This window comes from Dunckerocampus dactyliophorus, chromosome 8, assembly GCF_027744805.1.
Source record: "Dunckerocampus dactyliophorus isolate RoL2022-P2 chromosome 8, RoL_Ddac_1.1, whole genome shotgun sequence".
NCBI classification, from domain to species: Eukaryota; Metazoa; Chordata; class Actinopteri; order Syngnathiformes; family Syngnathidae; genus Dunckerocampus; species Dunckerocampus dactyliophorus.
Genome location: NC_072826.1, coordinates 6,810,784 through 7,054,086, shown reverse-complemented (window position 1 = coordinate 7,054,086; position 243,303 = coordinate 6,810,784). Strand labels below are relative to the sequence as shown.

General features: G+C 41.4%; 6 protein-coding genes and 1 non-coding gene across 28 annotated transcripts; 2 read left to right on the top strand and 5 right to left on the bottom strand.

Moving 5' to 3' along the window:
* Positions 1–2,479: 2,479 nt before the first annotated feature.
* On the bottom strand, positions 2,480–135,127 carry magi1b (membrane associated guanylate kinase, WW and PDZ domain containing 1b). Of its 14 annotated transcripts, XM_054785545.1 has the most exons (25): positions 134,397–135,127; positions 77,516–77,632; positions 54,111–54,230; positions 52,836–53,078; positions 50,663–50,891; positions 48,585–48,667; positions 47,980–48,015; positions 39,374–39,431; positions 37,802–37,926; positions 36,707–36,820; positions 34,385–34,570; positions 33,580–34,242; positions 24,701–24,732; positions 24,197–24,241; positions 21,187–21,433; positions 18,459–18,550; positions 18,097–18,289; positions 16,144–16,518; positions 14,536–14,739; positions 10,846–10,939; positions 9,871–9,958; positions 9,032–9,175; positions 7,417–7,555; positions 5,816–5,895; positions 4,248–4,460 (listed from the first exon to the last, which is right to left on the bottom strand). In XM_054785545.1, the coding sequence occupies exons 1-25, from the start codon at positions 134,692–134,694 to the stop codon at positions 4,404–4,406; spliced, it is 4,062 nt and encodes a 1,353-aa protein (XP_054641520.1). In that variant the 5' UTR covers positions 134,695–135,127; the 3' UTR covers positions 4,248–4,403. The 14 variants fall into 14 exon arrangements, with proteins under 14 accessions (XP_054641510.1, XP_054641515.1, XP_054641512.1 ...); XM_054785535.1 differs by lacking the exon at positions 5,816–5,895 and having other exon boundaries at positions 2,480–4,460; XM_054785540.1 differs by lacking the exon at positions 5,816–5,895 and having other exon boundaries at positions 2,480–4,460; positions 14,536–14,703.
* Positions 135,128–144,376: 9,249 nt separating this feature from the next.
* Positions 144,377–163,041, bottom strand: pfkfb4a (6-phosphofructo-2-kinase/fructose-2,6-biphosphatase 4a). 6 transcript variants are annotated; one of them, XM_054784551.1, is made up of 15 exons: positions 157,525–157,556; positions 157,320–157,426; positions 152,726–152,842; positions 152,535–152,631; positions 152,385–152,451; positions 152,231–152,305; positions 151,642–151,698; positions 151,433–151,554; positions 151,087–151,294; positions 150,820–150,966; positions 150,639–150,743; positions 149,668–149,797; positions 149,426–149,488; positions 149,274–149,338; positions 144,377–146,882 (listed from the first exon to the last, which is right to left on the bottom strand). In XM_054784551.1, exons 1-15 carry the CDS (start codon positions 157,542–157,544, stop codon positions 146,823–146,825), a joined length of 1,440 nt encoding a protein of 479 aa, XP_054640526.1. In that variant the 5' UTR covers positions 157,545–157,556; the 3' UTR covers positions 144,377–146,822. The 6 variants fall into 6 exon arrangements, with proteins under 6 accessions (XP_054640526.1, XP_054640524.1, XP_054640527.1 ...); XM_054784552.1 differs by lacking the exons at positions 144,377–146,882; positions 157,525–157,556 and adding exons at positions 147,672–148,386; positions 162,840–163,041; XM_054784550.1 differs by lacking the exon at positions 144,377–146,882 and adding an exon at positions 147,672–148,386.
* A 349-nt stretch (positions 163,042–163,390) lies between these two features.
* Positions 163,391–182,831, bottom strand: mapkapk3 (MAPK activated protein kinase 3). Its single transcript, XM_054784482.1, has 10 exons — positions 182,261–182,831; positions 172,266–172,405; positions 169,982–170,046; positions 168,655–168,734; positions 168,451–168,577; positions 168,208–168,283; positions 167,990–168,114; positions 166,158–166,243; positions 165,958–166,038; positions 163,391–164,194 (listed from the first exon to the last, which is right to left on the bottom strand). The coding sequence occupies exons 1-10, from the start codon at positions 182,546–182,548 to the stop codon at positions 164,039–164,041; spliced, it is 1,224 nt and encodes a 407-aa protein (XP_054640457.1). The 5' UTR covers positions 182,549–182,831; the 3' UTR covers positions 163,391–164,038.
* A 259-nt stretch (positions 182,832–183,090) lies between these two features.
* dnah1 (dynein, axonemal, heavy chain 1) lies at positions 183,091–219,938 on the bottom strand. Of its 4 annotated transcripts, XM_054784479.1 has the most exons (78): positions 219,568–219,938; positions 219,101–219,297; positions 218,926–218,998; positions 218,608–218,782; positions 218,388–218,523; positions 218,176–218,305; positions 217,254–217,635; positions 217,020–217,177; positions 216,725–216,936; positions 216,359–216,657; positions 215,689–215,839; positions 215,402–215,595; positions 215,106–215,331; positions 214,888–215,007; positions 214,716–214,798; positions 214,294–214,435; positions 213,869–214,024; positions 213,594–213,792; positions 213,269–213,522; positions 212,921–213,133; positions 212,659–212,823; positions 212,433–212,554; positions 211,958–212,063; positions 211,687–211,866; positions 211,462–211,602; positions 211,176–211,339; positions 210,975–211,088; positions 210,673–210,861; positions 210,473–210,578; positions 210,174–210,287; positions 209,936–210,085; positions 208,963–209,049; positions 208,698–208,884; positions 208,526–208,617; positions 208,305–208,459; positions 208,047–208,224; positions 207,766–207,960; positions 207,564–207,683; positions 206,085–206,243; positions 205,889–205,993; positions 205,664–205,804; positions 205,344–205,504; positions 205,104–205,261; positions 204,759–204,932; positions 204,325–204,354; positions 203,978–204,156; positions 202,434–202,664; positions 202,113–202,309; positions 201,749–201,884; positions 201,403–201,611; positions 201,135–201,306; positions 200,870–201,061; positions 200,626–200,736; positions 200,356–200,541; positions 200,093–200,284; positions 199,592–199,759; positions 199,307–199,498; positions 198,791–198,922; positions 198,572–198,697; positions 198,369–198,488; positions 198,059–198,208; positions 197,819–197,979; positions 195,872–196,097; positions 195,472–195,667; positions 195,245–195,396; positions 194,933–195,129; positions 194,682–194,826; positions 193,166–193,324; positions 192,919–193,047; positions 192,665–192,835; positions 192,402–192,581; positions 190,178–190,354; positions 189,837–190,007; positions 189,564–189,694; positions 187,443–187,587; positions 186,448–186,654; positions 186,121–186,355; positions 183,091–184,555 (listed from the first exon to the last, which is right to left on the bottom strand). In XM_054784479.1, exons 2-78 carry the CDS (start codon positions 219,275–219,277, stop codon positions 184,434–184,436), a joined length of 12,570 nt encoding a protein of 4,189 aa, XP_054640454.1. In that variant the 5' UTR covers positions 219,278–219,297; positions 219,568–219,938; the 3' UTR covers positions 183,091–184,433. The 4 variants fall into 4 exon arrangements, with proteins under 4 accessions (XP_054640454.1, XP_054640453.1, XP_054640456.1 ...); XM_054784478.1 differs by having other exon boundaries at positions 208,698–209,049; XM_054784481.1 differs by lacking the exons at positions 209,936–210,085; positions 210,174–210,287.
* Positions 186,685–186,756, top strand: trnae-cuc (transfer RNA glutamic acid (anticodon CUC)). The gene has a single exon. It is a non-coding gene; the product is annotated as a tRNA-Glu (tRNA).
* Positions 219,939–232,997: 13,059 nt separating the features above from the next.
* si:dkey-202e22.2 (netrin-4) lies at positions 232,998–240,265 on the top strand. The gene is made up of 10 exons (XM_054784485.1): positions 232,998–233,423; positions 234,143–234,585; positions 234,652–234,963; positions 237,244–237,370; positions 237,779–237,967; positions 238,043–238,259; positions 238,347–238,477; positions 238,969–239,037; positions 239,135–239,305; positions 239,393–240,265. The coding sequence occupies exons 1-10, from the start codon at positions 233,348–233,350 to the stop codon at positions 239,527–239,529; spliced, it is 1,872 nt and encodes a 623-aa protein (XP_054640460.1). The 5' UTR covers positions 232,998–233,347; the 3' UTR covers positions 239,530–240,265.
* chchd4a (coiled-coil-helix-coiled-coil-helix domain containing 4a) lies at positions 239,786–242,124 on the bottom strand. Its single transcript, XM_054784486.1, has 3 exons — positions 241,958–242,124; positions 241,593–241,691; positions 239,786–241,162 (listed from the first exon to the last, which is right to left on the bottom strand). Exons 1-3 carry the CDS (start codon positions 241,977–241,979, stop codon positions 240,810–240,812), a joined length of 474 nt encoding a protein of 157 aa, XP_054640461.1. The 5' UTR covers positions 241,980–242,124; the 3' UTR covers positions 239,786–240,809.
* Positions 242,125–243,303: the final 1,179 nt, after the last annotated feature.

The following is a 243,303-nucleotide window of genomic DNA, read 5'->3' as shown; positions in this document are numbered from 1 at the left end:
GAAATTATTACATAGTACGTCTATCGGTGCTCTGTTGTGTGTGTCTGTTATTGTATTTACTACTGCTACCGGTAGAGGGTGTTGTATATTTATGTGAGAGTTGACGTGTGCGGTTTCACCTCGTCTCAGTGCGTGTTTACATGCCTGTACGAGCATATTAGGAAGCCACACTACACAATAGCCGGCTAAATATTGAGCCACAACATTCCTTATTGGCTAAGTGAGAACCTGCCTATCGTGTTCTGCGTCCTGATTGGTGGCAGACCATTGTCAATCAATCTAATTCTTGCCTGTTGTGGTCAATGGTGGCTCGCAAACTAGCTAACTGTGTGAGCTGCTTACTCAACGGCAATGAACAAATGACGTGGCACGGTCAGAGGAGTGAATACGCAAGAGCCAAATAATTTCTTGCGTCCAACCAAATACTTTGATCTTTAAAATTCACAAACAAAATTTTAACTTTGAGTGTTTAAACAAGAGAGAAATGTGAGAAAATGTTAATGCCTGTCTGAGAAGTGTATAAATTGTATGGTGGGGGGAGGGGGGGGTTTACAGCCTTAAAACATGTATAATAATTGGAAACAAAGTTGGCTACTTCGCGGATTTCACTTATTTTGGGAACCTATCCCCACGATAAACGAGGGAACACTATTTCGCTCTCTGGTAAAAGTTGAAGTTCTGTGTAGACGCTGCCCACAACAAATCTTTGGTGAGGATGCGCATGGAGGAGGAGGGGGACGGTAAATGGAGACAATATGAGCGAGGGGGCTAAAGTGAGCAGTGAGAGGATGTGATGACAGCACACGTTGAGCTTTGATGTTGGCACAAGATGGAAGCTCTTGGCTTCAAAGGCTGGAGCTCTTCACACACTTTGGGATAACAATGTCATCCTCATTGTTGGCGCCAAATAAACCCTGCAGTCCTCCAAGTCCCACCAACGCCATGTGTCTACCCCAAATATTCTACCAGGATTACGTGACGCAGAAAATTAGCTACAAGAAAAACAGAAGTCGGTATCCTGCACATTAAGGGAAATTACCTCGTCAATATTATATCACTCATGTCTGTAGACGCTCAGTCATCTGCAAAGTTGAATCGAGGCAGCCGGATTCTGCTTGTTTTACCTCTCATCCAAAAGGCTTCTTCCGTTCTAAAATTTTTATTCAGTCAGTGTCCCCCCGGCGCAGCGTGGCCGGTGAACGACGGTTCTGCATAACAAGAGCTTGTTTGCCTGACTGGTGCGCAAAACAGCTCGTTTGTGGCCACTCTTCCCATGGAATGAGACAATCTTTGGGGTAGAGACGTTTCGGACATCGTTGTACGCAGACGATAGCGTAAACCTCCTCCTCGAGTTTGACATGGCTTCTTGCACACCAGCTCTCCTTTGCGCATTATATCACATGATGGGCAGTGACGTGCGGTGAGGTTCATGGCTAGTGAGGCACTGACTCCCTTGGAGTTTTTTTCAAATCTTAATCCAGGTTTGTCATTAAGAGGATAACAAAATAATAGTCAATTTGGTAAAAAACATTCAAATTGTTTTCAAATACGGAAGTCGCATAAATTAATTTTTTTTTATTAACTGAAAAACATTTGTGTTTTTGCCGTTTATCTGAATATGAAGTACGTGCGCCCTGTCCTTCTCCGGGAAAAGCGCCGACACTTTGTTGTAGAAGTCCGATCACAACCTGGTGAGCTTAGATACATAATCCTCCATCTTGCCAGTCAAATTCATTCATTCATTTAGCGGAGCCTAAAAAAAAGGCTGGCTTTTCCTCTCTATGGAAGGACGCCAGTCAAAAGCACCTTCCAGCTCACGCACGCCCCCACCTTTTCAGGATGAAGCGAGTACTGCAGCGCCTCAGCTGACATTTCTATGCATTTGATTGTCATATTAGCAAGAATAATGATGTCACACTTACATTCAAGATGTCACACGTGCTCTAGAAAGTCCTGGCGTGTAATAAATGTTTGTGCAACGTTATATTATTGACCACATGATCCAACTCAGTGCCCCTGCTGAGTGCACTCAGCCGGCTGCAGCTTGCGCACTAAGCTGAGAAGAGATGCGAACGGCAGCCTCACCTTACGTTTCTCCCCTGGATGTGATCAGGAAATGTGCAAATTCAGCAATTTTTACTTAATAAAATTTGGAATCATGCAGAACAAACATGAATAATACAGTTCAATGGACAAATAATATTTGTTACTGTTTTTTTTTTAAGTCTTCTTCGTGACTGCACGTCACTGACGATGGGACATTTGTTTTTTTTGTGCTTGTGCTTACTTAGCGCAGGCAAAAATAGATTTCTTCTGATGTAAAAATAGGAAGGAATCAGTTTTGAGAACTTTTCTTCACTTGTACCGCGACTACCACCTTGTATGTGTACCACACATACGTAGGTTTAATGTCACTAACTGTGATATCATAAAATGGAAGGAATTATGATTTAAAAAAAAAAAAGGAAAAACTCTTCCATTTGTTGAATATATTATTTTTATTTTAACATCACCATCATCATAGTTGAACTTTTCCCCTTCATTCATTTAAAATGATCACCTCTGAATGTACACATACTGCAAACTGTCAAAAAATATACAAACAAATGCAGGCTTGTGCTATAGTCTGGTAAATGTCTATAAAACAGTGGCACTGGGAGAAAGACAGACAGAGAAAGAGACAGGAAGAGAGAGACAGACAGTGACAGAGAGAGAGGGAGAGAAAGAGAGAGAGAGAGAGAGCGAGAGACCAGTAAAGACATGCACACCATCACTGTGAGGCCCGACAGGTCGGTTCCAGCGAGGCAGGTGTGTGGTACTTTCATGGAATCTTTGTGGAAAAGTACAGACATTTGATCATAACAGTATGTGACAGCGCAGCACAAGCGCCTGCCGAGTATCAAATAAAAACAAACAAACAAACAAAACCTGTCAATGGAACTGTTAGGCACATCATTGTTTTTTATGCTTTTACATTTTATGGAAAAGTCTGGATGACGCTAAACGCAGAATGGGATCCAAATCAAAAGGGGAAAAAGGAAAATAATACAAAAAAAACGAAAGAAAACAGAAGCAGTGTCTTGGTTGTAACTGGACATTGTTACATCACTTTATCAAATCAGCGTGCAAGTGTTGTCTTATTTGTGTACACGACTGCGTTCCTTTCTGCAGAAGCAGCTTCATGGGTTGTGAGCACTTGAGCTGAATTGTGGCTGTGATTGGATGGCTGACATCCAATCAGATGCTCAGATCTTTGGGGTTGTCCTTGTAGGTCTTCTTGGGCTCCGGAAGCAAAGGCTTGCCGGAGCGACTGGTGTCGGTCTTGAGGGTGCTGTAGTACTCTCTCACCTTAGCCGCCACAAAGTTGTCGTCGTCCTCTTCATCCTCCGAGTCGTCCCTCCTGGGGCTCCTGATCGGGGAGATGTCTCGTCCCAGGCTGCGGGTTCTGTACTGCGGTTCCGGGGTGGAACCTCTGCTGGCGTAATGTCCGTCCCTGTCCGCTCTCTCCGGTGAACGCCCCCTCAGCAGCGAGCTGTACCTCTTGTAAGCCGAGTCTGAGTCAGGGGTGCGCACTCTGGGCAGGGACGTGGTCCCATAGTTGTGTCTCTGGTTGCGATTCACAATGTCCTTCAGTAGGCTGTCCCCCCTGGAAGCTCTCTCCATGGAGGACGACCTTGTCAGGAGGCTGTCCTCTAAAAAAGGGCGCTCCTCCCTGGCCAGTGGCGGTAGTGCGACCTCTCTGTTGAGTCGACCCAGGGCGGTGGGCTCACGGAGGACATCCTCGAAAGTGAGGCTTGGTTCAGGAGACGACTCCTTCAATACTGCCTCATCCACGTTTGGCTTCTCGTTGCCGCGGCGCCTGTCTTCCTGCGGAGAGCCATATCTGCGGTAGGGATCCAGGGAGTGGGCGTGGCGTCTGGTAGGGGAATGGTGGCGAGAGCGATGGGGCGACCTGTGGCGGCGAGGTGAGCGGTGTGGCGAGCGGTGTGGCGAGCGGTAAGGAGAACGGTGGCGATGGGGAGAGTGGTGACGGCCGTGTCTTTCAGGGGAACGATGACGATGTCCCCCGTGACGGCCATCCAGGGCGTTTTCTGCACTGTGCGACCGTTTGTACCCCTTGTCAGGAGAACGCCGGCGCCTGTGTTGATGCCCACTGGAATGGTGATGGCCGGATTTTCCCTTATCATCTTTCTTCTTCTTATACAGGTTGATCTTTCCAGGGGATTTTGTCCTTTTGTATTTTCCTGTGCTGGTTTTCTTGTGTGGAGAGCGGTGGCGGTGATGAGAATGGTGCTTGCCGGTGCCCGAAGAGTGGTGGGTGGTCTCCTTCCTGCTCCGGGATGAGTGTTGGGGTTCTGGGTTGTAGCTTTGCTCCGACGGCTCATTGAATGGGGGCACAGAGCTCACTTCCGCAGCGTTTTGTAACCCTGAGGCTGCGCTGCTGTCGATGTGGGTGCCGTCTGCAACACAGTGTGACATTCAGACGAGGGCGGGACGCTCAAACATGCTTAAAGACAGCAACAGCTGGTGTCTCGGTAAGCAACCATGACCATGCTGAATGAGTCAGATGTGAAGAAGCATGAAAGCCATTCGCATGTAGAAACCAGCAAGGATGACAAGTTGTTAGATAGCACAGCTGCAGGTGACGTCTTTCAAAAGTAGAAGTGACACGACAACAACAAACCTGCGCCCCTCTGGGGTTCACCTGGCGGATGCAGACATCAGCACCGGGTTGGCGCTTGCCGACGACTCTGCTTTGCACTGATTAGCCATGCTTTCATGCACTCTCATGACAGTTTGCAAATGTTTAAAGCAAATGAATGCTTAAGTTAAGATCCAAAAAATGTTATAATCACCGACGCACCGATTTCGTAGAATTTTACGCCGTTACGTCCGTCTGAGTACCAGAAACCTAGTAACCAAAACATGTTTTCACGAGAATTGGTAGGGAATCCTATGAAAGGTGAATAACTATATGACGTTCTTACTCCTGTATGACACAGTGACACACTTCATTAGTCCGCCACACAGCATTTCCCCACTTAGTGGCTTGCAGCTTTTATTTACAGGACTGCGGAGAAGACCAGGGCGCTGTTAAACTAGAATTAAATTGGAATAAAATGAGGACAGGATGGAAGGACGGACATAGGCGGTCTAGGGAAAACTAATCTGAAAGTCGACTGGGACGCTGAAAATCGCTGATACTGTGCAGGGAACTCATTTACAACCCCCCCGAGCAGCAGTCAGTTAAACGATACTTTCATCTGGGAGACTGTTCAGCCTCTGTAGGTGCTGCTGTTTTAGGTGCTGTTACCACAATTACCACATTTTCATCCATTTGGGGCGGAGGTATTTGAGGAAATACACTATTTTACCTAAAAATATAAAAAATTAAGGATTTTAAAGCAACTATATGTTCATTTTTGTAGCCGCTGCAGTCCCTTTTTGCCCCAAATCCTCCTAAATACTCCAGAGAACAGGCTCCCTTTGTCCAATGCCCAATTCAAGGCTTTAGTGTAGAAAGCAAATGAAAAGCTACACTTGCAGCACAGAAATGGGGGTTCCTACTGAGGATAAGAAGTCTGATTCAAAAGGACAAAACGCGTCACCTTTGGCAATGTTGCATAGAGGTGAAAGGCTGCGGGTGCAGCATGACCACAGCGACTAAGGCAGCAGTGCTGGCAATGCATTTTGGGTGGATGGATTTGTATGCATGGGACTATAGAGCACAGGCAGGTGAGGCCACAGCACAGAGACTAGGATGGACAGGGAGAGAGAAAGAGGGGCTGAACGACAGCGGAGGACAGTTACAAACCGTGATTTGATTTTGGAGGACGGAGGCCTCCCCCATCTTGTCATTTCTCAAACATGCAGTGAGATGGGGAGCCACCGCCCCTGAAGGAAGACAACAGCCCAGCGCAATACCACACCAAGGAGGATAAAACAGATAAAAGAGAAAGAGAAGAGGTTTTAGATCACCAACTTGAAGAAAGAAAGATTATTGCCTGTATTGATTTTTCATGAAAAATGTGTTTATTTGATAACCGAGTCGTTCAGAGTAACGAGACAGTCCAGGAAGTTGCCCAAACCCCTCAGTGGAAACCAGCAATTACAGAGAAAAGACCCGGAAACAAGTTCACACACAAGCCCGCACCCGCACAAACACAGCCAAACATGTAGCAAGCAGCAAAGACCTCTGCAAAAAAACAAAAAAACAAGTCAGACTCTCACACGCACACACGCAGACACACACGCGCGCACACACACACACGACAACAGCATACAAATCAGTTTTACATTTCGGACAGGAATCAAAAGAAATATGAGCAAGCCTGTCAAAGGTTGTGCCAACAAAAATGTAAAAAAAAAGACAACAAAAAAAAATACAAGGTCACATGATGCCATAGTTGTGCACACTGGTAGCGCAAATCAAATCACTTGTCAGGACAGGCAAATGTAGCTCCACTCAAAAACAAAATACTGTACATTGAACATGACTACGTGACTATCAATCAAAACTGCTCAAACAATTAAAAAAAAACAAAAAACTTCCATAAATATTATGGAAAATAGACAAAGGAAAAAGATCCAATTTACACCGTTGACAAGGTCATGCAGAAATAGACTTTTATCCATTTATATGTGGCTTCACGTCATGGCTCTGTACACAGAACAAAAATACTTGTAAAAATGCCTCTATTTCTTTATCTCTGTACAAAACCTCTATATAGCGGGAGCGACTTGCTTCTGTTTTTACGCATATGGATGGAGTTCCTATTGTCACAGCTTTCATTGATATCAACAGGGGGTGCAAAAAACGGCAATAGTGAGTAATGTCGAGCACAGTATGTGAGATTCTCTCTTCAACACTATTATGGTTCACACTTAAAATCCGTAGTTCAGTAGCTTACATTCACCTTCAATAAATATCATAAATATGTTTGTGACACGTCTTAACAAAAGCTGTGTTCAAGAGAAACTCCCATTTTATATCAAGGAATGAATTGATCAAGTTTTGTCTCGTCTCGTCAAGCTAAATGATGTTTGCATCTCAAATATTCCTTCACTGCTGTGGTCACTGAAACCTTGTAAACAGTTTGTGTGGGATCAGACGCAGCGAGTTTGCGTGAAGGTCCCAGCAGAGATCGTCTCTGCCTGAAGATGAAAAGTGACAGTGGGATGACATGAAGAGAGGGTGACAGCAGGACGGGCAAGAGCACCCCAAAAAATCCCAAAGCTCAAGCGTGACCTCCACCAGAAAGACACCACCCAACCCTCTCCCGCCCTCCCAGGGGTGGGCGAGGGTTCCCGGGGATTTCGTTGTTTTCCCCCTCAAACCACCACCGTCCACTGGCCGTCCCCCAGCTCAGGGTGTGAAGATGGGGGAGAATGGAATGTTTTCGTAGATTGACCCACCATATTCAGGCACAGAGCCGTCACCCCTCTTGAGCACCAGATGGACGCGTCGGCCTCCGCTCTTAATGAGCTCGATGGCTCGGGAGTGCTTCATGCCCTTGGTGCTCTCGCCGTTGATCTCCAAGATCTCATCGCCAACCTGGGGAAGGAAAAAGAAGGATGAGATGAGATGAGATGAGATGGGAGCAGCAGGGAGTGGGAGGATGGGAGATGCAGGGTGGCAGGTGAGGATGACAAGCAGAAGAGGTGTGAATCAGAGGAAGACAAAAAGTATTCCACAAACAAGCCAGGGTGAGAAAGAAAGTACACACAAGCAAAAAGAAGAGACGCCAAGGCAGAGAAGGGAGGCAAAATGTTGTAACACATCCAGTCCTCGAGTGACATTTCCTGTTTAGTTGTATTTTTTTTTATTTTTTTTTTGCTCTTCCAAAACTAGGTAGGACACAGTGTGTCACAAAAGTGTGAAGCCGAGAGAGGAGCATGTGAAAATGAGGGTGGAAAAACCAGAAGATCACACTCCCCCCCACCCCACCCAGCCAACTTTCTTCCCACTTATCTGAGAGCTGAAAGGGGCCAAAAGTATTCCTCTGAGGCACAACATGGTTCTTAGTAACATCTCAGTGTTGATATTTACACTAGCAAGCTACACTCGCTATCTATTTGCTTAGCGAGCATGCACACACTCCCCAAATGCAATAGTTTAACATCAAAAATTGCACAAGCGGTGCAGTGAATCAAATAAAGTTTAACCGTAGTGTTCTTACACACTGTATGAGCTCATAAAGAACAGGTTATTAATTATATGTACATACTCTGTCAGCGGGTAATAACATTTGTGTGAGCTGTGTTGTGATGCTACACTCCCAAGGAAAGTTGGTCAGGCCTGGGGGCAACAGAGTTCACGTTCAGTGGAGCATAGCTCGCAGTAATTGGAGGGAACACAATGTACACGCATTTATATTGACGGATAATTGTATTCACATGGATGTATATTTTATGAGGCAATCTATGCAGCCGCTCTGTTAGGACCGTGTTGACATCAATACATTAACACCTGTCTACTATGAGGCCACTTAAACATTTAGATATTGGCAGATAGATGCACACTTGTGACACTTCATTAGGTATGCCAGGCACTGCTAATGTTTTATGACATTACATTTATATTACATGATGGGGGCATACTATTAGCAACAGGGTAGCGGTATGATGCAATGGAGTTCCCGATACAAGAATCCCACTCTGAGCATTATCATTTCTCTGAAGGCTGAATTGAACATTGAGGCTGATAATACCAGAACAGACAGTATAATAACATTTCCAATAAACAGTGTAATCAGCCTAAGACCTGTTGTCCATTACAGGACCCTTTCCATGTATAACAATGCTCACAATGACATTCTCATAGATTCAAAGTACTGAATTTCCATTTGCAAATGAAAATGCCACATTAAAGTGGTGCTGCAGTGATGTGTTCGGGTCCTTTCACTAAACAGTGAGGCTTATACCTCCAAATGGGAAACATTTGACCTGATAATTAAAAAAAGAAAATAAATTCTGTCTGAGGTATTGTGTTTGTATTTTTATTTATGTTTTATTCCATTAGTCTCCATACCCTCATTTTCCCGTTGCGGACGGCTGCTCCATCCTCTGCTAGTCTCAGTACGTAAAGGTCCATGTTGTATTCCCTGCCTCCACGCAGACTGAAGCCGAAGCCTTTGCTATCTCTCTCCAGGTCTGCAGAGTAAAACTCTGAATCCTAATGGAGGAAGAGAGGAAAATGGAGAAAAAAAACCCCATCAAGGTCACTTTTGTGAATCAGATATGAAGATATGTGTGTTTTCTTTCTGGCCTCCAATTTCAGCTGCATGGAACAAAGGCCACCCTTAGTGAAGTTGCACCCGTACAATAGCTGAGCAAGGCTGTACGTATGATGTATGTATGATGTGTGCATGTGCGTGGGTGTGTATACGCAGGTGTAAGGATTCTGAATTATTGATGCGTTGAGCTTTGGGCAGAGGAGGAGAGTGGTGTCGCAGTGCATGGCAAGGACAGTCAGACAGCTCTTCTCGTCCTCACACCCTCCTAATCTTCTCTGCCGAGCGATCAATGCTATCTAGAGAAGCTATCTCCACACAGCGCTGCATTAATTCAACAGCATACACGGCGGACTGAGGGGTTACTTTGAAAGTAAACAGGCTTTCCCTAATGCAAAAATGTCGATAATGCCAGTAGGCAGCTGTAAAGAGAAATATAAGTAAATAAAAATACAGCTTGTTTGTCCTTGAGTTGGCAGAAGGAGAGATTATTTGATGCACTGAGGGTTAGGGGACAAATTGGTTTTGTGGCTATGAACAGCACCATGGACATATACAAGGATGGGTGGGGATGGAGTGGAAGGTAGATTGGTAGGGCGTACGGATGGATGGAGAGTCAGGTGATTTGATATCTTACCTGGGTGGAGACTTGTGTTGGGAGCTGTGGTGGGGGTGCTTGCGGGGCTTTGAATTCAAATGATTCCTGTTTGGGTTTGGTATTGTTTCTGAAACAGAATCGCAGGTGTGATTTGCACAGTTCAGATTGTTGATTTTTTCATTCATTCATTCATTCAAACACGCTTTTACAAAGTCAACATAATAACATAACTAATTATGGTCGTGATTCAGTTCGATACCACAGCAAAATACGACCACCATCACAAACACTGTTAAATGACAGCGACAATGAGTCAGAAGTGTATGACACAGTCTCCAAACCTGCTGACGAAAAACCTAACAAGAGACGCAAAACGTGCTTATTTTGTTACAGTGTTCAATCAGCGCCTCACCATCAAAAACATGTAAGTGTACAATGTTACATTCATGAAATGTTGTGGTAAATAAAACCTTATATTCACTGAAATATATCAGTGACAACAATAAGTAATTTGACCCCATAACTACAGCCTAGCTTCTTGTTTTGCAGCCAAACGGAAGGCGTTCAAGATGCGCTGAGCGTGACACGAAAGGTGTCCTTCGTCAACATTATCTGTGTAGCAGATATTGTGTGCATATTTTGTAAACAGCTCATCAATAATGACTCCCACTGCAAATCATTTTACAGGATGCACTTCATCCCCTCCCCCCCATATCCAGGATTAAATCATCAATTAAGAAAACACCAAACATTATCTAAGAATAATCTTTTCATCACTACACCTCAATAATGTAGCAATTACAACAATCAAATGTGCATTTCACCAACTATTAAGCATTTATACAAAAGTTTACAAAATATACATAGAATAGAAGATCCTTAGAAAGATCTCTGCAAGTTCGGAGAATGTGTCATAAATACAGGATGTGTTTTTTATTGTAGTACAGGACTTGTCATTTTATTTATTTAAATATTTTGGATTTAAAGAAGCCCATTTTCCAGGCTGCTTTTTACCTGGCCTCAGGTGCTGCCTGTTGCTGGGGCGTGTGGGTGGTTGTTATGGTGGCAATCTTCTCCGCATTGGTCAACAAAGACGCATTCGAAGACTCTGTCAGTGCCAGAAGATGAAAGAAGTAGAGTCAATTTGGGAATGTTTACACTCCTATAAAGCATGGCAATTAAAGAGCATTGCTTTTTATCACCATTGTTGACTGGAGGTAATGAAAGTTTTTTTTGTTTTTTTCTTACATGTTATACATGTTCACTGCACAATTACCGTAAAAATGAAAGTTTTTTTTGTTTTTTTCTTACATGTTATACATGTTCACTGCACAATTACTGTAATTTCCGGTGTATAAGATGCACAACGAGCTTATCAACCCATCGGAAATCGCAGGTCATTACTCAATATAACAGTCTGGCTCATGGTGTCATCTCACAAAGAATGCTAAAATCATCACACAGCAACTTAACACTCAAAGGTAGCTAAGAAATATACACGTACCAATAAGAGTTTAAAATTAAAAATAGCAACTATTTTAACTTCTTCCCATAATGCATTGTTCTCAGCAGAGCAGTTCATTGGCCAACGGCTGCTCGATCAGGCCGAAGTGGGAGGAAATGGTAAACCAAAGCTGCAACAGCGGAGGAAATCTTTGTTCTCCCAAACCAAGATGACAAAGCCATCAGGAAAGAAACTGAGGAATATGCGCAGCTTGCACAAATCAAACTCCGCACAAGTTTCACAACACCAGACTGGCAAGGACGACCAAATGAAATCACATTCTCCAACGGCAGCGACAAAACCCATGGAACTGTCCTGCACCTTTAATAGAACACACACCAAATGATTGTAGGACTTAATAATATCTAGAGCCAACTTAACGCCACGAATCAGAGGGATGCTATTCACACTGTTCAAGAAGCTATTCAACGAGTATGCACTGAGGAAACTGGCTGGCAAAATGGATTTGGAGTGAAAAAGTAGCGAAGGGGAAACAAATAGGCATTCAACCAAAGTGGGAGGCAATTACAATACTTCACTATACTTAGAAAGAAACCAGCTGCTGCTCAAGGTTCCTTCACAAAGAAATGTAACTTAATTCACAATATGGCGGACAATATGACAATATGATAACAGGAGATTAGAGCTTTTTCTACTACTCTTTTGACAAGCTCAGTGGCTTGACTTGGGTTGTTCGCCCTGACGGGAGGTAGTTCCTTCAGTTCCCTCAGGACCTCAACGACAATGGATTCTCTAAATGCAGTTATTATGCAACTAAATGGGTAAAAAAAAAAATCCTATTTCACTTATATTAAACTGTTAAACTGAGAATAAAAAAACACAGCTCAAAATGTACAAACAAACATTTCTGGAACCTAAAAAAAACAAATCCAAAATCAGTGAGCAATGAAGGCAGCCTTATTGTCAATAACATCCATTAGCCTTCCATCCAGTCTATGTCGTCTGCTGACCATCCACATCAACTTATTTTCCTTCAACATGGATCTCCTCAAGAAGGGCCCACAAGGTCTCAATATGGTTGAGGTCATGTGAGTGAAAACGACAGCACTGGAGGATAGTGCCTTCTTGCTACCCTCAACTTTGATGGTTCAAGTCTTTGACAATTCATCTGCCCCAGCAAGAGTGTGACATCCCTCTGAAAGACTTGCTATAATGGTGGGCTAGTCAGAGTGGCTTAAATGTCTTTTTTTTGCCCATTTAGCCTGAAGAAAAGAAGCTGCCTAATAGTTATGCACAGCTTGCTATAAGGTGTTGAGCTCCTTAGTCCATACCATCCTCGTTACGCAAATACCTCAAAGCAGATATGCTTCCCTCCGATAAGCATTCCATTTTATACAACTTGGGAGTTGGAAAATACACAGACAAAAAAAATCATCATATGCGCAGAGTACTCACTCGTTTGTGCAGAAAATGTATCAACGCGTGGGGAAGTTGCAACCATACAGCGTAGGTTCATTTATGCTGTCAAGGTGAGTGTCAAATTGCATTTTATCTGCACGATGTGTGTAACTCACACTCACACTCCTCTTGTCTGTCTTTGAAATGACAAACATGTACTCGTAGCCTCAGGAGACGTAGAAGTTCCGACATATCCTGCCTCTTATCGTTCCTCGGCTTCAATCACCGGATGTTATCAGTGAATCAAAATGAGGTCTAACTTGAACAACATCATTATTCTTGCTACAAGAAAGAATTTCTTTTCCCCACACAACAATGCAATCTCAACTGTCTACAGGTGACCTCTGATTGTAATTCTTCACAACTCTCTTCTCAGTCCCCTCCTCACTATTCCACTCATGGTCATCCATCTTCAATATTTATCTCCACTTTGCGGCATGTTGGTTGAGCTTGTCCACATGTCCAAAATATAGGGAGAGGTAGAGGATGAAATGTTCTGTTTGGTCCTCAGTGGGAGGTTCCTGCTGAAACCGTCCCACATAATAATTTCTGGCATATACAGAGAAATCTGTTTCACTCTCATAAACTGGTCGTTTGTCACAGTAAAGCCTGTTCCATCTGCTCAGTGGCATCAATTCACCCCCGACCACACCTTCTGTTCTGTTGCCTCTTTCCATTTAGCTCTCCTCCAGATGCCCAGCTGTTTTCCGTCTGGAAATGAATGAAGTAAGTTCTCTACACCTTTTCTTAACTTTGTCCTGACTGCATTTTTTTTCTTCTTTTTGGCACCGCACGATCACTCAGCTGTTTCTTTAATTTGTCTTCCACCTTGGCAGCGTGGATTGAGTAAAGCAAAGTAAGAGAGAAAAAACACGAGTATGAACAGACAGAGGAAGACATGGAGAGGAGATAAGAGATAATAAGAAATAAGAAAAAAAGATGATAACAGTAGAGGCATGCTGGGAAGCAAAACTGAGCTTTTACTATGAAGGAGGCAGTTGGTCAACCAGAACAGAGTCCAGACCAGAGTGCCATCAGTCAGTGTCAGTGGAAACTATCACAATTTCACCTTATCTGAGTGAAGCCTCTTTGCTTTGCTCTTTATTCCATGTCAGAAAGTTGCGACTGAACTGAGCCACACAAAAAAGGCCTGCTTGTCCATGTGGAAACACAGGCAGTGAGAGACACACAAATTAGACACACAAGCCACAAGCTTCTCCTGCCCATCTTTATGTCTCTGCGTCAGTCTGTGCAAACACAAACTTTCCGACATTTATTTCCCACCCGCATTCTCTATCCTTGGCAGAGCAATTTTGGCTCACTGTTCTCATCAAGCCATCAGCGCGCCAAAAAAAAAAAGATATCTTCACCCATTAGAAATGAGTTGGATGTGAGTGACGAGCAGAAAAATAGCTCCAATTTCTACCAGTGCACAGATTGACGCAGACTACTGGCTTTGTTGCACACACAAATGCCCTTTAACAATATTTGTATAGCAAGCTGGATTCATCTGTCAGTGCGGAGTGGAGAAAGCGTCATGTACAAAATGTTTCAACTTTCCATAAAAGCCATAAAAGAGGAATAGGAACATTTGGAAAATGGCAGGAAGTATGAAAAACAAGGTACTGGATGAAGGTTGTATCTATCACAGTCATTACAATCTGATCATTAAGTAGGAAAAGTACGCTCACCGTACAGCATTTATGTATGACAAGACATGATTAAATATTGATTAAATGATGGAATACTTTCATAATCCGTCATCAGCTGTTTCTACTTACCGTCTCCAGGGATGATGCGCAGTGTGACAGTATTCCCGGCCTCCTTGATGAGGTTGACGATGTCCGAGTGGGACTTGTTGGTGATAGAGCATCCATTCACTGCCAGGATGCGATCGCCGACCTTCAGCTTCCCACAGCGGTCTGCAGGGCTTCCCTCTATGATACGCCCTATTTTGTGGGGCATGGCCACACATGCATTTCCAGCTATGGTCACCAATGACATGATGTGATGTGCATATCAGAGTATATGTATGGATTTTTTGTGGTTGGAGAGAGAAGAACGAAGAAGGAAAATGGGGAAGGGAGCAGAGAGAGAAGACCAGAGGGTTAACAGAAGGTCACCAGCAGCCAATAGCCAAGCCACATAGGAGCTGATCAGAAAATGTGGCAAGGTAGAATGCAACTAATTGGCAGACGGGAAAAGATTATTGTGCTCAGCAAAGAAATTTCTCATATAATTTACACCGCCTTCTAAAAAAAATGTTGATTCCTTTCCAACCTGCCTGTCTCTTCTTTTTTTGCAACAAATTTCTAAAATGGGAATGTTAGTTTGGGAGTCTCTTTGTGGCAAAAAGCTGCTGATGGGAAAAAAAAAGTGTTTTCCTGATACTTGCACCTGCATGAAGCGGGAGATGACAAACATACATCAGAGCTGATATCTTCCTATCTGCCTTCAGGGCTCCCTGTCTCTCACTTCCCTTTTCTCTCACTGAGGTCTGACAGCTGTCACTGCACAGTGCACTTTCTATCTCCATCTTGTTTATCAATGCCTCTTCAACCACCTTCTACAATTTAGCATACTAACGCTTGTCTTATCCGTTTTGCCTTTTTTCGAGAAAAAAATGGAAAAATTTCGGCTGTAAAATGTACCAGTAACGTCTGCTTCCACAGGTTTCCACTTGATTTTATATGCCATTTGAAATGAGATAAAGCTTTTCTACTGGCCTGTGAAAGATCTTTGTGAGCCAAAGCTGGAAAGCTGTGCTTTTTTTTTTTTTTCAGCCCACCCACACAGAGAAGCAAGCATGGAGAACAGTGAAATGCCAAAGTGGTGCAGACAGGAAATCATAGCAATAGGGCAAAGAGTGTGCTGCAGTGAAGACACCACTAACTTAAATAAAAGTCTGTCCCAAAATGATATCAGTCTATAGCTGTACAACCGTCATGCTCTGCAACATATTCTAAATAAAACTATTTACCTTGCTTACATTACTTCTTATTCAGGTGCCTTTGTTGATCAGTACCATTCCTGCCAGCAGGAACTATTTAAGTTGTGCTGAATAATAAGTGTCTTATGTAAGATGCACTTTACTTGTGATCTATCAATTATGAAGGCCGTGTGTGAGTGTAGCAGCAGCTGCAAGCGAAGAAAGGGTTATATTTTGACTCATAAGACGGAAAGAGATGAAGAAACACCGTTTTGATCAGCATTTGTACTGCACTGGCTGTAACACTGTAAGTAGTAGTTACAGCTGGTGGTTTTACAGCTGAAACGGCCCATAAAGATGATAGAACGGTAAAAGACCCCAATGGTGAGGGAAGACTTCCACGTGTTTCATATGTCATGTAACATCAACAAATTATAGTCAAGTGAAAGGCTTCTCTTACCAAAGGTGGTGCCAGCTTCAGGCCGTGACACAGACGACACAATGACAAATCCAAAGCCCTCATTCTCGCCACGGCGGATCTCCACGTCATAGGGATGCAAGGTAGTGGCGGAGCCGCTGGAGGTTACGTTAGGAGGCTGAGAGGAGGTGGTGGTAGCTGCTGCAGCGACCACAGTATTAGCGCTACCACCGGCGCCTCCTCCGCCTCCCCCGCTGCCGATGCCAGAGGTGGAGCCGCTGCCAGAGCTGACAGTATTGAGGGAATTCTGGCTTCCCTGTGGGGTTCGCTTTCCTATCTCCTCCGTCAGGCTGGGCCCCTGGGTGCTGCTGTGGTGGGACGATGCGGGCGACGGAGGCACGTCTCCCTCTGCTTTCACTGAAGAGGAGGAGAGATGGAAAAAAAAGAAATGAGACTCAGCAAGAAGGACTAAACTGTAGACACAGAAGAGACAATGTTGACAAGACGATCAAGCAAAGAATGCAAACAAAGGCACAAAGGCAAATCAGGCTGTCATGTAAGAGGTTCAATTGATGCATAACTATAACTTTTTCACGCAACAACACAAATACATTTTGAAGATACCGCTCGTACTATAACACAGGCCATTTTCAATTTGAAAGCAAGTTGAAAGTTGGCCTATCCAACAATCTCTCAGCGAATCTGTTCGGAACAGAAGAGGAGTGCCCGCCAGATGTACATTTCATTCCACATTTCATTTCCTGTACAGTTGCGAAAGGCAGGCGGTTCATATTCTTGATGCTCAAAGGCAAGGCGGCAAGCAGCAGCCGCTGTCGTCAGGCCAAAGGTTGACCAACCTCTCCATCATCTTATTCATTGGCCTCTCATCATGTGCTGAAGAGCGGGGCTATTGCAAAGAAAAGCGGCATGTGCTGGTTTTTATGTTGGGTCACACAAAGTACAGATGGTTTTTCAGCTGAATACAGTCACACAGCAAATGAGGATGCAATGAGGAAAAAAAACATGTTTACGTAATGAAGTCAATACAGTAGCCACAATCTATTTACAAGGAAACTGTCTAGGCCCTAGGTTCCCAAAGCGGGGTACACACAATTCACACTCACAATTATAAGTGTGCCTGAACGCCTCACGGTGCAAAGAGAACAGAGCAGAAAGGCGACAGAGCATGAAGTTGTTCATTGCTCTGTGTGCGTCATATGAACATAGTAAGTAATAGTAGTAGTATTAGTAAGTTTGATGATTACTTTGTGCATTAAGACTGTTTCATCTTGAAGATTTGATTTATATTGGTGTCCAATCCCCGCACGGCACAGTGGTGAAAACCTGTCACTATGAGTGGGTATTCCCATGAAAATGAGTCTTTATCGTTGGTCGTATGTAATTTTGTACTTCAGATAATGCTTTATCATGATTTTTAAACATTCCCCTTCAATTTTGTATTAAATTAATATGCAGACTTGAACCATAGCCATCATGAGTACACAAAAAAGTGAAGCTCAAACTCAAAGCCATTCATACGGAAGGATGCCAACATCAGACTGGAATAAATGAATAATGTAGGATGATTATCTATCTATTTATATTCAACTTTATCAAAACACACATTTTAGACCCGGAATTACTTAAAATTAATGAACCAATTGTTCAATATCTGAGGTTAATTAAAAGGGTTTATGTTTTTGAAGTGTGCAGGAGGAGAAGGTACATGGCTTCAGGCCAAATGTCTGAAGGGGTACGCAACTATAAACCACTGGTCTAGGGTGTACCTGATCCAGTGTTAGCTAGTGTGTGCTGCAGCTTTTCAGGCCATGATAAAGGCAGCAAATGGATGGACGGATGTCTGACTAATAGAACTGCATTAGTGTACCGTGAGAGTGGTTGACATCAACTTAATAAACAAATTGTCACATGCATTGGGGTTTTGCACACACAGGGTAAATATTAATTATAGATTCTCTCTGCCTCAGTTCATACCGGTGTAGTTGGTTTTGCGTCGCACTGTGAGGTTAACGTGGCCCTGCTTGGCCGCCTGCTGCATCAGCTGCACCACCAGTTGGTGAGACTTGCCCACCACGGCTGTGCCATCCACACATATGAGCTCATCGCCCGACCTCAGTCGTCCATCCTCATCTGCAGCGCCGTACTTGACAATATGGCCAATGTAGATCTAAAAGAAGAACGTATAGATAAGAATTTGCACATGGAAGCTCACAGTTTTGCTAAAAAAAGCATCTTTTTTTTGGCTAATTTCAGAGAAATTGACAGCATTTGGGAGGAACTGGTGAAATGTAAGTAAGAGATTCAACTCTGAGACAGAAAGTGGGACAGACACTCACTGGCTCTCCTTCCTCGTTTCCTCCAAGAATTCTGAAGCCAAACCCTGTGTCCTTCCTCCAAAGGAAAATATCCTGCTCCTGGAAGTCTGGAACTGTAAGAATTGACAAATTATCATTAACAATCTATATCCACAAATATATCAGTCAAGAGATCTTGTTTCCTCTAGTATGCCAACACCACTTAGTAAAATTCCAAATATAGCTCAAGAGAGAAGGTTCTTTCAACAACTGCCAGAATACCAATATTAGAATGGAAAACACACAAAAACTTGCAATAATGGACTATATACAGTCACAGGAAAAAATATTACACCACCCTTGTTTCCACCAAATATAACAATGACAACAAAAACAGCTCCTCAGAGTTCATTTTTTGGCAGTACAATGCTATAGCTATTCATGTAAGAACTTAAGTGATTTTGCTTATTATATATAAAAAAATATATATATATATATAAAAAAAATTATATAAAATCAGACCTCACATAACGCTTGCCGTTATATATTTGTCTCCCGCCGTATTCCTGCACACTGTCGCCTGCGCGTTCATGTGTAGGTGACAAAGACGCTCGCATCTACTTGTGTGACAGAGCGCCACGGCCATCTTGCTACGTATGTGTTCCACAACGGAAGAAGATGCGAGTGTCTTCGTCACATTCACGTGATGAACGCACAGGCGACAGTGCACAGGGATACGGCAGGAGACAGATATAACGCCAATCGTTTTGAGTTTTTTGAGAAGGCATTTTTGTGATGCAAATGTTTTAATCTTTTGAACACATATTGTTTTTAGAGGCCAAACTCTTGACTTAATTGTCCCCAGCAACTAAGCGGAACTACGTTCTCTATCACAGAAATCTGACCAGAACTGGACTTAGGTGGGGGGTAAGTCGCATAGTCATACAACTTCATGTCAAAAAATCCGAACGACCCCTTTAACTACCACTTACAAGTTTGGGAAATGTCTGTTTTCCAAACAATAACACCTTTTCATGGAATTCAATATTTTATCCATTTCACAATCAATCATACTTAATCAGATGATTAAAAAAAATAATAATTAAGTAGAAATCTCTAAATTTTTGCACTGAGGCCTATTATGATCTTTCTGTCCTTCCAATCATTCTTTAAAATCATCAGAATAATTATTTAATATGATTGAATGTGTTTTTCCTTAGGAAAACAACAAAATTTACGAGTTATTCCAAACTTTTGAGCTGGAATGCATTTGTATAGTCACAGCTGTGCACACCTCCCAGAAAACTGGCAAGGAGATTTCCTTGCCAAGGTCACTGAAGCCACTAAGAGGCGGTGGTAAGACAGAAAGCATAAGCGCTCTGCTTCCAATCCTTCAGACGACAGCTAAAATCCCAGGGGAGTCAGCTATCACTTTCAATCTATCACAATGCAACCATGGAGCAGAGGCAGAGTCAAAGGCTAACTGTCACAATATGCACCTGTAATTCTTGAGGGTCAACTCTGTCGTTAGACCCTGCCCTATAAATGATCCAAAGCTCGGATCATATCATATTTTATGGTAACTGAGGAACATGTGCAGCGTTTGCATGATATGAGGAGCGTGGCAAATGTGATAGCAAATTCCTCACATAGTTAAACCGTTAAACCGAGCGCGTTAACCTGGCACCAAACCGGGATCAAATTCCAAAACTTTCAAATCAAAATTAAACAAAGCAACGAAAAACGGAAAAATGTTTCATGGCAGGGAACCTTGCATACAGAAATGTAGATACATGTTTTTCTCTGAAGGCTTGTTTGCACTCGGTCTTTGGCTCACCTTCATGCCATCACTACAACAATTCCTCAGCAGCGTCTTATCGTTTGTGATTTGTTTGCCGTCCCATCAAACGTTATGATTATCACTGCAGGCTTTCAATGCGACTGTTATGTGCTACCTTTTGTAAATAAAAATGATTACAATGCCTATATCAGCCGTTCACAGCTGCCTGCCAAAAGGCATTTTGAGAAAGTAGCCCAGGCGTTGCCCCTCTTTTCATATTCTTCTTCATCTAAATAACGAAAGGCTTTGACGAAGTGATGCCTTCCAAGGCGATTACATGTTAAGGTTTCTTAGCCCTTGAAGAATGCTGCTTTTTCTCCTCCAATTTTTGGGGGAAGCAAGATCTAAGAGTTTTTTTAATTAGAAGTTTCACTCTGCCTTGGTAAGACAAGGGGGAGGGAGATATGCAATCCGCTGACATACACTCCATTATTGAAACTAATTATACATCTATGCATCTGTAAAGTCAAGTCTGGTGTAAAAGTGTATCTATGGGGTCGACAACTGCATCACAAAGTACGCTCCTATGGTGGCCTGACTACACAGCTAATTATATTGCATTTAATATTTGAGTATCCATATACAAATAGTCAGGATTGTTGCCTTTTTTTGGTAAATTTAAATATGGAGCTAAGACATTTTTGCATTAATAGCATTAAAGCAGGTTCTCTCCTACTCTCACATCGTCATGTTGCACAATCAATGCAGAAAATGTGTTTGTCAAGCTAAAGTGAAATGCCTCTATGTGGTCATCTGCCAACAAAAGCTGTCAGTAGGATTTATTAGAAAGTTACTTACATGCATAAGCATTAATCCCCGTCCCAGTTTTTTCCAAAAGCGCAGTACTGCTTAAACCCACCGCAGGCCTCCACCAAGCCTACAGACCCATGCAGCGCTCATCCAACCGCCACCAAAAAATATAATACTTACGCCTACTTTCATACATGCTCCTGGACTGGGCCCAGATCTTAAAGGGATCTGGTTTTCTCTGGATGGTCCCGTCGGCCGGGGAGTCCTGGGGTGGAAGGCCTGGCAGGGGCTGAGAAGGCGGTGGTGGAGCAGCGCTCTCGCTAAGGGGAGGTGCCAGGGACGGGTGCAAAGGTGAGTCCGTGTGGGCACTCCGGTGGCTGGAAACACTGTGCTGCGAGCTGTTCTGACTGTCCTTCCTTGATAATTGCTGTTGGGGAAGCAGATCAATATAATTTGGCTACAGGAAGACAGTGCTATCAGTACAATGTAGAACACAAAGGAGCATGGCAGCAATGCTGAGGCACAACAGACAGGTGAGAGACAAAAAAAAAAAGTTTGCTGCCTGCTCAACAACACAGAAGACAAGGGAAGTGGTTTGGGGGAGAATCAGGCAATCAAAGCACTGGCAGACAGTCAGCACAATTTCTGATGAAGAGGGTTGCTTTTAAAGGCCCAAAATGTCTTTCAAACGTCAACCATTGTTGAGCAGGTACCACATGGAGCACAAAGAATAGTCAGGCCGTTTCATTCACGGAATTATTTCAGGAGAGTGAAGGGAAAATAACAGTTTTTCATTATTAAAATCATTCAGCTGTGGGTGAAAAACTGGCTTAGCTTTGTTTAACTGAGGAAATATAATAAGAGCTTCTTTCTGTGCAGCTTATGGAGAAATAGTCACACTTGTGGGGTTTAAAATGAAGGCAGAATTTTAGTGGCGGAGACAGAAATGTAAAACTCACTATTAAATCGCCACTGGCCTCTCAATAACATGGTCACTTAAGCACCTGCTCAAGGATGTGAAGAGAGCTGTGCCCTGAGAAGGGTAAAGCGTATGCAGTACATCCCGGAGCTCAAGTAGAAATAAACAACACACATCAAAAATCCATTCAGAATTGTGTTATTCTTCCTTATATTAAACTTTCACATTATTGGCCGACATACTTCAACAAGAAACTTTTGTAAGCGAAAGCCAAAAGACACTGCATGAGAGTAAAAGGCAGATATTTTCAGACAGTGATAGCAAGTGACAGCAATTGCTTCTCACTTAGTGTGACCTCCCAGTGCTTTGAATGTAGAGGACAAAAACACACAGAGAAGGGATAGAGGCAGCCAGCCCCTCAGCTCTCTTCTATCAAAGTATTTAGCCCGTAGTAATCATATCAGTCATATCTTCAGGATCATTACAGTATGATTCCTCTGGAATACCTGTTTATAGTTATCCTTATTGGTGGACATTAATGAATACACTGAAGTCATAAAATACTGAAATCACCAACATTTTCAGGGAAAAGATGAATGCATGAATTGATGTCAGCATAACTCATAAGAGCTCAGTTCTGCAGGTTAACAAAGAAGAAGAGCGAGAAGCAACTGGGCTTGCATTGAAAGCATAGTACAGTATTTCCTCTTGGTTGACAGCTATGGGGTGACAGGGGCGTGCACGCTTGTATTGCAATCGCTCCTTCACAGTAACATTCAGTCGAGATTCTGGACATCTTGGGGCCCTAAGCCAGATTTGGCCTGGAGGACCTGGGTAGGTTAATGACTAATGATGTCAGCAGTCAGGTACCCCCTAGTGGCCGCCAGGCCCTCAAAGCAGCAACTGCAATTGTGTGGAGGGAAAAACACCTCTGGTAACATTTCATAAACTTTCATAATAGAAAGCAATAGAAAGCCATTTAATTATGAGACAGAGATAACATGCTGTCTTGTAAACAAGTTGCTTAATAAAAGAAGATGTACATAAGCGAACAAAGTGCCCATTTTTGTATCTTAGCTCTCAACTCCCGCATCAACCACACTTCCTCCTTCTCCGCCAATCACACTCAAGCTATGGTGCATTTACAAACATTGGAATTCCAAACATCAACATGTACAAAGCAACCAGACAGTCAGCATATCCTTAAATTACTTCTGTTGGCGCTATATAAAAAGCAAATGAAACTAAATGGTTGGGAAAACACTGAAGTAGTCACACTCCAACTATGACCCAACATTTTACAGTGGTTACTGTAACTTCTTTTTGCACGTGACAGCAAAGCATGTTTAAAAAAAAGGGACATGCTTGAGACATATCTGCAAGGTCACTCACCTTTGCATCACGCCTTTGACAAAGATTTGAATGTTTTATTATTGGTTAACTTATTTTTACACGTGTATGACAGTCGTTCCAGTGTAACTTAAAAGATTGCCTGTACAGTTAATAAAGGTTTCATGAGTATGACAGTTTTACCCTGGAGTGGGTTGGTTTCTGTTTCCATTATTTCATGAGGCATGAGGCGTCTAAAATATTAACAAATTCAAGGTTAGGTGTCTGGTGTGTTCAGTCTTAAAGGTTTACCTTTGCTTTTCAAAATTGGGCTGAAAGCTTCAAAATTCTGTGTACAACCCGAGACCTTTTCACAATAAAGTAAAAATCCAAGACGTCTTGTTTGGCACTAAAAGCCAAAATGTTTTGGGGTTTTTTGTTTGTTAGGAAGGGATCATTTACGGTCCATCACACATAATGGCACCCTTGTTCGCCAAAGTGGCTGCATTTTGTCATGTATTTGCCTCACTTTGATGCACTCAAAATAACAACAAAATCCAATTTCCCTTATTCCTGATGGATTTCTTACATTTGACTCTGTGGAATCAGGGCCTTCCCCTTCTACATCCACAACAAATTAATAATTGACAACTCTTTTGCCAATAATACACAAACAGACGAATGGGAGGAGATTGTTGGGAGGAGGAAAACAAATTATTTGGGCTTATTCCTATTTGGTTATCATTAGGCCAAAATGGATTGACAGCATCAATCTATCAATGTAAAGGTCTATTTTAGTTGACTGATATTAAAACACATTCAACATAGAAACATTAGGCAACAATCAATAATACATACCCATCACCATCACCTCTATCCAACACCAATGCTAACACAACTCATCTCCCAAAATATCCACTCCAACTAAATGACATGACATACCCTCCTAGAGTAATCTCTGTATGGAGGAGCCATCTCAAAATCATCCTGAAAAACAAAATTGACAAACACGTCCAGTCAGACACCATCAACAGGGTCCTATTGTTAAGACAGCAAATATCACAGGATGAGGTTGCTTCTTAGCTGCCATCATACAGTCAACTTTCACACAGCAAGCTTGGCACCAGGCGCTCTGCCATCATCAGAGTGTTAGCAACCCAGCTCACGGTGCATCAAAGCCCCTCGTCCCAGCACCCCCAACAGAAAGGAGGAGGGGTGGCGGCTGTGAAGCTACAGGGATTCCGCCCCCGCACAACATCCCATGTCTATAAACAGAGCCCTGACACCAGCACAAGTTACACCAGTTGAAGAAGAATAAGTGGAAACATAACATGTAAACTACAAAAACTGTAATAAAATGATCTTCAGACATGCACATACTAGATGGACAACAAAAGTGAAATGAAATGATGGGACAGAGGATTCAAATGTAGAAAAACAACTTACCAGTTTTGGGCTCTTCTTTGCAGGTGCCACCCCTGTAAAGGTCAGATAGAAAAAAGAGAAGAGATAATTACCAATGTGGTAATGTGTAATCCAGGCTCAAAAATTTTTTTTAACTGCCACAAAATGACTCCAAAACAGTGTTAGATCAGCAATAAGATAGCTTTCGATCTCCTTCCCTCGTCTTCCCTCTCTTTGCCTGCTTCCTTGCCTGACTGGCATTTAGAGGGGGTGTGTGGCGTGTGGGGGGCAGGCAGCGCAATCTATCTGCATCACTGCCGCGGCCAGCGCTTGGCTTGACTGGTGCAGCGCAAGAGCGGGGCCAGCCCCGAGGGCTAACCCTGCACCCGCTAGACCCTGGATATCGGACAGAGGCGCATGCACGCACGTGTGTGAGTTTAAGAGGAGAGGACAGAATCCTGGAGAGCAACTAAGCTGGAGAAGAAAGAGCGAGCGCAGGAGAGGAGCAGAGAAGAGCTCTGGATTTCCTGGCCGTAGCATTACCCATGGAGAAGGAATCCAAGATACTGAACATTAAATTATAGGCAACCGTCAGTTCCCCTCTTACTGAGACCATCTTCCTGTGCCCGCTGAGCGGCACACTCCGCTGTCGAAGGCTCCAGCATCTATAGGCAGTTGGCGCGTCTTCCTCGTCTCTGCCTTTCCAGCTGTCTTTTCCTTTTTTTCTCCCCCTTTCTCTCTCTCTCTCTCTCTCTTTCTCTCTCGCTCCCTCACCTCCTTGCACACGGTCCTGCCTCCCTCCTCTTCCCTCAGCATCATCAACCTCCCTCTCTCTCTCTGGCCCCTCTATGCGAGTCTCCCTCCCACCCTCACATTCTGGTAAACATCCATGCAGCTGCACACACCCCAAAGTCGCTTTCATACACTGCTCAGTGCACATAAAGCGCGCTTAAAATACAACAAAGGACTCTTTCGTAAATGATCAGTGACCAGAAATATCATTATCAAAGCCCACAAAGAAAGTGACAGTAAAGTAGAGTGCTAACGCAGCCTAGGTCGAGCGTATAAATGGGATGCTGGAACACATCACTGTGTGCCCTCTCTCTCCTGGCTGTGCATTTGGAAGTTTTTATGGAAATGTGAACATAAAAATAAAAAGGAAACAAAAACTCAGCAATTAGTGGGGTTTAAATGTGGTATACAGGAGTGTGTTTAATGTATAGCCTGACAGAGCTATGAAAAAATGGGCTGTTGAGTTCTTTAGAGGATTAAATCTCAAGCATTCTCACACACATGCACACGCAAACACACCCCGTGCTCTTTATCTCTCAGACATCTGGGTTCTGCAAATAGTCTACAGCTTTTTTCTCTTCCTCTTTTCCTCCCTTCCCATCATTCCACTTCGCTCCACTTCTCACTTTGGCTCAATCAATAAGAATTCCTTCATCGTTGTGTTACTGTTATACTATAGCACTTGCCAAAATCGAATGTATATGTAGATCTGCACTGTCACTCCCTCCAGAGGCTTTCTCTCTCGGCTGTTGTCAGTAAAAGAGCCAGGCTGGCCTTCGATTATGCCTCATCACTCCACAGAGAGTGATCTGCAACAGCTGTCAATCAATGCTCCTTCTTGGCCCTACAGGCTTTCAGCGAACAACATTCAAACTGATTCAGGTCATTTTGATCCATCCATCCATCCCTCCCTCAATATCCGAGGTCAGGTCCCGAGGGCAGCAGCCTAAGATGAGAATTCCAGATTTCCCTCTCCCTGGCTGCTACGTCCAGCTCCAGACGGATCTGGAGGCATTCCCAGGCCAGTTGAGAGACTTAAGTCTCTCCAACGTGTCCTGGGTCTTCCCCGAGGCCTCCTGGCAATCGGACGTGCCCTGAACACCTCCCCAGGGAGGCATCCTGACCAGATTCCCGAGCCACCTCATCTGGCTCCTCTCACCCTATCTCTTGGAGGGAGGAAAATCATATTGGCCGCTTGTGCCTGTTATCTTTTCGTCTTGGTCACTACCCAGCGCTCATGAGCAAAGGTGAATGTAGGAGCACAGGTCGACTGGTAAATTGAGAGCTTTGCCTTTCATCTTAGCTCCCTCTTCACCACGACAGACCGATGCAGAGTTCGAATCACTGCCAACGCCGCACCAATCCACCCGTCAATCTTGTGTTCCATCCTTCCCTCACTCGTGAACAAGACCGCAAGGTACTTAAACTTCTTCACTTGCTAACCAGGAGATGGCAGTCCACCCTTTTTCGGGCGAGGACCACGGACTCTGACATGGAGGTGCTGAGTCCTCTACCAGCCGCTTCACACTCGGCTGCAAACCAATCCACTGAAAGCTCAAGATCACGGCTCTATAAAGCCAGCAGGACCACCTCATCTGCAAAAAACAATAAACCGGATCCCTTCAACACCCTGGGTGAGTCTAGAAATTCTGCCTCTAAAAAGGTTATGAACAGAATCAGTAACAAAGGGCATCCCTAGCTGAGCCCAACCCTTAATGGAAATGAATCCAATTATTGCTGTCAATACAAACCTAGCTCTGAAACTGTCACAGGGAGAGCGAACCACCAAAATTAGGAGCTCCCCACAGGATTCTCCAAGAAACACGGTCAAATACCAAGTCCACAAAACACATGTGGGCAAATTTGCATGCACCCTCAAGGACCCTGCAGAGAACGTAGAGTTGGGCCATGAAAATCACATTGTTCCTCTTGAATCTTAGATGAAGTGTGATCCCACAATAGTTGGAACACACCCTCTGGTCCCCCTACTTAAAAAGTGGGACCGCCACCCCGGACTGAAAATCCAGAGGCACCACCACCAAAGTGGTTGTTTTGATATTTTGAGCAAATTCAAATTCACCTCCATTTTCTTGTTCTTCTGTTCACAACAACGGTGCTTAACGGTAGAATTATAAGGGAGAAAAACAGCTGTTCATATAAAATAATTGGCGGCAGGCATAGACATCTCTGAACTACGTGTGTGTTACTGTTAAAGGACGAGCCAGATTGTGTTTGAAGCATCCACATCAAACGATACTGATGACGTTAAAGCCAACCCCCAGCTCTAATGGCACAAAAAGAAGGGAGGAAAGAGCAGATGGGCAATCAGCGCTGAAACAGGTCTCGACTAAACCCATACACAGAATATACAACACTGCAGCTGCATTTCCCTTTTAAAAATTAATAAACCGAATTATCTATGATATACTAAGCAAGTACAGTGCCTATCAGGGTGGAGCTTAACACAGAATTGATCCAATAGGAAGAACATTAAAAAAAACAAGGAAATCTGGCTGTCCTCCATTGTTGCCCCTTTACTTCCATGCTGCTTGTGCGTTTGGTGAGAGTTGGGCTTAAATCATATGCCTCCTTAACTCTCAGTGGAATACAGAACAATATTATTTTTCATTATTTTATTTTCTCAATGCACCATTAGAGTGAATAATGGACTATTCAAAATATAGCACCTACGGGCACCACATCTAAGATCTCATTTTTATGATTAATGACAGATATTGGATCATAATGAATTTCACTGAACCTGAATCATAAAGTAGCGAGCAAATCTTAGGACTGCAGGGGGGGTTTCACGGCTTGACAGCTTATTTCTTAGCCTGGGGAAAAAGATGCATGAACACTGAAAACAACAGTTGTCACAAACTGTACAATGTGACATTCTTGCTGCTGGTTAAATCTAGCATTTCAGTGCAAGACTTGTGATATGACTGAGGAAGAGGTCCGTATGTAAAGATACAATGGTTTAAAACGTTTTTTTTGTTTTTTGTTTTTTGTTTTTTTAAAGCTAAATAGGATAAACTATGAAAGGTATTATTCTCTTGACCTGAATAAGAGTTAATGAGCAATGCTGGAGCCAAAGTGTTACACCGTTTTGTTGAAGGCAAACTGGCAGGGCAGCAGTGACTAACTAAAAGCCATTAATAAGCCGATTATGATGTCAGCCCACAGTGTCTGCACATATTGGTAAAATCTGGCTTGAAGCAATGGTCTCCAACAGCCAGGTCCATCTGTCACCATAGCGATGAGTGCCTGGTTACCGTGGGGAAGTGAAAGAAGGTCTCCCAGCAACAGTTGTTGTGGTGAGTTATTCACAACTGTACAGTAAAGGACTGAAAGGCTTTCATCACGAGCCTGAATTTACTCTAACTGCTGCACATCCTAATTTTGCTTCCTGTGCGTTTTCGCATGTACAAACACTGACAAATTAATAGCTAAATATGCTCAAAATACTTTACGTAACAGTGTACTTGCATTTTTATTTGACAAACAAAATTTCCTAAATTAGGTGGTGTTGGTTGTATTGCTTTTTTGCATGCCCTTTTTTTCTTCTAGGGTGAAATCCCCTCCTCCCACACATTGCTTCACCCGGGAGACCCTGGTGGAGATTAACAGTAGAGTATTGTCATGGAAACTAAAGATTTACTATTCACCCAGTAGCTGTGGAGATGTGAAGACAGAGAGAGATTGGTTGGGCTGAAAAAGACTCACCTTGGCCCTTTGCAATAAGCAGTGATTCACCACCTCAAGCCTCCAGCATCCAAAAATGAGCAGAGGTGAATTGTGAGCATTGAGTGGGCAGGCGGCTCCCCCACTGCTACTTTTTAGAACCGCAACGCTATTGGTTATGGTGCCATTGGAAGGTGCAGTCAGCAGAATTTTTAATGCAAAGTGGGCAAGAACGACGCTTCCTGCCCATACAGTGAATTGATTTCCTGCTTTCGTCTGCACTGGGACTCATCATCAACATTTATCTCTTCTAAGTGGATGTACACTAGACTGTCTGCATTACACAGGTCTTGTGAATAGGCATGCCGGTAACTGTACGTTTCTTTATGAGGGTTATAGTCCGCTCACATCATTGTTTGTACCAGTGAACATGAGCATCTATGGAGTACTTTCTGACAAGGGGCATTTGCACGCTGCTGCACTTGCCCTTCCCAACAATAACAACTACGCAGGCAACGATCAACTTGGTGTTTTGCTCTCCTCAAGGCGCACATCCAGGAAAGACAAAGAAAATACACATTTCTTCAGTCGAGGGTACAATCAATCTCTTTTAAACTGCACTTAAGGGTAAAGAGGGGTAGTAAACACACATAAGCGTGAGGAAATGCACCCGCTGGTGCTATATTGTAAAGGGTGCTTTGTGAATGAGTGCGCCCTAGAGCACCATACATATAATCCACAGGTCTTTGACTTGTTTTCCAGTAATTGACTCTTCATTTACTCAAAGTTAATATGACCTGTTTGAATATTTCTGGTTTGTGTTCGTCTCCTTAAATGGGTCCCTCTGCATTTCTCCATGATGTATGGCATTTGGCCACAGGCAGCAGCTATAGCCATGTGCAAATGACTTTACATTCATTTGAGTACCATTACTCCACATAGGAAAGCCGAAACAACTGGGCTTCATGTTAATGACTAATGACGTGAGCTACCAGGATACTGAGAGGCTATATTTCAAGAACACCCAAACTAGGTTTTGCTGACAAAGGGCTATTCAGCAGAAGTATGCATCCCTAATAGACCCGGTAACATTTACACCTACAAAACATGGAATAGGCAAAACTTTGCATTTTGTCCAATAGGGACGCTACAGAGCAAAATATATTATGTCAGTGCATCAGTGAGGATGAGGAAATAACAGCACAGTGGAGCAGTATATGCATCAAGAAATGCCTTCAGCCACTAGATTGCAAAGTGAAAAAAGGTCTGTCTCTCGTACACCTACAAAATGATTACCTGTGGACGGATTACCCATTTTATGTTAACTGGACAAAACATAAGCGGTGACACGAGCTGACATACGCACATGATCATGCCAGATAAGGAGCACCATTGCACACAGCTGTGTGTGTAGATGCTGTGGTCCACGACAATTGGCTTCCATCTTCATGTGGGCAAACGGGTGTGAATGTACATAACAGCAGGGGGAATAGAAATAGAAAAGCAGGGTAGGGGTGGAGGAGCGGTTACCACCAATTAAGACTCTCCCCATCTTATAGTCTCTATAAACTGGATGTATGATTGCTCACATTTGTAATCCACTCTCAGTGTGTGTTTGCGCGCGAGTGTGTGTATGTACATGTGTGAAGAAGAAAAATGATGGAAGGAGAGTGTAAAAAAAAAAAGAGGGAAAAGATGTATGTATTTGATAAGCAAATCTGACATCAGGACCCTAATTAGAGGCCAGTGTGCCTTGCTCCTGGTGGAGAGAGCTGGACTAAAAAAATAAAATAAAATAAAATAAAACACAGACAATGGAAAGCAGCAGTGTAATTAAGGCACTGTGCATTGAAGGGATCCCTGCAATATCTTCACAAAAGTGCTATTATCTGTGTGTATACTCTATATGCAAAAAACACAGTTCAGTCCAAAACTATTCATATCTGTGCCAAAAATTGAGTTGAATTTGTGGTATTTAACGGGTAGCATAATGTCATTCAATAAAATAATCAAGAATATTCTAATAGACATTTAGAACACTCTGTGGATTGAGAACAGATGTGAGTAATTCTTGGGACATGGAAAATGTAAAGTATGAAAATAAAAATGTTGTAATACAAATTTTCTATTAATATGGCTTAACACAACTTCTTAGAGTCTTAGAGTCATTTTTCAATTTCCATCTAAGAGATACACATTGACCAAATAAAAAAAATCCCTTTATTTGATAGTGAATGCCCATAAGGACATTTTGGCCTCAAATTAATTTAATTTGGTCGTGCTATTCACCATTATTTGTTTTGTTGTCTGCAAAAGCTTAAAAAAAATAAATTAAAAAAAACAATAACCACGAGAGACCTTATTTGAACAAGAAAAAATGTTGGAATGATTCCTAACCATCATCAAATCATTCTTTTTAAACAACTGTAGATCCAGATCATAATTTGGCTCACCACCAACACCTAGGGCAATTTTCCCTTCGTCCAGTAACTCGACAAATAGGAGGACTGACAAGCAAACCAATGCCAACTATACACTCCTGCAGTGAGCATTTCTACTATTGATCTAAAAAGCACAAGCAGGCAGAGTGGGTTGTGATGCATCAAATTATCTCTTGCAGTTTTTACTCTGCTTACAAAGAAATTGTATTGGAAACCAAAATGCTTCCAGCAATACTTGATTCTTAAATGTTGATGTATTTACTAAATTCTAACTTCACTCTGTCAGCCTTCATTGCAAGTCGACGGATGCAGTGTTTACACATGCCCAGCAGTGTATCAAGACTGCATTAAGCCCATGATGATGAGTCTCCATCGCTTTATGTGCTTGTGTTCGCCTGCATGTTAAAGTAAATACCACCCATGTAGAAAAGTCAGGGAGGATAAATAAGATATCAGAAAACTTTTGTAAGTCAAAAGTGCTGTTTGGCTGCCCTTCGTCTGACCATCTTCTGTCTTGAGCATTAACAGAGAGATCAACTGCACACACTCACCCACACACAAGCACACGGAAATGTTTTAGTTGGATAACCAATCCCCTAAGCAAAGTATGGACGGTCTGACAGAGAAAATGGTCCAATTATTTGGATCGCACAGTGACTTTGGTTCTGGCAGTCTGAAGGGGATTGAAGGTAAATTCCATCATTTCATCCTCCATTCAGTACTTCTTTGTTTCCATTTAGCCCTTCTGTGAGACACTCATGTTCAATCAAAACTGTGACAAAAGCCAAATGTGTATGTTGAATTGCTGCATGGACTGTATGAGCCAGGCCGCAGTTTTCACAGCGCACTGACTCATGCTGAAATTGAAAAAAATTGGCCAGAAAAATTGGCAGAATACGTGGCATGAAACTAGCATGGGGATACCAACCCTATATGCCCAAAACAAGTAAGCAATGCTCTCATTAAACAAACAACGGGAAAGACAGGAGAGAGAGAGTGAGAAAGAATGAAACCATATTCAACACCCACATGCACTGACATGCCAACTTCAGCCAACTTCTCTTCGCAGCTGCTTATCTACTCCCGTAATTTAACTAGAAATATCTTAGTTGACCACAGTGTATGTCACTGGGCACCTTATGGATTTGTCCATGCATTGCAACATGTGCATGTATGGATAAGAGCACAATTTGAGTCTTGTTGCTCTACATCTACAGCACATCAACTCAATCTTCTCAGTCAAAAAATGCCATCCATTGGTCAAAACAGAACAATCTAAAACTTTGGGAACATGTTAAGCTCTCAAGTACACACATAAAAATGCTAAATGAGAAAATGTTCGCAACTGCAATGGCCCATATCAGGAATCGATGACTATATCATTCCTCGCTACATCGATGTTCAAACATCGCTCCCTCACTCTAGCGTTTTTTCCAAAATCAATTAATTAATAAATGATCGCTGTTTTGTGTTTGACTGTGGCCTATTAATAGTCCAAAAATACTGAAAGACAAGTCATATGTAGTATTCTGTTCACTAGGCGTCAGTAAGGTTACACTGATGAGACACTTCCATACATTACACTGCCTTAACTTGCAACCCGTCCGACATGACATCATGAAAATAAGTTCTAACCCCATTCTGTGTGGAAGTGGGAGGTTTTTCGCTTCTCACTTTGTCCGTCTTCCTCTCCCAGATTCAAACCTATTCTTATGTATAAAATAAATAAAGAGGAGGAATTACATATTGCTATTGTTAAAGCGGCAGCTGTCTCTTGTGTCAGTTCAGAGATCCCGTAGCCTGCACATACGCAGCGTGCAATGTGATGTAAACAAAGCTAGCTAGTCTATGTATGGTATGGACGACTGTAAATCTAACATCCCTTTGCATTCTACTTTTGTTGTTCTCTCAATACTGCTTTGTTGGGAACTACTAAATTCCGTTATTCCATTTCTTTTTCACATCTCCCTCTGATTAGTCAATGTGAAATAAGCCACCACTCACCTCTCTGCACCAGCATGGTGACCTCACTGCCTTTTGGACACTTGCTTAGCAGGTCAACCACCTGGTTATGAGACATACTCTGCACGTTTCTCTTGTTCACCTCCACGATGATGTCGCCCTCTCTAAGGCCTCGGCAGCGTGGGTAGTCCACAATCTGTTTCACTCTCTGCCCTCCGCCACCGAGGCTGTCGGCGATGGTGAAGCCGAAACCTTTGTCTCCTTTCTCCATGTGTACAGTTATGAGCTCTGGTTGTGTTGCAATGGATGAGGCCAGGTTGACCACATCGCTGGAGTAGCCATGTTGAGAGGAGGTGTCAGAGGCCACCTCGACAGAGGGGCTGTGAGGTCGAGGGAGGCCATTGAGGGGTGCCGCCCCATTGGTTGAGCCGTTGTTGTTGTTCTGGCTGCTGTGACTGGGTGGCAAGTCATAGATGTTGTTGGAGTTCTCCTGGCCATTGACAATGATGGGCTCTTTGTTGTCAAGAATGGCCACAGAGGTAACCAGGCTAGTGTTGGGGTCATCAGGGTCAAAAGGCAGTGGGTAACCCCGGCACAGCTCCAGGTTGACCATAGAGCCAATAGGGATAGACTGGAAGATCTTCACAACTTGTGCATGTGTGTAGCCTAGCACACAGGTATCGTTGACACTGACTATCACATCACCTTGGAGGGGAAAAACAAGGGAGGCATTAGCTTTAATCTTTGATGAAGATTTATCTTTGCATTTGTACACAATCAGCATCCAGAATATCTAATGAAAGCAGTGTTCTATCTTTGTGATCTTTGATCAATAAAGAGCCCCAACCTGTCTCCATTTTGCCGTCGAGGGCAGCCGGTCCATCAAGCACCAGACTCTTGATTTGCAGGAATTCATCTGGCTCGTCGCCACCCACTACAGTGAAACCGAAACCCCGGCGACTCTTTTTCAGCTTGGTATTGATGAAAGTCCCCTTTAGTTCAGATCGGTTCCGAGTAAAAAAAGGCTTTCCTCCTGGAAACAAAACATAGTTGATTAAATTTGTATGGAACTAATGTACCATTTTAAAAGTGCAAACTGAATTATTCCAGATTTGGATACTGTTGTGTCATCCATGCTAAAAAAAAATAAAATAAAATAAAAAAATAAAAAAATAAAAAAAATAAAAAAATTAAAAAGACTTTGAGGTTAATTGTATCTGGGCGCTATGGAGAGCTTATACTCATTGATTTGAAATGCATGCTACATAAACATGTATAATCATGTAAATATTGATGCAACTAATCTCTGCCATAAGTTTTGACTGGTACTGCACATAATAAGGGAGGGGCAGGAAACATGAAAACAGGAGGCCATGTCTAAGTGAATGTTCAGGACAGCAAGCTGTCACGAGTGAAAGCAAATCGTGAAATGCAACACCACCATTGAGGTGCCATGGTGAAATTTATTTAAAAAATGATAACATTTGTCCATTGAGCTGTTTAATAAATGTATTTTTATATGATTCCAATCATTTTCACGTTTTCTTAAGTAAAAATGCAAGCGTCTTTCCTCGGCTTAGTGTGCATTTAGTGAGTGCACCGAGTTGGATCATGGTGCCTGCCAGTTTGTGTTGCTGCAAGTTTCTGTTTGTCCGCATGTTGCCGATAATATAAAGTTGCAGAAACATTTATTAAACACCATGACTTTCTACAGCCCGTGTAATGTCCTAAGGGTGACATTATTATTCTTGCTATTCCGGCAATAAAATACATCGAAATGTGAGGTGCTTGTCGGACTCGCTTTACACTGAAGGGTCAGGGGCATGCCAAAGCTGGAAGGTGATTGTCACTGCCGTCCTTCCATAGAGAGGAAAAGCTAGTGTTTCTTTTTTGGAGCACCAGCTATTTAGCAGCAAGTCAATGCATTAAAGATATTTTTCTGCTCTGCTGAATGAATGAATGAATGAATGACTTGGACTGTCAAGTTGAAGGATGATATATTGAAGCTCACCAGGAAGCAATCAGACTTTTACAACAAAGTATCGGGAATGATAGGGCGCATGGACCTCATATAAATAATGATAAAATAAATAATAAAATATAAAATAAATGGGACTAAGAAGTATTCAAAAACATTTTTTTAACCAAAGCGAATTATTCTCTTTTTCTTGTTATCCTCTCAAAGAGTCAGTGCCTCACCAGCCTGGGTAAAAGAGTCATCAACTAAAATTGCACTAACAAAACCAGTTAAGTGGCTGGTGTAAAATGTGCTGCAAAACCAAAAGAAAACACCTGATACACTGGGCAATGTAAACAAAGTAAATAGCGAGTTTGCAAGAATTGAAAATGCAGCGTCATGTTGTGCCTTCACACATATAGCACCAACAGCACCGCAGGTCCTTCATACCGACCGCTGTCAGGCTCTACAACACCTGCACCACCTGAACCATGTTGTTTTTACGATGTATTCTTTACTTGCGTATCTTGCTTGCTGCTGTAACAAGTGAATTTCACCGCTGTGGGATAAATAAAGTACAAATACAATACAACACTGCATAAAGTATTTCACGGGAAAATAAAGTCTATTGTACATACCTAATCAGGTATGTTGCAATATACACATAAACCAAACAGAAAAACAAACATTTAGAGCGCAGCCTTTCACTAAAGCTCAAAGATTTGTCACCTGTTAACTGAATTGATCAGAGGCAGCTTTCTACGACCTTAAAAGCAATAAAGAGGTTTCATCCAGAAGCAGATTTTTTTTCTCCTAAATTAATAGAAACAAAATGTGATAGGATCGTCTCCAAACTTGCATGTTTAACATGTTAATTGTGCTTTTCCATGATGAATTAATGACATTGCTGCACTGGGTGAGATGTATCCATGATGATCCATACATTCATTTTTCATACCCTGTTGTCCCTTCTCAATCTGTGGAGGGGGATTTATTTTAACAATCTCTTATAATCTTGCCAATGTGTTCAGCATAAATCATGATGAAAGAATGAAAATGAAATAATGGTCATAAATGATTAGGATCATCCTATATAGAATACCAATCATAAATAATATGGTGATATATTAAACACTGTACAATGGAACTTTCAACCAGTGGAGAAAATTAACCAATGACAAGAGAGGTAGATGCAATAATAAGCGGACTCACGTTTTTGTCCCATTGGCACTGTGGGTCCAGTCTGAGGGTCTCTGTAGGTCTCCTGGTGGTTGGCAGCATAACTAGCTAGAGGGGCCCCTGCAAATGTTGAGTCTTCGATCCACTCTGCAATTCAAAGAGGCATATGTTCTCTACAATGGGCGTAAAAAACAGTATGGGTGCCCTATCAGGAAAAACAGTGTCTTGCATGTGTTTGGTTAAGTAAGATTGTATATATTTTAATACATAGGATGTGGAAAGTGGTTTAAAGCACAATATTTAATTATGTGAGGCTAACACATACACTTGTATTTCACATATCCCCACTGAGCACCATTAACGCGTGTAAGCTCAGGTTAAACAGGCTGTACAAACATCATGAAACGTTTAACACCTGCCATTTCTCTGCTGAATAACAATGGAGGTGCATAAAAATGGAGTGGCCCATTTTTTCACACCATCTTTGATTAATGACCTTGTTACTGTATCACGGCGCAGGCCCGAGTAATACCTTCATTAATATTCCATGACCATGTCACTGTAGAATCAATGCTGGGGTGAAAAAGTGGGTGAAAAATCTGCTTGAAGGTACTGAGGTTCAGACAGGACTATAGCCAGCAAGTAATCGAGTGGAATCAAACTATTTCCTGCTGAATAGGCAGAAGGTGGAGCGGCCTATGCATATAAAATTAAGCTCTCTATCAGACAACATGCAGGTGAATAAGGCAAAGGAGCAACGGTTACATATTTACCAAGTTGCTGCATCATTACTCTTATTATCATCATCATTAGGACACAAGAGGCTTTCAGAGGAAGCAAAACCTACCTGCCTTCACTTTGGGAGGGAAAGATTTCAGATTATTGTTACAAATAAGCACAGAGCCCAACAAAACCCACAAAAAAAATAAGAGCTGCATGACACAGCCTGAAATAATAGTTATGCCTTTATGGAAGCAAATCATAAATTAGCAGCAGGCAACATCGCGTCAGGCAAAAATGATTCTAAAGGCACCATCTTCTCGCACACATGGTATGATGAACAATCATGAACACACATGAATAAAAAGAAAGTAAATGACGCCCTCAGCAGAGGGCTTGTAAACGAACCTCGGATGTAGCGCTCACCTTCAGGTGGCTGCTGGCTTTGGGGTTGAGGCTGTTGCTGTTCCAGTTGCCTGCGCCTCTTAGCCTCCAGCACTGGATTCTCATACTGGGTCTTCCTGTTGATATGACTTCAAGAGGAAAGAAAGAGAGCATGCAGGTGGGGGAGGGAGCAGTAAGGGGACAGGGTAAATAAATAGGAAATAAACAAAAAAAAAATAGCAGGAGATGGAAAGATAGGACGATATTGTTATAGAGGAGAGATTCAGTCAAGATAAGGTGGGGGGAGACATGAAGGTATTTTTCATGAATACTGTATGCCACACACAAACTACAAAAATGTTGTCAACATCAACCCTCTGCAGGGCTTTGCCTAGCATTTTTTGAAGCCGTGGTGGTGGGCTGCATGGGATTGCGGACTGCCGCTGCTGCGTTTGCAATTTTTTTTTTTATTATGACAAATAATTTTTATGACTTATTTATTTATTAAATTATTTCAGTTTTTTCAACAAGCGGCAGAGCATGAATCGAGAACACTGCAAGACTGTTAATTTAATGGCAAAGTTGCTGAGAGCACTTAAATGACAATCTAAAATGTCGAGCCTCCTATTTAGTCAAACAGTACTATGCGACTAGTAAAAAAAGTTAGCCACTTGTAGCTCGCCCGTTGGACAAAAACAAGCTAGCTAGATGCCGCCAGAGAAGCCGTGAGAGCCAGGCAAAATGTGTAAACAAACATGCCAGAAAGTCGAATGAGATCGATACGTCTCATGATAATAAGGACCAAATTGAACGTCAACACAAGACGGGTTGTGCACTTTTATTTGGTCACACATGCGCAAGTGCCAACAGGGCAGGCAGGTGATTCTGGTGCATGTTATCAAAATAAAGCGCAGTGAAACATTTTTATATTTTAAATTGTTTTCAAACTAATTGAGGCCAATATGTGTGTAAATAATCTCATTTTTAAGGTGTGGTATTATTTTGTTGTGACGGTGCCCCACAATCAATTACATGTCGCGGAAACCCAGCTCAGGAGTTCCAACTACCCCTTGCACCGCCAAAAAGACGACATTATGTGAACAATGAGAGATGGTGACTAATATGTCAGACACAGGGAGGGAACAACCCATCCAGGAAAGGTATATATAAATCTATAAGTCTTTTGTTTGGAACTTGTATGTAATGCATCAGACAGTGAAACCAGGTATAAGATCCTTAGTCAATTTGGACAAAATTAAACTTGTATGATTCGGGTACTTATACTAAATGATTATCTTGTATGAAAAAAATGCAAAACTGGCTGAAAGTTTAAATTTTTTTAATACGTTTTTTCTATTTCTTTTCCATATGGGAATGAATGAGAGGCCCCAGGAGCTGTTGGAAAAACAATTCATACTGGTGCTCAAAGGCCTAACACATGGGAAGCATGCGCGCGTGTGTGTGTGTGTGTGTGTGTGTGTATGTGCGTAATCCCAAATGATAATGACACTAACAAAAAAAGATGTTTACCTTGTCGTGTATACTTGTGCATGTGTCAGTGTTGTCACTTGATACACCGCTATATATATCACTTACTCAACATAGTAGACCCCATACACTGGATCATCTATTTTCTCCCATCCTGGCGGAAGTTCTGAAAGAGAATAGATTGCGGCTGGTGAAAAAGGGGAAGCCAGTATGGTGTCGAGTTGTTTGACGACATGTATTGAGCTATTAGAGGCAAAGCTGGTGGGGAACCTTTTGCCTCTGTATTGTGTCAGTCAGTCTCCAGGGCCAGAGTGACCCATCAGCATCGCATGCTGTCTGGTTGTCCCCATGTCCCCATGTACTGCTGACATTTCTACACATCAGATAAGAACTGAGCAAGACCCCTTTAGGCAGATGGATGAATGGCACAGGGTTGTGGGGGTGTGACAGGTGGTGGGGGGAATAGTTCTTAAATACTTCTTAAAAGAAAAAGTGTGTAAAACCCAACCTTGTATCTATACTGTATCGTGGTGTTTAACAGTGTGAAGTGATGATCGTCCAGAGACCCATAATAATAAGCAATTAGTCATGTCTAAAGCAGTGATTACTGGCTAGGCTCCATGTAAAGACATCAAACCACACACCACAATAAACCTCTCTTCTGACAGTTTTGCATACAATTACCTCCCAGTCAGTGATCCTTTGCATTGTATGGGAGTAGTTACTCATTGCAACTGTCCAATGTGTACTTTGTGCAAGGACAATGCAGTGGAGTCAAATGCAGATGCCCTAAAAGGCCAAATGTGATAAGCGTCATGACTGACTAAGTCTGAATTAGGCTTCTGCGGCATCTCTACGCCAGCCACTATGATGGCGTCTTGATTGATTTACAGCTCTTCCAGCGGGGCTGATGAGTGACTTGCATTTCTCCACCAAAACATCTCTCATTGACGAGCTATTTAGCTTCCAGTCTAGCCGTAAACAATGGCGAATGCAACATCCAGATCATTGTTGGAGATAGATCTACTCATTGTGGAATCACTCACTTTTATTGTACAACCTCTCATATTCATATAACTGCTCATATTTGCGTATTGCATATTTCGACGCTGAGATGCTCCTCAATTTACACAGAAGGGGGAAAAAAAAGCTCCGCTAAAGGGTTTGGGGGGGGAGAGTCACTTCAGCATAATACAGGCTTTAGAGCAGGGGTTTCAAACTCAACTCAACTGGGGGCCACCGGAGGTAGAGTCTAGGTGAGGCTAGTATTCAGTCCACAATCACGTTTCAACATAGTGACTGACTTGTCAACAAACAGGAGGTCATTAGTCAACATAACAGTCAAAAAAACGCTATAACCATCACACAGCAACACATAGAGGACCACCACTACTACTACTACTAGCGCAATAAAGAGGTGCTTCCTTTAAGCAAGCTAAAGTGCCTCTCACCATGTCCCCATGTGTGTCTTACTTACATTAAACTTTGATGTCAAGTAGAGGACCACAAAATATGGGATGGGAGTTTGAGACCCCTTCTTGAGCGAAAGAACCATCCCTGACACTTGCAAACATCAGAAGATGATATTTGAATTTATTTTACTGGGAAAAATAATCCAATGTAGTTTTTAGGGAGGTGTCAATTTTTTTTCCCCTGAGTTAATTTAAATATCATTGCTATTTATGAGCAAATTTCATGCCCAAACCCTCAGCACTTTCTGGTAAATGTAATATTTTTGTGAAAGTCTACGGGAATAGTGTTGCAGCAGCAGTCCACATTTCTTTGTACCGTTCCTTCTACTTCTTCTACGCTGCCTTGTGCGAAGGTTGCATGCTTGCGCACATGTAGCATTGTCAAGTCACAGGAGTTGAAATGTGTAATTTTTCCTATTACCTAGAAAATTTTCGGCACAGTGCATTAACATATTTTCCCCCTGCAAATGGCATACATAACACAAACTAATACAGAAGGTAAGGAATGCAAGGTTTCAAGGTTGAGGCGAGCATGGCGAATCATCACCCAGATGTATTCAAGTGGAACATTAAACAGAATGCAGTTCCGCTCCACCTCGTGCAAAATTGTAATCACCGTTGTGATTTCACACTGTGCTAGTTCCACTCCAGGTTGAGTGTATGTGTGCGTACATGAGAGATGGGAAGGGATGTTAGGTGAAGCAACCATCTCGACAATGCTGTGCACATGAGAAGTAAAGCACGGAGGGAACTCTGTCCTTCATTCAGAATTTCATAACTTTGTCCTTCATCACACGTCACACCTTCCCCTCTCCATACTGCAATGTCAAGGGGGAGCCAACAGTGATGAATGACATGTTTAACCGTTTGCATCTCATTCTCTTGATACACTGCTTTGATTTCTCTTGAGTAAGCATGTGCCTCAGAGAGAGAATTTGTACATGCTTGAGCTGCTGACATTCATAAAGTGCCAGCGCCTGCTCCTCTTCAGAGAGCTGCAGTTAATTGCATTTTCTAGCCCACCTGGATTGTGTTATTGGCTTGTGCTGATCGATAATTATTGAACATGCTGATCCGGGGGGGGGGTGTTTTACGAGAAGGAGACTCATCTGATGTGATTATTCTCATAAGGCTGCTTTACAGATGCTTTACAAGGACAGCTAGGAACAACACAGGATTTGCCCTCTCGCCTCCCTCCAATTTTGTTGCAGTTTTTAATGAACTTGATGTCATAGCATCACAATAATACTATGACAAATCATAATTGCTTTCATATTTTTATTTGTATTTTATTATATTGATTATCAAAGTACAGTATTAAGGGATGATGACCAAAAGCAAAATCAATACACGTTATGGTCTTTTCAGGGGTTTGAGATTGCGTATCACTGAGTATCACTCTCAACTACGATAGTAACAGAACACATTTTAAAGCGCACTTATTAAATTGTTGTTGTGGTTCCAAAGTCAAAATCAAAGCATGGCAATCATGAAAGGCTGCTATTAGATTTCATCAGGCAGCTTTCTAATGGAACAGCCTCATTTATGGCGAGTAAACATTGATGCACAAGTGGCTGATAGGACAGTTAGTGGGCTGATAGGTGTCAAGAGGAAAAGCATATTGCTGTCTGCCCCAAACAGACACCAATTAAGAAATACTAATCATAACAATCCTTCTCGGATAGGGTCTCATCTTTTATTTATGAAATGACAACTTGTTGATGTGCGTGCGTGTGCATTTGTGTGTGTAAACAAGACTAGCACCAGGCAGGTTGTCTTTAAAAGGCCACACCAAAAACCCACACGGTAGGTAATACAAGGTTATGTTGTTGCTAGTATTTTCAGTTGAACCTCGGTTTTCAACGATTGCTAAAAATTAGGGCTGTCAAATGATTAAAATTATCTAATTGCTATCTAATTGCTAAACTAATTAACTATCAAAGATGGCGCCCTCCGTGGCAGACGTCTCTGTGACACTCTCCCGTGTTTTTCTATTTTTTGCTATCTTATTGTTCATTTTGGACATTCAACACACTCACGCAGTACATTACAACAGGGAGACACTTTTGAACATCGGCAGGGTTCACCATGAACTTTCATTTAGCCTCTCAGACTTTGCCTTTCTTCTGCGCCGGGAGAACGCAGCAGCCTGCGGCCCCGGTGAGCTGAATACCCGGCGAGCAAAGCATCCGAGGCGTAAACGAGGCAAGCGAGCCGGCCTGCATGCTAGGCTAAAAGCTAGAGCGACTAGGCCACCGCTACCAAGCTTGCTGCTAGCCAACGTCCGCTCTCTTGAAAACAAGATGGACGAACTACGAGCAAGGATTACAGCTCAACGTGAGATCAGGGAATGCTGTGTCCTCACCTTCACAGAAACCTGGCTGACGGAGGATATACCGGACTCGGCGATCCAGTTGGAATCATTTGCTGCTTACCGGGGAGATCGGACTTTAGCGTCTGGTAAACACAGAGGTGGCGGCGTCTGTGTTTACGTAAACAAACGGTGGTGCACAGACGTACAGACGATGGAAAAGCACTGCTCGCAGGACATTGAGCTGCTGATGGTGAAATGCAGACCTTTTTATTTACCTCGTGAGTTTAGCGCTGTGTATTTAACTGCTGTTTACATCCCACCACGAGCTAACACTGCTAATGCACTAGGCCTCCTGCATGACATCATCGATAAACACGAGACCAAACACCCAGACGCTGTATTCATTATATCTGGCGATTTCAACCACTGTAACCTCAGGACTGTCCTCCCCAAATATTACCAGTATGTGAGCTTTCCCACAAGGGAAAATAACATCCTGGACCAAGTCTACTGCAACATGAAAGGTGCTTTGAAGGCTGTTCCAAGACCCCACTTTGGAAAGGCTGACCACATCTCTATATTCCTTTATCCAACGTACAGACAACTTCTCAAAAAAGCTCCCCCTGTAAGTACAGCAGTTAAAGTGTGGAATGAAGAAACTGATCAAGTACTTCAGGACTGCTTTGGCTGCACAAACTGGGATGTGTTTAAAACTGCAGCGGGGAGGGAAGATTGTACTGTTGATTTGGATGAATATGCTTCTGCTGTTACTGGCTACATTAGCACATGTATAGAGACTGTTACCACCACCAAGTATTACAGAAAATACCCTAACCAAAAACAGTGGATGAACTGTGATGTAAGGGCTAAGCTACGTGCTCGTTCGACTGCATTTGTCATGGGCACCGCTGATGACTACAAAAAGGCCAGATATGACCTGAGGAGGTCCATACGGGAGGCCAAAAGACAGTACAGACAGAAGCTGGAGGGCTACTATTCCACCTCAGACCCTCGGCGCATGTGGGCGGGGCTCCAGCACATCACAGACTATCGACAGCAGAGTAGCGTAGCCACGTCCAGCCAAACCACACTTCCAGATGAGCTGAACGAGTTCTATGCCCGCTTTGACACCCAAACTTCTGATGAGCAGAGAGGGTGGCTGAACCTGGGGAGCACACAGGACGCACCTCTCATGGTGACATCAGCTGATGTGCGCAGGGTTCTAAACAAAACAAACCCACGAAAAGCAGCAGGCCCAGACAACATCTCAGGACGTGCACTTCGGGTTTGCTCATCAGAGCTAGCTGATGTGCTTGCTGACATATTTAACCTGTCGCTTGCACAAGCATCTGTACCGACCTGCTTTAAGTCCACCACCATAGTGCCCGTACCCAAGAAGAGCAACGTGACCTGCTTGAATGACTATCGCCCTATAGCACTCACTCCTATTGTTATGAAGTGCTTTGAAAGAATAGTCATGACCCACATCAAAAAGAGCATCCCGGCGGCAACTGTGGACCCTCTACAGTTTGCATATCGCCAGAACCGGTCCACGGATGATGCAGTCAACACTGCCATCCACACAGCCCTTTCTCACCTACAGGGCCAGGACACATACGTCAGAATGCTATTTATAGACTATAGCTCCGCTTTTAATACAGTCAGCCCCCACAAACTCACAAATAAGCTCCTCACACTTGGCCTGTCTCCCTCCCTCTGTAACTGGGTGTTTAACTTTCTCACAGGCAGACCCCAGTCAGTCAGAGTCCACAACCGCACATCCAGCTCAAGAATTGTGAGCACTGGGACCCCACAGGGGTGTGTGCTGAGTCCACTCCTCTACACGCTCTTCACCTACGATTGCGTGGCCTCCCAGAACAACACCAGCATCATTAAATTTGCGGATGACACTACAGTCATCGGACTGATCACTGGTGGTGTTGAAACATCATACAGAAGAGAGGTGGCGGACCTCATAGCTTGGTGTCGTGATAACAATCTCCTTCTCAATACAGATAAGACTAAAGAGATGATCATCGACCCAAGAACAAGGGAAAAGGAGCCACATAGACCCCTGTTTATTGGTGAGACTGAGGTGGAGAGGGTGAAAACCTTCAAGTTCCTTGGCACACACATCAGCGAGGACCTCACCTGGTCTCACAACACCCAACAAATTCTGAAGAAGTCCCAAAGGAGACTGTACTTCCTGAGAAGACTGAGGAAATTTGGCATGTCCACCACAATCCTGAGTTGCTTCTACAGATGCACCATCGAAAGTGTCCTTACCGCCTCCATCACTGTTTGGTACGGTAACTGTACAACACGTGATAGGAAGGCACTCCAGCGGGTGATCAAGACCTCACAGAACATTGTTGGGGCAGCCCTCCCCTCACTGCAAGACATTTATACATCTAGAGTCCTACGCAGAACACACAACCTCATCAAGGACAGCACACATCCACAACACTCATTATTCACACTCCTGCCATCAGGCAGACGCTACAGGAGTTTGAAGTCCAGGACCACAAGGCTGGCAAACAGCTTTTACCCACAGGCCATCAGGCTTCTCAATGAAGCACTCAGACACGCCACACGCAACACACACTCATAGCACTTATTTATTTATTTATTTATTTGTATATTTACTTGCATTAATGTCTCTTCTGTTGTTGTTGCTTAATTTCTTGGTATTTATGTATATGTGTTTATGTTTCTTATGTTCTTATTCTTTCTTGTGTTTTTCTTTCTTTTCCTTGGGAGAATGAACAGAATAAGATTTTCATTGCATGGTATAACTGCTGTTTTACCATGCACATGACAATAAAACTCTCTTGAATCTTGAAAATTAAAAACAGTTTTCCCAAACAATCATGATTACTCACCATTTGCAACTATGTCTGAACTAAGCCCAATTTTAAGGTATATTATTGAACAAGGATAAATGACAGGATTATATACACAGTATATGTATATATTTTATGTAGTATAACAGCTCTAAATTAACTGGAAAATTTAAGTCAAGCTAAAAGATAGCACATTTCACAACATAACGCAATAAATCTATTTACCCAACATTAGTTTCTTTAATAGTAGCAGAACATGTGAATCACACTTTAACAGTGCTATTATGAGCAATGAGGGGTTGCGTTCAAAGACACCATGTAATTTAAGCTGATTTCACACATTTTGAGTGTAGATGTATTTTCTGGGATTTCCGAGCATACTTAAATGAAGAAAATTGTACTTCGCCATTAAGAGTTACAAAGTGAGTGACAAGAATATCCACTTATGTATTTCTGTTTATTTAGACCACACATACACTTCGGAGTGTCCATGAATGCATCTCGCGGTCTTCCGGTGTCAATGAGGTAGTGTCCTTCCGATGACGAAGGGACTAGGGATGTGTTTGTGAGTGGGAGATACATATATGGTGTTGGAATTGCACTGCTGTTGATGTGTTCAGGTCAGAATAAAGTTATAAAAGAGCGTCAGGCTCTGTGGAACTCTGTGGGGATGCTACACTGTGCCTCTGTCTGTCGTCATAACAGAGAGGCGTGATTTGCAATGATGCGTATATGTTAATTTAATTAATTAAATTAGTTACCGCCGTTAACGCTGTATTTTTGACAGCACCTACTAAAAATATATCTCAGTTATCGGACGGGCAAACAGTGCGCCTAACAAATTAGACGGCCCAAACAAAGCATTCAGACAGTGACTCAGTCTCTGTGAAGAGTGGCTTGTGGTTCTTTTAGAGTTGGGACACTACAGTATGTACACATTCCGGCTATGGAACCATTTGATCAGCTTTATTTTGTGTGACAACACAGAACAATGAACAACTCATATCTTTCTCCTTCCTTCCTCTAATAAGGCACATAAGGCATCCAAGAGTGCTGCATATTTCTGAGTATTAGACAAATCTCTACTTTTTTTTTCTTTTAAATTAAATACGGCCGTGAAAAAAGTTGCAACTATTATAACTTTGATAAAGTTGAGAAACACTGCTGAATTCAAGAATGAAGTGGTAGAAAAGTACAAAGGTAGCACCTGTTACAAAAGGATTGGAATGTAAAGGTAACACAGGTTGTAGAGGGAACAGCTTTAAGGGAGACAAATAACAGTGATAGTGTGAAATGATGATTGCAGTTTACACCTGCAGTCTACTAGAAAGTTCAAGTGAGCAAGTATACAGCTCTTAAAGTCACTCCGTCAAGTTCTTTAAAGACTGTTGTTCACCAACAACAGTCTTCAATGAAGGTAAATGTGAGTAAAAGTGGTAAAAGTTATCTGTTCCATACATCCTTTTTATGCATTTCACATTTACATGTATTTTGCATGTAAAAATGTAATTATTTTTGTTTAACACATGTTGACTGATTAATTGGATTGAGAAAAATTGATTAGGTTTTCGTACATTTCAGTTTTCATTTGACCTTTTGGAATGAATTAACGATGAAAACCGAGGTTGGACTGCATGTGTCACTGGCATGAGCGTCTCTCACCAACTTTTCATAATTGTGGATGAGCCACTGCAAATAGCAGTGTTATGTTATGAATAAATGCAAGTGGTTGAATAACGCTTATTGTAGAGTACGTATTTAATGGACTAGACTACACCATGATTAACTTGATGGGAATGAACAATTACATTTCCAAACAAATGGCGTGCAAAAAGGAGTGTTGTAAAAGGCTCATATGATAAACAGTGGGTTTATTTGTTACCTTAGATCACTGAAAAAAAAATCATCTAATAAGGATGGAAATTTGGTCTGTATGCCTCTAAGGGACCTTTTGAATTCAGGTGAATCCTTTTGTTTGTTTTGCCACCATGAATTAAAGACGCACACAACCAAGCTACCATTGGCGTTCTCCTGAAACTGAGAATACGGATTGACATAAATGTCAGTGAGGGGAATTGTACCCACCAAGGTCATTGTCCATCTCCTCTGTATGAACCCCTTCTGCTCAGCAGGTGGACAACACAGCACCAAAGGGTCAAATGAAGGAGAAAGGAAGACAGACGGGGAGAAGCGCATTAGTCAGATGCAATGACTCAATCCTGCCACTAGATGGCAAGAGATAATCAAAGCAAGCAACGAATAAGAATCCATATACAGTACAATCTACCTACTAAACATGCATTACCATTCAACCGTGTACTTTACTAGAGGAAACCAAATGCATAAATTACACAGTATCGTGGGACCTGTCTATGTTGTACAAACACCCTGAACAAATATGGACTGTGTGGTATGTGCTGAATATATGAGAGCTGTGTAGGTTAAGGAAAGCATCACTTCAGAATTGCATGAAAAAATTCCAATACATAAACAGTGCCACCTGGGGATTGTGCACAATTTTTTTCTTGGCACAAATACATTAAAATCGAAAGCGTTTCACTGGCAACTGCTGCTCTAACACTGGAATGAAGCCCCACTCTATATTCCTAGTCCAACACGGACTTGAGTAGGAAATGACACACACCTATGAACACACAAACACACAGAGAGAGAGGGAGCGAGATTTATACCGTCATCTTCACATTCTTCCAGGGGTTTCTGAGGTTTGTCCAGGCACCGAGGGTCTATCCAAGAGGTGGTCTTTGTATTGTGGCTGAAAAAAATGCAAACAGATAAAATTACCTCAAGATTTTGTTTGTCGTATGTATCTTTTTTTTTATGCTTTACATTTACATTACATGTAGCCATCTGACATGAGACTGCTTTTTGAGGCAAATGCACGAGGCTGTCCTCGTGTTAGGACATTTCGTGTTACAGTATGACGTTTTGTGGTTACGTACGTGCTCCTATAAATTATTAATACTGTATTAAAAGAAAAAGAGAACTAGTTACGTGCGCATGGCTGAAGAATACGTAGGCGGAAGACTATGTAGTCGCACACTGCTAGCTACACTGACAAATGACAACGTCACTTTTGTTCTTTTTAGGTCACTTTTTCCCATCATTGTGTCTCCCAAGGGTGAGGCACAATCTTCTGAATGTACTGCCTCCCAGAAAAGGAAAGTGAAAAGTGAAGTGAAATTAGATATCGTAACGTGCTCCGAAAAGGAAGAAATGCCAACCAACTGACTACATGCCCGGTCCAAGTCGCTTAAATGCTACGATCATCAAGGACAAAGATATTATTACTGAACATGTGAAAGGATCGGTTCCCATGAAATCGACAGTGATAACCAAAGCAACGCAGTGGTCTCATTCCTGAGACTTACTCCTCCCAATACCATGACACTCCTTTCAGTGTGCCACAGGGATAAACGTAATTATTACTGTATTACGGTTTCATTTTATTATTACTTCATTTTATATGTCCTTCACGTGTTAATTTAGGTATGATTTCGGTATAAGTTAGTACTTACACTGAAACTCGACTTAAGAACTTGTGCACAGACCAAGAACCAAGGTCCTGCACTACATAAAAATGTGCTTGGCTAAAGCATCACTGTCTATTATTCTTGTTTGACCTGCAAAATTGCAAGTAATTAGTAAGAAGCCTGAGGTTACCTTTAAGGGACTGCATGCAACTGTGTAGCATGTTATCAATGGTCGTTTAAAAGAACAGCTTGTACATAATATTTTTCACAATTACAAATGAAACTGCAGAAAACTTGTAAAGTTTCTTTCGGCCCGAGTAAAATAACTGGCGTTCACGTAGGTATTCACGTACATGTCCGTGGCACATACATGCACAAAAGCAGTCTCAAAGAAATCATCAACAATTTAGTAGGCATCAACAATTTAAAGGCAGGCTGTACATTCATGAAACTTTGCCAAATTGCTATCATTAGCTGACAAACATACATAGCACGACTGAAGCCCTGTCCACACGGGGACGCTTAGTAAATAGTTGCATCCAGAGAAGAACAGATAACTGAGTGAAAATGATGTAATACACAAGGCACACGTACGTGTGGCGCTGTGAACAGACACGCAGACGGAACCATGTGACACACCAAACCATAGAAGAAGAAAGAACACATGCACGTAAGTCCATCATCTTCCGCTTTCCAAGGCTCACGAGAATTGGAATTACTTCTGCGAGTCATTATGGAGTATAAAACCACTAAATATCTGGAGAATGTGGACTGGGGTGAGTCATGTCAGTCGAAATATTCAGATATTACGTTGGCTTGTCGTCAAAGCTCACTTCTGGTCACATGACGGCGACGGGGTGGCAGTGGGTCGGTGACATCATTGTTTTCGTGTCGGCTGTCTACACAGATTTTCCTCACTCTGGAAGTCGTTTTCAAAAAATACCATTCCAGGGCATCCAGAAGGCCATTTTCGTGTAGATGAGAGACTGAAGTGGTAAAACACTCTCATGCCGTGTGTTACGTCTGCGTACTCAAAGCAGGAACAGGCGGTATGGAATGCTAGCAGTACATTTCAATGTTGCCGCCTATGCAGACGAAGGAATACGTCGCATACAGTTCTTTTAATGAAAGAACTGTGTAACCAGCATTTCCCTACCAGAGGAGTCAAGCATATTTTTATTGTGTGTGTGTGTGTGTGTGTGTGTGTGTGTGTGTGTATATATATATATATATATATATATATATATACTATACTGTATATGTAAAAGTGTTCTTACTCTATAAAATAGACCTCCCCGTTCTCGGTGTAGGCCATCTCCCAGTTGTCAGGTAGAGGTCCCAGAGGGTCCTCCAGGGGAGGATGGCTCAGGTGAGGGTGAGTCTGCTGAGTGCTCTCCGTGGTGGCCGGTGGTGAGGGGGTCGTCCCAAGGTAGGGTGGGTCACTCTGGCGGGTGCCGAAGGGTCTCACCGAGCGATGAATCTCGTCTAGTTCGCTTGATTCTCCTGCTAGAGTCAAGACAAATAGTGTGTACTTTTAATGCATACTTGCTATCAGCAGGTCGCTGACAATGTTGGGCACAAAATTGGCTGCTGAGGCAATGAGTGCACCAAAAAGGGAGACCTTTGAGAGAGTGTGTTTCCATTACCTCTCTGAGTTATTGTAATCTGTGTTGACGAGGAAACTATGACAGGTCAGGTTATACTGTAAATGAGGTTGCTATAGTGGTAGACTGGAAAATTTAATTTCACAATGTACACACAATTCTCATGATACAGGTCAACAATCCTACAGCAGCAGGCTTTACAATTTGTAACACTGCAAATCAAATCAATTTGCTGACTTTAGGGCTCTTTGAGCCGACAACAGCTTGCCATAGCCACGCTGCCATTCACTTAAATTAAGACTGCTGAGTGGGCAGTTCACACCTTGCAGCAGGGCCCATGGAGTGCTATCACCTTGCTTCCTGTTATCTCGTTCTCACACTTGACTGGAACCTTCGCAACACACGCAGGCACAGACGGCAAATAAACAACTTTGGGTAGCACCTCCAGAGAACACATTGTAAAAACAGCTTAAGCCCGGGTCAACTTTCTGACGGAGCCCATTTGACCTACTGACGCTAATTAGATGAAATAGTATAAATATGTCCAGCTTTAAAACGCACTGAGCAAATCAATGCTCTCAGCAAGTAGTGATGACATCATTAAAGACTTAAATATGGAAGTGTATGTGTGTCATTCACTCCGCTGCTTGCAGCCAGATGGCAGTGTTTCATATTTTTGTGAAGATGATGTAGACAGAAGTCAAACCATAAATTGTCTTACTCACCAGTGAGAGAAGCTTTTACCTCTTCACCAAAATGCTCTCCCACCACTTTTCTTTGAGCTTATCCTCCCTTGTTGCTTCTTTCTCTTTGTTGGATTTCAGACTGGTCCCCCACTCCCCTCCCCGACGCCATTCCAACCACTCCCTCTTTCTCTTTCATTTCTTGCCACTTTTCTATGATCACCTCCCACTTTACCCAGAACCACTCAAATTCCCCTGCTGATTCCTCCTAAACAGAACTGTGTGAAGATTAATCACATTCTAGTGTTACAGTCTACATTAAATGGCATGACTATGGCATCTTCTTAGGTTTGCTGTTGAAGAAGAGTGGCATGCATATATATACACACACACACACACACACACACACACACACTCACATTTGAATCACGTCTAGTGGCAATGAGGAGGTGTCATTCTGAGGAGGAACGGACTCGAGACGTGTTTGTGAGTTGCAGATACATATAAGGTGTTGGAATTGCATTGCTGTTGATGCGTTGTGAAGCATCAAGACTGTCTGATTCGGTGGGGAGGCTACAATGCGCCTCCGTCTGCCATCTTAATAGAGAGGTGTGGCTTGCTACCATGCGCATGCGTTAATTCCGATTTTCAAATTTTAGCGTAATTAAGGAAATAAATTCGTAACTACCGTGAACACGTTATTTTTGACAAGCATAGTTTAAAAAAAAAAGTGGGTCCATTTCGACTTTCTGGTCTTGTTACTGTTTCCTGTAAACTTTGTTACTCAAAAATGTTAATTTATGTTAACTTGTATGAAATGGGTCTGGATTATAAGGGGGTCTTTGGAAATTTTTTCCTCCTGTAAGGGATCCGTGGTCCCAAAACGTTTGAGAACCCCTGACCTAGAAGATCTTAGCATCAAGTTAAGTACTGTATGTGTTTGTATCGTAACTGTACAATCAGTAGAGCTCGTACTTCATCAAGTGTTTCTGGATGTTTAAAGAAGCTAACTGTGCAGGGTGTTGCTCTGACTGCCATTCAAACTTCATTCAAATTTAGGAAATCTGAAATAAATTTGTATGCATATTCACAGAGTCAAACTCTAATGATGACTGCTGGATGACTCTGCTCACATTCATATTTGACAGTGCTGCCATACATACCTGTATAGTTACTGTTCATATCAGGGAGGTCCTCGTCGTCCTCCTGCTGCAGTTCTCCAGGCACTATTCCAGCATTGTGCATGTCATTGTAGGACTTGGTGCGTCGGGGCGTGGAGTCTTGCGAGCCTGGCAGGCTACCACCGAACCCGTCTGACCGTGGGGCATCACCGCCGCTGCTGCTATTGCTAATCACTTTCCCACCGGGGGGCTGCACCGGCGGCTTGGGTGTCCCATAATAGTTTCCTAGGCAATGAACAAGAAGGCAGGGAGGCGGGATTTTGAAAAAAAGAAAAAGAAGGGCATTTTAGTAAAAGGACTAGAGAGGAGGGGTCAAGGGTTTTTTTTGGGTGTTTTGAGATTTGCCTTTGTATGCAAATAGAGAGTCTTCAAGCGGTCTGATCTGACCTGCTTCAGTGCATGATGTGAAACAAAACAAAAGAGAAAACAGTGTTTGGGTGTGTGTTTTACCAGTTCTGTTAGATTGTAATTATATTACATTCTGATACCCTGAAAACCCTGTACTGTATCTTTAAAAGTTCACTGTCAAAATGTAATGGCACTGGCGAAGATGCAAACTGTACGAATATGCATGCCAGCTTTAACTACTAATATATCAATCGTGATGTACCCTTTAATTAAATAAACCAAGCGATCCCTTGGCTAATGAACGTAACAGTTTGAGCTGCAAACTGATGATAAAGGTTTACTGTTGCGAGTTTGCTTGATAGGTCAAACTCGGACGGCTAAATTGGCCATCAAATATGAATTATTCTGATTTCACAGTAAATTATCAGTGCAAATGTATTCAAATGTAGTCCACTCTTTTTGCACACTGTTTTTCACCACACAACATCCTTTTAGTGTAGCCAGTTGCAACACACAGGAAAAATTAAAGTGTCGTAATAAAGGTTTAACATATATTTTGCATGCCTTGTTTGGTATTGGTGTTATCGTTTTAAAATAAAACGGTGCAAAAAAACAAAATTAAAGAGAATCATGGCGTCTAAAATAATGGCGACTTGGAGCGTATTAATGCCAGCACAATGATTTAATATCGTAAACCGGTATTAGAAGAGGTGTGCTATTACGTCAGCACTTTGAATATCGGGTTGTTGTTTTTTTTTTTTTTTAAGAATTTTGCTACGTGAGCCAGATCACGGTTTATCATTCCAACATGGAGAACTGAACTCAACCGTACAATGTAAATGTAAATGTGCCTCAAGTTTCCTCTCGAAAAACTTACACCAAATCAAAATGGCTCATTTTAAAATGTACCTTCATATGTTCCTATTTCCAACAGGGTTCCACTCTTCTCTAACTCCAGGAACTCCTCAACTGTGAGGAAGTTGTAATCCACACCAGGGACTTCTCCTTCACGAGGGGGTCGGGTTGTACCTGGGTATTCAAACAGAAATAACAGAGTAAGCACACAATAAAAAAATAAAAACTATAAAAGAAAGAAGAAATAGAGGAGGTGTCATTTAAAGACCAGAGCTACAGTATATACTGTAGTTTATTTACAGAGAGAGCGGAAGAGACAGATAATTCATTGTTTAACGGGCCATTGTTATTTCAGACCACGAATATTACACCTCGCCAGTTTATCAGAGCAGAATGTTAGATTAAGACTGTGGAAGTTGTAGTAACGGCTCAGACTACACTACCGGTCAAAAGTTTCAGAACACTCCAATCTCTCTGGCGGAAAAACCTACATTTTTAAATGTTAAGATGGTCTGTCTCGCTTCCATTGTTAATTCCCTTTTTTCGTGCCATTTTTGTAGCAAAACAAATGACTTTCTCCAGTACGATGCTGTTAAAATGATGTTGACGAGGGTATAGTACCACAGTGTGTTCCGAACACTGTTTTTATGCAGACAGAGGAGGTAGTAAGTACTCCAGAACGTGGAACACATGTAGGAATTAGTTGCACCAAATGCCAAGGCTTGATCAACCTCCATTTCTGCAGAACAGCTTTAAATTGTTGACCCATTTTGTGATCCCCGAAACAGGCCTTTTTGTATAATTCTGAAACACACACTATTTTTCAGTTTTAGGTAACCTTACCTTTTTTTTTTTTTTTTAACCTTTGGCACATCACCACTTATCTTTGTACCATTTCAAGCTACTGACTGGACTTGAAAGACTTGAATTCCAATAAATAACGGGGGTGTTTGAAAACATTTGACTGGTAAGTGTATATAAATTAAGTGCCGGAGGAGCATATTTGTGCATTACAGCAGTGTTGCGCAGTGTCTGTTTATATTATTTTTACACCAATGTAGAGTGTGAAGTATCAACGTAGCACCTTCATGGGACGTTGCCATATGTCCCGCGGTGCGTGTGCAGTTTGTCATTCACCTTTAACGACTCCTGACAACTGGCCTGCGTGGTGTCAGTAGTAAACACTTGAACAACCGTGCCAATAGGGACCTGCTCACACTCGGTCATTCGTACCGTGCCTGCTGGACTTGGGACTTCTCCCTTCCTCTCCTGGCCCACACTGGCCTGCGCTCACACTGTGGATTCTGTGGGTTATTTGCAGGCTTATGTGGAGTCGTTCTGGTTATTTCTATTGTGTAAGGCGGCTCTCGTTAATTACTTGCAAGAGGAGGTATCACATTAATTCAATGCCACATCATGAATGTGGTCACCATTGAGTGAGCATGCTGTTGGTTTGACTTTTGGATTGTTATAAAATATAGGGGCCGATATGAGGTATTATTAAAAAATAGCTCAGACAAACGATTAAAACAAAAAAGCCCCAATGAGGTGAGAGGTGAGGCGAGATTACCCTTACTGTGCTGCAGGTGGGTTAGTGTGAGCAAATCAAGCTCTTCTTTTCTGTGACGTGCTGCAAACGGCCTGTCGTAACTTCCGCCAAGCTTATTTGGAAAAAAAAACATGGTGACATTCGTGTGGGACTTCACGGATTCAGAGGAAGACATTTTGCCAAATGCTGCGCAAACAATCTGCTGTGAGATATTGGATGAGCAAAGGAAGGGGGAGAGGGATCATGTGCAGTGAGACCAGCGAGAAACAAAAAAGACGTCTTGGTGAGTGTGTTAACCGGTAAGCTATCCATAATGAATACATCTCTGGAGAAAATAGGGTTTCATTCTGAATGGACATATTCCTTTGCCTTCGCTGCCAATGACACGGGCTTACCAGTGGTCTTGACGTGGCAACAAATTAGCAAACAACAAAAAATGTAACGTTGAAAGACATTTTCAAAACAAGCACTTAGCTTTTTCTGAAACGTACCCAACTGCAGATGGGTGTAAGGGAGCAATTTCAAAACTACTATGTAAGGTTGAGCAGAACAAACATGCTTTCAAGAAGTGGGTGAACGCTCCAAGCTCAACTAAAGCTGCTAGTGTTGAGGCTGCACACGAGATCGTAAGGAGGAGGAAGCCGTTCACACATGGAGACTGCATCAAAGAATTGTTCATATAAATATCATATATATTCATAAAAATATCAGAGCATCAATTCTCCAAATTCAAAAATATACAGGAAATTATTCAGAGAATTAAATAAATGCCTCTTTCTCCAAAGACAGTCAAGGACAGGAGCAATAGAATGGCAGCAAACATCACCTATAGGCAAATTAGTGGCATTAATTCATCTTTTTTTTTTAATACCGCTTGTCCTCACTAGGGTCATGGGTATGCTGGAGCCTAACCCAGCCTCTTCGGGCAAGAGGCAGAGTACACTCTGGACTGGCCGCCAGCCATTCGCAGAGCACATACAGTATAGACGAACAACCATTCACAATCACAATCACATCTAAGGACAATTGAGAACAGGTACCCATTATGTCTATCGCGAGCTACCGGTAGATTGCCAAGGTAGTTTGGGTTGATCGCGTAAACGTCACTTTGTAGATATCATATGACATCAGTTGGCTGACAGTAAGCTCCCCTCCTGATTCGCTCTTGCTCTTGTGTTATATGTTTTATAGAAAGAGGTAGATCATTTTGACTTGTAACTTGCATGCTGAAAAAGTGTGTGCACCTCAGATAGTACAGTACACGTATTACGTACACAAATACGTAATCACATTTTTTAAAATATATATAGTAAATACGTATATTTAGCGCCCCTGATTTAGAGTCTGACTTTAATTCAGCGCAAGCATATTAAGTTGCCTGTGATGAGTCAAGTGATGTAAACAATATTGAGTAGACACACTAACATACAGATATCTGAACTCTGGTGGGCTTTTCTATGTTAAAGTCGGCTACGTCTTGTTTTAATTTTACACAAATGTGGGAACGACTCAAAAAGGCCGACATAGTTCAGTGTTCAAATTATTTCAAACTAGTCCTACATATGCACTCTGTACTTCTGCTAGTTGAATTCTGTTGTGAAACAGGTACAATTTTAAAAATATGAAAACGTAACGTAACATGTAATGTTTTACGGCTCCAGACTATTTTTCTTTACTGGAAGAGGAGGCAAAACGTCTCTTTTGATGGTAACGGTTGCCGCCCCCTGCCCGAGATGGCCCAAGTCAATATTAACCAAACACAAACCGTTAGTGGTTTTGTCCACAGCATATCAGAAAAGAATTAAAAAACATGTCAATCACTGTTTTCCAAAGTCAAAGCTGATGTGTTTGAATATCTTGTTTTGCCTAAAACATAAAGATGATAGGTCTGCTTTCACGTATGACTAAAGAAATTAAAAAATATTCACATTTGAGAGGCTGAAATCGGAGGATATTTTCATGTTTTATTCAAAAAACGATTAACTGGGTAATTAATTATTGATTTATTGATGAATTGTTGCAGCTCCAGTATAGTAATATAGAGCAGTATATAGTATAGTGCCCCCCTGCCTGTCACGCCCCCTGTCACCCCCATCTCACAACCACTGTTACAAGTGTGTTGGTAATAAGCTGGTAAAAATAGATGTGTGAAGATTGTGGGAGAGGCTCCCACTGCAACCATGTTCAGTGACACAAGTGATTAATCACAGATGTGTGGACGTAAACTCTACATTAGACTGAAGCGTGCAGCACATGCAGAAGCTTGCTGAATCCTTCACTTGCAGCAGTTCTCTCGCCGCACAGTCACAATTATAGATTCCTTGTTATATAGTATATTTGGTAAGGGCCACTGCGGCAAGTTCTCTTCAAACTGTGAGGGAGCATACAGAGGGTCTGCTAGGGAAAAATCACAAGGGTTAATATATTATTTCTCACAAAATCTACATTGGTCGTGAGAAAACTTTTAAAAAATGGCCAGTAGTTCAATGCCGGGCGCTTAACAGGAAGTGGAATTGTGACCAGTGTTTCAAATGAGATAAAAAAGTGGAACCTTGGCTTAAAACCAGAAGCGTAGACAATGTCATCTCTATAGACTCTTAATTAATTCAACATCCCCCACAAAAGCTCCATTGACCAAGCTGTTAAATAGAGTTTAGGGGAAAGACAGGTTGGGAGTCACGAGGGCCGGGCACAGAGGGACTCCTGCTGAGATGGACCTTGATCTGCCAAAATAAACTCTTGTGGCTGTTAAGTGTCAGAAAAAGAAACATTTCAGGAAAAAAACACATTCGGCTAGGAATAAAGTGACAACAACGTCTAGCACCTCAACACTCTATGCAAACTGCGATGGAAAGCTGTAACTGAAAGTGATGCCTATTAGTTAGCTATGGAGGCAGTGTACAGTACAAATGGGACAACGGTAACAAAAGTAGCATCCATCCATCCATCCATTTTTTTATGCTGCTTATCCTCACAAGGGTACAACCCGGACTGGTCGCCAGCCAATCGCAGGGCACAACAACAAGAACAACAACCATTCACACTCACATTCATACCTATGGACAATTTACAGTCGCCAATTAACCTAACATGCATGTTTTCGGAAGGTGGGAACATCCTTGACAGCCACACGGTCTGGGTTCGAATCTCCGTTGGGCATCTCTGAGTGGAGTTTGCATGTTCTCCCCGAGTTTTCTCCGGGTACTCCGGTTTCCTTCCAATCCCAGTCAAATACTTGTCTGACACATATAGACAAGAAAACCCATGCAAGCGTCATACAGAAAGGTTTAAACTATCCAAATATAAACCTTCTTCCTCTTAGGCATGCACGCTAACCACATGCACACAAGCTGCCCACAATAAACAAGTGTATGCGTGTAACTGCATGCAAACTTGCCGTCCTATGATTGTCTATCATCACGCACATGCATCTTTCACTAAACTTTGGTTACTATGGCAGTCGCCTCCTCATGAAGCGTGATCACATTTAGCATATTGCAGTGTTCCCAGCATACCCCCGCGACCCTAATGAGGAGAAGCGGTATAGAAAATGGATGGATGGATGGATATTGCAGTGTTCTACCATATCACAGTATACAGTTTGAACAAACATTTGAATACAAGTCTAACTAAGAAGAAGACTAAACTAATATAATTGTAAATATCAACATTACATACATGCACTTTGACCGAAAACTCTCAAATGAAATTTTCTTTTAAAAACAGACTGATATTCAGTGCTTTCATTAGCTAGGCCTCAATACTACTTTGCTAATATTTTTTTTTCCACCCAATAATGTCAAGTTGAGACTGGTCGATGACTTGTGAAAGTAGCAACAAGTGAGCGAACAAAATACACCACATAAAAAAAGTGTTTAAATGTGATTTTAAAAACGTACACTGTATGATAAGACTTGACTTTTAATGGGCACACCATGGCAAGGGTAACCCTGGAGGATCTAAACAGGACTCAGGAGACTGACCTCTAGCGGCATCTGAGACGCTCAAGGCATCAAACATCTTGCAAAGTTCACTTTTTGAGTAGCTTTTCATTGAACTGAAGGAACTGGAATGTTGTATACTTCAACATTTCATGTGAAAATAAAATACGAGTAAGGCCTCCTGATACGACACACAGCCACAAAACCTCATGCATTATCAAAGACCTTTGTCATCTTTCTCACCACCTACTGTATCTACCTATCTATCTGCCCTCGTGCATCTGGTTGGTAACATCCATCGACAGGAGGGAAAGCTTGGAAACTCACTGACCTCTCATTCAAGGCCTTTCAGACTCAGCTAGGACTTAATGGACTGTTCACAGTTCCTTTCATCCCGAAAGACAACCTTTGTGGACAACTTGTATCTCTGTAAAGCACTAATGGCATTAAAATGTGAAAAATTGAATTTATAGTATTATAGACGCTTTTATCAGCTGAAACCATTTTACTTGGGTGGCTATTACTAATTGTCACGTTGTTTTAAATACCACTGCCAAGCTCAATAATAAATCATCTATTACAGTGCAATATTACATGTGATTGTGATGTACATCAATTCCACTGTAAAAGAATAGCTCAATTACTTGCAGCTCAACAGCAGAAGGAGATTATTTGCATAAGTATTCTTCGGTTGCACAATAATGCATACCATATATGGGATGGTATCACTTCCACTGATGGGCACAGCACGCTCAGGCGAATGAAGCACTGACAATTAGTAAAAATAAAAATCTCTGAGATACAATAGTAACAAAATCTACTGCTGTTCTGATTCAGAAAGTTTAATACCATGAAAGACAGACAACAAGGTACGGTAAAAAAAAAATATATATATATATATATATATATATATATATATATATATATATATATATATATATATATATATATATTCTGAAGGTCATAAAAAGGTTTTATGTGCTCCAACTACGAAAATATTCCATTTACTAATATTGAACCCTATTTTTTCCTCATGAGAGCTACTTTTACAAAATAAGAACGGCAGAGAGCTACTCCTTTTTGTAACCTTTATTTTCATAGCTGAAGAAAACTTACTTAATAAGATTGTTTTGCCAGAACATTAACAAAATGTTGCTATCTACAGCTTACATTTTGTACAAAAACATCTACAAACAAAAAAAAGTGTGCATCTGCATCATCTGAACTCATTCAATTCCAGCCATTTTTCAGAAGACAAGCCCTTCAGTACCGACCATTTAACATGATGATTTTGACTGAGGCACAGAGAATATTATGTATATAATGTTATGTTCCAACATGGAACCAACCAAAATAAAGATTAGACTCATCTTTCATCAGAAAAACAAAAAAAAAAGTTTGCATCTAGCTTTTTCTGTTCTTTAGTAATCAACAATAGAACAGAGGTAAGTTTCAGGAAAATATCCGTTCCTGACAAGAAGAGAGAAAAACAGCTTTTTTTGAAAAGATACATTTCAAGCTTAACTTTCACTTTGACACAAATTGTTTGCTTTTGTGACAGCTCAAATATCTAAACAACTATACCACACCATAAACAATACAAAAAGGTTGTTGTACATCCAAATAATTTATTTACAAATATAACATGATTTATTTACAATTTTCAAATTTGGAACTAAACTGGTTGCACTCATGTGCGAGTGCGTACGTGTGTGTGTGTGTGTGTGTGTGTGTGTGTGTGTGTGTGTGTGTGTGTGTGTGTGTGTGTGTGTGTGCATGGATTAAAATTTCCCTACATTGCGTAACCTTTTGCACGCTACATTCCTCCATGCTCTTCCACTTCCTCCGTTCATCGATCCATTCCGAGCGCTTATCAAATGCACCGTTTTTGGCTTAACAATGCAGCATCACCTCTTTTTGCCTCTTGCGCAAAAAAACGTCTAAAATACATCTTTGGGATCGGGCGCGTGGGTTTATCAAAACGTATAAATACATGTTTGGTATTGGATGAGTTAATCATTTTTAAACATCGATACACGGCAAGAGCGTATCAATAATCCATTGTGAAGTAAAACATTGCGATAGTTCAATATATCGATATTTCGTCAGACCAATAATTCTAAGAATTGTTTCAGTACTGATACCTTTGTTTCTTTGGCTAGCATTTCTTTACTGAATATATGAACAGGGATACAAGGTTTTGACGTTTCTACAAGCAGGATTTCCTCTCTATTACATTTCAGCATCTTTATGACCACCTGCAAAAGTTAAAGCTCAGCATTCACTGACACTGTGATTGAGAGGTTTCAATTTAACAATACGTTTACTATTGTGGTTGTATTTTGCAGTGGTGCAGAACTGTACTATTGAAACACCTCAGTATGATGCATGGGAAAAACAAGTATGTACAGTGCATACTTTATGTAAGGAAAAAACGGACGCTATACAAATCTGAGAGTTAAAATGGAAAGTATAAATAAGAATGTACTCTGGGACAGGCATCACAAACACTGTGTGCAGGAGTAACTCCTGGCTCACAGACCGGTGAAAATACCATCAAACTGGACACCCTCCTTTCTTTTGTTGTGGTTAGAAACTCTGCCCATTAAGAAAGGAAAATGAATGGTGACGAAGAACACCCCAACCTCTTGGAGCACTGTGACAAACTGCTGTGAGGGACAGGGTCTAATGCCTTTCTCCAAGTTCCCTATGTAGACACGTTGGGCAAACGCCCCTGCATCTTCCTGTACCCTGGTGAGTAAAGAGCTCGTCCAGCGTTCCGGACTCATCGCTCCACTTCTCTGGCACAGATTTACAGAAGGAGGTTGAGAAGTGTGTCCATCTACTGTAAAACCTCCAATAGCCAATTAGAAGAAGGACAACCATCCCAGTCTGCAAAAGTTAACTGTTCAGGCCTTCAATGCTCAATGTTGAAGAAACCCTGACTGACTCACAACAACTAGACGTTTAAGTTATGATTACATCCGATTCTAGCCATACCATATGGCTTTATTTACTGCTAAGAATAATAGTCTAAGTGTATGTCTTCATTGTATATATCGATTATGTTCTACTGTAAGCCCAAAAAACTAATTGCAGCACAAGTAAACCATACCATACCATGTCATAAGTATGATGACAGTGTCTCGTGATGAGCATGTTCACTCCACAGTCAAATCAAAATGCCATTCTCAACTCACTGAAACAAAGAGCATTCAATTCCACCAGGATGTCTCTGAAACCACAATCAATACTTTTAATTTCCCCTCACAGGATTAATAAAGTATATCTGTCTGCCGATCCGTCTCTCGCTGCATAGCTGGTCCCTTTCTTTTACGGCTGTAACTAACCATTATTCTTTTTGTTGATTAATCGAGTAATCAGTTAGGCCCCAAGCAGACCAAATCAATATGAACCAAACACAAACGGTTAGCGGTTTCGTCCGCAACATATCAGAAAAGAGGCAAAAATGTTGATCACTGTTTTTCAACATCAAAGCGGATGGGAGTGAATATCTTGTTTTGCCTAAATCACAAAGCTAATACATCTACTTTGACATTTTTAAAAAATATTCACATTTGAGATTTACATTTTTAAATTAAAAAATTACTAATCGAACACCAAAATAGTTGTCGATTACTTGAATAATCGATGAAGCGACGAATTGTTTGTCTTGGTCATGTTTATGGGCTGACATATCAGTTTTCCCATAAGTTTGGAGCAATTGACTTAAATGTGATGCTTCTAGGTTTATATTTCAGCTCAACGAAAGCAACGACCATGGTCGCAAGATGCTTTGTATTGCTGATGTACAAACGGCATCAATAAGTATCATCACACTAGATTTACTAGGCAGTTACTCAACAATATGAAACAGCTTTTCTGGGCAGATAAAGACGCTCACGTTTGTCTGTATCTTCTATTAATGGTTCGCCTGTGTTGTCCAATATAGTAACACTTAAGACTTCACAAACATTCAAATACTCAAATGAAATAAAATGTATTTAAACCTTTAATGCTTATTTTTTTCAAGCAATGCATTCATTGGCAAACAAATCCAAGCATCTCATCTATATTTAACTCAGTGGATTATTTTAGGAGAGTGTATGGCCTTGTCGATGTGTGACAGGTTCAAAGTAGTAAGGTTTGCACCAATTACGAAGGCAAAGGATGAAACCCACCAATTATGAAGGCAAAGGATGACTTGGGAGTAACAGCATGATGCGGACGTTTAAAATACTGCCTTGGCTTGACAGAAGAAAGTCAATAAGCACACTATATTCATGCTAACTGTTGTGTAAACAACAGACAATACATTTAGAGTAGCAAGCTCGGAAGAAAAAACATAACAGTGCCCAAGGACGGCAGCTGCTCATGCATGCATGCATACAACCAGCTTCCAAAAATAATCATGTGTAGCATAAATCATTAAAAACAAAAACATATATGCTTATTTTTCATATTGAGTCTCCCCTGCAAAAGCAAAAAAGCACTCTGGGCCCTCAGGCATGGCCTTGCATTTTAGCTGTGACCTACATTTAATGCCATCCTCAAGGACAATGCTAGGCATGACTCCTCGGACAACGTTGCGTTCGCTTTGCTTGATATCCTTGTTAGATCCATTTTGGAATTGTTCTTCTTTCTTAATTTCAAAACATGCGAGGCAACCCGACTCGTACACCTTTCTAAAATTAGTTCCAGGCTTCCTGTTCCTTTTGCGAACGCCAAAACACCCGCAAGACGTCAGAGAAAAAAGGTTAAACATGTCCATATGTTCGTAATTCAAAAGAAAATAGAAATCCAGGTCAGTGTGTCCAAACATTCTTGAATTTCAGCTGCACGGTGACGAGCTGGAGCAGGAAAATTGCAAGCTGACATTAAAATCAATATCCTTTAACATCCAACCGACCAGGTGTAAAAACATGTCCAAGCACCTTGTTCTGGATAAACTCTTGTCACAGATAACTTAGAGTCCTGTGTGACATTGACACTGTGAAGCAAACAAGGGAAGATACATTTAGTCTTTCAAAAGACTTCCAGTGTTTGCCAAACAAACCCGGAGGAGGGCCTGAGTATAACCCCAGGGTTCCCAAGATGTTTAAAAATTCATGGATGACTCCACCCAAAATAGGGTTTGTCTGTCTCAAACCAAAATATATTGCGGGGTGTTAGACTTGAGTAGAGTAGAAGAAGTGTAACTAGTATAATTGCGTATATTTAATCTATTCACCCAAAAGAACGTTTGTTGAGTCAAAGGTCATTGGCCTTGGAAGGGAAGCCTGCTAACCTTGAAGAAATTTGCAGAAATTTTGCAAAGTACTCCCCCTACTTGGAAAATCAAAGGATGTAGGGTGAGTTTGTCATGGTGGTGGTGTGTTATGACCTTTTTTAGGATAAATTAAAGTGATACATAATTGAAGACAAAGTGTTGTGTTATTATTAGTTATTAATAAACATTTCAGCTTTTTCTCGTTACATTCACATTTTTTCTAGTTTTTTTGTTTTGTTGTTGTTTTGCTTCTTGCGTCACTTGAAACTGTAGCATAATAGATTCTTAAAAAAACTGAAACCAGTGAAATGCAACAAATGCGTACCTGAGAGGAGCAAAGGATGCAAGCGTATTCAAGGGTCACAATGAGTGCTGTGCATGAAAAATACGTACGTTGGCTGGTCTGCCGACTCCTTCCACACCAAAACACTTTCAGCCATGTTTTTATTGATGTTGGCCAATGGCATCCCTTAATTCTAAAGGTCATTTATTGTTTCTAGAGACTGATTACTTTTGAATTAAGAGATGAAAAGAGTCCAGTTCAATGTAATATATGGTCTCAAAGTTAAAAGAAACAATAGCAATCAAAAAAGTGTCACTTAATCCTTAAATAGTTCCACTGTGTTTCCCATACATTCATTCATTTTCTTTCTGCCAGCTCGCCAAAAATAAAATTTGGACCGCCACAAATAGATTTGGTGGTACCTGTCGACCTGCTCTGTAGATTTCATACAGACCTTATAACGGGACTGTCTGTGAAAGTAGCTTGTCCGTACAACTCTGTACAGTAGGTGGCGGGCAACATCATAACGCTGCTTTTTAACACCTCATACACACCTGGTGTCATATTTAGCGATAACCAGACCCCTCTAGACACTTTCTTAAAAAAAAAACAACTAGCAACAAATCTAGTGAAAAGACTAGCACGTACTGCTCTTTTCAACGAGCGGCGAGTGCTGCTATGGGCCTTTCCCCCACCTAAAAGCCTTGATTGTGACGTTAAAAAAAAAAAAAGACATGATGACGCGACAGAAGAAAATTCATTTGTAATTCTAAACATTTTTGTCTCCCACCTTATTCCTCTCTCCTAAAGCATCCATTGCAATTACATGCAAATACATCATGGCCAATTATGCAAATTTGCCAATGACGTCATTATGTCCAAGCTTGCTGAAATACATGCAATCACTAAGCACCAAATTCTCTTAATTTGTAGCGTTTTCACAGGTGAAGGTACTTAAAATGTGGCTTTCTGTAAAGGGGATATGAAACATCACTGTCACAGCCCAACTAAAAGGCTAACGAGACAAGGTACGCCTGTGTAATATTATGAGATTGTTGCAAGATTAGAAGAGTAACATTAAAAAAAAAAAAAAAAACACTGAGCATGATCTGCCTTTCCAAATATATGAAGCTCAGTTTCCCCCTCGTAGGCGTTTTCAGTGATGTACGGCACTACAGTATACTGGTGTGGTGTGAGGTGTCGCGAATATTTTTGTTAAAATCTCAACTACAAAGGCTGTGCTAGATGTCTAGGGTAAATAAATACGACACCAAATGTTCATAACATGCAATGCTGGGTCATTTCTGTTTCCAGATAAACGATTGGTGAAGTTGAGCTCTGCACAAACTTAAGCAGTCATTAAATTAAGATTAGGTCCTGGAACATTTTAACATTAGGAAGAAAAGTGACCTTGCCTAACGAGTCTGTCAGGCTCTAAAAATAACACACCAATCCAAAAAACAAGCCATTTAAAATGGGCCTGAATGCTCTGGATTTTCATTTATACAAAACTAACATAGTTCTCTTTTAGTATGAAATTCTGTAGATTCAACTTTATGGAGGATTGAACTACAAATAATCTTTAAACATCAGAGGTTTTGCCATTTGTAAAACAAATTTAAATAGTAGATATGAAAGTATGCCACAACCTAAACGTAAGGAAAAAATAAGAGCACAGCGCCACTATTAAAAAGTAGGTCACCATAAACGTATTTTGCAATGATTCATTATCGTAATTGTTCCCTAAATAGGTACTTCTGTTCTTAATCAGTTTGTGTGCAAGCATTCAGGTCATTCAGGACATGACTTATTTGAATGAGTGCCTTTTTAGTACTTTGTGATATGGATGGTAGCTCTCACAAACCTGCAACAATGCTAGGGAAAAAAGCCTACTACAGACAGCACAACTATCACATCTAACTCGTTTGGGTTCTTACCAATGAGAAATTTATTTCATTATTTAAATCTAATAACTAGATGTAGTAGGTCTGTCATAGTACAAGTACAACATTTTGTTGACTTGGTATTTGCGCTCTAAAGACACTGCTCCGCCGAGATGGGCTACAAGGGTTCCATTCATTGGAGGGATCCTTCTCTAATCAGAGCAACCAATGGAATACTTTACTTGGCCACAACTACCAGTGGAGCTGTTGATTAAGGGTGCACTCACGCTAGGCCATTTGTATCGTGCCCCACTTAACACCTAAAGTCGAGCACTCTGCACATGTATGACAAACAGCGTAGCCACGTTATTGAATGACTGCAAGGACTCGCAAGTTACAGTATCAATGTTCATGGTAGAAATTAGGGCTGTCTTAGAATGGGTGACGATTCCACGATTCGAGTCTGAGTCGCCCATCAAACTCGCCATCGAATCATAGAAAAATGTCATGTGATCAAGATTGTAACAGTCTGGGTACATTGGGGGGTTACTACGGCTGCTGCTGAGCATGCATTTTTACAAAGAATGTCTTTGTTTTGTTATAAATAGGCTAATGAAACAGCCTGTTTTGTGCTAACATAGAATTAACAGAAGACCTCTACTTACGACACATTAATAAAATCACCCACTTCAGTGGCACAATTCAATTCATAATGGCAACTAAAAAAATCATCCGAAGTGTTAAGTATTTTGAAAAGGTTCAAGACAACTCCAGTAAGTCCAGCTTCTTACATATGACAAAACAACAGCCAACAGTGTATCAATTAAAAACAGCTAAGGCTGTGACGCCAGCTTCACTTCATATCCCAGCAGTGAATTTTAATGTAAGAAATTAGGCTGCTAATTGAGAGTTTTGGCAAGTTGTTGTTTTTCAAACCGTGTTGTTCCGATATGATATGAACGAGGTAGTTGAAAAGCTGAATAACTACTTTTTAAATATTGGACAAAAACTGGAAGAAGGCATTCCAAAATTCTGGACAGTGGAGGAAAGGAATGAAACTATAGACAGGAATCCTAATTCCATGTTCCTCTCTGATGTGACAAAAAAGCAAATGTAAAGCAAAATCAACTGATTGTAATGGAATCTAAATGGAAACGATAAAAAGGGTTATCAACAAGATCGTCAAACCACAAAATCAAAACAGCTAAAGTAGTTCTAATTAAAAAAAAAAAAAAAAAAATGGAGACAAACATCAATTTACAAACTACCGACCAGTTTCTTTACTATCACAATTTTCTAAAAATATCGAGAAGCTATTCAATAGCGGGTTGGACAAATGTATTAACAAGAATGAATTACTCGCGGACAGCGAATACGGATAGAGAGCTAACATTTCAACCTCCCTGGCACTGATTGAAATTACCGAGAAAATTACCACCGCTATAGACCACTAAAAGTGTGCAGCTGCAGTATTCATGGATGCAATTAATCACAACATCCTAGTTATAAAATTAGAAAGGTACGGAAGCAAAGGATTAGTTTTGAATTGGGTCAAAAGCTATCTAGCTAACAGGAAGCAATATGTACAGTAAAGCTAGGAGAATACACATCTGCAAGTTTAAATATTATGTGAGGAGTACCCCAGGGGTCAATACTGGGACCAAAACTATTCAACTAGTATATTAATGACATTTGTAAAGTGATTAAAGACTTAAAGTTAGTCGTATTCGCAGACGATACTACTGCCCTTTGTTCTGGAGAAACAGAAAAGAGCTAATCAAAAAAAGTCACTGATGAAATGACTATACTAATAAGATGCTTTGATAAAAATAAGTTATCCTTCAACCCAAGTAAAACTAAAATCATGCTATTAGGTAATAGCAGGAAGGATACGCATGCGCAAATACAAACCGATGGTGTGGACATTGAAAGGGTGAACGAAAATACAGTTTTGGGGATCATAATAGATGAAAAAATGAGCTGGAAATCTCAAATTAAAAGTCCTTGACCAAAAATCACTCCATACTGCTCTCTGGTATTACCATATCTAACTTATTGTGTAGCGATATGGAGTAATAACTATAAAAGCAATCTTCACTCGCTAAATGTATTGCAAGAAAGATCAGTTACGATAATCCATAATGCCACAAATACAGAACATTCAAATGTTTTATTTCTAAAAATCACAAATATTAAAATTTGCAGATTTAGTAAATTTCCAAGCAGCCAAAATGATGCGTAAAGCAAACAACCTGTTATCCAATAATGTCATACAATACTTTTCTACATGAGAGGAGAAATATGATCTCTGGGAAAAACTAAACTTAAAAACTTGTACACGAGAACGCGAGATTGAGTAAAGAACTCAAACAAAGCACCAAGATGAGCGATTTCAAGAAACAATGCAAGCAGTTGGTGTTTGTAAAATACAAGCATGAAGAGTCTTGAACTTGTTCTGTCTATTTGTATTGATTATTTATTTATTATTATATATATAATTATGATTGTGGAAATTATATTACCTCATTGTTACATTACCTTATCACTTTTCTATGTATTACAGAGACCATTTATGAAACACAGGATGTGAATAAATGTACTGCAATTGATGTGAAACGGATGGGGGGGTAAGGTTAAATAGGCTTTGCTTCTTCCTACTCCTTTTGGACATGTGGAACTGCGACTTGTACTATGTGATGTATTCCATTGTAACTTGTATGCATGTTCAAATTAAATTACACCATTACCATTAAACCATATTTTAAGTGCACTTTTCTAATGTGTGCCGACAGCACCAGGTTTCGGGTTTTGTTTTAAATTAAGGTACTGTTCTTGCACACCGACCATGTTTGCTTATGCAAGTGTTTTAGCCTTTTTCTATGAGGAGGAAAAAGTCACAAATGAGATCTGTTTATTTGTTGGGATTGCCATTAGCTCTGCTCTTTAAATAAAAAACAACAAAAAACAATTGAATATTAATCGACTTTGGACAAAATCTAACAAATCAGTTTCAGCTATGGAAATCTTTACAAAGACAGCCCTAATAGAAATCATAGAAAAACTCAAAATAATCATGACCCACGAGTACATTCGTGCACATAATAAAGCCGTTTAATTAATGTGATCGTCCCTGTTGCAATCTGTGAAAAACAGACTAAATGACTGCCACCACACTACAAAATAGAAACAAACGAGTTGAAGAAAGACTCAAAGTAATCCACAAAGTCAGGAAAATTGCAGTAATGCACAAGCAAAGAGACCAAAGCACGAATGCTCAGTGTGAGCACACGTCAGTAGAGGGGTGATCTTGGGTCGGGCATGGTTCGAATGACCTAGTATGAGTACACCCCCCAATTTTAACTACATTGCAGCCTGAAGAACAACAAGAAAACATCAGCCATGACCTACAACCATGTGGACCTCCGCAATGGAACAACGTAGCAGCATTCTTTTCACTGGCATGGAAACTCAGAACATTCCGGGATTGTCCATCATTCGATTCCAACCATATGAACTTAACAAATTCTATTTAAAACATTACCTCATCAATGAAAAGTGATAAGAGCAACTTTACCATGGACAACCAAGTTGTTAAAAGTGCTAGCAAATCAGCATATAAATTCCTGAATAGACTGTAAACAAATGTACTCACAGAACGAAAAATAATCAAACGTCTTCAATATGTTATGCATTTCTCAATATGTATCAATTTTATAACTGTACATGGGAGATGATGAGAGAAATGCTGAAAGACTGAAAAATGGGCTTGCCTGAAAAATATGCCAACAGTCACATGGCCAACTGGTGTGCACAAGCTTTTACAGAAGCAATTCTCTAAATAACCATAATAAATATGCTGTACTGTAAAGCAAGCCAGCTACTCCACGTTTTCCAGGAAGATACTAAGGCATGCTTCCATGGAGAATTTTCAATGTGCACACAAATGTACAGACAAACACACAAACACAAGAGGAAGGCTAGCAGACTGTTGTCATTTTTCAAAGCCAAAACAGATCCGTCCACCATCTTGGCCACAGCTAGTCTGCCAGTTTTTTTTTTTGTTTTTTTTTGGTCAGGCACATGCACGCACATATCCAGGATGACAAGCTGACTGGGGTTTGTTTGCTCGGCAGGGGGATGGAGCCATCTGTCCCAATGAAGGGTTAATCCAACCAAAAGCACAGGCTGCAGAATGCAACATTTTCCAGGCTTCACATGGTCTTGTTTTATTTGGGGTCAGGGAGTGAGGGACACAGAACATGACTATCAAACCTTGCAGCTGCCTTAAACCTGGCACCTGATTTTTCAAACCACTCAAGAGAACTTCCTTCATGTTGAATGTCAAAGTGGCTTTGGCTTTTTGGTGATTGGTGCAGACTACTTTCAATTGGTATGGAGTGTTTTGAGTGGAGGGAGGGTGTTTTCACTGCTCTGACTGACTGAAAGAGGCTCGCGTTAATGAGGCGATACACGCAATAGGGGCTCAAAACAGGCCTTGCTCTGGACTTATGCTGCATTTTCCCCCTAAATGATTGTGATACTACAGGAACATGGGCCTGGTCCCAGGGCCAGGGGAAGGGAAAAGGGTGAGAGATTAGAGAAACAAAAACCTGAAGGGCCAGTAGTGCGGTGTAAAGCTAAATCAGCCAGAAAGCTGCCTGAAAATGTCCCCCCCACCCCCGTCAACATGCACACATGGCCTTTGTCTTTTGATTACACCCAGTAAAAAGCACTGTGGGCTAGCTACTACCTACAGCAACATGGAACAAATGGAGAGAAAAAGGCTCTAAAATGATCCATTTAGAGGGGTGGGGAGGGAGTGGGGATGGATGGATAGATGGATGGATGGATGGATGGATGAATAGAGATGGGGAGGTCATACAGGCAAGACAGGAATTGAGGGGGAAAAAGGACTGAAAGAAATCTACAATGGGAGGGGGGGAAGGAAAGAAAAGCTCCAGACAGACAGACAAACAGATGCTGTAATGGCTTCCAATAATACCAAGCATGTCCACAGACCACACAACGTGTACTTCCACTGGGAATACACAAAATGTCCATACACATATTAGAAGTGACACAGACATCTAAGTGTAAGTCCACACATAAGACAGCCATACCCAAGGCAGACAGACACACACACACACACACACATATTCCGTTTGACCACAACACATCAGCCTCCATTACTGCCAGTGATGTGCCGCCGTCTTCCTCGCTTGCTCGTTCCTGATGCTTCCCGCCTGATGCAGAGCCATCCTCAATCCTGCCTGCCTCCCCATCTCTACATCCCAACCCCCAACCATCAAATCGCAGCGTCCCCTCTTCAGATGAAGCACAAAGCAACATACCTCAGTCACTGAGCCTCTTCTCCTTCCCTTACAGTCCACAGAACGTCGACAGGAGACAGAAGGAAAGACAATCCATTCAGGTGTGGAAGAAAAACCAGTGCAGAATCAAAGTCACCCTCGCCGTCCTCCTTTTCCAGCATCTGTCCTCTGTCCTGCTTTGTGATGCTAAGCTAAAGTGAGCTAAGCTAAGCAGTGTCCACACATTGGCTTAGAATGCACTCTCATACCCACACACACACACGAACACCAAAGCTAGGATTCTTTCTGTCTCTCTCTCGCTGACTGAGCCCCGCTGTCTCCCGTCTCACAGGCACCCACATGCACCCGCCCACCTCCCCTCTTCTTCTTTTTCTGTCCCACCCTTCCCTTTTCTTGACTATTCACCCCATTATATCTTTTTGGGTCTCAGAGGTACACAGCAATGAACAGCTGCAGTTTAAACCATACACGACAGACACAAAATAATGTGTGTCAGTCAGTCAGATAAGGTTTTATATTAGACATAATCAACAATGGGTTCACCAGCAGGTCAAGTGATACAAATTTATAACACAACATCAACCTCCTCAACCTAGTGAGACTCAAGATAAAAATAAATTGTGGGCATTACTTTAACAATTTGTTTATGATGGCCACTTTTTTAATACAAATATAAAAAAAACTAAATATCACAGTGAGCCGGTTAGCATCTTGCTAACCACTAGGCCACCATGCGGCACTCAGGAGATCATGAAGATCTGGGTTCGAATTTCCTTTTGGGCATCTATGTGTGGAATTTGCATGTTCTCCCCATGAGTTTTCTCCAGGTACTCCGGTTTTCTCCCACATTCCAAAAACATGCATGTTAGGTTAATTGGAGACTTAACTGACCATAGGTAAGAATGAGAGTGCCCTGTAATTGGCTAGTGACCAGTCCAGGGTGTACCCTGCTTCTCAACCCAAAGTCAGCTGGGATAGGCTCCAGTATACCCCCGGGACTCTAGGATAAGCGTAGAAAAAGGATGGATAGATCACAGTGAGCCCACCAATGTGTGATAACTACACATACAGTAGATCACAGAGACCTGTGATTTTAAAGTTGATATCCTAAGATACCACATTGAACAGAATGGAAGGGTTAGGGGCTCAACCCAAAAATAATATTTTTAGTCAAAGCTGTTGCCAGTGCAAAGATGTCAAACTTATTGTGCCCAAGTAGCCTACTCGCACACAACGAGCATAGGTCACCAGTGGCCTCTATTGATTGTTTTGGTATATTTGCATGGTGACAACAATATCTCGTCATTCACACCAATTTTTTGACGGAATTGCATTTTTGTACAGTATTACTCTTTTGTTTAAACTTTACGCTCAGACTGTTAAAGCACTAATTCTCTTTTGACTGGTGAATTGTGTAAACTCAGTAGCATAAAAAACAATTTACAACATGGGGAACATTCACTGACCTCCAAGGCCTCAAATAAGTAGCAACATTGAGGTACAGTGTCTATTTTGCTGCAAAGCCAAGATTTGCTCAAAATACTGCACACACTCTATACACACACCAGTTCAAGAGTGCCACACACACTTGAATGACTGCATGAGTGTGTGTGGGGGTGGGGCAGATGGGGATGCTGAATGTAGGGGTGCTGCTCCCATCATTCGCTCTGTGTTTGGGAAGTTTCATTGACCTCAGTATGTGGGGCGCTATCTTGAAAGGAAACCCCCACCAAAAGCTCTTATTGTCATCAGCAGCATGTTGAGACACCCTGTGGCCTGCGGTTGATCCAGTATGGACACATAGAAACTAAGGCTCTGTCTACACGGAAACGTTCCTGGGATTTTTTTTTTGGCAGGTTGAACAATAATTGCGTCTCCACTGTGCCGGATTAGTAAATAGTTGCATCCAGATGGGAATGAATCACTGGGTGAAAATGAGGTAATACACAAGGCACACCTACTTGTGGCGCTGTAAACAGACACACAGACGGAACCACATGACACACCAAACTATACAAGAAGAAAAAACGCATGCACATAAGTCCGTGGTCTTCCGGTTTCCAAGGCTTTTCTAGGCTTTACGATGAAATGGAATTACTTCTGTTAGTCATTTTGGAGTATAAGACAACTAAATATCAGGAGAATGTCGACTGGGGTGAGTAATGAGGTGGAAATATTCTGATATTGAGATGGCTCGTCGTCAAAGCTCACTTCTGGTCACCTGACGGCGACAAGGGTCGGTGACGTCATCGTACTCATACAGCAGCCGATTTTTTGTCTACAAGGAAATTACAAGCCGGCGTTTTCAGATGTTCCCACTCTGGGAGCCATTTCTAAAAATACAGTTTAAGGGCACTCAGACCTCCGTTTTCATGTAGATGAAAGGCTGAATCAATAAAATGCTTTGCCGTTTGACCTGAAAACATTGTGTGGCCACGGAAATTTACATAAGCTTTAACTTTGATGATTTAAACATTACTACAATTACTATTTTTAGATACAATGCACCCAGTCATCATGGTTTTACAATGCTGGATAGGTAAATTTGATTAAATCAATGTTTAATAGTACATCACTATTTAACACTGACGTTAAAGAGTTCAAATATGTAAAATTTTCATATTACAATAAATTCTTTATGAGCCAAATTTCATCTCTTTTGTTCAGGTGACAAAATTGGATTGCATATGTTGGAATAACTCTGCAGGAACCCACAAAGAAGGACAACCCCATCAAAATGGTAAAGTCATCCACATAACGGCTGTTGTTTTAAAACGGCTTCCAGGGTGGGAAAATCTTGAAACACTCTGTGGAATAAGCACACCACTATTTTCTGAAAACGACGATGTCACCACCCCGTCGTCGTAACGTGACCACTGCTGACCAGACAACATAATATCTGAATATTTTAACTGGCATGACCCACTCCAGTCCAAAATTATTCACAGAAGTAATTATGCTACATTGCCAGTCTAAACAAGCCCTGAACAAGCGGAAGACGACAGACTTTATACGCATGCGTTCTTTATTGTATGGTTTTGGTGTCTCGTGGTTCTGTCTGCATGTCTGTCTGTCCTACCTGCCTGTCACAGGTAGGTGTGCCTTATGGATTACATCATTGTCACCCAGTGATCCGACCTATAAACGTTCCTGTGTGGATGTGACTCTGTCCTGCTCTGGCACTATGTGGACGCGATTTTTGTTTTAACCTGCAAAAAACCAAACAAACAAACCAAGAAATGGCCTAAGTGTAACACTGAACGTTTACCTTAGCCCCACTACTTCACTGACACCAGCGTGAAAACGTGTGTGAGAGTGCTGTTGCATCTCTCCATCTGTCTCTTTTCCACCAACTCCCATTTACCCCCCACAGCTCCCCACACACCCAAACACCCAGCCCCCATCTCCATCCCTGCGGCTTCAGCCCCCTCCTCCCTTCTAGCTGTCCTCTTAGCCTATATACGGGTCGCCCAATCGTCTGCACTGCTCGTACCACGATTCATCACTCAGAAATGCACAAGCAGCCCAGCGTCCGCAAACCTCCCTCATTTAAGAAGACCAAGCAATCCCCATCACATTGACCACAGACCGCTTCTTTCCATTAAGCATCGAACACCAGAGTTCTACTGGCAAAGAGAACAGCCGCTGAAGGTTGGCCTGTAAAACCCAAACCAAAACAAAAAAACTCATTCTCACTCTTCTTTGGTTAATTGGCAAGCAATAATGAGAGTTAGAAAAAGAATGACACGGTGGCAGAAAGGGAGTAACTGTGAGCCGTGAGAGAACTAGAAACACTGGTGTCATGAGTTCGGGTCGGGGTCAACAATGACAGCAGAATGGAGGGTCAGTGGGAATAATGGGTATGCTGAATGTGCGTTTAGGGTGACCGCACTGAAAGGTTGCCTTGGCTGATGGGGGAGGGTGGGAGAACAGTGACTTTATTTTTATTTTATTTTTCTTTAACCAGAGTTATGGCAATTGCAAACGTGAACTGTGAATTTCTTTAATCTGAACCAAAAAATTAAGTGGTCATTTCACATAGATGATGCAAAATGACAACAAATACAATAGGTCTTTGATGACATGGTCTTGGTTCTACTGCAAAGACCATGTTGAGAAGTGGGTGCACCGCGAGTAGCACAGCTACGCTACCCATGTTCTGCACTGCTTTTGCGCATGCTGACTGACATTACTAAAAAGAAAACTGGCAGCGCTCATATATGGAAAGTCAGTGAGGGTCTTATTACAGCGGGCGTTAGACCCAGAGTTGACATAAGGCAGTCTACAACACAGGGCAATTTAGTAAGTTAACAGGACCACTTCAACTGGTTTCCTCAAGCTATTCAGTCACAAGTTCACGTGCTCGCTGTGCACTAATCACCAGCACATCCCCATATGACACATACAGTACAGTATGTCTATACTGATCTCTGACAGCATTAACAGCAAAGGCGTCACATTAAAAGCTAAACACTGCTAAATGAACAGATGCTTTCCTATTTATTCAGTTTGCTGGCTTTGTGGGAAAATGTATTCCACTATGATATATGGTGATACATATAATTGTGCTAAAGAGAGGAATATGCAAATGTAATATTCTGGCAAGACAACTGCTTGCCAACAAAACAATATGGTCCAGGGAATACCATTATACACTATTTCCTGCGAACACCACTATGGTTTTTACTACAGTGCCATAGAACACAAAGTGATTAAAGTGGCCATTACAGCAAGACCCCCACTGCCACCCCACTGTCTGGCTGACATATGGCGGTAGAGGTAATGCAGATAAAATCTCCTAAACAAGCTTCCAGAATAAATTTAGAAATTTACGTGGGGGGCTGTGAATAATCTAATTGCAAAGCCAGCAGATGAGAACCATTTAAGATGAAGCCTTGGCATTTCATTGGGAAAATTAAATGTGCTCCTTTTCTATTGTAAAATTAACTTCAGAAATATAATTCAATAAAAGACAGCTTTGAAAAAGTTGTGATCAAGTTTGTATTGCTATTCATTTCATTGAGGTACTCCAAAAGTATGTTACTACCTGTCTATTTTGTATTCAATAATTAAAGAGACATGAATTACAGCTAGAAAAAATTATTTAATAAACCCTAAAGTTGCTCTCCTCTGTTAATAACAAGGCCGAGGTTAGTGTGAAGAGCGAGGAGATAGAACAAGGTGCAGGGTGATCATAGACTCACAAGGCACGGCGTGACGGTAGAGGTTGTCTCGAATAATCTGCTGCAGTTCGTGGTCAGGCGAAGATTTCTGGAAGCGCTGGCTTAGATAGTGCTTCAGGTCCTTGTTCAGCTTACTTCCTGTCATTGTGGACACAAACAGGAAAACATGTGATAACGGCATCAAAACCCCTATGGGCCACAATATTTATCACTGTTAAAAATCAGTGCCATGAAGCCAGAGCTTGGCTCCTGCAAAATGAAATAAACAAGTTGATTTTGCAACCACAACAAAGCTACAGGCTATGTGCTAAATGTGCATTGTACACTTGCCATTACCACTTAAAGGAGGCAGCTGGTTGCAGAATCACCCTCTGCAGCTTGCCAGCTAGCTGACCGCTAGCATTACAGCTAGCACTGAGAGTCAGTCATCCTACCGCTTGGCCATCTGGACCACAGAAACACATTAGCCTGGTGAATGGTGAGAATGTACGTTGTTTCTGCATGCGTTTGTGTGTGGTCATCACAGCAAATGCTCACATTACTGGCCATACTAAACATGTGCGAGCAAAACAAACAGGATGACAACATGAATAATGGAATGGAGATGGAGAGGAGACACATTTACATAATTTACCTAATGAATATTATGCAGCATCTTCTAAAAATAAGCTCAACGACAACATGGCTTCAGGGAAATACACACACCATATCATTTTTCATACAAATGTTTGCCATCTTTGCATTGCTGCTGAGGTCTTTTTTTTGTTTTCCTGGGCAAACAGCTAGTCATAAAGGCCCTGGATTCTGTTGCCATGGAAACTGTGTGTATGTGCTTGTGTGTTTAATAACATGATTGTGATAGTACATAGTACAGGAGAGTGTACTGCACTGGTTGGAAGACCAGCTGTAGCTTTGTACAATACAATATAGTCAAATCTAGCTTACTGACCACAGCTTCAACTGTCGGGTATGTATGCTAACATCTATTGACATAAATAAATAAAGACAGTCGTCCTTCGACACTTTGCGGTTTGAATTTTGAGTTTTTTCAAAAATAAATTAATACATTATTGCTGTTTTGTGGTTGACGCCGGCCTATTATTAGTCAAAACTATGCATGTGTAAGCAAATTATAAGCATTTTCGAGCATAATAATCCAAAAAAATACAATTATAAGGCATTCAGAAGACGCATCCAAAAACGTCTAGAATTCTACACTGGTCACTAGGTGGCAGTCATGTTACATTGATGAGACAATAGCTACCGCAGGATGTATGCTGTCTAGAAAACTCTCCCAATGCCAATGTGTAAGTCTGTTATCTTATTTATGTCTCATGTGTCTTATTTCCTTTTATCATGTCTACGCGTGTAAAGGAAACTATAGGGGTGTTATTTCATGTCTAGAGGGCTCTAACAATGTTAAAAAAAAAAACATATTTAGAAGGTTGTAAACAGGTTTTCTATGCTCCAACTACAAACATTTTCCATTTATAAGAAAGAAATCCTATTTTATTAACCGCGATAAAGGAGGGATTACTGTAACCAAGTTTGTATAAATAACCAAGGGACTAAAGAGGGAGACTTGACTCCAATATGTAGAGGAAAAGTAGCAAGAAGAGAGAGAGCGCAAGAGAGGAAAAGAGAGCGATGAAGAGAGAGGAAGAGAGAGAGAGAGAGTCTCCGCCCCATAGACCAAGCCCCTCCTGAGGAGGAAACCCTGTTCCTGGCGCCGTCCCATCCAGACAAATCACTGTGCTGTAATCCTCACAACAGGTCACAAGGAAGCGCTCAGGCCAACACAGAGTGCATAACACACATCCCTACATGCTCCTGTACACAGCAGTTACTGGAGAGCGATGTGTATTAATCCACCAATAAAAGGTGGCTATGTGACTCAGTCGGAATGTGAGGAAGTTCTACCATGAGGAAATGCTATGACATTGCCCAAAACAGTATTTGTCTTATTAGAAACAAACTGTGCTTTACTCAACTAAACTACATTTCTCCTGCTGATACAGTACAGTACACCCATAGCTTGGAACAACCACCCAGTACAATGACATTAGGTGCTCAAAAGACAAAGGAACTTCAGATTTTAAAGACCCTACAAGCTATCTGTTAAACATTTTTGGGGAAAATATGCACAAAAAGATTGCAATAAAAACTTAATTGAATGGTTATTTTGTGTGATGCCACATGACATATCGGAAAATCTGCCTCCTGCATGTCCTAAAACTTCATATCAGTGAGCATCCAAATAAACTACATCTACAAGTGTGTTTTGCGTTTTGTGCCATTGTAATCTATTTTTGGACAAGAGGAAAAATAAATGAGGACCACTGAACCGGAAACTGACTTCTGAAGCTATACACACATATCTCCAGCTCCCACCTCTGCTCAGTTACTACACAATGGAACCTCGGTTAGCATCATTAATTTGTTCCAGAAGGTCTGACTCAAACCGAAGTGTACGCTAACTAAACCAATTTTTTCCATAAGAAATAATGCAAATCCAAATTCATCCGTTCTGGACACCCAAAAATGTTCACACAAACACTTTCAATATATAACAATTCTAGTTTTACATGCAAAAACTATTTAAAATGAATAAATAAATGATGAATGAAAGGGATAAATGAACATTTAATGTCACGTTTACCTTGACTGGAGGCATTTGTTGACAAAGACGGCAATGACGAACAACAAAAGAGAAATGATAGCCACACGGCTGACACCATCCTACTTTACTTTAAGTTATTTCTTCAATTCAATAGTGTTTCTCACCTTCTTTATCAAAATGCTGGCACTTGCAATTTTCGTTGGCTCCTATTTAGTTATTTTGCAGCCATGATGAAGAAGAAAAGCAGAGACTTGTGGTGTAAGTGTGTTAGTCAGCGAAGAACTACAGAGACAACCCACTGATGATGTCATAGATGGGCAATGGAGCTAGGGGAGAATGATGTCCGGTTCCAGTTTCCATTCTAACTCGCTGCTAACAAGGATGTTTTGTGATAAAAATATGTTTCGAACACAGTTGGACTCACGCAGTGTATTAATAACATAACCACAACCAAGATGCGTGCCATATTGTACACTAGCTGGGAAATGTACATGCACAGGCAAAATTTTTGCATACATTTTGAACGTACGCCAAAATGCATGCTAACAAGGGTTTAATTTACCAAGGTTCCACTGTATTGTGACATTTAAAGTAGGCCAAAATAATAGTAAAAGACCAGAGTGTACACAAGAAAGGGAGTTGCTTTTAATCTTTAAAGCAACCGCCCACTTTTGACATGAATCTAACATCCTTGCACCCAAAACCGGACACTTGCCATCAGCCTCGTCTGTGCATTTTTTTGCAGTCAAGAAGCACAGCGCAGAGTGTTTAAGTGTGCCATGTGGTCGATTTTTCAGTAATACTCTGTCAGGCTATTTAGTACAATATGGCTAAGTCAAATTCAATAATAATATGAATTTAAAAAAACGCAATGTGCACCCCAAAGTGACTTGCATCCTCTGTCTAGCTCAGTGTCCTGCCCCAAATTCAGTCCTGTTTGGTGCTCATCTCAGTACTGTAGTGTCAGTTTTGGAAAATACCCAAGAGCACTTTGTGTTCAGGAGGGTCAAAAGGATCATGGCTCACATCCACTTACAGTAAGTCTCTAAGGCAACTAGTCAGACCCTTCAAACAACTGCAGAGTATGTTAACACCATAAGCCCATTAACTAGCACTATGGGTCTTGGTTTGTTTTGTTACTGCAGAAGAAGAAACCTGCACAGATGGCTTATTGCAGTCCAGTGGAGCGGATGAACGACACAATGTTGACATACTGTAGGTGTGATCTTAATACGTGAAAAACCGTAGCACTGAGAATATCCAACATTTTCATTTTTGAGGTTGTTTCCCCAAAACATGCAGTGTACGGGTGCACAGATTACACTTTTCTGGCCGATCACCAATTACAGATCAGAGCCAATTCCGATTTTGGCCAATACCATTATATTAAAAAAAAAAAAGAAGTGACACCATACACCTTCAAAGACACTGAATGGACAGCAAAATTAAACAGCAACAGGGTTAAATTGGCAACACGGCAGCAATACATAACAGCATGTTAATTACTGCAATTACAGGGTTAGTGAGCTTATTTTAACTGGATTGAAGAAGTCAGGCAGTAGGACCAGGCAGGGAGAACATTTGGCTCTACAAAAAACCCCCAAAAAACTCACCCACCAAAATCCTTTGTCAGAAGAAAATAAAATAAGACGTGTGTTTCAATCGCAACACAGCTGTCATTCATTTCCATAAGATTTTGGGAGCAGATTTCGTAATCCACTCGAGTGAAAGAGGGAGGCGGCGTTTGTTGCAGGGAACAGAAAGCCCACTCAGACAAAACATGAGCAGAATTTTTGACACAGATTAAATGTGAAAAGTTCCTCGAGTTCACAGGAATGTCCTTTAAAAACGGCCAAGACTCTGTCTCTCTTTCTCTTTCACATTCACCAAGCCAAGGCCAGACAAGGCACCAGCCAGTCTTTCTTTGTAATTGGACGCACTTAAGGAAATATAGGGACCTGCCAAACCATCCGCTGGAAGTTGACGTCTGAATTCACACCGTGAAAAAACAAACTTTATTGAAACTCAATCCGCCGTTTGTGGGGGCCTGGTGGAAATTGAGGTTTTGAATGATTTCTGTGGATTTGGAAACAGCAGGAAACACTGCCTGTGTGTTCTCTTCGTGCTCCAAACAAGTCCTTACATTGTTAAAAGTGTAGATTTTCCAAAAACAATTTCTACTGTTATTTTTTTGTATGGAAGACTCAGACTGTGTTGTTGATTCAGGTAGGCCAACTTTCTGACTTCCATGGTGATATTTAAACATTGCGCTGGTTGTTCAGCATGGGATGAAAGAAGATTTAGTTATACACAAAAGGCTATTCTTAACTTACAAGGCAACTATTGACTCATTTTGAAAAATGCTTTGTCTCATGTGACCAGTTTGTTAAGTTATGCCATTTTACCAAACAATTATTGCTGCCTGATCTGATCCAAGAAAGGCTCTTTATACTCAGAAACTTTTCGTCCATTAAGTTGACATTTAAAAGTTAGCCAGGAAAAAGCTTTATTTTGTTGTGTTTCGTAAACGCAGTTCCTCCAAAGTAGGGTACGGTAAGAAAACAAGCTTCATCGTCAATTGGATTGCAACCTTTCAATCCCGCTCCATTAACGTGTGTTAGGTTTAAACGTTGAATTATGCCAAGCTCAGTCAAGACTAATCAACTCTTAAGTGAAGACTTCATCCACGGCTCTAGTTAATCAGATAATCAGGGCTAATCGCCATTTCATTGATTCAACTAGTACTGGCCATGTACAGTTAACATTCTACATCACTCAGATGAGGGCTTAACCATATGTTCACATTAGAGCACAGGTGGAGCTCATGTGACCCTTGACCAGTGAAATCTTACGCCAGGACCACAAACCCTGTGTTTATGTTTTTATTATTATATTATTATTATTTATACCACACACAGATTTCACAAACTCTGCCACAGGGGAATTTTGATTGGCTAAAGAGGCCTTACGCTTGGGTTTATGGGGGCCCCTACTTCATCGGTATGCATTTCAAAGTCTGAAAATGAAATACATTTTTACGTGGAGAGTTTTAGTAAATGCCACTCACCTGAACAGGGATTCTTATTTTTTGTAGTTGTTGTATTATATCATAGCTTTGTGGCGAATAACGGGTTATAAATTTATGGACAAACGTAATGTAATGACCAAATTTTTATGATGTATTTACAGAAACTTGTCTATGGAACAGGCAGTACTTCGACACTATCATTTTTTTAAAATGAAGCTCCTTACAAGTATATCATATTGCTTCAAAGTTGAAAGTCATAACCAGACATTCACAAGCACAAGAGTGGAGAGCTGTAGATGTCCTTCTAAAACTCTTTGGCAAGACACATATAACATAATGCATTTTCAGATTACACAATATAACAAATGTGCAATCATGCCTCCAATATGAGCTGTGCATTAGGTTCTAGCTCTGTATCCATAGCAACAGCTGCCAGATGAGTAAAGACACTGAGGTGAAGGTAATGGTCACAGACCACCATAGTCTGCCGCCACCCCCTGGACTAACAGAGTATTACAAAAACAAAAGACAAAGGAGGCACATGACTGAAACGATTTTGGTGGGATGACATCATGTTCTTGTGAATAAACGTCCTTGATCGTGAATCCCATTACTTCAACCAGTAATGTAACAGAGCAAGCACGTACATGTACGCTATATTGCAATGTGTCCTGTCCATCCACAATATGCTTACGAGAAAACTGGTACCTCTTAAGAATCTGATTTCCCTCTGATTTGAGGAAGTGTATTTTGACATTTATTTATACAGATGAACTGACTGTTCTCTTGTGTCTGTTCTTGAAACACGTGACAGACAACTTGCATCAGCAGTAAAGGCACATAAAGACAAAAAGTTAAAGTTAATACAAAAGGCACAATGCGGGCAAATCAGTCACAGCTGGTGTGGAACAACAAAAACAAATTGTGAGTGGTTTGACATCTGTTGAAAAACAGCAGATCAAAGACTGTCTCAGGTGAATCTTTGACACGGTAGCTAACACTCCTGTGCTTGAGCATGCTGAAGCTACTGTGGTGCAAATTGCTTTCATTGATCATAGTTGTTTATGGAGCATGCATTTGTGGTACAAGCAACACTAGCATGTGCAGCGTTTCCGAGATTTACAGTCCTAGGTTTACAGAGGGGCTCATTTTTTACAGCCTAAGAGTCTACTCTGCTGTTTCTATTGTCTCTGGCTTTCAGATTCCAGTACCCTGCCAATAAACACGGAATTTACTGTTAAACGCGGAATCTCACGGAAATTGACATAATGTGAATGAAATGCTGTCATCGTGAGGAGAAGGAACATTCGTGTGGGGGAAGTATTTCCCCGGCGGACGGCTTAATTTTGCCTAGATTTTTGTACACTGTCCCTGTTTTCGTGCAGTACTACACGTAACAAATTAGCACGTTTGCCCTGTACTGAACCATTCTGCAAAATCGAGCGCCCAAATAACTCATTGACTCCTTATCTGCATTGTTTGTTGAGTGTGCTAAAGAATGCTGCTAAAGAATCCGCCATGGGACTAAAGAAAGTTGCGAATGCCAACAATTTAATAAAAAAAGGTGAAAAACACAATTGAATTCAATCTCGCCAGGATGTACGGGAAGTCTGCATCAACAACAAGTAGCATCTATTCATTTATAATTAGTTTGCATTGTTTTCTTCATGTAAAACTATACTTATTCTCTATAAAAATGTATTTCTGTTAATATTTTTGGGTGACTGGGACGGATTACAATACTTTACATTACATTGCATTACTTAATATGGGACACATTGCCTCGGTTTTTGTAGGTTTCCATTTTCATCAAACCTTTTGGAACAAATTAATAACAAATATCAAAATACCACTGTATAAAAATTGCCATTGTGTCGTTTTTAGGGGTGCATGATAAAAATGAGACCAATAATTAACGAGTCGATCTGAGGAATTATTACATTATACCGACAAATCCGATAACATTAAAAAAATAACTCAGATAACCGATCAACAACTCTCCAATGAGGCGAGATTACCCTGGCTGTGCTGGTGAGAAAATCAAGCGCTCCTTTTTTCTTTTGCCTGTGACCCTGAGCTCACTTGTAAACAAACATGCAGTTTTAGAGGAAGACATTTGGCATGCAAGTTGCACCAAATGCTCCACGACGAGGGGGGGAAAAAACAGGAGTTTTGACACGTCAAACCTTATCAGCCACCTGAAACACCAGCATCGCGTTTGTTCCTTTCGACGCGGTGCTTGAAAAGTGAAAAAAACTTTGCCAGAGACAACCCGAGAGCTAAAGTTATCTTTGATTTCATCATGGAAGTGATCGCGCAGGATGACCAGCCCTTTACCTTCGTTGAAGATATCGGCTTTTGTCGGATAGTAAACCCATTGGAGCCACGGTTTGTACTTCTGAGCCGTCCCTATTTTTTTTATGTTTTGTTAATAGTAGTGATGTCATGATATTTGGGATCTACAAATCTACTGGTGCAGTTTGTCAAATCCAACTTTGTTTAAGTTGTTCTTATCTCCAATTATAGACAAATTACAGTTAAATCTTCATTTAATATATAATAGATATAAAAAGTTATCGGTATTGGTCTTGAGAAGGAGGAAGTTATCCTTATCCGCTTGCTATGTGCATGTGTAGGATGTTGGAAATGCTACATGAGGAACTGTAAATTAAACAGGCACCCCCTTACACAATTTGCTCATAAGTGAGCCTTACTAACTACTACCGTAATTTCTATGTATTCTACAGTATTTGGATTTTGACAGTCTAATGACATGTTTACGCCAGCAGAGGGTGCGTCATGGTGCTGAGTGATTCAGTCGTGAGACTGGAGCAGTTAGCTTTAGCAATGCACTGCTGATTAGTAAACTACCTCAATCTGAGAAGAGGCTAACTTTGGATCTCTCTCTCTACTGTTGCCTTTGTAATTTTTTGCTAATGGTCCAGATTCCATTACACCAAGCTATTCCTTATCTTTCACCACCAAACAGGCAGGAAGAGCGTTCACTGTGTATTGGTTTCAGCGCCTAAACAAAAATAGTGTGCGTTCACAGAGGGTGTACTTTAATACGTTGCAAAAGAAATGCTACTCTTTAATACAGTTGAACAGCCAGCATATCAAGAAATGCTGCAAACGTTTTATAGACAGTAAGAATTGCCTGTGAGAAAATACATGTAATAAACAGCAATTCCACAACTATTGCATTCTAATGATATATTATTATATATTATCATAACATTAGTGGTTTATGTAGTCTAAAAAATACTGACAATAATATTGTTTAGCGTCAATCTGTGGGACAATAAACATTTCAAAAACACACCTGCATTGCTTCGTGACTCTTGCCCAGTCATAATTTTTCATTGTACTTCTCTTGCAATTAATGTTAAAATGTCATCTCTGGAATAGAACTAATCAGTCTAATTTATGCAGCCATGCCTCTTTTTGGCCATGACTTCAGATTTATGCATAAGAAGCATACAGTAAGAGGGGTTCTTATGCAACATCTAAGAATTTTGGTTCAGATGTGCGACAGAGGTAAGGCAAGCCACAATGACACTTTGCATTTAACTCAAAGATCACCAGTGACCACTCAAAAGGCAGAGAGATCCATAATTACTCCCTGTTGATGCAAAGTTACTGTCAGCGCCATCTAATGATGTGATGGCCTGACTAATGTATTAGCTACTTGGGAGCCAGTACTTAAGAAGTTAATTATGCTTCCATTGGAGGCTCTCTTTAACAGGCAGTATTTCACTGCCAAGGTATTAGTCTCATGTGACAAGCCATCTGATTGGCTGCAAGATTTAAAGCCCTGCAGCTAATAACCCAGTTCAGTGCCTTTACACAGAGAGAGACAGATGTCATGAGAGAAGGATGATCAACAGCAAAGTTGTGACAAATGAGTAAAGCTCCATCATACACAATGCTGCGCTCTCAAAGAATGACAATTCAAGATTGATATCACTGGGGGAGAAAAATGGCAGGGAAAATCATAGCAAAGGCCACGGCGTTTGTAGAGGAATTACATTTTAAAACTGGGGGGAAAAATGCCAATGTGCATTTCCATCCATCCATCCATTTTCTATACCGCTTCTCCTCTTTAGGGTCGCAGGGGCTTGCTGGAGCCTATCCCAGCTGACTTCGGGCGACAGGCGGGGTACACCCTGGACTGGTCGCCAGCAAATTCATTTTTTAAAAACTTCAATAAACATGTCAAACAATATAAAACTTTTCTTTAAATTAATATTTTAACACAACAATACTATTTAGCAGGCTTTACACCTTTTCACCTGATGAAATGAAATGAAATATACAGTAAGTCCAACTCTGAGGTCTGATAGAACCAAATTATTATGACTGAATTACCTTGTTACTGAGCAAGGCAGTTTGCCCTATCTGTTACTGCACATGTTGCAGTTGGGATAATGTATCTTGATGGCAGCTTTGCATGCTTCTAAATGGCCACACAGGGAAGGGCCATTAGTTTCTGTAATTAACAGTTTCTTCCAAGTCCCTCATGTTAAGCAAGGCTACAACAAGCTAATGAAAGCTGCCACCAGGGGGCGTATGCCGTTCAAGGATGTGTGGACGGCGCGGCCGTGCTTCAGCTGTTTAGTACTGGGTGCATCTGCTGATACGTTTACTTTGGTAGGATTCACGTTCATATCTGTACTGTAAAAGCTGTGGTCCTTCACATATTCATTTTAATGTCACTGTGTATGCACAGTCACCTACTGTATGTTGTGATCTGCTCAGTAGTAAGGAAATGTCAAATGTAGAAAGATATAAAAGAAACAAGCTGCAGCAATCCATATTTCACAGCATAAAATATCTTGTAATTCAAATAAAATGAACTACATGAGCAATCCTTGCTTGTGAAATGAAACAGTTGTAATATGACCGCACATGGGTTAAAGTACTGAACCAGTTGTATCTATTCTTGTATTTAAAACTGAGTTGTAGGAAGCCTAATACGAGTCTACTCCTCCATCCAAGCTTCTGTCCCTCCACTGTTTTTGCCTCTTCTCCTCTTATGTAATCCCCAGCTAATGACCCCCAGACTATTTTTTTTAGCAGCACCCTTTGAACCGCAAACATCCACCTCGATCGTCATGCTGTACACATCCACCCCTCTCATGCCATCAAAGGGCACAGCTGACCCATTTTCAAACGTCCGTCACCCTGTCACACTGCTGACTCAAGACAGGCTCAAGCTGTTGTGTGAACACACAAATACACACATCGAGCCTCAGTTGTGTGCATGAGTACATTTGGCAACACATGCATACGAAAGGGACACTCAACTCTCCACATCTGCTCGTTGATCTAATTTTAGAAGCACAATGAGAACGCAAACGCATACTCACATGAACAAGCATAAATGGGGATTAAGCGGGGGGGACATTAAAGATGCACACTAAAGCACTGCATCAAAAGACAGACAACATTTCATCGTACCCAGTTAAAAGTATGGCAGCTGGACATCCCTGTCTTTCATCAGAAAGGATAAGACACATGAAAAGTAAAAAAAAAACATGCAGCAAACAATTTCCACACGCAGCTGTATGTTTCATTTGCGTTGTGGGCTAATGTGGGAGCAGTCACTGCTGATTACATCCACAGCCCTTTCTGGGTCAACATCAGGCAACGCTCAGCCAATGCTGCATCCCTTAACAGCTGACTCCAGGCCAGACATGGAGGCGCACACTTGTGCGCACCCTCACACAACAATTTGGTTCTTATATTATGGACTGAATGATCAGGAGTGAAGTTATGACCACACACTCAACAGTATTCAGAATAAAACTGGAGAAAACGTAGTTCTGAATTAATGCAGGCGGCTCAGCATATACTAATCTGACTTTTAAAGAGCATTTTTCCAGTTGCGAGTGAGGCAGGATTGCGAGACCACTTCTCTCTCTCTCTCTCACACACACACACACACACACACACACACACACAATTGATAAACCTATTATGTATGCGCGTCTGCCTACATTTGTGCATCTCATGCATCAGCGATTCCACAATGTACTCTCATCTTGGCATTGATGGCCTGTGCCTGCATATATGCAGAAGGATGCATGCGTGCATCGTGCCATGTGCTCTTCCTGTGAACATAAGAAGGTATGTAAATGTCTATTACTTGCAACGTCCAAGCACCATGAGAGGAAAAAAAAAAAAGATAAAGCTCAGTGAACCATAGAAAGAGCTTTGTGTGTGTGATTTCCAGACTTGGAAATCAGCAAGTGTGTGTTGAAATGAGCTGTTGAGCTGACTCAGATAACATTCTTACAAGTGAACAAAAGGGCAGAATCTTTACTCTTCGCTTGCAAATAGATAAAAGCTCAGCCACATGCGGCACATGCAGAAGGCGACTTGATACTTTCTTAAAAAGTCTGTCAACAGCATGTTATAACAAGGCTCGTGTTGGAGCACACCCAGTCAGATGCTGCCAGTTCTGAGCCTTAATCCACCACAGGGGCCTCCTTCCAAGCCATGGTGACGACACAGTGACGGACAGACACACCTCCCCACACACTTTCAAAGACTACTCTTTTACGTCCTTATTTTTACATGCTGTCTATCTTCTGAGCATATGGTACAGTCTTACTTTAACAGCCGTTTGTGGTTGAAAATACAATTTTGACACGTAAAGATTAGATTTTTCTGTTTTTCACCATTCCCGGTACATTTAAACTAGTACACTCCTTGCTTGTTGTGTATTTATTAGGTCACCGAGATACAAATGTGTGAATAATATTATATCATTCTGTTACAGAAGCCAGTGTTCACCTTGCGGCAGGCAGTGTTCGCAGGATGCTTAAAAGCAGACACACAAAGACAGATAGTTACTGACAAAAAGAGTAAAGACCCTTCTTCACAATGGCAGCTAATACTCAGCACAACAAATAGACCAACATGCACAATAAATAACACTGTGCACCCGTTACTTCTTGAAGCCAGGCGGAACCACTATTTCCTCACAAAGTCAGATCATTTTGTATGTTTGTGTGAGATCGTGTGTAGTGGCTACTGGGGTTCTCCTGTTTTTATTGTCACAAAACCAACTTTAGACACTTAATCACAACCCACGGTACTTAAAGTTGTAAGGAAGCCCCAATGCTTGGATGGATGCCTTCTACGTTCTCACTTGTGTTGGCACCAGTTAAATCAGAAATGGACAAAGCCTGTGTATTGTATTCACATGCTAGACAAGATGTGACATTGTTCAGCTACATTCAACATATTAAATACATGGTGGTCTAAAGATGACGCGGAGCTTGAGATTTATGTCATAGAATGCCATATTCCTCCGGTCTGTACCACTTTTCCTGTCCATGGTCACGGTAGTGGGTGGAGGCAATCCCAGATGATTTAGGAGCACATGGAGAAGAAATTTATCCCACAAGAGCTGCACAAAAGGTCAGCTATGTGAACTACTACACTGCCAAAGCCTTTTGTATCTATCTATCAGATTAAAACCTTTAAGAGATTTGAGCAGGGTATAGCTCTGGAGGAAGTGTCAGTGTAAACACAAAGAAACCCCAAAATTACTCACGACAAAGTAGCGACCGAAGTAAATGAGATGTGAGCAGAAACATACTATTGAGGCATGAAACAACATAAGCAGTTTAAAAGCAGGAGGGGGGAGTGAGGGTAGGGGTCTTTGGGCTGGTTCCAGGACAGGGAGTGGAACACAGATGTGCCCCAACTGCTGTACCTAAGGGAATGTGCTGAGTGGGCAGGAACGCCATTCACACACATACACAATAAAATAAGAAATGAGTCAAGTTTCCAACTTGCAGGACAGTTCAATTCAGCCCAATGCATTGGACTACAGTCTGGAAAGGTAGACCCTAATGTGGGCTTTCCACTTGGTTGTGTTAAGTATGATGACAGTATCTGTGTCAGCTACTGTACAAAAACCGTGCAACATCACACTTATGTGACTGTCACGCACCAATGACGTCAACAAAGAAGAATACGATATACTGTACTGTAATAAAAAAGGTCAACAATGCAGGGTATGTGGTATTTGTGCTCCTTCTTTCTGTCACCAATCACTGCAAGGAGACAAAAGGCCTGTTCAATCAACAGATTGCAGTCAATGAAAAAGCATAAAATCAAATACCAAACTTCAAAGCTGGGTGAAAACCGGATTCAAGTATTAGCATCTTCAGTCGTTCAATGTCAATCATAATTACAACATATGTGTTTACTCAACTTTATTTAATATGGCAAAGGTGAACTGATGCATATGTGTACATATTAGGGGTGCTACAGTACAGGTAATGCAGAGTATGGTCCATACCTTGATATCTGGGCTTCGTATTTTGGTACATTCTTTGTGCGTATAGAGAGTAACTTTTTTCTCCCCAAATTCTCTATTTATTTATTATTATTTTTATTATTATTAAATAATTTTCAAAATGAAGTAAGAAAATTAAATTGCAACCTGGCAGGTTATTCTCGGATAAACAAAATTGTCAAATAAAGACTCAATATATTGCGATAGGGAAAAAAAACATTTAAGGGTGGCCACTCAATGTAAATCCAATTTAAGTCAGTACATTCTACTATAATCTATATTGTAGAAGCTTTGTGTTATAGGTGACAAAGCAAATAATATATCTCATTAGAAGAACAAAGAACATTGCCCCATAAACCCCTGGTTTACAGTGCTTCTTTTTACAAAGGTGAAAATGCAACAGTAAGAATTTGAAGAGGATGATGATTATTTTATTTTTACTAAAGTTCCTTATCTGAAGTGCAGCGTTAATACGTGGAACGTGCAGAAACATTCTCATCTCTACTGAACAATGGCAGCACACTGCTTTCATCTTATGTACTCATCGTCCGTTTACAGAGGTGAAGTGTTCAAAAACAGGTACACCGCACCTTGACATCAGGACCAGGAGGCAGGGGGGCCCAGCGGGCACATAGCTAAGGAGATCCGCCAGGTCAGAGTAGACTTCACGTGTCGCAGAGACAGACGAGCGGTGTCGCGCAGCTGTTGTTTTTCGATACTCTCAAATATATGCTCGATAAAATTGTACCGGTACCCGTTGCATCCCTAGTACATATTGTATACAGTAAACAAGATGCAAACTGTCATGTCCTTCACGCAGCCTCCCTCTGTGAGATTTACCATCCTGCCGTCTTCTGTTAGCTGCATTTGCAGGCCTTTGCTGAGCTGTGATGGTTGTATCCTTACCATAGCATGGATATTTGGGAGATCAGAGGAATGGAAAACATACTAAATGTCGGTTTAGTGACACAGTTAGCTCAGGTTTGGGGAGGGCTTGTGTCTCAAGGGATTGTGGGTGGGTAAACCGGTTGAGAATGATATTGTCTTCTATGTCAGGGTAAAAAAAAAGAAAAGCCATTTACCTTCAGCGAATAGCCTCCGATTCCTACATCTAAGCCCCAAGTACACAAAGACACAAGTCTACGACTTTTAAAATAAGATTTAACCCTATAATGTTCACACTTCCATCCATCCATCTTCTATGTCGTTTGTCTTCACGAGGGGTATGCTGGAGTCTATCCCAGCTCACTCTAGGCCAGCCAATCGCAGGGTACCACTGTTCAGACAACAGTGCCAAAATGCCTGCCTTATTGTCTGAATTCCATGACTTCTGTCAGCAATTTCTGGAATAACGAGAATTCTTACAACGCTACTTTGTGGTAGCGCAAAAAACTTATGTTATAGGGCAACGCACATTTATCATATAATTTATCATTTGTTGTAAAAGCAGTAGAGGAAGTATTTGTCTTACCTGGTGTCCATTGGAAGAATCAGGATCATGAAAAAAGGAAAGAAAGAAACCATTAGAAACATGAATCAGTTTAGATAAAATGACATCTTAGCCGGATTAAAGACATTTGACAATGTGTAAAGCACTGTTGCTGTACCTGGCAGGTTCCATTTAGCATCAGTGACATTTTAATTCCAAGCCCAATACAAGTACCATCTGCATGTGTAATATTATCCACACTGACTATTTTGGCTTAAGATTGTTACACACTATCATTAGCCAATTTGTGTAAATTGCAAAGTACATTTGGGAGCAGTTGCAGTAATGGTTTACTTAAACTTTGAACCCTGCAGCTTACATCGCGGTGTGGCTAATTTATGGCTAAATTCTAATCTAGTGTTATCTCCTTTACTTCAGAATTACTACTGATTATTTAAATACTGTGCCGCTCGCAAGTCAGTGAGCCACTCTTTGACAGGAGCTAATCACGAGCTATCAGTGCAGTCACAGCTAGCTTGTCAACCCACTTGTTGTAAGTGGAGGTCAGTGTATATACCCAATATAAGAACATAACAGTCTGACTCACGGTGTCGTCTTTTAAAGGCACTTTAGTAACAGCACTAAATTCAGCACACGGCAACTTCATACTCAAAAGGTGTATATACAAATATCGAAACATGTCCCCATGTGACTTTAAAATAACGAAAAATCCAACATTTTAAAGGTTTGCGTCTGAGCAACGCATTCATTTGGACCGTTGCAAATGACATTACCCTCCGTCACCATTTCCCTGTCTTTTGGTCCTCTGGCTTCCTCTGGTGGACAAAAGCAGCAATGCAGCCATTTTCTACAAGTATGCTCTCTCCAATGAAATGGGTTTTGTCGACCAAAATGCAATATGGGAACACTTTAAAATGTTGTGTTTTTTTCCATAATAAACTTGTATTGATACATGCTTCTATATTTCTGAGGTATAATGTTTGAGTGTTAGTTGCTGTGTGATGAGTTTAGTGTCGTTTGTAAGATGACACCGTTAGTCAGACTGTTATATTGAGTAATGACCTCCTGCAATTTCCAATGGGTTGACAAGCTTGTTGTGACTTTATTCATAGCTCATGATTGGCTCCTGTCAAATAAAGAGACGTGGTCCTCAGACTCGTGCGCTCCAATAGGCCACCTTATGACGTGGATACGTGTGGCTTATACACAAGTGTGGCTTATATCAGAACAAATCTGCTTTTTTCTCTAAATTTAGTGGGTGCGCCTTATACATCGGAAATTACAGTACTTACAGAAATTTCAACAAGAAGGGTGAATTGATCAAATTAGCAACCTTTCAGCTACAAAACAACCACCCAACCTAAGCCAAGTTTGTTCAATGCCTTGGAAATACTTGATCACATTGTGATGCAAGGCAACAAGTGTGGAGAAATATTCGGACCGCATTTTATGCATTGCAATTTTGCACAGAGCCAAGTGATATACCATAGTTTTAATGGAAAACATGTTATTTATGAAAGACCAAACCAAGAAAGGCTAAAAATGAATGGCATGCCAAGAAAGACGGGGCTCACTTGCAGTTCCAGGATCAATACACTGGACAATCTGTCCACCGCTCTGACTGATGTGCTGACTGAAACTAATCACATTCACATATTGACTCAAACTGCTTGGATCTGCTTCAGCTCTAGTAAAACCCACAGAAAAGGACACTTTCAGCAAAATGGCTAAAGTACACAAAAGTGACAGCCACAAAGAGAGCACACAACTACATTGACCGGCCAAATTTTAAGCACACCTGCAGCAAAATTGGTCTGTTTCATTAGAGTCCTGGTATATCTAAAGAAGCCATTAGTATAGTAAAATCTTTCAGCACAGCAGAATTTATGAAAAACATAATAGAACAAAAGAAAATAGGCTATTTGCCCCGTACAGTCATAATATGCCACTGCAGCACGTTCTGGCAGACCTGAAAACGTCACAGATGAAAATGTGGGTCAGCGTGGAAACTGACTTGTTTTAGTTCTGTAGTGAGGGCTTATGGTGTTGATGTTAGCACTCAAGCGAAGTCCAGGGCACAGTCAGAAGCCTTAGCCATTAACTCAAGTGATGTGCAACCAAAGACCTAATGCTAACACTACCCAGAAAAGAGGCTGCTGTGGCTTAAAGGGGTGTTTACCTTGGAAGCTGTTGGGGCCAAAAAAAAAAAAAAAAGTAGGTGTAACAAAGCCACACTCTCAAAGAGGCCTCACGAACACAGACACCACATTAAAAGGGCTTGATGCCAACATGTGATCACAGCTGGAAATGGTATGACTCTCTGGAAGCGATGAGAAATGATGTAACACAGAAGTGAAACTAAAGGAGTTCAAATGGAGGCAGGCCCAACACAATGACTTCAGTTTTGGAGGCAATTTAGAAAAATAGTTCTGCTCCTGACAGTGAAATAATGGTAATGTGAAAAATAAACATGGAAAATAAAGAAATAAAGATTGTGAAACACAAAATGTGTACACTGAAAGTGCTCTGGAACGTAATCAGCTGTGGCAACTTGAATCTTTGTTTGAGTAAAGGGAAATTATCAAAACTGCAAGTAAAAAAAAATAAATAAAATTGAGAGAATATTGGCCAGGGAACAAGGGGAGGAAAGAGGTGAAAGAATGCAGGGAGGATATGAGTCACAGAGGGGAGGAAAGAGGGGATGTTGGGAACAGGAGGAGTGGGTGTAAAGGGGGTGACAGGGGAGTTTCTTTTTGCAAAATCTCATACCAGCCTCCACCTGTACCAGTACCCCCTCCTGGTGTCGTTAATGGAAAGATATGAGAAAAGTGTAAAAAAAAAAAATATATATATATATATATATATCTAAATATCATTTGGTTCTTATTTCAGTTTAAGTCAGAGATGGAGTTAAAACAGCCAAAGAGACCAGAGACCAGAGAAAATTCAACGTCAATTTATATGCAAATGAATTTCAATCAGTATTTGTCGCTTCAGTGAACAGGTGTGCGCCAACGCCTTCAATCCACCAGAGAACTTTTTATTGTTGAGAAGATGGCTTTTTAAGTGAGGAAGAGTGAAGCAGAGACCATGTCCAGCATGTGTGTGCGCGCTCCATCATTTAACATGTTATATATATATATATATATATATATATATATATATATATATATACACACACACATACATACATACATACACACATATATATACACACACACATACACACACACACTAGATATGTTGCACAAACCAAAACCAGATACTGTATACTAAAAAACATGTCATGCAATTACAGTTTCGTTGTGCATGTGTCAAGTTACCTAAAACCAACTGATGGTCCAAGAGATTTTTAATTAATTGAAAACAACAACAACAGATCCCCTTTATTGTATTATATTTAGGTCTGTGGACAAATTTGAATGATAGTAGCTTTGTTAAAATGTAATGTGGTTATTGAATATATAACACAGTGTATTTGCTATACACGGTTATCATCTTGTACTTGGCAACCAGGGCCCGGTTGTTTAAAATTTGGTTATTTTAACCACTGGTTAACCCCTAACCGTTGTTAGCTAAACGACCGTTAAATACGCATTGTTTAAAACATGGTTAGCAACGTCGTTAGTTAACGGCACCGTCAAAGTTAACCGTGTGGGTGACGTCATTGGTCAGCGCCAATATATCCCACAATTCCTCATTTTGTTGACGATTTAACAAATTTAAAAAATAATTTAAACAAATATATTTTAGTTAAATATATTATTACATTAAAGTAAGCAATATTTAACATAGTTTGCAGCTTTACAGCAAAATGAACCTCAGGACCTACGCCGGATACTGGAACTACTTAAACCAGCCTTCAAAATAAGAGCCCTTTCAGGAACCACAGAATATTGAGTTTTAGGACTACATAAACATTGAAACTGTCTAAAGAAACTTTACACTCTCTTCTTTCATCAGAAAAGAAAAAGGTCTTTAGCTATTGGCGGTAGAATGTAGGGTAGGATCAGCAAAAACACCTGATTTTGACCAAAAAACATGTAAAACAAGCTTTTTCTGCAGAGAAGCAAATTAAAGCAGAGTGGCGGTGGGGTCTGCTGGATGTGGGGATGAATCCCTGCTGCTGACCGATCCAGGCGGTAGCCACTCGTCAGAAGATTCAGGGTCGGGTTCTGAGTCAACTGACGCTGAACGCTTCCGGTGTCAGGCTCCGGTGTCGCGCCACATGGCTCACCTACATCACCCATGTCACCTCTATCTTTCGCGATCGCGTCACTACTAAAGGCAGATCCACCGCCCGACGAGCTCTGTGACAGTGTTAGCTGCCTGTATTTTTTTTGTCTCCGCTCGATTTCTGCATGTGTTTCGCCATTTTCCTCTCTCAACCCACAATCCGTCTTCTTCATATGGCTTAGGCTATAAGACAATCTGTCGCTGCCGGTTGGAGGAAAAGAGAACTGTTGCCCCCTACTGGGACAGGAATACATTGCATTGAATAAGACTTTGATCTGTAGCTTTTGATCTGCAAGCTTAACACGGTTCAATGAAACAGTTTTCTTTCAAATCAAGGCAGTTAAAGGCATGTTTTTCTGTCTCGCAAATATAACTAATTTGTCATGTGCTGAAAAGCTGCAATGTACAGTAAAGTGTGAAGTCATGCAGAACCCAGACATCAATGCAATGCACGTGAGGAGACGGTCCTTAGGTGTGTTAACTTTAACATCAAGTTAAAGTTAACAGAGTTTCGGATGACAAGATAACAGTGCCATTAACGTTAACGGTGGGTTAAGTCTGCTTAACCAGTGGGTTAAAACAATAACAGAGGTTTGAACAACCTGGCCCAGGCGTTTAACACTACAATGATCTCATTCTTGCAACAAACACAATGTGTGTTCCAACCTACAAGTTCTGTAGGACAGAATTAACATATACAGCATTTTAAGACTTGCCTTGTACACAAAAAAATGGACCCCTGAATGTTGTGGTCCTCCCATTCCCATCTAAATTAGATAACCAAGAAAGTAGAACCTAACCACAAGGTTACAAGGATTTGTTAACATGCATGCAGTGCATGCATCTCTTTTACCCCATCCCAAGCTGAGGTCACTGGCAGCAACTTGTGTGAAAATGGAGGGAGCTGCCTGATGAAATGTAGGAACAACAAGCACTGTGAAGGAGTGGGTAAACTTTTTGATTTGGGTATGACTCTCCAGGGAGTCAAAAAAAAAAAAAAAAAAGAAGGAAAAGGTGCAGATGTGTGTGGATGGCGGCCTTTTGCAAGCACTCATTTGTGCATGCGTGCATGATAAAGTGTGCATTCCAGACGACTGAGGGTAGAAGCACTCTGAGGCAAGTTGATGCAGAACGACAGAGATGGAAAGAGTAAGAGTCGTGCACAGTTAGACCACATTACAACAATTAGTCAGCTGCACCCCCACCTCGCATAATACCCCCTCCCTTCCCCGTTCACACTCCCCCTGCAGCAAGCACAAGGCTGCTGAACTAGAAACTGCTCTCCAAACAACTGGCTGGCATAACATCCAAATTAACTCCTCACTTACCAGCACCCTTCTGCTAATAAATGGGCAGATAGAGTTATACCTTTGCCAGTGCTCATGACATTTTCAGTAAATATATTTTCATTTTTCACTCCATTCTGCTTACATTGTGGCAATGACACACCAGACCCAGCATATGAAGTTGAGGCTCGCTGTGTGGCACACCCTTTGTATTGCACATTACTGCCACCTACAGCATAGGAGTTGAACCCGCCCAGCATCACCGTCATTATTTTTCAATGAGCCTACAGATTTTCTTTTAGGATTGTTGGACCTTGGAGTTTTGCACTTTGCTTAATGCCATTCTCGTTGTTACTATAATCCTTTGATTACTTATCTATGCCGACTTTATCCTATTAAAAGATTGTAGTCGGTTATTGATTATTAAATAACACAAGTGACACGATTGTACATAACCTGGTATAACACCACAAGCTCATTAGCTGGCAGCTCGGTGAGATGTTTAACTGTTTATAATCAAGGCAACTTGGCCACAGATGAACTCTTCAATATGGGGATGTTGATGCATGGTTTTTCATGCAGCAGGAAAACTAATGATGGGCTATAGGGAAGGGGAGGGACGTGAGGCGGTGGGCTTGCAAGTTGTGAGGGGTGGAGTTAGAAAAAAGTGACACAGACGTGGCAGTCATACATCAGAGAAAAAGTATTACAATTATGGAATTCTGGTACAGTGTTCCCTCGTTTATCGCGGGGGACAGGTTCCCAAAATATCCCGCAATAAGTGAAATCCGCAAAGTAGCAACTTCATGTGTGTATAGTTATTATATATGTTTTAAGGCTGTAAAGCCCCTCACAATAAACTTTCTACACTTTTCTCAGACAGGTCATGACATTTTCTCACATTTGAAAACACTCTCAAAGTTCAAATTTCGCTTGAATTTTAATGATCAATCTACTAGGTTGGACACAATAAATGATTGAGTCATGACTCCTTTGACCGTGCTTTATCCTGGCGCCGTTCAGATGTAGCGTTTTTGTATCCTCGTTAAAACATATTGCTCCTGTCATCGTCTTCCTCCTCATCCTACGCCTTGAACAGAAGATTCATTTAGCCGGTTTGCTGCCACTTTTTTCTTCTCTTTCTCTCTTTCTCTCTTTTCTCTCTTTCTTTCTTTCTTCCTTCTTCTATTTTTTTATTGGCAGTTAGCAAGCAGCTCACGCAGTTAGCTAGTTTACTAGTGACGGCACAAAGGAGATTGATTGACAATGGTCTACAGCCAATCAGGACGCAGAACACAATGGGTGGGTTCTCCCTTAGCCAATAAGAACTGTTGTGGCTTTATATTTAGTCGGCTATTGTCTAATGTGGGTTCCTAATATGCTCCAACAGGCACGTAAACACACTGAGACAAGGTGGAGCTGCACACGTCTTCAACATGAGTATATAACACCCTCTACTGGTAGCAGTAGGAAATACAATAACAGACAAATACAACAGAGCACTCTAATACACCACAAGGATACAGAACACAATGCGTGTTCATACACTATTAAAAAAAATATATTAAAAATTGCACTTTAAAAAATCAGCCAAACAGCGAATCCACGAACGGTGAGCCGTGATGTAACAAGGGAACACTGTACACGATTCCATAATCAGCTGCTAGTATTAATCAGTAGCTAATGGAGCAAGGCAGTGAGGCTGTAGTCTAAAACACTCATAGTTCAGCAGAAATCAATGTAATTGATCATTTTGTGACATTTTAGGACGTGGCTCCAAAAACTGATTTTGTGTGAAAAATGTGAGATCTTAAACATGAGAAATAGGAAGACAATGACAGAATAAGTCCTATCTACTTGGAAAGCAGTATGCCCAGATGTTAAAACAACACACAAAATGCTGCCGAGTTGCTCTTACATATTCAAATCCATTGTGAAAAATACATGCAGGAGGAGCACATGACTTAAACCTCAGGTACCGCTTACAGCCACAAGACAATGCAGTTTTCATATTTCATTTAAGTGCGATATATTGGTTTAACTAAACAATATTTGAAAAGATCCTGAGCATAGCCTTAAATGATAAATAAAGGCTGTCCCCAACACCAATCACCAAGTAGGCCATTTGGGAAGAATGTTTTTACCTTCTGTAATTAGTCAACATGGCAGGGTGGGGTGTTTTTTCCCTAAACACGACTCTGGATTGTTTGCTGGATAATGTACCTTCAAGCAGCAACATGACATACATGAAGTTGTAATTCAAGAACCCCTAACAACTGCTTTCAATAGAAAATCCAAAAGTATTATCATTATGTATACAAGAGCATGTGGTCATGATTTGCACATGTTCTTCAGAAGAACAAAATGCATGCCAAAACAGCTATGTTCACTCATCTTTTAACTTTCAGTGCGCGTGTAAGCGTTACAATCTCGCCCCCTACCATCTTTGAGTACTTAAAGTACACCCTGCATAACGTGCGGTAGTTATGTTTTTGTCAGCTAATGACACAAATTGGCAAAGTTTAGCTCCTCACAGGGCCGCACGGTGGTCTAGTGGTTAGCACGTTGGCCACGCAGTCACAGTCTGGCGATCGGGAAGACCTGGGTTCGATTCTCCCCTTGGCATTTATGTGTGGAGTTTGCATGTTCTCCCCGTGCGTGTGTGGGTTTTCTCTGGGTACTCCGGTTTCCTCCCACATTCCAAAACATGCATGTTAGGTTAATTGGTGACCATAGGTATGAATGAGAGTGTGAATGGTTGTTTGTCTATATGTGCCCTGCGATTGGCTGGCGACCAGTCCAGCGTGTACCCCGCCTGTTGCCCGTAGTCAGCTGAGATAGGCTGCGACCCTAAACAGGAGAAGCGGCATAGAAGATGGATAGCTCCTCGCATGAACTATAATTTAATGCATAGCCTATTGTAACAACATGAATGCAAACTGTTGGTCACCCCTCTGAGACTGAGACTGCTTGTGTGTGTGTGTGTGTACGTGTGTGTGCACTACAACATGTACGTGAATATCAGCCAGCCTCCAGTGACGGCCAGTTATTTTATTCGGGCTGAATAAAAAAGTACAATAATTTTCATGCAGTTTAACTCACTGCAGTTTAACAGTTTAACGACTAGTGAAAAACAGACATTATTTGTACAATCTGTTGGTAACATATGCTAGCCGGTAGTGGTGTTCTTATATTTTTTGGCTGAAAAAAATGTAATCTTGAGCAAGTTACATACTGTCCCTTTAAGCTTTAAATACTCACTAAATACTCAGTATTAAAATCAACACTGAGAGGCAGACGCCACAATTATAGATTTTAATGTTCGTCACACAATTAACCGACCCCAGTCTCTACCTAATCATATAGCTTTCAGGTGAAACGGTCATGAGAGATCATAATACAGGCTACGGTGTGCTTTGAAGAATAATAATAAGACAAATAATAAGACAACACTGACTAGAAGAGCCACAGAAGATGGGGTCAAGTGGTGGGGACGTTGATAGAAGAAAATTAGTTCTGAGACAGATCAGAATGTCCACCGCATGAGAAAGTATGTACATCAAATGCATTTTAGTTTGAATACATACACCCAACATTGAGAGCAACTGAATCATGGGGTGTAAAGAGTTAACTCTTCAGATGAACTGTGAACGAATGAGCATCACGTATAAAAATATGTAGGGGTGTAACAGTACACCGACACAGCAAAACTGTTAAGCTTTTGTGTAAATTGCTTTAATGAATTTAAAAAAATAAAAACTAAATGTTAACGCCAATAAACACAATTTTTTTAATTTGAAATCCGAATAATTTAATACATAAAATATAGTTTACAAAGTTTGTTTTTAGGAAAATGCTGCAGTAACTGAACGGCATGGGTTATTATTTCATTTTTAGCAAATTAAAGTTCCTTATGGCCAGCTTGCAGCTTCGTTCCCAATCTCTACTGGCCAATGCCAACATACTGTTTTCGCCTTATCCACTTGTCTTTGTCTGTTTGCGTACTTCACCGGGAAGGTCAAGTTCTCGACGGAGGTGTGTCTCCAGGCTCCGGTTTCTCCTAAGCACTTGGTTGGTCGGTCGGATCGGTTGGGCTGCACTGTATTTGTTTCCCCAAGTAGACACGTGACACGAGAAACACTTCCCGTCCCTCACTAAATGTGTACCATGCAGGAATTCGGTAGGCTTCTGTATCGAACCAAAGTTTCAGTACCAAAAAAATTCAGATTACGAATACAGGTAGCATTACACCTCTAGTTTGTAAAAATTGATGTCTATTGGTTTGGTTACGGTACTGTGGCTACAATACTACTGCTGCAGTGGTCAAAATTTGATTATCTGTGCATGTGATGGAGGAATGCAGTACTGCACAGAGAGATGCGCAAAGCACCGTGGAAATTCAACATACGAATTAGCATTAACCTGTTCTACCAACTAATATGCTACAAATGAAAGTTTCAATAATGTAATGACAAAAACAGCAGTTTGCCATTCAATTCTACGTCAAGTAACTAGCCTCCATGTGATCAAATGGGCTAAATGTCTCAAATCTCATTATGTACCAAAGCCAAAGGGAACAACATAGTTGGAATTAGCGTTAAAGTCTGCCTGGTGCCTCCAGATCCTGATGCAACATTGTGTCTCCAAATGCTATAACATTTTATTTAGGGTCACGCAGTCTCACAAAAGACATTCGATGTACTGTAAGTAAAGATCTCTTCAATTATGTGTCCTCAATGATGTACTGGGGTTGACCATGTCATCTGGTTTTAAGTATAAAAACTCCTCAGACACATGGGTGAGGCCGCTTATGGAACATAAGCCATGCTGTTGAGCTTGTAGGTGGTAGTGTTACCATAAAACACTTCAAGATGTCCGGATTATTCAGGGGAAATATACATAATTCTGACAGTTGAGTAAAGTTTGCAGTTAACCTTTGGCAATAAGGTCATAAATAATGCTATTAGCTTTGATTTTTGGCCGCTGTTCCAAGATGCCAGAGTAGAGTCTCCAAATAAAATTTGTGATCTAAAACTCTGGACAACCGCATGAGTGTCAGGCGCTGCTTGAAGAACATTTATCACTCTGATGCATCTTTCAAAAAGAGGAACACAAACCATAGCTTTATAAAAAAAAGTGAAAACAACTGACAACGCTGTTTGTCATTCTGCTAAAAAAAACAAAAAAACAAATCTTTTGCAGATGCCATCCTCTGCCGCTTGTTTGAATAAGCTACATTTGTGTCACCAAAAAAAAAAAAAAAAAAAAAGGACGGAGGGCAATGTGTAAAAATACACTTGCCAGCCGCTATCGGTTTAGGGGAGGATGGCAACTGACCAATCATAAGTCATGGCCTCAGGTTGGAGCAAAAGTCCGCTACAACACAATTCAGCATGTATCTTCATCACTGTGCAACACAGCTATTGCAAGTACAGCACATTCCCAGTATACTGTACTGAGAGATCTTCTGATATCATCAAAAAAATAATGGAGATGATTCATCTATGAATCTATCCTGGTCGCTCTGAACTAAGCTGAACTGCAATAAGGCCCAGCCAGGTAGGGCTGGGCATGACTGATCAAATGTTAATAATTGATCCTTAACATTTTGTAAATCATGGGGAATTTAACTGATCATTGTGGTATACATGGTCTTGAATCAGCGTAAGCCTAATAGATTTCACTTGGTGCCAACATAGGTACCTTCAGTAAGGTAGTCCCCTCAGATCAATCAGTAAAATGAGATTACTATATAAAAAATAATTATAATAAATTATTATTATTACATGATGCATGCTTTTACATGCATGCTATTACATACTACATGATACATCAATTACCGATTTTTATTTTCCCCTAATACATGTTAAATGCCCATCCTTACCATAGAAACATAATTATTCATTTAAGAAATTCTGAAATAATATACTGTACCACAGGACTGCCAATCAATCACATTGATGGAATAAAGTCATCGATAATCACCACAACACAAAGGATAGCTGAACAAGATGATCTGGAATTGAAACTTATTCACCACACTGATCGTAAATGTTTAATTTTGACTCTTTGTATTTTGCCTTATTTTGACTGTTTATAGTTGTATTTTTTTAAATGTATATATATATATATATATATATATATATATATATATATATATATATACACACACATACACACACACACACACACACACACACAGTATATACATATAATCCATCATAATATAATATTGTATTTTTCATCATTGAGTTTTTTTTTGATCACTTCTTCCTTCCTACATCACTTTTACTCCTAATTGCTTCTTTATTCAAATATCCTTACGTTCTAGTTATTGTATTTATTTATTCTTACTTTTTTCCATTTATTCTCTATTTTATTTTTCATTTTTGTATTTTATCTTTTAGTTTCCAACACCTTTTCTTTTCTAAAAGGTGATTGACTGTTCGGGGGCTGCTTGGGTCTTGCTGTGCTAGATCGCTATGCAGTCTGCCAAACTCTGCCCAGGGGGATTTTGGATGATGTCAGTAGTCTTTGTGGGATTTTGGGGGAATCTGCATGCTCCCACCTTGTTCATGCTCCTTGTTTCGACCATCTTGCTAGACCCTTCTTCCTCCACCTCTGCTCGTATTTCGTCCTGGACGTTTGGCTTTAGTCCTTTCCACAAGCCAGGTTATACACGCTTTAGGAAAGCAACCAAGACATCCTCATCCCATTACCACGGAGCCCAGCAGTGTTTTAATGCCTAGGTTGTGAATTATTCATAGTGTCAACATGTTAAACAAATGGTGTGAACAAATTATCAGTAATTGCTGTTTCCTCCTACTCCTTTTCGGACATGTGCAAGTGTAAACATGTGATGTTCCGTAATGTAACTTGTTAAGCATGTCTGAAACAAATAAACGATGAACAAGACCATCACCATCTGACCATGGCCATTAAAATCAATAACATATACGCCATGACTGAAAAAGCAAGTGTCGTTCGCTGATGAGACACAAAAAACACAAAGTTCTCCATGCCAGCTGCTGACGGCTCATTAGCCTCCACTTAAATCCTTCGATCTATATTCCAGAAATGAGTGCAGCGCTCCACTTTGGCTTAGATGTCTGCTGCTGAACAGTCGCTTGCCCACAGACAACCAGCTCCATGCTCTCCTAATGAGTCCATTTAATTAGTCGTTAAACAGAGCTAGTGACCGGTGCCGTTTAGCCCTTGTGCTCACTGATCAATAATCATTTATGCTCTTGACTCATCTAATTATATTTCAGGATAAAAAAATGAATGTCGCTTTGGATCTGTGAATGTTCCAAATTAAGAGACAGTTTTAAAATGTATGAGCAAACAACATAAAACTCTTCATGTTTATGGTGACTTGAGCCCAGGTTCAGCCACTAAATGCATGAATATAACCACAAGTGTGACCGCCTGGATGTACAGACTAACGAAAAAGGGGGCAACTGGCGATTGATTGGTGTAACTGTGCTGTGACATGCTTTCCAATAGATTCTCCCCATGTGTACGAGCTTGTTGACAGCATGAAGCAGCCAGCGGCTGCAGAGCTCCCCATGTGATCAATTAAGCACAGAGATGAGTCTAAAACCACTAACATCCATTCGAGCCAAAGCGCCACGTGGTGAATCACAACAACTGGAACTCTGGGGGGCACAGCTGCAGAGTCCTGTAGGTTTCCAGCCTTGTCCCATGGTTACAGAAATATACCGTAAAGGAATCTGAGCTTTGTTGAATCAATTTTTTTTGGGTGGGTTCTCCATACAGTGAAGCCTAGTTTAGTCTGCAGCACATATGAATTATGTGCACCTATGTTTTAGAGTAATATACCCCAGAGATGAAGGTGTTTTAAGTGCTGCCTCTTATGTCATTGCCCAATATCAGAAGTATCCCAATGAGTCATGTTCTATTATACAATGGACTTTCCTTTTAAAACACACTAAAGCCTTTCCAAACAGCCACTGAATGACCACACAGTGACAACATCAGCCTTCAAAGAGGCCAAATTGCTGTGCATTACATCACGACGCTCATGAGCCCTTTAATTGATCATGTCTCTGAAAAGCAAAGCTGTGGGATCAATTACTGTATCACGTTACAGCACCACCTCTGGGTTTTAAACATGGTGCTCGTAACCTACTTGTGACCTCACCTCTATGAAATGTTTAAGGCTTTGACCAACAGTGCAGCTAAAGCACAGCTGCAATAATAAAACAATAAAACGATAACACATGATCAAAAGAAAGAAAATTTGTAGGTGCTAATGGTTATTTTTTCTGTGTCAGTCTATTAATCTTTCAGTACCTCAATAGGAATTAACAGAAGTATTACACAGACACGACTGCCAATTCTCAATCAAACCAGAAACCGCTTCCATCTTCATCCCTTCCACTGGTCCCTTACACTGACTCAAGAGAAACTCCATTGTGTTCCCCGGGCCAACCTCTCATCCAACGCTCTTTTACTAGAAGCAATTTCATTGTTAAATTACTGAGGACACATTAGCTTGATGACTGCAAAAAGTAAGAACCATCATTGGTATTGCCATTTGAATAGCACAATGAACTTCCTTTGCTCCCAGTTTGCAGGTTTATTTGCTTGGCTACCTTTAAAAACAGAAAGCAGCTCACTTGAAAAGACTGCTGACATCATGCAAACATCACTTCAAGTTGACTACACTATCCCTCAAATGGTAAAACTTGATGGAATAGCAAATTAAACGCAAGCGCAACTGTGGTGTGCAATATGAAACAATATCGTACGTAACGGTGAATGGGTAGAAAATAGCATAAAACAGACACAGAGGCAAATGATCATTTCTGCTCAAGCCTTGGTGACAAAGCGCATCTGACAACAATGTACAGGGAGACGTGCTTGGTTTTACAATATAATACAGTGTAATACAGTAATACAGTGTAGGGATGTCCCGATCTGATCTTCAAAATCGGAATCGGCTGCCAATCCTCTGTATTTTGAAGATCGGATAATATCTGCTTCCGCCATGAGATCGGGCCGATCCGGTTGCCGTATAATGTTCAGAAATCTGGGCCACACTCCAACATGGTAGGTGCGGTAATGTGCCTCAAAGCTGGTTGCCACTCAACTGCCGCCACCCACAAGAAGAAGAAAACACATGTCCGCGGTGTACCAGGGTGAAGTTAGTTTCACGTTGGACGTTCAACATTCGGCTCTGTAGCTACAGCGGTAGTTCCCCCTCACTGTGCCCGGACTGCTGTGTCATTGTGCGGGAAGCGCACACAGGAAGTGTTGCGCTAACCGCTGGTTGTTTATACTAGGGACCGTTGAGTTGCGTTGAGAGTTTAAGAGTTTGAAAATGTTATATATTCTAAATCACACCACAAATTGATCTATAACTATGTAACATGATTAGCCCTGCTCTAAAAGTATTTTGCATGCCCATTTTTTCCCAATTTTATCTTTTATTGGATGGACTTGTATTGGATCTTTTATTTGAGGGACCTGACTCACAGAGGTTTCTTATGAAAGCCAAACAATATTGTTGGTCATGCTGTGCAATAAAAAAGTAAATTCAGCAATACTTTGGGTGCATTACTTTTAATGCTTTGAAGAGCTATTTTCATAACCATATTCAATTCCACAAGTTCATGTTTGTAACAAAAGCCTATTATTACAAAAAACGATCGGTACCGGATAGGATCGGATTGGCAGGGCTATAAAAAAAAAAATGGATGGGAAGGCAAAATATCTGGATCGGGACGTCCCTAATTACAACAGTTACTTTTATTGTAAATGTTGATCTGAAATCAGGGAGAACGTCAACGTCAAGTTGCAAGTTGCAGAAGGGTTTGGAGGTGCAGTGGAGCCATGTGTCAAAAACATTTTTATGGGTGTCACATCATGTGTCTCCGAACGCAATACAAACTGAAATATGACCATGGTTGGTCAGGTTTACATAAGCAGGTGAAACTTACCCACTTGTCAGCACTTTTAAATCAGTTCAACATGTTTTTCAATATGATTACAAATTAACCTTTAATAATTGGTTCTGAAACAACCTTGGTTTTTGGTTCTGAAACGACCCCATTTTCATTGCCATTGGAGCAGTGAGGCACTAAAGTATGGAGAATTGAAAGCGTGTCCTATACTCGAGGCAAGCTATTGAAACACTGATTATTCACAGATGGTAAAGGCAACTAATGAAAGTTTTATTTACCTCAGCTCTTATCCCTGGAAAAATGTCAAAAGACTGACCTCACCCTCAGACAGCCGAAAGGAGCCTTTGTTTCCCTGTGATTTGGGAATTTAGGAAGCGATCAGGAGACTTTCCTACGTCCTCAACAAATCCACTGCAAGCTGAAAGTGTGTGTACCCGCACACATGGACATAAAACATAAACACATACTAATGTTTCCCAGGGGGAAGGGCCATTTAGGTGTGAACACAACATTCCTATTTAATAGACAAAAACATCAAAATTCCAATTGGAGATATGAATGAAGGTGAGATTATTTTAAAATATACAACACAAATTTCATGATCTTTCAGAGTATATCTCTTGTTAATGTCAAAGGGTTGAGAACATACCATTCTTTGAAAATATAAGTGGTGGTCTGGGAACAGAGCACACATCTGTTGTTTGTACAGCTATTTTTCCCCAAAGTTCATAGGAGTGGAATAGAACAAGGCCTTGAAAGCAGCCTCCAAGTGAACACTGGTGATATGATGGAAGATCAAAGCCGGAGCAGGAAGGGAATAAAGCACATGTCATGTACGTACAGTGAAACTGAAGCTGGGCCGTGCAGTGTAAAGACAGAAACTGTCTCCAGAAGAACAGGTCCAACCACATATGCAGCACACAGTCAGCATAATTTTTTTTCAGCCTCCTTTGAGATTTTAAAACAAGTACAACTACGTATTCTGTACAGCTTGCTAGGGTATGGTTTCGAACGGTACATGGTCTTTCACTTGGATCGCGCTTTTCCACCTACAAGGCACTCAAAGCGCTTTGACACTGCTAGTACATTTACCTACTGGACACAGCATCAGCAGCGACTGGGGGTTCAGTATCAGCATGCGTTCATTCTTCTTCTATAGTTTTGGTGTGTTACATGGTTCTGTCTGTGTGTCTGTTTACAGCGCCATATGCAGGTGTGCCTTCTGTATTTACATAGTTTTCACCAAGGGATCCACTCCCGAGTTGATGTGAATATCTACTGAACCCAGGGTAAGAATCAGTGCACTATAGGGTGTGTCGGCCTAGTAGTAATAGAATGACATCATTGTCAATGTGACGATTAATTGAATGAAAAAAAAAGATTAGGAATGAAAAAATCTGTTAAGTTCCTGTTTTTTTGTTTGAACTTCATCAGCAAGGGTGATAAATGTGATGCTTTTAACTTATTAAAAGCAGTCAATCACAACCAGTGTACACTATAGGGGGGACGTATGAAGTATCGGACCGACGTGAGTGATTAAGCAAGAGTAGAGAGATAGCAGGGGAAGACCAACCCTGCCTGACAGTGGAGTTGTGGGAAGAAGAAAGGGTCATCCCGAATTCAAAGACACAGGGGGCATCAAATGAGACAAACACACACAAAGTTACCATCTGCTGGCTGCAATGGTCTGCTGTGATGTGTTCCGCAAATGACCTCCCTTTCTAATTGAGCAGTGAGAGATGACCTTGTGGTGAAGCTATTTATCAGCCTGTCAGCCAATACATACAACAATGCAAGAGTTCCCCTAATTAACAAGAAGGCATGTTTACTTCTCCTCAGCAAATAGATATGTTAAAACCAGCCCGGCAGTTGAAACCAACTTTTTAAAGCACACTAATATACTGTACAACAAACTGTAGGGGAAGCATAGATGATAATCAACTCTACACTGAGCCTGACCAATTTTAACCAACCCTCCCGTTATCCCCGGGGAAACTCCCGTATTTTTTCTCCAGTACTGCTGGAACAGCAAAACTTACAATCCGCTCAGCAACACTCAGGCAACATCCGCTAACACATCCTTGAATGCTCAATCAGTACGTTTAGGTGCACAAATTATTGTGTGAATTTGGTTGAAACCGGCTTTTTTCAATATGTTTTCGCAATTAGATCATGTTCCACTTTTTAAAGATCGGATTAACATACCATGATTATGCACCTGGGGAGGGAACACACGGCCCAGGTCAGTCCAAGGGAAGCACCAAAAGCCGCCCCACCCACCAGACCCCCCAAGCCCCAAGTATCTATTGTGCGATTAAAATTGAGGGGTGACAAAGTCAGAGGCATGCCAGGGGCAAAGGAGCCAGGGCAAGACAACTCCAGTCCCCCGCCACACCCGACCATAGACCACCCCCCAAAGTCCTGTATGTATGTGAACTGGTGCAGCGGAACAGGAAGGACGAGGGCCCAACATGCCCACCCCCCAAAACTCCCCAAACCGAGCTGGCGGGACCGAGGACACATGACCGACAGCACAGGCTCGGGCAGGCTACAGGCCGCAGTCCCTACCCGGCCCGCCAGGACGCCCAGTACGGCCCAACCCCCCAGAGCCGGTACCCCCAGCACCCACAACACCGGAGCCCCACCGGAGGCAGCGACCATAATGCCACCCCCAAACCACCACTCGCCCCAAGGCAGACCCGACAGTCACCAGAACAGCAGGAACAGCATCCACACGACACACACAACCATGGCTGGCCAAAGAGCCACACCATAGAGACCACAACAGAACCGGGCCCCATATAGAGCGCAGCACGGCCACACCCACAAAGCACGCAACCCAGAAGCGCCAAGGAGGGACAACAGGGCCCACGAGAGGAGAGACCCCCCGCCGAGCACATGCCCCGCCAGCCCTGCCCTCCGCCACGCCGAAGAACAGCCATCACCCCACCCCCCGCCGGTCCACCAACATGCTGAGGGAGACACCCCGGAGGCAGGCAGACAGCCGCCAGCCAGGAAACGGAGACTAGTTAGATACGAACATGTAGAGAAGAAGAGAGGAAGGGATCCCCCCACCCCAGCACCACGAACCCCCCATCCCAAACCCAAACTACACATCCGAGACCCCCCACCACGCGCACCGAGGGTATCCCACCACGCAGGCCGCAAGAAGAAGAGGGCCCTCCAGGCCGGCATGGCCCCCAGAGCAACCAACGACGCCCAAAAGCTGCCAGTAACTGGGGGAACAGCCACTAGAGCTGGAGGATAGCACGCAGTGCCCACACGTCACACATACCATACACAAATAAATAGATAAAATACAATACAATAAGTAATTAGTTAATTTTTAAAAATCATAATAAGAATAAAATAAACATAAAAATGTAAAAAAACGCCCTCCCACAACCTACCCTCCCACCCAGGGGAGATACTGTAGCTCCGCAGAGACAGCTGGGCACAAGCACCCATGCCCCCACCGAGGGGAGAGACCCACCCCACACCAGACGATCCCACGTGGCAGCTGAGCAGGAGGGCTCAGGGCGAACCCCGCCCCACTTCCAGAGGCAAGGGAGGTCGAGGGAGAACCGGCGCCACCAGACGCACACAGGTCCCCCCAAGCAGGTGGGATTGGTTTCCCATGATATATTACTGAAACTTGTTCTAAATATAGATTGAATTTGTGTGTATTAAAAAAATATGTTATGGTTTATTCCATACTGTGTAACAAAGTCATTAAATGAGATAAAGTTGTTTCCTTTTATAATATTTTTCATACAACTTATTCCTTTTTCGTGCCATGTTGGAAAATCGAATGGTTTCTTTCTAAGCAAGATGTCAGGATTATTCCAGATGGGAGTGTATTGGCAAGGAGTGAGTGAGGATCTAGTTATCTTTAGAAATTCCCACCAAGCTGTCAGAGTGGTGCTTATATTTATACTTTTACAACATTTATTTTTCCGGAGGATTTGGCTAATGAAGGGCACGTTCAAAATTGGAATTTCTTGGCTAAGTGATGTCTAGCCATAAATAATCCAATGGGTTAGGTTTGATCCATTTAAAGATATACTGTAGCCTGTTTGCAAGGAAGTAGTTGGAGAAATTTGGGAGTTCTAAGCCCCCATATTCTTTTGATTTTTGCAACATTCTGAGACTTATTCGTGCTGGCTTATTTTTCCCAAAGAATCAAGGGTCATTAAATATGGACGCCACATTCATGAGCCACTTTGCATTGACCATTTATGGCATATTGAAGCCGTGGAGAGGGAGGGAGGTGGGGTGGAGTTGCGTACGCACATTTAGACAGTAGGTCAATGTGTGCATAAACCACTTTTTTAAGTCTGAATATATTTGTCCGTACGTACGTGGGTTTCTGGCGTAAGCAGACTTGTAGTCAGATTTCCACGCAGTTTTATAAGTAAGACCCCTGGAGTGTTGAAAACACTATGCTCAGTCTGAAATGTTGCACGTTGTTATGACATTATTAGATTATTATCATTATATTGTTATGACATTTTGAGTATGGGATTGCGCAGAGAAATAGATGTTCATTCAGCAAGTAATTTTGTGGTCTATATCTAAACAATATAAACATTTGACATGTTATTCTGTTGACTTATTTTTGCCAGTGTCTTACAGCATGCTTGGGGATATGATGTGCTCTTTTACACATCGGAAAATACTGTAACAATACCACTTTCACATAAATGGCATCTTTATTTTATCATGTAAGATTAATGTCTACATCAACAAACAATCGTAGAATCGAATCGTATCATTTGTACACTGCATCGAATGGTTCTGTTTTTAAAATATATAGTTTGGGTTTTTTTTGCGTATCTTAACTTGTGTATCTAGATTCGAATCAAATCGTCTATCACAAAGAGATTTACATCCCTAAGCGCCATGCTGCATCTCGGAGGCACACGGCATATGACCAACATCTGACTTAGAATTACTGCATGTAAACAGGGTCTTGTGTGAAAATGGAAGAGACCGATTTATTTGGGGGATCCAGCTAATTTTGTGCATGTAAACGTAGTCGGTGTCTATGCAGGAGGAGAGGAAGAGGCAACCGTCAGCACAGAACGAATCGCCTCATGTGAGATAAAGTCAAACACAGATTGTGGTTAACCGACCCCATTTGTCCCACATCAGTGAAATGTGACCTCACAAATGTTCTTCATGATGAATGACCAAAAATTCCCACAGACACACTCCAAAATCTTATAGAACGTCTTCCCAGCGGAAGCTGTTACAGCTGCCAAGGGGGAACAGTTCAGCTTGTACCATTTTTCCAGCAGTGCCAACATCCAATACAATACTGTACAATTGTATCGGATGTTGGGAGGTTCTCAGCCTTGTCACGAAAAACAACAAGATAAGATTAACTCATTTAGCTATCATTAGTACTTAAGATCACACCCACCTCTCTCCGGGGACCTCTGTTTTCCTCCCTGGCTACAGATCGTAAAATCTGTGTGTTGTACTTCAAGCAACAGTGGCCAGCTTAAGATGACTTCACAGTGTCATTTACTGTGTATGACAGACTAAAGGAGCCAAGGAAAACAGTGTTGTGTAGGCTTTTTCAACGATCAAAAGGCCACCACCCACCCTCCCAGGGACTCTTTTCACCATTCAAACGGATATCAAATCCTATTTCTCTGTACCCCTCCTCCTCTTATCATAATTTTCTTTTAACTGCAATCTAATCACATTAAACATAACATTAGGGCATACTTGGTCTTAAAAGATTTGTTTTCTTCAAAGCTGCTCCTTCCATCATTAAGGTAAAGGACGGCCCCCATCAATATGCTATCTCCATTTGGCATTCACACCCTAGACATATGTTGTGGGTCAGTGTCACCTTATGGGCCCTCTTCTCTTGCATGGATGTTAGGCTTTCTTTGTGTTCCCTCACCAAATAGTGGCTATGTTGACATATTTTCTTTCTTTCTTTCTTTCTTTCTTTTCCCTCACACAGAAGGTGAACCATGATTGCGGAAAGGTCAAAACAAGGCCATGGAAGGTTGACAGTGGGGGAGAGAGTTGAGCTGGTCGACAACAGCGTTTTCATGACTAGTCGATAGTGACTCTGAATTGTTCTTAGTACTTACAGATAAATGGAGGTAGGCATTTATAGCCTATACGGACAACATGGAGATTTAAGGGTGCCTGACTTTCCACTGAAACTGTCAGGATCCTCCAACAGAATGCAAAATACAGCATATTCCCTCCACATCTAATGTCGGGAACACGGGACATGTCCTGTATGCTCTTTATTCTAACAGTAATCAGCAGAGACAAATCAGTCATTTCCTGTAAGGTTGGTTTGTATTGTGGTTGTTGGGCATTCTTTTTTTTTCCCCATGTAGTATGACTGGTCTCTTTACTTGTACTGCTTTTGGTTTGTAGAAGAATAGTAGAGTTTTAAAAATTATTATAAAATTGTTATTCAGTGCACCACTCCTGCTATCCGTGCAACTACATATGCATGAGTGTGAAAGAAGAATAAGAAACCTTAGACAATGTAATAATTTAGACATTGTTCCTTCACAAAGACAGATGTGGAATCGAGCCACAGTGGAAGGTGGCTGAAAGAATAGATTCCCCTTTGTTATGATCACTGGGTATTATGAAACTGTCTTGTGTGGGGAAATAATGCAATGAAACCTGCGCCAGCATTCCCAGATGATGTACAGTATATAAACATTACGTCTGCAGTGGAAGGGCCAGTGACTACAGTACATCACAATGCAGGGAATTTTCTGTCACGTCAAACATTTCTGCTATGCAATAGCTCTTGGAAGAAAGTTTGGGGCAAATATTTAATGAGAATTAACACATTTTGAGGGGAGCACATCCACCACTAACATGAGACTCATTTGGCTGATGGACCTTCTAGATTGAGCTGACAGAATGAAAAATAGAAGTGCTCTTCTCATCTTTATCAACTTTTGACTTCTACCGCTGCGAGGGCACAATGTTTGTACCATACCCCCTCATAAAACACAGCACCCCCTTAGGCAGTGTGTTAATGTAAAGGATGTGCTCGACTGCCCGTTTTAATCACAACCATGTGCCTTGTTTTGCATCCCCTGAGACAGGCACCCTTAGTCAGTGTATTGACAGCTACTCTGTTATCACATTTGTTGATTTACTAAGCTCATATCAACATTCTTAATATTTTATGGGGGTTTTTTTTGCGGAGTTCATATCCTACCTTAGCACATGGGAGCCTAGCCGCTGTAAGGTTTGTGTTTAGATAAACATAATAAGCCACAGAGCCAGAGAGCACTGCAGCTTCCCCATATCTCTCTATTCACAATATAATGGGCATATACACAGGGAGAAACTACCAACTTTTGTCAATGCAAAGACAGTAGTGAGGCAAATTAAGCCCAAGTGACGTTAGCGACAAAGTAATAAACTATCAATAAAACATTTGTGGTTTATCTGAGCTATTTTTTAGTGTTATCGGATTTATCCGTACGATGTCATAATACCTCATATTGGCCTGATTATTATCAGACAATAATTCAAGGTTTATAGTGAACTCCTAGACACTATACTGTATTATATTGTATTGTATTATATGATGCCACATACAGAGTGTGTGTGTGTGTGTGTGTGTATGTATGTATATGTATATACACACACACATATATATATACATATACACATACACATACAGGATATGATATGATATGATATGAATAAACCCAAAGTCCGATGCCAACTTCGAATTTCTTGAGGATTTTGCTCTATTTAATGAACTATACTAATATAAAAATGTAACTGCAAATATCATATTATACAGTGATTCCCCTAAGTTTTGGGAGGGTGCACACAGGGGCGAGGCATCCCCCTAACACCGTATAATGGTAGCCAAAACACTGATATACCTAATATACTGTAACTACTGAACTCTATTAGTTAAACTGACCAATTTTAACGTATCCATCTGCTGAGGAGAAATAAACCCATCTCTTCTGTGTGACTAGGAAAATTCAAAACTCAAAAAGACAAAGCCCACAGCAGGCTTGCTCACCTGCACCTCCATTTGTGCACGTAATAAAGACATGTCATTTCATTACCGCAATATGGTTGCTCCTTTCGCAAGTAATAATCCTCACAACTCAATATAAGACTGAAAATAATCCATAAAGTCATAGGAATTACAGTAAAACAAAAGTGTAGAAGTAAAGGGACAAGCAAACATGCCTAAGCTTGAATACTTACTATGTTTACACGCACTAAAAAAACCAAAAAACGACTTACTGCATGAATTCGCTTTTTAAATCAGAGGACATTTGGATTATTTGGACTGCTTGCATTCATTTACTGATCACGTTACTTTCATTCTATGACTCAGCTACTCTGCGCGCGTCCATGCAATCGTGCCATGCCTTGGCCCACCTATTCCAATTGTACCAAAAGGAGGGAAAGTGCATCGAACTCGAGCACAGATCAGAGTACTCGCACTAGCCAAAAGGTATGATTGGCACAGTACGAATACGGCCTGAAATGCTGGAACCAAAAAGGGCCTTCCCCAATCTAGAATTGTCCAATATTTCTTCGTTTGATATGGAATTAAGAATTAAATTAAAACTGACCACACTTCATATTTCCACTAAACACCTTAAAAGGAAAAATATACTTTTTGGGGGGGAATTTTGCCCATCAGCCACACACAGTCATGTGAAACATATACATATTTCTTTCCTATTCTGTGCGTTCAAACAAGAGGAAACGAGTTAGCATGAGCCAGCTAACATTGCACGCCATGGGAGGCACCTATTACGACTATAAAGCCCTCTAAAAAAAAAAAAAAAGGCGAACAACGTTTTATCATTTATATACATGCTGTGATCATGCATTAACATGTACACTGATGATAACATGTAATACTTACAGTATCCTGGCGTATTTTGATGGTATAAAACATTTCCAGAACTTCTTTCCTAGGTGCAATAATTTCACATACAGTAGCTCATAGGAGTGAACACTACTTCCGTCAAAAGCTGCAGCATAGAAACAGCGACGACACTTACAATGTCTGCTCTCATTGGGAAGGCCGTGTCTTTCAGCACAAGACTTGTGCTCCAGTCCTCGGGTAAAAAATGCTGACAGCAAACGAGCATCTTGCCGTGTCTTTGTAGTGAAACTGAGAGCCAGTAGTATCCACTCTTCCATCTGTCCCTTGCAGTGGCTTGAGGCCTTGTGAGTGACGCTGAGACTAGCGAGGCGTTGTGTTACTCCAGATATAGTTTTTCGTGGTAGCTGCTACAATAATACGAGTCAGTTATGTAAATGGCACTGTTGGTGTTTTTTTTCCAGGATAGGTCGTAATAGGAACCTCCCTTGACGTGCAATGTTAGCTGTCTCATGCTAACTCAGAAAAATGAAAGAAATGTGTTCATGTTTCACATACTGATTGTGGATGATGGGCAAAATTGTTTTTAAAAGTGCAGTTTTCCTTTAATGTATAATCTTCTCAACCTGTCACCGATTTGACTAAAATAGAATAACGGGACTGTGCTAGTGGATGCAAGATGGCACTCATCTAGCCAGAAACAAGTCCGAAAAATGGACTGGATAGGCAGGTGTACATACAAAAACGCTCTTTATTAAACTTTTGGCATCTCATCTCTTCCTGCGTCTGCTCTATTTCACTTGAATATCAGGCAGATGGGAAATATGTAATGGCATGTGTGTGTGTGTGTGGGGCGTATGTGTGTATCTTGCAGCTACACATCACGGTCTTGCATAGATATATTTGACTCAAACATAATTTTCACATTTAATGTGAAGACATGCAAAAAATGATATTGTTTCATATAAGCGGACATATACTGCATCATTTACCACATTCCATGATGCATGATGATGTTGTGGAAGACAACATCATGTTATGAAGTTAATACTGTTTTCTTGGCTTGTGTTGGTTTATACGTAATTTCAATACAAAAAATATTCAAAAACAAGCCTGTTGCTGATATTTGTTTGACAATGACAGAGCTACTATCGTAGGTTGACATTTCATATGTGAAAACAGTAGCTGACTCTTTGCTGACTCACACCCAACAAAGCAAGAATTGCCGGCAGTAAGATGGTATCAAAATATAGACCAGGTCTATGTTTAGAGCGTCAAAACAAAAGCCCCTTTAACGACCTTTGTTGTGCCCTTTAGCGTATGATGATTGGTGCGATCGTTAAGAGCACACACAAAGCATGTACGCCATTGTGTCCACTGCCCAAACGCACGCACGCACACACACACACACACACACACACACACACACACACTAGTCCAGGGCCTGAGTGGAGATTCAACAAACTTTTCCCTCAGTTTTTTGTTGTTGTTTTTTTACAATGGAGAGCAATGCAATGACATAATTGGTGTAAAACTGCATTGAATTACAGCTAACTCCCAGGCACCAGTTTTCTGTGGAAACTTTAATGCTATGTTCTTATATTCACGACTGTCTTTCAACTTTTACCCACCACAAATTTAGACATAAAAGCACTTCTACTTTATAGTTTAGCTTCTGCAATTTTGCTACAACATAAGTCATTTAAGACCGTTTAAGTGAAATGTATTTCAACCATTCTGTTTGGCAAACAGAGACAGCTTGTCAGCACGAGGTCGTGTTTGTTTTCATCTGTTTAGCACCCCATCAAACACTTTTGGGAACAACTAAAATGGAGACTGCGCAACAAGCCCCCTCTGCCTACACCACTAACCTCTGACCACACCAATATTCTTCTGGATGAATGAACAGAAAGATCCCATCAACACACACACACACACACCCTATAACCATGTAGAAAGTCTTCAAACAATTCCACATTTATGCCCATTTGCAGTTCCTGTATGCGCTAGTTGCCCTCAAATAGTTTATACAGTGAACCCAAGTGAGGTTTGACTATATGCTCTACTTGGATGGAACATCTGGTAGCGACAGATTGCACGGAACAAATTACATGAAACATAAACAAAACAATGAGAAGCTAGCAGGCAGTTGAGGGTTGTTGCCTTTCTGTCGATTGAATATTTTTCATATTCTTGAATTGTACAAGAAGGAAAACGTAATTTTCTGGCCATCTCAGTCAGTGCTAGATCAAAGTGATGCTCCCTCCAACCAGACGTGGATAACAAAGCCGTTGCACCTCTCTGTCTGTGCAAAGAAATGCCAGGAATGTGGCCTGCCCATACTCACGCAACTAAACAAAGTTATCTGCCTGCAACATCATGAGACTAAAAGAGTCTCCTTTCCCAACCAATGTTTATCTGTTTCCCAACGCTTTCAGGAAGATTTTATTTAATAAATCAGCCATGCCCGTGTAGATGACCGGCGCCTGTGGATTTAAGATCTTGCTGCCGTGGGAACCAAAGGTCACCTGACACCAATCACCTCAAACATCAAGTTTGCAAACCCCACATGACCACCATGACACGAGCAAAGGGAGAGATAGTTCTTATGTTTGCTATGTCACCAGGGTGAAGACAAATGTGGTCGAATGTGGTAGGATATGATCTTACGCGGAATGAAAAGCTGGGGGATCTCTATGATAATACCTGAGAATAAACAAGGTTGTAGTACAAAGAAGGCTGCATGGGTGTATGTGTGTGTGGTTACGTTGTGCTTTTAACACTGCTGTGTCTGCCCCGCCTCTGCACCTGTGTTGCAATCTGCAGCCCAGCGCCGCCCAGTGCACCTGCTGACAAGTGCAGCACAAGTATGCTGTAGTTTCACTCCAACCTGTCAGACTGGCTATGCCACATGGACACATACAAAACACTATTTCAACTTCAACAAAACAGACAAGGCAATACTGTAGATGGCTTCATGAGGTGAATAATTACCACCGAGGGGTGCCATGAGACACCCAACTCACTAGACGAGATGATACACAAGAATGGGTCCACGAGAACGAGTCAAGACAAGATTTTAACATTAATTTTAAGAAAAGTACAATGAAAAAATTTGACAACAGCAAATTTTTTTATTTAGCTGAGTGAAAACAATGCAGGTGCGTTTTGAATCGTTTACTGTCCCACAATTTGACGCCAAACGACCAAATAAACCACTGCTATAATATATAATAATAATATATCATAATAATGCAATATTCCTTTCATGCATCATATTTCACTCTGTAAAGTCGTGGAATTGCCGTTTGTGACATGTATTTTCCTCACAGGCATGCAGCTAACATGAAATCCTGGCTTTTCAACCGTTTTAAAGCGCAGCATTTCTTTGGCGATGTATTAAACCGCACACTGTGACCGCACACCATTTTGTGCTGTTCCGTTTGTATTTACTTTTCCGATCAAACGTCTCAGTCGGTGTTGACTGTCGGTGTGCACCTTTTTCCCGAGGATAGGAAAACTGGGTCGGGTGGATCTGTTCAGGTGGACAAGTTTGCTTTGCATATGTTGCCAACACTTTCGAGGGTGTACAACAGGACGTACAAACTGTGTGATCATTGGACAAAGGGGGCACGCTGAAAGGTCCTATTGGTTCGCAATCATACTGTTTTTTTGCCTCCGGTGCACCCACAACATCTTGTTCCGCTATTATAGTCATAAAGTCGTCATAAATAATTCCTGTCCAGGATGTACTTTCTTCCAACCAGTCAAGTAAGTAAAACAATAAATTACGTCCATATTATGCCAACATTGAAGCATCAAATACTGTAAATTATACTTTATACTGCGTATACAGTGGCCAACTCAAATATCCAGCTAAGGAAAGGTTGTGTACTTTTTCCATACACAAAGGACTTGACGTTAACGCCAGCTTTTGCCAGGAATTTTATCAGACCCCGCATTAAGTGTTTACTCCATGGTTAATTACGCGTTGTCTATTCTGCATAATAAGACACTCTGCAACACATGAATAACAGGATATGTATTCATGAGGTTTTCAAAAATAAAAATCACAGACATTCAGACATTTCATCCAAAAACTTTGGTTAGCGCTCTCATTTAAACAATGCAAACTTTTATGACGCTACCTTTGAAAAGAATCGGAATCGAGAATGGTTAGGAAGCAGAATCGCAACGAAGAATCGGAATCGCTCAAACTCAAACGATGCTCAACCCTTGTGAAAAATGAACAGCATTTTGTTTGTGTTACTAAATCACAAACCCATTTTATTACTGTAAAAAAACAAACAAACAGCAGGCGTCAAACGACGACATATTTGAGTCACCACTTGGTAAGCTGTCATTTGATCACCGCTTTGTAGTTGAAAGAAAGGAGAAGAAACACACTTTGCAGGCTTGTCAACCAAGCCCAAATGTGTTCAAATAAACCATGTTCCAACTTTGTGAAAACCTCCACCCTATCAAGCAGGAAATGCCATGAGTACCTCTGTGTGGAAAGGCAACACAATGGCTTGAGGAAGCTACACAGGAATAGAGGGGGAGATGAACAACTTAAAAAAAAGAAGAAGAGAAGAGAGGGGCTGGTAAAAGGGCAGTGCTGAAAATGACTCTTCTTATCACAGTCTCTTCTAGACTTCTTTCCAGCTGTCGACCCGGATAGCATTGTTCACGTGAGAAGCGTGGCCGTTGTGTGTGACCAACACAATTTGACACCTTTAATAAACACCCTCTCACAAAATCCAGTTTTCTCCGCTTGTGAGGAGACACCACCAGACGGGCCTGCCATGTGCGCTGGTAAAGCCCCGGAGTCAGTGTGACAGAGAGAGGAGGACTGCTTCCCGGTGACTCAGCACGCAACTACAGCACAGGCTAGTTCCAGCCATCCTCTTATCAGCCTATACACATCAAGAAGAAGACAAATCAACCACCCCTGAAAAGAAACAGCACGTCTCTGCACCTAAAAGCCCCACAGGGAAATTAGATTTCTTGTCTAATTTATGAGCTCCTAAGCCTAGTAGAGCTTGAGGACATGGAGGGATGCCTATGCAGGCCAGCTTCTTCTATCAACGAGAAAACAGGTGATTGTCTGTGTGCTAAGTAAATTGGAGCAATACATCACCGGCATGGTAATTGTCATAAAAAGGGGCCATCTAAGAGAAAAACAGATACTATGTATGTATATTTTTAAAAAAGTGTGCTGATGCGGCACATTGCTTTTACATTGGAAGAGATTAAATTCCTGCATCAGGTAGAAGAGATGAGTAAACTCCACCACCAGTGCGGCCTGCATTCCAAGCACAGTCTAATTTGATAAGCTATCTGCAGGAATACAAGTCACAGCTGTACAAAAACAGCTCTTATCTCCACCGCTGACAAATGATATCAAGTAGGGAAGTATAGGACTGGGGGGAAAAAAATCGGAACATGTGTGGTGAGGATGTGCATTTGTCACCGTGACAACATTACAGACCAGCTAACAGCAGCGCAGATGAAAAATTCTACATGCCGTCTTTCAACTAACCTTTTTTCCTGCAATTCTTCAATAATAACATGAGACATCTCATAACATGCTCAAATCCGCTGTGTCGTTTGCACCCAGGACACATACCTAGGTTGCTAGGAGTACACAAATTGTAATGGGGGTATTCATTCATTCATTCATTCATTCCTTCATCTTCTGTGCCGCTTATCCTCACTAGCATCGTGGGTGTGGTGGTGCCTATCCCCGCTGACTTCGGACGAGAGGCGGGGCACACCCTGGACTGATCGATTCATACCTATGGACAATTTAGAGTCGCCAATGAATCATGTTTTTGCAATGTGGGAGGAAACTGGAGTACCCAGAGAAAACCCAGGCACGCACGGGGAGAACATGCAAAATACACACAGACATGCCCAACAGAGGCCGAACCCAAGTCTTCCCGATCTCCTGACTGTGTGGCCAACATGCTAAACACTAGGCCATCGTGCGGCCCTGTAATAGGGGGTACGTGAATAAAAATTCAAAACAATTAGCGCCCAACACTCACAATTACGAGTGCGCCTGACCGCCTCACGACGCAAGAAGAACGGAGCAGAAAGGAGACAGAGCATGAAATTGTTCATTGCTCTGTGTGCATTATATGTGCAATAAGAGTGTTTAATCTTGAAGATTTCATTTATGGTGGTGTTCCAATCCCCGCACGGTGCAACGGTAAAAACCTCTCACTGTGAGTGGGGATTCTCCCGAAAATTATGCTTTATGGTTGCTTGTATGTATTTTTGTACTTTGGATACTGCTTTATTAGGGCTGGGCGATATTTCAATATTTTTGCGTTATAAAGATGTGTCCTATCACATTGCTAAGATATGGTCCTCGTTGCAACAGTGGAAAAAACATCTTTAAAAATCTGCTGCAAACGATGGACTAGCGATGTGCAGCGAGTTTCGCAGTCACAATTATTTAGCACGACAAGCTCTACCACAGATGTACAAGGAAGTCAGACAGACAGTTGCTAAGCCTGATGCACTTGACAGGTTGGTGTTCCTGGCACAAAATAAGGACATAAACAAGTTAACCTAAAAAAAAAAAAAAAAAAAAAAAAAAAAAAAAAATACTATTAAAAAAAACATACATATTTTGTTCTTTTGTTATTAGCTGGGGATTTGAGCATAGGTAAAGGTTTGTTATGAAAAAAATATATTTTACTTTTTCTATATTTATTTCAAAAAGAGAGTAATAGACTTTATTTTACAGGCTATTTTTAGCTAAGATTTTTTTTATGTGCATCTTGCATGAAGCTTTAAAATTTCAAAAAACATCCTCATGTTAAGTATTTATTTTAATAAAATGCATATTTGGCTTTGATTTTGTCTAAACTCGCTTTGCTTAATAAATATCGGGGTATATATCTTATATCAATATTCAACCTAAATACAGTATATATATATATATATATATATATATATATATCGGTATATGAGTTTTGGTCCATATCGCCCAGCTTTATGCTTTATCATGATTGTTAAACTTTCCCCTTCAATTTGGTATTAAATTAATATGCAGACTTACACCACAGCCATCGTGAGTGGACAAAAAAGTGAAGCTCAAATTCAACCCATTCAAAGGGAAGGATTCCAACATCAGACTGGAATGAAAGATATGTAGGATGATTACTCTCCATTTATCGGCGCTCATGCGGCACTTTATCAAAATGTGAGCATGCAAAATACACATTTTTGACCCTAAATTACTATAAAATTAATGAACCAATTCATTATGATCAATATTTCAAGTTCATTGAGATAAAAAGATTTATGCGTTTTACGTGTGCAGGAGTAGGGCGTACATGGCTTCAGGTCAAATGTCTGAAGGGGTACGCAACTGTAAAACGTTTGGGAACCACTGGTATAATAGATGTCAGTGACACACAGCAGACACCTAAAACAGCAAAATACTGATAGTGGTCAGGCCCGGCTGTGTAAACAGTGCATTCCTGAGCAGTACAGAGTGCAGAGAAACGGCTTTTTGATGTTGCATCCCACGATTACAAAATACTTGCATATGTTTTTGTGATGACAAGTTTAAGAGTATATGTGTGTGTGTGTGTGTGTGTGTGTGTGTGTCCAACTAGAAATTCAATTACTTTGATATTTACACTCTTACTCAAACATCACAAACCAACAGGAGCTGATCAACGCAAATGCCTAGCTCACTCACGGTGCAACCAAAAATAATGGTAACACATGTGGAACACACAATGGGACTGTACCACACGAAGCAAAATAATAGGTATCAAAATAGTTGCTTACACACTAATATACATACAAAATAATACTATTCTATACAAGTTCATGACCTGCAAGGTATGCTGGGAAGCCCACGTGCACACTTCCCTAGCAGGAGCTTACTCAGCATGCCTTGCACCGTGAGGAAGGAAAACGTTTAGCTTGATGACCTCCTGCTGGCTTGTGTTAAGAGTGTTAACAGACATTTTTATGTGTGCCTCAAATTTTTTTTTCTAGTTGCGGGTGGTCTGAGAATGCAACCCCAGCAAACTGAGGCGATACAGTCGTCCCTCGCTACATCACACCCCTCACTCTATCATGGTTTTTCAAAAATGAATTATGAATGATGGCTGTTTCGCAGGTCACTTTTGCCCATTATTAGTCAGATATATTGAAAGACAAGTCATATGGAGTATTCTGGTCACTCGGCATCAGTAATGTTACAGTAATGAGACATTATCTTACATTACAATACCTTAACACTGCATGGAGTCAGCCATAGCATGCCCGACATGATAGTGAAAAAAGTTCTATTCCCATTCCGTGTGGAAGAAGTAATTTTTTGGCTTCTTACTTTGTCCTTCCCCACTCCGTTTGAAACCCTTTACGTTTAGAATAAATACATTGGAGGTTACCTAGTTAAAGCTACTATGCTTATAGCTGTGGCCGTCTCGTATCCCTGCACTGATCCCGTAGCCTGCGCTTTAGCAATGTGATGTAAACAAGGAATAATCGGGAGTGTAAAGGTGACAAAAGGGGTGTTATTTCTTGTGTACAAGCCTAATTATGGTAAAAAAATTTAAAACATATCTCCAATGTCATTAACAGGTTTTCCATGCTGTAATTACAAAAATATTCCATTTAGCTCAGCTTCTCATGGCATCCATCAGGCCGTCTCTGTTCTCCTGCGTGGGGGAAGGTGACGGAATGATGACAAGGAGGGTTTGGTTCAAGTCATAATGCTGCTTAGCACTGTTTTCATATGGGTATCAGACAGGGTAGTCATGATGGCTACTCCAAGCAAGCAGTGACACACTTCCCCCATTCAGTCCACACCACATTTGTTGCAGCTGTCACTTTATGTTCTCTGTAAACTGTAGTAAACAGAGTGTCTATATGACACCAGGCCTTGTGTCACAAAAGAGGCACTTACAGCTGCAACTTTGAAGTGAATCAATACATAAAACCAAAAACCATATACAGAAGATCAATTTTAACGAAAAACATATCAAATAGGATAGACGTCCTAACCACGTCCACGTTTTGGGACCAAATATAGCATCCAGCCAGGATTTGAAAAAGAAGTAAAAGTTTCAAATCACTAGCAAACTACTGACTGTACTGTTACAGGCAAGAATTTCAGGCTCGTTCAATCACAGGACAGTCTCACATGTCAATCATTATAGCACCATGGATTGGTCACCATGTCTCCCGGTGTGACTCACTACTGTTGCACCCTGATGTGTAGCTTGTACTTGTTGAGAGGGAAAAAAAATCATTAAAATGTATAATTTCATTGATTCAGCTTTCCGTAGAGTGTGGTGGAATTTGTACAAAAATGTTTGTTGTTGATGTTTTTTTTTATTCTGACTTAACCGCTATAACCATGTCCATTTGTTGAGTGTGTTGCATTGGAATAGGGTCATGTTGTTGGAAAATAGGCCAGGTTACATGGAATTTGATGCTTACATTGACAAATTACTCATAAATCCTCATTACTTGAGTCTGAATGTGAGGCGCAGGAACAGAAGAGGGAGAAGTATGGCAAGTGCCTGAGCAGTCACATAAACACTTTGCGGAACTTGACATTATTGTGATGCCAGTAGTGAAGGGAAAAGATGGCTACAAGTGACCTCTTAATCAAGTTTCAATTAAGGCCCATCCTTTTCCTGTCTTGACTAATTAGCCACTGCCTGTCTAATTAAGATTCTATCACGCTGAGTAGGTTTACTCAAGACTGGCAGTTATTTAAAGTGTACAGTGAACTTCTGTCTTCTGGAAAGTTTTTCTACTGCAGTCTGTGGTTAGGCTGCTTGGGATGACCAAGATGCCACCATCCATGCACATTATACACACACACACATACATAATTTATATGACAACACTGTGACCACCCCAGATGAAAAATATCTCCCATTCTTCTTTGGTGTTTTGCACCCACAAACATTTATAAGGCCACACATTTATTCCTGTGACTTACTGGCTCTTTCCTTTTGTTTTGTATTTTCTTTGCGTGCAGTTTTTGAATGTGCTTTATCGGAGGAGTTTGTGTGAGTTTTTAGCCTTACACTGCTAAACTGAAGAAGCGTAATAAAGTACAGTACCGTATATCTATGGCATGGCAATAATTCCTTTACCAGTGATGTGCTGTAACAAAAGTCTTGGAAATCTGAACTTCAGAGAGTTGCAGCACCTTTGATAGTTCTGCAGGTTCAGCCTCCACATGTATGAAAGGGTTAGACAGTAATTTGGGGAATTTCAACCACATGGGAAGGTTACTGTGACCATTTCTGCGCCTAGTGTGCTTGCAGAGTGAAGATCCTGTTACACAATAGGATCAAAAACTGCCCTATAATATGCAACCTCACTGAAGACAAGGTGACTTGATTCCAGATGAGTTTTGAGTTTCGTAAAAAATAATCATCTAAAAAAAGTAGATGAAAGAGCATAACCACCTCAACTGACTTTCTGAGCAGCTGAGCTGACAGAGAGGCTTCGTCACATTAGCGAGGCCTCCGTGAACACAAGCAAGCGTGCTATTTGAAAGCATACCCGAATGATCCCATTCCTGACTGAACACGCAACAAAGAACAGGAATGCTTGAGCCATGTGACAGTGCACAATGAGAGGCTGTGAAGCATCCGCTGGCCCTAATGCAAATAGGTTTTGGTCTTGGTACAACCCTTATTGCTAGCTAACCACTGTCTGAGAGCCACCGAAAAACCTGCAAAACTAAATGTGCTAACTTTAGCCGCACTTTCCGGTTAGCACAAGACAAATATTAAAATGTAGGGGTGTCACAAGATCTCGCAAGATTAAATTGTGACAAGACTTCTCACTCAGAAAAAAAAAAAACTGTCTCGAGGGTACTAGGCCTGGAATGGTGATAAATTAATAATACAATAAATGAAAATGAACTTGATCATTTTGCCTGGATCAATACATTGCCATGTGCAAAATTGGAGATGTGCACAAAATTTGAGATGTCGCTGCTTCTTTAAAAACGGCCAGGTAATGTTCACCTTGGGAAGTTGGAGGTTAATTATGCAAACACTGAGCATCTTCATACCTGTGAGCTTTGAGATTATGCTGAGGAGGACTCAGAAAAGACCTTTTGAGAAGATTTGTCAACCCATCCTACACTCTGGCTAGATTAACTAGCAGCCAGCACAACCTCACTGATATGAAGCTTATGGCTTTCATTTTATACGCTGTTGCTCGGTGGGGACAGTGTGTATCTTTACTTAACTTGAGTGCTTGGCTGTGAGCGTTCTGCTCAACTTTCTTGTGTATCCCATTAGCTTTAGAAGGGAGAGACTACCATTTCTACTTTGGTAATGTTCAATAGTAGGTCTACCTCAGGTCCTCATGATTATATCTCTTATTGTGTGTACTTGTAAACTATATTTTAAAGGACAAAGCACAACAGCAGTCTGCAGAAATAAGAAAGTGAACTTAGTGCCACTATTGTAAATTCAGCTTTCTCCTCTTCTGACATAGCGTTTAACTAAAAGTGCCAAGCGTGACCAACTCTTCTTCACACACAATGCCATTGCCTCTAATTGGGCTCATTAGGAAAAAACAGTCCATTCTTCAGCAAAAAAAGAGCCCGGAGTTTTCACATGTATATCCTTGGTGGAATTACAAAAAGGCTCTATATTAGTGGAAGAGCATTTGATGTTGGAAAAGGAGCATCCCTCTGGTATTCTGTATTTCAATAGAGGGCTTAAAATTAAGTGCAGACACACACTTAGAGATAATTTCATCCTGAAGTAGGTAAGGCGCTTATAACTTACACATCTTACTTCTCTTCCCCCTGCTCACACACAGGAAGTTAAAGCCAGAGATCTTTGCTTAAGCCAAACTCTGAAGAAGGAAATTGAGTCCTTGTACTGCGGTCAGAGGATACAAAGGTGGAATAATTGTTTAGGGGAACGAGGGGAGTCTAACTTCCTCCAGTGCAAAAGGAAATAAGCACTTCCAGACGCAAATGTGGCCAAGAAGACTCTACACGAGTAGGTTTAATAAAATAGACACTCTCTACTTAGCGAACCACAATTATAGGCAAAGATGGCAATTAATGATCCTATGGCGAATGAGGCAACATTCATCAAACCATTTTGGGGAAACAAACGTCAAACCGTGGCTTCATGATTTCCTGTCTGGGATAAAGTATGATTGGTGTTACATGATGATAATTCATATTTTACACTGCATAAAAGTGTGGTCACATGCATTAAATTCTGAAGATTATCTCAATAGACACGCATGCACAAAACATTCCTCACAAGGCAAACCAAGACGTCTAAATGTAAGCCTTATAAGCACACAACCCACAATCCAACAAACACTCCATGTGTAGTCCTCGAATTATATGAATACCCAGTATGTCTGCTAAATACTGCTATCAATCTCATCTCAGTGTGAACACTCACTGATGTGATCGTGTGTTTGCACAAGATCAGTTCAGATCTTTTTGAGAGAATATTTTTGCATGGAGGCCTATATGTCGTTTGTTGTACTCGTCTCACTTTGTTCGACGGTCCTAGACCGCACCACTTTGTGTGCGCTAACTTTCTCCCACGCTGCATAGATACCAGAATCAGAATCAGCCTTTACTTGCCACTTATACAGCAGTACAAGCAGAATTGTGCAATCATCCGTCCATACATACTGTATACAACATACTATACAATAAGACGGGGGGGAAGGCAGGACAGGATGACTGGGCAATGAGGAGGGAGAGGAAAGGGAACAACAGGAGGGGAGGTGAGGGACAAAAAGACAATTTCCAAACTAAACTCCTATGGGGAGTATAGTGTGGGACTGTTAAAAAACCTCAGCATACATAGGAACAAATAAGCACACTGTTACACAACATGTACACAAGACTTGCACCAGGGGGGAGGGGAAAGGGGAGTGGTGGTGATCCCAGCGCGGCCAGCAGCCAGCCACAGCTAATGCAGCCATAATCGGCGCGAGCTGTGGTCCCGGACTCGCCACCACCGGGGGGATATAGCAGCAAAGGCGTTGGATGAGGGAAGGGATGGGTGTGCGAATGCGCATGTGTGTCTTTGGATACATGAGTGTGTAGGCCTGAAGAAGTTCCCGTGACAGGTGCCCAATCTTGGAGCCTCAGTTCGCAGGGTGTCATCGCGATAACACAGCCATTGCCAAGGAGACGTCCGTGAGCGAGCTCAGAGGCAACAAACAACAGGTGTCCGTGAAGAAAAAAGTGATAGACTACTATACTGTATTTTTATTGTTTTTCTTAAACCTCATATTTGATCTAAAATGGTGATAAACTTTGTGGGAATGCATAAAGGTAAGTTTTGATGATGTTATTGAGTGTTAACGTGCATATTTGTTGATGCACAACCTCAAGTTAATTGATGCTAGCACACTGCCTTTTACCACACACATCAAACAGCGACGTAATAATCTTCTCTCTGAAAAACACACTCCAGGCTCGTACTGGTGGATGGTGGGACTGTATTCATTTTGTGCTTTTAATTTGATGTTACTACCGTCTTAGTTTTACACAATACATATTAAATAAGACACATTAGGTCACTATAATGGCGGACCCCGCCAACGCCCCCGCAGTCCGCCAAAGATTTGTGAGAACACGAGTCAGTCCATGGGTGAAAAAAGGTTGGGGACCACTGCTGTAGTGGAAATGCAGGCCTGACCCAATGAACCGTCCCGTTTGGTGGAAACGTGGCTAATAAAAGTAGGTGTGTCCCAATCCAATATTGATATTGGCTATGAGGATCCTCGCAGGAGCACAAAGGCAAATAACACACCGCCAGCCCCGCCAGACAGCCAATGCCGTCCGAAACATCCGCAAATCTTGAGAAAGTGACTTTTTCCTTGTACCTAATGTTGGCGACTATTGTTCGCTGTTTGAGTCATATCACTTGAGCAAGTATTTTCTAACATTCCACACTACAAAATAAGTAATAAAAGTGTGTATGAGTCGTGCTGACACTGAATCGGAATGATATGGGTATCGGCTGCAATGTCAGTATCGTATCAGAAGTGAAAACACCTTAGGACGCCCATAAATGAAAGTAACGAAGAACCTCTAACAAGGCTGCTGAGCTAAATCCAATGCAGTCATTACATTTTATAGGGGCTAAAAATAACCCACATAAATAGTCTGCATGAAAATATCACATATGCACATGACCAGAAAGCACACTGAGATTAGCTGCTTCCCAATTACATAATCCAAATACAGTAATCCCTCGCAATATCACGGTTCGAATATCACTCCCTCACTATATCACCTTTTTTCAGTAATTAATTATTAATGATTGCAGTTTCATGGTTGACTACGGCTTATTATTAGTCAAAAATATGCATATTTAAGTAAATTGTAGGTATTCTTGACCTAAATAAAAAGCATTTCAGGCATAAAAATTGCTAAATGAAGGAAAATACAAGGCCTGGGTACACGTACTATACAGTACAGGAAGTTATTGTTCAGTATCCTCGTCACCGATTGGCTCATCCTCATGCAGCATCCACCCATATGTTGTGTCTCTCACATGTGCTTCCTACATCGTTGTTACACAGCGGAAAGTATCTTTGATTTCAGACCTTTTAAGTGAACTCCACAATGGCTTCTAAACGTGCTGCCTTCTATACAATCTTGTTTATGTCTAATTTCTGTCATATTTTCAATACAGTACAGTATTTAGGTTTATTATATTTGGTTATATGAGTGTCTTGTTTCTCGTTTCTTGTCTACATGGCTCAAATAATATTAAAAAACGTATTTAGAAGGTTTTAAACAGGTTTTCTATGTTGTAAGTACAAAAATATTGCATTTATTAACATTGATTCCTATATCAAGGAAATTCATTTATCAAGGTCGAGTCTGGAACCAATTAATAGCTATAAACGAGGGATTACTGTATTTTCAATTTGCTTTATAGGATCAATACACAGTAAAATCGACTTCTCTTCACTCGTGGGCTCAGCAGCACACAAAGCATGCACGTGTCTATAGGTGTAGGCTCTAACGTCACACTTTCACACGTCTCTTAATACAGCTGCTAATGGATAGTAGCAGAGCTTCCTTGACAGTTGGGAGCCAATACAGGCGTATTCCCTGCTCACATCACACTTGATTCAAGGGAGAAAATGGCACACGTTCTGTGTAAAATTAGGTCAACCTGATTTTACAGATGGCCCTTGTAGCTGAGCATATTTTCCCAATTAAAACCGATTAGGGAGGGAAATTCCCAGACAGCGTGAATTATTAAAACGATCAAATGGAATGAGATCACGTGATTGTTGTATGGCAGCGACACCAGACATTCCCCGATGGGCCCTGGAAAAGGAGCAGCTGTGAGAGGAGACGAAACTTTCGAGTGGCGAGTGGTTACCTCCTCCTGACTGTACTGGACAGCTGAGCACAGTCAACACTCACTAATGATGGAGATGTTTGAGAGCAAACTGCAACTCAATAAAGACTCATGATGAACACACGTGTTTCATGTAAATAGTGTTTCCACTATGGAGTGTGTAGGTTGGATGGTGATATCTGTGTCAGCAACACCATAGCACTGTAATCCACCAACAAATGACAACAATGGATGGCATGCAGGATTGTGTGATCTTTCTTCTTGGCACATTATATGACAAGGAGGAGATTAAGTCATACACCAATCATGGCCTTTGTTTTGCCTTACAAACATTTTTTTTTTACAGATATGAGGATTTTTAAGACATAGAAATCACGTTCTTGTTCTTTTGTTGTGTCGTGTTCAATCTGAAACCCCAAAGCCCTCAAAAGTGGTGTCCTTGACAGTAACTTTTAGCTGTTCTGGTGGCACCTGTGTCTACACTATGCATGTTTGTAAATGACGTTCAGTTTTTTACTTGGTTTACAGCTTTGGGGCACAAACGTGCACAGTTTCATACGCGACTAACATGACCGTTCCTTGACAACTGCATGTGATAACCAACATCTTTCATAAGACAAAACAACATAAACACTCCAAAATAATCCACTAAGTTAAAACCCACGGCTCTTCATTCCCTCCAGAGTGCATGTGTAATAATAATGTACGCTTTAATTAGTGTGATTACTCCTTCATACAGGAAATTGTAAACACACGACAAAGTAGAGCCAGAAATGACATGCTGCCGTGTGAATAGGATGAATAAGGTAAAGCCAGTCAATTTGTTAAATAAAAGAACAAGCATTTCTAAGACATGTCGTCAACTGTCCCAATTGAGAGTTGGTCTACAGAAGTTTCAGAGGTTACCATCTACAACTTGGAAGGTTTAAATGAGCAACAACACTATTTAGCACTCCATTACTTTAAAGCAGATCCCACTGCTTGATCAAAAAACAGCTCTGAGAAATGTGAAAAATTGCAGTCTGCCACGCTACGCTTGGAACCTGTCAGAGTGGCTCAGTCTCAAACCCACTGGGCCCTGCTGGGTCAAGATGACCATGAGAAAGACAGATCAGCCACACTGGCCCGCTGTTCCAATTCTTGTCAGCTGCTAGAAATGTATCTAGTCTAGCCACCAACTACAACGCATAAGCACATCATAAAGTTATGACAAGGCCAGTAATCAAATAAAACAAATAAAATAAGCAGAATATTTGACCTAAAATAATTCCCTGCAAAAGACTGTGTTAGCAATTGTAATATATCTCTTTTGAAAACAGCACAATTAAGACAGTTAGCAATATGATTTCAGGATATGATTGTTCTTTCATGCATGCTCACTTAACTCAAAGATATAAGATTTTCATCTGTGTAGGCACTAATTTATCCTCAGTTTCGAACTTTATAATGTATTACTATTAATGGGTTCTTTTCTTTCCTCGAGAATGGGGGTAATGTGAAAATAAGGTCCGAACCAAAGGCCATGATAGAATGTGGCAATATAACGCAGGTTTGTAAATTCAACACATCAGCTTTCCTCAATCTAAAACATTACTTTTCTCCTGAACGGTTGGATTTAGAGGTGAATAACTCTTGCCGAATTGAAAAACAAATATCTTAAATATCGAAAAAAAGAATTAGAAAATAATCCTACCTGTTTTTGTTACTTAATGGTTCTAAACAACATTAATACAACAGAAGCTGTAAGGGGTTTGGTGTGTGTTGATTCCACTTGGAGTGCTTACCTTGCCTGACGGTTTTTAACCTAACGGGACCTTTGCAGCTCTTTATGAGTGTCTGCACATCGTACAGAGGTAATCCTGAGATGGGAAGGTTCTCCACCTCCAGAAGAAGCTCCCCATCAGATAATTGTCCACTGTTGTAAAGCACTTGATTCTGCTTAGGTTGCCCGATAAAAGCAAACTCCCCATTCTCCGCACCGCCGCGCAGTGGTACGTTCAAGTCCCCACGGGCATCTTTGGACACGGAGCACTCGTTCACACGGGAGGTCCAGTGGTTCTTCCTCAACGCGGGGTTGGACATGTTGGAGAGCCGTACACAAGCAGGCGGACTCTGCCGCTGGAGTGTGTTTAAAAAAAACAGTCACAACGCGCGTTGATTTCCCAGTGAAGCGCAGCAAACTTTCTGTTGCTTCCACAGACACATGAGCGCCTCTGGCAGTAGTGTCGCACGGAAGGAATCAAGCCATTGTTGTCCACCTGGAAGTCACTTCTGACGGCGTAGACACTCTTGTATCATTTCCTCAACATGTCTGGTGGTACCATGTCGTATTAACATTCCATGTGACACTTGAGTCCAATTAGCAATTACCACGCTTACTTAAACTCACTTCAAATGTCGTTTTCTTCCTTATGTCAGAAGCGACGGTTTGTTATCGCTGTCCCCGGTCGTTGACTTTACGATCCCGGACTCGTTTGAGCAGGTAAGACGCTGCTTGTCCCACTGACTGCGAGCGCCACACACAAACGCAATGAATGTGTTCTGCTCTTGCTACGTTCAGGTGCTGTAGGAAATACTGAACTCGATCAGTCACATGAGCGACTAAACAACATGGATTTATGAAAAGGCAATATTATTTATCAATATTTATCGAGAAACATTTATTCGATCCACAGATATGTGTAAATGCGCTAGCTACAATAGGCAACGCGATTCCATGTCTGTATTATCAGTCCCAAAAGTAACGTTTAGTCACAGATTTAACTTAGTCCAAAGCAGAAAATAAATGTCAATTCAATAAACACAGTCACTATTGCTCTCTGCGTTTGTGTGTGTGATTTTAAAAAGCTCTTAATTCAAAGAGGTTGAGAAGCACTAACTTATTATGTATTTGACACACAATTTGGAGTAGCGTACTTGAAAGCAGCAGCAGTACAAGCGCGCATGCGTGGTGCTTATAGGCGTATGCAAATATTGTGTCTAATGAGTGTTCCAATAGCCAAACTATTTGTTAGCTTTTTTTTGTCTCCGGCACAGTGGATTTTGTGATTATTAAACGTGCTATGACATCTACTGTTTTATCATTTAATTGTAGCTTTGAGCTGATGAATATTACCTTGAATGCACAATTTAAAATATAGGATTTATTTAAAAAACAATAATAATAAGACCATTTTTTACAAATGAACTTTTCACTTATAACAGGGAATTAATCTGCCAGGCCGCGTATGATGACTTATTGATATGCAAATAAAAACTCAGTGGCGGTGAGTCAAACGATGATCCTACCTGTCAGGATTGTTGTATTTCAGGTTGGACCAGTTGAGGTGCATTTTATTTTTCATTTGTGAGTAACACACACCTTTCCTTTCTGCTCCGGGACATCTGAGTGTGTGTCTGTTTCAACGCTGCCTATTTGGTCCCTTACGTTATCCATTCATTTTCTATACCACTTGTCCTCATAAAGGTCAAGGGTGAGCTGGAGCCTATCCCAGGTGACTTTGGCTGAGAGGTGGAGCACATATAGACAAACAACCATTCACATTCACACCCGTGGACAATCTAGAGTCTCCAATGAACCTAACATGCATGTGTGTGGGATGCGGAAAGAGGCCGATGATGATAACAAACCTTAACACAGAAACACACTTAGAACGCAATCCAAGACTCAAATATAATAAATTATGAACACCAGCATTCTTCTGCATAAAGACTATTAAGTAAAACAGCACTTACAAGGCGCTCCAATGATAAAAAATACATCAAGCAGAGCTATTGAATGATACAAGACTCAAAAGCTTCTGAGCGTCCATGCCAGCTTGCAATCACAAATCCCACCCAAATCAGATCGACAGAAGCAGACGCATTGCCACTGGCTCCAACTTCCTTTTTCCTCTTGCACACATCCATCAGTCAGGATGTGTCAGCATCTTCCAAGTCACTGTCACGCTACCACTGCCTGTCTTTTGCTGTCACGCACACATTAGTGGACATACATCTTTACATTTAAACCGCCCCTCGTGTCTTATCCAAGCATTGAATTGCAAGCTGTTTGTGCGACACTCTTGTATGTCAGTTCATGCAACATCTGTACTGTGACACATCATATCTTAAGATTTACATAAAATCCAGAAGAATATGAAAGAAACGTCAGCTCAGTCGTCTGCAGGATGGCATGGAGATGCTGTCATGGAGCAGCTTCACTGAGGAAGTGCTTTCATATCGTCATTTTCAGTCTTTGTAGTGTAGCGTTGTGACGGCATAAGTGACGAGGAAGTCTTGGATGATTATCCACTGTCATCCATTGTTTCCTTTCCCACTGGCTGGTGGCACGATGCACTGATGTAGAAGTAACAACAAAGGCAAGATAATGGTCAACAATAATCATCTTGCCACTTGGATATGCCTCCCCGACTAGTGACTTTAAAGAAGCTGAACACTTCACTGAAGAAAAAAATTTAGACAGTGAAAGGACGAGATGTCACAAATTATGTTTACAAGCACAAAAAAAGCTGATTTTTTTGCGTGATTTTGTTTTTTTTAAATGCACATCCATCCATCCATCTTCTACCGCTTATCTGAGATCGGGTCGCGGGGGCAACAGCCTAAGCAGGGAGGCCCAGATTTTTCTCTCTCCGGCCACTTCGTCCAGCTCCTCCCGGCGGATCCCGAGGCGTTCCCAGGCCAGTTGGGAAACATAGTCTCTCCAATGTGTCTTGGGTCTTCCCCGAGGCCTTCTACCGGTCCGACTTGCCCTGAACACCTCCCCAGGGAGGCGTCCGGGAGGCATCCCGACCAGATGCCCAAGCCACCTCATCTGGCTCCTCTCAATGCGGAGGAGTAGCGGTTCTACTCCGAGTCTCTCCCGGATGACAGTGCTTCTCACCTTATCTCTAAGGGAGAGCCCAGCCACCCTACGGAGAAAACTCATTTCGGCCGCTTGTACCTGCGATCTTGTCCTTTCGGTCATTACTAAATGCACATAAACACCTAAAATGAAAAATGTGTGACTTTCAGATTAATCGGATTAATACAAGTAGACTATGTGATTGTAAACAAGAGCGTTCATGCATGCGTACACTTTGATCGATGGATCACTGGTGTCGGTTTTCCACGCATGCGCCAGTTTCCGTGGAGGATCATGGAATGGTTTACATCAACAAGGAGACATAATGAAGCTACATACAGTGTATAAGTCCATGTTTTATTGACATATTATAATATTTTACATTAATATATCCATCCATTCTCTGTACCGCTTGTCCTCACCAGGGTCGCAGGTAAGCTGGAGCCCATCTTCATAGTTACAGCATAGAAAACCTGTTTATGACTTTCTAAATATTGTTTTTAACAGTATTAGAGCCCTCTAGACACGGAATAACACCCCTGTAGTCACCCTTACACTCATATTACACAATTAGTAGACATAATGAGAGAAAATAAGACTATAGACACAAATAAGAGCATAGACTCACACATTAGCATTGGGAGAGTAGCTTGGTGACAGGTACTTCCTCATTGTCTCATCAATGGAACATTACTGACACCTAGTGACCAGTGTCGAACGCCTCATATCATGCCTCTGAGTGCATCTTCTGAATGCCTCACATTTGTATTTTCGTTCATTCAGCCATTTTGAATGCTTCAAAATGCTTAATTTAGGCCAAGAACATTATATGATATATAATGACGTCATGCTCCACACAGCAATAAATTTGTTCGGTCAGTACGTCCGCGGTTTGAAATAGTTCTCAAGTTTGGCCTTCGAATTGTAACTATGCAATTTGCAATGATTGTAAAGTGCTGGGAGGGGGGAGTGAGACGTCTTCCTTTAACACTTTTAATCTAATATCACACCACAGGAAGAATCACTCGGGAGTCACACGCGGCTAGCGTACTTGCGGCAAAATAACAAGGGACCGGAGACGTGTTGAATGAGCCCAGTTGAAAATTTCACTGATTGTATTACTGTAGTCCCGAGTTTCGTACTTTGCACTTTGCTTAGTTCTTATGCGGATGTTTGTGCCTCATAGAAATGTGCCGCTTTCAAAATTGTGTCCTTGCTGGCATTATTTCATTGGATTCTTATTTTTGAATTCGTTAAGACTGAACTGTCTAGTAGGTAATTTTAGTTGACTATTGGTCGTGATTTTTTGAATGACTTTTGTCAAGATAAATAAATACGGAACTTTTTTCTAATTGAACTTGTATCACGCATTGCAGTGTTTGTCTTATTTTGCACAAACAGTGTTTATTTGTGAAATGTATCCAGTGGCATCGCAGTAAAAGACGCATAATGTGCTCATTCATTACACGATAAGTCACCTTACGCTAGTCTGTGGGATAAGCTGCTGTCTAGTATCTCGTATCGGTAACGGAATGCTGCAATATTGGTATCTCGGCTATCTGGGAAAAAGCCAAATCGAGCGTCTCTGTTCTCCATATCTGTAACATATCATTCTTTCACACCTAGTGTTTAACTTGGTGACACATTAAATGCTTTTGTGTTTACATTTCGTGAAGATAAGGCCACACTTGACCTCTTCACTAAAAGTGGCGTGACTTCGCGCTGAAGCACCATTTGGCACATCTGTAAAGCAGCGTCATTCATAAATAAATCAAAAGGCCACAAAGCTGTCATGGCTGAGGTACAGTATAGCTGCACTATAGCATAGCTCCATATACGCACCCCCTCGTTCCCTTTGTGTTTCACGTGAGACTTGTTCACGTCATGTTCACTGACCCGTCATTTACAGTATAGTTGCTCATCACTTAACACGAGCCCTGTAAATGAGGAGGATCTTTTTTTTTTTTTGCTTGACTCGTCGCTTTAATCTTCTTTACCTCTGCGGCCTGATAATGCCTCATTCATCATAATATCCACAACGCATTAGCGGGAAGCAGAGAGTGATCGTAGGTGGAAAGAGAGTAAGGGAAATATTGTAAAATCCTTCTTTTAACCAAAGCAGTTCTGTAAAGCTCAGCTTCGGTCGGGACGATTAAAGATGAATGGCTTGGACCAAAAAAGGTCGTCAGACTGGGCTGTCATATCACAGCCAATGACCTTTTGGTGATACAGTGATACAGGATATGACATATTTATACACGACCACAATGCACTGAGGGGTAGACTTGCAGCTTTTCTTCCTTCTTTCTCCAGAAAAAAAGTCTTAAAAGTATGTAGACCAAATTTTCCAGGCGCAAGTCACAAGCTCAGACACGGCGCATTTCAGAAAAAGAACACCGTACCAACAGTAAAATATGGCGGTGGTAGTGTGATGGACCTGGAAGACTTGCTGTGATAAATTGAATGATGTGTTACATTCAAATACCGGACACTTATTCAGCATGTTTTTCTGTGTGCTGTTGCCTTTCCAGATGAAATGTCCGTTCTTGAAAATAAATCCATTTCTCAATAAATGTTTTACCTTCTCATGACACTTTTTTTTCTGATTTATACTTCGGAGTGATTTATAGTTGGGAGAATATGGTGTGTAGTATTCTGGGTCTGCATAGAGATATACATGTCAATCAAACAACTTCTACCCAAGTGAATCAGAGTTTTTTTATCCTGTGTCACAATGTCTTTGAATGCTTCTTCTGAATGCCTTGTATTTGTAGTTTAGTTCATTTAGCCATTTTTATGCTTAATTTAGGGGAAAAAACATACAATTTGCTTAAATATGCATATTTTTTTACTAATAAAAAGACATATTCAACCACAAAACAGCATGATTTATTAATTATTGTAGTTTTGAAAACCCGTGATAGTGAAGCCACAACTGTATGTGTAAACTATATGTGTAAACTGTATATGTACGTATGTGTGTACTTGTGTAGGTGCAGATGTATGCGTATATATATATATATATGTATGCGCGCGTTTGTATGTATACACATGTATGTATTAGCAATTGATGTGCTACGAAGAGGGGGTAGGATTAAATAAGCTCTGCTTCTTCCTACTCCTTTTCGGACATATGCATGTTCGAAATAAATTAAACCAAACCAAAATTAAACAACATTCAAAGCGGGAAGGGGCGAGGGATGCGTGTAAAAGCATTATTTGCAGTTATCTTGTGCTATTTGTGGTACTGTGGCTTTGGATCGTCAGCTATTCCTATGGTTTGCTGAAAGGAATTTGCCATACTTTTGTCTTGGTGTCTCCCGTCCAAAAAGATCTGATTCAATTTCTAATCATCCCTGTCGAGAGTATCCAGTCAGGGGTAATCTTATGAATGAATATCCCAAACTTTACAAGGCCGTTACTGACAGTGAAATGTGGCGAGTGTTACTATGCACCGATATCTACATCAACGATCTGGATGTCGCTTCAGTGGCCAAATCCCGCTACAGCTACACAGGAAAGTAAACAGCTATTGCTCACGCTCAAGAAAAAACGGTCCCCTAGTGTTTTGGTAGAAAATCGCAAGTCACAAGCTCAGCCCTCAGCCTAATCTCATGAAACATCTCTCAATGACAGCCACACAAAGCTACATCTGAATTGATTTACATATTGGAATGTTTTTAAAAAAATTTAACAATTATTTTCCCTGCGAATTACATTTTTGAAGGAGTAACTTTGTTATGAACTCATTTACTTTTTTCAGAATATCACTGATAACTAAATACTTTATTAAAACTAATATTCCCAAGACTGCTAATCATATTGTTTTATGTTTTCTTGGAGCATCTAATCTGGCTTTCCTGTTCTCGGATGTTGTGTTTACATTCATGGCCTTCAGATAGCCCCCGGTGCATAAAATGGTTGTAATTCCTAAATGGTAAATCATTAATGAGACCTCTTAAATTAAAGCGGAAAGTGTACACTTCAACCGCACATTAAATGTTTTATTCAAACACGTTGCCGTGGTGTCTAAAGGCATAATATTTCCGAGCCGAATTGTATTTCCACTGCGGTAGTATAATCTATGCTAAAACACCCTCCCGATACAGATGTATTCCGTTTTTATGTGGTGACTTATACACACCAGTCACCATCTTTGACTGCTTAAATTAACGTCAGCAGCCCTGGCAACCATCCCAGCAGTAAAACATCAGCTCGATCTGGAAGCTGCAAATGTTTGGCTCTGCCATAACTTTAATGAGGCACAGAGAGCTGTCGCGTGGTCCCGCTCGTAACTTTCTCCTGTTTGTAAACCTGGACACGCCGCCAACAGTAGACAAGAAGGTGCCATCTGTCTTGCATCGCGCTCCTCGTTGAACACAAACGCGTCACCGCCTTACAGCAAAAGAGCACCTCCGCCCGAGCAAAGTTGACACTCCGCATGATGAACTTCAGATGCTTGATAGCTGGGCTCACTGAGTCGGGATCAGTCAGAATTGCTCTCCAAAAGCCCCCCCTGTCAGCGGGAACCCAGAGAAGATCATCTCCTTTTTTGGACTTGGAGCTGAGCAGAGTTAAGTATCATTTTTGGGGGTGGGGAGGATTTACATGACGACTACTAGGTATTGTTCATTACCTGCTGATGTTGTAAAGCGGCTCTCATAAGACATGCTACTGTAAGTATACACAGGGCGTATAAATGCATGTTTATCCAAGCACACCTTGCACCTTTCATCAACAGAAAAGTGTTGATTTTGTCCATGGAGACTTATTTGAAGTGTGTGCATCAACAAAAAGCTGGACATCCCACGCGCAAGATAAAAACAGTTACCAGGAAACCCTTTTTTTGTGTTTATGTCACTGAGCGGGATAAACATGAACCCGGTTTGGACGTTATCATTCCTAGACTACCACTGAAGTGTTCTATGGACTCCTGATTGGGTCGCATACAGAAACATGTGATACATTTTGTACGTGACAGATGTTAAAACCTTTATGTGGTAAGTTGGTATTGGTATAATATCTGATCATAAAATGGCCCACATGCAGCACTTCGGACATGTAATTACGACGATGGCTGCCCTCTTGTGGCCATGCTGAATGATTTATTGGAGAAAAACAGGTACAGGACGTCATTATAATAACAAAGCTCATTTATTGCGTTTACTATTGTGCCCATGACGCACAGTTTTGACTGGCACGGTCACAGATTGACTAAAGTGTACAGTTTAGCTTATTGTGGCTACTGTTTGCAGCGGTCATGAATGGCAAAGCATAATCATGCCCGCGAAAGAGATCAACGTGCAATCATTTACATTTTAATACAGTCGTTCCTCGCCAATTCGATGTTCAAATTTTGTGTCAGTTTTTCAAAAATATCTGAATAAATCATGCTGTTTTGTGGTTGAATACTAGTCAAAAACATGCACACTGAAGTTAATTTTACGTGGGTTTTTTTGCCTAAATTTACCATTTTCAAGCATAGAAATTACTAAATGAACTAAGATTCAAACATGAGGCATTCAGAAGACGCATTGAAAGACGCTGTGAATGATATGTAATACAGACCTGATCAAAATCGGAAGACCAGTTGAAAAATTTCTAGAATTTGCATTTTGCACATTTGGATCTTCATGAGGTTTGAAGTAGCGCTACAATATGCAAAAGGGGGAGTGATATAAAAAACATTTGGAACTTGTAATTTAAACAAAACAAAAAAAACTGAACTAGATTGCTTATCACCTGATCAAAGTTTAAGACCACAGGCCACAAAAGCCAAAATCTGCTCAAAATGTTCATTTTCTGTCAGGCATTCACACTGTGATGCCCTCCTGCTGGCTAAAGCTAAGAAGCTTTCTCTTTTTGAACGTGGTCGGATTGTGGAGCTGCATAAGCAAGGCGTCTCGCAGCGTGCCGTTGCTGCTGAGGTTGGGTGCAGTAAATCAGTCAATCTAAGTTTTTTGAAAGATCCTGAGCATTATGAACAAAAAAGCCAAGTGGTAGACCCCAAAAAATCACACCTGTGCTGAGCCAGAGGATCCGATTGGATGTCCGTCAAGACACGGGGCGGTCTTCAACTCTGCGGGAAAAGGGTTTCAAAAACAAAAAACAAATTCAAAGACCTCGTCTCCTTCAATGCCACAAAACTGCCCGTTTAGACTTCGCCAGGGAGCATCAAACATGGGACATTGAAAGGTGGAAACAAGTTTTATTCTCTGATGAGAAAAAATGGCTTCCAACGTTAACGGCATGACAAGGAGATCCCACCTGAGATGTTTTCTACCTGGCACAGTGGAGGGGGGGGTCCATCATGATCAGGGGTGCTTTTTCATTCAGTGGAACACTGGAGCTTCAGGTGGTGCAGGGGCGTCAAACGGCGGATGCTTACGTGCAGATGTTGCAGCGGGCATCCCTCATGACCGAGGGCCCTCGTCTGTGTGGTAACAGCTGGCATTTTCAACAGGACAACGCTGCGGTTCACAACGCTCGCTTGACAAAGGACTTCTTCAGGGAGTATAACATCACTCTTTTGGACCATCCTGCATGTTCCCCTCATTTAAATCCCATAGAGAACATTTGGGGATGGATGGCAAGGGAAGTTTATAAAAATGGCCATCAGTTCCAGGCAGTTCACCCTTGGTGAAGCCATCTTCACCACTTGGAGCAATGTTCCCACTAGCCTCCTGGAAACATTCGTACCAAGCATGCCTAAAGCAAATTTTGAAGTGATTAACAAGAACGGTGGAGCTCCTCATTACTGAGTCCTACTGAGAACATTTTTTGTTCTGGTTTGGAGAGTTTTGAGTTTTGATCAGGAGGGTATTAGCGCCTTTCTGACTGAGTCAGTCGAAACTGAACATGTTTCATCCAAAATGATAGCGAAGTGGATTTTAAATGATGACAGGTCAGTGTGTAAAATATAAATAACACATCTTTATTGTATTCCTGTTACAGTGTCACAGCAACAGTGAAGCTTGAAAGCGTATTTTTCCTTCATATTTAACGGCAAGTGGACACAGATGTTTTCTTCATAACGGAGAACCACAATGAGGTCATTGCACGGCGGTACATCTGCTTCAGGCGAGGTCAGTAGAAAATGCGTGTGAATGGTAGTTTTCACCATCAAATTTGAATCCACTCAGGTCATTCATAAGCGAATGAGCACTTCAAGGTTCAACGTTTCATCGTGTTTGACTTCCAGGTCCAGAAGGTTGGGAAACTTCAAACTGCACGTTACACACCAAGGACTCTTTCACATCAACGATGATTGCACATTAAAGCTGTTCATCAAATATGAAGCAGATAAACATGTCATGGACGCCACATGATGATTGAAAACACCCCGAATCGATTCTACAGGGTACAATACAACACTGGGTCAAAGGTGATGTGCGGAGTGGCAACATGTGGAGCCAGAAATATTTCAAAATACAACAAACTGAGATTAGGGATGGGTGTTAAAACCCGACTATAGACTGACTCAGGGGTGGGCAGACTTTCTGACTTGCGGGCCACGTTGGGTTAAAAAAAATGTGGCGGAGGGGCTGTCTTTTTATGGGTGGCATCAAACTCAACGACGTACCGACCAAACAAAAACACGACACATCCGCAGCAAGTTAACGCATCACATATATCAACAACTGAGCGCTAAACACGACACGTAACTTAAAAATGTGATATAGCCAAATGCCCGCAAGGCATGCTGGGTAGTCCATCTGCAACAACAACATGAACTATGAACAAGAAAACATTGGATATCAAGAGTATGTTAACTCCTCCTTGTTTAATTCTTTGTTGTTGGGAGAAAGGGTACCACAAGCTACCCAGCATGCCTTGCGGCGGGAATATATTAGTGTTTTTTTTTTTTTTTTTTTTTTTTTTTTTTCTTTTCCCCCTGTCCTGTCCAGCCTTTAAAGAAGATAGAATTGTATACCTAAATGCCGTCAAGTGCTCAACAGATTTACTCTGCCAGAGAGAAGTGTGATATACACTTCCTTAGTGGGGGTTTTTTTGCATGGGTATTGCTCGCAGACATTTGTTTGTGTGCCCACATGGTGCACTAGGTGGGTTGCTTTGTGCGTCGTGTGTGTTGACGTGTCGTGTTGTTTGGATGGATTTTTGGACAAGCTACGGCTTGCATCCGACTATTTTGGCGACTCAAGCGTGCCGGAGTAGCACTGCAAGACATGTTGCCGGCTACAGTTTCCATTTAAAAAAGGAATTTGAAAATGCCCAGCGGGCCGGATTACGACACTTGGTGGCCCGCGGGGCCGCAGGTTGCCCATCTCTGGATTAACTGGTCATTGAGAACTCTGTATGGAATTTATTGATGATCAATCCTTTCTTGAGTGCAATGAGGGGGAAAAAATGGAGAGGAGTACTTACTACAGTAGCAGCAGAGGTGCTATTGCTGCAGTCTCAACTACAGGTGGTCCTCGTGTTACGAAGTTATGAAGTTTCGTGGTGATGAACGCACGCCTCTAAGTTATTGAACAAGGTACAAAAAGAAAAAGAACTCCAGTACTTAGGTGGGCGGAGTAAAACATAGAAAAGACAAATTCCATCAGCCGACGTTATGACTCCCACGTGTGAGGCAGACTTCTGGTGGCAGCGCACCAAAGAAAAGGAAAGTGAAAAGTGAAGTGAAATCAGACATCGTAAAATGCTCGGTGGAGAAGCGGAGAAATCATCATTGGGTGCATTCCTGGTCCAAGCTGCTCAAACACTGTGACCATCATCAAGGATAACAATGGTATCCTTGAGCATGTGAAGGGATCTTTTACTATGAAATGAACAGTGATAACTGTGCAGTGTAGTGGTCTCATTACTGAGACTTCCTGCTCCCAATAAGCCCGTCTCTCCCTCCAGTGTGCAAGACAACCATCGTTCTGTGTTTTTGCTTTTTTTTACCGTTTTGTTTAATTCTCGTATTTAATCTTTTTATTACTGTACTTAGATGTCCTCCATGTGTTCTGTGTACAGTTTGTGTGACTCGATTTAGAAGTTCTGACTTGTAGAAACAGACGGAAGTTGCTCATAATTTGAGGACCACCTGTGGTACACCGCGACATCTACCGGACTTCCACTAGCTCACGACTCCTGCGAGACGCATTATCCGCCTCAATCTGACCATCCAGAGATGCACCCCTCCAAAAACAGCTATTAAATACTCATTGATTATCCCAGTAGTTGCTCAAATGTAGTCTGTGGTATCCTAGCGGAGATCCTTCAAATGGAGCCTAAGACTGGTAAAGGTGTGTTGGTACGTATCACAGCAGGCACTTCACCCTGACAGCCACTTGTGTGAACACAACGTGCACGCTAGGCGGAAACATTGGGAGTCTCACTGAGTCACGGCAGGGTGTCAGAGGTGCGCAGGGACGGTCTGCAGGGCATCTTCCGTTGTTCGATGGATGTTGACGTTCTAGAAAGAGCAACACATCAGTGTCAGAGCTCTTATCTAATAAATGAAATTAGGTGTAGTGTACATGTCGGCTGACAGGGAGATGAGATGACGATCTCTTTTGCTCATCAAGGAGTTTTGTCTCAAGTGTAACAATAAATATATGAAATTATAATTCATTTGTGTCAGTCTTGATGAACTTTGCGGTGTGACTGGCGCAATTCACGCCCCGCTCCGGCCTACTTAAGACCGATTTGTTTGACTATGTGAGTGCTCTGAACCGTACCGAAGCATGGTACACCTCCCTGGCCCCACCCAGCACGATTGGTAGAGCATGCACAGTAGACAAATCAAATCATTAATCGGATCGTTCATCCCACCAGTTAAAACTGGCAACCGTCCATGTGCATGAAGACTCTAAATAATCAACAAAAACAACGGTACGCTCTGTAAAGTGTGGCCGAACGTGAGGGGAAAAATGTGGTATACAATGCGATTCTTCCTCCTGCCAGTTATAATAGCTGGAGCCTGCACAATGTAGATAATACAGAGTGTTGTATAATGAAGTGATAGCACACGTAAATGGGCCAAAGCCCAAAAGCTGTGGAGCGGTGTGGGTGAGGGCCAGCAGGGGACAAGGGAGAGATGTAACTGTGCCAAAGTCCGGCATGAATGCAGTAGAAACCAATGTAAATAGACACGTAGGCTGCAAAGTACTTGAAGTATGTTTGTGTTGTGCCATAACAACTGAATGCAAAGTAGAACCCTCAAGGTCTTAAAGAAATGACTGTGACGAGAGAGGGCTTGGAGCAGTGCTGGGTAAGTGAAGTTTATTTACAAACAATTTAACAGAAAATCTTTTCTTCATTCCGGTGAGTGATTTTTGCATAAAAGACACTTCACATTGTCAATAGCTTAACAATATAATTGTACTTCCATGAGGTTTAGTAGACAGTATGAAATTTAGCACACAGCAGTTGTACAGGAGAACAGTGGATGACAAAGAAAAGTTGTGCAAAATTAGGTCAAGTGTCTTATCTCCTACGAAGAAGACGTAACACTCCTGATATCGACTGATGATAAGAATCATGAGAACAAACGACATACAAAAACTTCATTAGACCAAGCATTAGATCTTCCTGTTTTCCCGTGGGAGTTCAGCATCAGGTCCCAAAAAAACAAAAACAAAAAAAAACTCAATTTATTCTCCAAAAATGGGAGAATGTATTATTATTATTATTATTATTATTACAAAAAAAAATAATCAAAAAAAGAACTGGATTCCAGTCAGCTATTACCATCATAACATCTTAACATACAAGTGCAGGAAGTGGAGACGACGGTGGAGTGTAATCGCATCAAAGCAAGACGGACAGGAAAGAGGTTGGCAGGTGCAGCGTGCATCGGAAGGTTTACAGAGTGTGCAATGAAAGGTAAAAGGACTGCAGGGGGAGGGGGCACTGCCTCATTGGTGAGCTGGCACGGTTAGCAAAGCCTCCTCTGACATCCGCGACACCTCTACGTTCTGTTCGATGAGGGGGGGGAAAAAAGCATACACAGAGGGGGTGGGATCAAAAACAACATGGGAGACTCACCAAAGCAAAAATCACAGATATTTTTGCCGCTTAAACGATACATTTGTCTGGCTGTGTTAACATAGCACGCCCTGAAAATAACGGGGAGGTTACATTTTCATTCAAGAAAGTTCAAGTGACAATCCACACATTGAATGACGTCTTTAAAACGATATATGCCTGTGCCTGTAATATTCCCATTCAACCTGATCACTGTATTCTCAGGGCATTCAATCGATCACAACTGGACTGTTTAGGTTGTCTTAGAAGATGTTCCGCCTCTCATAAGAGCAGGCTTCATCAGTTCGTGCTCAAAGACTCGGTGGGACACACACAAGTCAGACTAGATAGGACAGCTCTAGATATATCTCTGTGGATGAACCTAGATATGTCCCGGTGAAATTGTATTCAGTATGAATGAAATCATGCTACGTGTATGCAGGGTCAGAGGCCGTCAAGTCAAATCAATTATAAGTTCCAATTGTTCTGTTCCAATTCAGAAGCTACGTACTTTACATGGAACAATCCCAGGCACGTGTCTCTCTGTCAATTTTTTTCAGGTCAAGTTAACTCTAAGGAGGTAAAATCTCATCCAGAGAGCAGATCCAGTGCAGGAATAATGGCGCATTTGAAAAATGTTTAAGGCTCGGCTCAAGTTGACAGTTTTGTATAACTGCTGATTACAAAAGCACATCTATTGTAATAAAGTGTTGACAAATTAATGTTGCAGCATGACGTTCAGGGCCTGAGGCCACTGAAACAATGCGGTTTTGTCCAGTCTTACTGCATGCAACGTGGGTCAGTTATGTGGGGAGTGTGTCTGAGTGATTATACGCACCTCTGGTTTCTCTCGGTGCGTGTTTACAGCGTCCACATTAAGGCTGATGGACTCCACCTTACAGCCTGGTGACAGGAGGTTAGCTCCGTTAGAAGAGCGCTTGTTGTTACAGTCAACTGTGAACAGTTTAGGCAAGGATGAGCGCTTCCTACCGTAGGCCACTGGAGTTAGCTTCAGAACTGTGTGCAGAGGGCACTTCAGGTACGGCAGCTCCTCTATTTGGATGCAAACACCAGAAGTTTATTCAGCTAGCACAAAACATCATCACAAAAAGGGATTCATCTTTTCAAGTCCCATAATGTCATCTCAAGTGTTTTAACGAGAAATTGGGGTCAGTTAGCCAGCAGTGCAGCTCCGTATGCTCAACGGGCGTGCTTCTGTTACAGAGACTCGCCTGCTGTTTTGTCCAGGAAGTAGGCAAGCAGGCAGCGCATGACCGCCTGGTGACAGATGACCAGAACATTCTCCTGCCGCTCCAGCTCCATGATGACCGGCTCCAAGCGCTGCACCAGGTCCTCATAGGACTGAGTCAAAGGAGGAGAAGAAACTGTTAGACATGCAGAATGAGTGTAAAAGTGAGACTACAGATGGAACAGGATTTGCTTTAAATACAAAAGATACTGGAAACTCTGTATTATTGTTGTTTAGTCTATAGCATCACACTGGAGGTGTATTCCTAATATTTTGATTACAGAGCTAGAAATTTCAAATAGGCCTTTCTATATTACTGGATGCTACAAGCACAATAATAAATATTGTTATGAAGATGTTATGACTGCACCGTTGCAAGGCAAGATTCTTGTTGCAGCGCAGCAGTCTTCATCCGCTGTGGAATACATACACAACAATGGACAGGTGGCAGTGCACAGTGATAAGACAGGAGAGAAACTAATGCCGTGCAATTGTGAGGTCTGATTTTTTCAAGGGGGCATTTTTGTGATGCAAATGTATTACACTTTTGAACACCTATTGTTTTGAGAAACCAAAGTCTTTACTTAAGTGGCCCCACCAATTAACCGTAACTGAGTTCCTCATCACCGAAATCCGACCAGAACTCCGCTCACGGGACGAAGTGGGGGTTAAGTCACTGTTGATACACTAGACTGATGATGGGGATGCCATACAGCCAGTCTGATATATATCTGGATTTAACAAGATTCCCAAAAGCCATGCATGACATCACTGATGTCCACACGTGCATTCACGTAAGAGACACCAACAGCCAATCAGAACAAAATGTGTCTGGGAGGCCGCCTAAGTGTAACTGGCTTGTAGCCATGCTGCTATAACTTGACTGTGTGTGTGTGTGTGTGTGTGTGAGAAAGACAGTGCCAGCTGAACAATGTTCCGAGTACATCCACTCACCTCTCCTTTAGGGTAGCGGTAGCGGTACTTGTCCTGGTCCCTCAGCGCAAACTCCAGAGGGTAGTGATCCTGGATCTCCTCATACATCATCTCCTCACATACGCCCTAAAGTTGCATCAAACAAATTGATCCACATCCCATAGTGATGGTACATTGCAAACAGAAAAGATGGAGCACTCACAGCATCAATCTCGTTCAGGACCTTCCACTGTTCATAGGGCACACTGAGACCCTCGGCTGTCTGGATGGTTCTCTTCATCTGGCTGGTCCACACTTTCAGGTCACTGATGCCTTGGGCTTGGATGAATTGGCTCAGCTTCTTGGCAAACTGTAAATACGTGAGGACACTAAGCTGACACATGGTTGGGGGAGGAGGAGGATCCAGTTTGACTTTCATCTAGCAGTATATGCACTTTGGTTGTCATCTTTCAGGTCATGTCTGCCGTACCTCTTTACCTCTTGGTGTAAGACCAGAGTCTCCTCCAATCCGACCTTTAACATTGAGCTCACTCTCACCATGGCGGCACAGGTAGATGGAGCGAGGTGTGATGTGGATGTTCATGAGATAGTAGACGATCCGACTCTGGATGTGGTCCAACACCCTGTTGACCATGTAACGCTGACCCACATCCATTATCTTGATGTAGGAGAGATCCCTAAAAGGAGACCAGAGACCTCAAATCTATGTCCATTTGTGCCCCTGCATACTTTGAATACTACAGTTTGTTGTTTTAGCAATGGCTGTGGTGATCTCAGCTCCATTCACTACCATTTCAAATACAGCTCCACCGCACCTGTCCAAAACCTCATCCAGGGTCTCATAGGAGTTTTCGTAACACTTGATCCTCTTCATAAAATCTTCCACCGCCTCCTCGGTGTTGCAGTTGGTGTAGTCGGGGCTGCCCAGCTTCACTTGCTAAACAGAAACAGAAACAACAATGCGCTGACGACAACTTGCACAAACTCATTCAGCCGTAACATGCCATTGACAAACGATGCTCACCACAATGTTCTCCTGGATGACATCTGGGTCTTCACACACAGATTCCACAAAGAACACCTACAAAAAGACATGACAAGCTCAGTATGCTTAGTAATTCTCTGCTTGAAACAGTTTGGTCTAGTTGTGTATGGACTGTTAAAAGCTGTGAAAGGCATCAACTAACTTACCTGCAGTGTGCTATTTTTTTTAGTGCCCAGACATTGGAGTACTGAACAAAATGGTATGGCACATATTTTTGTTACAAAAGCCAAACAATATTGGTGGTCATGCTGCGTAATAAAAAAGTAAATTCAGCAACACTTTGTAACAAATTCGTATTATTAAAAAAAAAAAAAGAAAAGTCGATACCGGATCGTATTGGAAGTCAAAAAATGTGGATCAGGACATCCCTAGTTTGAAGGTTCATGTGAACAGAGATCATTTCGACCATCAACTGTATTAAACCTTTCAAAATACACCCCTCCGCCAAAAAAGACTACAATGCTGTTGTGTTAACTAATCCTTCAGAGGGTAACACCACCTATGGACTTCTCCAATACATCAATTCCCTGCCTACGTAAAAGTATTTTATGATCTACACACTGAATACCTTGAAGCCGTTCTGCTCTGCAAACTGGATGATGGTTTCCCTCCTTTCCCTTGTTGTGTTTGTTGCATCAAAAACCTGTGTGAGAGGGAAACAGTGTTTCAGGACTACTGTGCACATTGTGTTTGAGCAGCGGCTAACTGAACATCTGACTTACCGCAACTTGGCCTCCTTCTTCTGTTAGGTACTGTCGCACGTCGTTCAAAGCTGCCGAAGCACATTGCCTGCGTACACCCAAGAAATCCCATCGATAAACATCAAAAGAGAAAGATCGGAACATTTGACGATGATCATGAGAGACTCTCACCTTCTGATCTTTAAGCCCTCTTCATTGTCTGGACGGAAGAACTCAAAGGACTTGTAGATCTTCACACACTCTCTCCTGTATTGTCCTACATTGAACTCTGGAAAAGACAGAGGTGGGGGACATAAGGATTGCAAATTATCTTCACATTCTGCAATGATCCTTTTTAACAAACAACTAAAATAAAGATGTACCTCTGGTGGGAACGCCAATCCAGTTGAGATAGCGGGTCAACTTCTTGGAGATGTAAGTCTTCCCCCTGGCAGGAAGGCCCACCGTCACTATCAGGGTAGGGCAGTTGGTCATACATACTGCAAAGGAAGAGAGACAACGTGATTAATTATGTTTCTACGCCTTGTCTTGAGAATGGTGGAGGCAAAGAACAGAAGGGATGGTTGTGAAACACCGAGCTTTCACAATCCAGCACATCTGCACACAGTTAATGGCCAGTTGCCAAACGGGACCACTGTTTGCACAGATGACTGGGTCAGAGGACAGAATGAAGAAACAGCCTCCCTTCTTCTAAACTCTCGTGTTAATTTTTCTTACAGCACAGTAGCCTAGTTCGTTAGCATGTCAGCCTCACAGACAGGTGATCAATGTTTCAAATCTCAGCTGGAACATCTGTGGGTGGAGTTTGCATGTTGTCCCCATGCATGTGTGGGTTTTCTCTGGGTACCTTAGCTTCCACCCACATTCCAAAGCAGCAGCTTAGCTGAGCCCCAAAATGCTCAGACGTGGTCCAGCATGCCCCCTAACTGAAATCTACCCGATGAAAACCAAAAGCTTAAGAACCAAGTGCAGTCAAGCTAGACACAGTACACAGTGTGTACACATACAGTAGGAGACTGCAAGCTAGAATAGCGAGTCTATCTAAACAGAGAGCAAAACACAATTTGCAGGAGACAAAACCAGTTCGTTGATTTGATGGCATCTACTGATCCAACGGTATTCAGTTGGCCGTCAGTGAGGTTACCCAGGAGCCCGCATCACACACATGACTACACGACAGACAGCATCGTGTTTACCACCAGCCGGTGCTTCAGTATGCACACCGCAACGATTACGTTTCCGCCCGTTTCGGTCCATTGAAGTGTCGCCTCAGTCGCGTGAGGCGAAGCACTGCACGAGCAAGACGGGCGCTAACAGTTAAGCTAGCACATCACTTCCGTCAGTGGAGGCTGACTCGTTTATCACGTCTCGCCGGTTTAAGCAAACAAGCCACCAGAAGCAAGCGAGCAACATTCTTGAAGAGTGGTTAGACATAGCATACATAATAACCCATAAGAGGGCTTGGTTAGGGAAGAGTGACGCCGCGGGCACGTCACCGCCATACGCACCCTTTCTTTGAGAAATGTGCCTTTCGGGAAGGCCATTTTTGCACGGCATCCAGATCTTCTTGAGGGGGTTTTGGGTTAGTTCCCGCGGATTCGACGGCGTGTTATCCTCCATTCCGTCTTGCGGCGAAGTAGAGGCCGCCGCGGGAGGGAGACGGGGTCTTTTCCCGTGATGCTGCTCCGAAGGTGACCGGGGTTTCATCAGAGTAGCTCGACGAAGATGCAGACTGACGGTCCGCGGGTGGCTTGCTGCGCTCATGCGCGTAGCTGCGCGTCACGTGCCATGTACACAGAGGAGACCAAGGCTTGGTCGTAATGACCAAAGTAGCAACGCAGCCACTTTTCTGCTGTTGAACCGTAATGACAAGTGCAGAAGGCTAACTCTTTCATTAAATACTGTATACTGGAACTATGTTGATATTATTGCACTATATTTTATAGCATTATACGTAAGGTAGTATTTGTTGTGCAATTCCAATAGGGTAGTGGTGCCCAAACCTTTCCACAGAGGGCAGTGCATACTGAAAAGTCACATGATGCAGGTTCACTTTGATATTTTTATTTAAAAGGGGAAAAACATATATATATTTAAAGGAGCCCTATCCTGCTCATTTCAGGGGCTTTTAAAATTATTTGGGATCCCAGTGGAACACTATTGTAAGTTTCTTTTAATACAATACTGTACTCTATAAATCCCAAGGTTGTGTACAGGGTAAATGTATTCTTCCCCTCTTTGCCAAAACTCTCAAGATTCAGCAACTGCCTCCCCCAACCTCGATTGGTCAGGGGTCAAGGGTTGGCTCGAACTTCCCATCCCAACCCCCTGCCAATGCTCAGAGCTGCAAAGAGACATGCCCCTATCAACCGGTTACATGCTAATGGTCATCAGCAAACAATAAATAAGTGGACATTAGATATAATAGGATGATAATTGGAGACTCAAGCATCAGACTAAAAACAAACAAAAAAAAACTTTTACCTCCTAAAAAACACTCTGGCTGCCATTTTCAAGAAACAAGCAGTATATATGGTACACAAACACAAATTTCATATACCCCTCTTTTTGCAACAACAAAACTAGAATTGATAGTCGTTAAAACCACGTTGCAAGTTTTGTTGCTTGGTGTTTGCGCATGAGCAATACATGTACTACATGTAAACATGGCAAGGTATATCAAGGAAGAAGAAAACAGTATCCAGCTGTGGTCCATGGCCTACTTGTGTCACGTCTAAAGCAACGTTTCATTTAGGTGCTTTTTAAGCAGGGCAGTGTACAATCAGCAAAGCTAAATTCATTCATCTCCTGCATGTTACCCCCCTCTTTATTTTGCTGCACATGTCAACCTTTACCATTTGTGTTTGTGTATTAAATTGAGCTCCAAAAATACTCAAAAGGCAAACATCGTCCAATATTTTGCCTCTTGAGCAAGGTTTCCCAAACTTAGTGTTGGGACCAAACATGGATTTGTAATAAATGAAACCCTTCCCTATTCGTTATCATTATTTATACCTATAGTGCAGGGGTCACCAACGTTTTACCTTGTGAGCTACTTTTACAAAATGAAGAGCCAAGAGCTACTCATTTTTGTAACATTTATTTTCAGAGCTTATTTTAAACCCAAACAAAGCGAATATGCTTGTTTTACCAGAAGATTAACAAAATGCTGGTGTCCACAGCTCACATTTTGTATTTCAGAATGCATTTCTTCCTACTGTTCTTTCATTATTAACTGAAAACCTGAATGAAAAGCAGGCTTGCGGGCACCTCATGTGGTCGTGGGGGGCTAACCTGGTGCCCGCGGGCACCACGTTGGTGACCCCTGCTATAGTGTCTCACAAAAGTGAGTACACCCCACACGATTCTGCAAATATTGTATTATATCTTTTCATGGGACAAATAACATCGATACAGTGTAGTTTATGTGCAGTTTGTGTAACAGTGTAAATTTGCTGTCCCCTCAAAATAAGTCAGCACACAGCAATTCATGTCAAAACCAAAACGTTTGCGATACCCAAATTTATTGAGATGCACATGTGCAGTTTTACATGCTAGATGTTTCATTTTTAATATATATTTACACAATTACTGTCATTACTAAACCTTACTATAGGCTCCTAAATAAAACATAAAAATACAACATAGTTATGGTTACTTATAACAATCTACATCTATTCTAGTATTCCAGTCTGTGTGACCCTGAATTTAGTTCACCTAATTATTCATAGTAATTGGTCGGTGTGCAGCAACGGAACCTAGCCACCCTCAAACGTCGCCATCTTGGCTACGTAGCGGTTAGGGAGGGACTACCTCGAGCGGCTGCAATTCTCAATTTGGGGAACGTTTGCCATCGTCATTTCCGGTAAGTGAGCAACGCCTGTAACAGCACTACGCTGTCATAATTTGCGCCGATAGGAACTAAAGGTACGCAGTGTACAAAATACTGAACACACATTTTAGTACGGAAGTGCGCAAATTGAAACGCAGCGTGTATGGTAAACATCCACTAGATGGCAGCATTGCTCTCTTTACCACTCTTGCATGTTTATTTGCACTTACATGGCATCAACTTTCTTTCCAGCAAGAACTAGGGTAAAAATCTAAGACATTTAATATAGTTGTGATTTTTGGAATTCCTGACAAGTCAGAATATGAATATTACACACGTAAGGATATGGCTTATGAAAGTGGCGTTTTATTCGATTACATTGCACATAAGACGACATGCTCCTTACATATAGGTCAGTTTGTTCACCTATTTTAATGCAGTGGTTATATTAAACTCGCGATAGAGGAGCAACAGGGCCCCTGACCTACATTTGCTTTGATGGAAGAGCTTTTCCAATTAAATAGCTCTTTCCCATAAAATGATGTACTGGAGACATGATTGCACATGTTGAAATACATGCAGCCCATATACGATACACGATAACTTGTCTTAACAAGCTTGGGTATAGCGAAAAGGGTTTAAAATCTACTAATAGTGCACATGAAGGATGTGTGGATGAAGGGCTCTTCCTCCCAGCAGCTAACAGATTTTAGCCTGCACTGGAAAACATCATCATCATTTCCAGTCCTGACTGGCACCGCCACTAAAAACGTAGAAATGTTATACATGCCATCAAAGCATACCGTCATAAGAATAGCATAACAACGACAAGATGCTTGCAAAAGATGCAGCATTGCGATTACCAAAGCAAACAATCGTATGTTTTGTTATATAGCGCAAGTAAGGCATGTTCAAAGTGGTCAAATATTAAACTAGAGCGACAAACGGCCGTGCAGGCTATAAGCAAAAGGGAGCGTATTGTTATGTAGGGTAAAGGTCTCGGAGACAAAACACACACACGCAGGCACACACACACACACACACCGCACGTCCACTCTTGTTTACGTCCCCTCCGTGCCACACACACTTCCTGCGACTTGGACGGATATGAGGAGAATCCTTACCCGTTCTGCCTTGGATCTGTGCGTGTTTGGATCGGCCGGAGCAGCCTCTCATCATGGACCGTCTGTCCGATGGAGCCCCGCGGTGGTTCCGTGCGTCCTCCGTCTGCCTGTGAACACACACACACACTCACTCACTCACTCACACACCCACCGAGTGTGTGAAGCGAGGCTTTCTACACAACTGGACGGAATTAGGTAGCAATACCTGCCCCCTTGCACCATCATACACCACACCCACCCTCAGGCAGCAAGGAAGTGTCCCCACTCGCCCTGACAGTTCCCATGACAGTGATGGTTAAATATAGATTAGTACACTGCAGAAAACATTGCATTGTAGAGCACACGGCGCAACAACATCCGACGCTGCCTGTCAAAAAGTCTGCTTTTACAAAGATAGTAATCCTCAGTGTTGACCGATACTAATTACCAAATTCCTTCCTTCCTTCCATTTTGCCATGAAAACATGTAGGCCACCAGCCACTTAGGAAGGCTACAAAGCAGGAAAACGTGAGTATTTTATGTAATTCGCAGCATTATAAACAAGTAGCACATGTCGCAACACACATAAGCAGAATGGCTGCACTTGTTGCCAGGCAGATTTCATGGGGCGCATTCATTTGTGCCCCATAACCCATTCTCCAAGTTTGTAAAGAATATCTAAGTAGAACAACAATGTAATAACAGGAACAACACAACATAATCACAGATAAGTGTGACAATAAACAAGACAACTGAAAAACAGCAATCTCATCAAGCTAATATCGATATTTGGACCAATCATCACATTCTTTCTAACCGTATTTCCCTAGTTGCCACATGAGGTAACCAAAATATAACAATAATAATAAACATACTGTTACACTGATACCTCTCTGACAGTGTCAATGAAAAGTAAGGATTATTAACTTGGCAAATGCACTCTTTTTGATAGAGCTATTGCAATGCTTCTCACTAGAACGTGTAGATGTACTTATAACAGAGCGACATTTACCTTCTAGAAGACTAGAGGTGAAGAGCTGCAGGTTGAGATGCATAGCTCTTTACAGGAAGAGACAAATTCCGCAGCAGACTAACTTGCAAGACTTGTTTTGCTGCACTGCGATGGTACTTATCTTCCACCTGACACGTTGTGATACATTGTTTTCTTTTTAATCAGCATAAACTTCTTCAGACAAACTGGACATAAGAGTGGACATACAGTGTGTACATAAAATATATAAAGTGTTTCTCTCTTGCTTTCACTGATATAACTTCATGGCATCATGAAAATATACTGTATGTATGAAATAAATACATAAAATACATACAGAAATACAAATACATAAAGGCCAACTGGGATAGGCTCCAGCATTCATATGACCCAGAACAGCTGACGTTACAACAACCTTGGGAAAAAATATCACGGTTTGGCGGTATCATTATTGCAATTAAAGCTCTAAAATGTGTTATCTTGAAATATCTTTATTGAAAGGAGAAAAAAGTCATGTCAAACAGTCATTTTTAAACCATATGATATAACACAATGATAGTGGAACATATGTATTTAAAATAAATAACATTCTTTCTAAATAATAAGTAAGCAAATAAAATGCAGTTCTCACTGCAGTCTATTGTGGCTAATCCTGCCACTCAAGTCACAACACAATATTTCTTAGTTAAAAAAAAAAAACAGCGCAAAATGCAAGTATGTGCAATGAAGTGGCTCAAGAAGGTCACAACATCGAAAAGAAAAAATATGTAAAGTTGCGTTAGTTCATAGTGGCAGGTGGCGCTTTCCTACAAGCTTTCGTTTCCGGGTCATGTGATTGTTGTTAGCAACTGAGATGTTAAGTCAGGGGTGTCAAACTCTACCGCACAGTGGGCCAAAACTCAAAGTCTATTTTAGTTTGTGGACCGATCTGGACATTACCACCCTCCCACACAACTTTCTATCCTTTTTTATCCTGAAATTTTCAACACTTGTATATTTCTGCATATTGAAAGTATTAAAAGCCCTCTTGTCCTTTTAACTAATTTAATTGGCAAATGTGGCACATTCATATGCATCATCAGTGCACGCACACAGATGCTCCTTTGAAGCTGCGAGCACGACAGGACATGCCCCAATAAACCAGGCTTAAAAAATAGTAGTTAGTACGGTCAGATTTTGAGCAAATGTCTTACTAGCACTGACGTCTAGATAAGTAAGCAGCCTAGACACCTTTTATCTCGGTTCCCCGCGCGTGCAGTGCCGGGATTGGAACATACCAATATAATGCACCCCTGAGGTTGCGTTTTCAGGTCGGGACAAAATGCGCATGACAGTTGGTGAATGTAACTTTGTGTGGACAATACATTTTTTTTAAACTTCAGTCGTGTGGATAGACTTTTTGTAAACATTGGAGCGGGGAAAGGTGCATTTTTTTGTGTCCGTTCATTCCCGATTGAAATTTCCAATCGTTCGTGTCAATAAAGTGATTTTTGATCGACCACCTCTTTGTCATTCTCTGTGTCCCGGCAAAAGCGACTGTTTTATCTCAAAACAAAAACATCACAATCCGCGAAATGTGTAACCCGGAAGAGTTTGCAGCTGTGGAATGGGCAAATTATGCATTTCCTATCATGCTTTGCTGCAGTTAAAATGATCACTTTTGGCTGTCTCGGGCCTCTTTAAAAGGTGTTCTTTTGTACAGACAGGGTGTAATATTTAAAGTGCTGCCTTTTTTGGTTGAGTACAGTTAAATTATTTTGACTTTTGGTCTGAATCTGGCACCCTTATTATGAATGGAAACGATTATGTACAATTAAAATGCCAGGAGTACTTTATACCAGAGGAATCGCTTAATTATGTAATTGCTGTAAGCACTTCGTTTAGTAAGGTTAGTGAGGTGGGGCAACTCAATGCTATTTTCCAAACAGTCCAACGGGCCGGATGAAATTGCAACGCGGCCCAGATTTGTCCCCCCGTGCCTGAGTTTGACACGTATGAATTAGAATAAGGATAGGCATTAACATGTGTGATGTACATGTGAAAAATCTGACATAAAAATGGAATAAACTTGAGGCACTGCTGAAGCATCAGGCTATGACCGTACAGTTGAAATATACAGTAAGAGTGTACAGAAAAGAAAAGCGTATACCACGTTGGAAACAATGGAAATGTCAGTGGTGATAATAACAAGCTTCTCAGCAGCCTATTATATTGATGACACTAATAGTCAAGTATTACGTAGACCTGTGACTTTGCATCTGTGGAAACAAAAGCACATAAAGGGCTTGGTAAAGGACACCGGCAGTTGGGACGACACATCAAGAAGGGAAGACGCACTTGCAAGCCTCGTGGCACTCCAATGACCTTAAACACATGCCTCCCGAAAGGCCAAAGTGACCCCAACCTCACCCTTCCACGGAGTACACACTTCACTCCCATGTACACCACACACCCAAGCCTCAGGCAGCTTGCCCCGCACACACACACACACACACACGTCAGACATACCAGTCAGACCTGTCTCACTGTGCCTTATCACAGCCAAGTGCAAGACAGCACTGTTGGACATGTTGACTCTTTGGAAAAGGGCCACCATACTGTACGTGTCAGTGCAGACACAATGCAATGAATGTTTCATGTTACCACGTCATTTTAAATGAGACTTCAAACAGTAGACACATGAACGTAACAATCATCACCTATTTAAAGCTTTGACTGAATGGTGAATGAATTTGTTTAATGCATTTATGTATTTTCATTTAATCATGTGTTTAGATGAAAAAAAAAGAATGCTAGTTAATTTTATTTTAGTATTTCATATTTAAAAATGTATTTTCTCTATAAATATTTGTATGAATTAATTTTTTAGGAAGAAAAACTAAATTTGCTGAGTGGAATATTACCAGTGAGTGCGAGGGATGCTGTTGTGTCAACACGCTGCTGGTGTTGCACATGCATGCCGTCATGGCTGACTAATAGTGGGAAATGATGTATCAATGCAGCCTCCTGCCACAAAATAAGTCATTTGCAACATGCTGTAAAATTTCACACATAAACACCGCGGGCCTTCACTTGTGTCTTGATTCTGTTCAGCGTCAGAGCAGCAAACAACAGCTGAGAGTTCATGCTCTATTTGGGCCACATCTAATCATGGCTGACGTCCTGTATTTACACCAGTGATGCCAAGATACTTTTTATGATGCGCTCACCCCGACCCTTCCCCTAAATACTTTGTAGGGAACCATGTGATGGAAATGGGGGAAAGGTACTTAAGCAGACAATGTAAACATGATAACACTGACCTTTTCTAAAAGGAACTCCAAGTCACACAGCTGCAATTCAAAAACATTTTCCCATCGCTGCTATTTACACTCGGCCACAACATTGAAGTCACCCACATTTATCAATTCTGCCAGGAGAGGTGACAGCAGTGGTATCAAACCGATGTCTACAAATGACCAAAGGCAGGCCACACATGTGCATGTCTGTTTAATGTTGGCACAAAAAATCCGTTAGAAGGTATAAATAAATAAACCTCACAAATGCTCATTTGCTTTGCATTTTCCACTGCCTTCGCCACTATTGATAGCATTGGACGCTATCTGCACCAAGTGGATGTTGTGCAGCTTCTCCAAGTTGGTACCATTAGCTTGTTGAGTCTTCCGACACAGTGTCAAGAGTGAGGAGGAGACACCGGGAGATAGGCCAGTACACCAGAAGAGGTGGAGGCAGTTGCACAGGAGGATCACTGCCCAGAAGTGATCTCAAGCAGGCAGCTTGTGTGCATGTTTCCGTAAAACTGTCAGAAAAAGACTCGGTGTGGGCCAGATGTCCAAAAGGCATTTGCTGGAAAACACCAAAATCGTCGGATTTGCCATTGGTGCACTGAGTAAAGAGACATCTTGCCTCTAAGATGACTGGTCTTGGTGGGTCAGTGACGGTCTGGGGAGGCTTGACCTCCATGTGCTAGCCAGAGGTACCCTATTTGTTGTTTGGTACCAGGATGAGAGCCTCAGATTGGTGGCGCAGTGGGCTCTGGGCTCTTTCTGACGCTACTGACTAACCTGCACGTTGCCCAGCCCTGAATCCACATTGTTGCATCCACCACAGACTGATGTCCTGATCCAGGTTTGGAAGGAGATCCTCCACAAAGACATCCATCATCATCATCACATCTTCATGTTGCAGGGCAGGGCTATTAAACTACATATTGAAGAGGGCCACAGTTTCAAAATGCACTCTTCCATTATGTTCACTTGACCCGAGTAACCACGTTTAGAATGCTTTTATTTTAAATGACATTCAAAGACAGCATTCCAACGACATTGAACTCTCTTGTTTAAAATAAGATGTTTTCGTATAACAGCAAAAGTGCATTTCACAAAACTAGGGTGCATCACCCCGGTATTTTAAATAAAATAAACATTGTCTATTAGATGTAACTAAGCTATTAAGACAGCACAGCACAAATGGACACGACTTGGCTAGCCCAACAGCGTCTTCTTTACAACTGATATTGCCTATTATGTATATGCATTATATGTCATTACCTGTTTTGGGTCATCACATCCCTGCATGCAGTCCTTTATCATCTCTGTGTGGGTGAACTCTTAGTGGACTTTTCGTACTTCGAAACAGCGTTTACTTCGTGAGAAAGTAAACACGTCGCCTTCCCCACTGCATTTCCGATAAATACATATTTTATTGTCCAGTCGCTTTTTAAAAGCCGACTTTTAGTGTATGTAGTTTTTCTTTTATAGCGCCATATTTGTTTAAAAAAAAAAAGTCTTCTTCTGCTGAATCTACTACTGCTTGATTGTGACGTGCACTGGCTGGTGCCCCCTGCAGAGCGGTGGAAGTACTGCATGAACGAGCGCCTCGCGTTTGAATGGTTTCATTATTTGGGTGATTGGCGGGCCAGATGTGGCCCGTGGGCCGTCAGTTGAATAACTCTGTGTGTAGGGCGTGTATACAGACACAAATAAAGTTAAGAAAGCCTGCAAGATGTAATAAAACATGCTAATACAAACAATATGCTCGTCAGTTTTATTCACAAGCATGTGGGCAAAAATAATATCCACATGCAGAAAAGAAAACCTTGCACACGTTCCGTACACAGACTATACCCTCGTGTTCTTTTACTCAACCCTCACTAAAACACACACACACACACACACACACATGTAACAACTGCGACTGTGTCACAACTCAGCCATGTCACACAACCAAACCTCACCTGACTTTTTTAAAGCCTGCTGGCCTGAAACTGTCAGACAACGAACGCCTCCCACAGCTCACAAATGAGACACAATAGTGATTCACCGTTTTATTGTAAATTAAAAATACTCTCAGGGTTCAGGAGTCTGTCACACGAGAGTCAGACTTTGCTCTAGCCTCCCAGATAAAGGCATCTGAATGCAGAAAATAGACAACACAGCCCAAGATCTCTAGTTTCACAGTCAGTCCACAGTTGTGTGTGATGGTCACACTAGTGCATACGTTGAATACTGTATGAAACCTAGTAAGTCATATTTGAAACTCGTACAAAGGAGCAGGATCTATAAATGTAAGAAAAACCTTCTTCTAACATGATAATTTCTGTAAAAGGCAGAGGACAAGTCCTGTTAATATCCTTATCAATATTTCTATGCTGTCTCTTTTTCCAAATCTCTTCTCAGACAGCCACTTCAACAGTCCAAAGCTTTTCCTTCACAGTGAGAGTATCCACTCTTGGTTGAATGGAACATTCTCACTGACTTTGGCAGACTGTGGAGCTGCTCTTGGCCCCTGTGGCAGCTTTCTTGCGTCTCTTGTTAAGGAGGGGGTTGCTGGAGGTATCCAGGTCCTTAATCTTCACCTGGTCGTAGTCAACGCGCATGGTCGCCAAAGCGCTGGTCATCTCCTCCTGTGAGACATCATGCAGGAGAGACACTCTAAGGTTGCTATAAGCAAGTAGTCAAGTATGGAGTTTTATGATGCCAAAATTGTATCAATACAGTGCCAATGAAATAATAATAATAAATAATTGTTTTAAATTTCAAATCATTATAACATTTTCCAATAATTAATTACATTCAGAAATATAAATGGAAATGTCCAATTTCTTTTTGACATTTTGATTTAATTACGGCACAGAAAATGATAAACAAATACAATTTGATAGTTGATTAAATCAGTCTGGCTTTTAACACCACTTTGCACCACAAGAAGTAATTGTGAGCCTCTGAGAGCACAAATACAGTTTTGCGAAATTCGCAAATGCCTGTAATTGCACAGATACATTTTTAGTATATTATTTTTATATATTATATTATATATTTATATATTATTTTTAGACTGGACATCTCCAATGACTGTCCCGGGAATCTAACCTACACCGTCTGCACAAAAGGCAGTACCGTGTACCATTAAACCACCATTGCTCCTGAGGTAAGTATATAAGCAAATGTATTGCCAAATATACAGTAGCTTGTTGTGTAGTAACCGTAACTGTGCAGGAAGTTGCAATGCAGTTCCTCTATCTCTGGTAGACTTCCATGTTAGTGTGAGAGTTGATGTTGTTCATCTTTGTTCCCCCATGGCTTTTCTTTCATTTTAGGGTATTTTTGTATGAATGTCTGCAGCAGTAACCAAGAATATAACAAGCAGTAACCAAAAATATCACCAGCGACTGCTAACCAAACTGCTACAACAAACTACTAGTTTGAGTTCATCAGATACAGCAGTGAAAAAACATAATGAGTTACGTATTAAAAGCAATCAAGTCATGGCCCTTAAAACTAAAACACAGCACTAAGATATTCAGAAATTGCAGAGAATGAACTTCTACCAACCTCTTATCCTTCATACTTGAATAAAAGATGAAGTAAGAAGTGGTTATCCACAAGTGCAATAAGGGAAACCATTACACAATAGCATTGTGGAACACTACTCTATTATATTACTATCATTCACGACAATGTTGCTTTAACTTCTTATCGCGCCAGACTTGCACATTCAGCTGTTAAGAAGGATTGCGCCTCATTCTTTTCACGCAAGTGTAGTGTGCAATCATCCCACTCAATGGCACAAGAGAAGTTGTGCATTGCTATTATACAAACACACGTCTTTGTGTACACCAATACATGTTTTGTATCGCACGTTGATATTAACATCGTGTTTAGGACACATACCGTTTATGTGTGCATTTGAATCATGTTTAAAATGTGTGCGTTTGTATCACTACTTCAGATCCCCAACATGGGAAAATAATAGTTTCCCTTTATTCAATTTTGACGACATTTTCCTCCCATAAATTCAATGTAATTTAAAAGGCATCTTACATTTATAGCTGACCTTATTGTTTTGTTGAGCCGCCTTTATGATACATATACACTATCATAAACAATTATAGCATGTCCTGTGGGATACACTGTGTTTATCTACCACTGTGCTTTACTAGTGGTGGCATGCATGTAATTATTATTTTTTTAGACAGAAACCCTGCGGGTTTTATAAATAAGATCTTAGTCCTGAACAGTATAGTACAACTCAGTGTGGCATCGGAACCTACTGTTATATAACTCTGATAGACTTGTTCTTAAGCTCCATAAATTACTACATATAAATAATACAAATGTGTGATGTCCCACAATGACCAGAGGAGGTCAGTGTTGGTGTAGTTCAGACCTTCACATCCTCCCACATCTCTCTGTCCTCCGTCAGCACCCGGGTGGTGTGGAGTGGAGTGGAAGGAACCACCATGCACTGCTGCAGAGCACAACAACAACAGGATGTGTCAACATACACACAGATGTATTGCAGAAACAACAAGTAGTAGCATTATCAAATGTTGTGTGTGTGCGCGTGTATATGCAAAGCAAACTTACACTGATCCAAGGGTGATTCATAAACTGAGTGATGGTCATTCTTTCATTAGGGTCTGTCTTCAGCAGCTGGTGAATTAAGTCTTTACCTTGGAGAGTAAAAGGAACTTCAAGTTAATTTAAATGATCATACTCACACATCAAACCGATTTGTTTCGAGGAGTTAGCGATTGTTTGCGTAATAAAGTCATACGGATTATATACTGTAAATATGTAAAGTGAAATCTCCAAAGTTGTAATTTCACAATCTTCTTCCCACAGGAAGTCATGTAAAGTGAATGACTTTGTTCAGGGCTGAAACTGTTACCATCATCATTTATTTATTAACCCTAAAGGCAATGTATTAACCAACATTCTTGACATATCATATACATATAAAGAAATGTTAACCGCTATATACTGTAATACAACTGAATGAAACTAAAGTAGAGTAAAACTGCCCACTCTTTAAAGAGCGGCCTGACAAATCTACAAATCCCAGTGTCAGAAAGAATCTCAATAATAAAAATGTCAGCTCTTCCTAAAATGAATTATTTATTTACCATGATCCCTTCACTTCTAATCAGCAATATCTCAGTTCTACTTGAAAAATAAAACACCAAACAAACTACTCAAATATCTTATGTTTACGGTGACTGTGTGCAACACAACATAAGCTGCAGTGGTGAGACGCTGTCTCTCTCTTTATTACAAGCTCTTCTCCAGCAGATATCTGCAGCTGTGTGTCGGACGAGTGGCATTTTAAGTCCCAACTCGATGTTCTTCCTCTCTCACTCATGCTTGATAATTAACACTGGGCTGCACAGTGGTGCATGTGGTTAGCTTTTAAGCACGTAGACGCATGGTTCTGGGTTCAAATGTGGCTTGGACCAGTCTTTGTGGAGTTCGCATGTTCTCCCTGTGCTTTTGTGGGTTTTCTCTGGATACACCGGCTTCCTCCCACAGTCCAAAAACCTGCATGTTAGATGAAATGGAGGCTGTAAATTGCCCCTAAGTTTGAATGTGATTACGAATGTTGTTTGTGGCTGACTGGAGACCAATCCAGGGTGTAAGCTTGCCCAAAGTCAGCAAGGATAGGCTCCAGCACGCCCATGACTGAAATGAATGCATGAACTGTATAAATACTGATGCCCAGCATTGGTGGTCATCCATCACACTGGCTTTTAAACAGAATTAGTGTGAAATCTGTGACATGGGTGTGACGCATTGACATTTTAATAATGCTTGGAATCTTTACACAATAAAATGATTTTCAAAAGCAATGACTTCCATGACAGAGACAATCTGTTCATGTAATCAATCCGCAGCCTGTCTCACACACACACGCGCGTGCGCGCTCACGCACACGCTGGAGAACAGTGTTCTCACTGATTTAATCTCTAGTCTGTTGTGTGAGCCTCAAATTCTTCTGTTCTTCCTGGCACAGGCATCACAGGGTGTCTATCCACCATGACTAACAATTCATTCGATTGGGTTCAATTCATTAAAAATATTGGGTTCTAACAAGACGCCTTAATCACGCTTTGGTATGCACCTTTTTAAAGTTTTAAGGTCATATTTGGGTTTAATTTCTGATCAGGGTTCTCACATTCTACCCCATCAAACTCCTCCAAGCATACCCTTATGGTGCTTTGGGCACTAGGGCACAGTCATGCTGGAAAAGAAAACGGCCTGCCCAAAACTGTTCTTACAAAGATGGAAGCTTGGAATTGGTTCAACATCAGGGTCTAAACCAGATTTATTTATGATTAGCTAATTGAGGCATGCCCTTTGACATTTGTTGATCTAGTGTATGTGTGCGAGATTGTGCTCAATGCTTGTTGGGGGCCTCTCACCTTCCTGAGACACATCAGCCCACTCTGGGTTGGGAAATTCATATTGGCCCATTCTGATTCTCCTCTTCATTCCCGGTGAAATAGCCTGACCCGTGTTGGAGTAAAATGGAGGGAAGCCACACAACCTGTAAGTGAGAGATAGAACAAACATATGACATGACACGATTACTTCAAGGTGTGTATCCGTGTAGCGGCCACTCAGTAACAAACATACTCACAAGATGTACATGATGACGCCCAGAGACCACATGTCACATGACTTGTCGTATTTCTCCGGACCCAAAACCTCAGGTGCTGATTCAAGACCACACAAATAATTGAGGGTGTAAGTTTCAACAAACAAATGATTACATTTGTGTTTTTCTAAGTGCTTCTAACCAAGCATACACTTCACAAATAGTACAGTGTGCCTCGTGTCAGTTCATCTAGAAGAATGCCACACAGAGTAAAACACAACTAACCCACATAGTATGGTGTGTAGCAGGGGGTCTGCAGGGGGTTGTGTTGTGTGGTCTCCTTTGCGAAACCAAAGTCTGTCAGTTTGAGGACTCCGTTTCTGTGCTTTGACGTGTACAGTAGATTCTCAGGCTATCAAAGGGGGGGAAACAAAATTATTATTGGTTTTTTTTAAACCCAATCCCAAATGTGGTGAATATTGATCTCACCTTGATGTCTCTGTGGGCAATGTTAATATTGTGCAGGAACTCAATGGCTGTGCCGATGTTTTTCATAATCTCAGACGCCTCTGATGTAAAGATAGATAGTCTCAAACCAGAAGCCATAACAAAGGAACACCACAATGGGGGACAGGTGACATTTCTGTATAACGGTATTTCCTCAAATTGTGTCCTGTGATGTTTATTTAGAAGAAGAAAAAATAATAAATATATATACAGTACTAGAGTACAGTAGTTAGAGCATGAAGAACCTGTTAATGACCTTCTAAATGTGTTTTTTTTTAACATAATTAGAGCCTTTTAGACATTAAATAACACCCCTATAGTCACATTTACACTCGTATTACCCAATATAGTAGACATAATAACGGGAAAATAAGACATATAAGAATTAAATAAGACAAACTCACACATGGTCACAATGGATGAGTTCCTTGTTGTTCTTTTTTTTACTTCCGGTTTCTGTACAGTACTTGCTGCGGTGGTTATTGTCTCATCAATGTAACATTACTGACACCTAGTGACCAGTGTAGAATACTACATAACATAGCAAAGTCTTTGAATGCGTCTCCTATATGCCTTATATTTTTTATTTTAGTTAATTTAGCCATTTGTGTGCTTGAAAATGCTTAATTAACACAAAAAATAAGATTTGCTTACAAATGCATATTTTTTTTACTAATAATTGGCTGTATTCTACCACAAAACAGCATGATTTATTAATATATTTTTGAAAAACCAAGATAGAGTGAAGCTGCGAAATTTGAAGCATGAAATGGTGAGGGATTATTGTACACCCTGATAAAAATTTTAAGACCTGTTGAAAAATTGCAAGAATTCATATTTTGCACTATTGGATCTTATGGAAGTTCTATGTAAAGCTTCAAAATGCAAAAAGAAGAAATGGGAGTGAGACAAACATTTTTTGAGTAAGCAATGTATCGCAAACAACATTAAAGTGAAATAGGATGTTCATCAGCTGATCAAAAGTTTAAGACCATAGACCAAAAAAGACAACAACAACAACAACAAAAAAACACAACCTCCCCAAAAATAGAAATAAAGTGTTCAAAAAAGGACTCAGTAATAAGTAGCTGCACCATTCTTGTTAATCACCTCAAAAACTGGTTTGGGCATGCTTGATGCCAGTTTTTCCATTTCCAGGAGGCTAGTGGGAGTATTGCTTTAGGTTGGTGCAAACATGGACAAAGTAAAGTAACCTGCTACTTGGCCACTATTGGAGGAAATACATTATTTTGTATGGGCTGCTCTCAGCATTCCATCTAAAGAACTCCCTCAGTGGATTCATTCTCACCTTTCTCCGTGAAAGCTTGGTCTCCTCTCGCCTGAATCCGGCTGAACAATTCTCCTCCCTCCATGCTATGCACACAAACACACACATTAAATGCACAATGAAGTAATCTGGTAAATTGCAGACAACTGGAAAAGTGTGTTACAGTAATGGCAATACTAAGAACAGTAGTGAAAAATGTACATATCCTAAAAAGATGATGAAGTGTACTTTGTGTGGATGCACAGAGGAAGAGACATTAGAGAGAGGAGCGAATATGCATTTGTGCTTAACTCAACAACCGTAAATGTTGTCCTCAGCTGACCTTCACTGTCACAGGAAGCAGCTCACAGCAGACTGAGTAACACAAGGTCACTACAAACAGTCAAACGCACCGTTGCTATGCCACTTGCTATGCTATTAAGTCAATAAATACATGACGTAAAGAGAGCAGACATCCCATGTCACAGTTGTGAGTGTCAGGAGGACCATTTGCAAGTAATAGGCTGTAAACAGAAGAAGTCCATATGAAATTTTGGCCTTCTATCTCTGCATCAGTGCAGACATCGGGTCACATCAGCATCGGGTCACTTGACTGACTTTTAATAATGTTCATATTCTGGCACAGAACTTGTATTTTGTCACATCACGCGCACATGCACACACACGTACTGTATCTGCCACAAGGCAGAAGCAGGCACTGAGACGTTCCTGTGTTCAAAGGTGTTTTTTACATGATTCAGGCAGCAGAGGGCACTCTACTAACATTCAAACACTTCAAGACTGAATGTCGTTATCCCCCTGCTAAAGACTTCTCACTAATATTGCACATAAAAACATAATCGAAATAATAATTCAAAATAATAACAAATAACTTAGCTGACATAAACTAAAACAAAGCATGTTTTGCCCACTGCTGCTTTGCAATAAGTGCATAGCCGTGCCAGCTTTGTTTAAACGTATCCACGCGGTTACAAACCTTTGGACTTCTGATGCGTAAAAACTACTAATGTCCATTTGCAAAACCAGCTACCCTCACATGAATGCCATACACAGTGACATATGACATATAATAGTGGTTAAGACTACATTTTTCCCACCTCAGCATTCTCACGAAAACAAGCTGAGGCAACAGTTTTCATGAGGAAACCACAACACTACAATTTTTTTCTTAACAGGCAGAGAATTCTCAAACCAGTCTGTATGAAATCCCCCACCAACGTCACCCTGAAAATCAGTGAGTGAACAATAAACAATAATACCAAAGTTTCCATCTACAGTATCCATCAATTTTCTATACTGCTGGACCTCATTACGTTCATTGGTGATGGAGTCTATCCCAGCACACTTCAGGCAAGAGGCAGGGTACACTCTAGACTGGTCGCTAGTCGATCACAGGTGGGGTTTTTTAATGTTTTTTTTATTGGCCTAGCTGTGCGTCTCATAAGCTGTAAGTCAGTAACTGTAAGTCAGTATTCTGGCTTTAAATAAGGTTTAAAAACATGAGATAATGTCACACATTTCTTACGACACAAACAACAAAAATTCAGTTTTACTCATCCAACCACAACCACTGAGTTTTGCGCCATGGCCAATTATGCAAACTGATGCGTGTTTTTGTAATGTGGGAGGAAGCCAGCGTACCCAGCAACCCAAATCTCATCACAGCTTCTGACTTTGCACACAAGGAGGTGACAGATATGATAACATTTTATATAATTATACATGATTGGAATTTTGTTTTTACCTTTTATTAAAACAATAATATTAAATCCGGGTTGATATATCAAAAGCTGTAAACAGGAAATTGTGCACGGAGAAAGGTTCGCCAATGAAAACATAACCTCCACGACAGATGCAATGAAGAAATTCTGTGATTTAAAATAAAATTTTTATAATAAATCCTCATATGTGGTTCATGGAAGTCCAGCCATCCATACATCTTCTACCAACCTGTTCAGGGTTACAGGGAGCTGAAGTCGATCCCAGATAACTTCTGAAGAAAGGTGGACTACACTCTGGACTGACACATGCAGAGTCAGACACCCATTCACACTCACATTCACACCGAGTGGGAAGTAAACCCACACTGCTTGGATCAGTCACCATCACCATCAGTGACTGGAAGTATCCTACGCATGACGTTTAGATTGTGTTTTAATGATATTTATGAAAATATGACACACAAATAAAGAATAAAGGCTAACCTTCAATTTCGCCTGGGAAAAAAATGGCCTGTTTTATGCTTGGGTATAGAGAAGTAAAAAGAAGAAGAAGATAGTCAGATGATGGCAAAATGTACAGTTACCATTCCATAATTATGAGCAGGCACTTCTTCCCATGATGCATGTTCTCATACAGACTGATGATCCGAACAATGTGCGGGCCACCAGAGACCCGCCAGTGAAGCTCCACTTCTCGCTTCGCTTTGGGGCTATCATAGAGGATCTGGAAGACATAAAAGAAAAGTAAAAGAGTGTGTGTCTGACTTTGTGAGACTTCCTGCCATGTTTCCCTGTCCTTTTTGTGCCGTGTGGACCATTGGATCCCTATTTTGCCAGGGAAACAGCAGTCAGAAAGAGAGGGAGTGAGATGGGATGGACATAGGTAGGTATATTTTTGTTTTAGAGAGATAGATTAGATAGAAGTGCCAGAACTTTGATAAAGAAGGTCAGAAACACGATTGAATTCAAGAAAGAACTTCTAGCAAAGCACAAAGGTAGCATCTGTTACAATGGGATTGTAATGTAAAAGTTCCCAGTTGACACAGGTTGCAGAGGGAAAACTTTAACAGAGACACATAATCATGAGCCGGGTCCATGTGTGTAACGATGATTGTACCTGCTGCTGAAGTTTCCAATAAAGTTCAAGTAAGCAAGTGTACAGCTCTGACCGTCCACTCTCGGAGGTTAAATCTGTAACGGACTAAAATGAAACAGCGTCCGCATGTCTCTTCTGTCCCCTCCCCTTCTCACCCTTCACAAACAGGTCTTCAACAAAGGTAAAAGTGATGCTAAATGTTCATTTATTCATTACATTCATTCATTCATATTTTGCTTTGTTTTCTGCATATAAAACTATAATTATTCTCTATAAAAATGTGTTTTCTGTTAATATTTTTGGGTGTCTGGAAGGGATTAATTGGCATTATTTCTTATGGAAAAATTTAATTCAGTTTTCGTCTCTCTTGTGGAAGAAATTAATGACAAAAACTGAGGTTCCACTGTACATAGACAGATGAATCGACCACCTGGTAGTATCAGTAGTGTGTGTCTATCACACACGTCCACAAACAGCAGGTGGTAGACACTGACATAGTATGCATGTCCAGTCAGTGTGTATTTTCGGATATGACAGACATGGCGTGATCTGCTTTTCACAAGAAGGCTGCTCTGGTCAGACTGGAAGGGGCTGACTAAGAGACATGTGACACACACACACATCCAGAACTGATTATTAAGAAACGTAACCTGCTTATTTGTTGATTAGACAAGCAGAAACGCCACAGCCAGTAACAGCCTCTGCCTGTATGTGTGGATGAGGGGGTGATAGCTGTGTGTCACAGTGCACAATCGGCATTTTGAAAGTAAAACTCAACCTGCCACTGTGTGCGACTTACTTAGTGCCCATTAAACATGAGTGCGATCAAAGTAATGAGTTTTTGTTGTTTCGTTTATCGCTTTACAACTCTCATTTCCCGCACTGCAGGATGAGCTGTAATAAAAAAAAACAAAGAAGGGATTAAAAACTACAAGAAACACAGAGGTAGTGAGTCATCTGATGTGGTGATGAGTGTAAACACTGGCCGGCTCGTTTCGCTAAACCGATTAACAACCTCCTCGCACTTTCATTAAACCCTTCACGTCTATCTGGAGGCTGCATTTCACACTGAGGCTCTGTACCTCTCACCAAAACAATTTAATGTAACAGAATATTATGTTCCCACAAGTTGGCTCTGTAATCAAAACACGATATAGAAAAATGTTTTATACAGGAGTGTGTCTGGGATTTTGTGCCAGCCATCAGCTCATTACCTCTGTTCTAATTCATCACTGGACTTAAACCTCATATTTGATGGGATGAAGCTCATCTAACCATACATTAAAGTAACTTTGTTATCGGCATTTCCTGTGTTAGATGTGTGCTCAAATGTTGACATACAGTATTTACACTTTTATTTTTTTTTACATTTTTCGGCACTGAAAATCAAACCGATCGCAAACCAGAGGAGGAAGTGACATCACTTCGAGAACATGCCCTCTGAGAATTGCACATGGAATACATTGTTTTCATATTGCTGTGGTGCATTTTTTGCAGATTTTCTTTTGATGTTATATATTTTTGTGATTGTATGCCCGCTCGCTGTGTGGTAGGCATTTGCTCAAACATTCAAGCAGACAGAGTAAGCCCGTTCATTTTTCCAAAAGACGGCATTCGCCACATCAAATTGTTCAGTTTTCTGAAAAATGTTTTTGTCCCTCTTTTATCACGGTTAATTGGTTGCAGACCCAACTGCAATAAGTCAATTTCCGCAAAGATTCCTTATATATAAATAGAATATTTTCATAGTTGGAGCACAGAAAACCTGTTTTTATGACATTCCAAATATAGTTTTTAGCATTATTAGAGCCCTTTAGACATGAAATAACACTCCTATCGTCACTTTTACACTTAATAGAAAATAAGATGTCTTAGACATAAATAAGACATGACATAGACATAGCATACTTGGTGGCTATCGTCTCAATGTAACGTTCTTTACACCTAGTGGTCAGTGTAGCAGAATACAACTGCAATGGCGCAGCAAACATTCACACAGGAGCTGCTTCCTTATTCTTGTAAAATTCCAGCTGTTTTTTTCATTGCTGCTGTTGGGTTTTTTTTGTTTTCCCCCCCCACCCAACTATTTCTACTTGCAAATTTTCTTCTTGTAATTACGACTTTATTTCCATAGTACAGTATTTTGACTTCATTCTCGTAACGTTGTACATTTTTCTGCAACCTAACTTTCCAAAAGAAATTACAACTTTATTTGTTGTTTTGCTTGTTTCTCTACGCTATGAAAATGATGTTATTTTTCCCCATAAGATAATGACGTTATTCTCGTAAAATTACAGTTTTTGCTTGTTAGATGGCACCTTTTTTCTCTAAATATTTTGACTGTTGCTGTTGTTTTTTTTTTAGTTTTCTTAAATTTCTCAGATTATATTTTTAGAATATTTTTAGAATGTGCCACGGGCCAATATAAAAACAACCCTGGGCCTCAAACGGCCTGCGCGCCGCACTCTGGACCCCCCTGCTGTAAATGTTGAAGATTTAAGCAGAACCCAATTTTATTTTCTACCGCTTATCCTGCAATTTTGAGTCTCCATTGAACCTAGCATGCATTTTTTGGACTGTGGGAAGAAACAACTCCGCACACAGAAGTACAAGCCAAGATTCAGACGCAGACCCACCTGGCTATGAGGCAGACATGCTAATCATAAGCACCATATATGCTCCTCCTCTGGTCCTCAACATCTAAATAAAGTGGGAATGTGACCAAAAAGGCAACAGCAAACAAATCCCCAAGCACAAAGGTTAACGAGTGGTCCAATGATATGCTAAAGCTTCAGAGCTCCACTTACAGCATCTCAAAAGAGAATAAGAGCTTTAACAAGGGTCACTAGAGACTTATTAACTCCGTTAGGAGCACAGGCTGCTTGGAGGAAACCTTCACCAGGATTGAAGGCAGTTCTTTGAAGCTTTATGTGGACTCCTGGCCCAATTGCAGGAATTTCTTCGGTGAAAAAGAAATCCAGATGTGTCTCAGGCATGCAAAAGGGCTTCATTCAAGCATTTTGCAAGGAACATTTTGATATGGAATGTCATTTTACAGTTTTAATGAAGTGGAATTGATTGTTGATCAATCACATCTTAATGTAACCGATGCAAAATGTGGGTCTCCATTATGGCACGCAGCCAGGCAGCGTTATTCTGCTCAATACCACACTGGAATGGAAACAAACAAGGAGGAGCCTGACTCCATTTTGTTCAATTTTCACTGTCTGCAACTGAAAATGCCAAGTTTCCCTTTTGCTCATTCTCTTGTGGCATCATCTTATCTGTTCAGGGCAAAAAAGAAAATGCAACTTGAGGCCCCAAAGAGCTTCACACTGTCTACCAACAAAGCTTCTCTCTTGAAAGGAAAGATACTTTTGAAGAAGCAATCAAGAGAGATTATTGTGAGATTATTATCATCCTCAACAAACTCATGGCTGCATGACCAAGTGAGATTTGCCAGCTAGCAAGGGAAACAACACTGTAAATCAAGCTTTTGTGTTAAAAGTGTTTTTTTTTTATTTGTTGTGGTTGTTTTTTAATAGGTATATGACTGTTTCATTGCACGGAATTAGGTGCAATAATTATGGCTGTCTACCAAACCTGCATTTTCAGCTTGAATGGCGGCATGGGGTATATAGCAACAAGCACAAGCCAATGACTTATGTGGTGTTGTCAGTAGAAAGAATAACAACTATTACCTATATGAAGACTTGCTGTGTTAGGGTTTTAGCTCAGCCCTTGTCGTAAAGGTGTGTCACTGCAGGCATGCTGTCACTGATGATTGATTGAATTTAGTCCACAGCGCCAAAGAAGGCTAAACCTTAGCACAAGCAGCTGCAACTGAGTCCTTTCGTGTGCAGCCAGGAAATTAAAAAACATTGATGGCGATATAAAACCGATGAAAACACCTCCCGGTTAACTTTTGCTGGTTAGCTGGTATGAAACACAGTGAACCTTGGTTAGGGCCATTAATCAGTTCCAGTAAAGCAGACACTAGTTGAAATGCACTCTAAATGAATACATTTTTCCCATAAGAAATAGTGTACATCCAATGAATCTCTTCCAGAAAGCTAAAAATGTTAACACAAACACATTTTTGTGGTGTTACAATGATAGTTTTATATGCGGTAAACAATTCCAAAATTAAACAATGAATCTAAACGATGAATCCATCCATCTTCTATGCCGCTTATCCTCACTAGGGTCGCGGGTATGCTGGGGCCTATCCCACCTGACTACGGGCAAGAGGCAGGGTACACCCTGGTAGCCAGCCAATCGCAGGGCACATATAGACAAACAATCATTCACTCTGACGTTCATACCTATGGACAATTTAGAGTTGCCAGTTAACCTAACATGCATGTTTTGGAATGTGGGAGAGAACATGCAAACTCCACACAGAGATGCCCAATTTGACCCCCAATCTTCCCCATCTTCTGATTTTTGTGGCCAACATGCTAACCACTAGGCCACCATGCGGCCCTGTACAAGACAAGTTGAAATATTGGTAAAAATAAAAAATATCAAAAAGGTGTAATATAGGGCGAAAACGCTCAACCAAATAATGCGGTGTGTCACCGATAACGCAAAGTTGACATGCAGGTTGTTTTTTTTTTAATATAAAAAAACATCTGAGCATATCTACATGGTTTGGTTTAAAAAAAAAAGTGTGGCACCCACCCGCATCCTTTGCTTTTCAGTATGTGGCCCTCGGTGGAAAATGTTTGGACACCCCTGATTTACGTGTCAACAAACTAATGATATACACAAAATATAGAACCATCAACATGATGTCCATTTTCAGTTAAAAACATTATTTTAAATGGCCCCTCCAACATTAAAGAGAACTCTCTCTCTCTCAACAAATACATATGCTGGCCAAAAAGCTGGCCATTAAAACTAGGCCTCTGGCTCCCTGCAGTCAGACAAGTTAATAGAATCCTGATGACTGCATATGAATTACATTGAATGAATGGTGTTTTCCACCCAGCTTTGCTGCAAAGTGGATTTAAGGCTATAGCCATCCATTATGTTCAGCACCTCTAGAAGAATATGTAATTAAAAAGCTCATGAGCAGGTGAAATCCACTAACCTTCGCTCCACATTAAATACTCAGTATCCTGTCTTTTGGCTTTCAAGTTATCCTAATGCTGAACAAACCGCCTGAATTAGCTTTAGTGGCAATAAGGAACTCTGTGGTGTGCTAGGCAACCGTGGGCTTTTAATTACAATCAACAGCGGTCCGCTTGTTTTACAAGCAGGACACACAAGCGACAAGACGAAGAACACAAATATTTGTTGCCATCACCTTTGAGCTGAGTGTGTTATTCTATCAGTTGTTCTTTTCTCACCTAAAGAAGACGTGTTTATTAATGTAAATCCAGGGTTCCCTGCAAATAGGCATAGAAACATACTTGTACTCTCCCACACTTGCTTATTGCTCTGTCACTGAATTGAATGTAAGTGCTTAGATTAGTCATCACCTTTGGCCTTTCTTTTTTTTTTTTTTTTTAATGTCCTCTTCTTGTCTGTCTGCCCCTCCTCTTGTGTTACTTGCGCTGCCTGCCTGCTATGAAAGAACTGTTTTAAGCTTCTAAATCTCAGTGAGTCTGTGGTCCAATAATGGCAGGTGACAGTGCCAAGAGTACTGTATATGCAAGGCGTTGTGCACCCTGAATAAAACTGTCACCCTCCTCAAACTTCAATGCCGAATCTTCTGGGAAACCTAGCTGCATGTCCACACTGGGAGCAAAGCAATGTGAGTCTGGAGAGAGCAGCAACAGTCACACATACATCAACATGTGACACTAAAGCTTAGCATGGACATGACGACTAGCCGTAAAATACTTTGCAAGTCTGCAGACAAATGAAAAGAAACTAAATCTTAGATCAGTCACCGTAAACTTAATGTGTTAACCTAATCAATGAATTGGTTGTAAAGAATTCTGTTTATTGTGTGCAACTAATTGTTGAATCATCACACCTTGAAGCATTTTAGACAGAATGGAGTGCACTAATTGGCTGCAACCAACAGAGGCACTGTTGTTGATTCAGTCTCAACAAGGCCAATGTGACACACTGTACTTGAAAGATGGATTTACACTTACCCGCATTTTGTCCCCGCAGTGGTACGCAATTTTGCATGCCAATAAGGAAATTGGTCGTAAATAGGTGTGGAGTATGTGCAAACTGTGCATGGCTGTGTGGCAGTGCGCAAAGAACATTTCAAAATGTGTGTGGCACGCATAATTTCCGTGAACTAGTTGCAAACGCAACGTAAATGCACCACAACCTATGCCTAAAGAATGCGGGCGGTGCGTATCAAAGTGTGTCTCATTCACATGAATGGGTTAACTTTTCCCCCACCTCATGAAGCAAGTCGGGGGGAATTCTCAAGTAATCTCTGTAGCCTCTTGGATCTTCCTTGTGAATTTCTGTTAATAAGTGATCATAATGCCCAAAGCGATGTCTTCTAGTCAGCAATTACCTCTCCCACACTGTCCGTGCCTCCTTTTTTTCTAGTTTAGGCCTCCTTCCTGCTCTTTCTGCATTCTGTTTCTGCAGCTCCAAGACAATATAGTCTTACCTTTCTTTTGTGCAATGAGAGCTTCTTCTCTGGAGTTCAACATTCTGTAGGTCCCTTGCAAACAGAGGAATTAATGAAGCTGGGGTGATGCCTGCTGTTTCCTGGCGTCATGCGGGAGACAGCAAGACCAAATAACACCACGACTACGTCACGGATGCGGGAAGTGGTGGTGACAATGCATAGCCATGCGGGAACAATGCACGTTGCACGTACTATTGTCGTTCACTAGGTGCATACAGTACTTGACAAGGTGTAAATAAGTCGTGCCGCAGCGTTGTCATTTCGTGCCAAAGCGTACCATTGCGTGCTCAAGTGCGTAATTTATGCGTAAACAGAACGCAAACTAGTGCGCAGGCTAGTTTTCAGGTGTGTCAGATATAAACAAATAAATTACACGCATTGCCACGGAAAATTGCGGGACAGCGCGGAGGCAAAATGCTTTCAAGTGAAAACACCGCTTAAGATATGCAAAGATGAGCGGCTGCATCCATTCCATGCTATGGCATAATTCCTCCAGGCAGTCTTATTTGACTAAATATGACATTGGAATAGAAACAAGAGTTCAAACGTTCAAAGAAAGATTCTCCAAGTTAGGAAATAATTACATTTGAACCAATTCGCCATAGGACATTTAGTGAAATGCACCTTCCGAGTTTCGATGTTATATTCATAAATGTGGCACCCTGTATAATAGCACAAATGACACAAACAATATTAGGTTTCTCCATACAGTACATGGTTGTAGACAACCACAATGTATACCACCAGACTGTTTCCAATTGTTTACAATACTGTCAAAGTATGCTTCATTGCCTCTATGCCTACAGTACTTTTTCTGAACCCAGAAATCTCTATATTTTTTATTAGTAGTGAAGAAAGAGACAGCAATCCCTTGTTTATCGCACTTAATTGGTTCCAGACCCGACCGTTAAAAGTTAATTTACGATCCCTTCTCAATAAATGGAATGTTTTCGTAGTTATGGCAGAGAAGAAAACCTGTTTATGATCTTCTGAATGTTTTTTGTAACATTATTAAAGAAAACTAGACATCAAATAACACCCATATAGTCACCGTGGGGCGGGCCCCCCTTGGTGGCCTTGGTGAACAGTCAAGGGAGGGGACGTCAGAGGCAGGAAGTACTTTCAGTGTTAGTGCTGACCTGCCAAAATGTACAAATGTATTGTACTCAATATGCAGTTTGACTCTTGAAGACACTTTTATGCTTCACAGCTCTCCATTTGGTTGCAATTGCCTGACTTCAGTTTCGAGTTCAGTCTGTACAGTCCAGATAAATAAATAGATACCAGTTTCCCAATAGTATTTCAAATCGGGGGGGCGTGAAAACATATCTGTCCCCTGGGGGGGGCATGACAGAAAATAATTGAGAACCACTGGTATAACTCAATATAGTAGATATAAGCAGAGAAAATAAGCCATTTAAGACAGTTTACCTTGAAGGGGAGCAGAATCGATGGCAAAGAGGAGGTAACGTCGGGGGTTCATAGTTGAGTTTTAGCTTGTTGTGGAATATGGCCACAACACTAACCCATGTTATTATGATTATAATTATTGTTATTATTATTATTGTGCCTGTGGTGAGATCATTTAAACCTGCAATAAAAGCCAGTTGTTCAAGTCTGATGCTTTGGTGTTGGTCTCACCGAACAATTGTTGACACCTGGTGACCAATGTAGAGTACTACATTCACAAGTCGGTGGTCTTAAAGGCTTAGTCTGTATTTGTATTTTAGTTCAGTTGGCTGTTTTTATGCCTCAAAATGCTTAATTTCGGCAAAAAATATGTACAATTTGTGTAAATATGTATATTTTTCGGACTAATACAAGACTGTGGTCAACCACGAAACAGCGTTTAATTAATGTTTGAAAAAACACGACAGTGAGGGCGCGATATTGAAACCGTGACGTAGCGAGGGACCACTGTATACCAATTTTGGCCTTTATCTAGATCTGAAGTATGCAAAGTTGAAATGTCATCTAAATAAAACTGACCTGCTCACAAAAAAAACTTTCTGAGGGGAAAAAAAGGTCATGATGAAATGTATTTATCAACAAATTTAACACTGACCTGTGGGCTGTAGATGCGTCCAATCCCCGGAATGTAAACACCATCCATTCTGAAATGTAACCAACTTAATGTTGGTTACATTTCCCTCTTAAGTTGCACGGAATGTCCAATTGTGACGTCAGCACATCTCACTAAACCTCAAATCAGCAAGCACCATGTATGTGTGAAACAATATACTGTACACTGGGATTATGTGCAGACGTACAGTACATTCAAAGCAAAACTACAGTGGTGTTTCAATACTTTCGGCAGCATCAATGTTGAGACTTGTTTTATGTTTAACATTGGTTAACTTCTTTTTGCACTCGTGTGACAGTTTGTGTTCAAACACATTTCCCCACTCATCGTGTCGTTAAAGTTACTTTAAGTTTGATTTATTTTGTGTCCTATTTTTAAGAGTTTAACTTAATTTTACACTTGATTCAATACGGCCAACACAACAGAATGGATTTAGTTTCACTGTTGAGACCTGCCATATGACAGCTGGTCAGACTGGGTAAGGATGTGAAAATGGATTATTGTGCATCACCTCCCCACTTTGACATGTAAAGGACAAAGACAAAAGATAATTTCCTCTCTGGGATCAATAAAGTATATATATGAAATGCGCAAGACACTTCATTAGGTACACAACTCATCTGGATATCAAGCCAGTTGCTATTAACACTGATGTAGTCAATTACAAATTGTGGCTGTAAAAGGGTGTTATTGTAGAGCAGCACAAACCCCCATACAATACTTCTATTATGTCAGTGTATTTGATGTGAGTGTAGTAGTGACTTGTAGGACAGAAACAGGTGAGTGTTACCTTGAGAGCGCACTTCTCTCCAGTCTTCTTGTTGAAGCACTGCATGACTTTGCCATTGATGCCTAAACCCAGAACCTGACTGGAGATTTTATAATCGTCTGTCACTGCGTGTCTCTTGATGTCCAGTTTGGTGACACCGGGCAAGGGGAAGTGGGTCTCTTCGCTGGCCGAAGCGGCAGCAGGGGGAGGTGGCGGCTGTTGTCTCGGGTCAACATCAAACGATTCGTGCTCGGCTTCGGCCTTTGGTGCTCGCAGCGGGGTATCCTTCCCGTTTCCATCCTGTAGCATGTTGGCACTCGTCGTCCCCTTGCCGTGCTCGGCGGAGTAAAGCGGGAGTGATTCACCAAAGTCGATGACTCGACAGCTGTCCGGTATATGCGTTGAGTCGACGGGTCCCGGCTGTCCTGGACACCCTCCCGCCCCTTCAGTTTCAAAAAACTTCCTGGTTATCGATTCATAACCTTGAACATCTTGAAACTGTCAAAAAGAGTAAAGCGTTGCCTTCTTTGACGTTATGGTTTCTTCAAAAAAAGTAGTACACATGGATAGTGTTCACATGGACAACGTCTGTGGGCACCACCCTCTACTGTAAAATCTCATTTCACAACCAGACCCCCCCCCGGCTGCCTTAAAGGAGCAGCAGCCTGTCAGCAAGTGCTGATTCAGTTGAAATCTGGACAAAAAATGTTGTTCATAATGGTGTTAGTAATGTCATGTTAAGTGTTAATATAATAAAAAGTCTACCATGGCCATGTCTTTAGATGTTTTTTAAATACTATATAATTACAACTCTCTTAATGAGGGGGAAATCAGTGCTAATAAACAAATTGGCCAAGGTTGGAGAAAGTCAGTGTTTGCAAGTCTCAAGTACGTCTTAAGTAAATTCTGACATAAAGACATGCAAATCCAAGTCGAGACGAGACAGGTCGAGTCAAGTCCGAATTGGGGCTTGAAATTTTCGAGCCCTTACAAGTCATAAGTGCTGTTTAGTGATGCCTTTTTCTGACTAGAACCAGGACATATGACCATATTAGTCCAGTGCTCAGGTCTCTGCACTGACTTCCTGTCCCACACAGAACAGACTTTAAAACACCTCTGCTTGTGTACAAGACTTTTCAGGGTCTAGCGCCAAAGTACATCTCTGACATGTTACAATAAGAGCCATATGAACCATCTCGGGGTCTGAGAAGCTCAGGGGAGTGGTTTTCTGCAGGTGCCCAGAGTCAGAACTAAACACGGTGAGACTGCGTTTCAGTGTTATGCTGCCAAAATCTGTAAATCTTCCAAAAGATGTGAGACCTTGTGCTCTATAAATAAATTAGCCTTGCTTTACATTTGACAAACACAATGAATGCATCTTGAATTGTTGCATTTTTTAAATAAATAAAGACCAGTGTGACAAGACTTAGTCACAAAAGCGTGCTGACATAGCATTCGGGATTTAGTGCAAACCAGTGCAAACAAACTTCTGAAGATGTTGAAGATATACACGTTTTTTTCTAATTAACTTTGTGTGTGTGTGTGTGTGTGTGTATGTGAATAGCTTTCTACAACTCTCCAGCAGTCTGGCGCTCTCAGAAATGCGAGCCACACTGTCATTTGTTCTTAAACCTGATTGGATGTTAATTGATGCATTCAATAAGGCAGCTTCTATGGGAAAAGCTGTTGTCTTGCTGGAAATTATATAACAATGGTCACGTTAGTTGAATACATTGAATGGGGACACATTTGACTCAACACACTCACTGAAAACCTCAAGTATTTTCAAGTCATCAGACTAAAGTCCGTGTCAAGTCCCGAGTCATTGGCGTCAAAGTCCAATACGAGTTGCAAGTCTTTGATGATATCGCCAAGTCTAGTCCAAAGTCATCAAAATTGTGGCTTGAGTGTGACTCCAGTTCAAGTCGCGTGACTCCAGTCCACACCTCTGCAAATTAGTGGTGCCATTAGAATTTTGGGGGGTGTACAAATGTGATAAATAACGTTCTGTATCCACACCTTTATCCAGAGCCTCACCAAACTGTCACAGGGTTTTTTCGTCACCCCTCTACAAAGTTTTGCATGAATTAGTTTGCATTTTTTGCATGATGACACTAACTGTAGCTGCTCTATTTAATGTATTGTTGCTGTGAAAAAGCTATTAAACACATCAACTGGTGGCCAACATGTGTTTTCAATAATCCAAAGCACAAATGAGGGCCACTCCCCGTTTGATCCAGTGTCCAGGGGTGTGATCTGTAGGCAGCTCCACTGCAATCACATAGTTGGTAGAATGACCCGTAGTAGACAACGTGCCTGTAAAAACAGATCAAGATTTCAGTGACATAAACGGGACAGTCAAACTGCTCACTCTTCTTCTTCTGCTCTATGAGTTTGGCTCTGCACAGACCAATGTAACAACACAATGTGACGGCTGAGTGCTGTGAATGGAAAATACAGAGCTCCACTTTCTGGGCCTTCATGAAACAGGATACAAGCTGACTGCAGTCTATTTTGGGGCGAGTAATACAACCCACCACAAGGAGATACAACTTGAGCAATACTCACACTTACACACGGTTATAACCCCAAATCATTGGTAGTATTATAGTATCTCAAAAATGTGAGTACTACACACCTCACATTTTAGCAAACCTTTTATTAGAAGTGAAACTTGGATTTAACACCAAAGAAGAGAGAAGTGAAAGGTGAAATAAAATCTGTTTTTTGTAAAATGCTTGGTGGACAAGTGGAGAAATCAACATTGGATGCATGCCTGGTCCCAGCCGCTCAAACACTGCAACCTTTGAACCTACCAATCAGCCTGCCTCTGCCTCCCTTGCAACGCCCCTTCCAGTGTGCAAGCCAACCCATCCATCCATCTTCTATGCCACTTATCCTCACTAGGGTCGCGGGTATGCTGGAGCCTATCCCCGCTGACTTAGAGGCGGGGTACACCCTGGACTGGTCGGCAGTCAATCGCAGGGCACATATAGACAAACAACCATTCACACTCACATTCATACCTATGGAAAATTTAGAGGCGCCAATTAACCTAACATGCATGTTTTGGAAAATGTGAGAGGAAACCGGAGTACCCGGAGAAAACCCACGCACGCACGGGAGAACATGCAAACTCCACACAGACATGCCCAACGGAGATTCGAACCCAGATCTTCCCAATCTCCTGACTGTGGGGCCAACATGCACCACTGGGCCTGTGCAAGCCAACCACTGGTGTTCTCTTTTTTACTGTTTTATTTCATTCTTGTATTTAATATTTTTATTATGTCTGTGAATATTCTCATTCATCCAGGTCATTGTATTGTCAGGGCATTCAATCGATCGCAACTGCACTGTTCAGGTTGCCTTAGAAGATGTTTCGCCTCTCATCTGACCAGGCTTCACCAGTTCATGCTCAAAGACTAGGTGGGACACACACCAGTCAGACTAGATAGGACAGCTGTAGTCTAAGAGCTTGGTGCAAGATCCAGTCTTTTTATCACTGTATTTTATATGTCCTTCGTGCACAGTGTGAGTGACTTATGTGTTAAGTTACCTTCAATTTACATATAAGTTATATAGTTAATATAAGACCTACACTAAAACTCAACTTACGTCACAGTTGTAGAAATGGAACTTGTTCATAGACCAAGGATCACCTGTAATGGCTGTGTATTGAGGAATTTCCAGTAGCTAGTCACTGCTATATAAGCTGTACACTGACTACTCTAAAGTACATCCAAGTTTCCATTCATTTTGTTATCTGAGAATACTGTAATAAATGGTTGCTGAAAAGTGAGGGGTATACACACTTTTGTGAGATACTATACATACAGATGAGCTGTAATGCAGCCAGTCATGCTTGTAAGTATACTGACCAGCACGCGTTAGGGTCTTATAGATGGGGCAGATGTAAATCCCAGAGGTTGGAGGTTTCCGGTTAGGTGTGGGGATAAGCCAAATGGCAGCCATTTCCGTGTAGAGCTCCTTAGGCCTGGACTCTGTGAGCTGAGCAGCGTCATTATCCCAGCGAGCACCCTCGATGAATAAGCCATTGATGTAACAGCCTATGTCTGGCTTCTCATTTATATCGGACACTGGTTTCAACACAACCTGAGAGGACAAACAGAATTGTGATCAGGTACACACAGACAAATTACCATGACTTTCAAAAGTGATTTTCAACAAGTCTAACATGCGGCTACCTCAAAGTCAAATCCAATGGTGTCTATGGAGATGCCGAAGCGCCGAGCATAATTCTGCAAGGTTCCGGTGAGAAAAGCTTGAGGGAAATAGAAGCCGCTAATCCAGAAGACAGGTGGAATGCCATTAGAGATCCATCCCTGAAGAAAACCGATCCTCCGAAGCAAGTCAGACACCCAGGATGCCAGAGGCTTCAGAGAGGGGTAGGCCTAGAGGGGGAAACACACACAGACACACAATCCCTGGTGGTCTAGTGGCTAGGATTCGGCGCTCTCACCGCCGTGGCCCGGGTTCGATTCCTGGTCAGGGAAGAGTACACTTTTATAGCCATGGCGGTGCAGGCTCGACGAATTTGCAGACTGATATGACTTATACCTTAGCAAGTGCATGGTCACCACATACAGTATTTAATAGTTTAAAGCCTTGAGTGACATCAAAAATTTGGTCACAGGCCTAAACTTAAAGTTCTCTCTCATTCTTTGAGTGATTTCTTCAAATTCTCAATGGAGTCTCTGTATGGGAGAAGTTACGGCGCAAACCGCAAAGAAAAGCAAGGACATAGGAACTTGCAAAAAAGGAAATGAAATCCACCCACTGAATCATTTCCTGAGCACTGCCGAAATGCAATTGAGCAAGGAACCCAACACCCCAATAGCTCATGGGGAGCCCCTCTGACTCTCCATACTGCATGTATATGATGAAGACTATAGACTTCATTTGGTTTGCATTTCATTGTTGTACGAGGGTATAACTTTGGAGTGTTCAAGTGTTACCAAAACGAATCATTAATTGCATATTCTGACTTGTTTCTTTTTAGAACGATGTGAAAATAAAAATCAATTGAATCTCGGAAAATGCCCAATTTTGTGACAAATGCAACTTTTCATCATCAGCATGTGACATAAAAAAGACAATGCAATGTGACCTCTGGACCCTTGTATCAGCCAGACAATCAGAAGGGTTGTAAATGATATTTGTGTGTGAGTGTGTGTCTTACCTTGGCCTTCCACATATCAGGAACACTGTTGTTAAACAAGCTGTTGGCCATAAGCTCCAGTTCTGATGACATCACCACTAAACCTTTCAGAGCTTTCACAATATCACTGAGACTCTTTGCGATGACAGCTAGCAAATTGTTATATCTGAAAAGTACAAAAGACAAAAGTTACTTTCCTTTTTTTATTTTCATTTTTTAAAGTAAACATGTTCAAGTTCAGAGTTTGCATGTTCTCCCCGTGCTTGCGTTGGTTTTCTCTGGGTACTTCGGCTTCCTACCAGATTCCAAAAAAATGTGCATGTCAGGTTAACTGGAGACTCTAAACTGTCCATAGGTATGAATGTGAGTGTGAATGATTGTCTATATGTGCCCTGCGATTGGTTGGCGACCATTCCAGGGTGTACCCCTGCCTCTCGCCCAAAGTCAGCTGGGATAGGCTCTTGCATACCCCTGCGATGGGGGTATGCAAATGCATGGGATGGATGTTCAAGTTCAAGGTACAGTATAACAGACTACTTAAGTTATTGGTGTCTAGCTGTATTTTTGACAGATACTGTTTTAAGTTGAAGTTTGACAAACATCACTTGTGTTAAGTTGTTCCATAACAGGTTGCCAAAGATTTAGAAATTCATTCATTTCAGGTACAGTGTCAAATGGTCCACATATTTGTCCACATACTTAATCTATTTTCATGTCCTCAAGCATTTTATTCATCATTTTGGCTCATCACATTTGTATTTATGTGGCTCATCTGTGTGTTTATGAGCTCAAAGGGCAACAGTGACACACACTGGGTTTTCTTATGCAAGAGGCACACACAGAATTTACATTGGATCTTAAGCAGCTTCTAAGTAAAGCTTCAAAATACAAAAAGAAGATATGGGAGTGAGACAAAAAAAAATCAAGTAAGTAATTTATGAAACAACCATTACACTGAAATAGGCTGTTCATCAGCTGATGTAATAAATTTAAGACCATAGTTTAAAAAAAAAACCCACAACCCCTAAAATAGAAATAAAATGTTCAAAAAAGGACTCAATAATGAGTAGCTGCGCCATTCTTGTTACTCACCTCAAAAAATGGTTTGGGCATGCTTGATGCCAGTGTTTCCGGGAGGAATGGAATGTTGCTCCAGGTGTTATATTTGGTATTGTACTTATTATATGTTTGGTGTTATATTTAATTTCTATAACACTTACACTATGAAGGTAAATTGTCCATAGATATAAATGTGAGTGTGAATGGTTGTTTGCCTACATGTGCCCTGAGATTGGCTGGCGACCAGTCCAGGTTGTACCCCACTTTCTCGCCTGAAGTCAGCTGGAATAGGGTCTAGAATACCCATGAACCTAGTGACGATAAGCAACATAGAAAACGGATGGATGGATGGATGGATGGATGGACTTATACTATAACTGCAGCAGAAAGGAGACTCAGCTGCGTTATGGCGAGGGGCAGCCTGCAGCCCGGACTGGGTGCTAATTACTCACAGGTCAACTGTTAACAGTAGATGGAGGGAATTTAACACGCGCCGACTCCTCTGTGTGAACTACTACACTAACAATGCCTTATGAATTTTCCACTGAGGGCCGCGTACTGAAAAATCAAAGAATGCAGGGGCCACGTTTAGATTTTTCAAACCAACCTATGTACAGTACAGTAGATATACCGAGACGTTTTTTATATTTAAGAAAAGAAAAAGCTTTGTGCTAACAGTGACAGTAACAGTTTTTTTTTGCAACTTTGCAACAACTTTTTTCCTTTACTATGTCAACTTTATGCTATATTTTCTATTAATACTATGATTTTACTCTCTCAGTATTTCGTCTTTATTTTTGTACATTTACTGGTCTTTTTTCACATTTTTGCTGTTGTTTTTTTTGAAGTTTTCTTGTTTAACTGCATTTTTACAATGTGTCGAGGGCCAATAAAAAAACAGCTGCGGGCCGTATATGGCCCAAGGGCCGCACTTTGGACACCCGTGTGCTAGCTGCATGGAATCCAAAGGATGACAGCAGTTCACGCATTGATTTTACAGGTGACGGAAGTGTGCTCTCTCTGGGCTCTTGTCAATCTGACAGATTAGTACAGATGAAGGACAGGAATACTGTATGTTGTTACCTGATGACCTCCTGGATGAGGACTGTGTTCATGGACTCTTCATAGAGCACAGGGTACTTTTCCATCACCTCCTGAATATCAAAAGGCTTTGGGACCTTTACCACAATGCCCGCTACTATCTCCTCCACTATCTGTTGTAGAAGTAAATTATACACATTTTACAATGGCTGTGAATTTCTGTTGGAGATGAATAACGTATCTACAGTATCTACCTATCCAAAACAAAAACGCAGTGCAGTCAACACTAAATAGAAATTGATTAGAATTTAGCACCTCCTCCAAGGTCTTGCCTCCAGCGGATGCAGTTCGAGGCTGGAGACGTAGCACAGCTCCCAGCAGAGCGAACGTCTCATTCTGGGCAAAGCTGATGTTAGCGTTGTCATGGAGACCAAATATCTCAGGTGTATCATTGATGGGCAGACTGTGGATGTATGCTAAGTAGCCCTAGGTTCAGAAATGACAAGTAAAAATCTGTGCATTACAAGCAGAAGTTTGAATTGTAAAAGTACGCTTACGCCTTCTTCAGAGAAACTACTTTCAGCCGTTGTGAAATGGAAAATAATATTATGCACATTGAAAGTATGGGCACATTAAACTTGAATTGCTAATCTCACCTTGATATCCACATTTGTCTCAATCTGCCGGTAAACTCCAGATTCGGAGTAAACATGTTCCTCATTAAGCACAGCAGGACAGTAGAAATCTTCCAGTACACTAAGAAGACAGCGCCTGTCCCACTCATCCGTCACACGGCCGCCGTAATTGATCTCTCCTGCAGTGTATTTCAGAACCTGGACAGATGTTGAGCCAATGAATGAGACATTTGTTACATACTATATACTTGTGTGAATGTGAACTATGATCAATGATAGGATAATATAATAGCTTACAGAGGTCCAGGAGAAGAAGGTGCAGCCTAAGCACAACAAATTTCAAATTGATCTGATTTAGGGGACTACAGATGAAAAAAATAGCCTTTTGGCTAATTCTGGCTTTTTAAACTCATGTATTAGTATGTGTTTTATGAAACTGTATTGTTCCCTACAAATAAACTAATCGACATCTAAAATATGTGTGTGAATTGGTTACATGGGTTTTCCTATGTTAAAAAGTACGACTCAGCAAAATGAGCAATCTCGTTTGATACAGACATACACACTAGGGATGCGCCGAGGGATCGGCCATCGATTAGTATCGGCCGATTTTCGTAAAAAAACATGTGATCGCCATATGCCAATAAATGCCTTTTAAAGCCGATCATAAAAAACGATTGCCGTGAGGTGGCAACATGACAATTCATGTCATGACAACACAAACATGACATGAATGTGCTGTGCCACGGAGGGTTCCCAACACCCGTATTGAGCCAACAAGGAACACACTTTGTCCCAAATTACCCCCAGAATCAACACTATTCTGTAAAACCTGAAAGGTTTCTGTCTGACAGCTTGCCACAGGCTACGGCAATCGATGCCAGTGTGTTTGATCACTCCCTTGTGAAACCTATTGGTGTTCGACTTCTTTTGCATCTTTCTTTACTTTGACTAGCTGGTCACAGCAGCAGTTAACTAGCTAGCTGGCTAGAATTATCCACCTAGCTGCTTGCCGTAGGAGTCCAAATGTTACTTTTTACCACAGTGACATTGTGTTTTTAAAACAAACAAGCAGTGCTTGCAAACAAGCTCATGTTTGGAGCTCGTTTTTGTCCCACGAGGAAGTGGATATTACATCCATCGGGTACACGCTAAGTTTTTTTTCTAAAGTGTCTATTGTTGTCATTATGCTAATTATGTCTGGTCCTCCAAAGACTGTGTTGTTGTTTAATGAACATTACCGATTTGCCAGGGGCCCTTGGAATTGTCTAATGGCGACCCTGGACAATAGCACTCATAAATAAATAGAAAAACAGACAGTTAAATCCATGTCATCGGTATCGGCTGATCTCATTCATGGATTATCGGCAGCTTAAAAGCTTGATCGAAACATCCCTAATACACACATACACACATACCCATTTCATTCAAATCAGCTAAAATTGGCAAAAGATAGGATTTCTTTTTCAGTTTCATGCGTTATGAAAGAGGGAGTTTATGAAGGTTAAATTCTTTCCTAAGCGCTAGTCTCGGAATTATGTAACTGATTTTTTTTTACACCAAATTATGCTGAAAATATCATAGAATAAAAATTAATGAGCAAAATGCGTGCTTAAAAATTCTGTTTGTTAAGTATGTGTTTTAAAATTCTGTTTATAAAAATTCAAATCTTAAAAATTGTGGGTATGAAAATTCAATGTAAAAAAAAATAAAAATTCTGTGCAAATAATTTGGATGTTTCAAAACTCAAACATATACTCCTGGTTTATGCAAGACCCGTGTCACGTGCACCTCCCACCTAATTGGCTGGCTTTGAGAATCTTGAAACATCAAATTTATATGCTCTGAATTTTTATAAACTGAATTTTAAAACACCGTATCTTAACAAACAGAATTTTTAAACTCCATATTTTAATAAACTTAATTTCAAACTGCATGCTTTTTGCTTACAATTTTTTTTTCAATAAAATTTTCAGCATAAAAACATGGAAGAAAAGATCACAAAATTGAAACACAAAAAATTCTGTCTAAAAAAATAATAAAGAAACAAATTAACCTTCACAGATTAAAAAAAAAAATCAATTTCTTCAGGGAAGATCCTTACAATCTGATTTATATGTCAAAATCTGCAGACAGATTGCACTCAAATAACTGAACAGACAACTCATGCTAATTAAAAATAGCTTCTTTGTCATCGGCAAATCAATGACTGTACTTTTAGTTCTAACAGAATGAGTGAAGTCACCTTATATGGAATATTCTGGTACTCGTCCAGAAACATTTTGAGCTGGCTGATGCAAATGTTCAGATCGCCATCTGTGAACTCGTATGGAATATTGAAGCCTAAAGGGCCAAACTTCCTTCGCTCAAGAGCAATTCCGTGGAACAAACACAGAGACAAGAGCAACGACTTCAAGTGTGCTACCTGGAGAGTAGAAAATGGAGTCAACCAATTTTTTGAACCAGGGAAGGAATTTTTTTACACACACAGGAGTATAAGAGCAGCACCTTGTTGGAAGAAGTGATGAAATCATTTGTGAGCTTCAGGTAGGTTTTCTGTAGATTGGCTTTGATGCCTTTGGGCAGCTCAATGGTCATCTTTGTCCCATTTTGAAGAATGGACACTGGGAACCTATTGCTGGGCAGACTTGTGAGCCACAAACGGAAATCTTTGTGCACCTGTGACAAAAGAAGTGAGGAGAAGTCATTCTTAACAGGTGGTGTCAAAAGGAAAACATTATGCAGTCTCAACGCCCCAGTACCTTCAGGTCAATGTTCTCAATAAGGCGCTCCAGTGACGGCATCCAACTGGGTGCCAGGTGACAGTTCTGAAAGAAGACCCACTGACCTCTGTCCATGGCAGTGCGCATCAAGGCTTCAGCCAAGGGGCCCTGAATCCAACAGAGAGCTGATGTTAAGTAAACAAATGACAAACCAGCAGATTTTCCATACAGCATATATTTAAGTCACAATGTTTTGAGTGAGTTCCTGAGAAGGAACGTCTCTAACCTGGCCTTGCCCAAGGGAGATGGCACTCATTTTCTTTGAAAAGTGCATAACATCGGCAAACTTGTAGAGATCAGAAGCCGGGTCAGTGCCAGGAGACAGAACAAAGATGAGGGGAGAGGAGGGCGAAGACTCCTTGAAGACCACAGCCAGGTCTGATGTCTAGTCGAAAGATATCGAAAATCTGAATTGAGCCATAAATACATGGATACTGCTGCTTGTCATAAAACACAATCCCGTTGATGTTTCCATTATGTTAAAACATAACTTAACTGACATTAATTGTGATCTATGAGTCTGGAAAAGGTTATAAAGCCATTTCTAAAGCTTTGGGACTCCAGCAAACCACAGTGAAAGCCATTATCCACAAATGTCGAAAACATGGAACAGTGGTGAACCTTCCCAGGAGTGGCCGGCCAACCAAAATGACCCAAACAGCGCAGTGACGACTCATCAAAGAGGTCACAAAAAGCCCCACAACAACATCCAAAGAACTGCAGGCCTCACTTGCCTCAGTTAAGGTCAGTGTTCGTGACTCCACCATAAGAAAGACAGTGGGCAAAAATGGAGTTCAAAAAACTACTGACTGAACAAAAAGAACATTAAGGCTTGTCTCAATTTTGCCATAAAACATCTTGATGATCCCCAAGACCTTTGGGAAAATACTCTGTGGTCTGACGAGAAAAAAGTTGCATTTTTTGGAAGGTGTGTGTCCCATTACATCTGGCGTAAAAGTAACGCTGCATTTCACCATTCCAACTGTAAAATATGGTGGTGGTAGTGTGATGGTGTGGGGCTGTTTTGCTGCTTCAGGACCAGGAAGACTTGCTGTGATAAATGGAACCATGAATTCTGCTGTCTACCAAAAAAATTCTGAGGGAGAATGTTCGGCCATCTGTTCGTGACCTCAAGCTAAAACCAACTGCAGCGGGACAATGATCCAAAACACACCAGCAAGTCCACCTCTGAATGGCTGAAGAAAAACATAATGGAGACTTTGGAGTGGCCTAGTCAAAGTCCTGACCTGAATCTTATTGAGATGCTGTGGCATGACCTTAAAAAGGTGTTTTTTGCATGAAAACCCTCCAATGTGGCTGAATTACAACAATTCTGCAAAGATGAGTGGGACAAAATTCCTCCACGGCGCTGTAAGAGACTCATTGCAAGTTATTGCATACGCTTGATTGCAGTTGTTGCTGCTAAGGGTGGCCCATCCAATTATTAGTTTTAAGGGGCAATCACTTTTTCACACAGGGCCATGTAGGTTTGGATTTTTTTCTCCCTTAACAATAAAAAGTTTAATTTAAAAAACGCATTTTGTGTTCAGTTGTGTTGTCATTGACTAATATTTAAATTTGTTTGATGATCGGAAACATTTAAGTGTGACAAACATGCAAAAAAATAAGAAATCAGGAAGGAGGCAAACACTTTTTCACACTACTGCAAATATGTGGAAAACCCTAACGACTATAATGCCATGCACTTCAAGCCATAAGGGACAGAGGAAGCACAACGCTACCTGAGGTTCTATGAAGCGCTGTCCAAGTTTAGTAGACACAAAGTCCTGTATGCCTTGAATGAGACAGTCAGCCCTCAGGCAGCGCAGAACTAACAGCTTTTGAAAGCTGTCTAGCTTACTATCCCACTCTCCAGGGAGAGGCTCCCTAAATGCAGACAAACACACACAGACAAGTTTGTTACATATTTCTTTCAGTTCTTTCAGTTCAACACGAGAGAAAGAAAATGTGCGTCGCTGCTGTGCATATTTGCCTGTGAGGAAGGTTGCTGTCAAAAATGTCCTTGAAGCCTTGCAGATGTTTGTCAAAGGTCGATGCCAAGTCACTGAAAGTCTCCAGTCCACTCAGGCCCAGAATGTCCTTCCAGGCCCGGTCAGACAGCCATCTTATGGCTGGGTTGGGAAGTTCCTGGCTCGCCATCCCGCCAGATAACAGATAACGCCACTCAGCCTGATATTAATAATTAAGCAGATTGACGTCGTTCACGTGGATTAGATCAACATTTGCACTGTGTGAGAGACAAATATGATTACGACTTGACAGAGCAGACGCCTCATTTACTCACCATGTCAATTTCCCCATCGTTCATTAGGATGCGAGCAGAAAGGAGAAACGCAAACATAAGTTTGTGTTTCTCAAACAAGCTGCGACACACATTGCAGTACAAGCTGAAGGTGAAGTATTCATTGATATTGGCGATTCGCTTCTCCACAGTGTCTGTAAATACAAATAAAGTTAGTGGAGGCTGTTTTTCTGTTTACTCTATTTAGAATCTTTGATCCTGAAAGCTACCTGCTCGCTCAGCATTGGTGATGCCAACCATGAAAATGCCAAGGAACCACTCCAGAGAGTACTGGTACATGGGATCAACATTGGACAAGTCTGAGACACAGAAGAAGAGAATCTGTGTGCGCACAGCCACGGGCACATACTCCAGACGTGTGGCGTCTATGTCCTTCTCTGTCTCCTCTGCCACAATCACTTTGGCCTGACAGAAAAAAAATGCTTCTGTTATAAAATCCAACAATATTTCTTTAAGTCATCAGTGACTCATCAACCTGTCAAGATAACTGTCGTCTGTATGAAGCGATGGGACTGCTTCGCTAGGGGTTTCTCACTGCTGGTTTTGTATGATGTTTCGAAGGGTTTTGCTTAGAGTTCTATAAGGAATAAAAGTACAAAAAAAGCTTACCTGGATCTCACCAGCTTTGACTTTAGAAGCTTCCAGCACTTGGATGAGCTCTTCATTGTCCACTGGGTTTCCCTCTGTGGAGCTGAGGCGGAACAAGATCTCATCTTCAATATCTTTCAGCTCCTGCTTCATTTTGGCATTGCTGACTATCAGCTGGTTCTTAGCCGTTTCCAGCTCTGGTCGCTCCGCTGCCACCACCTGGGCCAGAAGCTGGTCTTCCAAACCACTGGAAACAAACAAAATATGCATTTATGCATTGATATTATCGGCCGATAATGGCATAAAAATGAGATACTGGTTCATACGGATATCGTTCTTTCTGCCGATAATGATATCAGCAAGCGAATGATGACAAACTTAACAGCTCAGTATGTCCATGGTGTGGAAATATTTCCAAGTTTCGCCTTTATGTAGATTGGAAATATGCAGTTTGCAAGGAAAGCGCTGACTATGGGAGGGGGGACTAAGGCGTCTTCCTTTAATACTTCTAATATGTCTCCAGGCCCGGAACCGGGGGGGTTCAGGGCAACCGCGGGCAACCAAAGGTCCGCTTGGTTAAAAAAACAAACAAACAACAAAAAAAAAAACTGCTATCAAGGTGTGCAATCTCGTTCACTTCCCCAACATCAGGGTCCTACTTCAGTTGGCCTGTACCATCCCAGTAACATCGTGAGCGAAGTGCCAGTACCTTGAAGCGTCTGAACACCTACATGAGGGCCAGTATGACGCAACAGCGGCTGACCTCGCTGGCACTTCTCCACATTCACTACAAAAAGGTTATCAACCTGGAGGAAGTGGTGGACATATTTTCCATGACACATCCAAGAAAGATGATGCTGAATTTCCGATAGGTAAGGCTGAAACACCTTGTAGTGATTCATATTCTGTAGGCCTGTGTAGATAGCATCCACCACTGAAGCGATGACATGCTCAGTCGCCTAGTAAACTGATTAACTTATCTAAATAGGGCAAGCTTGATGTTTTAATTTTGCCCTTAAGCTTGTAATTTGGAGGAAAAAACATTGTTGTGATGTCTGTCCAAAATATGCATCAGAAAACTGTTTTTTCGGGCTCCAAATGCAAAATTTTCCCTGCTCTGGGAGGGGGTCCGTTCACTCAGATTTTTGAAAAAAAAAACCAAACAAACAAAAAAAAAGATTTTTGAACCCCCTCGAAAAATATCTGGTTACGGGCCTGGTCTCATTCATGCTGCGGTCATGCAGAAAAGTAAAAAGCAAGCGGCAGTGACGTGCTTGATGAGCCCAGCTTATAATTTCACTGATTATATTAATCCAAAGTTTCATACTTTCACACTTTGTTGTTATACGGATGTAATTGTCTTTGGGCTTCTCCCATCAGGGATGCTTGAGCCCAGCACTGGAGAACTCCAATGCATGGGTATTGGGGCACTGGTTGATGGTACATAATGTAGGTCAAAGTATCAAAAGTATATATAAAAAAAAACACACACACACACACACAATTCCAAAATATCAACATTCACCTCCACAAGTCTGGGAACACCCGTATATAAATATTTACACCACACATTGAAAATGCCGCCTTTCACTTTTTCCACATTTTTTTACATTACGCCCATATTCCAAAAAGATTACATTATTTTTTCTACACAAAATGTCCCACAGTGATGAGTGATTTTTTAAAATGCTTGCAATTTGTTTAAAATAAAATACTCAAACCAAGTATTCCCACCTTTTGCTACGACACTTAAAATTCGGCTCAGGTGCATTCTGTTTTCACTGATCATCCTTGACATGTTTCTACATGCTGAACAGAGCACGCCTGGAGTAAATTCCATCGATTAGACATGCGAATGTGTGAATGTGGGTATGAATGGTTGTTTGTATTTTTGCTTGACCGCCTACACTCCAGCGCACCCAAGCGGTAGAAAAACGAATTAATTCATCTGTGTACGATGTGTGTTACCTTGGTGACAGCGTGAAGTTGATGAGGGTGACTTTAGTGGAAATCTCTGGAGAGTAGTGCGGGTTTGGTAGCTTGGTGGTGATGTAGAACTTGAAGCTCTTGTGGTAGGGAATGGTTGAATCGCCCAGCTTCAATTTTAAGGTGCCTTGCTCTTTAAATGTCTAAAGGGCATTTCAGCAGTGTGGAGGACTGTCATGCAATCTAGTTTCACTGATATACACTCGTACATGGAGTATTTACCTGCTGTAACAGTACAGGTTCTAGAGCAGGGTCCAGGTCTTCTTCTACATTCTCAAGTAAGCAGGGTTTACCAAAGCGAATTGCATTATCGAGACTGCGTAGGAAATCCCGGTCACTGAGCTTTATAATCTCCAATCCACTGTCCTTCTCCTGGTTGACAGAGCAAGGCAAATATGCATAGAATGAGTATGGAATACGGCAAGTGTTAAGTACCTTTTTAAGTTTCAAACTTACAGTAAATAAATGACTACAAGACATCTGGTCTTTGATAAGTACAAATGATACAGTTAAAAGTACATATTGAACACACCATGGTTTTGATCCAAGAGTTGGCTTGTCCTTGAGGATCAATGAAGAGCGCCCAGCGGAGAGAATACTGGGCAATCACACCATTCTCCACTGAAAGGTTGTCCTTAGGCAAACCTGATAGCTGTTCATAAAATAAAAAACATCTCATATGTCATATGAGAGATAGTAATGGTTCAAAAGAATAATTGCAAAACAGATTATGACCTGCCAGGAGCGAATCTTAACAGGATCACCAAGGGTGGTCATGAGACTGGGTGCATCAGTGTGTGGAACATTTAGCTTCTTGAAACATTGCAGCCACTCCTCTGCCAAGGCAGCCCTGTACTCTCCCTACACAACCAAACATGGAACACATGCATGCAAATGAACAACTACACGTCAAAATATACATCCATTTTTTCTTCAGTCGTGACACTTGCTTACCGTGAAGGGTCCCAGGTATGCTACATATCCTGCAGACAGCAATACATCACCTGAAACATTATTGACCATGTATTCCAGATGTTGCACAGTATCTTTCCAGCGTGTTTTCTCATCTGCCAGGCCGGCTATAAGCTGAAAGGACAGCAGAGCATAATCAATATGGACCAACCAGATTTAAAGTCATCTACATGCTGACAGAGAAATTTATCGAGCTCCTTAATATTAATTTGATTTTTCAGTTTTGAACTCGACTCTCGAATTTTTGTGTGTCAGATATGACTGAAAAGACTCACAAAAGCAGTACGCCATCAACAATAAAAAAGTAAAAGTACTGCCCGGACAAGTATTTAAAATAACAAAAGTAACAGTTTTTCGTTACGCCGTGTTACGCCAATGACACCCTGAGGTCCAAGGTATAAGAGCAGTGTTTTAACATACGGTCATTCTAATTCCATCGCATCACAACAGTGTTGAATAATCTTTTAAAAAAATAAAGTTTTGCATCCATGCTCTGACCTTGTCTGCCCGAACAAGGCGTATCTCACACAGTTGAAACTTGTGGTCCAGTTCATTTTTCTTGGCCAAGCAGTCTTGGTACTTGACTTGCAATGCAACAATACCACTCTCCACAGCCTCCTGCTTTTCTTTAGCAGCTTTCAAACTCCTCTGGGACTCATCATATTCCTCTTGGGCTGCCTTGAGAGCTTGCTGTTCAAATGCAGTATACACAGTTTCCATGTTCAGATAATATTCTTACAGTGCACAGAAAGCACAATGATTCAAACAGATTCCAGGTCTTACCCGTTTAGGTTCAACGCCCTTGGCTACAAAGTGATAAAGATGCATGGCTCGAACCCACTGGCAAATTGAAGTGCAGGCTCTGGAAACCTTGGCAATGGCAGCTGGTTGGAAGTCGTCATTGTCTATGTAGGGCTGCACTAGAGCAATCACTTTTTCTGGGATGTTATCCTGAAGAAACATTAAATGGGGGAAACACCTGTTTTTTTAACCACAGAAAGCATTCCTACAATAACTTATCTCTACCTAGTTTTATTAAACGAAGTTCCAACAACCACCATCAACAGTGAATAATAAACATCTCATTTCTCTGAATCAAATCTACATAACTGGTGTTACAGTTCAAAATTGCTTGGTTAAGTTACCGACTTAACTATACTTATGTCAATTTTATTGATGCTCATCATCACAAACTGATATTACCATAAATTAAACTTACATGTACAACCCAGTGATGGTTTTAAAAATATGTTTATATTCCTGGTGAAATAGGGAATATACTACCTTATCATAGTTAAAAAGGCTGTCCAGAAACTTTGCAGGATCCTGCAGCAAAACCTTGCCAGGTTCCCAGTAGTCATCAACCTTGGTTCCAGGTTTTTCTCCAGCCACCTTCTTAGGTTTGACTTCCCTCATGATGCACAAAGACTCAATTACCAACCTTACCCCATGAGGAGGGCGTTGCAAGGCTCGCACCTATGAACAACAGTTATAATTCAATATGAAGAAGGTTGAGTAGCTTCCACATCAAGGTCAAAGTCTGTAACCTCAGTGACGTCTCCCTTGTTGAGTGACTTGAGACTGGTGAGAGCAGACTCGAGGGCTGGCAACGCCTCATCCAGGTCTCTCTGCGCATCGCTGGCGATCTCTCCTGCTACACGGGCTTTCTCTGAAGCTTTGGCTTCCTCTTCTTGCACTGACTTTCGAGTCTCCTCTGCAATCACAGAGTCTTTCTGCCATGGTAACATAGAAAAGCTCAGTTGGTTTATCACCACGCATCGCATACAGTGCATCGCGCACATCACACATTTTCTTACTTTGATGGTCTCCATTGTCATCTCAGTTTCCCTTGCAGCCTCCTCCAAAAGAGGTCTCATCAACTCCTGCTCCTCTTGCATCTTACTCACGTCCTCTGCTGTGCTAAGAAGCTTTAGAATCAGGACAACATATTTAGTCCCAAAAGGCTACTAATAAAGAATATTTACACATTACAGTCTCCCCTCTCCCAAAAGGTATGTTGGTGCAAATAAACACAAATCATTTATCCTCTTGAGGCCTTGCCTTGTCCAGACCAGTACTCATGCGCTGCCGAGCACGACACAGCTCCTGTTTCTTGCGTCCAATGAGATCCGAGAAGATGTTGAGTAGTTCCAAGTAGCTCTTTGGTGTGACATAGTTTTGTCGAGAAAGCTCAGCAAGAAACTGTTCACACTTCTTGGCTACACTTTGGTGGATCTTCATGCACATGCTTGTCTGGAGAAATGATAACTGATTAGCAGGTTGGGTTTTTTTTCATGACAAAGAAAAACACAAACAGCGTCTTTACCAGTCCATCCATGACAGCAGGGCTAGCATCTAGCTCATGTAGTTCATTAAGAAATGACGTGGCCACGGCTTGCAGGGCCTCATCTGGCCAAGCACTGAACCAGTCTATGGTGCAACATGTTACCAGTGAGGGAAACTGCCTCAGTCGTGCACGAAACACCTCCCCGATAGGACTATAAACGATAAAATGTGGCGGGATGTGAGCAAGGGAAAAGAATAAGAAGCAAGAATGAAATTCAATAAAAAGAGACTTTGAAGGAACTATTAACCTCATGCAGAGTACAGTGTGGATGTTGCTACGGACTCTTTTAAGGTAGGCAGCCATAAGATTGGCTTTGGTTGGCTGCTGAGCCAACTCTTGCACCACTGGCTTCATTGCTGCCAGGATGCGCTCCTGTTCGTCTGATGCATACAAGTTGGGAACATCGCCGGAGTTCAAAATGCTGTTGATGTCTTCCAGGAATGACTCACTTTTAATCTGGTGAGTAAATAATGCAAAAGATGTACATTCCAGAGGAGCAATTAATATTTGAGATATGCTACTTTGCAATAGTATGCAAAAATGTTTTGATACATTTGCATTGCAGAAAAGTGTTAAAAGGTACTACTGAAAACCTGTGTATCCACAAAGAGAAATGTGATCTGCTGGTTATGAATGCCAGCCTTCAGCATGATGCTTTTAATGTCCTCCCGCCACTCGAGTTGACCATAGTTCTTGGACAGCTCAATCTGGAAACACTTATACTCGGATCTAAATAGGAAGAGGAACACTTTTTAAGGCTACATACAATATGTTCTCGCTAAATAAAATGCCTGAAGTAAAATGTCTATGGTTTATTTAAACAGCTGCTCAAATGTTACCATGCCTTACATTGTTGGTCAAAATAAGTTAATTCAAGTAAGAAAACGCAGTTGTTTTTGGGAAAGAGAGTTTTTCATGTTGAAATCATTAATGTGGGGGAAAATGAAGGGTTCTCACATATATGATGCAAGCTTTGTGAGGGACTGTCGCCCGCTGCCACCAACTCCAAGGAGGAGGGCATTGCCAAGCGGCTGGCGCAGGACACGACTGATTCGGCACACATGCTGGATGGCATCCATGAAGAGCACAAGCTTCATCTTGGGCGTGCAGTTTTGGTTGTAGTCTTCCATGTATTCCACCATAATATCTTCCAACTAGAAAATATGATTTAAGGAAACACAATATGAGGGCTGGTAAGACACACAACAAATGATTCACTGCTTACGAATAAAATTCTACTCAGTGGCCATTGGTTAGCTATTGGTTAGCTATACTCACCTTTTCCTTGTCGTCTATGAATGTGTAAAGTTTGTGGAGTGCACCGGGAATCATGAAATCCCCGTATAAGATAGGCTGGCACGGCACAACTTCTTCATACTTGCAGCCAAACTCCTCAATACAGCCCTTAAGGACGCTGTTGAACCAGTCCCTGTCTTCCGCACACACCAAGCGGTCCTGGAAAACCCGGCAGTTCTCGTGGTACCACAGCTGAAGCAGCATTTCTTTGTTCTAAGACCAAGCAAAGTCCTGTTATCTATGAACACCTTATGCCATCACACCACATTGTTAATCTAGGTGTCAAGCTCCTAAAAACACTCATATTATCATTTAATTTATAGAATTTCAGGTTATAGAACATGTGCTGCATTGTGACCGTTACAGAGCAAGGTACATGAGAATCCGTACACCGTCATGTATCGGTATTCTCGTACACTGTCATGTATCAGTATTACACATTACATTAACAGCTGTTAACAGCACGACCGCCTGCTTGTCATTGAAGAATGACAAAAGTTTACACAAGCAATACTGTGAACTCATTTGTAAGAATCAAACTACCACTGTGGGCCCCGAGGTTGGAACACACCTATGATACGGCACTTTACAAAAATGGACATAATTTCCAGACACTAGATGCTCTCCTTGAAGCCTTCTTCACCACCTGGGGCAACATTCCCACTGGCATCAAGCATGCCCAAATCAATTTTAGAAAGAATGGCACAGCGGCTCATTACTGAGTCCTTTTTCAAAAATGTATTTTTATTTTGGGGTGTGGGGGGCTTGAGCTATGGTCTTAAAACTTTTGGTCAGTTTATAAACAGCCTAATTCAGTTTAATGGTTTAATTGGTGAAGCTTTTTTGCTTTTGCCATCAAGTGATCATGTGAATACATGACAGAAAATGACATTAAATCCACATTTTTTGCCGAGATTTTGGCTTTTATAGGCCATAGTCTTAAACTTTTGATCAGCTGATGAACAGCCTTTTTCACTTTAATGGTTGTTTGCAATAATTTGCTTACTCAAAAAATTGTTTGTCTCACTCCCATTTCTTCGTTTTGCATTTTGAAGCTCTACTTAGATCCTCCTTAAGATCCAAAGGTGCAAAATGTAAATGCTAGCAATTTTTCAACTGGTCTTAAAATTTGTATCAGGAGAGTACAGTATGTGCCCTGCGACTGATTAGCATACAGTCCAGGATGTGGTCTATTGTTTGACCAACGTGAGTTGGGACTGGCTACAGCTTTGAGACCCTGAACAGGATAAGTGGTACAAAATGGACGGACTAATGAAAAATTTAAATTATTGTTAATTTTTCTCATATTCAGCTCGGAAATGTAGTCAAATGCCCATCGCTACTACCTGTTGAAAGGACTTTTGTTTTTAAAACACGACATATTGTTATTGAAGGTCACTTAAAAGGCACTATATAACCCACAATTATTATTATTATCATCACTGGTTAATGTGTTTCATACTATTAGTTGTTAGTAGTCTGTGTTTCACCACTACTGCATATTGAGTTTGGAGAGCACCACCTACCTCTACCATGGTAGTCTCTGCCATGAGGATACCCTGGAAGACCTTGGACAGGTCTCTGAGGTTGAATGTGTAATGAGATTTTGCAGGAGTTGGGAGAAGCTGAGAGCAAATAGTAGCGTAGACGTGGATAGTGGCTTTGACGATTGAGTTGTTCAGTGGCACAATTTCTGGCACTGATCCTGATAACAATGATGATTTGAAAAAAATCAGAAATAGGTCACATTATTGGTTGCAATGTATTAAACTTATTTGTTTAAAACATGTAATTTAATAGAGAAGTTGTAAAGAGCCGAAGGGCTGGACTATTCAAGAATGTTTACAAAATGGTTTCAGTATGATTGACTTACTTCCTGGATTCTTTTTACTCATGCTTCCATCTAAAAGAAAAAATACATGGAATTAGAAACTCTTTTTCATAATGTACTGTAAAGTCTTACAAGCAACTTGGACGTTGTAAAACAGCATGTAGGACAGAGAGTTAGCGGGCCAAAATACAAAGCTCATTTCCTTAATTTTGTAGGAGGGTGGTGCATGGGCCAAGGCCAAAAACCCATTCAATTTTGGTGAGGATCTGGATAATAGCATGGTCCAACTTTTATTTGTTAACAATTCGGTCTTGGTGGAGGTCTGCACTACACTGATCGACATTCTAGCAAAGACAATTCATCGAACAACAAATGTAATAGTAGCAAAGAGAATTCCAAAACATTATCCTCTATGTATTCTCAACAACTGCAACTATAGTTACACAACTAATGCACACGTGGCACCACTGACTCACTCATCCAACTGCCTAGAATTGTAGAGAAAATCTTTTTCATGCTGGCATCCTCCAGTTCAGTGAAGGATAGAAAACTAAAGTGGCGTGTGAAGCGCGGTGTGATGGGGTTCCGTCCTCCACCTGGCGGCCCCATGGCACAGGCAAAATTGATATCCACTATTTGCTTAAAAGCCCCTGTGAGAAGGCACAAAAGAAAACAAGGATGAAGAAAGAGGATGTATCACAACTAAACACAAACTCAAGTCAACTTTCAAGCATTGGGTAGATGAAAACTGTATAAAAAAAAAATCCATTAAAGAGTAGTATTTTAAGATTAATAACACAAATGTGTGTGACCATACTCACCGATTTGCTTCCTGTCATACCAGCCAGCGTGGTCCATCCACTGTCGCAGCAGTTCAATGGGGGGCTGGGCGCCGTAGGTCTCCAACATTGGCATGTTTAGGTCATCAATGAAGAAGATGAAGTACTTGCCCTTAGGAGGCGCAAATACACCTTTCCGCCTAACACACAAAATTCAAATGCTCAATTACAAATGGCTATTTAGTTTATTTATTTATTTGCTTGTCTTTTAGTAAAGCCTACCTTTTATCTAGCTTGCTGTCTATAAAATCTTGAGTCTGGTTGGCTGATGTGCGGGCTGAGAACATGAGGAAGTGTGTGATGTATTGCCCAGGCATATTTTTTAGCAGCTTGTCAGACAAAGCAAGTGTCTTTCCTGTGCCAGTGGGCCCGATACAAAGCAACTGGTTCACAAAAAAAAATACAATTACATTAATAAATATATCAACGAAAGCAATTTAATCATGCATCGTTTTTAAAAGGTGACAGCATTGTGCATCTACAAGTCTTTTTACTATTATCTATTTCAAATGAAAGCATTCATTGGCGATGGATGCACTTACAGGCTTCATATTGGACAAAAGCATATGCATGAGAAAAGTCATTCTCACTGTGTCCGCAGTGGGAACAATGATGTCAGAATAACTTGTATCTGGAGTGATTAAAACATTCTTTGCATCATTCACCCATTTGACCCACTGAACCTGTTGGATACAGATGACGAATGGTTTATCTGCAATAAATCATTGTAATGTCTCAAATCTTTCCGTTCAACATGAACCGTTCACCTGTCTGTTCTTGTTATCCTCTTCCTCGTCATTCCAACGACTTATCCCTGCGTCATCAAGCCTGTAGTCATACACCAGACCATCTTCTGGAAAACATAAATGAACCTGAAGCAAAACAACATTTACATTCATTTCAAATGCATTCACTATGACATAGTCCAACAATGTGGCCCAAAAGCACTGATGTGGCTGTGACCTTTTCTTCTACCATCTTGTTTTTGAGCCAGGCACTAAAGCGCTGGCCACTGGGACCGTCTCCTGTGGCACCGACACTCCACACCAGGGAGAAAATGAACCAAGGCTCAATCAGCTCCTTCAAACGCTCCAGTTTATTTCGGGGTGGTGGCTTGTCATCCTAAGAGACAAAAAGATCTGTGGTCGGTGCAGTTATTTTTGAAAAACCGAGGTACAATTAAGATAATCAGGAAAATATTACAGGCAGGAAGGGGGTTCAGCACTTAAATGTTTCAGAGAAGCCTCGTGCCTCATGAGGAGCAATGCCGGAATATTAATGAGCAAAGTAAGCCCATCAACGCTAACAAGACAGTATGCCGAATTTATTCAAAAGTGGTAGCAACATAAAATGCAACAAAAACCCGCCCACCTCAAAAATATCCACCCGACCCAGTTTTCCCATCTGGGAAAAAAAAGACACATCAAGATGCAGAGCCTTTGCTCTAACAGTCAACATTCAACAAACGGAACAGCACAAAATGGTGTGCGTTCACACAAAGTCATCACAAAAGAATTGCTGCTCTATAATACAGTTGAAAAAAACAGCATTTCAAGAAATGCTGCAAACGTTCGACACTACAAATTGCCTCAGAGAAAATGCATGTCACAAAAGCCAATTCCGCAAGCATTGAAAGAATGAAAGATGACATATTAATGGAAATATTGCATTATCATGATATATTATTAAATAATAATAATCATAACATATTATATATGATATAACAGTGGTTTGCTTGGTCTCTAAAAATTTTTTAATAATGATATTGTACAACGTCAATGTGTGGGACAATAAACATTTCAAAACACACCTGTGTTTTGTGACTTGGTTGAATAAAAACGTTTGTCCAGTCAAATTTTGTCATTGTACCCCACATCTTTTAATTTTTTAGTATGCAGCCCTCAGTGGAAAAAGAGGCCCCTGCTTTACGAGGTGTCTCACGGGGTCAATCACAGGAAACAGAGAGAGACAACCATTCTCACTGACATTCATACCATCACTTATTGGGAACTGGACTGCTCGTTGAATAGATGATGCACATTGTGTACTAAATATAAATAAATCTATGAATCTATTTTTCATGATCATGTTTTCAGAACGGGCCGCACGGTGGCCTAGTGGTTAGCATGTTGGCCACACAGTCAAGAGATCCGGAAGACAGGTACTCCGGATTCCTCCCACATTCCAAAAACATGCATGTTAGGTTAATTGGCGACTCTAAATTGTCCATAGGTATGAATGTGAGTGTGAATGATTGTCTGTATGTGCCCTGCGATTATCCAGGGTGTACTCTGCCCGAAGTCAGCTGGGATAGGCTCCAGCATACCCGCGACCCTAGTGAGCATAAGCGGCATAGAAAATGGATGGATTTTCAGAACTAGCATTTATCGATGCACATCTTCAATATGAGTACAAAAACTAAAGTTATTGCCTCATACAAACCTCACTAAAGTTGAATGGATTGAAGAAGCAGTCCATAAGTTTGAGAAGACTAAAGGTGAGATTGCTGTCAAGTGACGTGATGACCTCCTTTACTGATGTGCGAACAAAATTGATAGAGTCCTGTGTAAACATGGAAAAAAAAAAAGTAGCACATACATAATGGTGATGCCCTGGTGCTCTCTCATGTTCTCCCCATTCTCACCTGCAAGAACCTCTCAAACAGGGAAGTGAGTTGCTCTGTGAACTGTGTCATGACTTTGGGGATCTGCCTGAGCCAACATTCTGTAAAGGGGACAAGGCCCAAAATACTGGGCTCTAGGTAGATCATACCACAGCGAGACACTGTAGCTGGTGATGCCACGGCCAAGTCCTGCACCTCAAACATCATAGTCATGGTCTGCAGGAGGAAGACATAACTTGCCTGAGTACACTCTGTCCAGTAGAGATGACAGAATCAAAACTCAAACAAATATTTCACCATACATCCAAGAGCTTGATGATTTCTCCAGAACTAAGGCAAAGTTTTTTGTTGTCATCCAGCACAGTGTTCATGTTCTCAATCCAAACGGCATCTACAGGACCATCAAACATGTACCACTTTTTATCGTTGTCCATTACTGATGTACCCATCCGGATTAAAGACGAGAGGATGCCATCTGTCCTGGAATGGTTGCGACAAAATCTTTGTAGGTCTTCCATGTTTGATGTTTTATAGTTTATGCCAAGCAAAGTTACACTTACCACTCGTGAGTGAGCAAGTCATATTCCCCGTAAAGCTGCCCCATGGTGATCGACTTGGGGTTGAGCACATACGTCTGAACTGCCTCATACAAATCACCGCTGACAGAGGGCTCACCCTTTAGCGCTGTGATCGCTGCACCAAGAACCTCATAACACTAAAAAGGTGATCATAGATCACGCTACAAAGAAAACACAGAAACACAGCACAAACAAAGACTCACCTTGGTTTTACCTGATCCAGACGGTCCCACTAACATAAGGCCATGTCTCACCACAGTAGTCTCATACAGCTGAATACACTTACCAATGTATTCTGCAATCAGACAAAACAACTGTCAGCCTACTCCAAGACAGATGACAGCATGTACTGTAAATACTGCAGAAAAAACTAACCATTCGCATCTTTTAGGTTCATCTTACAGCATATATTACGCATCGATTCCTCAAGTGTGCCATAATCAATTGGCTCCTGTTTAGTCTTTGGAAAAAGGTCGGACACGATGCCATTAAAGAGCTTCAGGTCCTCGCGTAAAAATTTAGGCACGTTGACATCTTTGATGGCCCGCAGGCAGATCAACTCCTGTGAGTTGGTGGGATTGTTTAAAAGTAGCTGTGAACTGTGTATGTGATTCTTTATAGATAGAATACCACGCCAAACCTCATTCATATTAGGATTTTCTCTTTTCAGATTCCCAGCAGCTGAGATGACAGACTTCACAGACCTCATTCCAAAATCATAGTGATCCTGAGCATAGAGAAACTTGATTATAAGAAATGCACTCACTGTATTACACCTGCACTATATAATGAGATCACACACACATCTCTTCGGTATGATGCATTGCAATTGTACACCATGGCTAACTAAAACAGAATAAGAATAAACATATTGTTCAATTAATATCTGACTGACAGTTTCAATCACAATGAACTCTGCTGCATGTGCCGTAATCCCTTAAGAGGCTGCCGTGTGGATGGCTTTTTGAATTAGTGTTGCCAAAAAGCACAACATGTGCACTGAGTTAATCCTCTGATGCTTGCAGAGTTGAAGTCTCATAAAATTGTGGACGTCATGCACAACGGCGGTTCATATTCCCATGTTCTTGCGACGTTATATGACGCATTTTGGCTGAAAATATAGCTACGGACCAAAAATTAACAAGCAATTGAATTCAGGGTCTTGTGCTATTCCGGTTTTGGAACAATTTTGAACATTCTTCCTTTGGAATTTGTGGCTTTGGTTATAGATAGTATTTTGTAATGTAACAATGTTTTATCCATACAAAGGAATCATACTTTCAATGTATTGAAATGATAAGGCTTTTTTGAGTAAACTTCAAGTATCATTCGAGTATATCATTGCCGAGTGCCCTGTTTTTTTATTTTATTGGATCGTCACATTGTATTATCATTGCAACCTCATCGTAAACGCAGCCCAACAGAATCTCGTGTTGCGAGTCATTATGCTTAAAACCTGTAAAATTGCATCAAAGTTGGGTTAGGTGATGGCCCAACTCTGTTCTGTAAACAGAACGGTGAGCAAAAAGTAAAGCCTTTGACAATATTTTCAAAATGGTGCCACAAATATGTCCAAATGAATGCGGGAGTTTTTGTTCTACGTACATCCTCACCTGAGAGCTAAGCTGTTCAGAGGAGAGAGTGAAAGTACTTGTTATCTTCTGAGAGAGGACTTTGGCATCGCTGAAACCAAATGAGTACAACGAGATCTCAGCAATCATGGCAAAGTTTGGGACCATCATGGCTACTGGACGAAACAGGGCCTGTAAGGAACGACCATTAGATTTTATTTAAGCGGCTGCTTTCTCGAGGCATCACATAATCCTTGGAAATTCAATCCGCATTTCAAACCTTGAGATTGTCTGGCAACTCTGTGCGGCCAGCATAACCAGGATTCATGGTAATGAATACAGCACAGGAAGGGACAAGTGGGATCTCAGAACCCTCAAAAACAAATCTCTCTGCCTACAAACACAACATATTATTTTATTGACATGCGAGTTCAAGTCAATTTTACATGAAGCTAGCGTCGTTTGGAACTTGATTTATGGACACAGAAACAACTCTATACAAACCAATACTAATGTGGTCCATATACATTCATACATACGTACAACACTCAGTTGGTTTCTAATAAAGTACCATCTCACCCTTTGTTGTTGAGCCTTTTGTATTGTGGTGATCTGTTGTGCCACCACAGACAACACCTCCACATCAATACGATTAAACTCATCGAAACATGCCCAGGCACCAGAGCTGCACAAGACCAACAAGACATATAACTGAGAGACGTGACATTTAAACACATTCATTGATAATGTTTGGTTAAAAGGGAAGTACAGCCACCTACCTGGCCAAGCCTTTGAGGAACTTGCCCATTGCCATAAAATCCAACTGGTCAGAGCAGTTAAAGACCACTGTTTGGATGGCAAGAGCCTTTCCCAGATCTTTAGTGGTTTCTGTCTTTCCTGTGCCTGCTGGACCTGCGGGAGCGCCTCCAAACTTGAGGTGGAGAGCTCCAGTCAAGGTCAGGTAGCATCTGAGAAAGGTAGCATGAAACAGGATTTTGCACTAAGGCCATAAATACATCAGGAGGGTACGGTAATCACAGTGTGTTGGAGAAGTTCCCTGCAATAGCATAGCATAGCATACTTGTCTGTGAGTGGTGTGATGACCAGTCGTCCAGAGTTTCCAAGGTATTCATATCCATACAAGAACTCTGCATTCACCGCTCGGATGTACAAATCCTCTCTGGCCCAGTAATATCTACAATACAAGCAAATTATGCACACACAAATATCCTGAGTTGTACAAACTTATAAGAAATGAGTAAAAGCATCAAATTGAACAGACCTGAGCTGACTAATCCATTCAAAGTCATTGACACTTGACACCGCCTGCTCCACCAGTTTGGCTGCTACATCTTTCGCGTGCACCTCAATGACAATGAGGGCAGACAACACTGCTCGCTGCATTTTTGACACGCCCCCTCTCACCAGCTGAACCAAGTTTCCCAACTTCACAGAAAGATAATATGGTACAACCTTAGTACATCCCATGGCGTGTATGTTCACAGGTGGTTGCTTAAAAAATACAGACATCACACATAATAAAGGTCAGGTTTTTAACAGTTCTGCACCTGTGTCTGCAGCTGCGGATAAAGACGGTCGGCCAAGTCCCCTTCCTCCAAAGCCTCGGACACCTCCAACGTCCAGAAGACCTGACAGCCGGCTATTACCACTTGTCCAGGCCATGATAAAACCCACTTTTCACGAGGTTCCTAAGACGTCAAGAGGTTACATACTGTATATGAGAGCTGTACAAGAGTAGACTCCATAGTAAAATTGAAGTTAAACTCACAGACCTTCGGGTAAACTTTAAGTGAGCGTTCAACGTAATCCCTGACTGTAGCCTTCATAGATCTTTCCACATCCCTCAGCCAATCCTCCACATTCCCAGTAGGTGAAACAGTCAGAGCCAGCATCACTTCCTCTCCCTCTCCAGAGTACATATGTGTTATCAGTAGATCTGGCTGGAATTTAAGCTGAAATGCAATAGTGGCAGTCTCAGATGTGTTTCCATTTGTCAGATGGTTCAAGAACTTGTAAGAAACTAAAGTTAAAAAAAAAACATACTCGTGCAATGTTCTCAAAGCATTTGCGCAAATGTGGCTGTACAGCAGTGGGATCTTTGGTCTGAGACAGAATCTCCAGAAGCTCATCATCTGACAGGAAGTAGAACCTACAAACAAAGATTTTCTGTTACTTTGAGCAGTGTTCACTTCAATAGTCATCAATAGCCACATTATTCCAAGTAGTTTCCATTCTTAATAATAAAACTAAAACAGTATTTTAATTTTATTTTTTATTATTTAAGGACAAGCGGTATAGAAAATCGTTGAATGTATTATTTTAAATTATATTATAAATAAAAACAATATTCAATATTCCTCATGAAGCTGTTCCTGTTTTTAGAAGCAAAATAATTTTACACCGCTCAACTTTGGTTGAGTGGTAGGTAGTTCTACACAGAAACAACCCACAGAAAATGGGAAAACATGCCTGCCATGGTTTTATTTAGATGTTGGCATACTTTGAGAGAAGGGTTTACCTCGGAAAGGCGTCTCGCTTTATCTCCAAGTATTCGCTGAGCCCCTTCTGCACCTGTTCCAAAAGTATATTGCACTTTTTCAGCTTGTCTAGCAGATGGGGACCCGGGCAGAACTCAATTATCTAGATGTGAACAAAACAAAACAGACAAGTAATAATTTTAGCAACCTCTAAAATTGACTCTAAAACCGATATTTCAAACTCATTTTGTCGCTTTGTTGACTAACTTTTGGGTTATCATAAGCATTTTTCATTATTCTTTTCCATATTTCTTCCATTTGTTGGTATCTCTGTCCCTCCACGGGCAGTTGCTCATTGATATCGTCCGAGCTGAAGATAGGCTCCAGGTACAACCATGAGCCCTGACAGAGCAGCCACTCTTCCAGCACGTCCTGCAAGCATCACAAGAGGGCAGCAGCACAACATTAGTAAGCGCTTACTGACAACACACCCTATAGCTTAAATTGGATTTTGCATTATGGACTTCACTTGAGTTGTTCTGAGTTTGCCCTCCCATTTGTTGATTTCAGCCTCAAATGCCTTCTTATAGGGTGAGAAGGACATGCTTTGTGTCATGACAATATGGTCATCCAGCAGCTGTAATGCTTCATCGGGACTCTTCAGGATGTAGGTGCCAGTGTCCTTGTAAGGCATCAGATCGAAGAGAATACCTGACCATTCGTTTTTCATCTTTTCCAGGGCCTAAGTGAAGAGACAGGTGGACAGTGTTCACTGTTTGGCAACATGAATGAGCATACTGTCTCAGTTTATCCATACTTTTACATGAATAGCTCCCCGCTTAAATGTTACTATAATAAACTTAAACGATTGAGCTACCTGCTCAATGATGTACTCTTTCCCAGCCGTCTCAGCTACTTGGGTTATTGCATCCATGTGACTTTGTAGGCCAATTTCCAAGCAGCGGGACAAGGTAAGATTGGCTTTGGGCATGATTTTTATCCCAATGGTATCTGAAAGCGCCTTCCAGTGGTGCATTCTCATCCCTGGGTTCCTCAGACCCTGAACCAGAGGAACGTAAGGACCGAAGGCCTCAATCCTGGTAAGGATGACAGATGCCACCATTTGGCAATCTAGTAAACCAGAACATGTCAAAGCAAGTCAGTGATAAACACACTTCTATCAACTTTAAATAGTGACTCACCAGGATTATCTTTGAACTGTTTGATACATTTATGCATGGTATCTAAGGCTTCTGTAACATTTCGCTCAAGCAGCTCAGGGTCAATGGTACACAGCGGGTCGTTGAGCCAGCTCTCATGCCTATTGATCCAATTGAAGGTAGTGGTCCAGAGGTCAAAGAACGGCTGAAATTCCTTTGCCATTCTCTGCAGACGATCATACTGAAAAAAAGACAATGATATATCCATTGTCATACTGTATGTATGAGACTCCCCCAGTATTTTTAGTTTTACTCACATTAGTGACCGGAGAACCGAACAAACGTTCTCTGGTGTTGTAGGTCTGAGCCAAACCCTGGCACTCTTTCAGTTCCTTGCTTACACGCTTCACCTCGTTGGCCACCTCCGTGGCATGATCAACATCTGAATAAACCGTGAACTTGCCAACCAACATCTACAAACACAGAGCAGGTGGCCTTAAATTATGACAAACTGACTTACTGAAACTGATTCAAAACAATATATTAGGTTAATTGGAGTCTATAAATTGTGGGTGTGAATGGTTGTTTGTCTATTTGGGCCTGTGACCACTCCAGTGTGCACCCTGCCTCCAGCCCAAAGCAGTCTGCCATAAGCGCCTGCTTACCCATGACCCTGAACAAGATAAGCGGTAGAAAATCTAAAAGAAAAAAGACTGAATGAATCAATGACGGTTCAGCAGACCTGTAGAGCTTCAAGGCGCTGCTCAAACACATCTTGGTCAGTTATCTGGATCTTCTTGAAGCGCTCCTCTTCTTCAACAAGTTGTTTGGTTACATCTTCCATCTGTCCGATGATTTTTTGTGGCCACTCAATAGCTTTCCACCTTTGCAAATATAATAAGATGTTTAAATATAGTTTAGATATCTAACAACTGAGATAATAATGCTCAGTTTTGATTAACACAGTTTATTATGGCAGCTGTAGTGTTGTAGAACTTAACTGCAACATAGTGAACGGCATTACCAATACTTTGGTTACCTTATTTAGCAGAGTGAATGCAGTAAAATATTTAACAGACACATATGTATATACTAGTACATATTCGGATACATATGATATGAAGTTATGGCCAGTGAGTAAACAGTACATTGGTTTCCACTTACTTTTGATTAAAATCATCATTTGATAAGGGGTAGTAGAATTCTTCAAATAGCTCATACTCTGATAAAATCTTTGTTAGACGCTCCTAAGGAAAAAACACAATGATCCTCCAACACTTTGTGGGATACATAACAACAACGGCACTTTATTTATTTAATCAATATTATTGTGCACCTTGCAACTCTTGAGCTGGTCAGGGACTTGTTTTATCCATTCCCTCTTGTCTGTCAGATCCTCAATGCTGTTGGGACGGTCGCTTAGCGTGTAACTAATCGTGCTGAACTCATCGCACTCCTGGACACACACAAGGCAACAGTGGCTCAGGAGGACACTCCACCTATGCAGAGGTAAATGATCATCCTGCACGGAACACTGCAATGCATCCAATTTACCTCGTCTATTTGCTTTCTGAGCTTGTCAGCGTGATGCTCCAGGGTTGCAATGGCTAAAGCCTTTGATTTATTTAACAGAGCCTGACGTACTCCCTCAACATGCACAATAAATGCACCTATAATAATGGAGGATGGCAGGGAGACTAGGAGATGTTCCTTTTCTTTGATATGCTGTTCCACTTCCTTTTTCACTACCTTGGATGACTTCTCATCATCACTACTGGATCTGGAAGACAGAAAGATAAGGGTCTGATAAACAGCTTTGTGGGAGCGTTTAGATATGAGAAAACACTTACGTGAAGTACGCTGCTATGTCCAAGTTGTAAAGCTCAATGTACTTTGTGAATTCAACAGCGTAAGCTTTGAGGGGTATGATCGCTTTCTTGAGAGCCATGCAGATCATCCCTCTCAACTTTGTTACTTTTGGCTCGCATAGATTGACTGACTCCAGCACAGGCTCGTCACCAAATAACAAGCACGTCATCAAAAACTACCATTGACAGAAACAGAACAGACGTGTCATCAATCTCCATTTGCGCAACACTTTGACACGTGCACTTTTGACATCTTAAACGTACTTTACCTTATCCAGCATTGGTATGTTGTGCGTGGCCAGGATGCCCTCGTTGAATAGGTTTAAAATACAGGTCTCAAAATTCTCCAGAGGTGTGCTGTAATGTACGCCAGTCTCACTCAAAATCAAGTCTACCTGGAACAGAGGCTTGTTCTTTGGCCTAGATAAAATAAAAGCGATAACATTATGGACAATTACAATCAAACGTTACAGTATTCTACAACCCTGCCAAATACTCATATACCGTATTCATTTTCTACCGCTTATCCTGTCATGTGTGAGCTAGAGTATGACCAAAGTCAACTGGGATCATGGTAAGCCCTAGACCGGTCGCCAGTCAATCACAGGACAGATATGGACAAACAACCATTCACATGTTTAGTCTCCAATTAACCACTGTACTGCTCTGTCTTAAGATATAAAGTGGTTATAGAAACCACAAACACCACAATATTAGGTGTACAAGCTGTGAAAGAGCTGTATGAAATACAGTAGTACACCTCAAATAATGCTCAAAATAATGCTTTTAGACTATTAATAATAACATAGTAATAATTTAACAAAATGTTTATTATTGTGGTTGTACTTTGCAGCGGTGTTGAACTGCACAGCATCATACTGAAAGCTGTACTTAGCCGCTTCATTTGCAATATCAATGTGAATGTGTACGCTGCCTTACTTGTAGGGGCTTGTGATGTGATCGTCCCCCCACACCAGGTCGTCAGGGCATGTCATCACACTGCAGCATGCGTCCAAAATCAGCTTGCTCAGGCAGGCCAATGAGTCCTCTACAAGGTTGCGCAGGGAGTCCTGCAGGGTGTAGTGCACCACAGCCATCAGTTTGTTCAGCTTGGAAACCTTGTACATGTCCCATTTCGTCTCGTTCATGTTGTACGCGCCTTTGCCAATATTGCTGATGTTGTGACGGAGGCTGTACGTCACGGTGAGCATCCATGCCTCGCGAAGAAACAAGCTAATCTGGTCAGAATTAAAAGGTTGTTTTTTTTTTTACTGTAAACAAAAATTAACTGGCGCGTGGAAATACCTGAGTCTGCATTTGGGCCTGGTTTGCTTCGAACTCATCCAGCCGCAGAGGTTTGGTTAAGGAGACGTTGAATAGTTTCATGGTTGCTAGTTTGTTGCACTCAAACCTTATTTCGGATAATGTGCAGATCACTTGAGGCTCTGTCAGCATGGACTTGGTGAAGAATGCAGCTTGGTTCTTCTTATAGTTAAAGTCAGGAAGTGTTACACATCCTGCACAGGCAAAAGCAGTGACCATAAACGTCTGAGCATACATGGTACCTCAGCCTGGAATAAAACACACAAGTCTAGTTAACCTTTAAGTGGAACATGCTCAGGTTCCTTCTGTGGCACCCTGATGTGGGAAAACTCCCGTGGGTCGCTTTTTATCATTTTATCCAGGATGAAGCGATTCATAGTACGGTCATAATCCAACTTTATCTCCTTCCCCAGTCCTTCTATGAACTTTTGAACACTGCATAGAAAACATTCCCCTGGTCAACAGCATGATATTGATGTATAACATATTTTCTCTTAAGCTGGTAGCTCACATATCCAGTTTAAGGCCATGGCTTAAGCGGGCACATCTTTTGATACGGTAGAGACACTGTGGATCAAGAGATGGCGTTTCCTTCCAGATAGGCATGCAGTCAACAGTCAAGTTATACAGGATGAGGGCTTCTGTTTTCTCTCGTAGGTGCATGGCAAACTGGATCCGCTGGACAAAGACTCGTGGGTCCTCAGCGCTGAACAACAACCTGATTCTGGGTACCCAGTGCCTATTGCCTGTTTGCAGGCAGCTCACTCCTTTCTCTTTTAGCCTGCTGTTTTGGATAACCTTTTCTACCAAGTACTGACATTTCTCCTTATTGTAGTCAAGAACTCCCACTAAATGCCAGCTGTACTCAAGTGATGGGGGAGGTTGATCGTCGTCTGATACAAGAGAGGGAAAAAAGGATGTTAAAGTAATGCTTTTGTATCATTTACAACAGGGGTCTCAAACCCGCGGCCCATGTTTTTGTGGCCCCCTACTTGACATCAAAGTTTAGTGTAAATACGGGACCACATACCCTGGGGAGAGGCCGGGAGGCACTTTAGCTTGCTTAAAGGAAGCAGAGCTTTAATTGGGCAAGCAATAGCAATCACTGAACAGCAGTGAGCTTGTCACACAGTGAAATGAACAGGGGATGTTAACTCTACGCACATGACTTCCAGTGACAGGAGTGATACTGTATGTGTATGTGATATCTACTGATGGTTATAGCGTTATTTATTTTATGACACCGTGAGTCTGACTGTTATGTTGAGTAATGACCTCCTGTTTGTTGACAAGATAGTCGGCTGGTTGAAACGTGATTTCGGACTGTATGCCTGACGCGGGCCCAGCCTCACCCAGACTCTACTTCCAGGTGCCCCAACTGAGTTGAGCCTGAGACCCCTGATTTACAATGTGTATTTTTGTGCACATTTTACCAAATACTGCATCATCTGTAGGTAGTAACGCTTTTGCAGGAATTGGTTTTTGATCCGGTGCTCCTAGAGGTTTTCCCAGGGAAAGCCAGTCTTTTACAGTGCGACAATCAAACTCTTCATTGTCAAATATCTAGGAGAAAAATGTTTGAGGATACACACCAAAACATGGTATTTTGCTTTTAAAAATCAAAACACAACGTGCCATGGCTCACCTCAAGTGGAAGATAGGGTGACAGAAGAGACTGCTCATCACTACTGCCCAAACAACGTGGCATTAGAAGGTTAGAGTCAATATTTTTTTCTGCCAGAAGTTCTTCGAAGTTAAGCTTCAAATATTCCCTTCGACACCTGTGGACAACACATTATGTGAGTGAGGAGCTGAATATGAGTATCTCCATGTGGCTTGCTTTGTCACACAAAGGCTGTATATACCGTTCTTTTTTTAAATCACGAGGGATTTTGCCACTAACGGTTTTGTAGGGCATCTGGACTTTGGGTGTATCTCCACCATGGCTGAAGTATGAGGTGAGTAATTCCTTTGAGCATGGTCCATAATAATCTTTGTCATCAAACATGTATTGGGCAAATGGGGACTGTGAGCTTGTGCCTGCAGAAAAATTGGAATAGGAGAGAGATATTATTGCGCAGCAGCTCAGTTCACGAGGATTTCGCTGTGGGCCTGGAGGGTCACAGGTTGTGAGCACTGGAAGTGCCTTTGAGCCAAGTGTCAAAACTCCAGCAAGTACCTACCCTCTCTTGCATCACAATCGCTGAACTCTGCAGTGGGTGACCTCTGCTGGGTGTCTGGTTCCTCTGCACAAGTCTACATCAGTAAAAAAAAAAATTTGTCAGCAGGTAAGTAATTACAATGGCAACTGATATATTTCACATGGCTTTGGTTGAATGAAGTTGTTCATCATTTTACCTTGAACATTAAAGTAGTAAAGACATCCGAGTAGAGGCCCTTCTGTTTATTCCTAGAACCTTTTCTTTCAGGAGGTAGTTCTTGCCTGTGACTTCCAATTGATTGTCTATGCTCTGGAGATCTCCTGGATGAGTGGGGCATAGATGGCCCAAAACCAGGTGGATGTTTACCCTCCATGTCAGGCTTGAATATAATACCTGGTGTGTAAAGAAAGAAAATGAGTTGGACCTAATAGGACAATTCATTAGGAACACATGCATACCACGTGAAATCTAATACACGATAACAACGCTGTGTTTATTTTTAGTTTTCAGTGGTATACAACTGTTCTGTATGACACGGAGAGGTGCTTCAACTAATATATCAATCCCAGACCATTACTTCGCTGGATATAGGCGATAGCCTGCCAAAGTGGTTTTGCATTGCTAGTTACATGAAAGCTAGAATAAGTGTAATATTTGACATACCTTATTTTTTGTTGTTTTGGAGGAAGTCGTAATACGTGCGGCGGGTTGCTGACGTCCCTACTTGTGTGGACGTAAGCGGCTCGGTGAGGTGATGGCTACAAAAAACATCAGGTCAAACCGCCAGAATAACACAATACTCTGGCCCAATTCTTATTTTGTGAAAGCTTCGAACCCCTTTTGTGAGTGTCACCGTTGTTTGGATCCCGAAACAAGAGTTCCGACGGTGTATTTTAAATCGTCGGCTTCGAGAAGGCGACGTCAGGAGACGTCATCGATGACAATCGTTAGCATACCTTGTCATAGATAGCCTTGGTATACATCATGCTAGCTAAAAAGCTCATGTTGAGCGAACACTCGTTCGTGATGTATAGGTGTACTCATGACTATGTGTTATATTGTAATGTTTACTCATATTTATTTTAACTCAATACATATTGTAATAAAGGGTATGGTAGGCCTCATGCTAATGATTTGGTTTATTTCAAACATGCATAACAAGTTACATCACAAATTTACAACTACACAATTCAACGTGTCCGAAAAGGAGTAAAAAGAAGCAAAGACTATTTAACCCGATAACCTTCACCCTGTCACAACAGATACTAATCATTTGTTCACCTTCTGTGTTCAGTGTGTACGAGTATACAGTTTTAACACAGCTTGTTTTGGACATGTTTAGATTCTATATTGGTTGAATGACATTTGTATAATGATGTATGTAAGGCATTGATGACAGTTATAGTAGTTTATCAAGATTTAGGAAAATACTGTATTGATCGTGTAAGACATTCTTATAAGAGGGACTGGCAGGCTTGGCACTCTCTGAAAGTATATTTTAGAAGCTTTTAGAGAAATGTGAACCTGTGAAAAGTGAAACTGAGCTGGTAAAAATAGCAGAATGTAAAAATCACCAGCACATTTAACCCAGCAGACAATTTGTTTTGGAATATTACGTTACGTTAAGATGCCCACTCATGTCCTTATTTTATGCATTTTTTTTTTTTTTTTTTACTGTGCAGCTTTTAGTCCAATGACAAAAATACCAGTGTGAAAACAAACCCAACTGTATCAAAATGTACACCAATTTTTGGTCCCGACCAGAATACCGTACCGGTCTGGTAATCAATGAAGCAGAGTCATCAAACAACTATCAGCTAAGAAATAAATTCATTAGTTGCAGATTACAATATGGACAATGTCCGAGTAGCACTGGAATGACCATTCTTGCGGAAGCTCTGTAAACCAGTATAAGTGGTAAATGCCAGTAAAAACTGTCTTGCCACGTTCTTAGCCACTTTTTAAAATGGGTAGCCATTTAGAGGTGCCCCATGGTGGTGGCCACTGCAAAGCTTTTTGATTTCAGTGTCTCCCTGGAGGGCTTTCATGCCAAAAGCCAATAAGAGCCAATAGTAGTTTTTACTTGCCTTTAGTTATTTCTGCGCTATTGACTTTATTTTTCTCAAAAAATTGTACTTTAAGGGAATAATTGTATTATTTTGTTGAAATTGTTATATTGTATATATTGTTAAATTGATTATATATTGTATTATACATTTATTGTCACATCTATATGATTAAATTGTTACATTAGATATATAAAAATGTCTAAAATCGTTGTTTTATTCTGATATAATCATTATCACCGAGCAAAAGGAAAAATCTGTCAATCCTGAAAAATATCAAGTAAAAATATCGGCATCAGTAATACTGTTCCCGTAATATCAGATATCAGATCGATGCCAACATTTGCGGTATCGCCCAACCTTAATAGATACAGTAGGTAGCGCACCAGACATCGGCGCTGTTTTGTGCACGTTTGATTAAACGTGTGTCATAAACGTCGTTAGTACATTTTGACAGATGAAAAAAGGGGAGCATACCTGTAATGATTAGAGTGAGCTGTTCTCTCCAACAAGAAAGGTGGCAAGTCGCACTTTCGGCATCACTGACTTTACAGTAAGTGTGGTCCACACCTTTTAAGGCAGCGTAACTGTACAAGCCCGCATGTAATCCCCCATTCTTTTCACTCACTACTCAACTGTGGAAATCTCAGTTTACCAGTGGTAGGTAAAGTTGTACGTGACAACGGTTGCCTTGGAGATGATGTCACGTACCGCTCTGCAGCCTGTAGAATTCGCCTGCTAAGGGAGGCATGCAACCTCGGTAGTCTGCAGGTGTTTGAAAATATTTAATACATTGTGTATACATATATAGAAAAGGCAGATTTTGCATACTAGATGACTTTAAAAAAAATATCAAACAACTGTCCAAAAACGTTTGATCTTAAAATATACTGAATGGCTGTACAAAGTTGGGTGTCACGAGAGACACCCAAGTCACATGACGAGACGATGCACGAGATTGGGTCCACGAGAACAAGACGAGATTTTAATGAAAAAAATATGACTGGACAGACAAACGTTTTTATTTAACCTAGTCACAAAACAATGCAGGTGCTTTTTGAAATGTTGTGCCACAAATTGATGCTAAATGATAATATTGTTAACATTTTTTGAGACCAAATAAACCACTGTTAAGATAATATATAATAATAATAACAATAATAATAAACAATAATTTATGATAATAATAGGGTGGCCTAGTGGTTAGCATATTGGCCACACATGCGATTTTCCCACTTTTGCTGTGTGTGTTTTTTATTTTATTTCTGCTATGAGTCACATTCCACAGATGGTTTATGTCTGCATACTTCACCTTTGTTGACCACTTGTATTTAATTAATTCATTGAATGACACAAGAAACACTTCCTGTCTGTCACTTTTAATGTGCACCCCTACTCGCTAAATATAGCGACCATGTTGCTAAATTGCCAACACGGATCACTTCGACGTATGAGGTATGTTATGAAGCGGAGTTAGGGTCGCCACAATACGATTATTAATGACGCAAGACATGCACTTAACCCTTAACCTTAACTCTTCCAATACGTCGTCACTGATACGCCTGACTTTCATTTCTGCAACTAACTTGGGGCATTAGTAACTAACTTCCACCGCTTGATCAACGGTACTTGCGAAGTTGGCGCTCAGCCAAATGTAACGAGTGTAAACAGAACCGCTTGGTGATTACAGGTGCAGACTAGTCCGAACGTCTCAGTGTTTTGATCTGACAAATCTGAAGTAACTTTGATGAAATGTAGAATTACTACAGCTTCTGCTTGGACATTAAAATGGCAGCAGCAGTTCAACTGTAATGGAAAAAACAGCTACATGTCAACCGTCGACACTGACGCTGGGAGCACCGAGTTAGGATGGATTGCAAGGTGCGCGTAAAGCACTTAATGTGCGCTTCCAATAATGCCTGCGCACTGCCACTTCCATATTACTGTACTGTCATTCACAGCAATGCCATTGTTAACAGTTTGATTGGCTTCTGGCTGCCCTGTTCTCGCGAGATATCCTGAGATCTCGTGACACCGTTACTGTGCTGTACATTCGAGTTGTGTTTGCTCAGAAAAATGTCTATTTTTGACACGCATTTAAAAACATTTGCAATAAAAGTGATTATTGTAATTATTAGATTACCAGAACGCTCCCCGTGCTCTCTTCAATTGCCATTGTTCACTCACGACAAAGTCTAGGTTTAAGACTTAAATATGCCTCACACACTTATTAACTGCATTTAAAGCATAACATGTACTGGTGCTCACCACTAATGAATGATAATGTAAAATGATCAATGAACAGGTGGAATCAGAACCACAGTGTAGTCTTTAGCCTGGTCGTGAAAGTAGCACTAGACGCTAGCAGGCTACAGCAGGGGTTTCTCCAAGCCCCATCCACATAATCCACATTGCTTGCCTTTTGTAATTCCAGTAACGATTTACACTAATATATTAACTTGTCTTCGCTTTGGTGCAAGTTTTGAGGCAGGATTGACTGTCGAAGCTAAACAAAGCCGTGGCAAAACAAACTTGCATCTCACAACACACTATCATGCGTTCAAGGACGGCCGAACAAAGTGCGAAGTCTCAACGCTTGATGACAAAACATTATCAGTGAAGCATAAACACAAAAACATGGAAACATTGTGGGCTCTCTGTGGTATGTGTATGCTGTACATATTACCTGTATTATCACATATTTATAAATTATTACTTACTCATAGTGAATGAGGCGCATTCTCTGTGGAAAAAATATTTTCAGAAAAGAAAAAAAAAAATGACAAAAAAATCGCAGAATTTGCAGAGCCGTGAATGGTGTAGCTCAAATGTGTGGGAAACCACTGTAATTCCTAAAATGGTAATTACTATAACCGTACACGTCAATATTTAATTTCAAATGGAACGGAAAGGCCAAAACATAACAACTCTGTCATCGTACTGGTATTGTTGTTTAAAATAAACAACAAGTGTTCCTCATGCCATGGTACACCACAAGTGGCTGACTCCAGTGCACACGTTCATGGGCTCGATTTTGTTGTGTTCCCTTCACACTCATGACAGTGTGAATGTGTCTGTGAGGGGGGAAAACCCCCACTGACCCGTGCGATCCCCACACTCCAGGGTCACAGGGGCACCACAACCTTGTCTGTTTCCCATGAAGATCACAGGCATCATGCACTGCAGCCCCTGCTCCTGCCCCTGGCCTCTTCAGTTGAAACGCATCAGAGCAACCTGAGATTGGGTAGCCAAGCACAAATGAACAGTCTCATGTGTTTGAAGCCTCACGTGTCCCTTGTGAAGGACACGCTGCCTTGCGTATAAGGAAAAGCTATGTCGGGCGGAGACAAACTAAAGAGGAAAGGTGTGTGAAAGTCAGTGATTAAGTTAGAGGAGGTGTTATGTTTTGATTGCAGTCCAAATTACAAAGACCGGAGGTAAATGTGTTCTATGGGAACTCTATGGGAAGGGCAAATGATGAGTTCTTTACAGCGCAGCCAAAGAGCAATGCCCAAACACAAAGAGTGGCTTGATTTGGATGCTATGGATACTGAAATTCTGTGCAGTAATTGGTCATTACTCAAGATGCACTTGTTGACATGTCGGAGGCCCTTGGATTCAGTCTCAAAACAATGATCTCATCTAACGAGGAAGCCTAAACCAAAAGAAATCTTTCCTAAACATTGAAATAAACCACATCTGATGATGACATTATCGCAGCTGAGTGGCGTCAGTGCTGAAAGCATGCTGTCAAAGCATTTTATTAATGATTAACACATGACTAATGGCATTGATTCAATCGGTGAGACCATCCTCCAGGCAACAGAGGCTCCAAAGAAAACTACAGAAGAACCACAAGTCTCTGACAAGCCGGTGAGACTTAAAGCAATGTTTGGTTGGCTGCGCAAGCCACCACAATCATGGTACCTGACTGGATACTGTAAATGTGGCTTGCAGCTCTTTGTAAGTGAAACAGATTCAAAACGATGCAGTTTTGTTCTAGCTTTGATCCACCCAGTAGTCATTTAACAGCAGGAGAAAAGAATTAAAGATCTGGCTTTACGTCACCTGCTGATAAATACAGCCTTAAATTTCAGCTTTCTCCTGTTCCTTTCAGTACTGTGATGTTGTGAGGTCTTGGGAATACAAAACCTATTTTCCATTGTTGACATCGGGGGTGTGCTGCCAAATTTAGCTCCTCATGAGGACCAGATGTTGGCAGATCAAAAACCTTATTTCCCACTTACTGTCAAGCTGTTGGGAAAGCTTTAGAACATATTTATACTTCCCCCTTGCAGAAAACCACAATTGTGGGCACACCCTCAACGTGTGATCAAATGTTTGCACTGGCACACCGGCAATGAAATTTTCTATTACCGCCGAAGCCTCGTAAAACCTTTTGCATTAATCCTTTAAACATGTCAAGACCACCTGTGAGTATTTTAACGGTCACTAAGATACTGATGCACGGTACTCTTTTAAAAGAGATTGTGTGCTTTGAGGAAAGTCAATGGATGCCACTGTTGTCACACAATAATGTTTTGTAGCTGACCATGTTCCATTATTACGACTGAGATTTTTGACAGTTTTAGCAGTGATCCCTCAGTTTGCTCCTACATTGAAGTTGCTGTCACGTATCGCAGACGGATGCTTTGCAGTCCAATAAAAAGCACGGTTAATGAGTTCAGAAGGGCCAGAAAGCAATAACATGGCCAGATGAGGGGCACACTTCAATCCCAACCTGTGGTCCTGCAGGACTTCAAACACCTGCATTTGATTTTTTCCCCTTTCATTTGCTTGATTCCTATGGGGGTGTTTAGAAGGAGGGTTGTAAAAATATTCAGCATATATAACCAACATAAACCAGTGCAACCGTTCATGCCTGTAGCTAATTACAAACGCCAGTCGGTATCATATCTTGCTGACTTAAAGACCCATGATGACCCATGATTGTGATAACTATTTGTAAAATAAAAGAAAATCTTTCAGCCTTATTCCAAAACCCTACACACAGATTTTGAACTAGTCTACACTGAAGACTCTTTAAGGACAAAGCAAATACGGTGTAACCTCCAAAAGCCAAATAGTAAAGTAGTGAGAACTAGAAAGGCAATGTGTGTCAGAAAAATTCTAAAATCCAAAATACCAGCAGGGGGGCGAGGAACATTCGATGCACCGGGGAACAAAGCAACCACATGAAACGATGGCGACCAGACAAAGACGCAACAGAAACTAGCAAACTAAATACACACGAACTAATGAGACAATGAGGCACACCTGGTCAGGACATGAGTGGAAGGAGAGCTGATTGGAGGAGACACGAGGAGCTGTAACTAATAACCAGACACGAAGAGCAAAGCAAAAACAGTCAAACCAAACAAAAATATTGTAAGGGTGCGTTCACACTCGTGTTTGGTTCGGTCAAATGTGAAGTTCTACCAGTCTGCTTTGATGCGCACCAAACAAGCAGTCTGAGATCGCTTGAGTTATGTTTCTTGGTCTGCTTGCAGTTCGGTTCACTTGAGCTCAAATATGAGTACTACACGGACCAGTGTTAAAATAACAGCAAAAAGAACACGGAATTACAAACAGGCGAGAGCGCGTAGTGATACGAACGGAGAGGAAATAACGCTGAGCGACTGAGAGGTCTGACTTTTTTGTTAGCAACGGTTTTGTGATGCAAATGTGTTACTCTTTTGAACGCGTATTGTTTTGAGAAGCCAAACTCTTCACTGAAGTGACCCCAGCAACTAACCAGAACTACGTTCCCCCTCACCAAAATACGACCAGAACTCCGTTGATGGAACAAAGCGGAGTTAAGTCAACGTTGATACACTACACTGCTTATGGGGATGTCATACAACTTCATGTCAAAAAATCCGAACTATCCCTTTAAGGGAAAAAAAATCCAAACCTACATGGCGCTGTGTGAAAAAGTGATTGCCCCCTCAACCTAATAACTGGTTGGGCCACCCTTAGCAGCAACAACTGCAATCAAGCGTTTGCCATAACTTGCAATGAGTCTCTTACAGCGCTGTGGAGGAATTTTGGCTCACTCATCTTTGCAGAATTGTTGTAATTCAGCCACAATGGAGGGTTTTCCAGCATGAAGCGCCTTTTTAAGGTCATGCCACAGCATCTCAGTAGGATTCAGGTCAGGACTTTGACTAGGCCACTCCAAAGTCTTCATTTTGTTTTTCTTCGGCCATTCAGAGGTGGACTTGCTGGTGTGTTTTGGATCATTGTCCTGCTACACAACCCAAGTTTGTTTCAGCTTGAGGTCATGAACAGATGTGCCAGGCATTCTCCTTCAGGATTTTTTGGTAGACAGCGGAGTTCATGGTTCCATTTAGCAAAAGGCTGTCACACAAGGAATGTGGCTTTGAGACATTCCTAATGCATCTACAGATGAAAAGACACTGACATAAATGCAAAGAAGAAAAACACAAAATCATCCAGTCAAAATCGTTTAAGTGCAGTTCAAATAATTCAAATAAACTGCCGTGTAAGCTGCGTTAGTATGATTTATCTTGGTGGGTGAGCGACTCTGTGTGCTCGCCCACTTGTTTTTGTGGGCAAAGAAAATATTTTTTTTGTATTTTTCTGAACTTCTTGGTTAAAAACATTGTAAAAGTGTCATAAAGCAATCGAATAATAGGAATGCTTTTATGTGCAGGGGAATTCAATTTCAGTCTAATATTAAACTGGTTATAATTATGGCAGAGGGGAAGCGGCATAGAAAATGAATGGATGGATGGATAATTATGGCATTCTCCTGATTAAGAAAGACTTCCATGTCTCAACGTAACAGAACCAACAAATCCATGCATAGAGGCTCAGATACACTCATTATTGGTTTGGCAATATGCCCCATGCACGTCAAAGAGGGCTTCATTTGCGGCTTCTGGCTTCTATCAGTTCCTGGCCTGGTTTAAGCCCCCGCCCCCTCGAACACATCTTCAATCTGTTGCTCTGTGCCAACTGAATCTCCTCTACAACACAGATGGTGGTGGTAGCACACATAAGTGGTGTTGCAATGCAAGTGGGACATATTGTTGACTAGAACCGCACCCACAAAGTGCAGACTTCACCCAATGTACATGGAATAACATGTACAACCAGTGGCTTACACTGATGGGACACTTGTCCAATCAGAGGGGTCAAGACCACTGTATGTTATACATTATAAGCTTATTCTGTCTGAAAGACATTTTTGTCAGTACTGTACCAACATTATAGCAAATTATGTATTTACGTTGTACAATGCAAGCTTATGCTGATAAAATAATGTAGGAATTTGACCAGAACAATTACTAATCTGGTTTCTTCGAAGGCTGCACGGTGGCCTAGCGCGGGGAAACTAAGCCGGACTTCTCTTTTGTATATAACATATTCACTTTACACTTCTACTTCAGGTAATGGCAAATATAGTCAGATATAATGTCGGAAAATGCCCTGCGATTGGCTGGCGACCAGTCCAGGGTGTACCCCGCCTGTCGCCCGAAGTCAGCTGGGATAGGCTCCAGCATGCCCCCGCGACCCTAATGAGGAAGAAGCGGTATAGAAAATGGATGGATGGATAATGTCGGAAAATCATAAACTGAAACAGACGCACTGTGTTAATGCTAGTCAGAGATCCTCTATATGACAGGAGCTTGGCTGCTTTTAAGGACCGACAGCAAAAGCACTGGTCCAAGATCCTCTCCAGGAGCGCTCTTCCATTTGTAAGAAGATACTGCAAAAAAAAAACAACAACAACAAAAAAACAACTCAAAACACCACTCAAAGATCGGCTATGAGACAGCATGTTCTGCTGCCAACTGCAAAAATACAAGTCATACAGTAGATCCTCATCGTGACAGAGTGCTCTGCTCTTTTTAAGGACCTACTGCAAAAATGTTAGTCTCTGCGAAGTTTTGAACTGAAGTCTCGGGCTGGTCTGTTGTCATTCGCGGACCACCATTTGAATAGGACTAGCCAGGTGGTTAGGATGTTGGCCGCACAGTCGGGAGATCTTTATTCTTTTGTGAGTACATTGCCAGTACCCACCTATTATGCAACTACACTATGCTCTGTTCTGTTTCATTTGTCAATGCTATGTCTAATCACCACCACACTTATTACTTACTCTTCCTTTTCATGAATTGTCATTACCCACCTATTATCAAACTACGCTTTGTTACGTCCGTTTCATATTATTTATTAGAATTGTCAAATCAAGTGGTTACGGTGACAAGAAATCTGGCTAAATTTGAAACTTGACTACTATTTGTCACATGATTACATTATCTCATTCATTTTCGACGTATCCAACTAGAAGAGAGTGTATTTGGAACACAGGAAGTGAACAAATGTACTGCAATTAATGTGAAACGGATGGGGGGTAGGATTAAATAAGCTTTTCTTCTTCCTTCTCCTTTTGGACATGTGGAACTGTGAATTGTAATACGTCATGTATTCCAATGTAACTTGGATGCATGTTCAAATAAATGAAACCATTACCATTCCCATATGTTTTAATGAAAGTAGCTTGAAAGTGATGCAAAAGTAGTCATATTGTTGTCAACACTTTTCCTCTGCCTTGTATAGAGGAGTTGTTAGATTCCCTGTCTGGTGCCCGCTGGTTCACTGCAACGGACTTAGCATGTGGCTGTACGCAAGTTCAAGTAGCAGAGAGTGACAAGCACCCCCTTTGGCCTTTTTGAATTGAACAGAATGCCCTTCGGACTATGTAACGCACCAGGAGCTTTTCAGAGGCTCGCGGAGTGCAACATGGACAATCGCTGTTTCCGTACTTGGATGACATAATTGTGTTTTCCTCAAATGTAGATGAGCACCTGAAGCGGCTCGAAGTGGTGATGAGTTGGCTGAGAATTCTAGTAGTTTGGCCACTGCTATTTTTAGATCTTGGTCTTAAGGTGTGTTGTATGGGTGGGGCACCGACAAAAAGTAAAAAAGTAAATGCATTATTATGGCAAAAATGGTTAAAAAGCTACTCCAGTACTACTTTTAATACTAATATTATTACCTTTGCTATCATTATTTCTATTAGTATTATGTCCGTCGTAATGCAGATCTGGCCCATCCAGGACCAAACAAACAGGTGATGAAATGGACGCTCTCACCATCCATTGCTGCATTTAAACCCCCCTTTCCCTACCAATACCCGATCCCAATGAATGATGAGTAATCAAGCTGCTGAACAGGACAGGTTTTAGAGAGAAAAAGTTCAAAAATAGCACTATTTATGGAACCATATCAAGGTCTGATCCTAGTTCCTTTGTAAGACCAACACTAATCCTCCTCATCCACAGGGGAACACATGAGCTGACATAAGGGATGCATCAAGAGAAGACATGGAGATGCTTGGAGTGACACCACATTCTTATCCACGCATGTATGAGCAGTGCGAACAAGCGCTGAGGATTACGAGGAAAAGGGTGGAGGTGGTCACTGTTCATCTGGCCCTTGCTTCCTAACCTCCAACCCCCATTAAGCCTTGTAAATGAGAGGAAGAGGAGCAATTAGGGAGACAGTCATGGGGCAGGTAGGAGATCCCCCTCTGACCTCTCCTGTCTGGTATTTGACCCCTCACAGCTGGCCGCTGCAATGTAGAGCCATCTTCAACAATAAAAGAAACTATTTAAAAAAGAAGAATGTAACACATCCTTATATATTTGACAACTTACTTTGGGCTGGGCTGGCAATCCTACATGATGCAAAACAACACTTCATGACTGTGGAGCCAATTAAGAATTTTGTGTGTTTTTGCATTTTGAACTTGAAAAAAAAAAACAAACAAAAAAAGCGACCACATACAGTTAGTTGACTTACGTGCAGAATTGCCGCTTTTTAAAGTATTTTATGGCCCACTTTTCCACCCCGATGAAAACCTTGACCTCAAACCTCAATGACTACAATTAACCAACACAAAATGTCCTGGAAGCAGTTACACTACAACACATGATTTTTTTTTCCCGCACAATATTACCACAGAGGTAAATGTAAAGTGCATCCGGAAAGTATTTGCGGGGCTTTTCCCACATTTTGTTATGTTACAGACTCCAAATTTCTCACACGACACCCTGCAATGACAACATGAAAAAATGGTTTCATGTTTGCAAAATTATGAACAATAATAAAAAAAAAGAAAATCACACAAATCACATTGCCATGAAGCTCAAAATGGAGCTCAGGTGCATCCTCTTTATATAACAGCAAAGGGTGTGAATCCTTATGTACATATGACGTTGTACTTTTAAAAATTATTTTTCAAAAAATTTTTCCAACATTTAAATAAAGAAAATCTTTTTTTTTTCATAATTGTGGGGTGATGTGTGAGGAATTTTGAGGAAGTAACGACTGTATTACCTTTTGGAACGTAATAAAATGTGGAAAAAGTGAAGTGCTTTCCAGATGCACTGCACAGTATAGAAGATGATGGCATGAGTCATTTTATTGCACAATTCTATTAATCCGCACCGACGTACAATCGCTGGCCACAACATTCGGTACACCTGCACAATCTGACATACGATATAAGAAGTCCTTCCCAAGTATACTAAAGCCGAGTTTTGATTCTTTCAGTGGTGAAGCACTGCACTGCATCATAACATAACCAAAATAAACACCACACAACTGCAAAGTACAGCTGCTATAATAAACATGCTATTAAACAAATACCTCTTTGAGCATCATCATATTAAAAGCTGATTTAAAATAAAAAATGTTTACAATGTTGGTCCTTTAAAGTCACGTTTGTGAGCAATCAGTCTAGATTTAGTGTTGCCATTTATTGTTCTGTGGTCCTGCTTTCCTTGGTTCCGCAATAAAACTGAAAAGGCATGTTGTTTATTTTGTAAGGAGGGAGTGGAATATGTCAGGCATCTGTGTGGATACAAGAATGAATAAAAAAGGACGGTTACAGGCCTATCGCATGTGTTTATTATCAGCTGCCACGGCGAAGACTGACAGTGTAATCCCATTAGTCAGACATACAGATGATGGAAAGCCAATTCCATTTGTCAGATCACTTCGGGGCCTCAATGCACCATAAGGCTGCACTAAGGACTATTTTTATCCTCGTCTCAGGTTTCCTCCAGCTAGACATCAAAGAGGCGCGTAATTTGGATTTAGTGCGGCTCAAAAACAAGAGAAGCAGAAGCAGATAGAGCTCATTTCTCTGAAAAAGAACTGGCTGTGAGCACTGTGGCTGCCAGGTCGGCGTAGGCAGAGGGATCCAAATATCAGTAACACAGTTATGGAAAAAATGATTAGACCACCCTTGTTTATCGATCCATTTTAATGCCTGGTACAACTAAAGGTACATTTGTTTGGACACATATAATGATGATAACAAATATAGCTCATAAGAGTTTAATTTAAGAGCTGATATCTTCCATCACTTTAAAAAATCACTGAAGTTCTTACAAGAATAGCTACAGCATTGTACTGCCAAAACGTTTTACTCTTATGAGCTATTTTTGTTGTCATTGTTATATTTGTCCAAACAAAGGTACCTTTAGTTGTATCAGGCATTAAAATGAACAAGAAACTGAATAAACAAGGGTGGTCCAGTCATTTTCTCCAGGACTGTATTAATACCAAGGGTGGTAGTAGTAGATTGACATTTTTCAGTTCTCTTCTGTTTACTTTCACAAACAACTGTTTTTTTTTGGGATGTGTTGTTCATATTGATAGATTGTTAATATCGTTATATACAAAGGGGAAAAAAGTTCTCAACACAGGACGGCTTTGGGGGCAAAAAGTCAAAGGATTTGAATGACAGCCAATAGTTTTATCGGTATAGGCAATACTGGCTTGTATTTACTTGATATCGGACCGCATCTCCTACACCTCATGCCAGGTAGTGGCACATTAACACATCACTACACTTTGAGGTTGGTTTTCTCCTACATCTTTCCCCCACGGTGCGTGCATGTGTGTGTGGAGACACTTTAAGTGGGTGGGTTGTGTGGATAAATAGAGCGCACCCTCCGCTTCAGTGCGCAGAGCTTTGAACCTGACTGGGGGACAGCACTGTTGTCTGCCTCTCAACTAGTACGCATCTATTCAGTTTCTCCTCCTTGCTTGGATTCTTCACTTCATCTGGATAATATTTTGTGGTTTGCCATGTGGAGCGTTTGGGATTCTTACTCGGGAAGAGCACTGATGTCATCACCGATGCTTTAAATTAGTCTGCAATCCACATTTGTATTGATATTTAAGGCTTTCACCCCACCCAACACTACTTATGCACAAACATTGCATAATCAACTAAGAAATGCTCTTGTCCGTTCACCATGATATTGGAGCTTTTTTCTCCTCCCGGATCAAGATTGTAACGACAAACGGAAAGAGGCGTGAGAGCGTTTAAGATGTTTGTGAAAGGTGACCAAGGGATGCTACTGGCGCTCAGCTGGATGTTTGTGGTCGTGACACGGGGCCGTGCAGGTGAGGTGCACCATTTCATGTGGGTGAAATGAATGAGGGGTGTATTACCACCGATCATTACAGGGGTATAGAACAGCACTGCATTATGCTGCGTTTCTAAGATAATGTGAATACCGTACATACACTATGATGCAGTGTCGTTTAACACCACTGCAAACCACAATAATGAACATCCATCCATCCGTTTTCTATGCCGCTTATCCTCACAAGGGTCACCGGGGTATGCTGGAGCCTATCCCAGCTGACTTCAAGCGAGTGGCAGGTACACCCTGGGCTGGTCGCCTGTCAATCGCAGGGCAATCATGAACATTTTTCACAAATACAGTACATCTCTGGCAGTGTCAATCAAAAATATGCATGATTATCTTAGTAAAGGCAGATTTACAGACACAGCTCAATTGCAAGTGGTCATAATGCCGTGGTTGTATTTACTAAGGAGGCTTCTTTCTTCTCTTATAATAGCAGTTCTTCAGTTACAGGTGGCATTTTGTCAATCCTTTTACATCCTGTAAAGGTCATAGATATTGCTGCCTTGCCTCTCGCTATGAAAGGTAACCCGAGAGTCCATTGGGGAAGAAGTATGGGCTGTATGTAACATGAACTCAAAGAAACACATGACTTATAGATGGAAACAATTTCCAAAACAACCATGTGCCTTTCTGTTCTAAAGGTTTATTATAATGGATGATTGAGCCACATTGACTGTACATCTGCTTCAGTTTCCAGATGTGCAGACCATGCCTGCAGTCCGCCCATTAGGAACCTGGCTACAGGCAGAACCCTCACCACCCTCTCAGGCAGCTGTGGGAACAACACCATCCCATGCCCCCACCCACCTAGTCACATGACTGATGACCCTTTCTTGCATCCAAATACCTGGTGGGAATCCAGAGCAAGCACCATTGTACAAGGGGGACATGATGAGATCCATCTGGACCTGGAAACACAGTTCTGTCTGTCCCATGTGGTTGTGTTGTTCCGCTCACCACGGCCTGCTGTCATGGCCATTGAACGATCTACTGACTTTGGCAAATCCTGGGATGTTCTTAAGGTGTTTGCACACAACTGTAGCATGGAGTTTGGTTTGCCCGATGATTTTAATCAGCCTGGCTCTTTGTGTACGTCCCGTTACAGCAGTGCAGAACCCTGCAGCGGCGGGGAGGTAAGATTTACAAACATGGCATGCTTTGAGCAGTCAGATTCCAACTAGTGCACTGTCTCTTCCAAGGTGATAATACGGACACTGGACCCCAGCAGTGATAGAATTCTGGACCCCTACAGTCCAGAGGCTCTTGTCCATCTGACCCTCACCAACCTCCGAATTAAACTGCTGAAAGCTCAGACGTGTCCTCCCCTCCGGCAACCCTCAAAGGACAAACCAGAGCCCACATTTCCTTCACTAACACCCACAGAAACCCTAGCCTCAGGACCCTATGCCGTTTATAATTTTCTGGCCCAAGGGACTTGTCTGTGTCATGGGCATGCTGAGTTTTGTATTCCACTCCACAGCAGCCAGGACACGCAGCAGGACAGTAACATGGTGAGTAGCTTTTCATCAAATATGCTAAGGGAGAAAGTGCATCTTCATAGTCAGTATCTTGTGTGCCATTATAGTCTTATCAAACATGTTAGGCGGTCGTGACTGGAAGGAAAAATTCACGTTAACCACATAAAATGATTGTACTACAGTCCTGTAGATCCCCGCCTACTCACGGTGCGGCATCTGCTTTCCCACATATTCACAGATTTATTTTCTATGCTTTAAATTGTAAATTATTTGGGTTTTTTATGGTAACTTAAAGAGAAAGTGATTTGATGGCACTATCCGCAGAGGAAATAGAGTGCTGCAGCTATGACTCCAGCAGAGGGCAATCCAGTCAATCCACTCAACATTTTCCAGCAGGAAAATGCTTGGACAAGATGTCATGTTGCGAAACTGCACATTTTCTACGTACAATGCAGTGGAACCTCGGTTTTCGTCATTAATCTTTTCCAAAAGGTCAGACAACTCAAATTGCACAATAACTGAATCAATATGAACTAATGTAAATCCAGACAAACAAAAATACATTACAAAAATGGCTACATTAATTAAAATATAGATATAAGGCATTCAAAAGATGTGATATGAAGCGTAATACAATATCTGTGACTTGTTATGTGTGCCTTTAAGAAGCGGGGCCTGGGAAGTGACGTGTGTGACGTCAGCTGGCTAGAGTTGACTGTTACCTGAGTGCTAGCAGCAGGTTAGCAGTGTAGAGACTGGCCGACAGCAGCTCCTGTGTGAATGTTCGTGACATGGGTTCTGTGTTTGTTAATAAAGCGATGGAAGTGCATCGTGAGTCTTTCCTTAACCATAAACAGCTGCAGTAGAGTAGTATTCTAAACTGGTCTCTGGGTGTCATTAACATTATCGTGGAGAGAAAAAACAATTCTGATGCTCTGTGTGTCTTTTATATATGGTGAACTGACAATAAAGACTCCTGAATCTTGAGACAATAGCCACCAGGAAGTATGCTGCTCTACTAACTGCTAACGTGTGAGTTTATCTTATCTTACGTCTAAGATGGATTATTTTCTATTATTATGTCAACTATATTGGGTAATACAAGTGTAAAGGTGACTATAGGGGTGTTATTTCATGTATACAGAGCTCTAATGATGGTAAAAAAAAAACATATTTAGAAGGTCATAAACAGGTTTTGTATAAAATATTCTATTTATTAATATTGAATCCTACTTCACGGAAATTCACTTACCAATTACTTAGCATTAACCAATTAACTCAGGGACAACTTTCACACTTGAACTCTGCTGTAAACCTCAGCAGCAGGTACAATCATCATTACACACATTGGGCCGGATCACTTTCTGTAATGTGTCTCCCTTAAACCATTCCCTCTGCATACTGTGTTAGCTAGGAACAATTACGTTACAATCCTATTGTAACGGATGCTGCCTTCATACTTTGCCACGACTTCATTCTTGGATTCAATAGTGTTCCTCACGTTCTTTGTCAAAGTTCGCAGCCATCCTAAATAAAAAAGCTTGTTCCTCTTAGACTCAGATATACAGAGTGCTCTTGAACGCCTCATCAGCACATGGTGCACAATGCTTATTAGGAGGAAGGAAGGAGACAGATACAGAGTTGTTCATCCTTCTGTGTGTGTTCTATAAACAAACCACCCACACACATAATAAAGATGATTAAAGGATTCCCTGGCTGGAATCTGTCTATTGTGTCCCAGCCCTGAAAGAGCCACTGTCCATTCTCCACAGAGACTGTGACACCAACTTGTGGATGCTTTGTTTGGACACTCAACTAGTTTGTTTAGCCCACCGTTTGGACGTACCATAACCGAGACAGTGTACGAAAACCGAGACATATTTTTGGCAATAATTTTAATCAAAAACTGAATTCTACAAAAACCGAGGGTTCACTGTACTGTATACTGTATGCCTGTAATTGTTTTCTAATGCGTAAAACTGAATTTAAATGTGTAGACATATTATAAGGTTGAGAGTATAAAAAAATTGGCATTTTATGGTTGCGTCCATTATTCACGGGATGTCTTGAAGTGTGACCCAACGATCTAGTGTATACCAAATGGCATGGTTATGAGAGGCACTGGGGTCCATGCATTTACCATATTTGGTTCCTTGAACCTCACCATTACCTGAAGGAGATTAGGTACAACTGTCATTTGTGATGTAGCTCTTATAACGTACATAATGCTGCGGCTGGTTAGTATTTCATTTCCATCTCTAGACAGTGTATTTGGGGTGCAGGTTACTGAAAATCCCTGGATGTGCCTTACAGGTGTCTGGTCGATGTGTGTGTACTCACCACACAGCTGGATACCACTGTGAGAAGTGTGCATCGCTCTACAATGACCGTCCGTGGAGGCCCGCTAACGGCAGCAGCAGAGATGCAAATCCATGCCAGAGTAAGTGACCGCAGACACTCTCAGATGACCATCCTGGAAGTAGGAAGAATTTAGCAGTTCCCTCAGAAAATGTGCCAAAATACTGAGATTGAGGATTGTAAACTTTGATTATATGTCATTGTAATCCCAGATTGCATGCAAATGTGCCCCCTAGTGGTTGTAAAAAGTACACACATTTTCTTCTTTCATATTCTTGAATCAAAAGTAAAAAATGTTGGTGTTTGAGATCAGAAAAGTAATACAAAATGTCCCAAACAAGGTTGACATAATCTGGAACCTGTTGAACAATGGTAGCAAAATATATTATAATATTATATAATAAACCATCAGTACATTTTTTTTCTTCGGGTCATCCTCACATTGTCTCTCTCTCTTCCAACTGCTATGTCACGGCGTGTGTGTGATCAGAGTGCGAGTGTCACGGTCACGCAGATAGCTGTTACTTCTCCCAGCGAGTGTGGCTCTCCACCGGGGGCATCAGCGGCGGCGTGTGCCATAACTGCAGACACAACACCTACGGCCGCAGGTGCCAACGGTGCCGTCGAGGCTACCGCCGTCACCCGACTCTGCCCATCCACTCTCCACACACTTGCCAACGTAAACAATCATTTGGAATACGGCAAGAGTATCTTTTCGAGAGAGGAAAATAAAAATCTATATCTTGTCGGTCAGGCTGCTGGTGTGACCCTCAGGGCTCCTCACCTCCAAGTGCTGGAGAGGAGGGCCATTGGTGCCACCCTCGCAGTGGGCAGTGCAAGTGTAAATCTGGCGTTGGAGGTACAAGCTGCACCCACTGTCTGCCTGGCTACTGGAGCTTTGGAGATGAAGGGTGCAGAGCCTGTGCTTGCCCTCACAACTGTAATCCCACCACTGGGCAGTGTCTACACAGGTGATCTACACACTTTAAGGCCTTTACACATGACCAGATAAGTCTAAATTCTAGCTGATGCTGAATCTCCCAATTTGGTTCTTGCAGCAACTCAAATAATCAGGTGTTCAACATACCAATCGGTGGAAGAATCCCTTCTTTGGATGCTCATTTCTTCATGGATGAAGAGGAGGCACACTGGCCAAAAGAGCAGGCCGTATCTGCACTGCACTCCACAGGTGTGTTCAAAACTGCAGAATACAGCAGACATTTATATTAGCATCACACACTATATACCAAAACAGCAAGTTTTTAAGGATCTGAACTTGAAAAGTACTTATTTTTACACCATATTTTTACACCAATTTGCTTAATGTCGGTATGTATAAAAATATGTATATAAATATGTATAAAAAGAGAAAGAGCTCTAGTATTTAAAAGAAGCTAAATAATCTGTAAACAGAGTTTAACTCTCCAAAACACTTCAAACAAGTAAAATGGTTCAGGAAGGGAACAAAATGTTACTTTTTGCCATAAACAACTATGTTTCAAAAAAAAAAAAAGATGCATTTCCTCCATTGCTAGGGTTGCACTGTTTCACAGCAGGAAACTATCACAATATGTATGTAGCTGACACAGCTATCCCCATATGTCGCCTATAGCATTACATAACTGCTTGGTCAACACATACTGTACAGTAGCTAAAATAACCCAGTACGTGTGTGCACAGGGAAGTGTATCTGTAAGGAAAAAAAGCTGAGAAGTAGGTCTGACCTCTGCAAGATCAAACACGACTATGGTAAGAAACTATGTACAGTGTTCCTTCATGAGTCATGGGTTGTTTTAGTAATTTGAGCGCCCACTGTACTTACGATGGACTGGTGTCACCCTGACAGTGATGAAGGCGAGTGTGGTGTCAGCTCACGACAAAGGCAGCCATGCAGAAGTGCAGGTCAAAGTACGCAAGGTCCTACGATCAGGTTTGGTGGCACTGAGTTTGGGAACAGTCAGCATCTTTCCTGTGTCCTGGACCAGCCGCGGGTGCACTTGTCCAATCCTAAACCCAGGCAAATGCTTTATATGCACTTACAGCATATTGTGGACATCAAGGACGAGCGTTAGAATAAAGATGACCAGTGAGTTTTCTTCTGTAGGTATGGAGTACCTGCTTGCAGGCCCAGAAGAGGCTGCCACAGGCCGTTTGCTGGTCACCTTGCAGAGTGCAGTAGTCCCCTGGACACCCAGACTGGGGCTTCTCATAACAGAAGGCCTGAGAAGTGGATGCTCATGATTGACAGGCAGGATTTCAAAAGGAAGAGACTCAAAAGACTGGACAGGAGCTAAATCACCAGCACTCGAGGTCAATAAACTGGAAAATAGCAAAGCAGACATGAAAGAATGAAATAAATTGAATATTTGTGTGGCTGCACAAGTCTATCAATACATTCACAGAATGGCAGTGACCCATTGGGAGGTTGAGAGCAGGCAAAGCGAGGGAAGGGGAACAACACTGAACTTAAGAGACAAAAGAAAGCAGGAGTTACAACTGTTTCACCACCTCAGTTTAATTCTTTAGAAATGACTGCCCAGCCAACAGGGTTGTTCAATGAGCAGCAGACAAAGACGATGGTCCTGATTGTTTCCCATGGCCAACTCTTCTTTAGCATCATGGAGCGCAAGACCTATAAAAAGTCTATTTGCGTGTACTTCTGATTTGGGTGTTCATCTGAGTCAATCATTCGGTAGGTAGTACTTGCACGAGCACGCAGATCAGCTATGATAATACACATTATTCTTGTGGAAATAACTATTTAACATTGTCATTAAATATAATAATATAGTTCCACATACCATACCAGGGATACTTTTAATTGTTCGGTTACTGGGGATCACAAAAAGGGCTAGCTCTTTTTAGTATGTTCACACCACATGGCCAATACTGTATAAACTTAAACTGAACAAACCTTTATGTATGACAAATACAAGCATAAAGTATTTGTACTTTCCATAAATGACATGTAAGGAAATGGTTGTTCTTTCATTATTTTTGTAATGGACTGCTGGTTGAAACTCCACAAGCTGGCAGCAAAGGAAGAACAATAGGTCACACAAGTACGCTCATATGGAAATGATACAAAGGACAACACGTTCTAGAAACTGTAAGGATGAGCGATTGAGATTTGTTGTTGAAGAAAACTTGAGAAGCCTTCTCACGTTTTCTTTTTGCTCCACGTACCTGGGGACATTGGATCGCACAGAAATGGTGACGAAATAGTTCATCAATAAGCACCTAGGTGTCCCAAACAGTGTCATGACACAAGAAATGCAGATCTGAACACACAGTGAACCTCAATTACCACAAGTGCTGCAGTCAAACCATAATCATCCGGTAGATTACATTATATGCTGTTGCTCAGCATTCTGGTGCCCTACAAATACCACCCATAAATGCCACCCACTGCACAAACCCTTTCTGTAGGTTTTAACAACAGAAGGGCAACCCAGTGCTGGAATGCTTTGCAGTGCTTGCAAACTGAGATTTAAGAGCCTGTGGATGACAACTGGTTAATCTTAGCTGGCATCCTGATTATCTGTAGCTGAGCTTATTGGAACAGAGTCTGTTTCTTGTGATAAGGCAGAGCCCTCGGTCAGGGCAGCGGCAGAGTCAGAACCAGAGTTGGTGTCTGGTTGATTGGAGCTTTCTTTCTTCTCGTCCTCCTCCTCCTGAGGATAGAGCTCAGGGAACTTTTGCATGCACTCCTGCATGTTCCGGAAGTGGTCGATGCACTCTGAGCCCTTCACCTCTTCCGTACTGTAGTGGAAGCATGAGAAAGCCTCCTTGAACTGCGAGCCACAAGGTCCGCTGGCCATTCCACCAAGGCATGGACAGTTCCAGTTGATGTTTCCATTGGGCAGGATGAGGCCTACAGACACAGGAAATCAGACAGTGGCACTGTCAACTGGTCACTGCCATACGTAAGTGGGATATTCTGTTAAAGGGCATGGATATTTGAAAAATTATTGATTGATTGACATTTTAATGGCAAGGGGAAATCTCTGAATGTTATGAACTCCTGTTTCCTTGTGTAGTGTCATATTAAGGCAAATAACGCCACCCAGAGGAGTTTCCACGTTGTTGTTCTTTTGCTGTGTTCCAGGCTACTGTGAAGTAGGAAATATCCAGCCTGGGGTTTCCCAGGTCCAACCTCATACCATATCAGTTAAAAAGTAAACAAAACAAAAAAATCAGACTGATATCAATTGCAAACTTGTACCATATTACAATGTAATTTTTAAGACTTAGGTTTTATAATGTCGTGTGTTTGTGTTTTATTTACACATTAAATGCCAAACCTTGCTCTTCGTATGGATCATTGGGATCATCTGCAACCAGTTCAGCATTGCTTGGGGCCTCATGGTCCTCCTTGGTCACAAAAATTATGCGATCTTTCCCTGGAATAAGAAGCAGACAACATCTAACAAGCAGTTTAAAACAACTACAACTTCAGGGAGTACTCCTGATTAAGAACACTGTTGTGACTACTGACTAGCCATGGAAATGTTTATTCACACTGAGGAAAAAAAACAACACATGTTCAAGTCAGTAAATGACTTAGATGGACCACTAGCATCAAGTTGAAGAAAGTTAGCCTAGCATGGCAGCACGCACGGTGACATTGCACAGACACGCGCTCAAATGAATGAAATGTCTACATTACCTTCTTGCTTACAATACGACATGGTTGTCGCTGTTTGTGTCCGTCTAACCTCCTCCCCCAGGTAAAATATGGTCAGCCTAAGATAAATTACTCATCAACAGAGAGTATTTCATCGGACAATCCGGCCGGGGAGCCGCAAAATCCTATGACCTAGTAGGCGGCGCGTGGTGATGACGTCAGATGGGTCTTCTTGTGATTCCCTCACCCATACTATCCGACTCCGTGCATGACTTTTTCGAGTTGGGGTTATGTATTCTCTCCGGCTCTTGAGAGTAATACGACTGCAGCTGCGAAATGACAGATACCTTTTTATTTTCTGCAATGAGAACGTCTTCTCTTCAGTTCAATGTCGTGTAGATACATTGCAAATTGAGGAATTAATGAAACTTGGGGTGATGCCTGCTATTTATAGTCATGGAAAAAATTATTAGACCACCCTTGTTTCTTCAGTTTATTGATCCACTTTAATGCCTGGTACAACTATAGGATACATTTTTACAAATATAATAGGTCATAACAGTTTAATTTACGAGCCGATACCTCGCGATTTATGAGCTATTTTTGTTTTCATTGTTATATGTCCAAACAAAAAGGTACCTTTAATTGTATCTGGAATTAAAATGAAGAAGAAACTGAAGAAACAAGGGTGGTCTAATCATTTTACATAGACCGTATTTTGCGTGGCATCATGCTACCAAAGCGGCACCAAAAATGCCACGACTGCTTCACGGATGCGGGAAGTGGTGGTAACAATGCATAACCATGCGGGAACAATATGCGTTGCACGTGCTAAGTCGTGCATTAGATGTAAACTGTAATTGAATTTTTGTGTAAAGGCGTCCGGTTCCGTGGCATTTAGTTCCAAACCAATTTTACATTGAAAATAGGCTGCTTAAAACCATGACATTAATAAGGAAGGCAATTACTCAATTCCAAGTGTTGGAAAAAAACAGTTTTAATAACACAATTATGTCTGTTACATAAGAGTAAAAACCAAAATGAACCCCCCTTTTGCATCCATATCAAACCCACCCTCTTACCGACCACCCCGGCAGTTTTGTGCAGCAATTCAGTCTAGGAATGAAAGAGCAAGACATCACACACCATCGCTTTCCTTTACGAGCCACAGATATAGGACACAAATACTGCGTCCCACGTAACAACAGAATTCATATAAACAGTCCATTATTGAAAATATCAACAAACATGGACAACTTGTGGAGATAAAACAGAAACCTTACCAGGAGTACAAGTATATTTTGTTTATACTCTTTGAATCCTGGTAACAAAGCCTCTAGAAAACTTGATTGCTGCCTGTGACGAACATGACATCTGTTAACGCTCTC

Bases quoted from the DNA above. Each gene is read 5' to 3' on its own strand.
- pfkfb4a (XM_054784549.1), bottom strand. From the start codon at position 154,127: ATGAGCGCAGCAAGCCACCCGCGGACCGTCAGTCTGCATCTTCGTCGA. The intron at 151,295-151,432 runs GTGCGGTGGAGC...GTCTCCTTTTAG, and splicing joins CTGGATGAGGTTTTGGACAG to GGATCTCTCCTACATCAAGA. The intron at 150,744-150,819 runs GTGAGTGCTCCA...ATGCAACTTTAG, and splicing joins TCCTGAACGAGATTGATGCT to GGCGTATGTGAGGAGATGAT.
- mapkapk3 (XM_054784482.1), bottom strand. From the start codon at position 182,548: ATGCTACAGGATGGAAACGGGAAGGATACCCCGCTGCGAGCACCAAAG. The intron at 172,406-182,260 runs GTAACACTCACC...TATGTCTTCCAG, and splicing joins GAGAGAAGTGCGCTCTCAAG to ATCCTCTATGATAGCCCCAA. The intron at 166,039-166,157 runs GTAAGTTTGCTT...TGTGCTCTGCAG, and splicing joins TGAATCACCCTTGGATCAGT to CAGTGCATGGTGGTTCCTTC.
- chchd4a (XM_054784486.1), bottom strand. From the start codon at position 241,979: ATGTCGTATTGTAAGCAAGAAG. The intron at 241,692-241,957 runs GTAATGTAGACA...TTCTTATTCCAG, and splicing joins GTCGTATTGTAAGCAAGAAG to GGAAAGATCGCATAATTTTT. The intron at 241,163-241,592 runs GTTTGGCATTTA...CTGTGTCTGTAG, and splicing joins TGATCCATACGAAGAGCAAG to GCCTCATCCTGCCCAATGGA.
- magi1b (XM_054785535.1), bottom strand. From the start codon at position 134,694: ATGTCCAACCCCGCGTTGAGGAAGAACCACTGGACCTCCCGTGTGAAC. The intron at 36,821-37,801 runs GTTCGTTTACAA...TTTGAATTGCAG, and splicing joins AGGTGAGCGCTACATCCGAG to AGTGGATCGAAGACTCAACA. The intron at 24,242-24,700 runs GTAAGTTGTTTT...TTTGTTTTTCAG, and splicing joins CAAAGAAGAGCCCAAAACTG to GATGATTTTGAGATGGCTCC.
- dnah1 (XM_054784478.1), bottom strand. From the start codon at position 219,277: ATGGAGGGTAAACATCCACCTGGTTTTGGGCCATCTATGCCCCACTCA. The intron at 206,244-207,563 runs GTTTGTATGAGG...TTTGTCTCTTAG, and splicing joins ATCCATTCAACTTTAGTGAG to GATGACAAGCCACCACCCCG. The intron at 190,008-190,177 runs GTGAGATTAGCA...TTCTGAACCTAG, and splicing joins AGACAAATGTGGATATCAAG to GGCTACTTAGCATACATCCA.
- si:dkey-202e22.2 (XM_054784485.1), top strand. From the start codon at position 233,348: ATGTTTGTGAAAGGTGACCAAGGGATGCTACTGGCGCTCAGCTGGATG. The intron at 237,968-238,042 runs GTAAACAATCAT...CTTGTCGGTCAG, and splicing joins CTCTCCACACACTTGCCAAC to GCTGCTGGTGTGACCCTCAG. The intron at 239,038-239,134 runs GTAAGAAACTAT...TCACCCTGACAG, and splicing joins CAAGATCAAACACGACTATG to TGATGAAGGCGAGTGTGGTG.